Raw genomic sequence first — 270,095 nt, 5'->3', positions numbered from 1 at the left:
GACAATATGTGGCTGTGTTCCAGTAAAGCTGCATTTACAGAAACAGGTAGGTGGACAAGTTGAATTGGACCGATAGGCAGTAGTTTGCTGGGTCCTTAATGTGGGGCCTTATAGGTTTAATTTAAAGAATCTACCTTCTGAGTACTGCAGAATTTTAAGCAGAAGTGACAAGATCTAATTTATGGTATGTGGGTTGTTTAGTTGTATCATACAAATACTTTGATTTGATCCTGTTGGAAGGACAAACAAAAAAGCTGGAAAACCAGTTTGAAAAGTATAGCAGATATTCAGGCAAGCAACAATGTGGTGGTGGCTTCTACAATAAAGATGGTAATAATGGGGATAAAAGGAAATAGTTGAAATCAAGATAAGTTTTGCAGTTGTGCAGTGGGGATAGCCAGTGGATTAGATTGGCAGTTTTTGCTCTAACATTTGTTTGAAAAAATTTTTACTGAGTTCCTCTGATAGACTGCATTTTGTTTTTAAGTACATAAGGGATTCAAAGATGACTGCTATTTTTTCTTTAAGGAGCTTCAAAAGTAATCAATTCCTGGGGCATTTTGGAGAAGATGCCCTAGGAATACCTAGCCTAATTCTGAGTGGGATAGGAAAAAAACAGTGTGTGCAGTGCAGTCCTCTTTAAAAAGAAGTTCTGTGTCCATTGTATTTTGTCTTATAATTCTGTGATGAAAACAAGCCAGAAGCTACATTTTAAAGATGAGAATTGAGGCTTAGTGCCATGTTCAACTGTGTGTACCACAGGTCTGCTGATAATTAATAGACCTGTGTATTTTCTGCTGGAATTGGAAGGCTTTTGTTTATTTTTCATAATCATTGAGAGGTGTTCTAAGCTCTATGCAAGGCACTGAGAGTGCGAAGGTATGACAGTCAACAGCCAGCCATTAGGAATTGGTCTCTTGACTGTTATCAAGTACTGTGTGGCTAAGCGCTTTGCTTTTTTTTTTTAATTGCTTTTATTTTTTAAAATACATGACAGTGAAAGGCATCACATATAAAACACAATTTTTCATATCTCGTTTGTATATAAAGTATGTTCACACCAATTCATGTCTTCATACATGTACTTTGGACAATGATGTCCATCACATTTCACCATCTCGCTTTCTTTTTGATGTGATAAATCTAAACAGATGAACAGCTTTAAGGAAGTAAATCAGCATAAGAGTGGCAACTTGTACATTACTTCACAATTTCCAGAGCTCTCCCATTTTATGTGATTATTTATCTCATTCATGCATAACAATATGTGGGGTAGGCATTCCCATTTTATAATTTTTTAAAAATTAAAAGTTTAAAGAGCCAAACAGACAATTTTGGAAATTTGGGGCAAATTTGCAATTTCCACAGGAAGCAAATAGAAATCAGTAGAGGTGCCATGAAACTTACTGGAAATCACTTACCTATCTGAAAAGGTACAGTGCCCTTTTCTACTTTAAGAATACCGTTCTAGGGTTGGGGTTGTGGCTCAGTGGTAGAGCGCTTGTCTAGCATGTTTGAGGCACTAGGTTCAATTTTCAGCACCACATATAAATAAATAATGGTCCATCAATAACTAACAATTTTTTTTTTTTTTTAGTTAAAATGTGGTGCTGAGGATCAAACCCAGTGCCTCACACGTATGAGGCGCCTACTCTACCACTGAGCTATAGCCCCAGCCCTAATAAAAAATTATTTAAAAAATACTTTTCTGGGGCTGAGGTTGTGGCTCAGTGGTAGAGTACTTGCCTAGCATGTGCAAGGCCCTGGGTTCGATCCTTAACACCACATAAAAAAAATAAAGATTTTATTGTGTCCAACTACAGCTAAAAAATATTTTTTAAAAATTACTATTCTGGCCCTTTCTAGGCACTGTTTGATGATAGTACAGGGTTCTCTGTTTAGCAGAAGTCATTCTGAAGAAAAAAAAATGCACAGTTGTCCTAATGGAGTAGGTGATTCTATTTTTAAGCTGCATTAATATTAGGCTTCATAACCTGCTCCATATAAGGCACAGAGGAGATAAAGAGGTTTTGCAAGGGTCCATAATATACTTAATAGTAGTCAGGCATTGTGGTGAACACCTGTAATCCCAGCTACTGAGAGGCTGAGACAGGAGGTATCACAAGTTCAAGACCAGCCTTGGCAACTTGGGAAGACCCTGTCTCAAAATTTAAAACAATAGAACAAAAAGGCTAAAAATATAAGTCAATATCCCTGGTACAATCCCTAGTAATGCACTTAAATTTTTTTTTTCAAAGACAGGAAGGAAATACCTTAGAGAAAGATAATCATTGAAAGAGGTATACTGTTCCTTGTAACTTCTACCTGCTCCTGCGGAGATTCTGAAGTCATAGTTTGTATCTCAGACTTCCCCATACCCACTACCACCTCTACCACCATTAAAGCACACTAAAACTTTGGACAAGTTTAGAATAGATATCCACAGGTACTCCAAAACAATGTGGGCAGGGATAAACCACCAGATGTCAAAAAACTTGCATGATACCACAATTTGTTTTAAAAGAAGGAATTGTTCATCTAATGGATCTCAAAACTCCAAAATAACAGGCACTGTCATTGGAAAGCTCCACAAGCCAGTTTTAAAAGCAGCAGCTAAAACTGAAGAATTTGCAGTAAGTCTAAATGGTGGTTTTAGTCAGATCTAAGAGACTTGATTCTAACCTTTGAAGGTTTCTTCTAGGACAAAGGTTGGTACTGAATAAGACAATTAAAATAGAGATGAGGGCTGGGGATATAGCTTAGTTGGTAGAGTGCTTACCTTGCATGCACAAGCCCCTGGGTTCCATCCCAGCAACAACAACAACAAAAAAAAAAAATGAAAGGGGAAATCACATTAAATGAAATACTTTGAAAAATAATGAAATTAGGGCTGGGGTGGTGGTAGCTCGGTGGTAGAGTGCTTGCCTCACATGCATGAGATCCTTGGCTTGATCCCCAGCACCACATAAAAATAAACAAAAATAAAGATCTTGTGTCCATCTACGACTAAAAAAAAATGTTTAAGAAAAAGGATGAAAGTAGGATTGTTCCCTAAAATCTAGAATGCTTTCTCTTTAGAGTAACAATATAAGAATATTAAATAACTCCTGATATTTTAACTTCTGTTACAATTAATTGTTAAGCTCTAAGCGTATTCTGTGCTGAATTTAAACACCTATCATTCACACAGTTCATATTTTAATATTTTACCATGAAGCTCAAAAAACTGTCATATATCATACCTATTTTCTGAACATGTAAAAAACATTTTATCTATATAGAAATGAATGATGGGGTCTGGAGTTGTAGCTCATTTTCAGAGTGCTTGCCTAGCATATGTGAGACACTGGGTTTGATTCTCAGCACCACATATATAACAATAAAGGCCCATCAACAATTTAAAAAAAAAAAATTTTTAATGGATGATGGGAGGTATCTCAGGGGTAGAGTGTTTGCCTAGCATGCATGAGGCCCTGAGTTCAATCCCCAGCAGTGCAAAAAAATGAGATAAAAATGAGTATCAGAAAAGGATCAAAGTTGTATCCCAAAAAGTAAAATAATAACAATAGCAGCAGAATAATATCCCTATAAACAATAAAAAAGGAAATGTCTTGGGCTGGGGAGTAATAGATGGGAACTTCCCTCAACTTTATAATAATTAAAAATGCATGTGTGCCTAATGATGCACAGCTATAGTCTTACCTGCTCAGAATACTGAGGCAGGAGGATCACAACTTTTATTACAGTATTTTGTTATAATTGTATTTTTAGTTGTTGATCTCTTGCTGTACCTAATTTATAAATTAAATTTTATATAGATATGTATTAAGGAAAAAAAACAGATGCTTCTTATAAGGGGGTTATATCCTGATAATTGCATCCTAATTTGAACATAACCAATGTTAAAAATACTTTTAGGCCTGGTGCAGTGGCACACACCTGTATCCCAGCAGCTCAGAAGGCTAAAGTAGGAGGATCTGAGTTCAAAGCCAGCCATGGCAAAAATGACGTGCTGAGCAACTCATTGAAACCCTGTCTCTAAGTAAATACAAGATAGAACTGGGGATTGTGTCTCAGTGGTCAAGTGCCCCTGAGTTCAATCCCCAGTACCAAAACAAGAACTTTTAGTACACCTAACCTGAACGTCATAACTCAGCCTAGCCTTACATGTGCTCAGAACACTTACTCCTCGGGGGAATCATGTAGCAAAAATCCTGTTTCATTATAAAGTAATGAATGTATTTTGTAATTGATTGAATACTATACTGAAAGACATGATGGCCTACTGTTGCATCATCATGAAGTTTAAAGAGTAGTAAATCATACCATCCTAAGTCAAGCTCATCTGTATAGGGATTGGTACTATCTGCAGAATCAGGCATTCATTAGGATTCTTGGAATGATTTATCACCCATAACAGGGATGGGGCTATAGTATCATTAAAATTAGCACCTAGGGCTGGGGATATAGCTCCTGTAGAGCACTTACCTAGCATATATAAATATGTCCCTGAGTTCCATCCTCAGCATCACAGAAAACGTAATAATAATGATAAACAAATGAGCACCTAAAAAACTAAAAACTTAGGTATCAATTTAACAAAATATGTGCAAGATATATCTGAGGAAAATTGTAATTCTTTGAAAAGAACTAAATAAATGGAGAGGTGTCCCACACTCATGGTTGTGAAGATATTATTTCTTCTCATCTATAATTTCAATGAAGTCCCAATCAGAATGCCAGCAAGTTATTTGTGCATACCAACAAACTAATTCTAAAATTTTAAACCAATTCTGATATTACCTGACTTTATTTACTATAAAGCTGTTAATATTACAAGCTATTAGTATTCAGTATTCAAGCTATTAGTAATGAAGATAGTGTGGTATGAGCAAAACAGTAGGCAAATCAATCACTGGAACAAAGTAAGAATCCAGCAGTACATCCATACAGATATGGTCATATGACCTTTGGCAAAGTAAGAGTCCTAGAAATTAAAATAGCAGAAAATCTAGATAACCTTAGTCAACAATGACTTTTTTTTTTTTTTTTTTTTTTTTAAGATACAACAGCCATGATCCATGGGAAATACTTAGGGGACTAAGCAGAAGGATCATTTGAGCTCACAAGTTCAAGACTAGTCTGGGCAACATACAATATAACAAGACACCCATCTTAGAAAAAGGAAAACAAAAATCACCTGGCTGTATATCGTACCACAAATTGAAGGTAGACACAAAGGAAAGTGGAAAATAATTAATCCAGACTGAAAATTATGAGCCAGGTTCATAGATATGGAGAGAAAAATAGAGTTTTCCTAATTAAAACGTGCTCTGTGGGATGGGGTTGAAGCTCAGTGGTAGAACACTTGCCTAAAATATACAAAGATCTCTTAAAACAATGCCAAGAAAAGAACCCAGTTTAAGAACAGACAAAAGGAGGCTGGGTTGTAGCTCAGTGGTAGAGCGCTTTCCTAGCATGCATGAGGCACTGGATTAGATCCTCAGCACACATAAAAATAAATAAAAGTATTGTGTCCATCTACAACTAAAAAAAAAAAAGAACAGGCAAAAGATCTGAACAGACCATATTGCAGATGGCAATTAAGCATATGAAAATGTGTTCAGCAAAACATATCCATAGGCAATTGCAAATTTAAACAATGAGACACCACTGTACACCTACTAGAATGGCCAAATTCCAAAACTAACACATTTGCTGGTGAGGGTGTATAATAACAAACTCTCACTTCTGGTAGGAATGCAGAATCAACTTTAAAACTCAGTTACATTTCTATATACTAACAAGCTATCTGAGAAAAATTTAAGAAAATCCATTTAAAGTAGCATCAGAAACAGTGAAATGCTTAGGAATAAATAAACCGTTGAGGTGAAAGATCTGTATGTACACTGATAACTGAAACATTGGTGGAAGAAACAAATAAATGGATATTCATGGATTGAAAGAATCAATGTTGTCAGAACACCTCTACTAAAAGGTGTCTGCAGTCCATATCAAAATTCCAGGGTACTGATTAGAACAAATAAATAAAAATTTAAAAAAAAAACAGACACATACATCAATGGAACAGATTAGTGGGACCAGAAGAAGTTCAAGGCCAATCTGGGCAACTTAGGGAGACTTTGTCTCAAAACATTAAAAGGGATGGGGGTGTGAATCAAGTGTTAAAGTGCCCCTAGGTTGAATCTCCGTTACCAAAAAAAAAAAAAAAAAAAAAGACATGGCAATAGGAATGAATCAGACATTATTATATGTGTATATGATTACATGACCTGTGTAACTGCACCATGTACAACCAGACAAATGAGAAGTTATACTCCATTTTTGTATGATGTGTCAAAGTGCATTCTACTGTCATGTATAACTAATTAGAACAAATTTTTAAAACATATTTTAAAAAACAGTAAAAAAAAAAAAAATAGTGGTTTCATTGAGGAGGTAGGGATACTGTCTGGGAGCACATGAAGGATTTCTGGGGTGGCTAGCTGTTTCCTTGATAATGGTTAGGACATTTTAAATTCATTAAGTTGTACATTTGTTTTATGCTGTTTTCTGTATTTGTGTTATATTTATTTTTTTTAATATTTATTTTATAGTTGTAGTTGGACACAATACCTTTATTTTATTTATTTGTATGTGATGCTGAGGATCAAACCCAGGACCTTGCATGTGCTAGGCAAGCACTTTTCCGCTGAGCCACAACCCCAGCCCCTGAGTTATATTTAAGCAAGCAAAAATACAAATAATTGTTGGGAAGTAAACATCAAAAAGGTGTTTACATGGGCTAGGGTTGTAGCTTAATGGCAGAGCGCTTGCCTCGCATGTGTGAGGCACTGGGTTTGATCCTCAGCACCACATAAAAAAAAATAAATAAATAAAACAAAGATTGTGTCCATCTACAACTAAAAAAAAAAAAATGTTTAAAATTAAATGGTGTTTATATGAAGGAACTGGGAGGGCAGGAGACTGAGTAGAAAGCTGAATATTTGACCTGAATATTTCCAGGAATTATTATTTGGTTCTGGAAATTGAACCCAGGGGTGCTTGCCACATCCCCAGCCCTTTTTTTATTTTATTTAGAGACAGGGTCTCACTGAGTTGCTTAGGGCCTCGCTAAGTTGCTGAGGCTTACCTGGCCACTAGAAACAGGCCTGGGATGATTTACCAAGCCCGTGCCTAATTTATTCCTGTAGTCCTAAAGCCTCAAAGTACCTGACCACAGTGGGAAATTCAGTAAATACATTGTTGAGTCAGCAAACGAATTTGGAGAAGCAGCCAGCCCAGCCTTCTCAGGGTAGAATCTGGGTACCAGTCGCCATCATATTCATTCTTTGATCTTAGTGGATTGTGAAAGAGTTTCAAACTAGAGTGCCATTTTAAATTCACAAGTCTGGTAAATCATACCAATTTCAGGCTCCTGACCCTGTGACTAACCTTCCAAAATGAGAATGTCATCTTCTGGCCTCACCTGTGCTCTCTAGTTAACCCCTGCAGTTCCCTCCCTGTCCCTTCCTTCTTTCACAGCCTTCCTACTGTGTTCTCTGACCTCTGTTTTCTTCCAAAGACAACACCACCTCCCTTGCAGGCTGGTCAAATGGCTGCACATTCTGTCATGTCCTGTTACAAAGAGGTTCTCCCCAAATCTGCCTAGTATCTTGTCCATCCTCCAGGTGTTCAAAATCTCCTGTGATTACATCCTCTGGTTTTTCCAATTACTGTAATTTTTGGACAGCTTTGGTGGGTCTTCCCCTCCTAATTTGTGCCATTTTCCCCACCATTTGGATGGATAGCATAACCAGGGTGCTTCTCATTTCAGTCATCTTCAAGAATCCCTGGAAATAGCTGGGCACAGTAACACACGCCTATAATCCCAGCATCTTGGGAGGCTGATATCATGAGTTCAAAGCCAGCCTCAGCAACTTAACGAAGCCCTAAGCAACTCAGCAAGACCCTGTCTCTACATAAAATACAAAAAAAAAAAAAAAAGAAGAAGAAGAAAGGACTGGGGATATGGCAAGCACCCCTGGGTTCAATCCCCAATACCAAATAATAATTCCTGGAAATATTCAGGTCAAATATTCAACTTTCTACTCACATTCTCCTGCCCTCCCATCTCCTTCATGTAAACTTTTTAGTCCCATATTCCTTCCATTCCATGGTCTCCTTCAATACCCAGCCGAGATCCCAAGGTAGATTTCTGAAGTACTCAGGGCCCTCCTCACCTTCCCTTGTGTCTACTCTCCATCCTTCCTTGTCTGCCTTCCTTCCTTTTGCTGCCATCACAGATCCATAGTCTTCTATCTTTAGTCCCATTAGCAACTGCTCCAAACTTCCAGGCTCCTCTCACACCCCCTGGGGCATGGGCATATGGAGAGATGGATGCCATGAGGTGAGTGCTCCTTAAACAGCACTTCCTGTAGCTCAAAAGTAACTTACATCGTTCCATCTCCCCAACCTCTTCCTCTTTGTTCCAAGCTCTCTCTTATCTTCCACCCTGGGCCAGTGGTTCCCACTTTCCACCAGACTTGTTCCTTTCGACTTCCTCTTACCCTCCAACTTTCTCTTGCCTGGGAACCTCAGGACACTCCAATATTCAAAGAAAGAGATTCCACAGCCCCCTCAAGGTAATATGCTGAGCCCTGTCCCCTGCTTGCTCACTGTGTATAGTAACTGTTTCTTAAATGAATTTCAGTCACTCACATTTCTCCTTCTCATGATACTTGTCAATTATGCTCCGTAATTTGTCACTTGTACCCTCCCACTCTCTCTCAAAAGACCTCAATATATAGGGCTGGGGCTGGGGCTCAGTGGTAGAGTGCTTGCCTTGCAGGTGTGAGGCACTGGGTTTAAGTCTCAGAACTACATAAAAAATAATTAATAAACAAAGATATTTTTTAAAAAAGACCTCAATATGGCCTCCTTGTCCCCAAGCCCAGTGGACACAGTTTTCAGCCCCTTATACCAGACCTCTCTGTTTCATTTAATCAGTTGACTTACCCTTGAACTCATTTCCAAGTCAAGCCCTCTGACTCTTCTACCACCTCCTTTATGGACATTTCTTCCTCTGCTTCTCCTTTATATCTTTACATCACCCTATAGCCCCTGATCTTTCCATACTAAGTGGTCACCCAGGGCAGGCACATCTGCACTTTTGTTTTTTCCTTCAGTACCAGGAATTGAACCCAGGGCCTCTCAACCATGGAGTTGCATCCTGGCTCTTTGTTTTTAATTTTGAGACAGTCTTGCTAAGTTGAAAAGGCTCGTTATCCTCCTGCCTCAGCCTCCAGAGTGGCTAGGATCACAGGTGTGTGCCACTGCACCCATCTGCATCTACACCTCTGATCGCAGTCATTACCTGTATGCTGATGTTTCTGCCCAGATCTCTCTGTTAAGCTCCCAACTCCATAAGGCTCTGGACACCCATGATGGTATTCCATGCATGTTTTAAATGTAAAACATCATCTCAAACTGAGATGTGAGATCTTATTCTGCAAATCTTTCCAGTTTCTCAAGAAAAAAAAATGGTCTTCTCTATACCAATTTATTTTTTTTTAATTTTTATTAATTATTGATGGACCTTTATTTATTTGTTTAAATATGGTGCTGAGAACCAAAGTCAGTGCCTCACATGTGCTAGGCAAGCATTCTACCACTGAGCCACAACCCTAGCCCTATACCAATTTCATTTCTTATCCCCATAATCAATCACCAAGTGTCCTCTACTTCCTGAATGTTGAACTTCTTCCTTCTAAGCCCCACCGTCACCACCTTGCTTCACATCAAGCTTCTGATTTCTCTTTGATTGAGATGTCTCCCTCTAATCCAGTCTTCTAACACCAAAAACTGAATGATTTTCTTCAAACGGGAACTCAGTTGTTCCCCTCTCCTGCTCAAAATCCTTCTATGGCTCCCCAGTGCTCTTAGGTCTGTATTCCTGAAGGTGGCTTCTGAGCTTCTTCAGGATCTGCCCTCATTGCTCTCTCCAAGCCCATCTGTGATCCCTCCGTCCCTCACTTTTAACAAGTCAGTTTTCCTGCATCACTTTTAGATCAGCACAAGTACACTTCTGCCCCTTAACATTGGTCTCTTTCCTCTCTTCTCTTCCTTCATGGCCTTCCTGACCTTTGCCTGCCTTCTTGTCCTACAGCAAAACTTTCTCCTAGTCTATCTACCCCACCACATGCACCTGCAATTCTCTGTACCCAGCAAGTTACACCTTATTTGTATATGTTCATCTCCACAACCAGGCTTACCCTTGTAAGACAGGGTCTGTGTTGTGCACGTTACAACGTGCCACACACTGTAGGAAGCAAATTAAATGTGTTCCCTAATTATGTCTTCCCTTTGAGATGGTCACTGTTGTTATCTCCCCTTAGTCAGCGGGGATTTAGAAAGAGGTCAAGACATGGGCAGAAGAGTGGAGCCTTGGGGCTGGGGTTGTGGCTCAGCGGTAGAGGGCTTGCCTAGCACATGCAAGGCCCTGGGTTCGGTCCTCAGCACCACAAAAATAAATAAATAAATAAATAAAGATATTGTGTCCAACGACAACTAAAAAAATAAATATTAAAAAAAAAAAAGATTGGAGACTTGTTTAAGTCAGAGTCCCAAGTATAGAATCAAACCCGAGCCATCACAGGAGTATGCAGAGACTATCAGCTGCCCCCTCCATCTAGCTATCTATCGTCCTTTATAATAGAGCCCCAGTTTTATTTGGGTTAACATGCCTACTTAACATTTTCAGCCTTCTCTGAAGCTGCACATGATACAGTATGCATAGGATTCAATCCTATGGGATTTCTAGAAGTCTTCAAGTAGACCAATAGCCATCTTGGACCATTCAGTTGGGTTTTTTTGTTGTTGCTGTTTTGTTTTTTTGGTGTTGAGGATTGAACCCAGCTCCTGTGCATGCTAAATCGATTTGATAGAGACAAGCACTCTACCAACTGACCTATATCCCCAGCATTCCCCATCACCCCCAATTAGGTATTCTTGAGGAAGGAAGCCAGGATTGAAAATGACAATGCAGAAAAAAACAGGAGCCTGAGTTCCTAATAACACTGTGGACTTTATGAGTCATGTTCCGACTTCTTTGGGGTGGGGAGGCTGGATCTCAGTTGCCCAGGCTGGGTGGCCTTGAACTGGTAATCCTCCTGCCTCAGCCTCCCAAGTAGCCAGGGTGACAGGTGTGTGCTGCCACATCCAGCCTTAGTTTATTTTACCATGACACAAAACATCAAGCCATGGTAGGAGGGCCCTGTATATCCAGTTTAATCTCACCATCACGCCCCCTTGAGCCCTTAGGACAGGACTCAGAAACAGCAATCAGAATGGGTGATATAAAGTGTTTCTTTATTTGAATGTCATTCCACCTGCACTGAAGCTCAAACCCAGCAGCAGCAGAAGGGGTCAGGACCAAAATAAATGGTACCAAACTGGACAATGAATGGCGAGGACACATTCAGACGGAACTTACTAATGGGGTGTAGACGACACCAAGCTACCCTAATGACACAGCACAGGCCCTCAGAGCTCCGACAGAGCCCTGGGGAAGGACTATGGCTCCCTGTTCCTTTCTCAGGAAACTCCAGTCCCTCCCAAAAGCTAGCCCTGAACCAGGCAGGGGCCTGTGGAAGTTTCTAGTGCTGGGAAGACCCCAGCTTCTCCAAAGACAGGGTTTCCCTTTCTTAATTCACACTAGAAGCTGGAGGAGGGCAATTCTCCCTGGTCTCAAGCAGGAATCTCAGAAGGCCAGGGACACTTTCTATCTAGCCCTATCTAAAGACACTCACCTTATTCACTTTCCAGGCCTAAAAAGGATCTTAATCCTACCTACAGTCTCACCCCTTCGGAAAGTTTTCCTCCCTAGGTTCTGGTTTCACATCCCATAACCTAGAAGGACTTCACTAATCAGCACCGTGGGCCAGAGACTGAACCCTCTCCAGGTTGTGGCTGCTTTCACTCTTCTTGGAAGAATTTCCAGGGTAGAAAAAACTGGATTGTGCCAGATCCCCTGATCCAATCACAGTTGACATAGGACTCTTTCAGGGACACAAGGCCAGGAGGTTCTTGGTCAGAGGACTTCCTGAAGTCAGAAACTTGTCTCCTCCCAAAGGCCAAGGCTACTCTGCCCACATAGGCCTGCCTTTCCATGAGGTCTTCATTGCCCCAGGAGAGTCATCAGAGTCTTGTGCTTGACCAGGCCTCTCCTGGGCTCTTGGATGAAGCATCTGCCCCCACCCTCTGCTGAACTCTTAGGGGTGAGGCTATAGTTTGGCCCCCAATGCAATTTCTGCCCCTTCCCCATGCTGGACTTCAGCCCACCCAACCTTGCTTTCCTAACCCCAGATTCCTTGGTGCATCTCCAGGTTGCCTCTTGCTCTACCCAGGCCACATCTGGCTGCATGGAGCATGGCATGGGAACCTCATCAGACCACCCAAAAGGGAATTAGCCTCCCTCTTCCCTACCAACCAGCAGCGCTAATCCATTGATAGCAGGAGCCTGGGCTCCTTCCCTTCTGGTTGTGGTTCCCCTACTCCAGTCTTTGGAGAGATGGGGCCTTGACTGCTTGGGCTCCAGACCTCCAGCTGCTTGGCATCTGAGGGGGTCAGTTCTAACCTCTCCACAGAAGCACAGGGGTCTGGTGGCACCCCTGGGCAGCAGCTGTCCTTGAAGGAACAAGCTCCCTCTTTCCCACTGTTCTCACACAGCCGCTTTCCTCGTTCCCTGTCACCTTGCTTCCTTCATCCTCTCCTTCACACTCTGTTTCCCAGGCATCTCAGGTTTGCACCCTGGAAATCTCTCCATTTGCCTCTTCCCCTATTCCTTTTCCGGCACGTCTCTCAGATCCTCCCACCCTCCCTCCACACTCTTGCCACCTCTTTCTTCCCCTCCTCTCCCATGTCTGTCTTCTCCTTTCCCCTGTCTCTAGTAACTCTGCACCTCCCACTCTCCCCACCTCTCTTCCTCATTGCCAATCACTTGCTCCCGGCCCCCTCCTGGCCCGCTCCAACTCTGCCCTCTTCCTCTAAACTGGGCTTTGGTTTGACTCTTTGGGGAACCCACTCCTACCGAAACCCAGTTCCTCCCATGGGGCTTCCCTCACCCTCCCATGTAAAACCCTGGTGTCCAGGTTGCCTTCTGGGAAGGCTCCTGTGGTGTGGCTTCAGGGAGGGGATTGGTGGGGACAGGTTGGGGGAACACAGTGCAGGGCCCAGAGCTTTGGGGGAGTAGGGGTCAGGACTTGGTAAGTTCCAGGTGTCAGGAACCCTCCCAGACCCAGCATCTGACTCTAATTAGGGTTCAGAGGAAGGAGCCGTGCAGAGATGGATTCTTGAGAATCCTAACTCTCAGGTCCACATCTTACTGAAATGAATACAAGAGTGGCAAATACATGGCACTCCAGCTGCTTTCCTCCCCTCCAGGTGAGGCCACATTACTAAATGATATTGCACTTCCCAGTGGAGCCTGCAGGGGGCGCCACACTCTTTCTCAACAGGAGACCAGGCAGCAGTGTGTCTGGTGGCACACTAGCTAGTCTGCTGCCCTTGACTGATTGCCAAAAGGGGTGGTCCAGGCCCCAGGGTGGAGAACTTCCAAAGTTAGATGGCTCTGCCACCAAATCCACAAGGTAATGAGAGATGTTCAAAAAAACACCCGGAGTCCCTCACTTGCTCCCTGCTAAGCCCCTACAGTGGGAGGAGAGGGTGAAAATTTCTCATCTGCCCCTCCACAACACACACGCACGCGCACACACTCACACATACTCTCACACACACACATACATACTCATTCATGCCTCAGCTCCAAGCACTGCCCATCAGGCTGCAGACCCTGGGCACATCGCAAGGCGAGAGGTGGGCAAGGAGGAGGAAGAGGCAGGGACAGGGTAACAAGGCCTAGGGATGGGGACAAGGGTACCCTGTTCAGAGGTGACCTGCAAGTTCAAGTTATGCAGAAAAGTATCAAAGAGGCAAGACAGTCTCTGCCCTTGGCAGATGCCCAGGGTGTGGGGGGCATAGGAAGGGGCAGAAGGGGTAATGCATCCCCCAATTCCCCATCTTGGACCCCCCTCCCCAACCCCAACCCCGACCACAGGGCCCATAAGTCTGTGCTGTACAAAACAGGCCAGGGTCAAGGGTCCAGTCACCGAGGAGACATTCCAGCAGAGGCCAGGCCAGCCCCAGGTTGAGCAGCTTGTAAGTTCCAGCTGCCTCCAGAGCCTGTCTTTTCTCAGATTCTGGGCTGACCAGGGCCACAGTCCACAGCTGACAGGGAATCCCTGTGCTTTCTCCCTTGGCACAGCTCAGATTCCTTTGGGAGTGCTGGGAGCAGGCTGGAATAGAGGCGAGGAGGCCCTGGGAGGCTGGTGGCACCGGAGCTCTGTGGCAGACATGGTGGAACCATCCTCGGCAACAAAAAAAAAAAAAGGAGGAGGAGGAAAAGTCCAGCCCACCTGCCCACCTGGGGCAGTGTCTTGAATAAATTCTGTAGTAGACAGGAACCAGAGAGGCGAGGATACAGCCAGGCAGCAGCCCTCCAGGCTGAGAGAGCTAGAACCACAGTGCCTTCTTCCCCTGGGGATCTGCAGGGACCTCCAGGCTCCAGGCCAGTCTAGAGAGGAGAGGAAAAGCCCAATGGACTGTGGGGTTTGGGCTCCTTTAGGTCAAATTGAGGCAGGAGCCAGGATCAGTCCCCCCTAGGGTCTAGAGCGCCTCTCCCCTCTGCCAGGCTATGGACAGGCCCCATCTTCTCTTCAAAGCCTGGACCTCAAAGGCTGGTCATAGGTGAGAAGTCGGTCTGAGATCAGGTCTTTTCTCGGAGCCTGAGTTGATGGATGAGAGAGCAGGAGACAGGACAAGCTGAGGTCAGGCCAATCCCTAGGCTGTGATCCTGGCTTTCAGGGTCCCTGTGAGTGAGCCACGGGGCAGGGAAGGACTCCCCATCCAGAAACATCAGCCCCTGGCCGCAACACAGAGCTTACTGTAGAGCCCACAAAATCTAAAAGAGAGAGAGGGAGAGATGGAAAAAGTCAGAGACCACCAGGCCATCAGGGCTCCCCGCAGCCACTCCTCAGGCCAAAAGTGAGGGAACACGGCACAGGCTATGAAATGCCAGTCAAACCACTGCCTAGCAGGATGGCCTTGCACACGCCATCCAACCTACCCCTAAGCCCCAATTTTCTCATCTGTAAAATGGTGGTAATAGCTTACTTCACAGAGTAATTCTGAAGGGTCAAAAGAGACAGTGTCAGGTAGGCCAGTAGTGCACACCTAGAATCCCAGTGATGCGGGAGGCAGGAGGCTGAGACAGGAGGATCGCAATTTCAAGGCCAGCCTGAGTACCTTAGCAAGACCCTGTCTCAAAATTTAGTAATTGGGGACTGGAGTTGTGGCTCAGTGGAAGAGTGCTTATCTCGTATGAGTAAGGCACTGGATTCAATTCTCAGTACCACATATAAATAAATAAAGATCCAACAACTAAAAACTATTTTTAAAAAATAGAAAAGGGTGGGGAGAGCTGGGAATGTAGCTCAGTGGTAAAGTGTCTTGGGTTCAATCCCCAGTATCGCTAAAAAATTTTGAAAAAAAAAAAAAAATAGTCAGCCAGGACTTGGCACATAGTCAATCTTAGAAGTTGTGGTAATTTATTTGGGTTTTGATTTTTGTTCCTCAGAACTGAACTGAAAGGCTGGCTCATTTTGAACCCCCCATGCCGGATGGAGAGCCCCAGCCCTGAATGAAGGCAAAATGGGGCTCCTCTTTGACAACTGTTAAGAGCATTAAGGAGAAAGAAGAGAGATCCCCAGTGGGAACTGGCCCTGGTCAGCTCAGAGTCTTTTCTTCAGAAGGGGCCCACAGCAGTCTTGGTTTTGCACTTTGAAAATCTGCCACCAGAGGGCAGGCCCTGACCTTACACCAAGACCACAGAAACCCCTGGGGTAGACAGTTTTGTACCAGAAGGGGATCTCTCAGGACAAGTTAGCAGATCAGTGTCCCAGGAGGATCCTGAAAAGGGAGCAGAAGGTCTCTTGCCTCACCAGGCTGAAGAGCTTGGACTTTAGACTAGGGCCTGTGTTTTAAATACCACTCCACCATTTAGGTGACCTTGGCAAATTACCCCACCTCTCCATACCTGGGCTTGCTTTCTCCTCTGTAAAAGTGCTCCTGATGCCACCTGATGGGAAGTGGGGAGGACTGACAGTGTTGGTGAGTAAGTTCCCCATATGTCAGACCCTGCTCATCTCTTTACAGAAGCAATCTTTCTTCTTTACCTGACAGCCCTAGGAGGTAGCTCATTTTATGGAGTTCAGGGAACTAATACTCAATGTTAATTTTTAGGGCCACCCTGCTTCCAATTCCATCTGCCTTCACAGTCTAAGACTTCTACCATGATACCAATTGTCCTCTCCTACCAAATGAGGGAGCATGGTGTGTACATTATCTCATTTAATCCTCACTACCATTATTTCTGTTGTATAGGAGAGGAGAGACCCTCACCCCCCAAAAAAGATGAGTATAATTCATGCAAAGTGCTACACACAGATTTGGCACATGCTCAAGGAAGAGGGTAACTGTGAAAATTACTACCCATTTTCAGAGTAAAGAATGAACACCCAGACAAACACACAGATGCAGTCTCCCAGCTCTGGGGGCAGGCGGACCTCTGGATCAAAAGACTGTGCTTGATACCACCCCTTTAAAGAATCATCTGGCACTATCATTTTTTGTTTTGTTTTGGTACTGGGGATTGAACCCAAGGACACTTTACTACCCAGCTACATTCCCCAGCCCTTTTTATTTGAGACAGGGTCTCACTAAGTTTTGTTGAGGATCTTTCTAAGTTTCTGAAGCTGGCCTTGAACTTCTGATCCTCCTGCCTCAGCCTCCCGAATCTCTATTATTATAGACTTGCACCACTATTCCTGGCTTATAATTAAAATTTTGAGCATGCAATTCACTTCTTGAAATTCCAAGGAAACACTTGAACATCTGTATGAAAAGGCAGAACAAAGGTATTCAGTGTAAAAATGTCAATAATAGTGGGGACCTGAAAACCTCTAGAATAGTTTCTGAAAGAAGAGTAAAATAAAGTACATACAGTTCCTTCATCTTATGTTATGATGTGTGTACACTCATAGAAAAAGGTTTGACAAAGGCAGTTATCCTGAGACTCTGGCTTTATGTGTAAATTTTTCTACATTGTATTTTACTGTTACTTGATATATAAAAAATTTTATACTAACCTATAATATACTAATATAATATATAATATATTCATTATATAGATAGCATACTGTCATAACCACCTATGAACCACACCATTCAAAAACTGAAGCTGAGGTTGTAGCTCAGTGGTAGAGCACTTGCCTAGCACATGAGAGGCAGGGGGTTCAATCCTCAGCACCATATACAAATAAAACAAAATAAAGGTATTATATCCATTTACAACTAAAAATATTTAAAAAGAAAAAGAAGAACTGGAGGAGCACAAGTTTGAGGCCAGCCTCGTCAACTTAGTGGGACCCTGTCTCAAAATAAAAAATAAAAAGAGCTGGGGTATGGCTCAGTGGTAGATGGCCCTGGGCTCAATCCCCAATACAAAAAAAATAAATAAAAAAAAAACAAAACTATAACTCTACCAGTGATTTGCATATACCTACATGCCCCCATCTCATGCTTCAGATTCCTCCCCTTCCATCCCAACCACAGATAACCACCATCCTACCTTTTGTATTTATCATTTCTTTGCTTTAAAAAAAAAAAAGACACATACTGTTATCATATGTTTAAACAATAACACTGCTTTCTTTTGCTTGGTTCTGAGCACAATAATTGTATCATTCTGTCATCTTCTGGGATTTATTTTTTCCTCTCAATATTATGCTACCCAGATGCGTCCATTCTGTTACAGGTAACTGAAGTGGGTTCATTTTTACATGGCCGAGGCATCCCCCCTGGGTCCTGGCCATGTAGGCTGTTCTTAACTGTTTGCTGCTGTGAACCTGCTGCTTTCTGCATTTCTAAGGGTCTCTACTCTGGGGTGGGTTTGCTAGGTGGTGGGCATGAAAATGATCAGATCTGAGGGATTTCATCTAGCTGTTCTCAAGCTCAATGTGTCGTCTATAGCGTTTCTGATTTTTGCACGACTGGTTATTTGACCTGAAATTGCCCCAATCCCAGGCCGCAGCCTTGCCCTCCCGCACTCACCCTTATTCTCCTGCTTGAGCTCCTCCTGCAGCAGGTCTGTTTGCCGGTTGCCCAGCACGAAGGCGAGGAAGGAGAGGATGAGGGCGTTGAGAATGCCGATTATGGCCAGGATGTAAGCCCAGCGCACCGAACAGTCCCCCAGGGAGTACTTCCCTGTCTTGGCCCCGCACATGTCCCGGATGGTCTCGGCGTCCCAGCCGTCGGGGAAGATCATGCAGCCCAGGACGAGGCACAGAGCTGGCGGCAAGAGCCGGGCCCACCGCCATGGTCAGGAAGGGAGAGAGAGAGAAGGGATCGTTACTCTCTAGATCCTGGGGACTCTAGAAATTCCCTCAGTCTGGGTGCCAGTGCTGCTGCTCAGCCCACCAATGCCAACACTTGTTAATCCTGTAGGTTCCAAAGACAGACATTGGTACAAGGAACTTCATAGAACCCTCAAAGCGTTCTCCCTCCCCTCTAAAATCAACTCCTCCTCCAGAAACCTGAGAAATGAGAAAATAGCAAACCTGCCCTGGTGGCACACTCCTATAATCCCATCATCTCGGGAGGCTGAGGCAGGAGGATAGCAAATTTGAGGCTAGCCTCAGCAATTCAGCAAGACCCAGTCTCAGAATAATAATAATAAAAATGGCTGGAGATGGAGCTTTAGTGGTAAAATGCTCCTGGGTTCAATTCCTAGTACCAAAAATTAAGAATAAAAAAGAAAGTAGTAAAGCACAGCCTCCTCCAGCTCCCTTTAACATCCTAGCTAATCTTAAATTCATACCATCTCACACCCTGGTCTTTTTGTTTGTTTGTTTGTTTGTTTCATTTTGTTCTTGTTTTGTCTTTCAACTATTGTTTATGGAGCCATTTCCCTTTCATTCAAGATGGTGGAAATAACCATCTGGGCAACTGCACTAGGAAAACAGGACACCAAGTGCCAACCACAGGGCTGAACCTAGTTCTTTCTCTTACTAGCTGTGTGAATTTGAGGGCGCTACAGTGGCTGAATGGACCTGTTTCTGCCAGAACACTAAAAAACACAGTATTTGCCTCACAGGATGGTGAGGAAGGAATGCTTATAACACCTCGGGCAGTGGCAGGCACTCACACAGGCAGTATTTTTTGAGGGCCTACTGTGTGCCGATACCAGACAAGTTAGGGGAAGGGGCATTTAGATTTGTGTCCCTGGAACTTTCATTTGGGGAGTGGAATATTACAGCAAAATGGTTAAGAGGGCTGGGGCTCTGCTGTTTGCCAGATGTGTGACCCAGAGTGAATTCCTTCAGCTTTGTGCCTCAGTTTACAGATCTATAAAATGGGGAGAATGCAGATATCATCAAGTGGTTGCAAAGATTACAGGGGGAATAACAAAGTGCTTTGCATCAGTGTTAAACATAAAGGATACATGTTAGCTGTTAGTAGTAAAACTAGTCATAACTATTAAAATAATAATTATGCAAATAAATAATGGGGAGTGGTTTCAGGTGAGGAGGAAGAAAGTAGCCAGAAAAAGGGAGAAGGGGCCGAGGGGACTTCTAAATAATTCCCTGGTTGGCATCCACCTGCTTTTGGTTAAGCGACCTACCTACTTTACCTCTGGCAACCCCAGCCTTGATGCTAAGGGCAGCCTCTTCCAGCACTTAGACTGGGTTGGCTCAAGCCTGGTCCAATCAGTTCCTTGTATTCCTCTAGTAACAGCAATTGGCCCTGAGGGGGGCACATGCTGCATCACGGGTCAATCAGAAGCATGGGACTCAATAGGCTAAGGCGGAGACTTGTCTCCTCTGCAGAGCAGACTCTGCCTGACTGTTGCCCTGTTACATCTGTCAGTCATGCCAGCCTCGGGGTCTCTATGTCTAAGATCTGAAGGTTGCACAGGGCTCTGTTTTGAAGTATTGGGCCCTCGACCCTGGGACAGGCCCAGAGGGTGATTAACCTTCGTTTCATCTGACAGCGATGACTATGGGTGGTGGTCAGTTCTGTCCACTGTGTATGTGGCCCACCTGGTATCCAGGGTGGGAAGAGGGCCCTCAACTTTGCCACTCCCTCATCTACTGTGCAAGGCAGTGCTCCCCAGGCCTCAGACTCCTCAAGCCTCCAGTAGAGTGGGGCCCCTCTTCTGCAAGAAGCTGCAGGGATTCTAATCCACTCCCCAACATGTGCTCCTCATCCTGATGCAGGGCTCCCCAAAGGTGACTGGATCACACACAAATTCTAGAGGGCTTTGTCTACACTCCTCCAAGGCAAATCTCTGTTCTAGTGGAACTCACAGACCTTCAAAGACTGGGAAAACAGTTCCAGGCAAAGGAAATGGAAAATACGGAAGCCCTAAAGCAGAAATGAATTGAAGAATTAAACAAGTCTTGGGCTGGGATATAGCTCAGTTGGTACAGTGCTTGCCTCTCATGGACAAGGCCCTGGGCTCAATCCCCAGCACCACAAAAAAAGAAAAAGAAAAAAGAAACAAATCTGAAGATGACCATTGGACACCCCAATAGAGAGGCAAGTCGGGAACTCAGGGGAATGGTTTGGAGAGTCAAATTTGGTTGCTGTGGGCACTTGTGGGTATTTAAATTCCTGAGACTGAAAATTATGGAAACTGAAGGGAAGGCACAGGACTCAGCCCTGGAGCGCTCCTGCATTGACTATGCAGGAAGAGGAGGAGCCTACTAGGAAGGATTGACCATCCCTCTCCCCACAGACCCCTGACACTTTGCCAGACCCCCTGAGGCCCTACTGGAGAGAGGAAGAGGCCCAAACACACGGGAGCAGAGGAAGAAAGAGTGGTCTTATTACCTGTCCTGCACTCAGCCCTCAGTGTCTCCTGGCCCTACTGAAGGGCTTCTGCCTCCCCATCCCCTGCCTCTGAGTCTCCAGCGTGATGTAGTAGGGAAGAGCCTGGACATGGGCACAAATCTACACTGCCCATCTACCTGTCCCTCTCCTTTCCCTCCTTGCTCTTCCTGAGCACTACAGTGGCAGGCCACAGCTACACAGTCTGTTTTTGCTCCCCAGAGCATCCCTGTCTCCATGGAAACCGCTCCTGTATCCCAGCACTCTAGCCTTCCAACTCGCAGCTTAAGCTTACTGCAGGGAGACCTCCTCCCCTCTGGAACCGGGCATGGAGACCTCAGGTTCCTTCCCTGCACATTGTCTTTGGTCCCCTCTCGCTCTTTCTCCTTCCTTTCCCATCTCTTTCTTTCTCCCTAGGCCATACTCAAATCTGAGCTTAGACTCTCCCTTTTGTTTATGTGTCTCGACATTTAACATTCCTTCAGCACCCTCCTCTTCACTTTCCTTCCCTCTATTTATCCCCTCACCCTTTCTCTCTCCTCTCCTTCCTCTCAGTTCATACATTCCACACTAAACTTCTGAGTGCCAATTATGTGCCCTACACTATGCAGTGTGCTGGGGACACAGACAAGCACCATGTCTGAGGCCTATGCTCTGAAATTCAATCATGTTAACACACAAATAGAATCATTACACATGTCAAGAGTGCTTCAGAGGAAACCAACTAGGAGCTGAGACCCAAAATAACACAGGTGGCTGGAGAAAGCTGGAGCATTCCCTGGGTTTCAAGTTCAAGAGTCTTTTGGAAGTTAGGAGCTGGCAGAAGAGCCAGCTGACAACGAGGTGCAGACACAGGTGCAGGATGCAATGGGGCAAGGCTTCTCAACCTCGGCATCTAAGTTCAGGTTGGAGAACTCTTTGTGGTAGTGGAGTCGTCCTATGCACCCTGGGATATTTAGCATCAACCCTGGCCTCTGCCCACTAGATCCCAGTGACAATCCCATATTGTAAGAATTTTTAGAAAGTCTCCAGACATTGGTAAATGTCCCCTGAGAGGTGATTATCCTTGGTTGAAAACCACTAGTGTAGGCACAGGAGTCTTAGGATAAGGCCCCTCCTCCCTCCAGTAGTTCCACAGTCCACAGACGTTTCCTGCTCCAAATAGCAGGTATTATGGCAAAATTAGATTAACAATATTAATATTGGGGAGACTGACTTGTTCTGGTGAGAAGAGCAGCTTTTCATCTGGTGACTGAGCTCATATCAAATGTCTAAAGAAGAGATTCTGAGGATGTGGATCATGATGCTAAGGAAGCCAGGCATGGTGGTGCACACCTGCAATCCCAGTGGCTCGGGAGGCTGAGGCAGGAGGATCTCAAGTTCAAAGCCAGCCTCCTCCATGGCAAGGCCCTAAGCAACTCAAAGAGACCCTGTCTCTAAATCAAATATAAAAAATAGGGCTGGGGATGCAGCTCAGTGGTCCAGTGCCCCTGAGTTCAATCCCTAGTACAAAAAAAAAAAAAAAAAAAGGCTGCTGAAGTTTCGACTCCAGATCTGAAGGTCAGCAGTGCTCAGGAGGCCCCTGACACCTCCATCCTGGAGTCTTGTTGAGGAAGTCTGTTCCTGAGTGGATAGAATGAAGAGTCGGGCCTACTTTTTCTTCTAGTAGGCACAGGGTCTCTGGTCTAATGACAAAGTCCATGATCCACTTTGATTCGATTCTTGTGCAGAGTGAGATAGAGGGGATGGATTTCAATCTACTATTTATGGATTTCCAGTTTTCCCAGCACCATTTGTTGAAGAGGCCATCTTTTCTCCAACGTATGTTTATGGTGCCTTTGGCACGAGATAGCTGTATTTATCTGAGTATGTCTTTATGTCTTCTATTTTGTTCCACTGGCCTTCGAGTCTATTTTGGTGCCAATGCCATTCTGTTTTTGTTACTATTGCTCTGTAGTATAATTTAAGGTCTGGTATTGTGATGCCTCCTACATTACTTTTCTTGCTAAGGATTACTTTGGCTATATTCTAGGCCTCTTATTTTTCCAAATGAATTTCATGACTATTTTTTTCTATTTCTATGAAGAACATCATTGGAATTTAAATGGGAATTGCATGAACAGACAGCTTACAGAATGGGAGAAAATCTTTACCACCTACACCTCAGATACAGCATTAATCTCCAGGATATACAAAGAGCTCAAAAAACTTAACACCAAAAAATAGATAAATAACCTACTCAATAAATGGGCAAAGGAACTGAATAGACACTTCCAAGAAGAAGAAATATAAAGAGTCAAAAATATATTTAAAAATGTTAAACATTTCTAACAATTAGAAAAATGCAAATTTAAACTACAGAGGTTCCATCTCACTCCAGTCAGAATGGCAATTATCAAGAATACAAGTAACAATAAATGTTGGCAAGGATGTGAGGGAAAAGGTACAGTCATACATATCTGGTGGGACTACAAATTGGTACAACTACTCTGGAAATCAGTATGAAGATTCCTTAGAAAACTTGATATGGAACCACCATTTGACCCAGTTATCACACTCCTAGACTTATACCCAAAGGACTTAAAATCAGCATACTACAGTGACACAGTGTCATCAATGTTTATAGCAGCTCAATTCACAATAGCCAAGCTATGAAACAAACCTAGGCACCCTTCAAGAGATGAATGGATAAAGAAAATGGAATATTACTCAGCTATAAAGGCAAATGAAATTATGGCATTTGCCAGAGAATGGATGGAACTGGAAACTATCATGCTAAGTGAAATAAGCCAGTTCCAAAAAACCAAAGGTCAAATGTTCTCTCTGATATGTAGATGCTAACCCACAACAGGAAAGGGAGGGAGGGGAAATATAGAAGTTCATTGGATTAGACAAAGGGGAATGAAAGAAAGAGAGGGGAAATAGGAATAGGAAAGACAGTAGGATGAATCAGACATAACTTTTCTATGCTCATATATGAAAACACAACCAGTGAAATTCCACATCATGTTCAACTACGAGAATGGGATCAAAATTGTAATGGATTGAGGGCTGGGGTTGTAGCTCAGTGGTAGAGCACTTGCCTAGCATGCGTGAGGCACCGAGTTCGATCTTCAGCACCACATAAAAATAAATTAATTAATTAAAGATATTTTATCCAACTACAACTAAAAAATAAATATTTTTAAAAAATGGGGCTGGGGTTATAGTTAAGTGGTAGAGCACTTGCCTCTCACGTGTGAGACACTGGGTTCAATCCTCAGCACCACATAAAAATAAAGATATTTTAAAAAGAAGAGGAATAAGAAGAATGTTTTTTTAAAGAATAACATTGAATGCTTAACTATGTGCCAGGTTGCTAAACTCCTACTAGTCATCATCTCATTTAATCTTTAAAAAAAAAGTTATGAGGTGGAGAAAAATATCACCCTCATTTTCTGAGAAAGCCAAAATTTGGAGGAATTTATTCACTGTCTTATCCAATAACACTCAGTAAGTGGTGGGATCTGTATTCAAGTCCAGACAAGTCCCTATTTTGTGTTTTTATTTTAATAGATTCACTTTTTTGTAGTGGATAGATGGGTACCAGGGATTCAATTTGCTTTTTAAGTAAAAGTGAGTCTAGCCAAGGGCAGTGGTACATGCCTCTCCAGTGGCTCAGGAAGCTAACGCAGGAGGATCACAAGTTCAAAAGTAGCCTCACAACTTGGTGGGACCCAGTCTCAAAAAAAAAATAAATAAATAAAAAGGGATGGGGATGCAGCTCAGTGGTAAAGCACCCCTGGGTTCTATCCCTAGTATGGGGAGAAAAATAAGTAAATTTAATCACTTTCAAAGAAAAAGAAACCAAAATCATTTGCCATAAATAGAAAGACACTATAAATATAATGAAACCAAAACAGTGTTCTTAGTTTCTAGTTAGACACTTTTCCCTGACAAATGCTCTGAGCCCGAGGGCTGATCTCTTTGTTTAAAGGACTATTAGTAAGTGTGAGAGGAGTTGAAGACACATTAGCACCAAACCAACACCTTCTCTCCCAAGTTATAAAAGAATGCAAATGGAACAGTGTGCTCACTGCAGGCTGCCTGGTGCCATCCAGCAGGTCCCATACTTGGGAAACACATCCCACCTGTCACAGGAGGCTCAGCTCTGTCCTTTACAGTTTTAGGCAAGCTCAGTTTACCTCCCTGCCTAAATTTCTTCACAGGTAAAATGAGGATCACAACATCTGCCCTATTCATTTCACAGAGCCTTTGTGAGGGGTAAGAAACAGCATGGCGAATTCTTTTTTCTTCTTCTTCTTTTTTTTTTTGTACCAGGGATTGAACCCATGGGTGCTTGACCACTGAGCTTATTAGGGCCTCGATAAATTGCCGAGGCTGGCCTTGAAATTGCAATCCTCCTGCCTCAGCCCCCTAGCAGCTGGGACTTGGGTATGTGCTAGTGTGCCCAGCTCCATCCATTTTTTTTTTTTTTTTTTTTTTGTAGTTGTAGATGGACAGCATGCTTTTATTTTACTTGTTTATTTTTGTATGCAGTGCTAAGGGTAGAACCCAGTGCCTCACATGTGCTAGGCAAGCACTCCACCACTGAGACACAGCCCCAGCCTCTCCATCCATTTACATTTAATCCATATGCATCTTAGTGTGTTCCTTGAAAGACAACATAAAATTGGGTCTTGGTTTCTTTCTTTCTTCTTTTTTTTTTTTTTTTTTTTTGTGTGTGTGTGTGTGTGGTGCTGGGGATTGAACCCAGGGCCTTGTGCATGCAAGGCAAGCACTCTACCAACTGAGCTCTATCCCCAGCCCCTGGGTCTTGTTTTTGGATCCATTCTGACAACCTGTTTTTAACTGGTGCATTTAGACCTTGCCATTCAAAATGATTACTGATACTGCTGGACTAATACCCATTATGTTTGTTATTGGTTTCTATTTGTTGCCTTTGATGTTTATTCCTGTTTTTCTCTTCGGTTATCCTGCCTTTTTTGGTTTTAACTGAACATCATATGTAATATCATACATACTTTGATTTTCTCTCCTTTAGAATATTGTTCATTCATACATTTATTTATTTATTTATTTATTTATTACTGGAAATTGAACCTCTGGGTGCTTTACCACTACACCCCCTGATATTTTTACTTTTTGAAACAGGGTCTCACTAAATTACTTAGGGCCTCACTAAGTTGCGAAGGCTGGTCTCTGACTTGTGATGCTCCTGCCTCAGCCTTCTGAGTCACTGGGGTTACAGGAGTGCACTATTGGACTCAGTTCTAAATCCATAGTGTTTCAAAAACACTATGAAGCCAGGCATGGTGGTGCATGCCTGTAATCCTAGTGGCTTGGGAGGCTGAGGCAGGAGGATCCCAAGTTCAAAGCCAGCCTCAGACATGGTGATGCGCTTAGCAACTCAGTGAGACTCTATCTCTAAATAAATTCAAAAATAGGGCTGGGGATGTGGCTCAGTGGTTGAGTGCCCTGAGTTCAATTCCCAGTACCTAAAAAAAAAAGAAAAAAAAAAAATACTATGATTTCGTGGGTCGTGTGAATACCTTGTAATAACAAAATAATCCCAACTCCTCCACCTGTGCCCATATCACTGTTATCATTCACTACATATATATGCACCCACACACATATATTCGTGAATAAATTGTTGCTATCATTTTAAACAAACTACTTGTTATATCCACTAAGTGTGTGTGTATAACTTTTTTTTTTGTAGTGATGGGCATTGAATTCATGACCTCACACATATAAGGCAAGCACTTTGCCACTCCCTTTTTAAATTTTAGTTTGAGATACATCTGGCTAAATTGCCCACACTGGCCTTGAATTTACGATCTTCTGCCTCAGCCTCTGAGTTGCTGGGATTATGGACACCTGCTGCAGTGATCAGCTTTCTCCTTCATGTTTGTTTTTTGCAATACCAGGGATGGAACTCTGGGCTTCATACATGATACACAAGCAAGCACTCCACCATTGAGCTGCGTCCTACTCCTTCCTTATTTTTTATTTTTCATTTTGAAATGGCGTCTCACTAAATTGCTGAGACTGGCCTTGAAATTACAATCCTCCTGCCTAGGACTGGAATCACAAGCGTGCTCCACTCCACAAGGCCTCTCCTTCACTTTCTTTGCGGGGGCAGGTCCCAGGGATTGAACTCAGGGGCACTCAATCACTGAGCCACCTCCCCAGTCCTATTTTGTATTTTATTTAGAGAGAGGGACTCACTGAGTTGCTTAGGCCCTTGCTTTTGCTGAGGCTAGCTTTGAATTCACCATCCTACTGCCTCAGCCTCCTGGTGGCTAGGATTACAGACCCGTGCCACCAGGCCTGGCCTTTCCTTCCCCCCCTCTTTGTTTTTTTTTTTTTAGCTTTAGGTGGACACAATATCTTTGTTTTATTTTTATGTGGTGCTGAGAATCGAACCCAGTGCCTCACGCATGCCAGGCAAGCACACTACTACTTGAGCCACATCCCCAGTCCCTCTCCTTCACTTATGAAGCATAATTTTATAGGGTATGAAATTCTAGGGCTAGGGGTATAGCTCAATGGTAGAGCATCTGCCTAGCATGCTGGAGGCCCCAGGTTCCATCCCCAGCACCAGTCTCTGCTGCCTTCCCCCGATTCCAAGTGATTCCATCCCTTCCCAGCCCACCCCTTTCTGCTCAGAACAGGTAGTCTCCTTCAGAGCCATCGTTCCGCAGCTGCTCATTGGCCTCCTGCTACTGTGACTCCTGGCTCCTCCTCCTCCTGCCTCATAAGGGTTGGTTTCTTGAGCTGTTTCCTCTTCTTCCACACACCCTCCCCAGGCAATTCCATCCTCACTCAGATGACTCCTCACTATGATGATGTCCATCTCCCACCCAGAACTGTCTGCTCAACTCCACACCAAAACGTCCAGTTGCTTGTTGAACATTCCTCTTGCACATCCCACTCGGGCCTCAAACCCAACACTTCCCAATCGTGGTCCTGCTCCTACTTCCTCTGTGAATGTCACTTCAGAGACCCAGTCATCCACGAAGGAAACCTGGTGTCACACACAGCACCTGTCTTGCCCTCACCCCCAACACACACCCATCAGGCTCCTAAACAGGTCTCCCATCTTTCTCCTGCTTGCTCACCCCCAGCCCGAGCACTGCTCACCTAGACCACTGCCACAGCCTTCTTCCTGGATTCCCTGACTCCAGTCAAGCCTCTGTCCAGTGCATCATTCTTCATAGAGGCTGCTTGAGACATCTTTGTTTTGGGGGAGCAGCGGGGGTACCAGGGATTGAACTTAGGGGCACTCAACCACTGAGCCACCTCCCCAGCCCTATTTTGTATTTTATTTAGAGACAGGGTCTCACTGAGTTGCTTAGCGCTTCATTTTTGCTGAGGCTGGCTTTGAACTCTCGATCCTCCTGTCTCAGCCTCCCAAGCTGCTGAGATGACAGGTGTGTGCCACCATGGCCTGAAGCTCGAGACATCTTTCTAAATCCACATTAGCCATACTTGCACCCTTTGAAAGTGACTGCACTGCCTAAGGACAATCCTGACATTAAGGCACAGCTTCCAAGGATCTTCATAGTGGGACCTCATTACTTTTCCAGGTTCATCCCGTAACTGGTCCCAATTGCCAGCCTTTCTTTTCTTGTTCTACCACTGACTTGATTCAAATCATACAACAACGAATAACAATTGTGAACATTTATTGAGTGCACCCACTGTGCCAGGGTATGTACATATATATACTCATTATTAATCTTTAAATTGTCTCATGAGGTAATTACTTATTTGCTATGGTTTAAATGTGCCCCTGAAAAGTTCATGGGTAGGAAACCCATTCCCTAATATGGAGGTACTAGGAACAGGGACTTTTTGTTGTTTGTTTGCTGTGTTTTTGTTGTTGTTGTTGTTTGGAGGTACTGGGAATTGAACCCAGATGCACTCTACCACCAATCAACATCACCAGTCCTTTTTGTTTTTTATATTGAAACAGAGTCTCACTAAGTTGCCCAGGCTGACCTCCAACTTTCGATCCTTCTTCCTCAGCCTCCCATGTAGATGGATCAACGAGTATAAGCCACAGAGCCCAGCAGCCCATCAATTTTTTTACAAGGGTAACAAGATCATTTAATGAAGAAAGAGTAATCAGCTGGACACCAGGGCACGTGTCTATAATTCCAGCAGCTCAGGAGGCTGAAGCATGAGGCTCACAAGTTCAAGGTCAGTCTCAACAATTTAGCCCTGAGCAACTTAGGGAGACCCTGTCTCTAATTAAAATATAAAAACGGCTGGTTAAGTGCCCCTGGGTTCAATCCCTGGTACCAAAATAAAAAGAGTAAACTTTTCAATAGATGGTGCTTGGAGGAATAGATTATCAGGTTCAAAAGAATGAAAATGGACTCCTATCTTTTACCATACAAATACTTAACTCAAGGGATGGGGGTGTGGTTCGGTGATAGATTGTGTGCTCGGCATGCACAAAGGCCTGGGTTCAATCTCCAATACAGACACACACACACACACACACACACACACACGCACATACACACACAGACAGAAAGACAAATGCACACACTGAAAATGAGTCAAAGACCTAAAGTTAAAAATCTAAACTACAAAACTCTTAGAAGAAAACAGAGAAGTAAATCTTTGTTACTCTATACGGCAGTGGATTCTCAGAAAGGACACTAAAGGCACAAACAACAAAAGAAAAAATAGATAAACTGGATTTAGCATAAATTTAAAACTATTGTGCTTCAAAGGACACATCAATATGCTGGGAGTGTTGGCAAAGGTCTGTAATCCCAGCAGTTGGCGAGGCTGAGGCAGGAGGATTGCAGGTTCTCTGACAGCCTGGGCAACTTAGTGAGACTCTGTTTCAAAATCTAAAAATCAAAAAAAAAAAAAAAATGTTTCTATACAGAATGTATTTTTCTAAAAAAAAACATACAACTCAATAAAAAGAAGACAAATAACCTATATTTAAAAATGAATGAAGGATATGAATAGACATTTCTGCAAAGAAGATACACAAATGCCCAATAAGTACAGGAAAACACTTCAATAAATGGTGCTTGGGCAACCAATGATTGAGGAAATGCATATCAAAACCACAGGGAGGGGCTGGGCTTGTGGCTCATAGGTAGAGCACTTGCCTAGCATGCGGGAGGCACTGGGTTCCATCCTCAGCACCACATAAATGTAAAAGATATTGTGTCCACCTAAAAATAAAAAATAAATATTTAAAAAAAAGAAAGAAAGAAAGAAAGAAGGTCTCTGAAAAAAAAAAAACACAGAAATTTGGGCTAGGGTTGTGGCTAAGCAGTAGAGTGCTTGCCTTGCACGTGAGAGGCCCTGGGTTCAATCCTCAGCACCACATAAAAATAAATAAATAAAATAAAGGTATTGTGTCCAATTACAACTAATAGATAAATATTAAAAAAAAAAAAAAAAAAAACAGGGACTGGGGATATAGCTCAGTTGGTAGAGTGCTTGTTCACATGCACAAGGCCCTGGGTTCAATCCTCAGCACCACAAAATAAATAAATAAATAAATAATTTTTAAAAAGAAAAAACATAGGGATAGCTGGGTCAAATGGTGGTTCAGTTTCAAGTTTTCTAAGGAACTTCCATATTGCTTTCCATATTGGTTGCACCAATTTGCAGTCCCACCAGCAATGCATGAGCATGTCTTTCCCCCCACATCCTCACCAATGCTTTTTTTTTTTTTTTTTTTTTTAAAGAAAGAAAGGGAGAGAGAGGGAGGAGGGAGGATTTTTAAAATTATTTTTTAGTTTTTCGGCGGACACAACATCTTTGTTTCTACGTGGTGCTGAGGATCGAACCTGGGCCTCACGCATGCCAGGAGAGCACGCTACCGCTTGAGCCACATCCCCAGCCCCTTCCCCAATGCTTATTGTTGTTTGTATTCTGACTTGTGAGAGATGAAATCTTAGAATAGTTTTGATTTGCATTTCTCTAATTACTAGAGATGCTGAACATTTTTTCATATATTTGTTGATCAATTGTATATCTTCTTCTGAAAAGTATCTGTTCAGATCCTTAGCCCGGAGGACTTAAAATCAGCACACTATAGTAACACAGCCACATAAATGTTTATAGCAGCCTAATTCACAACAGCTAAACTGTGGAACCAACCTAGATGCCCTTCAATAGATAAATGGATAAAAGAAACTGTATATACACAATGGACTATTACTCAGCATTAAAAGAGAATAATATTATGGCATTTGTAGTTAAATGGATGCAGTTGGAGAATATCATGCTAAGTGAAGTAAGCCAATCCCAAAAAACCAAAGGCCAAATGTTCTCTCTTGTAAGTGGATGTTGATCCATGATGGAAAGACATGGGAAAAATGGAGAAACTTTGGGCAGAGCGGAGAGGAGGGAGTATGGGGGCAGGAAAGATGGTGGAATGAGATGGACATCATTACCCTAGGTACATATGGTATGACACTACATTGTATACAACCAGAGAAATGAAAAGTTGTGCTGCAGTTGTGTACAATGAGTCAAAATGCATTCTGCTGTCACATATACCTAATTATAATAAATAAATAAATTTAAAAAAAAACAGGGAGACATCACCTCACACCCAGTAGGATGGCTGTAACCACAAATTCTAATGGTGCTGATGAGAATATACAGAGAGAAGAAACTTCATATATGAATGTTAGGACTATCAAGTGGTACCACTACTTTGGAAAGCAATCTAGATGTCCCTCAATCTAGATGTTAAATATGCAGTTTCCAGGGACTGAGGTTGTGGCTCAAAGGTAGAGCATTTGCCTAGCATGGGTGAGGTTCTGGGTTTGATCCTCAGCACTTCATCGATCCTCAGCACTTCATCGATCCTCAGCACTTCATCGATCCTCATAAATAAATAAATAAAGTCTAGATTCTTGAAAAAAGAAAATGCAGTGGCCACTGACTCAGCGATTCTACCTGAAGGTATGGACCCAAGAGAAATGAAAGCGTGTAACCACACAAAACCTTGTACACAAACATTCACTGCATCATTTACAATAGTCAAAAGGTAGAAACAACCCCAATGCCTATCAGTGGATGAATGGATAAGCAAAATGTGATATATCCATACAATGGTATGTTATTTGGCACAAAGAGGAATGAAGTATTCATACGTGCTACAGCATGAAAAACTATATAAAACTATATAACATGAAATGTCCCTCTAGGCTTGGTGGCACTCACCTATACTTCCAGCAACTCCAGAGGCTGAGACAGAAGAATTTTAAGTTCAAAGCAAGCCTCAGCAATTTAGTGAGACTAAAAAAAAAAAAAAAAAAAGACTGGGGCTGTGGCTCAGTGGTAAAGCATCCCTGGGTTCAATCCCAGTACCAAGGAAAAGAACATGAAGTGTCCAGAACAGGCAGTCTACAGAGGAAGTAAATTAGTAGTTGTCAAGGACTGGGGAGAATGAAAAGCCAGGAATTAAGAGGGCTTCTTCCTGAGATAACAAAAATATCCTGAAATCGATTGCAGTAACTTTGTATATTCTGTGAATATACTAAAAATCACTGACATCTTTGCTTTGTATGCATAAATTGTATGACCTATGCAATATATCTCAAAATTGAAGTTGTCACTAAAAATGGGGTGGAGGGGCAGGCAGTGTGGCTTCTTCCTTTATCTTGCTTTGAGGTCTCCTGCTAGCATGTACACGAACAAGCTCCAGTCACCCTTCAGATAAGAGACCCTGAGTCAGAACTACCCGCCCCCATCTGAGCTCCTCCAAACTCCTGTGACGCATGGAAACAAAGAGAACAAATTCCTGTGACTTTCAGCCATTAAGTGATTTGTTATGCAGCCATAGATAAACTTATATACAATGTTACTATATGAAATGCTGACGTACTGGGTATATATAAAACAAGAATTTGCATTTGCTTGTATATTTATGGAATTTCCTGGAAATAGATAAGGTTGTCTCTGGAAGAAACAATGGGAGATGAGGGTGGGAAGGAACCATATAGAAATGTGTATCCTTTTTACTTTGTTTATCAAGTATTGTGTTAATTCTTGCAAAAAAGTCAATGAGAGTCTGGAAAAAATTAACAATTAAAAAAAAAAAACTTCAACTATCTGCTGCTTATGTCCAAACTCTAATCTCCTTTCCATGACTTAGAGGGTCTCTGTGATCCAGATCCTGCCCACCTCCCTGGTCCCAACTTCTACTTTTCCCTTCCCTAATTGCGTGTAGTTCCCAAAACACACCAGGCTATCCCTACCTCCATGTCTTTGATCATACCGAGAAAGATTTGCCTTTCTCTTTCCACTCATCCTTTAAGAAACAGCTCACATTGGGGGTGGGGGTGTAGCTCAGTGGTAGAGTGCTTGCCTGGCATGTTGAGTTCCTGGCTTCCAGTCCCAGCACCAAGGGAGAAAAAAAAAAAAAAAAAAGGAGGGGGTGTTCGTCTCAAATGTTGTTGCCCTTTTTGGAAGATTTCCCTGGCTGTCCTTAACTGTGTTAGAAGTCCCCTTCGTGTCCCCAGAATACCCTGTTAAGAGTCAATCATTCTTTGTGTTGCACACACAGCGATGACCTGTTTTCTTTCTTATCTCTTCCATTAGATGATGAGGTACCTGGGAGGAAGACTCTTACGCAGGAATCCCAGAACCTAGCATGCCTGAGAGGCCTTTGGTAAGTGGTTGATGTGAGAAAGAAAGAAATGGAGAAAGGAGAGAGGGAGAGAGGCAGAAATGAAGATGGCAGGGAGAGTTGAGGGAGGAAGAAAGGAATGAGAGAGGAAAAGAGGAAGAAAAGGAGGATGGGAGAAAAGAAATCCCTCAATCTGCTCAGCAGGGTCATGCACATACTATAAAGCTTTACTGAGTGAATAAAATTCCAAACCTAACCTGAAACAAAACCTGGGGACCTGGAGAAGAATGTAGATGTCTATTGTAGTTATAGTAATGAGCACTCCTGTAATTGCTCATCATAGCCCAGAGACCCCTGGGGATTGAGGGCACACAACTGGAAAACCGAAAGAGGCTCACCTCTGGATCACACCAGCCAGCCCCTGCTCTCGCCTCCCACCTCCCCACCTCCAGTCTCCCCAAGCTTCCATTCCATCTCATGCATTCTTTTATTAATTGATTCATGGGTTGGCAGCACTGGGAATTGAACCCAGGGCCCAGTGTGTGCCAGGCACGCACTCTGCCACTAAGCTAAGAGCCACATCTCCAACGTCTCACCTCACACATTCCATTCTGTGCGATCCCAACACCAAGGTAGCATCTGGCCTATCGTAAGCACCCAACATCAAATAAATCATGGTCAGAATCATCACCCTTTGGATGGACAGGGGAGGGGCCTAGTTTCAAGTCTTACTCCAAGACCATGAACTTGTCTCTTCTCTATGGGACTCAGGTCTTTCATCTGTAAAATGAGAGTTGAGTAAGCTGATTGGTAGGACTAACAGTTTAGTTTGCAACTTCTCAGGCCCTTTGATCATCCCTGCAAGGGCAAACTCAGAGCATCAGGGACTCCTCCCAAACTGTTCTTCATAAGAATAACAGGGGCCATTTATTGAGTGCTTACTATAGAGCAGAAATCATACTTAGCATTTTACACCCATCATTTCAGTTATTTCTTTCCATTACACTTTGAAGGTGTAATAAATATCTCTAAAACAAAACAAAACAAAATCTCTATTTTACAGACTTAGAAACTGAGATTCAGAGAGGCAAACTGGCTGATCCAAAGCCACATAGCTGGTAAATGGCAGGGTGCAGGTTCTATGTCCTCAGTTCTTTTTAGACAACTACCTGACATTGCCCCCTCCAGCCATGACCATACTTCAGCTGGAACCTCATCTTTGCCAACCTCACCCAGCCCACCTGCAATGTTTAGTACACAGAACTCTAATTTGTAATCTCTGTATTCCCAGTTTTCCAGTTCAGTGGTCAGAATGGGGTCTAGATCCATTTAGACTTGCACTGTTTCAGCACCATCTTCTACTTGATGTGTGACCTTGGAGAAAGTTGGTTTTTTGTTTATTTTGTTTTGTATAAAGACAGGATCTCATTAAGTTGGTGAGGCTGGCCTCGAATTTATGATCCTCCTGCCTCAGCTTCCCAAATCGCTGGGATTACAGGCATGTGCCACCACATCCAGCTCAGAGTAAGCCATTTTAACAGATGAAAATTAACACACTGAATTTGGAAATGTCAAACACAGAAGTTGGCACCTTGTATGTTCTCAGTAAATGGCAACGACCAGGTAAACAAATGGCAGAGATATCCTGAGAAGCCCTGAGAAACTGAGTCTGAAGTACATAAAGAGCTACCAGGCTTCTCTAGCCTCTACTCAGTATTCTGGCAGAACTTCCTGCCACTGTCTGTACCACTCTTACTCTGTTAACCAAAAGGTCAGGCTCTGCAGTCCACAGATTTAAACTGAGTCACAATCCTGGGTCCCCCATTTACCACCTGTACGACCTCTTTGAAACTCAGTTTTCTCATCTATAGCATATGAATCACACTACCTGATCCATAGGAGTGTTATGAAGGTTAAATCATATCCATGTGAAATGTTTAACACATCATTCTCACATAGAGTAAAGGCTCAGAATTCATTAACCATTTTTCGTGAGATAGAGTAGTGGTCACAGTAGCATGTAACTGCCTGATAATTAAAATGCAAACTCCCTAACCCAGCACACAGTGACCCTCATACTGCTTCCTGGCCTCTCTTGCTGCTCCCCTACATGGATGCCCCACTCAAGACAAATGTGGCTTCCTATCTCTGCATTTCCACCATGATCTTCTTCTCTGAATGCTGCCCAATACCTCATGCCTGTCAATGGCCTCCCCAGCTCCGGTCTCATTTCCCTCTGTTGCTCTGGGTTTCCATAGCGCAGCCTGACACGTGTTAGGGCTCAGACTGCCCAGAGCAGGAGCTTCTGTCTGCAGTTGTCTTACCCATGGTTCCTCTCCCACAGCTGTCACCTTTGATTTACCTTTGTGGGAACTGACTTTTCTCCACCAGTAGTCCATCTGTTGTTCCAGGGATAGGCACATGATCAGGCCTTAGAAAAAGTCACCATGACAAAGAGGTGGACACTTGGCAAAAGCTAGACTAATAAGAATCACCCTGGAACTTTTACTAGACTCATTCTTTTTCCACAGGGTTGGGGTTAGCAATGTAAATTCAGAGCTGCAGGATTTGCCACCTTTGAGAAGGAAGTGAACTTAAACTGAGCTAAAATAGAGAAACCAAGAAATGAAGTGAGACAGATACTGTATGGCATTATTTCAGCATCTGGATCCATCCATGCCTGAAGCCAGATACTTTGGCTTTTTGTTTGCTTGTTTCATTTTGGGTTTTGGGGGGTGGTTTTTTGTTTTTGTTTGTTTGCTTTGTTTGTTTTAGTACTGGGGCACTTTATCACTGAGTACCTCCCAAGTCCTTTTTTAATTTTTATTTGGAGACATAATCTCAATAAGTTATTGAGGCTGACCTTGAACTTGCAATCCTCCTACCTTAGCTCTTGAGTCCTGGGATTACAAGAGTTTGCCACCATTCCTGGAAAGTCAGATATTGTTTGTGTGTGTGTATGTGTGTTTGTGTGGGGGGGGGTACTGAGGATTGAACCCAAAGCCTCTTCATACATGCTAAGCAAGTACTTTATCCCTGAGCTACATTTACAGTTTTGTTTTTTTTAATGGACACAATATCTTTTTTTTTTGAACACAATATCTTTATTTTATTTATTTATTTTTACATGGTGCTGAGGATTGAGCCCAGTGCCTCGAACATGCCAGACAAGTGCTCTACCACTGAGCCACAACCACAGCCCAAGCCCTTTTTATTTTAAGAAAGGTTCTCACAGAGTTGTCCAGGCTGACCTTGAACCTTGTGATCCTCTTGCCTCAAGCTGAAATTACAGGTGTGCACCACCACACTCAACAAGCCAGATACATTTGACCCCCAAAATATGTATGCCAATAAATTCTACCCTCTTTCTTCATTTTAATTTATTAAGACAGTTTGAGTTGAGTTTGTCAGTTGTCACTGCAAGATTACTGACCAATGCAATGAACCAACTAGATCATAAACTTTCTGAGAGTAGGGATTGCATTTCATAGACTTAAGATCCTAGGGGTGAGGGAGAGTGCCTAATGGATCTCAGTATTGCAGCATCTAGCACCCGAATGATCACAGAACAGGTGATGGATAAACAAAGAAATATCTCTTTGTATTTTCCCAGGGGGTAAATGCTCTGCATTTAGAAGATTCTAAAACATGAAATAAGAGTTCACAGGAAGCTGGGCATGGGGTGCATGCCTATACTCCCAGCAATTCAGGAGGCTGAGGCAGGAGGCCAGGCTGTGCAACTTAACAAGACCCTGTCTCTAAATTAAAAAAAAAAAAAAAGTAAAAGTAAAAGGGCTGGGGATGTAGCTCAGCAGTAGAGCAACCCTGAGTTCAATCCCCAGTACTGGAGGAAAAAAAAAAAAAAAAAAGTTCATAGGAGCAAGAATCACATAACAGGCATTCTGACTTATATGACACAAACAAAGCCCCTTGCTTCTCTGCAGTTCCTCTGGGGATAACAGATTTTTCACTTGCTTTTCTTTTCTTTTTAATTTTTTGTAGTTTTAGATGGACAGCATGTCTTTATTTTATTTGTTTATTGTTTTATGTGGTCCTAAGGATCGGACTCAGTGCCTCCTATGTGCAAGGCAAGCACTCTGCCACTGAGCCACAACCCCAGCCCACATTCTGACTCTTATATGACACAAACAAAGCCCCTTGCTTCTCTGCAGTTCCTCTGGGGATAACAGATCTTTCACTTTCTTACTTCAGCAGGATTCCTCCTGCTTAAGCAGGAGGATCTCAAGTTTGAGGCCAGCCTGAGCAACTTAGACGCTGTCTCAAAATTTTTTATAAAAGGGCTGGGGGTGTAGATCTAAATGGAACGATCTTGGTGAAAGATCTTGGTGAAAGGAGCTGAAAAAGAAACTTTAAATCAACCAATCTAACTGCACCCACATCCCCCTTGTACAGATGAGAAAACTGAGATTTAAACCAAAAAGATTTAGCATTGGTGAGACACTGGCAGAGTCAGCCAAGAGCTCCATTCCCATGACTCGCAGCACAGTGCTCTGGCCTCTGCACTGGTGTCCCTTGATTAAGCAAAGTGAATCAGTCACTTACCAAGGGAATTCAGAAGTTCTCTGAGCAAAATGGAATAAACCGTTCAACTCAGCTTCTCAACCCTCAGGAATGGGACAGGGAAACACAAGGGAAATAGCGAAGAACCCCAGGGCCTTATACCCCATTTACTCCTTTGCTGGCCTTGTAGACCTTCATTTCTCTATACTCAGTCTCCTCTCTCTCAAGCAGGGAGGGGAGAGTAGAGTATGAAAGAGATGATCGCTAAGATCCCTGAAATTCAATGATTATGTGGGGGTTGTTGGTTAGTTCATCAAATCCCCAAGATTAAACCTACACAGATTACAGAGAATTTGAAGGCCAAACAGTCAGCAACCCATCTGCAGACTCCAAATTTAGGCTGATGAATGGGGAGGGGGGGATGTCCAGCTGACTGTATATTCTTCCCAGCTTGCCTTTGGAAGAATTATAGAATGAAAACACAAAATATCATCTGTCTCTGGGTACCAGTGAGAAATTTGGAAAGATACTCCCCACATCCTACGATTCTCCTCTCTTCAAAGATTTGAAAAGAGCCAAGCACAGTGGTGCACACCTGTAATTCCAACTACCTGAGAGGCTGAGGCAAGGGGATCACAAGTGCTAGGCCAGCCTGGCAATTTAGCAAGACCCTGTCTCAAAATAAAAAGTAAAAAAAAATAAAATAAAAAATAAAGGACTGGGGCTGTGACTCAATGATATAGAGACCCTGGGTCCAATCCCCAATACCAGGAGGAGAATCCACATTGAAGTTGAGTGGGGTAAGATGAATTTGAAGTAAGTCATTAGAATGTCCACATCTGGGCTGGGTGTGGTGGCCCATGCCCATAATCCCAGTAATGCAGGAGGCTGAAGCATGAGGTTTGCAAATTTCAGGCCAGCCTCAGCAACTTAGTGGGACTCTGTCTCAAAATAAAAAGGACTAGGATGTCGTTCAGTAGTAGAGTGCTTGCATTGAATGAGAGAGACCCTAATTCAATCCCCAGTACTACACACACACACACACACAAAAAAAAAAAAAAAAAAAAAAAAATCTACATCTGAATATACACTACCTTCTTCAAATCAATTCTCTCAGGAGATTGTGCAGTTCTTCCAGTGGGTCAATAATTCCTCCCAACATTTGTTAAGTCCTCTTGAGTAAAGGAACCATTCTCATGTCCTTGTCCTCATATCTTGGCTTTCATCCCAAGTGACAATGCTTAAGTTGATCACCCATCATATTCCAAACACCTGACCCTGAGTGACTTCCAGCCATTTCCAAATATCACATTCCTCCTTTAAAAGATGGGGATTCCCCCTCAATGGAGATGTTCAAGAGAATACACCCTGTGCTACACAGCCAACTTCCTACAAATGCTTTGAACATCACCAGCAAGCAATCTCTTTTGTAGGGTTGTACACTTGTTGAATGTTTTGAGGTGTTATTGTAAAAACTCTCTCTGATTCATGATTATCACATTTTCTCTTCTCTTTCTCATCCCTGGAGGGCTCCAACTTTATCCTAACCTCACCAGTCATCCTTCCCCATCTTGCCCTTCCTGGCCCCACTTTCCCCTGTCCAACTCTCTTCCCTATCTGCAATTAGGCAAATGCCCAAGTTGCTGAATCTTCAAAATCTGTCTTCAATCGAAAGGTGGGTGGGGACAGGGGACTCTAATGGATCCTGGAAAACTGTCTCAGCATTTCTCATTCCCAAAAGGCCGTTTGCTGATACTTGGGGCAGGATGACTATCTCAGCTAAACACATCAGAAGGTCACAGGGACTCATTTCCATCTGGAATGGCACCAGAACACTTCCTGCCAGGGGAGTAGGGGTTTTAAATAATAGAACTGTCCCTCTGGAGATCCCTGTTGTTAGATGCTGTCAACTACCCACATCTTTAGGACTGGACAGAAACCACAGTCAGCCTCCCTCATCCCTTGTTACAGAACTTTTTTAAGTTTACCAGATACTCTTTGATTTGTCCTCTGGATCCTCTCCACTGTTTACAGACAGATGAAGAAACCAAGCCTCAGAGAAGCAAAGTGAAATACCCAAGTTAATGTCAGCGAGTTAAAGGTCCAAGTTAGAGCTCTTGATTCTGTGTCTCATGCTTTTTTCAACATAATATAAATAGAATACACCTAGAGAAAGCCCTGATTCAGAAAAATATTTCCACAAAGACGGCCAACAGAGACTCAGAGACGATAACATAATGCTAATCCATCAATAAATGCAATGTGCATATATATGCACGCATGAGGACCCAAATACCCAATTCTAACACTCTCCCGGCTGCCTTAAGGTGTCTCTCTCATTAAATCTCCTTCCCTAGAAGCTGCTGAGGGTGGGCCAAGGATGTATCTCAGCACAGAGGAACAGAATCTCTCTCTGACTCCTCCAGAAAGGAGACCCCAACCTTGGCGCCTGTTCTGGGGGTTCCGACCCCGCCCCCTCCCCTACCTGCCAAGAGCTGCATCCAGGCGCAGATCTTGTAGACCGTGGCGGTGTTGCAGAAGAAGAAAAGCGCAAAGCAGGTGATGCAGCCCAGGATCAGCACCATGGAGAGCAGCACGAAGAAGGCGGCCGCCTTGAAGGCGCCGGACGGGATGGTGCTGAAGTCGGTGAAGGAGCCCCGGCAGGTGAGCTCGCGGCCCGCCAGCCCGCTGCCCACGCAGTAGTGGAAGAGGCCGAAGTAGCCAGGCTTGGGGGTGCTCACGCTGTCGCCCACCCAGTAGGGCTGGATGAAGACCACCACGTTGATGATGGCGAAGCAGATGGTGAAGATGGCCCACAGCACGCCGATGGCCCGCGAGTTCCGCATGTAGTGCTCGTGGTAGAGCTTGGAGGCCTCCTGCGAGGGCAGCATGGTGCCCGGGGGCGGGGCCGGCGGCGGCGGCGGCAGGTGGGGGCCGCCGGCCCGGGACAGACCGCTGGGCTGCCGGCAGGAGCTGGGGACGCACGCGAGAAGCCGCCCTAAGTCAAGGAACTCGCGAGGGCGGGGCCTGGGGCGGAGCTGGGGGACAACGGGGGCTGGTATGGGGGAGCTAGGAGGGGGTCATGAGAGTGTTGGGGCGGCGTCTGGGGGGTCTGGCAAGGATCTCCTATTCGGCGGCTTAGGAAGCGGTCATGTGAAAGTTGGGGGGGGGGGCTGGGACGAGAGTATGGGAGTTGGAAAACGAGGGAGGCCAGAAAGTGGTCATGGGAGAGTTGGGAGGGGGTTTGGGGACTGGCATTGGGGATAAGGAGAACCGTGGGGACATGGAAAGGAAGCTGGAGACCAGAATTAGAGGTTTAACGGCGGGGGTCGTATAAAGAGAGCTCGGAGGGAATATGGGGGCTGCTATTAGAGGTAGGAGGTCGGTATTGGGTGCTGGAAAGGGGCTATGGAAGGACTAGGGGCTTTTATCAGGGGGGGGGGGGAAAGGATGTACGGGGCTATCAGAGGGCGATTAGGAAGCTGATACTGGTGCCGGGGCAGGAAATGGGGGCTGGTGAGAGGTCTAAGAGGGGGAGGTGGCGGCATTAGGATGAGGCTAGAGTGGTGTCGGTGCTGAGACCGCAGGATCTGGGCACGGGGCGGGGGTGTGGGGGACGCTCCTCAGAAGCCAGGGCTGGATGTTGGCTGGGGGAGCCTAGGATTGGCGGGCCAGGACTGGAGAGAGGGGTTTTCCAGGCCACAGGGACCAGGGACCCGGGCCAGCAGGCTGCCTGGGGTGCTAAGGGCAGGTGGTAGGCAGGGACTGTCCCCAGGACGCTGGGGAGCAGCAGGGCCCGGGCAGGGCCGGCGGTGTGGGGGGGTGGCTGCCCCGCGCCCAGGCCGGGCGCGCGCGGAGGCTGCGGCCGCAGGGAATGGATGAGGGGAGACCAACCTGGGCCCGGTCCGGGGTAGCAGGTCCGGGACTGGCACGGCCTAGGCACCGGGGCTCGGCACTCCAAGCAGCGGCTGCCTGGGCCCAGGCGGCGGCCTCTGCGCGGCCTCCATCTTGCTCGGGTTTTCCCCGGGGCGCGCTCCCGCGCCGAGGGGCGCGCTCTCGTGCTCCGGCTCAGCGCGGTGGATGCGCGCTCCCGCACGGGCGTGCGGAACCGAGCAGGGCGGAACGGGGGATGGGCCCTCTTGGTTCTCGCAGCCAGAGGGAGGCGCGGGCATGGTCCCTGGGGTCTCTCGGCCAAAGTAGCAAGCCCCCTCCGTAGTAGGGCTCCTGATTCCAGGGACTCTCTTCTTCCAGTCTGGAGTTGTAGGGCTGTGTGTCCCCACAAAGCCCAGGGCAGCGGGGGAGGGGCCGAACAGGATATTTTTTGATGGGGTTTAAACTGAATCTCTTGCTTCCAAATTACTTCCTCTACAACCTATTGCTGTGCCTGAAGTCATACCAGTATGTTCCAGTCCTTTGGGTCTTGGAGGCGTTGAAGGTACCCAGAGTCTCCTAGGAAACTGCCAACAGCCCTGGGAGAGGGAACCCCCTAAACTGTTAACAACCCACGCCTGTGGTGGGGGATTCCTTGCCCGCCAGAGCAAGGAGCTGGGCCTAGGGAAAGGGGCCCAGGGCAAATACCAACGGACAGGAAAGAAAGGGACTGGAAAATTGTTGGTTACCCTCTCTTGCTGTCCCCAGCGCCTAGCCTAGTGCCAGGCAAGAAGTGGACACTCCACAAAGATCTGTCAAAGAACAAAATATCAAAGTCAAGACCTGAAAACTCCCCAGGAGCATGAGGAGGAGCCAGTTTGAAGCCCGTTTGAATCACTTTCTTTCCTGTTCCAACACAGCCTTTAGTTTAGGATCTGTCAAGATGATCTGGGTTCCAACCCAGACAACCCAGATCATAAGTAGCTAACACTTGTTATCTCTGAGACTTTGCACTTAACGCTCTCTGAACTTCTGTTCCCCATGTGTAAAGTGAACAAATTAAACATCCTTTTCAAGGTGTGTGTGTGTGTGTGTGTGTGTGAATTAATTCGTGTTAGTGAGTCCCAAACATTGGACCCCACACAGGGGTTGTTCTGTCTGCTGAAATTTACATCCATCTAAAAAAAATTCATATTAAATGACCGAATGTCGTTTTTCTAAGTGGGAGGGGAACTGACTATGTACTTCTTTCTTAGTGTAAAAATTAATTTCTTTTAAGAAGAGGTGGTGATAGCCAGACTTGTTGGCACATACTTGGGATCCCAGTGACTTGGGAGGCTGATGCAGGAAGATCAAAAGTTCTAGGCCAGCCTTAGCAACTTAGCCAGACCCTGTCTCAAAAAATAAAAAGGGGGCTGGGGATGTGGCTCAAGCGATAGCGCGCTTGCCTGGCATGAGTGCAGCCCTCAGCACCACATACAAACAAAGATGTTGTGTCTGCCGAAAACTAAAAAATAAATATTAAAAAAATAAAAAGGACTGGGGATGTAGCTAAAAGGTAGAGTGTCCCTGGATTCAATCCCCAGTAACAGAAAAGGTTGAAAGGAAGGAAGGAAGGAAGAAAGGGAGGGAGGAAAAAAGTGAAAGAATGAGAGAAAAAATCAGTGGTAGTAATAGTTAATGGGAGTTTGTTTTTCATTTAACATCCTTATTTGGCAAAATAAGAAATAAGCAGCTTTACTTCAATTCCAAGTTTCAAAAAAAAATTATCAGTCTGTGAAATCCCATAATTTGGGACCTCAGACTCATCTGACTTCATCTTACATAGGGCCTGAATACAGGTCCTCAATAAATTTGGTTTCCCCTTCTGTTGGTTCTTTAGAGAGTGCAACCTTGCTGACTCCTGTGAGCTTTGCTATCCCAGAATCATAAGCAGGAAGAGTTAGGGAAACAGTCTTGTTCCAAACCTTCTGCTATCTTACTGGTGAGGAACTGAATAATCCAGTCAGAAGATCTAGCTTGTCAGACTGATCAACCTAATTAATTAATTTATTCATCCATCCAATAAATATGTGGGTTCCTTTTGATGTGCCAGACACAAGTACTATGCACTGGGAAGAAAGTAATGGGTAAAATAGATACGTGGAACTCACAGCTTCAAACAGGAGATAGAAAGTGCTGGGAGGAGGGAGCAGGGAATTGGTCATCCTCAAAGAGCATCTCCGAGCCTCGTAGTATGTATGCTCCTGGTTTGCACACTGCTCTGAACATAACAAGTTACTCCTTACTTTTACTTCTTACTCTTGGGAGGCTGAGGCAGGAGGATCGTGAGTTCAAAGCCAGCATCAGCAACTTAGGGAAGCTCAGTGAGACCCTGTCTATAAATAAAATACATAATAGGACTGGGGATGTGGCTCAGTGGTTGAGTGTCCTGGAATTCAATCCCTGATACCCACCTCCACCCCACCCCACCCCCCCCAAAAAAAAAAAAAAAACACTTTTACTCCTTACTATGCCATGTAGGTTATCCTGGAAAAAAACACACAGGAAAATCTACTGCAAGTTCTTGCTGAGATGGGACCCTAATTTCTCTCTACAGAGCAAAGGCCCTCTGTGAAAATCCATCCATAAAACTTCTGTCAATAGTGCTGCCAGGCGCAGGGGCACATGCCTGTAATTCTTCACTTGGTAGGCTGAGGCATGAGAATTTCAGGTTTGAGGTGAACCTCAGCAGTTTAGCAAGAACCTGTCTTAAAATTAAAAAAAAAAAAAAAAAAGGAGGGGGTGTCTGGGATGAAGCTTAGTGGTGAAGTACCACTGGATTCAATCCTCAGTACTGAAAAATAAAGGGGATATAGCTCAGCCCTGCATTCCATTTCCAGCTGGGGGCGGGGGAGAGAGAGAGAAAAGAAAAAAGAATTCTCTTTCCTCTTCACTCAGTCTCTGGTTTTGATGGGATAACACACACACACACACACACACACACACACACACACACACCATATTTCTCTCCAGAAGGAGCCAATGGAGCCAATGATCAAGCCTGGACAATGAAAGTACTAAATTGTACTGGATACAATGACTGGTTCTAGGTTTGGTCCTCAACTCAGGCCACAGAGTTGAGAGTTCTAGCCAGATTATTTGTTGAAGTTTATAGGAAAGAGGTGCTCTCCTTCTGCTGGGTTTGTTGTAAGCCACAGCTATTGGTGGCCACCTTTGATACGCTAAGAGCAGAGAGTTTGTCTAAGAATAAGGTCAATACAGAAAAAAGCTAAGAAGCTGGGTGGTGGTGCATACCTGTGATCCCAATGACTCAGGAGGCTCAAGTGAGAGGATCACAAGTTTGAGGTCCACCTGGACAACTTAGCAAGACCTTGTCTCAAAATAGAAAATAAAAAGGATTAGGAATGTAGCTCAGTGTTAAATCACCCTTGGGTTCTATTTCCAGTACCCCCCCCCCGCAAAAAAAAAAAAAAAGAAAAGAAACAAAAATAAGAAATAGAGTTTGAACACTCAGATCTGTCCAAACCTACTTGTGGATTGTTCTGTTGGGGTGAGCCAATAAACTCAGTTCTGTTTAAACTACTCCAAGTTAGATTTTTGTTTTGTTTTTCTGTACTGAGAAATGAACCCATGGGTACTCTACCACTGAGCTACATCCCCAGCCCTTTCTTTTTTTTTCTTTTTTTTTTTTTTTTTGAGACAGGGACTAATTAATTTGCTCAGACTAGCCCTGAATTTGCAATCCTTCTGTCTTAGTCTCCTGAATTACTGGGATTATGGGTGCATGTCGCCACACTTAGTATGAGTTAATATTTGTTGTTGTTCTAATCAAAATAGACCTAAATATACCTATATTCCTCCAAAAGTGAGAACAGGAGCTTACATAATGTATTATTTATATTATAGAAGTATGTCTGAATAAATGAGTTACTCCTCATGTATCAGAACCACAAGACCAGGAATGAAGGCCTGCCTCTGGCCTTTGCCTGAGACACTGCTACTACCCTTCAGAGCCTTGTTTTATTCCTCTGGGGGGTAGGGGAAGTACATGTCCTTCTCATGGATGCTGTGAGGACAAAAAGAGGTGGTGGATGGAAAAGATCTTTGTAGGCCGCATGTGGTGGCACATGCCTGTAATCCCAGCACTCAGGAAGCTGAGGCAGGAGGATTGTGAGTTCAAAGCCAACCTCAGCAACTGTGAGGCACTAAGCAACTCAGTGAGACCCTGTCTCTAAATAAAATGCAAAATAGGGATGGGGATGGGGCTCAATGATCAAGTGCCTCTGAATTCAATCCCTGGTACCAAAAAAAAAAAAAAAAAAAAACTTTGTAAACTGAAAAAGGCTATAAATGTGACTATCATTAAATTTTAATTACAAGTGACTGAGCCAAAGGGTAGAAAAAAAGTGATGATCCTGGAGATGCACTTGCTGAGCTGTGAGTAGCTAGGACAGGACGTGTCTGCACTTTAAAGAGTGAACTTAGAACAGTTACGGAAAGAAATGTAAGAATTCTTAATAAGAATGGTGTCTTATTGACTCCAGGGAGGGGTGCAGCCATAGTAAATCATAGGATTAAGATGGGAGCTATACATTCCCAAGGCAAGGATGAGATGCTGGACAGAGCACCCGGATGAGAACAGGAGCCCAAGGGTACATCTAGCCAATATTCTAGTAATGAAAGATGTGTGACTTGCTAGATAGCCCATTTCAAAATAAATTTAAAAAATGGTTGGAGATGGGGCTGGGGACATAGCTCAGTTGGTAGAGTACCTGCCTCACCCGCACAAGGCCCGGAGTTCAATCCCCAGGACCACAGAACAAGAAAAAAAAAAAAAAAAAGGTTGGGGATGCCAGGCACAGTGGCACATGCCTGTAATCCCAGGATCCCAGTGATTTGGGAGGCTAAGACAGGACTGCAAATTCGAGGTCAGCCTCAGCCTTTAGTGACACCTTCAGCAACTTAGTGAGACCCTGTCTCAAAATTTAAAAATAAATAAATAAAAGGAGTGGAGATGTAGTTCAGTGGTAAAGTGCCCTTGAGTTTAATACTCAGTACCAAAAAATGGGGAGGGGAGAGAGGGACAGGAGTCAAGGATGAGAGCAGGGGAAGGGAGTAGAATGGAAAATTCTGAATGATTTATATTGGCCTGTGGAATTTACTCTTTACTGATATATGAAGTCTCCAAAGCTTTTAATGCATAAAAAGATTAATTTGTGCTTTTGAGGATTAAAATAGTTTAGGCAGCTTGTAAGGGATCAGTCCTTAAATGTGTATATGAAGCCATCTGTATATGCTGCGATGGAAAAGCTGTTAGATTTGTCTTCCCAGCATTCCTTTCCCCTTCTTCTGGTGATAGTACCCAACTGCTTTTAGGGAATTATCCTTCCTCCCTCTAGGTCATAAGAGTGGGATGTGTGTCCCAAGCCTGCCAATCATATGGCTCCACCCACCTGGCTTTGTTGTCATGGCCTCAGGAAGTACAACTGATACATAGGAATAAATCAGATATCTTCCTGGAGGAAGAAGGGAGAGAGGAAGAGACTGACTCAGTTCTTCATCCCTGATCAAAAGCTGTAAAGATTCTATCCTTTTAGTGTGAACATGGTCCTGTCCATGATCCTAGGGCCTAAGAAAATCAGAAGGTGGGTTGAGAGATGAAGAGATTGCTTCTTAGTTTCTATAATCAAACCCACATAGATGAGACCTTACATATTTAATATAGTTGCCCCTGTACAAATGGAAAAAAAATAATTTTAATGTGTCTATACCAATAGGCTTTTTGTTTCTACCAGGAATTTAACTCAGGAGTGCTTAACCACTGGGCTACATCCCCAGTCCTTTTTATCCTTTTTACTTTTTTTTAATTTTGAGACAGAGTCTCATTGAATTGCTAAGTTGCTGAGGCTGGCTTTGAACTTATGATCCTCCTGCCTCAGCCTTTAGAGTCACTGAGATTACAGTTGTGTATATGCACATATATAGATTTATGTAAAAAGGTCAATAAGAGCAGTATGTTGAAAGAGCAACAGCTTTTCCAGTCCTGGAATGAGTCATCTGAACAAAATTGTAGAGCTATCCAATACTAGGATGGAGAGATTCTTGATGCTATCCATGGGGTGGTCAAAATTATCCCTATCTTTCTCTGATTTGTTTAAGTCTCTGTGTGTGTATGTGTGGGGGGCGGTACTGGAGCTGAACCTACAGGGCCTCTAGCACTGAGCTACATCCCCAGCCCTTTCTATTTTGAGACAGGACCTCACTGAGTTGCCCAGGCTGGCCTTGAACTTGCAATCCTCCTGCCTCAGCCCTCTGAGTCACTGGGATTGCAAGCATACACCATCACACCCTGTTCCCATCCCGGTGATTTATAAGGATCAGACTTGAGGACTCCAACTGGGCCTAAAACATTCATCTCCAGGTCAGAAATAATCAGAGTGGGGCTTGTTATTAAGTAATCTACCAGACAGGTCCTTGATTAGCAATACAAGTGAAATTCCACCAGACTGTCTCTGGGGATGCCATTGAGCTATTAAATTGAGGGCATAAATCAGTCTGGCCAGAGAATTAATTCCCTCTCTCACTGAGGCAACTGTCCTGAGAGAGATGTTCCCTGGGGAACTAAGCCTCCTGGTTCATATTTTCTGTGGATAAGATTCCAGAAGCACCACATATTGCCATAGCACCTAAACTGCTCTTTTTCAACATTCCACCTACCAAATTTGTTCAGCTTCTGCCTTCCTGTGAGACTGAGAGAGCAAAGCTCAAGGATCTCCCCAGCCTTGGTCAATATTGATTCTAAGAGCCCAACACGGTGCCTGACATATAGTAGCACTCCATAGATACCTGGAAAATTAGTTGATTATTAGACCACTGACAATGTGACCATTCAGTTGCCATAAAATTGTCTCATGTATACTCACTCAAGGTATTTATTTATTTATTTATTTACTTACTTTTTAATTTTTTTTTTTTTAGTTTTCGGCGGACACAACATCTTTGTTTGTATGTGGTGCTGAGGATCGAACCCCGGCCGCACGCATGCCAGGCGAGCGTGCTACCGTTGAGCCACATCCCCAGCCCTACTCAAGGTATTTAAAATTCCCATTGGTCAGATTAGAACCAATGAGAGACTGTATTAGGCCATTTTCTGTTGCTATAACAAAATACATGAGGCACATGCTTTATAAAGAAAAGAGACGTTTTATAAAGAAAAGAGGAAGCTGAAAGTCCAAAATGAGCTGACCACATCTGATCAGTTTCTGGGGAAGTTCACTTGGCTGGGTGACAATACAGGAGAGAAACACAAAGAAAAACCAAAGGGATTACCTGGTGAGACAGGAAGTCAGAGAGAGGTCAGAGGAACCAGTCTTGTTCTTTTAGTAACAATCCACATTCATGGGAACTAACTGAGCTCCTGCAAGAACTACATTAAGCTGGGCATGATGGAATAGTCTGTAATCCCAGCAACTAGGGAGCCTGAGACAGAAAGATTAGGAGTTCAAGGCCAGCAAGAGCCACCTAACCAGACCCCGTCTCAAAATATTAAAATGGTTGGGGGTGTAGCCCATTGGTAAAGTGCCCCTGGGTTCAGTCACCAGTACAGGTGAGAGAAAGAGAGAAAGAGAAAGAAAGACACATATACACGCGCGTGCGCGCGCGCGCACACACACACACTATATTATAGCCCCCAATGGTTAACCATCTTTCACTACTAGTCTCTGGCTTTTAAAGGTTCCACCACCTCTTAATATTGCCACACTGGAAACCAAATCTCCAGGACATGAGCCTTTGGATGATGCTATGGTTTGGATATGGTTTGAATGTGTCCTCTAAAGGTTTATGTGTTGAAATTTAATCCCAACATCTTGAGGTATAAAGAGAGTAGAAACAGGCTGGGGCTATAGCTCAGTGGTAAAGCACTTGTCTTGCATGTGTGAGGCACTGGATTTGATCCCCTCAGCACCAAATAAGAATAAAGAGAGAGAGAGAGAGTGGAAACAATTGGCCCGTTCCATTTAGAGAGAGGATTTGGATGCTGATTAGAATTAGACAAAATCATCAGCATGTAGGTCCCATATTGAATATTGGTGGCTTTATAAAAAGGAAGGGCCGGGGCTGTAGCTCAGTGGCCTGCCTAGCACATGTGAGGCACTGGGTTCAATCCTTTGTCCCACATAAAAAAATAAAACAAATAAAATAAAGGCATGTTTTCCATCTACAACTACAAAATGAAAAAGGAAGAAGGAGAAGAAAGGAGGAAAGAGAAAGGAGGAAGAGGAGGAGGAAACCAGTGCGGTGTTGCTGCCTGTAATCCCAGTGATTCAGGAGGCTGAGGCTGGAGGATCACAAGTTCAAGGCCAGCCTTAGCAACTTGGTGAGATCCTGTCTCAGAAAAGAAGAAATAAATAAAAAGGACTGGGGATATAGCTCAGTGATAAAATGCCTCTGGGTGTTTAGTCCCCAGTACCAAAAGAGGAGAAGAAAAAGAAGAAGAGCATGTGTGAGGCACTGGATTCGATTCTCAGCACCACATATAAATAAATAATAATGGTCCACTGACAACTAAAAAAATAAATAAAAATAAAATTAAAAAAGAAAAGGGACCAGAAGACACACACACACACACACACACACACACACACACACACACACACACTCACTCATCTTCTTTTTTAAAAAATATTTATTTTTTTGTTGTAATTGGACACAATACCTTTATTTTATTTATTTTTTATGTGGTGCTGAGACACGTGCTAGGCAAGCACTCTACCACTGAGCCACAACCCCAGCCCCTCATCTTCTTTCTTGCCATGTGAGATGAGGATAGTCTGAGCCACCTTGGAACTATTCCAGCAAGAAGGCCATCACCAGATGTAGGCCCTTGACCTTGGACCAGAAGATGAGCCAAAACACAAAACAAAAACAAAACAAAAAAATCTCTTTTCTTTATAAAGTGACATAGTATTTTGTGTTTGGAAGGCAAAAAACAAAATCCTAGCAGGTATTCAAATCCTAGCAGGTTTAAATATTGTCTGCCAGTCTTTGAGGGTTTACCTGGAGCATTGACTTCTGTTCCTTTGGTCTCCTTAGGCCCCAGATCTGAGGTTGTGGCCTCAACACTGCTGTTCCTCTATACTAGACTGGAGTCCTCCTTCCTTCTAGAAAGCATCCCCTTGATCCTGGTTCAACTCTAGAGGGTTCCAAATATCACAAGCACATGCATGAAGTTTTTGTAAAATCGCACGTGTCATTTGGGATCTGGCCACTCTGTGTTGGCACCGTTCCACCCATAACCCTATAAAGGTCCATTTATGACTAAACCCGTTTAGGCTTCAGGAACGTGCTCTTCCACATTTCCAAAGAAACAATGATATCACACTCAAGTGATTTTTCAGCAGGTCCTTCCACTGCTGATATGCAAGACAGATGCTGTTGAGTGGCAGATCACTTGGAAAAGAGAAAAGACAAGTCAATTAATTTGTCAAATCCCTTCCCTCGGATGGCATGAAATGTGACAGACTCTGGCACAATGAAGCATTTGTTCCCCAGTTGTGTCAGGTGTTCAGTGTCGCTCTGTTCTCCATATTGCACTTCATGGTTCCAGAAGTTCTCACAGATTAGTGCTGTATTCCTCAGACTTGCACATGGTAACTGCAGAACATTTTGCAACTTTTTTTTTTTTTTTTTTTTTGGTAGCAGGGGTTGAACCCAGGGATGCTTTATCACTGAGCTACATCCCCAATCTTTTTGTTTTATTTTGAGACAGGGTGTCACTAAGTTGCTTAGGGCCTCACTAAGTTGCTGAGGCTGGCCTTGAACTTGCAATCCTCCTGCCTCAGTCTCCCGAGTCACTGCAGGACTGTAGGGACAGAACAACAGAAAAATAACTAATTGGTTAATATCAGATCGGGAGTTCTTTTATGTAAGGATTAAGGCAAAGGAAACTTCTTTATGAATTAAAACAGGCCTATTTGGGAAATTTGACTTATTTTCAGCTGGGTGACTTAGCATGAGTGATTTCATTTTCTTTTTTCTTTAATTTTTTTTTAGTTGTTGATAGACCTTTATTTTATTTATTTACATGTGGTGCTGATAATCGAACCTAGTGTCTCACATGTGCCAGGCAAGTGTGCTATCACTGAGCCACAGCCCTAGCCCGACTTCATTTTCTTTTCTTTTCTTTTCCCCCCTCATTACTGGGAATTGAACCCAGGGATCTCGTACATGCTGGATAAAGGCTCCACCACTAAGCTACATCCCCAGCCCTCCATTTTGATTTTTAATCTGGTCTGTTGGGGCCCAGTGTAGAAGCTTAGTCCTATTTTGGCCTCCCATAATTTTAATTTAACATGATAAGCCCAGGATATAATTTTCTCTTTCAACAACAAAACTACCCAGGCTCAGTGGCCCATGCCTGTAATCCCAGTGACTCAGGAGGCTGAGACAGGAGGATCACAAGTTTGAGGCCAGCCTGGGCAACTTAGCCAGACCCTGTCTCAAAAATTAAATAATAAAAAAAAAAAACTAAAAAAGACTTGGGATTTGGCTTAGTGGAAAAGGAAAGGAAGGAAAGGAAAGGAAAAGAAGGAAAAAAGAAAAGAAAACTGAGTAATGAACTTGAGCATTCTTTGGTGGAGATAAGTAAGAATGAGGTCTGATATCCAGTGGTCGAAACTGACAGAAACCAGTGTGGTCATAAATTTTGCAAATCCATTGGAATTTCCAGGTCACAAGGCAAACTGGTCAATCTAGTCTTTCTAAAACCTCCCACAGTACTGTTAGATTCTGGAAAGCTGTTCCTTTTGGCAGATTCAATTTCTTTCTTTCTTTTTTTTTTTTTTTTTGTTTATAGTACCTTATGGTATCGGGGATTGAACTCAGCGGCACTCGACCACTGAGTCACATCCCTAGCCCTATTTTGTATTTTATTTAGAGACAGGGTCTCACTGAGTTGCTAGCACCTCACTTTTGCTGAGGCTGGCTTTGAACTCACAATCTTCCTGCCTCAGCCTCCCAAGCCACTAAGATTACAGGCATGCGCCACCGTGCCCAGCTAGATTCAGTTTCTAATGTGATTTCTGTGTGGCATTTGACCCAGTCAGTAAAATCTATAAGCCTCTATTTTGACCATTCTGCAGCCAATTTGATTTTTATGTTGTCAGCACCATGCTAATAAAGAACTTTATCCATGGCTGGATCAGATTGAGGACTTTTGAAGCCTGTGAGCAATCTTTTTTGCTGTGGATCACCCCACCCCACCTCCAACTTGCAATCCTCCTGCCTCAGCCTCCCCAGTTACTGGAATTACAGGCATGTACCATCCTGCTTGGCCCTGTGGTCAATTTTATCAAAATCAGAAAATGATGCACTAGGAATCACACAGCACCACCTATGAAATTCTGCTGCACAGATCTTAAACCTGAATGTATTCTACTCTAGGGCTAATATCTGCTTGATAGACTTTACAGGGGATAGAAAAACAAGATGACAATGTGGGATACAAAAGTCACAGGTAGAAAGTGCCAAATCCTGGGGAGAAATGATTCTGTTTCTTCAACAAATAAGGATAAAAAGGAAAAAAAAAAAAAAGCTAGAAAGAGAGAGAAGAAAAACAGTGGGAGAATCATAGAATAAAAGAGTTAAGAGACATATCCAATGCAACATTTAGATCTTGTCTGGATTCTAAAATTTTTAAATTTATATTTACATTGATGATGATGATGATGATGATGATGATTGCAATCCTAGGAATTGAACCCAGGGGCATTTTACCACTGAGCTATATCCTCAGTCCTTTTTATTTTTAATTTTGAAACAGAGACTTGCTAGGTTGCTAAGGCTGACCTCCAACTTGTGATTGTTCTGCCTCAGCCCAAGTAGCTGGGATTACAGGTGTGCACCAATACATCCGACTGGATGGGTGCCAGCTCTGGTGCTTAGGTTTGTGGACAGCCTTCTTGGCTATTGTCACTCCCTCCTTAAAACAGAGTTCTCAGGGGCTGGGGCTGTAGCTCAGTGGCAGAGCACTTACCTAGCATATGTGAGGCACTGGGTTGATCCTCAGTACCACATAAAAGTAAACAAATAAAATAAAGGCAGTCTGTCCATCTACAACTACAAAACAACAAGAACAACAATAACAAAAGAGTTCTTAGCTGGGTATAGTGGCTCATACCTATAATTAACCTACTTGGGAGCCTGAGGCAGGAGGATGGCAAGTTCAAAGCCAGCCTCAGCAATTTAGCGAGACTGTCTGAAAATAAACAAACCAACAAATAAAAAAGGTCTGAGGATACAGCTCAGAGGTAAAGGCCTCTGATTTCCTTACCTAATATGGGTGGGGGGCTTTTCTTCATTATGGAAAGGTTCCCTAGTAAAAAGGCAAGCCAGAGAATAAGAAATGAGAGAATGAGAAATGATATTTGCAATACCTAAATTTCAAAAAGGAATTCATAACCAGAATATCCAAATGTCATCTACAAGTCAATAAGAAAATACATCACGTGGGGGCAGGCCCCAAATTTCTTAATAAGACACCTATAGCACAAGAGTTAAAACCAAGAATCAACAAATGGGACGAATTCAAACTAAAAAGTTTTTTCTCAGCAAGAGAAATAATATGGGAGGTGAATAGGGAGCCTACATACTGGGAACAAATTTTTACCCCTCAAACATCAGATAGAGCTCTAATTTCTAGAGTATACAAAGAACTCAAAAAGTTAAACAACAAAAAAGCAAATAACCCAATCAACAAATGGGCCAAGGACTTGAACAGAAACTTCTCAGAAGAGGATATACAATCAACCAAAATGCTCACCATCTTTAGCAAAGAGAAATGCAAATTAAAACTACTCTAAGATACCATCTCACTCCAATAATAATGGCAGCCATTATGAAGTCAAACAACAATAAGTGCTGTCAAGGATTGGGGGAAAAAGGTACACTCATACATTGCTGGTGGGACTGCAAATTGGTGCAGCCAATTTGGAAAGCAGTATGGAGATTCCTTGGAAAGCTGGGAATGGAACCACCATTTGACCTAGCTATTCCCCTTCTCGGACTATACCCAGAAGACCTAAAAAGAACATCCTACAGGGTCACAGCCACATCAATGTTTATAGCAGCACAGTTTACAATAGCTGGAATGTGGAACCAACCTAGATGCCTTTCAATAGATGAATGGATTAAAAAATGTGGCATTTATACACAATGGAATATTACTCAGCACTAAAAAATAACAAGACCATGGCATTTGCAGGCAAATGGATGGCAGTAGAGCAGATTATGCTAAGTGAAGTTAGCCAATCCCTAAAAAACAAATGCCGAATGTCTTCTCTGATATAAGGGGGGTGACTCAAAATGGGATAGGGAGGAAGAGCATGAGAAGAAGATTACCACTAAATAGGGAAGAGAGGTGGGAGGGAAAAAGAGGGAGAAGGGGAGTTGCACGGAAGATGGGAGGAGAACCTCATTGTTATACAGAATACATATATGATGTTGTAATGAGAAAAAGAAAAAAAAAAACTGTGTCACATTAGATTGGATAGAGAGAAAGGATGGGAGAGGAGGGGAAGAGTAGGGGGGATAGGAAGGGCAGCAGAATAGAATAGACAATATGATTGATGTATGTACATTCCATGTATGTATTATATGTCAAAATACATTCTGCTGTCATGTATGACAAAAAAATTAAAATAAATCAAAAAAAGAAAATACAGATAGGGCTGGGATTGTGGCTCAGTGGCAGAGTGCTTGCCTCGCTTATATGAGGCACTGGGTTTGATCCTCAGCACCATATAAAAATAAATAAATAAAATAAAGATATAGTGTCCAACTACAACTAAAAAGGAAGAAAAAAAAATTACAGATAACCCAAATAGAAAATTGAGCAAAAGATGATAAAGTGCTACTCAAAGGAGTATATTTACATCAGCAGTAAATGTGGAAAAGGTGATCAACTTCATTAATCAGAGACATGCAAATTAAAACCAAAATTAACTATGCTGAGAGAAGCCAGATGCAGAAGAGTACACATTGTATGATTCCATTTATAGGAGAGTCTGGGGACAGAAAGCAAATCAGTGGTTGCCTGGGGATGGGGATCAGAGGGGTTGGCTGCAAGGAGATTCAAAGGAACTTTATGGGAGGTGATAACAAGTGTTCAATATCCTGATTGTGGTGGCGATTTTATAATTTGGCAACACTTCTCAACATGTACCAGTAGAGTGGGTGTATTTTATCATACATACTCTGTACTTTAGTAAAGTTGATTTTTTTTTTTTTTGGGCTGGATATAGTCCCATGAGTCTGTGATCCCAGCTGCTGGAGAGCCTGAGGCAGGTCTCTAAATTTTTTAGGAGGTATCTAAAATTAAAAATAAATAAAGTTAGTGTTTTATAAGCCCAATAAGATAACCACTACATTCTTACCAGAGCTGCTAAAATGAAAATTACCACATGGTGGCAAGATGCAAGCATGTGGGACTAGAAATGAACACAACCTCTGGGGAAAACTCTGAAAAACTTATACACACATTAGCCATCAAATCCATCAATTCCACTCCTTGGTAGATACCTAAGAGAAATGTCTATGTAGGCTTAGGCTTAGCAAAACTATCTATAAAATAACTCATAAGATCATGTACGGATGGCCTTAGGCTGAGCCTATGCAAATCCATTTTAAAACTCCAGTTTGAAACCTGTAGTCTCACCAGGCACACCTAACAGAGCCCTCCAGTATGGCCCTCAGGTACAAACAAGTCACTTCTCCCCACCCTGACAAACTCAGAGTGAAGTCTCTGGCAGGCTGTCCTTGCCAGATAAGAGGGAAAGGCACCCACCCAGAGGGAAAGGCAAAAAGATCAGGGTGGGGACCACCAGACCAGATGTTTTAATCCCAGGGTAAATGACATCACTAAGAGACCTGCTGGCAGCTGATAAGGATTGAAAGGGGCGTCAAAAGCTCCAAAATTTGCTATAAATAATGGAGCAAATGAACAGACATTCAGCCAGCTGACACTGATGCACCCAAGCCTGGGAGCCTGATGAGGACCTGGATTAACATCCCAACTCTTCTCATCTGCCTAAACCTCTGTATTGTTCTTTTGTCCTCAAACTCTACAGCAGCCTCTTGACTCTGGTGAGAAGTGGATTTCTCCCTATGACTGCCTTCTCAGCCAGCCTTCAGCTCCACCCCAGGAGAGGCTTGCCTGGGTTCCTGACCTGATCATGGCGGTCTGAGTAAGTGTGCATCTGCTGGACTTAAAGCATAAGACTTGAGACTTTTGATCTGACACTTGAACTTAGCAAACAGAGGGAATGTCTGTCATGAGCCTTTCATGATTAAATATGTTTGCAGAACTTAGAATTAATCTAGAATTGTTTGCTGTGAATTGATTATGTCTATTGCAGTGCCCAGCATTAAGGATTGTCGTTTTCTTGATTAAGAACCTATAGAGTGAAATTATATTGAGTGATTTGAGTGAATAAAGCATTGACTAGGACAGAAGCCTGTGGACATTCTTTATTTATCCCCCTGGACAGCATAAGTCGCACCTTTTGCCCATCATCACAGAGCATTATTATTATTATTATTTTGAGACAGAATCATGCTAAGTTACACAGGCTGCCCTCCAACTCCTGGGCTCATGCTATCCTCATGCCTCCCAAGTAGCTGGGACTACAGGTGTGTGCCATGTTCCGGGCTGCATTCATTTTATTTATTTTGTGCAATGCTGGGTTTCAAATGTAGATCCTCTTGAATGACAGCTGTACATTCTACCACTGAGCCACACAACCCAGCCCTAGATAACTTTTTTTTTGTTTTGGGTACATCGTTTGAACTCAGGGGCACTCAACCACTGACCCACATCTCCAGCCTTATTTTGTATTTCATTTAGAGACAGGGTCTCACTGAGTTGCTTAGTGCCTCACCACCATTGCTGAGGGTGGCTTTGAACTTGTGATCCTTCTATCTCAGCCTCCCAAGCCGCTAAGATGACAGACTTGCACCACCGTGCTGGGCCCCACAGAACTATATTTATTAGCCCAAAACATATAAACTATATAAACGTCCATCAGCAATTAAACAAACAAAAAAAAATTGTCATTTTTTTATTCAATGGCATAACACTGAGAATGAACAACTACCATTACATGGAAAAAATAGACTAATCTTAAGAACATTATGTTGAAGGAAAATAACCAAACACAAAACCATTGAGCTGGGGTTGTAGCTCAATGGTAGAGTGCTTGCCTAGCCCATGTGGGGCACTGAGTTCAATCCTTAGCACCTTATATAAATGAATGAATGAATGAATGAATTGTGTGCATGTACAACTAACAAATATTTTTACATAAGAACTCTCTATAAAATAGGGTACATATTATGATATCATTTGACTAAAGTTTACCTTTCCGAGATTTTATTAGCGGGACTGTAGTGGCCAGTCGCAGAAGAGAAGGGGATGGAGAGAGAGAGGACCCGAGAATAGGGTGTTGATATTTATGAGCTCAATGCAGGATGAGGAGGAGCAGGGAGAGTGGGCTGTTACTTCTTCATTGGCCAAGAGTTCGCGCCACTTCAGGGATTGGAGGTGCTCCATTCAAAGTTCGCGCCATTCATGGGGATTGGAGGTGATGGTTCGGGCGCCATTCAGTGTGTCCTGGGCGCTCTGGGCGCCATCTTTACCAACAATATACACTATTAGAAGTCAGGATAGTGATTATCTAGTTGGGGAATGTGTAGTGAGTGACAGTGGACAGGTATGATTCATGTTTTGCCTTGTTATGCCTCTTGTGAATCTGAGAAAGACTGGTGTTTTAATTATGATTAATGGGACTATGTTTTGACAGCACTAACTCCATATTGAATTTTCTCTGGTAAAACAAGCTTTGAGCCAATTGGCAGCTGACAGTTTCACTTGATAATCGGTTGACTGATAGCCACAGGAAAACTGTGTGCAATAGTTGATTTCCTGGAACTTTCCCTCCAAAAACTGACACCTAGAAGTTGAGTGAATAAACTTTCTGGAACCATAAATTCCAGTTCCTTCATACTCACTAAGATGCCACTCTGGGGACAGTTATTTTGCAAAAGCATTAGTTGATCAACATCCTTCCTGAATGAATAAAACAAATCCTTTACTTCATTGCTGACGGCTGGTGGCAATGCAGACCCATTCAAGTGTCACTTTGAATGGACCATTTTGGTTCTGACCATTTTTGGATAATTTCACTGTGGATAGTGTTTGGGTCCTTACCAGTGCTCTGTGCTCGAGGAATTTTCTTTTTATCTATTTTGCCTATATTTTCATATATTCCTTTTACTTGTTTTTGCTTATTTTACTTTTGTGTGTCTTGGGATAGACTGATTCATTTAGTTTGTCAGTTCATGGAAGAACCAGGCACAGAGGAACATTGCCTGTAATCCTAGCAACTCGGGAGGCTAAGACAGGAGGCTCACAGTTTGGAGACCAGCCTCAGCGATTTAGCAAGACTCAGTCTCAAAATTAAATATAAAAAGGGCTGGAGACAAAACTCAGCGGTAGTGTTGCCGAAAGCTTGTCCTTGTCCCTAACGGCAATCCAATAATAAGGACATGGTTTTGAGAAAAAGGGGAAAGGGTTATTGCTTTGCCAGCAAAGAAGAAACAACAGGGACTCCTGTCCCAAAGGCTGTGATTCTGCCCATCAGCAGGAACAGGGAGGGGGCTTTTAAAGAGGTGATTCAAAGGCTAAATTCCACTAGTTCTCTGTTGGAGTTGTAATTCACTTGTTAATTTGGGAGGCAGTCCTTTCAGAGATCTTCTGGTATCATCCCTAAAGTCTGATAGTGGACCTGTACTCAAGGATAGCTAAATATGCCTAGAATGGGGGAAGAAAGGCAAACGAGTTTCCCCAGAGATTAAGGATGGGAGAGATTAGGGAGAGAGGAAGAGAAAGAAATATGTCCATTTTAAAAATAAATTGCAGTGGCAGAGAAGCAAGGATTTCATTCAAAGCATAAAGTGGACCACGATTACAGACAGTAGAGCTCCCCTGGGTTCAATCCCCAGTACCCCCTCCCCCCACCAAAAAAAAAAAAAAAGAGGGGGGAATAATCCCTTGACAGGGAAGAATTCATTAATTAGGAGAGACTGGCATTTGCCATTTATTGTTGAGCACTGTGGTGGATACATGAAGTTCCAGTATATTACTGTCTCCCCTTTTCTGAATATTTGAAATATTCCATTAGAGAAAAAAAAATACAGCGCTTTTCATACCTTCTTGATTCCTCCACAAAATAGGGTTTCTTTATAAAATATGGTTGGCCACATAGTGCACTATGCTCATAGAGACGTTGTGAAGCGCAGAGGCAGAAAAGTGCTTTTTGAAATGCAGTTTTGATATTAGTTACTACTGCTATTATGGTTGCCGAGGCTAATTTGGTGCCTTCCCTTCTCTCTATAATGGTTCATTCCACTTTTCTCCGCTTTCTACTGGTTTCTTCCTACTAGTTCCCGCACTACCCCCTCCCGCCGCAGTCCTGATGGTTCAGCCCGGCTTCCCCGGGGGAAACCCCGTGGGGCGGAGCCCCAGCAGCTGCGAGTGGCTGCGGCCCCCTCCCGGAGACCACTTGGATCGCTCCGCGTCACGGGTGGGCCGGTAGTCGTGGGTAAGGCGCGAGTGCCGGGTTCTGATTGGCCAGGACCAGAGTAAACATCCGGCGGAGTGGGGCGGGGCCGGAAGTGGAAGAAGAAGGCGGCGGCTGAGGCGGTTCGCGAGGTTCCAGAGTAGCAGTCGGTGCCGCCAGGTGCCATGGGCCAGGCTGAGGCGCATTGAGGGGACGTGAGGCTGGACCATGGCTGGCGCTCGGGCCGCCGCCGCCGCCGCCTCGGCAGGGTCCTCAGCCTCTTCAGGCAACCCACCGCCTCAGGAGCCGGGGCTCGGGGAGCTGCTAGAAGAGTTCTCCCGGACTCAGTACCGGGCCAAGGACGGCAGCGGGACGAGCGGCTCTAAGGTGAGCACTGAGGCACGGAGAACTGGAGCACACCCCTGTCTTGGGAAGTTAGAAAGGAAAGACTGAGGTCCGAGGGCACAGGAAAGTAGAAGTGAGACTTGTCTGCTGAGGAAGAGGGTAGAGAGGGAACTTCTCCTGGGTCTGGACCCGGAGAGTAAGGGGCGGGCTTAAAAATGAAAAAAAAGGAGAAACTAGAATCCGAATGAGCAGAGGAAGACGGTCTTTTTAGTTTGAGACTAGGGGTTTGGAGGTCAAGGGTCAGAGCTGAGGGACCTGGAGCAAAGGTTAGAGAGAACTAAGGAATGTTATTATCCTGCTTCTGGTGCCTGGGGGATAGGGGTGGTTCAGGGCAAAACCACCACATCTAAGTAAAAATAGGGAGAGGATTCCTCCAGGTCAGAGGTCAGAATGAAAGGGCAGAACCGAGCCAAGAGATGGACTGCCAAGAGATGGACTGCTGAGTTGCCTCCTTATAAGGTCTCAGCATGACTTAGGCCCATCCCTTTCCTTCCCCTATAGAGCAGGAAGACAACCCACACTCCCTCTCTGTTCCTTTATCAAAAGAAGGTCTCAGTTCCTCTCTTTTTTTTCCCCCTTGGGATTTCCCTCAGACCTTCCACTGCACCTGGGCTTGATGCCGCTCCAGGCCTTCTGATCACTTGTAAACTTCTTGAGATGTATAGACTTATGTTTTTTCTCCCCAATGGACCTTTCTTGAACTGTGAACAAAGTGAACAGCCTTAGGGGGAGCTGTGCCTTCTATTTTTATAAGGAAATGGTGTGTTATTAGACACTGACTTGAAGTTCTTACTGATTACAAGGACTAGAGCTTCAAGGTACTAGTCTGAAGCTGGAGAAGAGGGAATAATCTGTCACCAAGGGTAGGTGATGGGTTAATGACAGGTTTTGTAATCTTGAGAAAGATATATTTTATGTGTTGTCATTTCATTTGAAGCTAATGAAAGTTGTGATCCTGCCCCCCAAATGCTGAACACGCACAGTTTTTACATGCAATGTCAATGGGTTTAGGGTCCTTCCTGAAGTATGCTATGTGGGTTAATGAACATGTAGGGTCTGTGAGCTAGCATCATGATGTCTCTTCACAGCATTGAATAATAATAATAATCACAGAGGCACATGTCATTCTCAGTGACCTCTCCAAGTAATGGACCACATAAATATGACCCAGAGAACACCAGAATATTTTTCATGCTTAAGTCTCCTCTGTGCAGGTTGAGCGCATTGAGAAGAGATGTCTGGAGCTGTTTGGCCGAGACTACTGTTTCAGCGTGATTCCAAATGTGAATGGGGATATCTGTGGTCACTATCCCCGGCACATCGTGTTCCTGGAGTATGAGAGTTCTGAGAAGGAGAAAGACACGTGAGCATCATGTGACCATAGTATGCTTGTTGGGAGGTCCTGGAAACTCATCCCTGGGGACAGGAAGTTGTTGCTGGGCAGGGCAGACATACTTTCTTGCCATGTTAAGAATAACTGGCATATCGGGTGTGGTGGTGCATGCCTGTAATCCCAGCAGATCTAGAGGCTGAGACAGGCAGATCACAAGTTCAAAACCAGCCTCAGCAATGGCAAGGTGCTAAGCAATTCAGTGAGACCCTGTATCTGAATAAAATACAAAAATAGAGATAAGGATGTGGCTCAGTGGTCAAGTACCTCTGAATTCAATCAATGGTACAAAAAAAAAAAAAAAAAAAGAATAACTGGCAAATTATTCTTGGCCAGTTAAGAATAACTTCAGGGTTCAGTAAATTAAGTTGGCAAGTTGTAACAGCATAGAAGAATTGGGAGTCATGACCCTGGATTTCTCTCACTCTTTCTCTAGAGCTTATTGTCCTGAGACATTACATCACACTTCACCTCTCTGAACAAATTCAGTGTTCTTTTCTTTCTTTTTTTTTCCAAGAGTATGAGTGGGTGGTGTGCTGTCAAGACAGGCTTAATAGTGTTTGCCATATGTAGCCCTTAAGAACCTCAAGTTTAGAGTGAGAATGCTTGAGTTTATATCCTGGATGCCCCATTTGCTGGTTATCATTAACCCTGGATAAGTTATTTAACCTCTTTTTCCTCAGTTTTCTCATTGGTAATTCCCTGCCTCATCTTAATTAGTGCTTGCAAGGACCAATTAAAATTCTAGAAAAGTTGCTAGTGCAGTTCCTGATGATAAGTAGTGCTAATACAAGCCTGATATGTTTGTTGTAAGAATCAGAAATAAGAGTTACATTGGTAGGCACCAAGACCTGAGTGTTTTTTGTGGGATAACAATTCACAGGAGAGTAGACATGAAGAGCCTGGTATAGGAGATGCCCTATAGGCAGTCAGTAAATGGTCACAGTTGTTTGACACTAATGACAGGACTGAAGTTCAAGGTTTGCTCTAGAGTTTCTTCTCCTAACTTCCCTGCTTGCTACTGATCTTAAGAATCCTTGAAGCTGCTGTCTTATATTTCTGTATGGACAAAGTATTAAGATGAATGCTATAGCTGACTCATGGTATACAGTGCAACCAGTCCTCTCTATATTAAAGTATGGCCATCTGTGGGCCCGAGAACCTAGTAGAAGTGTAGAATCTCAGGTCCCAGGTCTGTTGAACCAGAATCACAACATTAACAAGCTGTCCAAGTTATTCAAATACACATTAAGGCTTGAAAGTGCTACTGTAGGCAAACCAAGGAGAATGGTGAATCTGCCTTGTGTGTGTCTGGGAAGACCTTATGGTAGGGGAGCCTTTGCAGCTGCCATTAGAAGGATGACTACAATTTCTCTGAAGTTCCTTAGGGACTAGCTTATATAGGGTCTTGGTCATCAGGCCAAAAGCGGGACTTGTGGATCATGTGTGTTAGTGGTTTTGTAGCAGTATCCCCTGAGCACGCATTAAGAGTACAAATTCTAGGGCTGGGGATGTGGCTCAAGCCGGTAGCACGCTCGCCTGGCATGCGTGCGGCCCAGGTTCGATCCTCAGCACCACATACAAACAAAGATGTTGTGTCCGCCGAAAACTAAAAAAAAATAAATATTAAAAAAAAATTCTCTCTTTCTCTCTCTCTCCCTCCCTCTCTCTCAAAAAAAAAAAAAAAAGAAAAAGAAAAAGAAAAAAAGAAACAGAGTACAAATTCTAGCTGCACTTGGAGGCACACACCTTAATCCCAGCTACTTGGGAGTCTAAGGCAGGAGAATCAAAAGTTTGAAGCCAGCCTGGAAAACTTACTGAGACTCTACCTCAAGATTAAAAGAGCTGGGGTTGTGGCTCAGTGGTAGAGTGCCCCTGGGTTCAATCCCTAGTACTACGAAAAAGAAAAAAAAGTACAGATTCTAGAGCCACCCTGGTCCTTCTGAATCAGAGTTTCCAGAATCTGCCTTCTCAGAACTCCCTAGATACTTATATGCTGTAGTACTGCTACTGTGGGCCACAGGGAACCAGAAAATGCTTACAAGCAGAGGAACAGCCTGCTCAGAGGAGTTTAAGGAGTAAGCCTTAGTTTCCTCAATCTTACAGTGGGGATTTCTCTTAAGAGTGTCCGACTCATGAGGTCTCCTGGGGTTCCTAAGTAAATGAATATATTAAGGCCTCTTTATGAAGGTTATAGAAAGTATAGTCACCATCCTTTGTGGGGATCTCCAGTCCTAAAGAACTGGGCTTTGTTAAGGCCCCTTATTTATGGTTCTTATCTCTTCCTAACTCCTTCCAGAGTTAGGTAAACTTACCTCCTATGATCCTTTAGCCTACAGTTGCTCAATGAGGACTTTTCTTTTACCTTGTCCTTCCCCTTTTTTCCACTCCCCTCAGGGCTGGCTGGCAGTTTACCTCTATCCTGATGGCATTCTGATATTAAGCCCAGCTCTCTACCCCTGGGATCTTGTTACAATGCAGAATCTGATTTCACTACTTTTGAGGTGGGGATGTTTTCTAACATGCTCCCAGGTGATGCCAAAAAACAGTAGGTGGAAGAACTTGGTCTTGGTCACCTCAAAGAAGCTTTTCCTGGAAGGCAAACAAGTTCATTGCTGATTCAGTCTAGCTCTTAAAGGGAAGGAAACTAATATTTGTTGACCGGCTACTGGTTGGTAGGTGTTAAGGTCTCATACATTATGCTGCATCCCCCAAGAGGACAGTATTGTTCCATTCTGCAGAGGAGAAAGTTGAAGCCCAAAGAGGCAATTTGCCTCTGCTCAAGATTACCGAGGTGTTACATGGAATGGGGTTAAAAGCTGGGTTTCCTGACTTCTGCTCTGCCTTTTCTGCTTGTCTGCTTTTTTTTTCTTTCACCCTCACCTTGTCTAGTGGGGCCTTATTCTCCAGGCCAGGACTACTGTACATCATCTTCACTCTAGAGGAGTTACTGGAGTTTGATTTTACTTTTCACTCTTTGCAAGGCCTCACACTAGTAATTGAGGTTATTTTGGGGGTGGGGGGTGATGCCTATTTGTTGGAGGGGAAGGACTAGAATTGTTTGCTTCTTTACATTTGGTTTTGGTCATTACTGTGATACTAGCTTAGACTGAGTTAAAAATGGTAGAACTGGATTCAGGAAGTGGTTTGGTCTTGATAGTGAACCTCAGTAACTCTGTTCATTGTCTAGGAATAGAAGCCTGGTCCAGGGTCTCTGGACATGTGATTGTCAGCAAGTGTTCATGGAGTGTAGTAGGCCCCAGGAATCCAACCAGAGGCCAGATAGATGAAGTCCTTACCCTTAGGTCTGGGGATAACAGAAAAATAAGCAGTAACCGTATAATAAGAACCGGAGTAAGGAGAAGTACAGGTGAGGGTCTAGGGGACAGTGGTTAAAACCCTTGGCTCAGTGGCCGCCTGCTATGGTTTGGAAGTCAGTTGCCCTGTTTACCTGTTCTGTGGCCTTGGGCTAGTGATTTCATAGTAACATGTTTCATCTGTAAATGGGGCTAATGACATTAAATAGTAGTAGCAGTAACATTTACCTCAGGAAGTTTGGGGCATGTGTAGAAGGGACAGTCAACATAGTTTGGGAAGTGTGGGGGGTGTTGTGAAGGTTTGCAATTGGAAGTTAAGTGACAACAACTTTTTCTTCTTTACTTGAAAATAGTTTTATTTGTGTGTAAATGATACTGAAGAAATATAAAATCCAGCTGGGTGTGGTGGTGCACACTATAATACCAGCAACTTGGGAGGCTGAGGCAGGAGAATCCCAAGTTCAAGGCCAGCCTCACCAACTTGGTGAGACCCTGTCTCAATAGAAAGAGCTGGGGAGGGGGTGTCTCAATGGTTAAACACTCCTGGGTTCAATCCTCAGTACCAAAAATAAGTAAGTAAGTAAGTAAATAAATAATTCAATAAAAAATAAAAATCTAAAGAAACCTCAATCCTTGGTAACATCTTGCCAGAAATTTCAGTGCATATTTTGCAGACATAAATGTGTAAGTCTACATTTATTCATTCACATATGAATATCATGTGCCAGATACAGATACAGCTTACTGCTTAGCACTGCCATAAAAAGACAAGAGTTAATAAAAATAAAAACAGGAACTATTGCGAGAACAGAAATTGCTTTGGTTCTTTGAGTGGGGAAACCAGGCAAATAAATCATTAGCTAACCTAAGAAGAAAAAGTGTGTCTTTACTTTTAAAGATAGTTCAAAGCCCTTGAGAGGGAAACAGGTGTATTTTCCACCTGGAATTAAGGAGGGTTTGCTGAGTGAGAAGTAAGGAGAATAAATCGCAGTTTTAAGGCATTTAGGATTCAGAGGGAGTTACTGGTATGAGCGAGTGAGAGGCAGCTGCAACAGGTAGAGCTGACTAGGTGGACAAAAGATTCTGGAGCACCCTGTGGATGGGAAGAGGGGTGCTAAGTACAGGACTGTACTTGCTCTATTGGATATTCTTAGAGTCAGAGTTTAATGAGACAGTTGTCTTGTTAGACTGAGGTGTCTTTTTATTTCATAGGTACACTGAGTGAGGGAGGACAATAACATTCAGGTGCTTGGGGCTGGCTGGCAGCTCTGTGCCACCCTATAGGCACTTTGCAAAGGTACCCCAGGATCTGTAGGTTGGTCATTCTTCCCCCTTCCTTCAACAACAACAAGAAATTTTAGTTAATAAAAATTGTATCTTGGGGCTGGGGATGTGGCTCAAGTGGTAGCGCGTTCGCCTGGCATGCATGAGGTACTGGGTTCGACCCTTGGCACCATGTAAAAATAAAATAAAGATATTATGTCCACCTAAAACTAAAAAAAAAAATAAAATAAAATATATTTTAAAAAGGGGCTGGGGATGTGGCTCAAGTGGTAGCGCGTTCGCCTGACATGCATGAGGCACTGGGTTCGACCCTCAGCACCACATAAAAATAAAATAAAGATATTATGTCCACCTAAAACTAAAATAAATAAAATAAAATATATTTTAAAAAGGGGCTGGGGATGTGACTCAAGTGGTAGCACACTCACCTAGCATGCGTGAGGCATTGGTTTTGATTCTCAGCACCACATAAAAATAAAATAAAAATATTGTGTCCACCTAAAACTAAAAAATAAATATTTAAAAAAATATGTATATTTTTAAAAAATTGTATCTTAAGGATTAGGGTTGTAGCTCAGTGGTTGTGGGCTTGCCTCGCATGGTGAGGCACTGCATTTGATCCTCAGCACCACACAAATAAACAAGTAAATAAATAAAACAAAGATATTGTCCATCTATAACTAAAAAAAAAAAAAAAGTTGTATCTTAAATTGGACCTCACAGAAAAATACACATTGGAAACCCCCTTATCTCCTTTCCAAAATCACTGAAACTGTTTTAAAAATCATACATATATATATGCACATACACACACACACACACACACACACACACACCAGCAATTGAACCCAGGTATGCTTAAACACTCAGACATATCCCCAGCCCATTTTATTTTTCATTTTGAGGGAAGGTCTCACTAAGTTGTTTAGGGCCTTCCTAAGTTGCTGACACTACTCTTGAACTTGTGATCCTCCTTCCTCAGCCTGCTAAATCACTGGGATTGCAGGCATGTGCCACCATACTGACAAATCTCTTAAACTATTGATCCTCTTTTTAACTTCAATTTCAGACCCTACAACTTGTTAGTTTTTATATTGCTAAGTCACAGTTTGGAATAAAAATAGATACAATTTTACAAATAATTCAACTTTTTTTTTTTTCCAGGCCAAGTCAGATTTCTTTATTTGAGTCTTGAGGACAAAATATTTGTAAAAGACGTATCTAATAAAGGGCTCTTAAAATATATAAAGAACTCTTAAAACTCAAAAATAAGAAAACAAACAACCTGTCAGGCATATACCATGTCCATAATCCCAACTACTCCAGAGGCTGAGGCAGGAACATCACAAGTTCAAGGCCAACCCTGGGCAATTAGCAATGTTTTTTTTTTTTTTTTTTTTAATTTTTAATATTTATTTTTTAGTTTTGGGTGTACATGACATCGTTATTTGTATGTGGTGCTGAGGATTGAACTCAGCGCCCTGAGCATGCCAGGCGAGCGCGCTGCCACTTGAGCCACATCCCCAGCCCAATCAGCAATGTTTTTAAAACTATTTTTATTAACTTCAACAGCATCCAGATTCATGTAATTAAGGAACCACAGATATGGGAGTTGCTGACTAAATTCTCCTCAAACAGTTATCTGGGTACATGTGTCCATGAGGAGCCATACAATGACAAGAATCCCTAGAAGGATTGAGATGTGAAAGGAATTAAACCCTTGTAGGGCTTGGTCTGAAAAGCATTATTTTTTTTTCCTGCACTACTGGGGATTGAACCCAAGGGCATTCTACATCTGAGCCATATTCCTAGTCCTTTTTGTTTTATTTAGAGACAGTGTCTGGGGTTGGAATTGTGGCTCAGCAGTAGAGCGCTCGCCTAGCATGTGTGGCCCTGCATTTGATCCTCAGCACTACCTAAAAGTAAATAAATAAGGGTACTATGCCAACTACAACAAATAAATAAGTAAATAAATACATAAATAAATATTTAGAGACAGTGTCTGGCTAAGTTGCCCAGGCTGGCCTCTAATTTGAGATACTCCAGCCTCAGCCCCTCAGGTTGCTAGGATTAGAGTATGTGCCACCACACATGACTAAGCTCAGCTCTTTTAAGGAGGGAATATGAGCTCCTTTCTTCCCTTCTATGTGTGTACTTGGGTAGCTGGCAAAGCTTCCCGCTCTAACTTTTCTGCCTCTTATCTCTGTCACTGCCAGAAATTCTGACTAACTGGTCTAGGACCTCTGTTACCTGATGGTACTGAGGATAGACCCTTATTTTAGGGAAATGTGATTTTGTGTGAGTGTGACTTGCTGGAGCTCATTTCTAAACCTGAATCTTTCACATTCTAGGAGCTCCCTTACAGAACCTGGTGTATTACATCTATTGTGCCATAGGTAGCTTTTCTTTTGCTTTCTTTGCCCAGCATTTTATACCCTTTTGACTCTTTGGACACTTAAAGATGGTTGCAGTGAAACTGGCTGGCACATGAACTGTAATCTCATCTTGCTCCCTAAAAGATCACAATTATGGCCTTGTGGTTTCCAGAGTCTATAGGTACCAAGTCTTACCCTGGAAGTGAAGTAGTATGGCCTTGTGGTTTCCAGAGTCTATAGGTACTAGGTCTTACTCTGGAAGTGAGGTAGTAGACACTTTAGACATAGTCATCTGTCAATTTCCTATGTATATTTCTGTCTTTTACATATTATGTCTTTGGTTCTTTTTTTTTTTTTTTTAAATCATCAAGGTTCTGAAATCAGGATAACTTTAATACCCACAGTTAGCACTTTTTCTCTCACCCTAAAAAACTTAATATATCAATGATCTAAAATTTAAGAATTAGGCTGGGGATGTGGCTCAAGCGGTAGCATGCTCGCCTGGCATGCATGCGGCCCGGGTTCAATCCTCAGCACCACATACAAACAAAGACGTTGTGTCCGCTGAAAACTAAAAAATAAATATTAAAATTCTCTCTCTCTCTCTCTTAAAAAAAAGTATTTTAAAAAAATAAAATAAAATTTAAGAATTAATAGCATTTATTAGCTCTCCAGTGAGTATTCTTATACATGTATATAGACTTTTTGCCCGTGGCAAAGTGCCCATGTGGAAGTTAGTCTGACCTGCCTCTTGCCTTTGTGTTAGGTTTCAGAGCACCGTGCAAGTGAGCAAGCTGCAAGACCTCATCAACCGCAGCAAGATGGCCAGGTGCAGAGGACGGTTCGTCTGCCCAGTAATCTTGTTCAAAGGCAAGGTAAGGCCCATCCCACAGCCCCATGCTCTGAGACCCTCTTCTGGAGTAACTGGTTTCATACAAAATGAAGTGTCTTTTTGTTCTCTGCCAGCCAAGGGTGGGGTGGTTATTGTATCTGGTGCTGTCAGAAGCAGGCCAGAGAAACAGATCACTTCTGATTCAAGGATGATTTCAGCTAGGGTAGGAATCTTTACAGCCCCACCTTGTGTTCTGCCCTTTTAGCTGTTTGGACAATTAAAGAAAGTTGGAATGTTTTATAGCCATGTAGACCATGAACCTTCATCTCACCCTTCTCCTTAAAAGATTAGATTGTGACTCTGGTCTTATTGCTTGTGCAGGGCCTCAGTTTACTTTACTAGGAAAGGACGATAATAATTATACCAGCATTAAAGGTTATAGAGTAGATTAAATCAAATGAGATCAGACTTCATGGATTTTTCATTCCTTCAGTCATGCAGTTAACAAATTGTACATAGCACCAGCCAGTTTCAGGCCTTGAGATGTGTCAGCTTGTAAAGCAGACAAAATCCTTACTCTCATGGAGCTTATGTTCTTTTTTTTTTTTTTTTTCTTAAAATTTTTAGTTGTTAATGTACCTTTATTTTTTTTAATCTTTTTTTTTTTTAAGAGAGAGATAGAGAGAATTTTTTAATATTTATTTTTTAAGTTTTTCGGCAGACACAACATTGTTGTTTGTATGTGGTGCTGAGGATCGAACCTGGGCTGCACACATGCCAGGCAAGCGCGCTACCGCTTGAGCCACATCCCCAGCCCCCTGGAGCTTATGTTCTAATGGCTACAATTAAATTGGCTTCCTAATGTGGTCTCATTTTTGCTACTGGGGATTAAATCCAGGGGTGATTAACCACTGAGTCACATTCCCAGCACTTTTTATTATTATTATTATTATTATTTTAAATTTTGAAAAAGGGTCTCATTAAGTTGCTGAGGCTAGCCTTGTACTTATAGCCTTCCTCCTCATCCTCCTGAGATGCTGGGATTACAGGTGTGTGCAGGGAACATCCAAATGAAACAACGGCTTAGAGTGGTTAAGTAACTTCCCCAAGTTTATTTTATATAGCACAAGAGCTGGTATTTGAACCTATCTTCAATACCATAGTGCAGATGAAGGTCATTTGGTGTGGTGTAAGGGAAACTCAACAAAGAGAGTTATGTGATGTGGACTTACAGATTGACCAGTGGCCTCTAGAGAGTCGTGTGGCTTGAGATTGTTGGAGGACAAGCAGGATGCTTACTAACTAAAAGGGGTAGGAGGGTGTCCCAAGCAGGTAATACAGCATTGGAGAAAGCATGGAGGTGCAAAGGAGAGATAAACAGAAAGCATTCATTTTTTTTTTTTTTTAATCCCTGTTTATTCCCAAGGAATCTTTACACAACACTTTTTTTTTTTTAAGAGAGAGAGAGAGAGAGAGAGAGAATTTTTTTTTAATATTTATTTTTTAGTTATTGGCGGACACAACATCTTTGTATGTGGTGCTGAGAATCGAACCCGGGCCGCACGCATGTGAGGCGAGCGCGCTACCACTTGAGCCACATCCCCAGCCCCAGAAGGCATTCATTACTAGAAAAGAGAGTATTCTCTTCTCCAAACAGAGAATGGAAGGGATTGAATGAGTGAGGCCAAATGCTGCCAGTGCAGAGAGCCTTGAAGAGGGAGGGAAACAGGAGTGCAGCCTATGCAGCAAATCTCTGAGTGCCACACTCTCTCCAGTAGTGCACAGCCTGCAGCTGTAGTTACCCAGCCTGATTGACTTAAGCAGTGGGGAGGAGAGTGTGTGTTGGCCTAGTCCTGGTGTACCTTTTTTTGTGTAGCAAAAGGGCAGGTGAGAAAGGGAGGTAGAAAAGAAGTTTCTGTTGAAGTCTTTTTAGGGCAAAAGTATATGTGGACACTAGGTCTCAGAAATTGATCTTCATATAGCTGTTTGTTACCACTTTAGAAAGTTTTTGTGTTTAGAAGTTATGGGGTCTCCAGTTTACACATCATTGCTCTGTGGATCACAGTGCTTGTCACTAGAAATAGGAATACTTGAACCAGTGTTTGCTCCACAGAACAGCAGTATAAGGATAGACTTATGAAAAGCATTTCATCAAATAAGGAGAAATACTATATGGTAGAGCTGGCTTAATCTCTGACGTCCAGATTTATAAAATTCGTTGGTGGACTGGGGATGTGACTTGGCAGTAGTGTACTTGCCTAGCATGCACAAGGCTCTGGGTTTGATTCCCAGTATCACTAAATGGATGAATGAATAAATTTTTAAAAATGCATTGGTATACATATAGTGACAGAGTTTAGACTCTAAGAAGTCCCTCAGTGAAGATACCCATGTGGCTCTGGCTCTGTCTATTCTGGAATTCCTCTTTGTTCTGTGGATCATGTGACAGGAACTTTGCTGAATGCATTTGGGAAATGCCATGCTAAATAGTTCCAGATTCTTGAGATTTGCCCTAGAAGGGGAGTTGTGTGGCAGATGGATAGCCCCTAGATTTCAGGTGGGCTGTGAGGAAAGGGCCCTAGGCTAATAGATCACAGAGATGGCAATGAATTTCTACCAGGGAGTTTGCAGTGCAGGATAAGCCTGAGGAGCTTTTGGCATCCTAGATGTTCACAAGGGCTTTGTGGTTAGTTCTGCTTTCTTCTCCCTTTGCACTTTCACATCCCAGCAGTGTGATGCTATTTTTCTCTTCACTTTCCTTCTTCTTAGCTCCCACCAAGTCAGTGCCTAACACCTGTGTACATGTATTTTTGTTTTGATTATGTGGTGCAACATCTATGTTGCCATGTTATAATTCCATTGGGCAGAGGCCTTGTCTCCCTGCTATCCACTGGCACCTGTCTCCCTGCTATCCACTGGCAGACTGTCTGGCATGTAAGTGCATGCTTGGCAAGAATATGTGGCTCTGAATCAAATAGTAGTGGTCCTTCAATTAGGCTCTGGAGAGACAGATGAACAAAATGGTCCTTGGGGCTGACAAAGTAGGAAAGGCATTTGGAGGGAAATTAAAAAGGACAGGAGCATAGGGCTGCTGTTATGAGCTGGGGACCTGCTTCTCAGATGAATGGCTCACAGCAGGCACTTGTAACTCGTTTCAAGGGTGGCAGTATAATGATCAACATTACTTTTGGAGCACCTTCTTTTCCCAGTGTAGGGAAGGGAGAGAGGTATAAAATACTTGCTCCCTGCTTCCTTCAGAACTCGGTTCAGTGTGCTACTGTGACTGAGGAAGTAAATGTTTGATTTTATTTCATTTCATTCAAATTAAATTAGTGTGAAAGCAATGTAAAAAGAGTTTTTTGTTTATTTGATTGGTTAAAATGAACTTTATGGCTGGGCACAGTGGCACAGGCCTATAATCCCAGTGACTTAGGAGGCTGAGGCAGGAGAATCACAAGTTCAAAGCCAGCCTCAGGAACTTAGCTAGCTCCTAAGCAATTTAGGGAGACACTGTATCAAAATTTAAAAAAGATGGTAATATGGCTCAATGCTTAATTGTCCCTGTGTAGAATCCCTGGTACCAAAAAAAGAAAAAGAAAAGAAAATTTTGGGGGGCTGGGGATGTAGCTCAGTGGTAGGGAACCCCTATGTTTAATCCCCTTAAAAAAAAACTAGGACAATTCTATCTTTCTTTTTTCTTTTTTTTGTACTGGGGATTGAACTCAGGAGCACTGGGCTACTGAGCTGCATCCCCAGCCCTATTTTGTATCTTATTTAGAGACAGGGTCTCACTGAGTTGCTTAGCATCTTGCTTTTGCTTAGGCTGGCTTTGGACTTGATTCTTCTGCTTCAGCCTCCTGAGCCACTGGGATTACAGGTGTGTGTCACTGTACCTGACTTCATCTTTTCTTTTGTTTTCTCCCTTAAGAGGTAGGACACAGGTCAGTCACTTTTATTTTTTGCTGGGTTTTTTTTTTTTTTTTTTTTTTGGTGGTGCTGGGGACTGAACTCAAGACCTCACGCATGTTAAGCACATGCTTTACTACTGAGCTACAGCCCCAGCCCAGTCACTTATTTTGTTTGCCAAAGTTATTTATTAGATTAACAGATTCTTGAGTGCTATTCTACATGTAGAATTGGAGGCCATTTCTATTTCTAATTAGGTAACTGAAGAGCATTCGTAGTGTGTCTTGTAAAGGTGCAGAAATGATGGATCATGACTTAGAGTCATTAGGCTTTGGAGCAGGCATTTCGAGTTAGACTCTACCATGGTAGAGTAGACCTTCTGCCACTTGAGGCCTTTCTGAAGAGTTTGGTACTCACTCAGGAACTTAGCCAACTCACTTTTTCTTCTCTATCTGACTGTGAGTGTGTCCTGATAGGCCAGGTCTGGCTGAATGGCTATCCAAAAAGACAAGGACAACAGAAGGGGTTTGGGAGAAGAATGGGAAGCAAGAAGAAGGTCTGAATGCTCAACAACCAAAGAGATGATTTGTAACTGCTCTGAAAAGATTTAACAGTTAAATTCAAAGGAAAGTGAGGCAGATCCCAGCAGTTGAGATGAGGGTAGAGGGTGAGTATGACCTGTGCCAGATGGATGGCTGCACCCCTCCTGTCACCCTACTCATAGGGATCAGAAATCTCCTCCATGGGAGTCTTGGGGGTTCTCTACCTGGGAATTGGCCCTCTCTTCTGAAGTTCTCCACCTTGCTTCTCCAAATTACTTGGCTGATTTTTTTAAAATTTTTTTTTGTAGTTATAGATGGACAGAATGCCTTATTTTATTTGTTTATTTTTATGTGGTGCTGAGGATCGAACCCAGTGCCTCCTGCATGCTAGGCAAGCACTCTGCCATTGAGCTACAGCCCCAGACCCTACTTGGCCCATCTTAACCAAGAGCTGGGCTGGGTTCCTTGATGGACAAAGCTCTGGAAATGTAGGTAAACTGTGGTATGTATGTGTTTTTTTTTTTTTGTTGTTGTTGTTTTGTTTTGTTTTGTTTTGGAGATAATTGATAATTTTTATCAGTTTTCTGTTTTTGTTTTTGTTTTATTAAGGATTAAACCTAGGGCTGTTTTACCACTGCCACATCCCCAGTCCTTTTTATTTTGAGGCAGGGTTTTGCTAAGTTGCCCTGGCTGGCCTTGAGCTTGCAGTCCTCCTTCCTCAGCCTCTTGAATCACTAGGATTATAGGCATGTGTCTCTCTACCCAGCAGTTTTCATCAGATTTTTAAAGAGGTTTTAGATCCAGAAAAAGTTAGGTAAGGGTGAGGCCCCTCACTTCCGTCCAGCCCTAGATCTTCTCCATAGGCTTCCAGGCCAACCTCCGTATGAGGAAGGATTGACAGGTAAGTGCATGCTCAGTGAGAAGATGCTGCTCTGGATAAAGCAGTAGTGGTCCCAGGCTGTGATGAGGGGAGCCAGATGAACCAAGATAGTCTTTGGAGCTGGAGTAGTGGGAAAGGAAGAGATATAAATAGGTCAAAGCACCCAGCCTCCCAGGTTGGATGCAGGCTGCTTTCTATTGCCTGCTCCCATCCCCAGGGAGATCAGAAGATGATAGTGGTTCCCATGCACATCTTTTTTCTGTAGCAGCAAACTCTTTCCTCCCCTTATCTTATAGGAAGAGAAGAAGAAGCCTTTAGATAGTATTTTGGCCATTTGTAGATATCTGTGTTTTTTGGTGGTGGTGGTGGGGGAATGGGCATTAAACGCAGGGGCATTCAACCACTGAGCCACATCCCCAGCACCATTTTGTATCCCTGAGTTCCTTAGTGCCTTGCCTTTGCTGGGGTTGGCTTTGAAGTCGTGATCCTCCTGCCTCAGCCTTCCAAGCCACTGGGATTACAGGCGTGTGCCACCACACCCGTCTGTCTCCTCCGTTTTTGTTGTGGTTGTTCATTAGTTTTTTGCCCAGTGCTGTGAGTCAAACCCAGGCCCTTACTTACATGCTAGGCAAGCATTCTACCATTGAACCACATTCCCTAGCCCACTTTGCATCTCCAGATTGTGTGACTTCTGCTCTTTTCTCACAGCTTCTCCACTCTCTAGCATCCTGGGGCTGTGTTCTCCCAGACTTTTGCCAACCTGAAGATTCCTCATCTCTTGGACCTCCTCCCATTCTCCCCAACTCTACTGGATCTTATCAGATACAATTTATTTGAAGGAGTGGACTTACATTTAAATACTGAAGTACACATGGTTCCCTGGTTTCTGAAATTCTCTAACTCTTAAAATGATTCCTTCAGTGATAAGGAAAAAAGCAAAATAATATCTCAGCACAATAATAGGACCATAATCCCCCCCGCTTTTTTTTTTCCTTTTTTGTGCTACTGGGGGTTGAACCCAGGGGTCCTCTACCACTAAGCTACATCCCTTTATTTTGAGACAGTACCTCATAGGCCTTTAATTTGCAATCCTCCTGCCTGAGCCTCAGTCACTGTGATTACAGGCACATGCCACTGGACCCAGCAATAATTTCTTCTTTTAAAAGTTGCAAAAAAGTATAGCTGAGTGGCAGAGTGCTCATAGAGTGTGCATGAGTCCCTTGGTTCCCTCCAGAGCTCCATAAAACAAGCCAAAAAGCCACCAAATATTTGTTCCTTAAATATCCTCCCTGCATTGTGTTCCTTCATTCTAAAAAGTTCCAAGTAATAAGCACACAGACTTTGGAGGTAGTTGGTTTTGGATCAAGGAGCAACTTACCCTTTATTTTATGACCTTGTTCATTCCTTAGCCTCCTGCGCCTATTTCTCTTTTCCTCATCAGTGAAGTAATAGTAGTGCCACCTACCAGTCATACCTTCCTCATGGGCTGGTTGTAAAAGTTCAGTGAGAAAATGCATGAATCTTTCAGTACTTTGTGTACTATACCCAGTAAATCTGGAGAGGTAAAAGTAGGCCTCTGGAAAATTATAGAATACTATGGGCTAGGGAATGTGATTCAGTGGTAGAGTGCTTGCTTAGCAAGTGCTCAGGTATACACAGACCAGCCACCAAATGTCCATTACTGTTGGTAACATTTTGGTGCTTCAGATTTGAGGGGGAACCTCTAAATAAGACTGTGTATTAAGTTCCAGGCATCCTTGAGACTGGCTGTGGTAGCCTTGATGCTGATAAAAACTTTGGGGAATACACTTTGACCCATTTTGCTCACCTAGAAGAATCCAGAGCTCAGGCCTTCCTTCAGTTGATTATACTTCAGAAAACCAGCTGACTCTGAACATGTTGTTTTGTCTCCCAGCACATTTGCAGGTCAGCCACGCTGGCTGGATGGGGGGAGCTCTATGGACGCTCTGGCTACAACTATTTTTTCTCAGGTGAGTTTTAAGCAGCTTCCTCTGGGACTAAGAATGAGAATCTAGTCCTAGAGTCTGGCCGCCATGGTCACAGTGGTCTAAGGAGGTGTAAGTGAGCTGGGTGGAAACCAGGGCATTCTTTTCTTCAGGGACCAGGAGACAGCAGGAATGCTCTTCAGAGGTAAAGCACACTGTGAGACTCATGGGCACATGTGCTGGGAGAGAGACGTGAGGACTGTCCATGGGGTAGAGACAGGTGGTTCATCCAGGCTTGGCACTGCAGGAAGGAGGCTGGTCAGGAAACCTTTGCATGGTTTCTGTGCTGACAGACTGCTTTCTCTGGCAGGGGGTGCAGATGATGCCTGGGCAGATGTGGAGGACGTCACAGAAGAGGATTGTGCTCTTCGGTCAGTGCTATATAGTAGTGGGTAGAGACTTGGTTGGGGATGGGGTGTCTCACCAGTGGCAGCCATGCTTATACTGACAGTGTGTCATCATCCTTGGTCCCTGTGAGTGAATTGCTCTTTCCTCTCCTCTAACAAGTCCATGCCTTGAAATAGTGCTGTTGAAGTCTATTCAATAGTTTCATCCCAAAGCTGACTACTGAATGCCTGATCAGTCTACAGCTGGAAAAAAGGAACATCAGGATCTCAGACAGAAGGTCACACCCCTGGGGTTCCTGGAACTGCAGGTCTGAGATAGGCCCCAGACATCTGTATTTGTTGTTGTTTTTACTAGCATTGAACCCAGGGACGCTTTACCACTGTGCCGCATACCTAGCCTTTTTAATTTTTATTTCAAGACAGGGTCTCACTAAGTTGCATAGGGCCTCACTAATTGCTGAGGCTGGCCTCCAACTTGTGATTCTCCTGCTTCAGCCTCCTGAGTTGCTGGGATTAAGGTGTGAGCCACTATGTCCAGCTACCCTGTGTTTTAAAGCCCCATAGAGATTCCATTGTGTAGTTAGGGTGCCAGCTCCCAACCTGTCAGGTGTCACATAGTAGAGGGAGGGGGCAACACTTCCCACAGAATCCTTGTATCCCAATCTGGAAGATACATGCGGTGACTAGAAGTCCCACAACTGCATGATTGTTGCCTTGAAAAGAACTTGATACAAATCAGTGTTTTGAGGTAGTGTGTTGGTTCACACTCTTCCTGTCCCCTTTCAAATTTTTATCTATTTATCTATCTACCTACCTATTTATTTATTTATTTGTGGTGCTACCCAGAGCCTTGTGCACGCGAGGCAAGCACTCTACCAACTGAGCTATGTCCACAGCTCTCAATTTTTTTTTTTTAATAGCAGTATAAGATATTTTAGAAAATCACCTTTGCATGGTTGGCACCACGTGGCAAGTCTGTAACTTGTGTGAAGCGTCTCTGGAATGCAAGTGAACACTATAGTAAGGTCAGCTGCCAAAAAATCATGGATTGGTGCAGGAAAAGTCATCTTGCTTTGCGCTAGTTTTGCCCAGTAGCTCTGAAAGCAGTGGCTTTGGCTTGTGCACAAGAATGTTTGGCTCTCCCCACTCAAGATCAGGTGACCTCTGCCTCAGCCAGGTCATTGGCAGTGTGCACTGTTGTTAAAGAGACTGCTAGGGCCACAAAGCAGTGGACATTAAAAACTAAATGTGATGACGGGACTGTTTACTTTTTATACTTCTGTCTGTATCTGCATGGCTGATCAGAAGGTAGCCCGGGGATTAGAAAAATGTTATCTTTCTGCTTGCTTCATAGGCTTGCTAAGTACAGAGAATTTACTTGCTAGTATTTCACAATCACTCGATAAAATAGCTCTACAAAGTCTCTCTCTCCAAGAATTTCAATCTGTTATATTATGAGCGAGGCATGTGGCTAAAAATGGTCCTAAATGGGGGAAAGGGAGGGGGTAGAGGAAGATCAACTCTAATGGAAGCTCAAAGACTCTATCAACCACCAGCTCATTTTTCTTTAGATCTGAGATTATCTTGAGTCTCCTGGTTTAATGTCAAGCAGTGCCAGAAAGCCCTTTCCTGTTCTGGCTGAAAATTGCTCCCCTTTGAAATGTGTCCCAGAGGTGGGGGTAATCTCTTAAAAAGTCACCTTCCCTGCACCCTCCCCTTGGCCTCTGGAGAAGAGTAACTCAAGTTCTTGCCAATGACACCCATACTTTCATGAATGAACTCCCCATCACTGAACAACTCTGAGTGAATATGCTTTGTAACTTCTCCCTCTGGCTCTTTATTTCAGAAGTGGGGACATGCATCTTTTTGATAAGGTCAGAGGCTATGACATCAGGTTACTTCGGTACTTGTCAGTCAAGTACATCTGTGATCTAATGGTGGAGAACAAGAAGGTGAAATTTGGCATGAAGTAAGTATGAGCACCTACCTCAAAGTGGGTAGAAGTGATGTATTCACAGCTTACAGGGCTGGCTGTAGTATGTAGTAGGTGTTGTCTGCTGCCCTCATGTCTAGATCACTCTGCAACCTCTCACTCTGTCTTCAAACAGCTCTGTGAGGCAGGCACCCATGTCTCTCTTTTGTATGGACAAGAAAGAAACAGAAGCACAGAGACTAGGTAACTTGCTCAAGGTTATTTAGTTTTGACTGTGGGAGCCATTGACTAAGTGAGTCATGAATCTATAACCTGTACTTACTGCCTCCATTAGACACCCTTTTATTTTTATTTTTCCCCTTTGGCTCTAAAGTATGTGCCATCCTTGATATATTAGAATCTCTTTTAAAATGGACCCCAAAATTTAGTGTGTACCAAATATTTGCTTCATTGACTACTTTTACATTAAAATACCCATGTGAGTCAGGTATGGTGGTACACACCTATAATCCCAGCAACTCAAGAGGCTGAAGCAGGAGGATTGCAAGTTCAAAGCCAGCCTCAGCAATTTAGTGACGCCCTCAGAATTTAGTGAGACCCTGTCTTAAAATAAAAAGGGCTAGGGATGTGGCTCAGTGGTAAAGTGCTCCTGGGTTCAATGCCCAGCACTAAAAAAGTAAAATATACATATAGACCAAATTTTTATATACAGAGGCAAAACATTTAAAATGGAACCTTGGGCTGGGGCTATAGCTCAGTGGTTGAGCACTTGCCTTATATGCATGAGGCACTGGGTTCGATCCTCAGCACCACATACAAAAATAAATTAATAAAATAAAGATGAAAAAAAATGGAACTTGGGTTAAGATAATGAAATTTATGGAGTTTTCTCAAAAAATTTGTTGGGCTGGGGGTGTGGTAGTACGCTCGCCTGGCATACGCAGGGTGCTGGGTTCAATCCTCAGCACCACATAAAAATTAAGATGTTGTGTCCATCGAAAACTAAAAAATATTTAAAAATTCTCTCTCTCTCTCTCTCTCTCTCTTTAAAAAAAAATTGTTTAACTTTTTTTTTTTCCAAATATCTTTTAATTCTCCTAAAAGGTCTTAGAAAATAAGGGACACTGATGCTCAAGTTTGAGTTCAGCTTCCTATGGACACATTGCCCTATCCGCCTCCACCCTTTGTCAGATGGTCCCCAGTGATTTTTCAGGTGCCATTGTTCACTCTGTTTAGAAATGGCCTTAGTGAAAGTTAGAGAAGGCAATAAGCAGAGGGTTTCCTCAAGGGATCCTTTTGGGATGGCAACCTTATTTGACTCTCGTCTCCCTCTGCCCTACCACTCATGTTCATGGGGCATGTGTGGAAGGTGGTCTGGTTGTGATTGAAGTTTGCTGCAGTGTTGGAAGGAGAGGGAGCTCTCACTGAGATGTTAGAGTCAGGGCAGGGAAGTAAGGCATTTTCATTTTTCAAAGTAAGCACTGCTGAGGGGAATGATTCTTAACTCTGAAGAATTGTTTTTTAGCACAAGTTTCATTTTAGGTTGTTAAATATTCATTTGAGGAAAGGTGTGTGTCTGTGTGTTGTGACCATAACACATTGTGTCCTTGTCTTTTAGTGTAACCTCCTCCGAGAAGGTGGACAAAGCCCAGCGCTATGCCGACTTCACTCTCCTCTCCATACCGTATCCAGGTAGGGAGCCCTTTTCTTGTCAAGGGACAAGCTTCCAAGGCCTCGGGACCCTCAGAAGCCAGAAGCAAGCCTTCTATTCTTACATACATTGGTACCCTGGGAGCTTTCCAGGGGAACTTGTGTTAGCCACTGTGGACATTTGGCACCCAGTTACATGTACTCACACTTACAGTGTGATGGTGTCCTGGAAGGAACTTTCCCCATGGGGTCCAGGACTCGAGTCCTGGCAGTGGTGCTCTGTAGCCACAACCTTGAGCAAATTACTTTACCTTTCTGAGCCTCAAGTGATAGTTGAAACTTGGAAAGGTTTAGCTCAGGGGTTGTTGGGAAGATTAAATTATGCATGTCCAAGTGCTCTGTGCACATAAAATTAGCTATTGAAGCACATGTAACATTACTAGTACCATCAGCAAATGTTCACGTGACTCAGGCAAAGCTGTTCTGGTGGTGCAGGAACACATAATTGCTCTGTGTCCCCAGTGACGGTACAGTGGCCTCCTCATCCTGCAAAGCATTCTGGTGTCAACAAAGCTGCATGTGCTTTGTTGAAGAGTGCATGCCTCCCTGTGGCCAGGGCTGCATTCTCTGTATTGGAGACAAAAGCCAAATTGGATCACTGCAGCTTTCTGAACAGTCATGCCTGTTCAGCAAGGGGGGCCAAGGAGCCAGAACATTAGTGCACAAGTGAACCCACAGCAAAGTGTGCTTCTTCCTTGGAACCTCTGTCCTGTTTCTCAGCACTGGCTTCAATCTTGGCTTATACCTCATCTCTTCAATCTTGGAGCCACAGCAAGGGCAGGCTGGCGACAGCCTCATTAAGAACTACAGGTTCATGTAGTGCCTTGTAGGAGAGAGCATCCTCATCTATTGCAAGTTGGTGGTATTCAGAATCACCCCCTGGTGGCCTGGCACCCTTAAAGTGGCTCAACCTAGGTCTCTCATAACTTTTATGTGCCAGTTTAGTATTTGGTACCATGAAAGGCTGGGCATGATGGCTGGCCTGGCACTTGTGTCCTTGAATAAGGCCCTGAACATCTCTGAGTTTCAGTTTCATCCTTCATTAGCATGAGGATAATGGCACTTATTTCAGAGTAAAGTGCCTGTCCTGTCTTAACAGGTGCTCAGCAAATAACAGTAAAATGGGAAGAAAGTCTCCAGAAACCTTCTCTTCCCTAAAAGTGACTTTGGCCTAATGTAGATTGAGATGGTGATGAAGTGGGCTTAGTGGTGTCAGAGCCACACTGGCAGAAGGTGAGTGTGTGCACCAGGCCCTCAGGTTTTCATACTTGGCTCCCAGGAAAGCCTGGTGAATGCCAAGCCTGATCTATCCTCTGTGAGCAAAAGGGTTGTGCTGCTTGAGGATCCAGGCATGCTTTTTAATTTTTATTTTAGTTCCATGTAGGATTTGGTTAGGAAAAATAGTTCTGCTAGAGGTATAAATACAGAAAAATAGTGCAGTACTATTTCTGCTATAGTTTGGCAACTTGTTACAAAATGCCCCAAATGTTAACAACTTTTGACCCAGGTATTTTTTTTTTGATGTTGTTATTGTTATTATTTTATTTAGAGGTGTAAAGTTGATTTTGGGCTGATGGTTTTAGAGGTTCAGTCTGTGGTCAGGCAGCTCCTTTGCTCTGGGTCTGAAGTGAGGCAGAACATCATAGCAGAAGACATAGTGGAGGAAAACAGGCATGACTGTTCAGAAAGATGCAGTTCAGAAAGCAGCCACTTATTTATTTATTTTCTTTTTTGACAGTACTAGGGATTGAACCCAGGGTTGCTCTACCACTGCGTCACATTTCCAATCCTTTTTATTTTTTACTTTGATGAGACAGGGTCTTGCTAAGTTGCCCAGCCTGGCCTCAAGCTTGCAGTTCTCCTGCCTCAGCTTCCTGAGTCACTGGGAATTACAGGTGTATGCCAGCACTCCTAGCCCAGTTATTTTCTTAATCATTCATTATTAGGCCATAATCCCATTGATTTGGGGCTAAAGGTGTTCATTGTGATAATAAAACCAGGAACAGGGCTGGGGATGTGGCTCAAGTGGTAGCGTGCTCGCCTGGCATGCGTGCGGCCTGGGTTCGATCGTCAGCACCACATACAGACAAAGATGTTGTGTCCGCCAAATACTAAAAAAATAAATATTAAAATTCTCTCTCTCTCCCTCTCTCTCATTCTCTCTCACTCTTTCTTTAAAAAAATAAAAAAATAAAATAAAATAAATAAAACAGGAACATGTTTGTTTCATAATCCTTATGGGGCTAGGGTTGTAGCTCAATGGTAGAGCACTTGCCCAGCTGTTGTAAGGCCCTGGGCTTAAGAGCAAAATCCCATTTCAAACCAAAACTAAAAAAAAGAAGAGGACCTTGGGATGTTGCTCACTGGTAGAGCACATGCCTAGCATGTGGGAGGTCCTGGGTTCTATCCCCAGCACTGCCAAAAAAAGAAAAAAGAAAGAAAACAAAACAAAATGTTAATTTTCAAACCAAGTCATGAAATGGACTTTGATGCCATTTAAGGGGTCTCAGTTGGGCCTGTAATGACAAAGCCCAGACAGTAATTGCAATAGTATCAGTTCTGGCTTTGTGTAACTTATCTAGACTAAGACTTGCCCTTGGAAATGAGAAGTGTTGAGAGTGTACTTCCTTCTAGACACCAAAATAGATGGGGCCAAACCTTACTGCCCAAGTTTAATTCATTTCCTCCTGAGCAAGTTGCTGTTGTCACCCTGCTCTTCGTCCCTTCCCTCTGGCCTGCTGGTGCATTCAGAAGCTGCTCTGGTAATAAACATCAAGCACTGCCCTAAGTACCAAGTCTATTTTAATTCTGTCTGTTTTCTCAGAAGCTGCTTCTGCATCATGGGCTCTTCTGAGCTCAGCCTAGGGCCTGCAGTGTTGATTTGAGCAGCCAGAGTTTGGGAAAAACAGAGCACTTCACTGGGCCCTGAGAGATAATTGGTAACTCTTCTCAGCCTGGGCTCATAAGCTTTATCTGGTATTTATAATTCTTCTTTGTCCGGGTGAGGCACCACAGAATAGCTGAAGTGTTACTGCTGAAAATTATTTCTTGACTCTTCAGACAGCATGAGTCCTGGGGGATTAAAGTGAAGCAGTGTGTGTAGAATGAATGCGGTGCTGAATACACGGGTGGGTCCCCAGACCTTTCTCTCCATGGGGACCCTTCCGTTTTCCCTGAGGCACAGGAACTCGGCCTAAGAGTTGCTGTAGAGGTCCTCATGAATTGCTTTGGTCTGTGGCCACTTCTATAGAATTGAGACAATTTCTCAGTTGCCTTCTGAGACCTCACCAGACTTGGCAGTGTTGCCAAAGCCATGTATCCCCTGAAGTCCATGTGGGTCCTAGTTGAGGAACTGAGAGTAATTGCAAGGCTGCTCCCCAGTGCCTTCTCCCTCCCTATGCCTTTGCATAGGCAGCAGCCAGCTGGTGGCCTAGCTGCCTCTTGTGCAAGGGCAAGCCGAAGCTGGGTAAACCTCATCTCTGGCTATGCATCTGACTACACTGCTGGGCTGGCTCTGTGGGCTCCACAGTGGCAACATGGTGACAGTGGTGTGCTGCCGTGGAAATGCCATTTGTACCAGGCCAATGCTCACTGTTTTATATGTATTGTTGTTTTTCTTCCTTGATTGTTTTACAAATATGGAAACCAAGTCTTGGAAGATATTATTCCAGCTATTCATAGTTACAGGGCTGGGTGAAAAGCTGAGATTTTAAAGTTGGGATTCTGCCAAAGCCCCATTCTCACCAAAGTTCCCCTCTATTCTGGAGCCTCGCCCTTGTGGAGTTTCTCAGGATTTTTCTAGCACATTATGCAGAAAGTACCTCTGCCTACTTAAATGGAGGTAGAAGTGTCTCTGCCTATTAGGTTTCAGGCACTGTCCACTGTCCACAACCTCTCCAGTATATCAGGACATACCTCACTAAAACCTGTGAGGTTTGTAAGTTGTCCCCATTGTAGAGATGAAGAAGACTGTGTGGTTGCTGACATATGTCTCTGAGGCTCCCATTGTGAGCCAGGCTTTTGTCTGCTGGGGTTGGCACTGCAGACACTTGTAGGACAGAGGGACCTTCAGTGAGGGAGAGCAACCATGCCCTTGAACACAGATGCAGAGAGTGTTCCAAAGAAGTATGAGGGCAGGTGGTGTGTTGTGGAAGGACACCGGGACCTGCTCCTGGCTCTTGCCTGCCCACTCCTGCTTTCACTGCCAGCAGCTTTGACCTCACCAGAGCCACCAGCACGAAGAGTTGTGTGAGCTGCTGACCCCTCAGTCTCTCAGCAGTCAGGGCCATGGTTTGGCTAGCAATGTCTCAGAAGACTCTGTGCTGTGACAGGAGGTGTTGTGACTCTGCCCTTCTTTTCCAGGCTGTGAATTTTTCAAGGAATATAAGGATCGGGATTACATGGCCGAAGGGCTCATATTTAACTGGAAGCAGGTATGAACAACGTTGTTCAACTTGGGTCTTATGTTTCTTTGTAAAGGAAGACTGAGAATAGCTAGTTAGCTTTTGGGGGGCAATAACTACCTTTCTCCTTTCTCTTTTCTTCCCTAAATGAGTCTCATTATATCTCATCTTCTCTTTGTATATGCATGTTACATTCTCATCTGTGGTTTCCTCTTTCCTCTTAATGTCTTTCTTTCTTGGTCAGGATAATATAGAAAAGTCCCTCTCTCCTCCACTCTCTGTGTAAGGGCAGAGAGCAGGGTTCTGTTTTTTCTCCAGTCAGAAGCAGCAGGCCCAGGTAACTTGATGGAGATTGAATATAGATTAATCTTGCTTATTTCAGCAGCCAACTTTTATAAATGTCTGACAGAAGCATTCCGCTCAGCTGCAGAGATCTGATCACTCTGATTTTTAAACTGTCAGTTCCAGAATAGCGTACGCTTCTGGCCAGGAGAAGGCCAGCACTGTGGAGGAACATCCTTCCTGTGTTAGCCACAGCTTTAGGGCCATGACCTTTCTGTTATCACAGCCTCTTGGGGAGCCAGTCCATGTCTCACAGGTGTCATTCTGTCCCTAGGACTACGTCGATGCCCCCTTGAGCATCCCCGATTTCCTGACTCACCCTCTGAATATTGACTGGAGCCTGTATCAGGTGAGGGCCCTGATCCAACAGGCAGGATAAGGGGTTGAGGGGTAGTCAGGGGACCCCCGGGCCTGCCCCACAAGACTCTTGTGGAGAAAATGCTGGCACCTGACTGTCTCACAGCCCAGGAAGGGAGGAGTTGCACTCAGTTAACTCTCTCTCTCCTAGTTTGCTCTTGGCCCAGAAAATCAAAGCTTTCTGAACGTGACTCATTGAAAGAGTTGGATCTACCAGGAGTTCTGTTTCCAGGGGATCTCATAGAGTCTGCTTTTTTTTTTCCCCCCAGATTTGAGCTTTAGTGACTTTTTTCATTTTTCCTTTTAAAACATTTGTTAGAGAAAAAGCAGAGCCGTCTGACCTCATTTGATTATAGAAACTTTAAAATTACTTCCATTATGTTTTCCTCTGTTGCTGCCTGCCACAGAGGAGCCCTAGTCTTGCTGGATGGACCTGTCTCTCCACCCTGTTGAGCCCACACAGGCTAAACGCTTCCAGTGGTCTGGATTGCCATCACTTCAGACAGCACATGTAGCCTTTCCTTCCCCACGTCCTGTCCCTGTGCCTGGCTGTCCCCTCTCAGCTTCCTCTTGTTTGGCTGACATACTGCCCTTCAGATTTGGCTCAGTGACAGCTTCAGGAGGACTCTCCTGATCTGCCTCCTTTCTCTCCAATCCCTGGCAGGTTGGATGCCTGCATCTACCTTCTCATTAACCCCCCTGGGAACATCTATCATGGAATTTTCCACCAAGCTTTAGTCACCAAATTGGAGATGTGCTTCTGTGAGCTCCAGGAGGATGGGGACCCATGGTTTATGCATCCCAGCACAGAAACAGGCAGAGAGCCTAGAGAAAGGATGAGCCAGTGACCCAGTAGAAACATCCTGCCTCCCTACGTATTCCTCTGTCCCCATGTCTGGCCAACTCCTAGCCCCCAGGTCTCCTTTCTCAGAGAGGTCTGCATGTTAGGCAGCCAGTTGCCCCACACCTTTTTGTTTTGTCATCCTGATGGCAGGGAGTCTGGAAAGGTGGGGGCTGTCTTTATCTTATCTCGGGATATCACAGGGTAGCTGCTCCACAGCTGTCTGAGAACAGGAGAGTGACACCAGGTCTGCCCCCATAGGTATTTCTGTAAGAGAAGGGGCCTCAGGGAGGAGAGCAGACCAGTGTTCCTTCTTACAGTCTGGAAGCCTGGAGAAGGAACAGATTTAGGGGGTGGGGGAGGGGTGTCCCGTTGCGCCTAGTGGAACTCCTCGGTCCCCACCTCTGTCTCTTGTGCACTGGCTAGTCCAGGCCACTGTTACCTCTCATATCTGAGCATAGGCTGCATTGAGGAATAACTAGGAATAGTACTAATGAGAGAGCCAACCTGAAAGATAGCAAGCACTCAAATGATAGAGCAGGGCCATTGTTGTCACCCCGACTTAAAACCCACCACTTTCCATGTACCTCAGCATATAGCCTCAAGACCTTCATGTAGCCTGCCAGCTTCATGCAGTCTGGCCTGGCTTGCTCTTAGGACTCTCTAATCCTCTTCCTGCCTCATTGAAAGGCCTCCTTTGAGCTTATTAAAGGAAGGGTGCTGTCCCTGAGTTTTATATGTTGTTTTCTTTGTCAGAAACATGTTTTTCCTCTCTCTTCTCTTGCTTATGCTCTCCCATGTCACCAACTCCAAAAGGCCCTCCCTATTGGTTCTTATGCATTAGGCTAGGTCTGCAGAAGGCAACCCCATAGGGAAAATAATTGGGCTTGGTCTTTGAGGGGTGAGTAGGAGTTTTTCTAGCCAGGAGAAAAGATACTCCGAGTACAGAAACAAGCAGAGGCATGGAGCTTACTTGGCTTTGCTCCCAGAGACTGGTGGATCGCCTGGGATGAGTCAGAGGTGAACCTAGGTTTTAGCACATCTCCAGACCCTCCTTGTATGCAGCAATCCCCAGACTTCAGTTTCTTACTCTGTTATTGTAGCATCTGTCCCTGTAGTGTAGATGTGGACTTCAGAGTCTAGAGGGGCTGGTTTCCTCCTTCAACTCAGCTCTGTGCCCTTGGGCCTCTCCAGCCTGTGGCTCCTCCCACCAAACTGGGAACAGGCTGCCTCTGCCTCTCCCTGACCATGGTGTGGTTATTGGTGTCCACAGAGCTCCAGCCCTCCGGCCTTGCCCTGCCCTGGCTGCTGCAGTTCCCCCAGCACACCTGACACATGCTGGGCCTTGTGCTGCATGACTCCTGCCTCTATCCTTCTACTCCTGCTCCTGGAGCCTCTTGAGAATCCAAGCAACAAGGGAATTTATTGGCAACAGTGTGTCTGACACATTGAGCCAGACAAGTGGAGACCCTTGTACTCCTGCCAGTAATGGCGTTGTTAATGCAGCTCTGCAGCAGCTGTCTCCTGAACTGCTGAAAGTGGGTCAGAACTCTCCGGGGGCGTGGGAGGGTCAGGCCAATAAGCCTGGTTTAAATTCCTGGGAAAACCATTCCAATTACAGGTGTCGTGTTCCCCTCCCCCTGGGAAGTGCTCTCTTGCTGGCATGCGCCACCCTCTCTGCACAGCTCCAGAATGCTGATAGGCAGTCATGTCCTAAGAGAACAGAGGCTGTCCCCAGCCAGGGAAAACGGCTTTGCAGAACTGGGTCAGCCCCCTCCGTGAAATCCCAGATTGGGAGTGGGCTGCTTCACATTGCCTGGTCTAGAGCTCTGGCTTGGACTTGAGTTGGGCTCTGCTCTCTTTATGGCTTTTGCTCATTTCTCATCTCCTACCTCAAGGGCCTCCTGTTAGAAAAGGTCTTGTCTGCTAAACAGATTGCGTTTATTCATCAGAAGACAATATGCAGGGCTGGGGGCGTGGCTCAGAATTAAGGTACTTGCCTGGTATGCAGGAGGCCCCTAGTTCAATCCCCAGCACTGCAGGGGGAAAAAAAAACCAGACTATGTAGCAAATAGCAGTAAAAAAGTGCATATAACATGTTTGAGAAGGTTAATATTCTAGTTGGTTCCTGTGATATGATGGCAAATGAAAAATTGCCTGGCCATTTGAGATATTGGCCATAGGCTTAAAGCTCTTCATATTCCTTCATTGACACCTACGCTGGGCACCTGAGACTTAGGGAACACTAAAGTACAGGGGGCTGTGGGTCTGGTCCTTCCCCTTCCTTGCCCTCAGAGCAGGTTAGACATGTTGTAGTTGAATTGGATGCAACAGAGTAAGGGAGTGCAAGGAGCTCTCAGAGCTGGGGGAAGAGCATCTTGGATTATCTGGGATTTGAGACTTGTGGCTGCAGACCAAAAGCATTATGTGCTCATTGCTCCAAAATAACACTTAGCATTTTATTTATTTTTTATTTTACAGTGCTGGAATTGAACCCAGCACCTTGTGCATGCTACCACTGAACTATACCCTCAGCCACGGTTTTATTTTTAAAATACTTTAAGTTCCCAGTCTGAGTCCTATTCCCCTTTCCTTTGTCCCTATTCTCCTTTCCTTTGTCCCTATTCTCCTTTCCTTTGTCTTGTCCAACAGAGTTGGGACCTGGTGCAACAGACACAAAACTACCTGAAATTGCTGCTCTCCATAGTCAACAGCGATGGTGAGTCTCATCTTCCCTGAACCCTCAAGCCATTGTATCTTCTGGGTGTTCCCAGTTCATGACACCCAGGCTGGAGTATTTTTCAGGGTTGCAAACCCACCATTTGTATTGTGGGAGAGGGATTTGGGGGTTCCCTAGAATCCCACAGGCTGGGTGAGATTTGTCCATTGGCATCCTTAGTTCTTAAAACCCTAGAAGTCAAAATTATCTTATTAGCATCTGAGCCATACACGAGGCAGTGCACTGGCTCAGGTGGCCTTTGGATTGTGCACATTGGATTGTGTCTGAGGCTAGAATGGGCTTCTAATCCAAAAGGACAAGCCTTGAGATACCCAAATAAGTACTGGCTGCTTATCCAGTGCTCCTAAGCCTGTGGAGGGCCTGTTCTTGGGATACTGGTTGGGTGAGCCTGTTTTGTTTAGCATCTCCAGAGTCAAGCCTTAACTCCTTAACTCCAGCAATCAGGACTTCTGCTTCCTGCCTGAACGAGTAGAAACGTATTGGCACATGGAACTGAGAAGGCCTGTGAACAGAGCCAGATGTCTAATGAATATCATAAAGGATCTCTCTGCATTTCTCAAAATCACCATCTCGTTAGCTTCACGGCTGGCAGCTATTCCACACTCTTCTCCTGCTGCCTTAGTTCCCCAGAGGGGAGAGACATGCTCATTGGTCCAGTTTGGGTCAAGTGCCATGCTTGAACTTGATCACTGTGCCCAGATGGGGTGTGTATTTAGAAAAGAAGGAAGAAAAAGTCTCATGCTTTCCCTTGGAGCTGGGCAGTGGCTCTGGCTGGGGCAGTGCCATCTCTCAAAGGGCTTGTGGAGGTCGTCTCGAGTTTGGGGAGCGGGCTGGGATGTGGCTCAAGTGGTAGCGCGCTCGCCTGGCATGCATGCGGCCCGGGTTCGATCCTCAGCACCACATACAAACAAAGATGTGTGTCCGCCGAAAACTAAAAAATAAAATATTAAAATTCATTTTCTTTCTCTCTCTCTTTAAAAAAAAAAAAAAAAAAGAGTTTGGGGAACTGGGTGTTGGTCCAGAGTACTCCACAGTTCTTATAGCCATGCACAGTGAAGAGTTTATCTCTCCCAAGAAAAAGAACAAAACAGCTCCTGCCTCCCGCTAAGTACTTGTGTCCCCCTGCCAAATGCTGGGCAGGGACCTGTAGTCAGCACTACCCAAATTCCCTGGGCAGTGTGAACTGTCTAGGGTGAATACCTCCCTGGAGGCACACCAAGGACTGTAGCCAGGAGAAGGATGTTGCAGACCAGGGCAGCTATCCCCTAGCTGCCCCTGTCTAGGCCTAGGTTGGGGAAAAGCACTAGGGAGACCCCTGGGGAAGATGGCTGGGGTGGCCTGGCTCCCTCCCCTAGCCAGTGTGGTGGTATTCCCTTCTCATCAGCCCCTGTCTGGTTCTCTCCTGGGCTCCTATTCCACGGTGTCTGATTAGATGACAGCGGGCTGCTGGTGCACTGTATCTCAGGCTGGGATCGGACCCCCCTCTTCATCTCTCTCCTGCGCCTTTCCTTGTGGGCTGTGAGTATGAACAGGCTGGGCTCTGGGGTCTGGGAGTATTCAGAGGCCCTGGTGTACATTTGTCTCCAGGATGCAAGATCAGGGGTGAGGGACCCACTCGGCAGGTGTTGTATTTAGCCCTGGTCTTAGGGTTGTTGGTCATCCTGCATTGTCACCAGGTCTGTGACTGTGGGTCTGTTCCTCGGCTGAGGAGGTTCATCACCATACAGCAGTTCTGATCTTGTGCCCGCATGCTATCTTCCAGGATGGGCTCATCCACACGTCTCTGAAGCCTGCTGAGATCCTCTACCTAACTGTGGCCTATGACTGGTTCCTATTTGGGTAAGCCTTGGAGGAACATCCTTGGACGCTTTGGGTGGGATGGTGTCTCGGTGACTCTTTCTGTAGTGAGTGATGTGGCATCTCCCATGACAGGGGTCCCTTGGAGAAGGGCTATAGATGCACATGGGCCCCACTCAGTGCACTGTTGTCAAAGATCTGTTCTGTCCATGATGACCAGGTCCCCCTCAGCCGTCATCTTGGTGCTGCTACCTTTGACCTTTTAACTTCCTTTTTCAGGCACATGTTGGTAGATCGGCTCAGCAAAGGAGAGGAGGTGAGTGCCGTTCACAGGCTGTGAGCAGGGAACCTGGCTGACACAAGAGACGGAATGACAGTCTGCTAGCTTGCCACACTGTATGGGCCATGCCTCAGGCAGCATGGAAAAAGCAAAAGCATCGTGGCTGCCCCCCACCTCCATATTGGTCCTGGGGTCTCCCACACAGTGGAGAAAATGCTGGGTGCTCAGCTCTGCCAGCATTATGCAGCCCCATGTGGCCTTCAGGTGCTACTTCTCTCCACTGTTTACTTGTTTTCTACTCTTTCTGAAACCAACATGCAAGTCCTCTTCCTGTTCCTCATCCTCCCAGCTGTAAAACAAGCTCTCTGTCTACCTGTCTCTCTCTCTCTCTCTCTCTCCCCCCCCACCACCCCACCTTTTCTTTCTTTTTTATCCCCCCTTTTGTACCAGGGATTGAACCCAGGGATGCTTAACTACTGAGCCACATCCCCAGCCCTTTTTTATATTTTATTTAAAGGCAGGGTCTTGCTGAGTTGCTTAGGTCCTTGGTAAATTGTTAAGGCTGGCCTGAATTTGCAATCCTCCTACCTCCGCCTCCCAAGCCCCTGCCCCTGGATTACAGGTGTGTGCCACCATACCTGGCTCTGTCCTTTCTTATCCCATTACACCCACCTCGTCCCTTTTCATCCCCAAGGTGGTCTGAGCACACAGTCCTGCCTGGAGCCTCACTTCTGGGGCCTCTTGCAGGTCCTCTTCTTGTCCTTTCTCAGTACCTTCTTTCCCTCCTTCCTCTGTTTCCACCGTCTTTTCCTGCTGAGCATGCTTGTTTCCCCAATAGCAAACCTGGAGCCAGACATCATTGTGCCCTGTTTGTCTTGATTATTACCTGGGTGACCTTGGGCAACATGTTTATCCTTGAGTCTCCTTATGCCTCATTGAGAGACCCAGATGCCCATCATGGGAGCATCCACAGGGTTAGTGCTTTCTCTTCTGCCCCTGTCCTGCAATCTTCTTAAAGCATCTTTCTTACCCTGAGCCTTTCTCCTTTTTGGCATCTTATCTCACACCTCCTTCTTTTGTTCCTCCCTCTCAGCTGCTTCTCTTCCTTCCAAATCCCTTCTTCTGAGCACTTATCGCATCTGCCAGGGCTGCAGAGCTCATAAGCCTGTTCCTCAGAGGCCTCCAGGAACTCTGTCAGAGGCAGTGACTTCGGCATTGAAATCTGGGTGGAAGGCCTCTTTGTATCCTCTTGTTAAGGGACTTTGCCTTGCCGGCACTTCAGGACATTCTGTCCTCCACGCCATCTCCCTCCTCCCTCCAGAGCAAGCCTGAATCTGCCTTCAGAGACTCGGGCAAAGACAGGGCTGAGCTTAAACCCTTGGCTTCTGAGCAGGAGTGATACTTAAGCTGGGAGGTTGGTCTTCAGAGTAGGCTTTTCTCTTAGCTCCCCATCTCTTAGCTCCCCACACCCTGTAGACACTGAATCTTTAAAACAAACAAAAATTCCAGGTCTGTGAGACATTGTTGTCCTCTCCACTGCCTTTGATGTTCACAGAGCACATCAGACAGTGGAGTCTGGTGAAAATACTTTTTAAATTTTATGTAACACAGCATTTTCACACTGGTCTGACTTTGACAACCTTCTGCCTTTTGAGGAAGTTCTATGAAACCCTTCCCTTTACCTGCCTGAAACCTAAGAACTGGCCCTTACAGCTCGTCAGCAGGGCGGGCTGTGGGCCACCCTGTGGCTGTTCCCATACCAGTCATCCCAGCCTGTTTCTGAGCACCTCCCCATTCCATGGGATCCATTCCCTTCCCTTGTGTTCCTGCTGTGTCCATTAATCCCCTGCCCCAGATCAACTTCCCTGTCAGCCTTTCTCCTTAGGCTCGTAGAGGTAAGGAAGGGAAAGATTCTGTTTTCTCATCCTCCTGGACAGTTTGAAGTCTCTGGCTTGACTCTTCACACTCCCAGGAAGGGAACATATTCCTTTCTGCCATAGACCAGCCCAGAAGCATGTGGCAGACCCTCCTGAGCCCCTCTATCACCTGCCCCATAGCTCCTGTAGACCAGAGTATCCACTGGGATCCCTAAAGCAGGCCACTGTCCAGCAGGAAGATTGACCAGAAAGAGTACACTGCCCACTCCTGTTAGATCTGCTACCCCGACACTTCTTGCAGGGAATAGCCATCTTCTCACTGAGTGCTGCTATTTGTCTCCCCTTCAGATTTTCTTCTTCTGCTTCAATTTTTTGAAGCATATCACCTCTGAGGAGTTCTCTGCTCTGAAGACCCAGAGGTAAGCAGAGGAGCGCTATTCTACCATAGGAGGCCCTCGCTGCCTTATTTCTTCCCTGTGTGTTGGCAGGCTGCTACCCGGCCACCTTCCCTCTGAGGCCAGGGTCGGGTGCCTGCTGACAGCCCCTGAAGGAAGAAGTCTTCCACAGTGGGGGCCATGTTTGGGGTCACACTAGCAGAAAGGCTCTGGGATGATGAATGGCCTCTGGTGACTAAGTTGCTGTAGGGAAAAGTCATCCTAGGGACAGACTCCTAACTCCCCATGCCTCTGAGCTGATTGTCACTGCCCCAGACCTTTGCAGGATCCTCTCTGTGCCCACAGTGAGGCAGAAATCTGCATTAGGAGCCTCTCTGAGCCTACAATGAAGCAGAGATCTGGGAAATACAGGCAGATGGACTGGCAATTGCTTTAAGGCCCCTTTGAGAGTTGATGTCTCTTCTGAGTTAATTTGCCTTCCTAATCCAAACTTCTAGTATGTTGGGCCAGACTTGAGCTCTCAAGGGCCAAGCAGATTAAGAGGAGGCCAGCTGTGCTGGTCTGGGGAATGTGTAGTAGACAAAGCAGGTAGGGTACAACTCTCTGTAGGTAGGACCTACTCCATGAGTTGTCCGTGGGCTCTGGCTGCTTTTCAGGAGGGGTGGGGTTGGGAAAGAAGAGACCCCAGCTAGAGCTGGCGTTCCCTGCTCTGGGTTCTGTCACAGGAGGAAGAGTTTGCCAGCCCGGGACGCAGGCTTCACTGTGGAAGACATCTGCATGCTGAGTGAGTCCTGGCCCAGCCGCTTTTCCTTCCTCAGCACAACTTTCTGATTATAGACTACACAGGAACCATTCTAGAAGTTTCTTTGTCCAGCTGAATGGTGTGGAAGAGGTGAGGGACTGGTAGCAAGAGAAGATGACACACTGACCAGTGGCACTGGCTTTTTTCAGGACGAAGGGACCGTGGCAGCACCACCAGCCTTGGCAGTGACTTCTCCCTAGTCATGGAGAGCTCCCCAGGAGCCGCAGGGAGCTTCACCTATGAGACCTTGGAGCTGATTCCGGCAGGAGCACAGACTCAGGCAGCTTGGTGAGGGGCCAGACTGGGACCAGGATCACTCACAGCTGTGGCCAGGGCCACCAGCCCCAGGAAGCCAGGCTAGAGTCCCAAGAACAAAGGAGCCTCTGATAGGAGGCCTGAGAGCTCAGCTTCATCTCATGCTGTCTATATTGAGCCTCAGAGGCCAGCCATCTGGTTGGTGAGGGGCACTGCCTATGGTGGCCCCAGAGCATAGGGGCTCCCTGTGGGACCAAGCAGCTGTGGCCAGCATGAATAGGAGGCTGGTGTCAGGCCCTAGAGGAGCATCCTGCACCATGTGTGTGTTGGGAGTGTGTGTCGGGGGTGTTAGGAAAAAAGCAAAATGCCATTGCAGGTGATGTTTAGCAATTGGGAATTTGTATGAGGGTCACTTCTTTGTGAAGGAATCTGAGTCCCTGGCAATTCCTTTCCTATACAAGTGGCTCAGGGTTTTATATAGCATTTCCAGGGATGGAGAGAGGCAGTCACTGAGCTGTTAGTTAAGAATGATTTTCTGGTAGTCCAGTGTAATTTGAATACCATGGTCCCTCGGTAAAGCCCTAGCTCTGGCTGCCTGTGCCCCTGAGTCTGAGGGAATGCCCTGTGTGTATCCATTCCTTCAGCACTGTCCTAGAATAATTAAAGCAGGCCCCAGGCACAGGAACAGTGTCAGGGTGCCTTGGCCAGTAGCCCCACTCTCCCGCCACAGGAGGAAGAATCACTCATCCTCTCCACAGAGTGTACTCTGGAACCGGCCACAGCCCTCCGAGGACCGCCTGCCTTCCCACCCGGGGCTGGTTGAAGCCAAGTCTTCCAGCTCCTCATCTTCAAACCATTCTGACAACTTCTTCAGGATGGGTAGCAGTCCACTGGAAGTCCCCAAACCCAGGTGAGGCACTCCCAACACCCCTCTAGTGGAGGTGGCTAGCCTCCCCATAACAAGCCTGGAGGTGGGCTTCTGGTACTTGAGCCGGTGTCTTAGGTGGGATTCCTGTGTAAGGCCTGCAGGCAGTAGACCTCAGAGATTGGGGATGTGAATGTGGAGAATTTGGCAGGTGCAGAATTTGGAGAATGTGTTAGTGTTTGGGCACAAAGCAAGGGCTGGTTTGTAGAGAGGTTTGAGATACCTTCCTGGAGCATGTCTCAAATCCAGGGGAATCCAGAAAGTATAGTGGTTGGATAACACAGACAGGAAGTTGGGGCTACCTCCACATATCTCCTTGGGTAAATTCTACCTGCTGTGGACTGCCCATTGTGACTGAAGAGATGGATCTGGATGCTCTAGGTCCTTTATGGCTCTCACATTCCATTACAAGTTGGTTGGGCAATGAAGAGAGCAAATGCTAGGAACTGGACTAGAAGTGTGTAACTTTGACTAGCCATAGGTGACAAAACACATCTGGGAAAAGGAGCAGCTCAGTCAGACAGGGTGAATGCACCTGAGATATGGCCAGAGTGTTCTACCGGGGGTGGTGCTTCTTGAGAGGTTGAATCTGAACACCGGGCCAAAGGCCTAGGATTGAAGAATGATCTGGCACTTGGGGAGAGCATTCCCTAGTTGACTCTGAACCACATTTTTCATTTCGTATCCCCAAGGAAAGAATGCTGTGAATTGCTTTGCTTTTGTTTTTGTTTTAAACTAGGAATTGAACACAAGGGTGCTCTACCATTGAAGGGCATTGGGTTTCCCTTTTTTAATTTTATACTTTGAGACAAGAGTCTTCCTAAGAAGCTTAGGGCCTTGCCAAGTTGCAGAGGCTAGCCTTGAACTTGTAATCCTCCTGCCTCAGCCTCTTGAGTTACTGGGATTACAGGCAGGTGCCACTATGTCTGTCAATTGCTTTTCTTTCTAAAACTTTGGAAAGAAAAAAGCAATGTGGACTTAAGAGAACTCAAAAAGTTCGAGTTGAGGTGGGTGTGAGTTCAAAGCCAGCCTCAACAACTTAGCAAGACCCTAAGTAACTTAGTGAGACCCTGCCTCAAAATGTAATATAAAAAGTACTGGGAAGCTAGGGTTGTGGCTCAGTGATAGAGCACTTGCCAAGCATGTTTGAGGCACTGGGATCGATCCTTAGCACCACATAAAAATAAACAAATTCTATAAAAAGTGGTGAGTGGGGACTGGGGATGTGGCTCAGTGGTTAAGCACCCCTGGGTTCAATCTCCATTACCAAAAAAAAAAAATCCAGTTGAAAGGGAGTTTTAGAAGAACGGGCCTAAGCTTTGGAGTCTATCCCAGATTCAGGTCCTTCTGTGCCACTTAATGTACATGTGATTTAGGGACTCAGTTTCCTCCTTGATAACAGGCCTATTACAATGAAAATCATCTTAAAACTTCTGAAACCCACCTCCCATCACCACTCTTTGGGTGCTTTTGGACAAAAGTAGGCAGTAGAGGAAGAGCATCCGGAGCAGCCTTCACATGGAGGCAGCTGGTGAGTTCCAAGCAAGATGGAGGCCCTGACTGCTCCTACTGAGCACCCACCCCTGCAGGAGAGCCCTTCTACTCAGGACACTGTCTGCAAGTGCCAGAGCTTGGTTGGTTTGAGCAGGACCACAGCCTTCTGCCCCACAGGAGGTGTGGTGGCTGCAGCTGGGTCCCTGCTTTCATCCTGTGTGTGGAGTTGGCATGTGTGCCTGTTGCATGCCCCCATGTCTGCCCTCAAAGCTGTTCTGGGACCGTGGTGGCACTGTGGGGTCCTTGTTCCAGGCTCCAGCTCTTGCTTATGGTCCCTAACTCCATTTCTGCCTGTATAGGGTTATTGGACAACTGGGGAGGAGACCAGGAGCTTGCTCTTAGCATCTGGCTCCCACTCCAGTCCTAACTCTCCTCTTCAAGGAGTCCTTCAGCACCATTCCCACACCTCAATTTTTTGTCATCCCCTTCTTCCTGCCAAAGGATCCCACTTTCCAACCCTGTGACAGTTTCCTTCAGTCTCATGAGTGGTCATCTGCCAGCATTGCATAACTTGAACTTTAGGTTTTGGTACTGGGGATTGAATACAGGGATGCTTTACCACTGAACCACATCCCCAGCCCTTTTTATTTTGAGACAGTCTTGCTAAGTTGCAGAGGCTGGCCTTGAACTTGCCATCCTCCTGCCTCTCCTCCAAAGTCACTAGGGTTATAGAAATGTGCTATCACACCCAGCTAGAATGTGATAGACTCTTAGACTCTTACAGCTGGTCTAGTGGCCACCAGGGTCCCTCCCTCTGGAGGCTCAGGAGGGTTTGGGGTGTCTACCTGGCCTAATAACTCTACACGGTGGGGCCAGGCCAAGGCCAGCATGGTTGGACCAAAGTAGACACAAGGCTCTAAAAGGCAAGGGGCAGGCTGTTGCGAGGTATTTGATCCTTTTCTGGTCTATTCTGGGAGTGGTTGCCTGGAGCTTGGTGGGGCTGGCCAAGCAACAGGGTTCTTCTGAATTAAATGTCTGTTAGCTAGAGGTTTTTTTTTTCCCCCAGTGCTGGGGCTAGAGCCCAGGGCCTCATGTATGCTAGGCAAGTGCTCTACCTCTGAGCCACACCCCCAGCCCCTTGCCAGAGGTTTGAAAGACTAGATTATTTGGATTTGGAGCATTCTAATTATGTATTTCTATTAACATTAAAATTAATTTAGTCTCTTTTATCTTGAAGTGCCTGAGGGATCCTGTCATTAGCTTTTGTGCCTCTTAGGCAACAGTAACCAATCAGGGCTTTAATGCGGCAGGAGGATCTGTATGGAAAGAAACCTGTGCTTAAGCTGTTCCCCTCACAATGTGAATTCTCTGGCTTTTATATGCTCCATATCCCCCCCCCCATGTCTTTTAAAGTCAGACTGCCCTAAGAAAGGAGCCAGAGAGGTTTTGTTCCCTTAAGTCATAGGTGTTGTATGGTTGGGAGGAAAGTTCTGTGGGATGCTGATTCCTCTCAAGCTCCAACTCCACATCCATCACTGGGAGAATTGGTGGCCATTTGGTATTATTAGCTGCCACTGCAGATTAGCCACAGGGCTAGGGAGGTGCAAAACTAATGCTCCACGCTTACATGCCTCCCCAAGCGCTGGTCAAAAAGTCGCCCTGCTGCAACCCTGCATGGCTGGTGTCAGATGTCCCTTGGGGGAAGGGCAGTTGCTAGCCAGGGTTTTCCATGCCGAGAAGGGATGGTGCCCTCACTGAGCCCAGTGTGAAGCCACACTGACTGAGAGCATATGGACTGGGCTGAGGGACACCCACCATTCTGGTTGAATAGTTAAGTGGCAACACAGGAATCAACCTCAGCTACCCAGTTAGCTGCCCTCAGCCACTGCCCCCTGCCAACTTCTCATTGTAAACAGTGACCTCTGTTCCAGACTGTCTGTATTTAGCTGATTTTTTTATTAATTCTTTTTAGTTATACATGACACTGGAGTCCATTTTGATATAATTATACAAGCATAGAATATATTTTATTCTAATTAGGACCCCAGTCTTGTGGATATACATGATGGATAGATTCACTGTGGTGTAGTTAATTATGAGACAGGATCTCGCTAAGTTATCTTGAACTTGTGATCCTCCTGCCTCAGCCTCCCAAGTAGCTAGGTTTATTGGTGTGCATCACTGTCTTTATGAGGCAGAGAAGCCAGGCTACTCTCTGCCACACCTGAGTTCCTGCTCCAATCTGACTGCTCTTGCCTGGGGCTACTGCTCCAGATCTGACTGGAGTCATGAGAAGCCTAAAGGCAGTCCAAGCTTGAGACTTGGAAGAGAAAACTTGGGGCCCCAAAAGACTTCTCTGAGGCTGCCACAGGATTATAGAAGTCCTTGGTGAGGATCCAGATGCAGTGTTTATAAGGCCAGGCTGGGGGAGGCCCCATTCCTGATGGGCAGAGTGGCTGTGGGGCCCTCATCAGGAACCATCTAAGGTAGACTTGGAGATTGGTGTTGAGGATAAATGAATTAGATGACACATAGGCACCTTGAAGCCTAGGATTGCAGGAGTTGATTCAAACACAAATTCCCTTCATGACTTTAGACATGTCACTTGATGACTTTGAATTTTTATTTTTTCATCTATGTAATCAAAGGCTTAGAATAGGCAACTCCAAGGTGCTTCCTAGCTGTGTACCTTCAGGCCTTCTATGGCAGTCTTTTCAGTTCTGATGTGTTCAGATACAAGTATTAGAAAACTAGTAATAGTAATAGAAGACATCCCAAATAGTTTAAAAATAAAGGAAACACATGGAAAGGTCCAGCGGAAATGCAGTCATCAGATTCAGCTTTATCAAGGTTCCTGCTCCATTTCTCTGTGGTTCCTTCCCTTGCCTCCTTCACATTCCATCTTGTCCTCTGGCCAGCTTCCTTCATAACCACAGTATGGCTCCCAGCACCTCCTAGGACAATCCCTAGCTTCCTTTCTCGGATCTTTTCTCAGGGTCTTTTTCTAAATATGGATTAAAAGCTCTGTGCTTTACTTCAGTTAGGGGCAGTGCAACCATACCTCAGCCAGTTCTTAAGGCCCTGCACTTTATTAAGAAGGAAGGTCAGTAATATTGCCTAGGATGGACTTTGGTCACACCTGATTCCAGTCAGTTTTCCCCTTCCCTGCTGTATAACTTGGAAAAACTCACTTCCTTTCTGAGTTCACATTTTTTGTTTGTTTGTTTAATTCCATTTTTTTAAAGTAGGAATAATGATCCTGGTCCCTGTAAGTTTGAGTTAAATGAGATAATGGAGTGAAGCATCTTACATATAGTGAATACTTACCTTTCCACAAATGTCTGGTATACTAGCTGTGGTTAAAGACATACACTCTTTGGTAATGAATCTGAAAGCCTGATCCATGTCAGGGCATTGGGCAGCTGGGTGAAAGGCAAAGCAAGGCCTCCACCCAGACCCCCTTCTCGCATGGGTTTGGCCAGCTCTGCTCATATCCATGTTCTTGGACCTCTTTCCTGAAGGACAGACACAAGACACCTGCTGTAAGTAGCCTCTGCAGGGCTTCTGGCAGGAGGTGAGGAGCTAAAGCTCTCTGCACACTGAAAAAGAGCCCAGGACTATATCCAGCTAAGGGAAGGCAATATTGCCAGCAGCCACCCTCCTGGGCAGTTTTGAGCCCCTAGGATGTGGGCAGATGCTTTCTCTATTTTTTTTTTTTTTTTAAAGAGAGAGAGAATTTTAATATTTATTTTTTAGTTTTCGGTGGACACAGCATCTTTGTATGTGGTGCTGAGGATCGAACCTGGGCTGCACGCATGCCAGGCGAGCGCGCTACCGCTTGAGCCACATCCCTAGGCCAGATGCTTTCTCTAGTACCATTGCCATCCCTACCCCCATTTGAGGGTTGCTCAGTCACATGTTCTTTGTAGTCCTGGAGTAGGAGAGAGGAGGAGGCAGAGCCACTGCCCACTGGCTTAGGAGCACAGGGCAGAAGAGCCTGGGGTCTCAGTAAAGTTGGCAGAGTTAACCTGTATGCTCCTCCCTTCTAATATGAAAGTGGTGTCTCTCCTCTGGTGACTATTTCCCTATCCCACAATGTCCCCACTTGCCAGCTGATCCAGATGTCCTTTTTTTTTTTTTTTTTTTAATATATTTTCAGACATTGATAGGCCCTTATTTTGTTCATTTATTTATATGTGGTGCTGAGAATCAATCCCAGTGCCTCACGTATGCTAGGCAAGCGCTGTACTACTGAGCCACAACCCCAGCTCCCAGATGTCCTTTTGAGCACCCCTCTGTTCAGCATGGCCTCTTGCTCTCAAACCCAGGAGCTGATTGGTCACTCTGCCACAATTCTTTGACAAAAGCCTCAAATAGGAAGATTATTCTGGAAGCTATGTTCATTCTTGAAAAATGTCAGTATCCACCAAAGGTGACTGCTCTCTGAGAGCCACTGGGTCCCGTGGGGTCACACACCCTCTTCTGCCTACGCTAACCAGTCGTCTGGTTCCAGTTGGCTTCTTGGCCTGTGTTGCTGCTGGGACACTGGGGAAGCAAAGGGAAGTGACTAACCTGGGGCCAGGAGTCCTCAGAGGGAACCTGGCTAACCATATCCTGGTGACTGTGGATCCCCTTGGGCATTTTATTCTTGATAGCCTGTGGGGAGGGGCAGAAGAAATATCCCCAGATTCCCTGCCTCAGGAGCGCCGTGTCCTCCCCCGGCTTCCCCTAGTCAGCAGCCCTTCCTTTCCCTCCACACTGATTGATAGAGACTATTTTCTCACAAGCTGCTGAAACTGGAAAAGACATTCTACCTACAATTGAATGATAGATGAGACTGATGAGCCAGGCAGCGCCTCAAGAGGGGTTGCCCTGGCCAGAGGCCCTGGTGGCCTGGAGGAAGCCTAAGGCAGGCTCCTCCCGGGAGGCTTCTCCTTGATTTACAGACTGCCTGCACCCTGCTAGGCTTCTCCATCTAGAAACAAGGAAGCCCTGCTCTGTCAGGCCCCAGGGGCTCAAATCAGGTAACAGCCTGTCCCATGCTCTTTCCTAATGGTGCCATCACACACGACTAGATTGTCACTGGAATGATGAATGTTGCGAGTCTATGTTGCTGGGGGTTCTGACTCGTGGCAACTTTAACGTAAAAAGCCATCTGTTCTTGTTCCTCTCAAGGTGGTTCTGTTTCAGGACAAATCTGCAATCAAAAAAAAAATCTCTTGCACTTACTAGTTGTGGGACCCTGGGCAAGTGTCTTAATCTGTCTAGGCTTCTATTTCCCCATCTGTAAGGAGATGGTTAAAGATGTCCAGAGCTGCACTCAGGTGGCAGTTTCTTGGGGGTAAGGCTAGCCCAAGGACTAGTGGGGGCTGTCACTCTCAATGCCAGCCAGCTCTGTAGGCCAAGGTCCCCAGCCCCTACCACAGTGTGTCCTTTGGCCTTTCAGTGGGTTCCTGCAGGAGCGCTTTCCACTTTTCTTGAGTTAAAGAATAAAAGGTCGAGCATGAAATAGGATGCCCCTCTGGGTTCCAGGAGCTGGGTAGCTGATGGAAAGGCAGGGCTGATGTCTTCCTCTCTGACTCCACCACACCCAGGACAGAGGAGTTGGGTTGTCTGGGATTGAGGGAAGGTGCCATTGGGGGCACGACTTTGTCCTCTCAGCCTCCATTAGAACAGTTCTGATGAAGCTGTCAGGGTGCCTCCCTGATTCACCTTGCCCTCTGGGCATAGCCAGTGAGTTTGCTGGGTTGATGCTTCTGAATACAAACCATGGCTCCCAGAAGGCACTGCACAGGAAGGGGGAACCTCAGGACTCCTAGCCTCTCTTGAATCTAGGTCACCACCCTCCACAGTCCCCACGAGGCCTGTTCTCCCTCTTCCCTCATCAGATCTCGGCAGCTCTGGGTTCTGTGTTGCCCCCTTGTAAATCTGCATGTCAGAGTGGTGGGCCCCTGCTTCCCTTGTTTCCTGGGCGACCGGCCTTGCTCCCTTCCTCTTGGTGCTGTTGAGACTGCTTGCTATCTAGGCCCAGGCAGGTATCCACCCTGGCTCTGGATCCAGCTCACCTCTCCCCATGCTTTGCTCTGGTTCTTTTGCCTCTGGAAGTCTACAGAATGCACTGTGCGCACAGCCAATCCTGCCTTACAATCTGCTCTTCTTTCTTGGTCACTACTTATCCAGCTTTGTTTGCTCTTTTGGAGACAGTGGTTGGCTTTTGGACAATCCAACAGATCCCTGCAGCTGTGGCCCAGGACACCAGCCCCCTCCCACCAGGGCCTCTCTCTGAGGCATATGACTGACTGCATCATCTCCCCTCTCTCTCCTCTCTGCCCCAGATCAGTGGACCATCCCCTGCCCGGATCCTCTCTCTCCACAGACTTTGGCAGCTGGCAGATGGTAACGGGCTGTGGCAGTATTCAGGAACGGGCTGTCCTGCACACAGACTCCTCTCTCCCTTTCAGCTTCCCGGATGAGCTCCCTAACAGTTGTCTGTAAGTGTCTTGCTTGAGGCAGGATGCTTCCCTGCCTGTATCAGAAGCTGGGGAGCAGTCAGGAGTGCTGCTTAAGAGTGAGGCGGAGGCCAGCCAGGGAGTTGGCTGGGTCCCTGCCCCTCCCCATTTGCAGCTACAGACCCCAGGTGTAAAGGAGGCCCATGGCTGCTAAGGAAGTGCATTGGGTTCCTGTTCACTCTTCTCAGCCACCAGAGCCCATCCATGGGTGTGTCGGGTGCACCCTGAGGGAAAGCTGGCTGGACTGTGACTATGGCAGGTTCTATTTCTGTCCAAAGCTTCATCTGACATGCAGATCCTTTGAAAGCAGAACAGTGGGGCAGGAAGGTAGGTGTATGCTGGAGGCAGAGCCAGAACGGCACTGGGTCAGCCTGGTCTGTGCTCCTCTAGGCAGAACCAAAGGCTGCTTGCTGTCCACTGCCCCCACCTTGTCTTCCACTTCTGCCTCTGGGCAAGAAAGAGGATTAAATGGGAAATAGATCCCAGCTTGTGAAACGCTCTTCTTTGAGGGCTCCAATACTGGGCTTCTCACTCTTGTAATGCAGCCCTCAGACTTTAACAGCTGTTTTGGGGGAACCATGGGTGTTCTGCGACTTCATGGATGTCAGGCAGGAGAGAGCCTCTGGTGCCCTGGGGAGCAGGGCCTGCTTCTCAGATGTGGCCTCCCTGGGGGTTCCTCAGAAAGCCTATCCCTTTCCTCCATTCCAGTTGCTAGGGACTAACCCCACCATAAGCACCAGAATTCAACTCTGTGCCCTCCCATGCTGGCAGGCTAGAGGAGCTGGAAAGGAGGCGGAGCCTGGGATCCCAGCTTAAGTCTGACATGAGCCAGCCAGACCTTGCAATTCCAGAATGGCATTCCCTGGTCCTGGCCCTGAAGCTGAGAAGTCACTGAAGGGCTTCCAAGGCCACTAGGCATTCAGCTTCCTCTGCAGCCAGGCCCCTAGGGTAGAAGCAAGTTCTGTTAGGTTTCTGAAGGATAAAAAAATATTTGCCTATTTCTATAAGGACTTCCTCTTCAGCCCAGCTGATCGCAGCGCCATCTTTGGAGGAAGCCCTGCCTGCTCTGCTTGATTGCACCCTGTAAAACCCAGGGCTTACCCACTGAGTCAGGCAGCTCCAGCCCCAGCCCCAAGTACCCAGCCCATACCTGCAGATCAGGCCTCAGGCTGTACTCTTGAGCTCCAGCCAACCTGCCAATTCTAGGAAGTTCCTAGAGGACAGCTAGACACCGCTTGATCTCTAGGCCTCCAGGATCCTTGGTTGGGTTCCAGAGCAGCTCCTGGCGGCAAAGTCGCGTAGTATTTGGGTTCAGTGACTTGGGCTTTGTTTACAGAGAAACTAGTTGCTATGCTCACCAGCTGTGTCTTGAGGTCTTGGCCTTGACTTCTCTGAGCCCATCAGCCCAGCTCTTGAGGAATGGTGCTGTGCTAGCACCATGGCCTGTGATGTATCCCCAAGCCAGTCATGTATCTTCTCCGGGCTCTACTTTTCTTGTCTCTAAATAGGTTGGCCTCTGCCCCTTCTACTTCCCAGAAGGGGGGGCAGTGAGAGTTCATATGTGTGGACCTTCGGATATTCTTTGTGAAGACAAACTAGTCTACTCCTCCACTTATGCCATAAGGAGCAGCTGAGGGGACACACGTGGCCTCCAGCTGTGAAACCTGACTAGAAAATAAAGGTCTGGGGATGGGGGTCAGCTCAGTGGCAGAGCACTTGCCTAGTATACATGAGGCCCTGGGTTCCATCCCCAGTCCTGAAAAAAAAAAGAAAAGAAAAGGTCAGGTGCCCTCAGGTTCATCAGTGTTGCTTGTGGCATGCAGGAATCCAGCATTGGCTCATTTCTCAGTGCTCCTGCAAGAGCTGTGGACTTTCCCAGGCCCCAGAGCCTGCTGCTTCTCTCACATATCACTCCTACCAGTCTATTTCTCTAGGATCCTTTTGTCCTCCCCATACTGTCATTTATTCAGACCTCCATCTGTTCCCCCAAGCCCTGGGGTACAAGTCTTTCAGAACTGGGGACAGTGCTGCTGCCTCTGACTGGTTCCCAGGGAGGGATTGCCCAGGAATTAGTTTCTTGGGAAGAAATTAGGAGTAAGTGCTGAGGTAAGTGAGGTTCATGTCATGTAGGTGTGTGACTCTTGGAGAACAAATTCAGGTGTCTGGCTTTGAGTCCAGAGATTGGGTATGGTTGATATCTTGGACCCCTTCTATTAAAGACTGACCCTTCAGAATGTCAGACAGCCTCCGAGGAACTCACACTTTGATAAACCCCCATTTCTGTGTACTGTTTCCCTTCTTGACCTGTAATCCCAGGGCAAAGAGAGAAGGGCTTTCTATCTTCCATCTGTGATCAGTGCCCCAAGTAGCCAGGGGAGAAGAAAGAGATGGAATCAGAGCACAGTGCTGGAAAAGTAGGTGTTCTTCCAGCAGTGTGTGAGGGGCCACAGGAACTAAAGATATAGCTAGGGTCTAGGCGTTTCTAGTGGGAGACCCTGTCCCAGCCAGGGCAGCCAGCAAGTTTTCCCAGGGTGTGTCAGGTTCTTGCCTCAGGAGGGCCGAGGCCTGCTGCCAGATCTTGGCGATTTCCTTCCTGCCAGGTGTAAGGCTATGTCTCACCTGTTCTTACCAAGGAATAGAAGCCAAGAGCTGTGAAACTCAGCTTCTCTCTGATCACAGTCAACACAGGGACAGTTATTTTTCCAGTAAAAAGCCCAGGTCAGTGCTCCAATAAAAGATGCTGCTCTAAGGTGGGAAGAGAACCTCAAAGTGAGAAGAATGGCTAAAGGAACCAGCACCAGATATTTGGAGCCTGAACCACAAGGGTAACATGACCATGGGGTAGATCCTGGCTCTGTACAGTCAGAAGTTCAAGGATAGGCCATGTGAAGAGAGGATGAGGATGTTGGATCCTGTCCTGGGGTAATACGTTCATTTTCTGTCCCTCCTTCCCCATAGGCTTGCAGCTCTGAGTGCCCGTGAGACGCGGCTGCAGGAGGTGCGTTCAGCCTTCTTGGCCGCATACAGCAGCACAGTGGGGCTTCGGGCAGCAGCCCCCAGTCCCTCTGGGGCCATTGGGGGCCTGCTGGAACAGTTTGCCCGTGGTGTGGGACTGCGGGGCACCGGCACCAACACCCTGTGAAGCAGCCAGCCCACACGTTTCCTGCTCCTCTCTCAGCTGAGCCCTTAGTGGAATCAAAGCCATGCCTGGCCAAGGGGTCCTGTGAGGTTGGGGGAAAATCTCACACCCCCTCTCCATCACATGCACAGCAGTCCCAAAACTGAGCAGGGCCAAGGACAGGGTTTTCCAGCTCTCAGCTACCTGACATGACCACCACCCCATCTAGTCACTGCCTCCCACCCACCAGGTCTTGGCCAGAATTCCCATCAACTCTCGGAACTGCATGGGTCTCCCTGGGGCCTGTGGAGGCCATGACTTCATAGGGGATCCCACCCCAAGTTGTCCCCTGGGAGGAGGGGCCACCTGCACTGAGAATGAGGCTGTTTGACACAGATCACAAAATAAAATCAGAGTCTTTGAACAGCCCTTGTCTTGCATCCTCTTCCGGTTGCTCACTTTGTAGAGTTGTTGGGAATGTTCTCAGTGTAGAGAAACACCTCGTGTAGGATGGAGGGGGCCAGATGAAGAAAGAGGGGAACTAAAAACTTGGATGTACCAAGTTAAATGACAGTTTAATGGCTATGATAACAGGCTATGCCTGTTACAGCGCTGACAACAAGATCAGCAAGTGACTAGTCTTCCCTCACTTGTAGCCATCAAATAAAGCGAGAATTCTGAGAACAAAATGAAATTTAAGATTCTAACATAGGTTTGTCATGGATTTTTTACATTAATTATTATTTTTACATTTTGGCAATACTGGGGATTGAACCCAGGGGTGCTTTATCACTGAGTACCACAGCTAGCCATTTTTAAAATTTTGAGACAGGGTCTCACTAAGGACAGCTGAGGTCTCAAGACAGGGTCTCAGCTGAGGCTGGCCTTGAACTTGAGATCCTCCTGCCTTAGCTTCCCAAGTAGCTGGGATTACAGGCATATGCCATCATGCCCATCTTAATTACAATTTCTTAAATATTTATGTTCATTGCTGATTTCATTAGTGTCCTGCTCGCCCCATGCTCAGCCTGGCCTCTCTTCTGAGTGCTGAATACACCAAACACCACTGCATACATCATGCAGGACCAAGTCCCACAGGATTGTCCTTATAGCACTTTTACGAGCATATAAAAGGTCTGTCTTGCTCCTTAGACATGAGCAACTAACAATCTGCTTTGCATCGTGAACTATAAAAGGCAGCAAGAGAGGGCTGGGGTCATGCCTCAGTGGTAGAGTGCTTGCCTCACATGTGTAAGACATTGGGTTTGATTCTCAGCACTGCATATAAATGAATGAATAAATAAAGGTCTATCAACAACTAAAAAAATATATTTTTTTTAAAAAAAGGCAGAGAGACTAACCCCCTGGTGGGGCATCTGGCCCTTGACTGCAGAGTTTACTTTTCTGCAGTGTGAAATGAGGGTGGAGCACAGAGTAGCTACCCTTTCAAGGTGCACCTGCACAGGCTCCTACCACTTTTTTCAGTGCCACACCAGTCCTCCTGGAGGGTACAATTGGAAGCCATGCCCTCAACTGAGAATGGGCACCCACTTCCCAATAGTCACAGCTTCCTTGTTGGTCACTCAACAACAGTCATGATCCACTCACTTTCTCAAGCTCCTTATAATATCACCGGTTGGCACAGTGCGGTGGCACATGTCTAGCAGCTCAGGAGGGTGAGCCAGGAGGATCACAAGTTCAAAGCCAGAAGTCCCTAAGCAACTTAGACCCTGTCGCAAAAAATAAAAAGGATGGGGCTGTGGCACAGTGTTAAAGCACCTCTGGGTTCCATCCCTGGTAATTGCAATAAGTTCTCATCAAGTTCATGACTCTCCACAAGAGGTTTCCAACATGTGCACTCAGCTCGCATTCATGTCAGTCACTTTAGAACCACAGTGAACGAAGCCCTTCACTGTAAGGGTGGATGAGGATAGTGGTCCCAAGCCATGTTGTGACTTTCTGAGTCACACCTAAGCCTCAGCTTAGATGTAAGACAACCCACTCTTGCCTTGGGCATCCTAGCTTCTGCTGTTGTGTGGAGCCTGGATCATGGCTGTTGCAGGCTCTTCCTTCATGAAGCAAACATGAGATGTTTCCCAAGCTGTTGTTTCCCAGTCCTGTGGTGCTCGGGCCTGCAACCTGCATTCACCACAGCCTCTGTGTGCTCCAGCAGCCAGCCAGCCACGAATGCCGACTCATGAACAGTGACCACCTGCTCTTTGGAGAGAATCTTGTGCTTTTTGGTAGTCCCAACAAGGATGCCCTCCATCGCTACTTGAAGTCAAATGTGTGGATGGACAGACTCCCCTCCTATGCAGCATGGAGCATGACACTTTACGGATATTGGTGCCTCCGACTCCTGGTATCAGCTCCTCCAGCATCTAGGAGTAAAAGCAATTGGCTTGAGTAAGCTTAAGCTCTTCAGGTGGCACTCCCTGGTGGCTCTCCTTTCCTGCAGTAGAAGATCAATGGAGACATTTCAGCCGAGTCTCCAGATCTTATCAGAGCATTGTCATATAAACATTGGCTCAACTTGACACCAGTTTTATGGTTTAGATATGAGGTGTCTCCCAAAAGCTCATGTGTGAGACAATGTTGGAATCTGGGCATGGACTGAAATCTCTGAAACTGTGAGTACCAAATAAACTCCCTTCTCTATTTGTTCTTGTTGGGTCTTTTGGTCACAGGGATGAAAAAGCTGACTAAAACAGCCAGGATGATGAATGCCGTGTGAGGTGCCCATTCCAGAGCAGACAAAGCAGTGACCTTTGCTGGGTGCAGCCTCGACACTGACTTCCTCCTACAGCTTCCCCTTTTATGGACTCAGGAGTGGGAGAGAGTCCCCCAGGCCCACCTAGAAAGGAGCACTCACTCCTTTCTTGTGCCCCTAACTCTTGAGCTGCAGTAGTAGGGCCTGCACTCCCCAGCTGAAGTGGGAGAAGTTGTTCACAGGCTTGAGTGGACCCTGGGTCCTTGAGGAGCCAGTTTGTCTGCACAGACTCCAGGGCTGCTGAGGTTTAGCCGTAGGGTTGCTGGGGTTGGAAGTCTTCATCTTTTAGAAGGTCTGAGGCAACGTGGCCTGGTACAATCCCTGCCCCAAGGAGCTGCCCATAATGGAGGGTCTGGCTTCTGGGGTTCTAGAAGCAGCACTTGGTGTACATGTCCAGTGAGGGAGGGCCTGAGTGACCACTACCCTCCTTTATATGTGGGCTGGAGTAGACTGCATCATGACAGTATCAAGAGGATTCAAAGGCATAAGCAGAGGGTTCTTACAGTCTTTTAAAAGTCACTATTTCCTGATCTCTCTCCTTTTTATTTTTATTTTCTTGTGGTGCTGGGATGGAATCCATGGCCTGGCACATGCTTGGCAAGCGTGCCACATCTGAACTTCACCCCAGCCATCTGATCTGACTCCTAACACAAAAGAGGTCATCAGTGTGAGTATTCAAATGTCAAATAATACCAGTGCACATTTATTTATTTATTTAAACCTTTCTTTTATTTATTTTTATGTGCTGCTGAGAATCGTACCCAGTGCTTCACATGTACCAGGCAAGCACTCCACCACTGAGCTACAACCCAGCCCCCCAGTGAACATTTATTGAGCACTTTCTCTGTGCCAAATCCTTCCCTTGGGTTATCTAGATAAAATTTTACAGTCCCCCAAGTAACTGCTATTATGACCTTTCCATCAATGAGACCAAGCCATAGAGATGTTGAGCAACTTCCCCAAGGTCACACAGGTAATAAGAAAAATGTAACTTTTCATATTCAGAGACCTAGTTTAGCCAGGAATAGGGAGAGGAACAAACAGTTTGTTGAGGGAGAAACTCAGGAAGAGACAAAGACCCCAACACCCACCAGTTACCCCAAATAGTTCAGAACCACGGACAGTTCCGGGGGCTTGGGTTTCAGGGTCGTGGAGTGGCAAGTCTCCTAAGGTGTAGGTTGCAAGTGGGATCTAGGTAATTTTCCCCGGCCAGCTCCCGTCTGCTCCAATGGGGCGGGGGCCCGCCCGCAGGGCCGGGCGGGGCTGTGCTGCCATCTGGAGCCACTGCTGCCGGCGGCCACTGTTAGGGAGCAAGCGGCGGGAGCGCACGCAGTGCTGGAAGGAGTGCAGTCGCCGCCGTCGCCGCCGCTGCGGCGGCACATGGGCCGGCCTCGCCGCCGCTGCTGCCGCCGCCCCTAACCCCGGCGGCTGGGGTCTTACAGCCTCCCGCGGCTCCGGCCACAAGACCGGCCATGTCTCTCGGAGGAGCCACCGAGCGCAGCGTCCCAGCCACCAAGATTGAAATTACCGTGTCCTGCCGGTGAGCGGGCCGCGCTGGGGAGGCTTAGGCACTGGCACTGCCCCAGCCCCAAGCTGCTGCGGGTCTCAGCGCAAATAGAGGCTAGACTCTGGGGGGAGAGGCAAGGGAACTATAGGATCACGGCTGAAAATGGGAGTCGCTAGCAGGATCGAGGAGGGCTCTCCTTGGGCAACCCCACCCCACAAGAGGGCTCAGTCTACTGACTGACTCAACGGGTGGGTCGTTGGGATCCGGTAGGAGCTGGGCCCCGGGAGGACAAAGTTTTGGGGTGAATCCCCTTTTCTGGGTTCTTGGAGACAATGTGGGCACATATGCATCTAGTTTGCAGAGGTTTGGTTCCTGGGCAGAGGTTTCTGGTAGCTGTCCAGAGTGCTGACAGCGCTGACGACCCCCACCCCACCCCCATCCCCGCAACACATTGAGGGGTAGTAACGGAGGAGGTGGGTGCGACTGGAGCCCCGTGCCTCCTCCGGATGCCCGACTTGGGGCAGTGTCCAGGCGGTGGGCTTCAGAATGATTCACCCTCTGTCCGTCTGTCTGTCGCTTTTCTCTAGGAATCTGCTAGACCTCGATACCTTCTCCAAGTCCGACCCCAGTAAGGCTCCAGGACTGGGAGGGGAAACTTGGGATCCGGTGTGACCCAGGGGGCAGGTGGGAGCAGCGGAGGGGTGGGAGGGGTGCGGGCCGACCTGATGTCCTTCCGTCTTCCCCCCCCACCCGCAGTGGTGGTGCTTTACACCCAGACTCGGGCCAGCCAGGAGTGGCGGGAGGTGAGTCCAACAGCCCCCTTTCAGCCCAGAGCCTTTCCTGTCCCCTGGCGCACCCCAGTGCTGATCCTCTGTACCCCCGCCCAGTTCGGACGGACCGAGGTGATTGACAACACGCTGAATCCAGACTTCGTGCGCAAATTCGTCCTCGACTATTTCTTTGAAGAAAAGCAAAATCTGCGCTTCGATGTGTGAGGCCCCGCCCAGAGTTCTGGCTTGACCCGCCTCCCGACCTGGATCCGCCTGCAATTCTGGCTGGTCCCGCCCCCGCCTCGCCTCTGGGCCTGGCTCCTCCCCCAGGCCACGCTAGGTCCCACTTTGAACTGCTCCACTCTAATCTTAGGTCGCCCCCAGGCCAGATCCAGTCTCACTCACTCTACAGACTCGGCCCTGCCCACTATCCCAACCAGTAATTTAGCACCACCTCGGCGGTGGCCCCCTACCATATGACTCCGCTCTCAGTAGCACCCGCCCCCCCCCCTTGGTCTCTAACCAGTCCTGACTGCGACCCTAACACCTGTCTCAAACGAGATCCAAGTTGAATTCCATCCCAGGCTTCCCCTCCCTCCACCCAGTATTAGCCAACAAGATCCCTTTCTGGTCTCTCTCCCTCATAGCCCACCCCACGCCAGTTCCGCTTTTTCCCCAGGTACAACGTCGATTCCAAAACCAACATCTCCAAACCGGTAAGCGAGCGTCCCCTCGTGGGCTGGCAGGGCGCAAAAAGGCACTCAGATGTATTCAACAACCTCCCCAGAACTTCTCCTACCCATCGACCTACTCTCTTGAGGCCCCTAATCTACTCTCCCTGCCCTCTTCTGCTCCTGCCTGGGTTTCCTGCTCACCCCCCTTACTCACTGCTTCTCTTCCTTCTCGGCCGCGCTGGGACCTGCAGAAGGTGAGGCTGGAGAGAGCAGGACAAGGGGATGGGGGTGGGACCCGTTACTGACCAAGAAGCACACCTGGTCTGCAGACCTCTTCCCTCCAGGATCCATTAAAGCACACGCAGGGCGGTGGCCTTGCAATGCTTCACCGCCTCAGAACTACCCTGGTCAAGTGCAGCTGTGTCCCCAGGACTGGGCTGGGATTCGGGCCCCTTCCCCGTCTTGCTGACTCCGGTGTCTTGGCACAGGATTTCCTGGGACAAGCCTTCCTGGCTCTAGGAGAAGTGATCGGAGGCCAGGGCAGCCGCGTAGAGCGACCCCTCACGTGAGCTGAATGGGAAGGGATGCAGGGGAGGACCGGGCACCACCAAATTTCCCTCCCTAGGACACTGCTAATTGATAATCAGTGGAGACTGGGATTGCCCCTAAAGGGAGCTTTCACCAGCTCCTATCAGGCCCCTGAGAAAGCCTCATCTCTAGAGCTGTGCCCACATCAGTCTCAGGCCTGACATCCTCTATCACTGTCACTCTTTTTCTAAACCTGATTCAACATTTTTTTTTAAATTTTTTTTTTTTTGAGAGAGAGAGAGGAGAGAGGGAGAGAGAGGGAGAGGGAGAGGGAGAGAGAGAGAGAGAGAGAGAGAGAGAGAGAATTTTTAATATTTATTTTTTAGTTCTCGGCAGACACAACATCTTTGTTTGTATGTGGTGCTGAGGATCGAACCCGGGCCACACGCATGCCAGGCGAGCGCGCTACCGCTTGAGCCATATCCCCAGCCCCAACAACATTTTTTTTTAATATTTATTTTTTAGGTGTAGATGGACACAACACAATACCTTTATTTTTATGTGGTGCTGAGGATTGAACATGGGCCCTGCCCATGCTAGGCGAGCGCTTTACCCCTGAGCCACAATCCCAGCCCCTCAATTTTTGTAAATGTTTTTTGTTTGTTTGTTTTTGGTACTGGGGGATTGGATCCAGGGTGCTTAACCACTGAGCCACATCCCCAGCATTTTTTATATTTCACTTAGCGAGAGGGTCTCAGTAAGTGCTTAGGGCCTTGCTAAGTTGCTGATGTTGGCTTTGAACTTGTGATTCTCCTGTCTCAGCCTCCTGATCTGGGAGGATTACAGGTGTGCACCACCATGCCCAGGTCTTGATTCAACTTTTAAGATCCACTTCCAAGCCTCTCTGCACTGGGAAGCTTCCTCTGACTAAATCAAATCCTCAGCATCTCCATTACATTCATGATGTTATTAGCCTGTTTTGAATACAACAGTATTCCAGGCTCCAGGGATCCCCCATTCCACCAGTTCTACTGGGCACGTACTCTGTCAGCCACTGTTCAAGGGGCCAGAGTTGCAATGATGAACAAAAAACAGGAACGTTATGCTCTAGTTGGGGGTAAGGCATACGAAACAGTACAAAATAGACATGAGTAGGTAAATTACATAAGGGGAGGCAGAGTAGAGTGGAGTAAGAGGGAATGGCGGGGTAGGTGGGAGGTGCAGTATTCAGTAGGCTGGTCAAGAACGCCTCACAGACTAGTAACTTTGGAGCCACAACTTGATGGAGGTGAGGGAGTCCACAGAGAAAAGCCTAGGATTCAAAGAACAGTGGGAACCCGGTTGAGGTGGTGCACCCCTGTAATCCCAGCAGTCCAGGAGTAGGAGGACTACAAATTCAAGACCAGCCTCAGCCACTTCACCATTTAGCAAGACCCTGTCTCAAAATAAAAAATACAACCCACTAGGGCTGTAGTGCAGTGATAGAGCACTTGCCTAGCATGGATGAGGCACTGGTTTGATCCTCAGCACCATATAAAAGCAAATAAATTAAATAAAGGTTAAATTATTTAAAAGATAAAAAAAACATAAAAAGGGCTTGGAAGGTGGCTAGTAGTAAACTGCCCTTGGGTTCAATCTCCAGAACACCAAAGAAGGGCAGGGAAAAATGAGTAGCTAGAGCTGAGGGAGGAGGTGGCAGGAGGAGCTGGGGTTGGAGAGTCACCTATGGGCTTGCCAGCCACTGCAGGTACTTGTACTGTGAGAGGAGGTCACTGGAGGATTCTGAGCAGTGAAACATGCTCTGACCATGCTTTCAAAGGGTGACCCCACTGCCAGGTTGAGAAGGAACTTGGGGTGGACAGAGGTCAAACTAGGGAGCCAATCAGAAGGCTGTCAGAGTAATCCAGGGTGGTAGCAGTGGAGGAGGAGACAGGTGATCAGATTCTGGGTGTGATTCAAAGATGGAGCCAACAGATTCCTGACGGATTGAATATGGTTATGAGAGGAAAAGAGGAATTAGGATGAGACCAAGGCCTTTAACCTGAACACCAGGAAAGATGGGTTATGCCACCAGTTGAGATGGTTGCAAGGGGAGGAACCAGCTGTGGAGAAGGATTCAATCAGGAATTCAGTCTGCCATGTTAAATTTCATAAGTTCTATTAGACATGGAGGAGAGGTGTCAAATATGTCACGTGAGTCTTAGATGTTCTTTTAAGGCCATAAGACTTGGTACCTGTTACCTGCATATCTTCTTAAAAGAAATAGTTGTTATTTGTTTTTTAAATATTGCAGTTGGGCTGGGGATGTGGCTCAAGTGGTAGCGCGCTTGCCTGGCATGCGTGCGACCCGAGTTCGATCCTCAGCACCACATACAAACAAAGATGTTGTGTCCACCGAAAACTGAAATATAAATATTAAAATTAAAATATTAAAATGTAAATATTAAAATTCTCTCTCTAAAAAAAATAAATAAATAAATATTGTAGTTGTAGAAGGACAAATACCTTTATTTTTATTTATTTTTATGTGTTGTTAAGGATTGAACCCTGTGCCTCCACAGATGCTAGGCAAGCACTCTGCCACTGAGCTACAGCCCCAGTCCAAGAAATAGCTATTATTAATGCCTTTTTGTTTTCCACTGAGCGTACACTACTGAATGAGTGAAAAAGTTTGGGGTTTACCATGTGAGTCTTGCAGCACTAAAGATATTTTGGATAATCAGTTATGAGAGCAATTTCTGTATAAACAGCCTTAAATGGAATATTGTTTTAAGATCATACTTCCCTGGGCTGGGGCTATAGCTCAGCAGCAAAGTGCTTGCCTAGCATGCGTGAGGCACTGTGTTTGATCAGCAGCGCCACATAAAAGTAAACAAATAAAATAAAGGCATTCTGTCCATCTACAAGTATAAAATTTTTTTTAAAAAAGATCATACTTCCCACCCTCACAAAAGTAGCCATGTTGCAATGAAACTGGTAATTTTTAAAAACTGTTTATAGACTTTTATTTTATTTATTTATATGTGGTGCTGAGAATCAAACCCAGTGCCTCACACATGCCAGGCAAGTGTGCTATCGCTGAGCCACAGGCACAGCCCCTTTAATTTTTTTTTTGTAATTTTTTTTTTTAAGAAGGGTGATGGGGGTATAATTGCTCAAAGGCAGAGCACGCACTTAGCATGCTTGAGGCTCTGGGTTTAATATTGTGCAAGGAAGAAAAAAAAAAAAGGAGGGGAGAGTGACCAACCCTGCCAAATGTTGCTACCAGTCAATAAAATGAGGATTGGGAATTGGCTGCTGTATTTAGCAATATGGAGATCACTGGTGACACTGGTGAACATTTTGGGATTTTTTTTTGTGGGGGGGTTGCTTGGTTTTGTTTTAGTACCAGGGATTGAACCCTGGGCACTCTACCACTGAGCTACATTCTAAGCCTTTTTTATTTTTTTATTTTGAGACAGGGTCTTTCTGAGTTCCCAGGCTGGCCTCAAACTTGCCATCCTCCTGCTTCAGCCTCTGGAATAACTGGTATTACAGGATGGTGCGAGAAACCATGCCAGCCTGACAAGCTAGTTTTGAAGGGGAGGTGGAAATTAGAAAGGTTTAGAAGAGAATGGAAGAAGGAACTAGGAGTGAAGGCCTTTTTCTTTTCTCTCTGAAAAGAGAGAAAAGAAGAGATGGCTGGAGCAGGAAGTGAGGTCTAGAATAGGTTTGACATTTTTTAACATGAGAAAAATCACACTTTTTGTTGATGGGAATGAACCAACAGATACTGAAAAGTCGATGCAGCAAAAGAAGGGAGAGCTGGGCACAATGGCACAGCCTGTAATCCCAGCAACTCAGGAGGCTGAGGCAGGAGGATCCCAACCTCAAGGCCAGCCTCAGCAACTTAGCAAGACCCTGTCTCAAAATAAAATAAAATAAAAAGAGGGCAAACTTGCTGGAGCAATGTCCCTGTGCAGACAAGATGGTATGGGATAAAGTACACGGCAGGGGGATAAAGAGGCACAAGCACCATGCATTTATAGCAACTGTGGGAAGGCACAGTTGTGTGGGTGAAGACACTGGTGGCAGGGGAGGTGTGGTGGTGGGTGGACTTTCTCTTCTGGTTGCTTCAGTTTTGTCAGTGAGTAGGAAACAAGGTCACCAGCTAAGAGTGAGGATGGTGGAGGAGGCTACAGAGGTTTGAGGAAAAAAGAGAGAAACTTCCATCCACATAGAAGGCTTGGGGACATGTAGTATGACTATCAGGCAGCATTAAGAACCTTCTTCTTTGTGTGTGTTTTTTTTTTTTTTTTTTTTTTTTTTTTTTTTGTGTGTGTGTGTGTGTGTGGGCTTAGGAATAGGACCTAGGGCCTGGTACAAGTTCAGCAAGTGCTCTGCCACTGAGCTAAGCCCCCAGCCCTTAAGGGCCTTCTTGCAGTGCATGATCTTACATTTAAAAATGAGACCAACTTGGGCTGGGGCCAGGGACTGTGTAATTCCAGAGACCTGGGAGGCCAAGGCAGGAGGATTGCAAGCTTGAGGCCAGCCTCAGCAATTTAGAAGGCCCTACGCAACTTAATGAGACCATGTCTCAAAATAAAAAGGGCTGGGCATGTAGCTTAGTGATAAAGTGCCCCTGGGTTCAATTCCTAGTACCCAAAACAAGCAAAGTAAGTATTAAACACACACATTTGGGATGGGGGGTGTAGCTCAGTGGTAAAATACTTGCCTAGCATGTGCTATGCCTTGGGTTCAATTAAAAAAAAAAAAAAAAAAACTAGCATGATTATGTGTTTTCCTCTGGCCATGTTCAGTTACACAGGTGCAGTGTGGGTTAGGCAGTCAGCTGGATTCTGCCAAATAAGTATATCAAGGTGAGGGAAGATCCAGAAGCTGATGAAGTCAAAGAAACTGCTTGACACTCTCATCTGAAAGATAGGGAAAATCTCTAACAAGCAAGTTAGAGATAGGGCTTGAACCTCCTGACCCAGCTTTCTTTCTCCACACTTTGGGTGTCAGGAATCACTGGCCCATATCAACAAGATCCCTTTCTGCTTGGGAAACCAAGACAAGTGGGGAATATGCATTTCTGTATGTACCCTGTAAACATATGGAAATGTCCCTCCTGGGGTCAGAAGAGGACAAGATTTCCCTTGTCTTTGTGTGTGAGTGTGTGTGTGTGTGTGTTTGGAGGGATAGGTACTGGGTATTGAACCCAGGGGTACTCTGCCACTGAGCTATAACTCCAACCCTTTTTATTTTGATACAGGGCTTGCTAAATTACAGAATGTCTCCCCACATTGCCCAGGCTGACCTTGAATTTGCAGTTCTCCTGCCTCAGAGGTCTTCTATGTTGCTGGGATTACAGGTGCTATTGCACCTGGTCCCAGTGACCCCCCTTTTTTGGTACTGGGAATTGAATCCAGGGGTGCTTTACCACTGAGCTATGTCCCTATCCCTTTTTATTTTTCATATTAAGACAAGGTCTTGCTGGGCATGGTGGTGCACATCTGTAATCCCAGCAGCTTGGGAGGCTGAGATAGGAAAATCACGAATTTAAAACCTGCCTCAGCAAAATCGAGGCTCTAAGGTTTCAGTTGCTTAGAGCCTCGCTTTTGCTGAGGCTGGCTTTAAATTCGTGATTTTCCTGTCTTAGCCTCCCAAGCTGCTGTGATTCTCATTTCATAGAGGAGAAAATTAAGGACCCAGATACTCATATATCTTCATAGCCTATTACAGGTGGTCTTTAAATAAAATACAAAAAGGGTTGGGGATATGGCTCAGTGGTTGAGTGTCCCTGAGTTCAATCCCCAGTACCAAAAAAATAAATAAATAAATAAAGTGTCTTGCTAAGTTGCCCAGGCAAGCCTCAAATTCGTGATCCTCCTGCCTCAGCCTCCCAAATTGCTGGGATTATAGGCATACATCACTATATCCGGTTTCCCCTCATCTTTTTAAATCTCACTCTTCATTGTCTTCAGAAAACAAAGCCACTTTGACCTAAAAAAACAAACTTTTGTCCCTGGTTCTAGATAGAAAGTCCTCTTCTTCATTCAGAATTGTTATACTCAGAACTGGTCATCCTCTACTATGACATTCCACGTCCTGCTGAAAGCTGAGGGCAGAATCTAGCAGAGCTGTCCCAGAGCACCTGGGACACAATAGGTTCCAGGTTCTGCTTGAAAGAACACCACTTCCTATCTATAATGCTTACAAATTGCTTTTCTTTCCATTCGCTTACTCATATATCTTCATAGCCTATTACAAGTGGTCATGATTTTCATTTCATAGAGGAGAAAATTAAGGATCCAGAAATGGGAAGTAACTCGTCAAGGGTCACACAGCTTGAAAGTCACAAAATCCACCCTGAGACCACTTACTCTAACTTCCATGTCTTTTGCACACTATTCTTATGAGATGTCTCCCTTGGTTAAGCTAGATCCTTCCTGAGTCAAAGTCAGGTCTTCTCCCACAAGATCATCTAGGACAGGAGGAGACACATTTAGGAGACTGTCAGTAAATGGCAGATGGAGTCCCCTGGCCCATCTAACCCTCGAATGGCTGCCCCAGTCTTTGTCATCTACCCTCAGTCCTCTCACTAAGAGGCTTTTTCTGCTTCCAGGGGTGTACCGGGCAAGAAGTGTGGGACCATACTGCTGACTGCAGAGGAGCTTAGCAATTGTCGGGTCAGTAGGGGCCACATGCTAGATGCAGGAGCTCCCTTCTCTACTGTTAGTCCCTTGAGCGGATTGTCTGAAGGCTGGGTCTCAACAGCCCAACTTTATCCATCCCTAGGACATTGCCACCATGCAGTTGTGTGCAAACAAGCTGGACAAAAAGGACTTCTTTGGGAAATCAGATCCCTTTCTTGTGTTCTACAGGAGCAATGAAGATGGCACGTGAGTCACAGCTCTCACAGGTCTTAGGCGAGGTGTGGGGCACGTGCTTGACAAGTGGGACTCTCAGGAATCTCTGAAAGTGCTGGGCCCATCTCTGGACTCAGTGTTACCCCTAGGTCAGGATCTAGTACTCCTGCTTTCCTCCAGGTTCACCATCTGCCACAAGACAGAGGTTGTGAAGAACACGCTGAATCCTGTGTGGCAGCCCTTCAGCATCCCCGTGCGGGCCCTGTGCAACGGAGACTATGACAGGTCTGCTTCAACATGAGTGGGGACCAGGATATAACAGTGAGGTTCCTGGGCCCCAGGGCATTGGAATGGGTGAATGAAAGAGCACATGAAGAAATGATGGATGAGCAGATACATGAATGGATGGTCAGATAGGTAGATCACCTGGTGAATGGTGGATGGGAAGGTGAATGAATGGGTGAATGGATAATGGGACTGATGGGTAGACTTGTGGATGGACAGATAATGGATGGGTGATCAAATGGATGAGCTGGTAGATGGGTGATAGATGGGCATATGAGAATCTGTGGATTATTAGTGACAAATGGATGAGTGAAAAAACAGGTGTAATAGAAAAGGATAAATGGAGTGACAAGTGGATTGAGGGTTGGACAGATGAATGAATAGTAAACGGATAAATGGGTAGATTAGTGGATGAGTTAGTCGGTGGTGGGTGTAAAGTAGTAGGCTTACCAAAGAAACTAATGAATGGGTAGTGTGAAGATAAGTGGGTAGGAGGGAAGGTGGAAGGGTGGATGGGCACACAGATAGAGATACATAATTGGATGGTTATGCAAATGAGTGGATAATCAAACGGACAGATGTTACGTGGTTGGGTGTTTGGTTGGGTGGGCGAATGGACAGACAGGTGGGTGTTTTGTGTAATAGGAGTCAATGGATGGCTTATAGTTTGGTGGATAAAGAGATGGAGGAAGAGGCAGTTGAATTGACAAAAAGGCAAATGAATGGCTAGGTGGGTGGCTAGATGATTGGATGGACTGACACATTAACAGATATATGTGATGACTTAAGTATGGCAGTTAAGAACTAAGTCTTTGGAAGGAGGATGTGTTTAAATATCAGTTCAGTCACTACCATGAGGTCTTAGCCAAGTGACTCTTTTTTTTCATATCTCCATTTCCTTATCCAAAAGTGTGAATAATTATTTTGCGCAGAGTGGTTGTTCAATTAAATGAGACAATTTGTGAAAGTGCTGAGAACTGTGCCTGGAATACAACAAGACCCATCAATGGGGAAAGAATACTAACAGTGGTTCCCAAAGCACAAGTAGTCATGATGTAATTAGTGGTGATTTGGTATACGCATGGACTCAGGAAGGAAAGATGCACAGAAGATTGAAAAATGAACACATTGGGGCTGAGATTGTGGCTCAGTGGTACAGCGCTTGCCTGGTGTGCATGAGGCACTGGGTTTGATCCATAAATACCACATAAATATAAAATAAAGATATGATGTCAACCTAAAACTAAAAAATAAATATTAAAAAAAGAAAGAAAAATGAACACATTGATGGAAGGACAAATGGCTGGGTTGAGGTGACTAGTGTATGGTTAAGTGACTGGGTTTGTCTCTGGGATTTAACCTATACATCCTGCCTGTATTTACCTTATGCATTTCAGAACAGTGAAGATTGATGTGTATGATTGGGACCGAGATGGAAGGTAGGACAGCTCCATGTGTCCCTTGCTCCTGTACTTAATCAGAGCAGTTCCCTAATTATATGTGGTACATTTGCCAGGAACCCCAAAGCAGCCTTGGGAGCCAGGAAGGGTGATGAATAGATGTCAGGGTCTTGGTACAGCTGACCCCTCAGTTGTCTCTCTGGTGCTATCTCCTTTTTCTTCCCCGCCTGGCCCTACCCCTACAGCCTTGCTGTCCAAGTAGGAGCTTAGAATAGGGGGAATAACTGGCGGAGTTCAGGCCTGGCTTCAGACCAGCGCAGCGGCTGCTGACCCACCTCTGTCCTCTTTACAGCCATGATTTCATTGGTGAGTTCACCACGAGCTACCGGGAGCTGAGCAAGGCCCAGAACCAGTTCACGGTATATGAGGTGAGAATCAGGCTGTGCAGGGTGACCTGGGCCTCTGCCCCAGTGTGCTCGGCCTACAGTTCCTTCCATGCCCATTTCCACTGTCACTCTTACTTTCCTCCTTCTAGGTACTCAACCCTCGGAAAAAATGTAAGAAGAAGAAATATGTCAACTCGGGAACAGTGAGTGCTCCCTAGAGTTTTAGCCCCCTTCGGGTCCTCCTGTCTCTGTCCCAGTGACAAATATTAGGAGCAGGGGGAGGCAATGGGCGCAGATCACTTGGATATAGTAATGGTGGGTACAAGGTGGCTCCATTTAAGTTTGTTTTTTCTCTCATCCAGGAAAATTTTTTCGATTTTTAAACTTTTGCAAAGTAAATTAAAAAAACACCTTAAATTAAGTTTCCAAATTCAATATATTTTTGGAAATCCAAATATGTTTCTGACAGCTTCCCCTTTTTTTCTTACAGAAGGGGGTGGGAGATAAGCTGGATGTGGTAGGGCACACCTGTATTCCCAGCAACCAGGGAGGCTGAGGCAGGAGGATCCCAAGTTCAAAGCCAGCCTGGGCAAATGAGTGGGAACCTTGGCAACTTAGTGAAACTCTGTCTCAAAATAAAAATGAAATGGACTAGAAATGTACTCAGTGTTCAGTCCTCAGTACCAAAAAAAAAAGTCAGGGGAAGATGGGGGACAGGGTGGGGCAGGAGTAGAATCATGTGCCTCCCAGCAGGAACCTCTCTCCAAAGCTTTATGAAGCTTCTCTCCCTTCTGCTGCCCCAACTGCCCTTTCCAGAGTGGCAGGGCCGCCTCTTCTATCCCACAGGTGACGCTGCTCTCCTTCTCTGTGGACTCTGAATTCACTTTTGTCGATTACATCAAGGGAGGGTGAGTCATAGACCAGCTGTAGGCTGAAAGCCCCACAGTGGGTTTTCCTATCTTTAAATGGTCAGGGCCCAATGAGACTGTAAACTACTCAGCATGCTAACTTGACTGTTAGGTAAAGTGCAAAGTGTGGTCCCTCTGACTTTTCTTCATGGGGTTGCCTTTTGTCCTTATTTCCCACGCCCCCTATGGATGGCTGCCAGATCAAGGCTCACCACTGGTGGCCCCAGTAACCAAATGCCTTTCTATAAAAGCTATGGCTAGGGATTCAGGATGGAGCATGTGTTTGGCATGCACAAGGCTCTGGTTTTAATCCCAGCACCTAGAGGGGGAATGGGGAGCAGGGAATGATGGCTAGAGAAGAAGCAGAGTTCAAGAGAGGGAAAAGCTACATAGACTACAGGGGACATTTTGCTCCACTCAGAGAAACTAGGCAGACCTGGAAATGTACTTTGCTTCTCTGAACCTCACTTTCCTCCTATGTAAAATGGAAAGTTTAATCACTACTTTGGGGCTATAATAAGGGTTAAATTATATTACATGTACTACACTTGTCACAGATAAATGACAAGGGGCTAGATAAGTGATAAGTGGCTGGATAAAATAATATGAGGTATGATGGGAAAGGAAGAAAAGCATTCAATTCTTCTACCCAAAGTGGGGTCCATAGTTGCGCTAATAGCATGCCTAGGGAGTTTGTCACCTCCACCCAGACTGCCTGGGTCAGTATCTGCATTGAACACGAGCCACAAGTGAGCTGTATGTATAATAATGTCTCAGAATTGCTAGTGTCATAGCTGTTAGTCCCTCACTACTCTATCCCTGAACTTCTGCAACAGGACCCAGCTCAACTTCACAGTGGCTATTGACTTCACGGCTTCCAATGGTGAGGCATGGATGGGGGAACGAGGGATGGGAGGATTCCAGGGGAGTCCTGAGGGATTGGGCTCACTTCCAACCTGAGTATAGGAATTTACCCACCCAGCTGGGCAAGGTGGTGCAGGCCTGTAATTCCAGTGGATGCTGGAGGCTGAGGCAGGAGGATTACAAGTTCAAGACTATCCTCAACAATTTAGCAAGGTCCTAAACAACTCAGCAAGACCCTGTCTTGAAATAAAAAGTAAAAAGGGCTGGGGATGTGGCTCAGTGGGTTAAATCTCTGATATCTAATAATAATAATGAGGGAGTATGGGGTAGAAGGTGGATAAATGGATAGATGGATGGATACATACAAGGATAAACAGGTGAAAGGTGAATGATCCAGGTGACCATGAGGCTGAGGCTCCTGTGTCCCTACAGGGAATCCCCTGCAGCCTACCTCCCTGCACTACATGAGTCCCTACCAGCTCAGCGCCTATGCCATGGCCCTCAAGGCAGTGGGAGAGATCATCCAGGACTATGACAGTGACAAGCTCTTCCCAGCCTATGGCTTTGGGGCCAAGCTGCCCCCAGAGGGACGGATCTCTCACCAGTTCCCCCTGGTATGGTATGGGTCACAGACTACACTGCGTGCCCTGGTGTCTGGCCCACACAAGTTGACAAATTTCTTCTATGTACATTTCTTTGAAGGGTGAGGGACTTCAGAGGAGCAGGGAGCTGTGAGAGGGTGGCAGAGCAGGGAAGGAGGGCAGGGCTGGGTTTGGAGGGGTGCATGAAAGGAACTGGTGGCAAAAGGAAGGGGTAAGCTGGGATCAGAGCACTCCTGGGTGTACCCTGGTTGGGCTCAGTTTGGCAGGACATCTTCTTTGGCAGAATAACAATGATGAGGATCCCAACTGTGCGGGCATCGAGGGCGTGCTGGAGAGCTATTTCCAGAGCCTGCGCACTGTGCAGCTCTATGGGCCCACCTACTTTGCTCCTGTCATCAATCAGGTGGCCAGGTAAGGGAACTGGCGGTGGCTAGGGTCAGCGATGGGGCCCAGATGGGGAACTGCCTCCCCAAGTTCACTCTAAGGTGAACTGGGTTTTAGAGATTAGGAAAAAGTTTCAGTGTAGGGACAGGCCTTGGGACAACAAGGTTACTTAATAACTTATTGTGGGATAGAGAAGGTGTCAATAAACTACTCCAACTTTGTCTGTGGGAATGAGGACCCTGACCTTGAGTCGGTATTGACTTTGCGTAAGGAAGGAGACTCTGCCTACCCTGGTGGAGGTACTGGTGTGAGATCCTTGCTCCACCTCTCACTAACCACAGGAGCGTAAGCAGCTTAGTCTTTTTAAGTACCTCCCTTTCTTTCTTCCTTCCTTCCTCCCTTTCTCCCCCCACCCCCACTTTCGGATCACAGTAGTGGCTTCTTTCTTTTTGGTATTAGGGAATGAACCAAGGGGCACTCTACCACTGAGCCCTTTTTTTCTTTTCTTTTTTTTTTTTTTTGGTGGGGGCAGTATCAGGGATTGAACTCAGGGGCACTTGGCCACTGAGCCACATCCCCAGCCCTATTTTGTATTTTATTTAGAAACAGGGTCTCACTGAGTTGCTTAGGGCCTAACTTTTGCTGGGGCTGGCTTTGAACTCACGATCCTCCTGCCTCAGCCTCCTTTTTATTTTTTATTTTGAGACAGGGTCTTGCTATGTAGTTGCCAAGGCTGGCCTTGAACTTGTAACCTTCCTGCTTCAGCCTCCTGAGTAACTGTGATTTTAGGTGTGCATCACCATGCTAGGCAGTAGTGGTTTCTTTATAGGTTATTGAGAGGTTAGGTAATAACAACAACAACAAAATCATTAAGGTTGGGGCTGTAGCTGGGTGGCAGAGTGCTTACCTAGCATGTGTGAGGCCCTGGGTTCAGTCCTTAGCACCACTTAAAAATAAACAAATTCTGTCCATCTACAATTACAAAAATAGGGCTGGGGATGTGGCTCAAGCGGTAGCGCGCTCTCCTGGCATGCGTGCGGCCTGGGTTCATTCCTTAGCACCACATACAAACAAAGATGTTGTGTCCGCCAAAAACTAAAAAATAAATATTAAAAATTTAAAAAAACAACTACAAAAACAATTTTTAAAAAAATAGTTAGATAACCATGTAAGAAGTGGTCTAGCCCATAGTAAGTGCTTAGTTAATGGTAGATTTAAAACTCTCCAAGTTTTCAGGATAAAAATATACAGAGGAGACAAGTGCAATGGCACATGCCTGTAATCCCAGTGACTCAAGAGGATTGCAACTTTAAGGCTAGGCTCAGCAATTTAGCAAGATCCTGTCTCAAAATAAAATAAAAAGGGCTGGAGATGTGACTCAGTGATAGAGCACCTCTGGGTTCAATACCTAATCTCTCTGTGCCTATCTCCTCAAAATGAGAATAATAATATCTTCATGGCAGGGCTACATGAGGACTGATTAACACATACATGTCAAGCACCTTGAACAGTACCTGTCACATCATAAGTACTGTAAATGTCAGCTGTTGCTGTTGCTATTATTATCATTATTACTATGCAGAGGCCACCTGCAGGGTGCTCAGCTCTCTGCTGAGGCACTGGAGATTCACAGATGAATCAGACCTAGTCCCTGCCCTTGGGAGTCCCTGCCTTGTTGCAGGAGATAGAAATATAAATAAAACATTACCTTCTGTAGGCCAGAGCTTCCCAGACTTTTCTAGCAAGTCACCTGTCAGCAAAGTCAAGAGACTATACCCCCTGGGGAAATCTGGGGCCACAACCCAAAGCAGCCAGGCTGAGAATCTCTTTGAAGTCTCTGTGTTTAATTTTAAAAATTCATGCAAATTTGCTGTTCTTCTCACATTGCATGTTAGCTGTAATTTCTTTTAAAGGTGTTTTAAGTTCACTTCTAGTTATCTAGCTTTATCCACCAAACCAAGCAGTAGGATGGAGGAGCTCCTTGGTGCCCTCTGGGGTTCGGGAACCCTCTTAGAGGAGCAGGCAGGCAATCTTAGTGGCTATGGCTGTACCCTAGAGGAGAGAGGAACAGGAGGAGGAACAGAGGGGACTGCTCAGCTGAGTCTAGAGGGAGAGCCGCACTTTACGAGAGAAGAAGAGCAGGTAATCCTGGTGGAAGGAATACCAGGTGAGAAGCACAGGGGCACATCAGGGAGCGCTGATCTGACTGTAGAGTGGATCTCCCACCCTCCAGGGAGTAAGCCAGAAATGGAGAGTGATGGTATCCAGAGGTCAGGCTCTAGTTCAGTTGGTCAAGAATAGGCTTGGACTTCAACTTCATCACCCGTTGGGGATGCTACTTAATATTGCTGAATATGAGTTTTCTCATTTTAAAAATAGGAATAAAGGGGGAAGCAGTGACTCAAATTTGTAATCCCAGTGATTTGGGAGGCTGAGGCAGGAGGATCACAAATTCAAGGGCAGCCTCAGTAACTTGGCAAGGACCTAAATAACTTAGTAAGACCCTGTCTCAAAATAATAAATGAAAAGGGCTGGGGATGTGGCTCAGTGGTATAGCGCCCCTAGGTTCAATTCCCGCCACCAAAAAATAATAATAGTAAATAAAATAAAAATAGGAATAAGGGCTGGGGATATAGCTCAGTGGTAGAATGCCTGCCTAGCATGAATGAGATCCTGGGTTCTATCCCTAGTTCAAAAATAAATAAATAAATCTAAAACGAGGAATAAGAGCCGGCATGGAAGCACATGTTTGTAATCCCAGTGGCTTGGGAGGCTGAGGCTGAGGCAGGAAAATGGCAGGTTCAAGGCCAACTTCAGCAGTTTAGCAAGACCCTGCCTCAAAATTTTTAAAATTTAGAACAATAAGGGCTGAGGATATAGCAAAGTGGTAGAGCACTCCTGGGTTTAACCTCCAGTACCATAGAAAAATAATAAATTAATCTTTACTGCCAGTCTGCAAGGTGGACACCCTTTTTAATGTACTGGGAATTTAATCCAGGAGCACTCTATTTTTTTATATTTTGTTTAGTTGTAGATGAACACAATACCTTTATTTTATTTATTTACTTTCACGTGGTGCTGAGGATGGAACCCATTGCCTCATACATGCGTGGTAAGCACTCTACCACTGAGCTACAACTCCAGTACCCACAGCCCTTTTAAAATTTGATTTTGAAATAGAGAATTGCTAAGTTTGGCCTGAACTTGAGATCCTTCTGCCTCATCTCCCAAGTCACTGGGATTATAGGCCCTGGGTTTTATCTCCAGGCCACAAAAACAAACAGATCCCTTCATGAGAGGACTCTTGTCCTGGGTGCCAGCTTCACCACTCCTTTGTGGTTCTTCATGTACTCCTAGAGTATGCTGTGTCTTTGCACTTGACATCCTTTCTTTCTGGAACACTTCCCTCCCTGCCATCACCCTATTCATTTTTGAAGTCCTAGGTCACCTGGCACATCCTTCAAGCCCTAACTTCAGTTCATCTCAGAGGTGCAAGTGTCTGCCTGCCCCAGGACGAAATTCTGTTCTTTCTACATGTGCAGCATGGAGCTTGATGCTGACACATGGAGGGCGGACAATGACTATTTGGGAAATGAGCAAGTGAGGAGAGAAAGCAATAGGCTTGGCTTCCAAGGAGGATAAGGCCAGAATTTAGGAAGTGGGCAGGGGCTGTTAAGGAGGATCATGAGCATGAGGATTATGATCCACTTCCACTTGGGGCCTTAGACAAACTGAGCTGGAGCTATGTGAATTCTGCACTCTGCTTGTCATGCCTGTCCTGACTTCTTGAGATCAGGCCCAAAAGAACTTTAGCTGTGATGAAAACGGTCTATAGTCGTGTTATCTTATATGGTAGTCACCAGTCACATATGGATATTGAACACTTGAATGGCTAGGGTGACCAAGAAACTGAGTTATGAATCCTATTTAATTTCATTAATGAATTAATTTGCAATTAGTTAATTTCTTATTTGGGGTACTAGGGACTGAACCCAGGGGACACTTTACCACTGAGCTACATCCTCAGTCCTTTTAATTTTCTATTTTGAGACAGGATCTCCCTAAGTGGTTGAGACTGGCCTGGAACCTGCAATCCTCCTGCCTCAGCCACCCCAATCATTGGGGTTACAGGTGTGGGCCACTGCATCCAGATAACTTCATTAATCTAAATGGCACAAATCTATCCTTTCTAATCCAAGACAGGAAGTCGAGAGACCAGGGTCTGCTTTCCCTCAATCTCAGTCTCCTTTTCTTCTTTTATATTTATTTTTTAGTTTCATATGGACACAATATCTTTATTTATTTTTATGTGGTGCTGAGAATCGAACCCAGTGCCTCATGCATGCTAAGCGAGTGCACTACCACTTGAGCCACATCCCTAGCCCCTCCTTTTTTTTCTTATATGTAAAATAAGGGGACTGGACTCGTGCTTTCTGAAGTCCTCTTCAGATGGAAAACTCCTGAATTCAAAGATGATGTGTGAGAGAAGGAAAAGGAGCATTCCAAACAGCTGTCAGACTACAGGGAATGGATGGAGTCAGCAGAGGAGGAGGAAAGAGAGGGAGCGGATGAGAGCAGGAAAGAGAAGCTTTCAGCCTTCACTCCTGGTCTTATATGAATATCAAAATCTTCCCAGAGATCCACATATCATGGCTCAGGGCTATTATCCTAGCTGCTCAAGAAACTGAAAAAGGAGAACCTTAAGTTTAATGTCATCTTGACCAACTTAGTAAGACCTTGTCTCAATGTTTAAAAAAATAAATTAAAATGGGGCAGGAGGTTTCGCTCAATGGCGGAGAGCTTACCTAGCATGCATGAGACCCTGGGTTCCATCCTCAGTACTACAAAAAAGAAAAAAATAAATCTTCCCAGAGGTTGATGAAGCCTGGTGTGATGTGTGGTCTGGCCCCTAGGTCCCCACAGCCACACAGTCCATTCTGTCACCCTAACTTCCTGTCCTCTAGACAGGGTGAACTTCCTGTAGTCCCACCACAGAGCTACTGGTCCATGCTGTACTCTTTCTGCCTGGAATGGTCCCACCCTTCACTTAGCCTCACCTCCATCTATTTTTTAAAATATTTTGTTTGGTTGTATATGGACACAGTATCTTTATTTATTTATTTTTTATGTGGTGCTGAGGATAGAACCCAGTGCCTCACAAGTGCTAGGCAAGGGCTCCACCACTGAGCTACAACCCCAGTCCTCACCTTCATCTTTAAACATCACTTCCTTAAAGAAGCCTTTGCTGGCCTCCAGGACCCTGTCAGGATCCCCTGCTATGTACTGTCCGAGCAGCATCCCCATCATCACAGCGCTCATCACAGTGGTGATTTTTATTTATTTTTTTGGTACTGGGGATTGAACCCAGAGGTGCTTTACCACTGAGCTACATCCCCACCTCCTTTTATTTTTTATTTTGAGACCAGGTCTTGCTAAGTTCCTCAGGACCTTGCTAAGTTACTGAGGCTGGCCTTGAGCCTGTGATCCTCCTGCCACAGCCTCCTGAGTTGCTAGGATTATAAGCATGTGCCACTGAGCCCAGCCACAATGGTAATTTTACACCTCTTTGAGTAGTCTCTGGATCAATGTCTGTCTGTTCCCTCCAGTGGGCTGACAGGAGGATTTGCTCTTTCCCTTCTTATGTTTCTATATTTCCTGCCATAGTAAGTGCTTAGTAAATATTAATGGGGAAGTGTAAGTCAGGGGCAGGCAGCCAGGTCAGGGAAAAGAACACAGGCTTCAAAAGCCCCTATTCCTGCCCACTGTTCACACTTTGGCTGTGGAAACTATGGGGCTGGAGTGTCCCCTTGGCCTCTCTGACTTTCAGCTGAATTCTGATCTTGGTCTCTCATGCAGGGCTGCAGCCAAGATCTCTGATGGTTCCCAGTACTATGTTCTGCTCATCATCACTGATGGGGTTATCTCTGACATGACACAGACCAAAGAGGCCATCGTCAGCGTGAGTCTGGAGGAGGGCTTGGCAGGGAGGAGTCACTGCTAACACTGTGATGGAGTTGAGATTTCTATCCTCCTTGTAATATAATAAGTTATACCTGCCAGTTTCATGGATGCTGGCAGAAGATACAGCATTCATGAAACTTTGTTATTCCCAGAAAAAGCAGTAGCTGGAGTAACAGCCTTCATGCTGATTCTCTAAGTTCCATTTCCAGTAGGATGATGTGAAGATGGCCAGATGATACTTGGAATCACTGCAGGTTGCATTATTAGAATTTAGGGAACATGAATCTTTTATAATGGGCAGGAGGCATGCTGCCCTGTGTTCCAGTGGGAGACCTTTTTCAAATTATACTGGATAGAAGAGACAGTGTATCTTTCAAAGCCACTTGACATATACACATCCTTTAAAAATAGTCTGGAACAAAGAGAATCAGAGCCTCTACTCATAAGATGTACAGGGAGAATTATCTCCCAACAGTCACCTCCCTTATTATGGCTGCTCACTCCAACAATTCCCCTCTCTCCCTACAGGCCTCCTCGCTGCCCATGTCTATCATTATTGTGGGTGTGGGACCAGCCATGTTTGAGGGTAAGATGGGGGGTGTCCATTAGGGGGACTAAGAACTGGGGTGATGGGAAAGGTCTAGGCACTGACCTGATTCACCGAACAGACAGGGTGAATGACCTGATGAAACCTTGGTTGAGTCACAAACCTGCTCATTTCCTCTTCATAACTAAGTTTGGAGATGCCAATACCAATATTTTTCCCCTGCTGCTCTGGGGAGGATTGAATGTGTGGGAAGGCACAGTAATATTTATAGTAGTGGTAGCAGTAGTAGCAGTAGTAGTAAGTAGTAGTAGTAGTAGTAATAGGGCTGGGATTGTAGCTCAAGGGTAGAGTGCCTGCCTAGCATGTGTGAGGCACTGGATTTGATTCTCAGAGCCATATATAAACAAATAAATAAAAAATAAAGGTCCATTGGCAACTTAAAATTTTTTTAATAATAATAATAACTCTAGGGCTGAGGTTGTAGCTCAGTGGTGGAGTGCTTACCTCACATGCATAAGGCACCGAGTTCAATTCTTTGCACCACACATAAATGGATAAAAGGTCTATCAACAACTGATAAAAAAAGAAAAAAATTTTAAAAATATAATAACAACTCCAAGTAGCGTCTAATATTTGTAGGACTTTCGCATGATGATTTTGAAGGGGTGGGATTGAAGAGGCCAATCAGCTTACAGTATTGTTTCTGCAGCAATGGAAGAGTTGGATGGCGATGATGTGCGTGTGTCCTCCAGGGGACGCTATGCAGAGCGAGACATTGTCCAGGTAACTGTGGAGAGATGGTAGAGCTGATAGGCACAGTGGGAAGGAAAGGCCAAGTAGGAAGTTACTGCTTTCTTAATCACCTTCCTTTCTCATTCATTGAATTTTTTTTTTTTTTTTTTTTTTTTTTTTTTGGTACTGGGCATTGAACCCAGGGGCACAATATCCCTGGAGTTCATCCCCAGCCTTTTTTTTTTTTTTTTTTTTTGAGACAAGATCTTGCTAAGTTGCTGAGGATCTCAGTAAATTGCTGAGGCTGAGGCTGGCCTTGAACTTGTGATCCTGCCACAGCTTCCTGAGTTGCTGGGATTACTGGCATGTAACACAGCTCCTCTGAACACATTCTTTTCAAGCTGGAAGGTTGCTGCCACCTTGGTGGATCCCTCTTGCAGGAGATCCCCAAGGTACCTGCCCTCTAGTGGAGGCAGCTGGTAATAACCACATAGCTAAATATCTGATGAGATTGTGATAAGTGCTTAGAAGGAATAAATAGCAAATGCCATGTGACAGCCAATAGCAGGGTATCTGACTTAGTAGTTGGGGAAGGCTTCTGTGAGGAAATGACACTTGTGCTGAGTCCTCAAGGAAGTTATAAGCTTACAGACAGGGAAGCAGCATGTCCTTAGGCCTGGATGCTCAGAGGAGGGTGACAGGATCACACTAAAGGACTAGAAGGGGCCTTGCCCTTCACAGTGAAGATCTGGGGCTTTGTTCTAAAGCTTTTGAAGGATTTCACATAAGGGAGTGAGATAGTCATATCTGCACTTTAAAAGGATTCCTCTGGTTGCTGGTGGAGGGTGGACTGTGGCAGGGTTAGAGAGGGCAGGTAGACTGATTAGTGAGAAAGCCTTGGAAGTGGCAGAGATGGTAAAGATCTGAATGAGGGCGGAAGCAGTGGGGATGGAGAGAAGTAGCAGGTTTAAAAAATATCTAAGAAAATGTCACCAGATTTGATGATTTGATTAGATAGTGACAAAGAGTGAGGGTAACTTGAAAGACGACTCAGTCTTCTCCTCATCAACAACTGAGTAATGGTCTCATTGACTGGGAAGGGAAAAGCTGGAGGAGGAGATTTGGCAGAAAGAGCTAGAATTCAGTTGGGAACACACTGAGTTTGAGGTATCTGTGTCAATTGAACAGAGAGGTGGTGTGGGCAACTAAATATTTGGCTCTGGACCTTTAAAAAGAGGCTGTGACTGAGTGCTGTGGCCCACACCTATAATCCCAGCTACAAGGCAGGTTGAGGCAGGAGGCTCACAAGTTTGAGGCCAGCCTAGGCAACTTGGTGAGATCCCATCTCAAAAGAAAAAATAAAAATAATTTAAAAGTAATTTTAAAAATAGACGGGGTGGGTCTATGTTTCTAAAAAGAGCATCCTGGACTGACTCATCAGGGAATAATTTTTCCTTCTTTTTCACTTCTCCCTCCCTTTATTAGCCTTTATTTGGCAGAAACAGCTAGAATTCAGTTAGGAACACACTGAGTTTGAGATATCTGCTCCCCTCTTGCTCCAACTCCCTTCCCTGGGCCTCCTCGGGAGTGGGATGTGTCCAGGAGGATGATATCCAAATGTAACAGAAAGGCAAAGAAATGTATGGCAAGACATGGCCTGAAAGTTGTTTCTGCCTGGACTGATTTGGCAACATGGGGCTCTAGTGACATTAGCAAGAGCAGTTTCAGTGGACTGTGGGAAGCCAGACTGGAATGGATTAAGAGCAAATAGAAGGTGAAGGAAAGTGGGTGGAGGGCTGGGGATGCAGCACAGCAGTACAGCATGTGTCTGGCATGCACAAATCTCTGGGTTCATCCCTCAGCACAGAAAACAAAACAAAAAGAGGATGGGGAAAAAATGAATGTAGACATCTGTCCAAGATTAGGGGAAACAGACGCTGGAGATTAGAGATGACACCTCCTTACTATCTCTTCCCTGGTCATGGCCCACACCTTCCTGTCTGTGCCTATCCCAGTTTGTCCCATTCCGAGACTATGTTGACCGATCCGGCAACCAGGTACTGAGTATGGCCAGACTGGCCAAGGATGTACTGGCTGAGATCCCGGAGCAGCTGCTGTCCTATATGCGTACCAGGGACATCCAGCCTCGACCCCCACCCCCTGCTAACTCCAGCCCAACCCCAGCTCCAGAACAGCCCTGAGGAGTCCACATATCCAATGTCTAGCACTCTGCTTGCCTGTCACCTACTGCGGAAAGCCAGAGGCACCTGGAGCCTTGGAGCCCTGGACCTCCTTGGGAGTGCCAACTAGGTGAATCAGCGCTGGTGGAAGAGCCCTTCACCCCCTCAACTGAAGAAGGGCCTGGCACTATCACCACCTGCCTGACTTCATGCCAGTAATAAATATGATCTTTACTCTACTTCAGTCTCATGGGTCTTGGAGAGCAAGACTAGAGGACCCTGGATCTGGGGCCACCCCAAGAGGGAGGGATCAAGGACATCTTCAGCTGGGTTAATCCCCATACTAACACACATTCTTCCAATCACCTGGATTTTTCAACACTTTATGAAATAAGCAAATGCTGGGCCAAGTGGTACATGCCTGTAATCCCAGCAGCTCTGCAGGCTGAGGAGGAAGATTGTGAGTTCACAACCAGCCTCAGCAACTTAGGAAGACCTTTTTTAAAAAATAAAAAAGGCTGGGGATATGGCTCAGTAGTTAAGTGCCCCGGGGTTCAATCTCCAGTACAAAAAAAAAAAAAAAAGAAGAAGAAGAAGAAGCAAACAAGTGGTAAAATATTTGCCTAAGCATGTGTAAGATGTAAGATCCTGAGTTCAATCCCCTCTACTGCTCAAAAAAGAGAAAAGAAATAAGCAGAGAGAGGCGCATATCTTTTGGAGGTTTCTGACCTCCAAAGTGGTTGGATTTAAGATGATTCTGTATCACTCTACTTTGATTCATTTATTTTGAAAAACATTTTTTTTTTTTTTTGGAGACAGAATCTTGCTAAAGTTGCCTAAGTCCTCCCTAAGTTGCTGAGGCTGGCTTTGAAGTTGTCTTCCAGACTCAGCCCCCCAAGTCACTAGATTATAGGCATGCACCACTATTCTGAAATTTATTTATTTATTTTTTATATTTTATTTTTTAGTTGTAGGTGGTTTAGTTATATATCTTTATTTTTCATTTTTATGTGGTGCTGAGGATGGAATCCAGTGCCTCACGCATGCTAGGCAAGCACTATCTCTAAGCCACAACCCCAGCCCACTATTCTGAAATTAAAAAAAAAAAAAATTAGATGTCAATGGACCTTTATTTTATTCATTTATTTATATGCAATGCTGAGAACCGAACCCAGTTCCTCACACATGCTAGGTAAGCACTCTACCACTGAGCCAGTACCCCAGCCCCATATTCTGAAATTTTTGAACTAATATAATAGCTAATATTTTCTTTGCACATTCACTGCATATTGGATACTGTGCTAGGTAATTAATAAGCATCACCTGTTTCTTAAAAAAAATTTTTAGTTGTAGATGAACACAATATCTTTATTTTATTTATTTTTGTGTGGTGCTGAGGATTGAACCCAGTGCCCCACACATACTAGGCAAGTGCTCTATCACTGAGCCACAACCCCAGGCCCAGCATCACCTCTTTTAATTCTTGGGATAACCCTGAGAGAGAAAGAGGTGCTAAATATTATCCCCATTTTATACATGAGGAAACTGGCACTGAGGATAAGTCACTTCTTTTTTTAAGCTTTTTTTAAAAAATATTTTTTTAGTTGTTGATGAACCTTTTATTTATTTAATTACATGCAGTGCTGAGAATCAAACCCAGTCAGTACCTCACAAATGCTAGGCAAGCGCTCCATCACTGGGCCACAACCCCAGCCCCATAAGTCACTTCTGCACAGTAATTCATCAGTTTGAGTTCAGACCCCAAAATCTTAGCTAGCCAACATCTTCCTGAAATTTCAATTTTACTGTGATGTTTTATGGGAAACATTAAAAGTGAAAATATATGCAAGCTGTGCTCGGTGGCCCATGCCTGTAATCACAGTAAGTCCAAAGGAGGATTAGCAGGAGGATTGCAAGGTTGAGGCCAGCCTCAGCAACTTGGCAAGACCCTATCTAAAATAAATAAATAATAAAAAAATAAAGGTTAAGGGTGTATCTAGTGGTAAAGTTAGGCTCAGTCCCCAGTACACCCCCCCCACAAGTGCATTTTGGGGAGTTGAATGCAAAGCTTGCATTGTGATAAAACAGAAGTTGGCATATGCTCCAGAATCTTAGAAGACCCTTTCATCCTCTTAGATAACAAAACTATTGAAACCCTGTTTAACAAGGATGTCTTCTGGCATCCAAGTTCTCTAAAACCCCCAAGAACTGACAACAGTTTTCGAGTTCCGTTTTACAATTATATGGAAGATGAGGAAGAATTTAACAACTTGCCCACGTTCACATAGCTAGGAAGTAGCACAGTCACATTAAGTCAGCTATTATTTATTTTGGGCAACGGTGAGGAATCAAACCAAAGTCCTCATGCATACCAGGCAAGCACTCCATTTCCCAGCAGCTCTTCCAAAGATCTTCCAAACAACCTGCAACTATGCTGCAAATCCCTGCCGACCCATCAGTTTCCCAGCCCCTGGATCCCACCACTTTCGCACCCACCAGCACCATGCACTTCCCCAAATGCGACTCCCCTCAGAATCACATCTTTCCTCCAGTTCCTCTCTTTCACCTTTTCCAAGCTAGTTCCCTTTCCTTCACTCCCGCCCCGTTACTCTATTCCGTCCGCCCTTTCCCTCCAGCCCCGCCCCTTTGCCCTTCCCAAGCCCCGCCCTTTCCCTTCAGCATCGTTTTTTTTCCCAGCTCCATCCTTTATCCCCAGTCCAGCTCCACCTTCCAGACCCATCCAAAGCTCCGCCCTTCCTTTCCTCAGGCCCACTCTTCTGTTGAGCCCCACTATTTACCCCGCCGTCCTCCTGCCCCTATTCTCCTGACTGGGCCCCGCTTTGCACATAGCCCCGCCCCCTCCCCTCAAACCCCGCCCCACAGGACGGTCTATTCTTCCACCCCACCCGCCCCGATCCACAACTCCCGGCCCCCTTAGGCTCCAGCCCGCGTCCCTCTGGCTCCGGCCCTGCCCCCAGCCCCGCCCCGCGCTCCCGCCCCGCCTCGCCGCCTTCCTCGGAGACCAAGGCCAGGTCCCTACCGCAGCCGCCGCGCCAGCGGGAGGGCGGGCGGGGAGGGAGGAGGCGGAGGGGGAGGGGAGAAGGGCGGGCTCCTTAGGCCCAGCCCCGCGCTCACCGTCCGCGGCCGCAGATTCGCCACAAACAGCCTGACGACCCCCGATCCCAAGCACTGCGACTTCAGCCTCCAGAAACTCAACTCTAAGGTGGAGGTGCTAGCCGATCCCTGTGGGGTGTCCGGGGCTTTTCCAAGCCCCAGAGCATGGCCTCTTGCGCCCCAGAGGGCGGGCGGAGATCCGTGGCGAAAGCGCAGCTCGGCAGCGCCGCGGCGCCGCGTTTACCTGCGCAGACGCCGTCGCCGCCGCTGCTGCCGCCGCCGCCGCTGCCACTGCCTTTGCCGCCACGGTCTCCGCCGCCGCTGTCCCCGCGCTGTCTCCAGGATCCTCCATTGTTTCGGCGGCGCCGGGTCCCGAGGCTAGGCAATCTAGAGGCTCGCGAAACGGGCGGCGACCGACGGAGTTGAGACACTGGGGCGCCGGCGGGACCGGGAACGGCGGGGGTCAGCGCGGGAATCCCGGGGAGCCGGGGCCGGAGCGTGGGGCGGCAGGGGGCCGGGGTGGCGAGCTCTACTGTCTCCGGAGTTGGGGCTCCCCCTTCCCGGCCCGTCTTTCCCCGCCGGCCTCCCCAAGTGGGGTCGGAGCCCCGGCGGGCGCCCCCGGCGATGAACCCGGACTCCAGGTGGCCGGTGAGTATGCGCCTGGGACCAGGGCGGAGGTGGCCAGGGGGAAAAGGATAGTTTACCTTTACAGGGCGCGCACTCAGCGGCCTGGCTCGGGTGCCCCTCGGGCCACTCCAGCCGGCAGAACTGACAGTGCATTAGCTCCCGGCGGGCATCCCCAGGCAACAGTGTATCATTCGGGGCTGCCTGGGCCAATGGCAGGAGGGGAGCCTTGTTGAACTTGTTACACCTCGACGAAGGGGAAACGGCACCTCATCCGGGAGAGAGGGCTGTGGGCTCCGCCGAGGCCAACCAGGTCCCTCCGCCCCTTTCTCCTACTTCCTGCAGCCCCAAAGCTCCGAGGCGGGGTGGGGACTTATACAGCAACCTTACCCCCGGGTTACGGTCCTTCCCTGTGGGCTTTCAAGTCTAAGTTCTCGCCTCTCACCGCTGTGCCTCTGCTGCTGGGTCCCAGCGGGACATTGCAGGGGCCCTGTGCCACTTTGAGAGCTAGGGCAGCAAAGCCAGAGCTACAGCATTCACCTGGGACCCGACTTGGAAAGAGAAGATCTTGTTTGCGCCTTAGTTGGTTTGTGTTTAAAGACACAGCCCCAGCTACGAAGTGGAAGGGAGTTAGAGCTGGAGGTGTAGCTTTCAGGGGCTTTTGACTGAGGGGTTGGAACCGCCCACTTGCCTGGTTAAGTCAAAGGAGAGGCCCCTGGGTCAGGTTTGTAAGGGAGTTCAGGGTGGCTTTGCCTGTGATTGTACCAAGCCCCTAGCTGAATTGTTGAACTCAACTAGGCCGAGAGAAATTGGGGCAGTCTCTGACCAAGCTGGGCATCCTGGGGTTTGGTGCCATCTGCTGTCTTCACTCACCCAGGAACATTGGGAAGGGGGAAGGGCTGCCCCTCACGCTGGGCATGTAGCCCAGCATGCCTAGATTGTCTTGTTCCTGTTTGTACTCCTAGGGCGCTGCCCTTGGTAGGCACTCAGTTAATGGTGCATGAATGGGTGGATAAGAATCTCAAATGTAGTGCATGCCACCTTCTCTGAGTAAATAACCTGTTTTCACTTAGCTCCATCATATCCAGTGTGAGGATCCCCATAAAGATCTCAGAAGTGAACAAATTCAATGATTTCTGTTGGAGTTGACTAAATTGTTGACTACCCATTCAGGGCTCTCCAAGGGCTTATATTAGCCTTCATTCCATACCTCTCAACTCCAGATCTGGCGATCTCCTCATTCAGCTGTTCATTCACAGGTTATTTGTTTGCCAAAAGCTGTGCCCATGGCATGCTGGGGTACTGAGGACACAGAAAGGGATAGACGCTGGTGTGTGTACTGCTTAGCTGTTTAGTGGAAGGGTACGTAAATTCTAGTGTGCTAAGTGCCATGCTGCAAGTGAGACTGGAACATTGTGGAAACTGCTCCTCTTGGGGAGTCAAAGAAGTCATAACTTAAGTGACTGTTGGGTTTTGAAGAATGAATAGGAACCCATCATTCAGAGAGATTGGAGGGTATTCCTAATAGAGATAATCTGTATCTTGGGAGGTTATAATGTTCAGGGATTGGCAGGTTGCCTGGTAAAGATAGAAAGAACTGTACCTGGTGAAAAGAATCTAGAAATGGAGATTGGTACTGGACAGTGAAAGGAGTGTCTTGGATGTTGTCACAGAGAATTTGAATATTATGCTAGAGAACATCAGGAGACCTTTTGTTAAGAGCTTGGAGTGATCCTTAAAATATCACTTTGGCTACAGCATGAATTGGTTTAGATGAATTGAGACTTAGGTCAGAGGTAATGAGAACCCAGACCAGAACTGTGGTGGAAGTGATGGCATTTGGAAACACTGTACAAGGGGGCTGGCCAGGACCTGATGACCCCTGGGGACAAGGAGGAATAAAGAGATGGTGTCTTTGATTCACACAGCCAGGAACTCTTTCCCAGGCCTATGTTAACTTATCCATGTATTTTAGATGTGACAGCATGGGGGTGGACTTTGACGTGAAGACTTTCTGCCACAACTTGCGGGCAACTAAACCACCATACGAGTGCCCTGTGGAGACCTGCCGCAAGGTTTACAAGAGTTATAGTGGTATTGAATACCACCTATACCACTATGACCACGACAACCCGCCGCCCCCACAGCAGACTCCACTCCGCAAGCACAAGAAGAAGGGACGGCAGTCACGCCCAGCCAACAAGCAGTCACCCAGCCCCTCAGAGGTATCACAGTCACCAAGCCGTGAGGTGATGAGCTACGCACAGGCTCAGCGCATGGTGGAGGTGGACCTGCATGGCCGTGTCCACCGCATCAGCATCTTTGACAACCTGGATGTGGTATCAGAGGACGAGGAAGCCCCTGAGGAGGCCCCTGAGAATGGAAGTAACAAGGAGAACACTGAGACGCCTGCTGCTACTCCTAAGTCAGGCAAGCATAAGAACAAGGAGAAACGTAAGGACTCCAACCATCATCACCACCATAATGCTTCTGCAAGTGCCACCCCCAAGCTGCCAGAGGTGGTATACCGGGAGCTGGAGCAGGACACCCCTGATGCCCCACCCCGACCAACTTCCTATTACCGGTAAGGCCACCTCTGTTTCCCACCTGGAAAACTGGTCAAGCAGGGTTCAGGAACCAGTGATAGATAGATAGGAAGGTGATAGGATAAAGGATAGGAAGTGAACTGATCTTTCTAGGGCAGTGAGAGGAACTGGACCTCTGCTAATGATGGTACTTACTCTGCACTGCCACATGCCAGGCCCCACATTGAATACTTTATAGTCACTCCCTTATTTTATTTTCATAACTCTCTCAGTTAGGTATTGTTCTTATTACAGGTGAGGAAGCCATGGTCCAAAATGTGTGTCAGATCTATACAAAGTAGATAGATGAACTAACCCAGGTCCCTCTGACTCCAGGCAAAGCTGCATTATTTCCACTATACCCACAATCTCATTTCTAATTCTCACCCTCTTCTAATTCTCACTGTGTGAGTATGAGGAATACATCCAGCTTCTGGTGTTCTAGAGACCCCATCTGTATAGCAGGCACAGTGTTCCTCTGTAAGGTTCTCAAAGCAGTTTGTGAATCTGTAGAGGTAATTTCCCCAGCATTCTGTTGTCCCCCATCCTTTAGCATGCTTAAGCCAATATTCCACTGCCTGTGTTTTGTACTTCTCCAGGGACCCTTTATTTCATTTATTTCTTGTATTCCTTCTTTTGAAGGAGTGTACCCCACTCCTTCCAAGAATTAGCCTCAGAAGCTCCTATTGAAGTCACACATATGACAAAAACCAAGTATAAAACCCAGATATTAGAGTTTTAGTTTTCAAGACAAAGAGGGTATTCTGATGGTCTTAGTAGGGCAGTTTTTATGTTTTGATGTGGGGGGTTGCTGCTAGGGATGAAGTCAGGGGCACTTAACCACTGAACCATATCCCTAGCCCTTTTTTGTATTTAGATACACAAATCTCCCTGAGTTGCTTATCACCTCACCATTGCTGAGGCTGTTTTTTTGTTTTGTTTTGTTTTTTAACCAAAAATGTAATCTACATGGTGTTATATGAAATTCAGTTCTCTGAATGCAAATCTGTGGGAACACAAGTGATATGACCCATTATGATACTTTCTCTCATTTCAGTTTTAACCAGTCTCTCTTTTATCTTTTTCCTATTCTTTCATCTGTTCAGCCCAGTTCTCACTCCTTCTAGCTTTCCAGAGTCTCTTTCTCTTTTCTGTTAGCATTGACTATCATGCTCACTCTCAACCTCAAAACAGACCCTTGTCTGGGCCCCCCTTCTCCTTAGGGCTGTTGAGCTCTCTGCTCTGACATGCAGTCCAGCCCAGCTCACTCAGCAGCTTTTCTCCCTCCACACAGGTTCACTCTTTCCTCTTGGGGATCAGATCTATTCTCCAGGAGAGCAGTTCTCAACTGGCACACTGCAGTCAGTTAGGAGGTGTGTTGTATATAATTATCATTGTTAGCAAGTCCAAGTTCTGTAAATGGTTTATTTTTTATATAAATTCAAAAGATCTGAGGTCATCTCTAATCACATCACTTTCTCTTGCTTGCATTCTGATATGCTTCCTTGTAGGAGAGGGAGAGGGCAGTGTGCCAGGAATTGTGCATGACATGCAGCCACCTTATCTGTGCTGCAGCCTGTAATCTGGGAGCCTGTGGGAGTGTGTTATGCACCAAGACAATATGTCACATGTGTCATGGCAGAGGAAAGGGTGAGACCCAGTGCTCAGGAGATCTGGTGCAGGGCCTGAAAGGATCCAGATGGTTCACACCAGCCCTGAGTCATACCCTTGTTCAAAGAGCACAGGTTGCAGTCACCCTGGGTAAGAGGTAAAGGACTAAGGAAAAAGCTGCATCCCACAGACAACATTTTAGTCTCTCCTCCCTGACACCTCCAGAATGCCTTTTAAATGCACAACAGTGAGCGCCTATTTCTGTGTAGTGAATCAGACCTGATCTCCCTGCCTGTCCTGTAGTGGAGGAGTGAGACACATAAACAGCTGTAATGCAAGGCAGGGTAGGTCAGGACTGTACAAAAGCTAATAAAGTTAACATTTGCTGAGTACTCAATCTGTGCCAAGCACTGTCCGAAGCACTTTAGCTATAACTCATTTCACAGTCATAACAGCAATGTGAAGTAGGTTTATATTAGCATCATCACTTCACAGATGAGGAGACTGATGCCCAGAGAACTTGACTCATGTATCCATAGGGCCCAGGCAATATGGCTTCAGAGCCTGTGTGCACTAAGCCAGCTCAGAGCCCCATTCCCCAGGTGGAAAGAGGAGAGTAGAGACAGGAACTAAAATGTTGCTAGGATCTGCTGTATGCTACTTGATTCTTGTGATTCAATGTAATCTTGATAGTGTTTGTGAATAGATAGCATTATTCTCATTCTGTTGTCAATTAAACCAAGGTTCAGAGAAGAAAGGTGACGTCTGAAGGTCAGAGTGGCAGATGGAGGATTTAAGTCCAGGTTTATTAGAAACTGAAACCCTAATCTTTTCATTGTACTCTATAGTTTACAGTGCCAGAGTCCATGCCACCAAGAACATGGCAAACATGGGGTGCTTGTTCTGTATCACAGATACCAGGAGCAACTCTCCATTCTAGGCCAGCAGGTGCTACAGGGTGGAGGTAAAGAGTTCTGGGACTGGGGATTAGATGCCAGCTCTGCCACTCCCCTGTCTTATATTAAAGAGGGCAGTTAATTAACTTCTCAAAGCTTTAGTTTCCTTATCTTCAAAATGAAGATAGAACATTTAGCCAGCTGCAGTGCACACTCTGTAATCCAGGTGACTCAAGAGGCTGAGGCAGGAGGATCTCAAGTTCTAGGCCAGCCTTGGCAACATAGCAAGACCTGTCTTAAAAATAAAATAAAAAGGCTAGGGATATGGCTCAGTAGTGGAAGGTCTCTGGGTTCAATTCCCAATACCACCCCCACAAGAAAAGACCATTGACCCTATGCCTACTGTGGTAAGTTAGGATAATGCTTGGTTCATTGTAAATACTCAATGAATCTAGCTTTGATTATTATCAAGTTCATTGTAAATACTCAATGAATCTAGTTTTGAGAACAAACATAATACCTAGAGTTTGAGGGAGCCCTGAGCTGATGCAAGCACCAGCTAAGAGAAAGACCCATCATCTCTAGTCAAGAGCCTGCCAGTTGGTGCTAAAGCAATTTATAAATAATTTGCCAGTGATATCAAGGACCTTCCTTCCCCTGGCTCTTTGTATTGTCATCCAGACTACCACAATGGGTCCTGCTGCCACTGTCTTCCCTTTAGGAATCAGATCCTCAGTTCTATACCAAAAGGGAGATGGTGTCTCATAGCAGCTAAGACATGAGCTTTTGCAGAGATAGGCCCGGATTCATACCCTAGCTCTACCACTTTCTCACAAGTGAGCTGGGGCAGGTGCATTAACTTACACAAGCTTTACACTTCATTTCCTTCAAAACAGGAATGAGTGTAGTGTCTCTAGTACCTGGGATTAGGGTGAGGATCCAGCGAGCCAGCATGTGTAAAGGTACAGGTTTAGAGTAAGTGTTTGGCAATGGACACCACTCATTTTCTCTAAGATAGGAGAATCTCAACCATGTGATGCTGAACTGCCTTTGTGCACTTCAGGTACATTGAGAAGTCTGCAGAAGAGCTGGATGAGGAAGTTGAGTATGACATGGATGAGGAGGATTACATCTGGCTGGATATCATGAATGAGCGACGAAAGACAGAAGGTGTGAGTCCAATCCCACAGGAGATCTTTGAGTACCTAATGGACCGGCTGGAAAAAGAGTCCTATTTTGAGAGTCACAATAAAGGTGACCCCAATGCACTAGTGGATGAGGATGCTGTGTGCTGTATCTGCAATGATGGTGAGTGCCAGAACAGCAATGTCATCCTCTTCTGTGACATGTGCAACCTGGCCGTACACCAGGAGTGCTACGGTGTCCCCTATATCCCTGAGGGCCAGTGGCTGTGCCGCCGTTGCCTACAGTCACCCTCCCGTGCTGTGGACTGTGCCCTGTGCCCCAACAAGGGTGGTGCCTTCAAGCAGACAGATGACGGGCGCTGGGCCCATGTGGTGTGTGCCCTGTGGATCCCCGAGGTCTGCTTCGCCAACACAGTCTTCCTAGAGCCTATTGATAGCATCGAGCACATCCCACCAGCACGCTGGAAGCTTACCTGCTACATTTGCAAACAGCGGGGCTCAGGGGCCTGCATTCAGTGCCACAAGGCCAACTGCTATACAGCCTTCCATGTGACATGCGCCCAGCAGGCTGGCCTTTACATGAAAATGGAACCAGTGCGTGAGACGGGTGCCAATGGCACCTCTTTCAGCGTCCGCAAGACAGCCTACTGCGACATCCACACACCCCCAGGCTCTGCCCGCCGCCTGCCTGCCCTATCCCACAGTGAGGGTGAGGAAGATGAGGATGAAGAGGAAGATGAGGGTAAAGGCTGGAGCTCAGAGAAGGTCAAGAAGGCCAAGGCCAAGTCCCGGATAAAGATGAAGAAGGCACGGAAGATCTTGGCAGAGAAGCGGGCAGCAGCACCTGTGGTGTCAGTGCCCTGCATCCCACCACACAGGTATGTGGGGCACAGTTGGACAGGCAGCTGACGAAAGAATAAGCTCAGCTGGAAAAGAACTGACAGGCTTCTGAGTAGAATAGCAAGGCTGGGTTATCCTTTCCCTATCAGGAGCTGCATAGAAATATAAAAATTCCAAAAGAGGTTATCTTTATCAGGTTACCTGATTTTTTAAAAAATTTGTTTTCATATGGTGCTGAGGATTGAACCCAGTGCTTCACACATGCTAGGCAAGTGCTCTACCATGGACCTACAACCCCAGCCCCAAGTCACCTGACTTTTACAGTAGGAGCCAGAATCCTGAACCTTTGACTGACAGACCTAACAGGTGTTTTAAACTGCCTACGTTTTGATGGTATGGTTTGTGAGGAAAAAAGAGGATTAAACAGCCACAATGAAAAAATGGTCTGATCAAGAAGACAGTAGAATGAAAAGCACAGAAGGGAAGACTCAAGAAGTTGTGGAGGGCTGGGGTGTGGCTCAGTGGTAGAGTGCATATTTGGTGTGCCCGAGACCTGGTCAATCCCAGTAGTGGAGTGTGAGCTGCTTCTCATTTGGGCCATGATCATCAGTTACTTTTAACTCTCACCAGAAATCTCTGCTCCAATACAAAAATACAATACAGTTGTAATTTATCTTCACTTAATCTTGGCCAAAAGGCCAATGAGACAAGTGATTCCAACTATATCTCAGCTTTCAAAGGCCCAATCTGAGAGGAAATTTCTGGGTCAAATAGTTCTCTGGACAGAAGTGGCTAATGTAGTCTAGAGGCAGAGCTTTACCTAGACACCAGGAAGTCAAGGATCTGGCATAGTGCTGGAAGCTTGGGTTCTGATCTGCTGCACTGTAATGGAAGATACCATTCTGTGATCTTTGCCTTAAGCCCAGAGTCACAGACCTTTTTGACCAGACATATTCCCTATTCATCTCCATTTGGGAACTCTCATTTGCCAGAGACCCCTGTTCTGCTTCAGAAAATCAGGTTTTCCTCTTTGTTCCTTGGCTCCCAGGCTCAGTAAAATCACCAATCGCCTGACCATCCAGAGAAAGAGCCAGTTCATGCAGAGGCTGCACAGCTACTGGACGTTGAAACGGCAGTCACGGAATGGGGTTCCACTGCTGCGTCGCCTGCAGACACACCTCCAGTCTCAGAGGAACTGTGACCAAGTTGGGGTACTGTGTCCAATTCCCTGTGGGCTATGGGAATTAGTGTTAGGAGGACCAGGACCAAAGTTTGCATCTGTAGCTTCCAGTATCAGAGGGCTTAGGCTGTTTCCTTCTTTAAAACAGCCCTCAAACCAAGGTCAGCATGAAATCTATATACATTATTAGCTCAGTGGAAAGGTATTTGTTCATGTGTGTTGATTCATTCATCCAACAGACACATGCTGAACATTTATTCTATGCCAGGCCTTGGGGACACACAGATTGAGCACTACCAGCAAATTACTGTGCACCTTCTTGACTTGACCTGCCCTTGACCCAAGTCTCCTGGGTTTTCCTGTCATTTCTGGTCTTTCCTCCCACTGTCTGATCATCCCTTGATAATCCCCCTTTTTGCCTCTACAGAGAGATTCTGAGGATAAAAACTGGGCCCTCAAAGAACAGCTCAAGTCCTGGCAGCGACTCCGGCATGACCTAGAACGAGCTCGGTTGCTAGTAGAACTGATCCGCAAGCGAGAGAAACTCAAAAGGGAGACGGTGAGTGCTCCTGGGTCAGCCTTATTTTTCAAAGGAGAATGCAGACTCAGGAGAAGGGAAAGTATCTGCGCAGACCAGGAAACATCACGGCTGATGCTAGAGTCAGGTTTTTTGGCACTGAGTGTGCCTTCAGGCCTATGGGAAGCAGAATGTCCCCAGAGAATATGAACAGAATTCTAACTTACAAAGTCCAGGTAGCTCATGTTGGGAGTTCATGGAAGTGGAAGGGCAGAGTAGTTGTCCTACTTGACAGAACCTTGTAGAAGGTAGACCTGAGAGAGCATTCCCAGCTGTTGGGGTGGGAAGGAACGTGAGTTCCCAAACCAGCTGGGACCACCTCTTTGGATCTCTAGGCCAAGGAACTGGCCTGAACCTGGCTGATCAGGCCTTTTTGTGTGTCAGATTAAGGTCCAGCAGATTGCCATGGAGATGCAACTGACTCCTTTCCTCATCCTCCTTCGCAAAACCTTGGAACAGCTCCAAGAGAAGGACACAGGCAACATCTTCAGCGAGCCGGTCCCTCTGTCTGAGGTAACCGAATTGGACGAAGTAAGAATCCCTTCCCCTCACTCCACCTTCTTTCTGTTCTTCTCCCCGTTGGACCCCTGCTGCAGGTCTGGGCCAGGAACTAGGTGGGGACCTTGAAGAGAGGGGCTGGTGGCTCTGGGGCAGGATGAACTGGAGCCACATGTATCACCTGGACTCTGTCTTGTCCCTGTCATACCCCAAGGGCCCAGAATGGGAGGCAATCTGCACTCCTTCCCCAGAGGCAGGGACTGAGTCTGCCAAATGAATAATCCCAAGGGCAGGAAGACACTTTCCGGGTGCTGAACCCTAGAACGGAGACTTTAGAAGGCTCAGCACCTAAAGAACCAGCTCTGAAGCCCTAGGTCCTGACTGGCAGGACCTGTATAAAAGGTATAAAATAAGAGACCTGAGGCAGCAGCTTGCTTATAAGTCTTGGTGATAAATGAAAAGCAATAGGAGTACGAGGCCCAGAGACGTTAAGAGACATACCAAGGTCACACAGCTTGTGACTGGTCAAGTTAGGACTATAATCCAGCTTTCCTTTTCCTGTGCTACATGCCAGCCTCTATCTGGTGGGAGGAGGTTGCTGGTTGCATTTTAGGGGGTTTATTAGGAACAGGTTTCAGGGGAATAAGAACATATCTCTACTTAGACATACTTGCCCTGCTCTCCCAGGTACCTGACTACCTAGATCACATCAAAAAGCCCATGGACTTTTTCACCATGAAGCAGAACTTGGAGGCTTACCGCTACCTGAACTTTGATGATTTTGAGGAGGACTTCAACCTCATCGTCAGCAACTGCCTCAAGTATAACGCGAAGGACACCATCTTCTACAGGGCAGCAGTGCGGCTCCGTGAGCAGGGTGGCGCTGTACTTCGTCAGGCCCGGCGCCAGGCAGAAAAAATGGGCATTGACTTTGAGACGGGCATGCATATCCCTCACAGCCTGGCTGGAGATGAGGCCCCACACCACGCTGAAGATGGTGGGTGATAAGTCATATACACACATAGAGGCCAATGCCAGGGATGGACAGCTTTCCAAAAGTCCCCTCCTGGGAGCAGGCAGTGTAGGCAGAAAGCAGCTAGGCTGAGCAGTGGCAAGCTATCCCCAGGAATGCTCCCCAAGAAGCCAGACTGGGTGAATGGATAGCAGTACCCGCCATTCCACATCTTGGTGCTGCTATTTTACAGCTGTTCCTGGTGAGAAGCCAAGGGGGGAAGAGTGGGTTTCTTGCTGCCTGCCCAGGTTTAATGGGGCCCAGTGGGCTGCCCTGACTCTGACCTTTTCCCCTCAACCCTAACCCTAGCAGCAGAGGAAGAGCGGTTGGTCCTGCTGGAGAATCAGAAGCACCTGCCAGTAGAAGAGCAGCTCAAGTTGTTACTGGAGCGGCTGGATGAGGTGAATGCCAGCAAGCAGAGTGTAGGCCGCTCAAGACGAGCGAAAATGATCAAGAAAGAGATGACAGCATTGCGGCGGAAACTTGCCCACCAGAGGGAGACTGGACGGGATGGGCCTGAAAGGCATGGCCCCTCCAGCCGAGGCAGTCTGACACCCCACCCTGCAGCCTGTGACAAGGACGGGCAGACAGACAGTGCCGCGGAGGAGAGCAGCAGCCAGGAGACGAGCAAAGGTCTGAACCCTACAGCAAGGTGGACCCCAAAGCAAGTCAGACTTTGGCTCTGCGGCACACGTTCGAGCCTTTGTGGCCCCCAGGCAGAGGTCCTTTCTGCACAGCTAGCTATGCTTTCTCCCTCATTCCCCCATCAGGGGCCTCTTAGCTGCCTCTTTGGCTATTTGTGTGAGTCACTGTTCCAAATTCCATAACCCCCAATCCTCTCCCAACTCTAGCTGGAGTAATGGTCCCATATACTCAGGGCATGACCCTGGACACCTACCCTTCTCATGTCAGGCCCCTCACCAACTCTCCTTCTCTCTTTCTCTGCTCCAGGCCTGGGTCCCAACATGTCCTCAACCCCCGCACATGAGGTGGGCAGGAGAACCTCAGTTCTGTTCTCCAAAAAGAACCCGAAGACAGCTGGACCGCCCAAGAGGCCGGGCCGGCCCCCCAAAAACCGGGAGAGCCAGATGACCCCCAGCCACGGAGGCAGTCCTGTGGGGCCCCCCCAGCTCCCCATCATGGGCTCCCTGCGTCAGCGCAAGCGGGGTAGGAGCCCCCGGCCCAGTTCGAGCTCAGACAGCGACAGTGATAAGTCCACAGAAGACCCCCCAATGGGTGAGCCTCACCATCACCCAGACCCCCAAGAGAGTGAGCAAAGCTGCCATTTTTTTCCAGCATACTCCCAACTGTCCTTTCATTTTCCCATAAAAGAAGCTAAAGGCTCCCTTAGGAATCCTTTTATTCCATCCTCTCATTTTACTGTTGGGAAAACAGGTCCAGATACACTGTGACCCAGCTAGGCTCCTTTGCAGGGTCCCCCCTACCCCCAATTCCATTGTATCACTTCACTTTTTCTCTTCTCACCTTCCTCAGGGATCTCCTTCCTTTTAATCCATCTGTGTCCTAAGGCTAGTATCTGCCATGGAAAGCAAAGAGTAGGGCAGGGTTGTGGCCAGCTCTTGTAGACACTGCCCAGAGCTAGCTCTGCTGGCCAAGTTTGGAGGAATTGTCCAGCCTAAAAGGAGAACCCACACTCTAAGCCCTTTTACCCCTGTGTTATCTCTGATCTACATCCTCCTGACCGGTTCCTTCCTTCCTCCCCCTCCCTCCAACCAAGACTTACCAGCCAATGGCTTCAGCAGTGGAAACCAACCAGTGAAGAAGAGTTTCTTGGTGTACCGCAATGACTGCAGCCTTCCCCGGAGCAGTTCAGACTCTGAATCCAGCAGCAGTAGCAGTAGCAGCGCTGCCTCAGACCGGACCAGGTACCAGTCCTCCAGATCAAAGCTACTTTCTGGGATTGCCTTCCAGAACTCAAAGAAATGAGCCCTTCCAGGTTTCCCTTTTAGAAGTGGGGTGGCAGCCATCTCAGCCTAGAGTAGGTGGCTCAAACCCGAGTTTCTCATCTCTGCAAAATAAATGGGATACATCAGTGTCGTCAGAATGGAAGGGAAGAAACCTTCTTGGGTTAAGCTGATGGTTTAGAGCAGAGAGTATAAACTGGTACCTGTGTCCTGGATTTGACCTGCTGATACATTTTGTTTGGCCATCATGGTGTTTTTAGAAAATGAATCCAGATGCCACATAAAATTCCCAATCTCTATTCTTTTAAAAAAAATCAGAGGATCAGCTAGGCAGTGGTGGTACAGGCTTATCATCCCAGTGACTAGGGGTGCTGAAGCAGAAAGATGGCAAGTTCAAGGATAGCTCTGGCAACTTAGTGAGATCCTGTCTCAAAATAAAAAATAAGGTGGCCTGGGGAGTGTTGGTCAGTGGTCAAAGGCCCTTGGGTTCAATCCCAGGGGTGCCTGGTGTGCCTTCATATCGCCTTTGAACAGGGTATATACTCCCCACACCTTATTCCAGCCCACCTTGGTAAAATGACCAGCTCCTTAGAGTGTGTGAGTTTGAAATTCTTCATATAGTCTCTGCTTTCCAAAAGTCTAGACACTGGGGGCTTAAAAGAGAAGACATGTGCCAAGCCATTCTCCATTCCTCCCCTTCTTTGAACTGAGTTCCCACTGTTTTGTCTACAGCACAACACCCTCAAAACAAGGCCGGGGCAAGCCCTCCTTCTCTCGGGGCACATTCCCAGAGGATAGCAGTGAAGATACCTCAGGCACTGAGAATGAGGCCTACTCCGTGGGCACTGGCCGCGGCGTGGGCCACAGCAGTAAGTACCTTCACCCAAAGCCAGGGATGCTGGGCACCCAGTGTCAGGGCCTTGCCAGCCCCCCAGCCACTGATCCACCCCCTCTCTCCCTTTCCTGTGAAGTGGTGAGGAAGAGTCTGGGTCGGGGAGCTGGCTGGCTCTCAGAGGATGAGGACTCCCCTCTGGACGCTCTGGACCTGGTGTGGGCCAAATGCCGAGGGTATCCATCATACCCAGCTCTGGTAGGCTTCCACTTCTCTTCCTGCCTCTTGCTTTCTAACCCCGGAACTCAGGTTCACAATTGTAGGACTTTCCCTGTTCTCTACTGAACTGTGGAACACAGGGTTCCCTAATAGATAAGAGTGGTAGAAAAAGATGTAGCTTGAGTACCCCATAGAGACCTCCAGTCAGTTTCTCTGTCACTCCTTTGTCCTTCTTTTTGCCCTTAGGCTCTGAAATAATTTAGCATAGAAAAAAGTGGAGGGTCAGCATAATAATCCTAGTAGCACGACAACTTTTTTGTCCCTGCTTCAGATGTAGTCTCCAAATTATTGGGAAGGGAGAGCTTTGGGGAGGAATTGAATGGAACCAAACTGGGCTCATATTACACCCTCAGATCATTGATCCAAAGATGCCCCGAGAAGGTATGTTCCACCATGGGGTTCCCATCCCTGTGCCCCCACTGGAGGTGCTGAAACTTGGGGAGCAGATGACCCAGGAAGCCCGAGAGCATCTCTACCTCGTTCTCTTCTTTGACAACAAAAGAACCTGGTAAGAAAGGTGGGGAGCATTTGGTGTGACTCAGCCGTAGATGCAACCCAGTGTGGTATGGGGCAGACTGCCAGGAAAGTCCAGCAGCAGACTAGGATGTCACAGATCCATGGGGAAGGGATGAAAGAACAGTTCTTTGAGCAAAAGGGTTGTGTTGACCATGAGACTGACAAGCAAAGTGGTCAGGTAGTAGCTAACAAAGAACTGGCTAGAAACCATAGGAACACCAGTGACTGACAGGTATGGGGATGACTCCCTACCCTGACTTAGAGGGCTTCTGGACTTAATTTTCCCAGCTCTTCCTCTATGGTATCAAGGATAAAGCCCACATAAATATTTAGGCTCTAAATCCCTGTTCTGTTGCATATACATATGTCGTCTTTATTAATTGCCTGCCAATGATATTCAGTGCTAGTTAAGTCTGCCTGGAGCTTATGGGACAGTTAGGTCAGGGCTTCTCCTCTTAGCACTCATAAATACCTTGTGGTTACCCCGTAGTGTAGCTGTTGACTGGACTCTTTCCATCATTAAGCTGTGAGCAAGTCCTTGAGGACAAGGACTGGGTCTCTGGGTCTCTGTAACCCTAGTGCCCAACAGTTTCTTGCCAGTGTGGGTTCTGAGGAGAGGTGTTTTTGAAAGCATGGAGTGAGGAAAGCTAGTGCTGGTTCTCACTGAGATGATTTATTTGATCTTCACCTTTCTCTACAGGCAGTGGCTACCCAGGACTAAGTTGGTCCCTCTGGGTGTGAACCAGGACCTAGACAAAGAGAAGATGTTGGAGGGCCGCAAGTCAAATATCCGCAAGTCAGTACAAATCGCCTACCACAGGGCTCTTCAGCACCGTAGCAAGGTTCAGGGTGAACAGAGCAGCGAGACCAGCGATAGCGACTGATACTGCCCAACCTACAGTGCCCTGTGACTTCTCTCCTTCCCTTTGCTCACTGTCCTGGAGTGGCACCGGCCTCTGCACTGACTCATTCCTGGTCTTGGGGCCAGTCTCAGGGGAAGCTGGGTGGGGGAGGTCCCTCCTGCCCTGAGTGCAGCTGGACTGTACAGAACACTCCAAGGGCCCACAGCGACTCAGTGCGAGGAGAGGAGAGGTCCCACAGGTCAGAAAGAGCTCCAGTGACCTCATGGCATTGTAGAGCAGGGTGGTGGGCCAAGGTTAGGACACTGCTTAAAACAGGCCATCCTACCACCTCTGCCTGCTCATGCCAGGAGAATACATACTGCCTAGAGGCCTGAGGCCCCTGCAGGTGGTGAGGCATGCCGGCATCTGCCCAGCCTAGCAGTGGGATTGATGTCTGTCCAGCCCGGAAGAGGGGCACTAGGTGACCCCCTCCCCTGCTGTTGTAAATACTGTAATTATCGGAGAATTTAAATTATTCTCATTTGTAACTGCGTTTCCGGGTCGCGCCAGAGTCATTTGGTACTAAAAAAAAAAAAGAAAAAAGACTGGGGCCTGTCCCCACTTCCCTGTCTTTCCCATAGATTCCCCCTTACCTTTCAAACTGGTTTGTATTTATTTCAAAGGAAGAAAATATATTGATTCTTAGAAAAATAAACAGTCTATTTAGAATTCTTTGTTCTTGCCTTCTGCTAGGGCACAGGGATTCAATGGGAGGTATAGATCTATGCCCTAGGGATGGTATATAATTGGGCCCCAGTGATACTGCTATGCATGCTAGTTTTGACACAACAGCAAAAGAAATATGAGAGTTCCCATTTGCCATACTCTGAGTGGAAGGCCTTCTACTAAGTATCTAGATACACAATTTTACTTATACCTTATAGCAAATATAGGGTAGGGTAATAAGATAATAGACTGGTTGTCTCCACAAAGATAGTTTGGTTTAGAAAAAGTAAGAAACTTGCCTAAGTTCCCACAACTAGGAAGTTTCACAGCTAGGATTTGAATTCAGGTCTGTTTGTCTGCAAAGCTGACTGTTCAACTAGTTTGCTGAACTGGGAATGAGAAGTCCACTCTGGATTCCTTTGTGGGTTTCAGTGGGTAGCTTCATTCAAGTCCTTTGCCAGGAGCATGACCCAAGTGCTTCTGTCACTACAGCTGAGATTGGGAACAGAGAAAGGATGTAAAGGTTGCTTTCATTCACCCCAAAAAGTGGCATCTTTTCCAATTCAACCAACATTTGTTGAGGGAGTGACTCCAAGTGCTAGGTGCCTGTGAGGTGGCATGCCTATGAGGTGAAACAGCAAGACATGGTTTGCCCAAGGCCTTGCAGCCACTGAGGAATGAAACTTAAGTCAAAGACCCATCTGTTGATTCTCCATGCACCCAGCTGTGCCATGCTGTGGATGAGACACAAAGATTAATCACCTGCAGATCTTGCCCTTGAAGAACTTGGGGTCTAGTCGTTCAAATACAACCCCAAATCACCATGCTAGGTGGAAAATGCCCCAGATTAACTTCCCAAGTTCATGACCCCTAACTCCATTTTTCCATCTTCCTCCAGAAAGTAATAAATTACATAGTCTTTTCTGGGTCCAGGCGGCTGGCAGCGGCAACTGGACCAGACAAGCTGCCTCAGGGTCTCACATTTGTACTCTGAGTTGCGGCTTAGGCTCCTGGGGCCCTCCGGAAAGGCTTCTAGTGGGCCTCACTCCGTGCACAAGAGTGAACAGGGGGGTGTACTGTCTTAGGAGTGCTCAGGAAGGAAGGAGAAGATGTGGCGAGGAGTTTGCCAAGAGACAGGCCTCTGAAGGACTTAAGAGGCCTGCAGGAGCAGTAGAGGCTAGGAGAAGGCCTGAGCGGGGACAAGCTGAGCGGGTAAACGCTGAAGAGAGAGTCCTCCCGAGACAGGTTCTGGAGACACTTCTAAGGGCCTAGAACTGGGCTTGGGTCAGATTCATGGTTGAAGAAAGAGGTCATGAGAGGAAGGCCCGATGAGGGCGAGTATCAGACTCCGAAGACTCATTGGAGAAAGGGTCTTTGAGGACGAGGTGGGGAAGGCTGACGGCTCGGTGAATCTCGGGCAGGATTTGGGGCCGCGCAGCACCGGGTTCGCAGGCGCGCGGGGCGAGTGCAAGGCATCTCGGAGGAAAAGCCAATAGTCGGCAGCGAGCCCAGAGCGCGCCAACCGCCTGGGCGCCGCGGAAAGCCACGCCCCCTCCGCCACGCCTGCTTCCTCATTGGCCCTCCCACTTCCTTCTCGGATTATAATAAGAGGAGTCGGAGCTCTACTTCCGGTCTCGGCAAGGCCACCCCCTGGAGAAGCCGGAAGAGCACACTCGCGCGAGCTTCCAAAATCCAGGGCATCTTTGCAGTGAATGCCCGGAGGCTCTAGAGGCTGTAGAGGGATACGTGAGGAAGAAGGGAGGGGACCTGCCCCTCAGGAAAGCAGGAGGAAATAGAGGGAGAGGGGAAAGAGGCCTTGGTGACTGTGGGCGAAGCCCTAAGCGGCATGGTCATTGTGTAAACGGGGGTCTTTGCCGTCCGGGTGATTTGGTTCTGAGCCGGCGGGGCTATGGTGGAGCGGAGCCCGAAATGGTGGCCCGGTCCCTTCTGCTTGGTAGCATGAAGCATCGTACTCTATCCTCGAGCCCGGCCCTCTGGGCCTCCATCCCGTGTCCACGCTCTGAACTGCGCCTGGATCTGGTTTTAGTTTCGGGACAGTCCTTCCGGTAAGTGGCTGACCTGGGAGGCTCCTCCCCTGGGACCCTGGTTCCTGACTGCCTATTACAGCCCACCAAAGATGCAAAGGAATGTTGGGGGTGATGGATGGGATAGTATCTCTCAGGATATTAAGGAAATAAGCACTGGTGGCGAGCCTGTTGCCGCCTTTCAAAGTAGGGGTAGTAAGTCTGCAATATTGTTAGTATCATGCAATAAAACCAAAGTTGCTACTTTTACTTTGTAACTGTTAAGTCAGTTTTATAAATGGGGCATTTGGGAATAGGAGAGACTCCCAGAGTGTGTGGGAAGGGAAACTGAGTGTTAGGGTTGCCTGCACTGGGAATTCAGGTGGAAGGAGCAAAGCCCTGCACACTGGAGTGGCGTGCTGGCGGATCAAGTGTGGACACTGACTCAAACTGAGGAGCTGCTATACTGCACTGTGTACCGAGGGGACAAGGGCTGGATTGGCAAACCCACACCTGAGGAGCTGGAGACAGTGCACAAGTACTTCCAGCTAGATGTCAGCCTGGCTCAACTGTACAGCCATTGGAGTTCCGTGGACTCCCATTTCCAAAAGATGGCTCAGAAATTCCAAGGTGAGTACAGGCCTGGGGCAGGGATTGGGGTTCAGGTACATTAGTTAAGTACCTGAGAATGTTTTAAATTCTATCTGTAAAATGGTGGTAGTATCTACTTCATAGGATTTGATGAGGATTAAAGGACCTAATATATGTAAAGTACTTAGGATTATACCGGACACATTGTAATTATTATTACTATTATTATTATCCTGCTGATCACCATAGTGAAGTGACAAGAATATGGAGCCTAATCCTGGCCATGGGACTTGGGGCAGGTGATTTCATTCATTCTGTAAACTTACAGAGCATCTGCTATGTGACTAGAATGTAGCAAGAACAAATTGGATCCAAATTCCTCCTCACACGGTGCTTACACTGTGGCTTCTATATCAGTAACCTGGCTTTCACAAGATGCTATTAGGAATGAGAAATCTGGTGGTGTTTTCTCTAACGGTGCTGCCCCTCATTATCCTGGGTTCTCCCTAATCTGATCTGAGGGTGGGAGGAAGCCACTACCTACAGCAGATGCTTCTCTTGCCCCTTGCCTTTCTGGTCTCCAGGTGTGCGACTGCTGAGACTTGACCCCATCGAATGCCTTTTCTCATTTATCTGTTCTTCCAACAACAACATTACCCGCATCACTGGCATGGTGGAGCGGCTGTGCCAGGCTTTTGGACCTCGGCTCATTCAGCTTGATGATGTCACCTACCATGGCTTCCCCACCCTGCAAGCCCTGGCTGGTGAGTAGGTGGATCCCTTTCCCCCAAGCCCTCTATACAGCTTTTGAACAAGGATATCTGTTCAGTTTTCTGTGGTCACCATCTCTCATCTAAAAGCTTCCTCCTTCCCAAACACTTTCCCCATCTAGAACCACCCTGCCTGGTCTGTTGAGACCCAGCTGTACCTCCTTAAAATGTCAGCGCCTCCTGTAATCCCAGAAGCTCAGGAAGCTGAGACAGGAGGATCTTGCATTCAAAGCCAGCCTCAGCAAAAGCAAGGCACTAAGCAACTCAGTGAGACCCTGTTTCTAAATAAAATACAAAATAGGTTTGGGGATGTGGCTCAGTGGTCGACTGCCCCTGAGTTCAATCCCTGGTACCAAATTAACAAAAAAAAAAAAAAAAAAAAAATGTCAGCACCTTACTAGTCTGTGCCTTTTGTTCTGTTTTGTTTTTGTGGTACTAGGAATTGAACCTCGAGCCTCGAGGTTGGGCCTCGAGCTTTCTAGGCAAGCTCGCTACCATATAGCTGCAGCCCCGGTCTAGTGTGTGTTTTTTGCCAATAGTTTTGATGCCTCATCAGAGAAATATCTGTATGCAGTGTTCAGTAGTTTGGAGTTAAGAGCACACATTCTGGAGACAGATTCACTGGGGCTGAATCCCTGCCCTATCACTTGGGCACATTATTTAGCATTTCTGTGCTTCAGTGTCTACATCTGTGAAATGGGGTAATTATAGTCATTATGAGAATTGAATAAAGGAATACACATCCTGCACTCAGCAGTGTTTGGCACACAGGAAGTATATGGAAAACTCAAGCTGCTATCACTGCAGTAAACCCAACAGTTTTGCACTCAGGAACACAGGGTATCTTCACAGCAGCCCTTTGAGGCAAGTGTTTTACAGAAGCAAGTGTATCAGTAGGTAGGTGTGAGAACTAAGCTAGGGGAAGTGCTTGGGGACTGCATAGCAGGAAGAACCTGCCTCAGAAGAAAAACAGAATGTTTTTGGTGCTTAGAAACCTGGTCTTGAGTCTCAGCTGTTAGTTTAGTAGTCATAACCTAAAGGAATTTATTCACCACTCCAGTCTTCTCTTGTTTATAGCATGGAAATAAGTTTCTATCTAGAAGGGGTTAGGGAACTGGTTAATATAGCAGTCTTGAGACAGTGAAGAGTAATGAGGACACAGGTACTGATTTCCAGACCTGGGTATAAGATACCATCTATATCATGGCTGCTGCTGCTTTTTTTTTTTTTTTTTTTGGTGGAATTGGGGATTGAATCCAGGGCCTTATAGCCTTGCACATGCTAGGCCAGCACTGAACCACTGAGCTATATCCCCAGGCCTCTTTCTTTCTTTCTTTCTTTTTTAATTGTGTTTTGAGACAGTGTCCCACCTAGTTGTGTAGCCGGCCTTGAACTTACAATCCTCCTGTGTCAACCTCCTAATAGCTGGGATTATAAACAACCTATGTCCTTTCTTGATCAAATTACTTTGCCTTTTTTAAGCCCTCCTTTTCTCCATCTGGGAAATGGGGAAACAACAGTGCTGTCATCGGGGTCCTTGAAAGCATGATGATAATGTACCTAAGGCACTTAGCCCTTGCATGATACCAGAACTTGATAATAGAAGCAGTTGCTGTTATTACCATAACATTTTTAGGTCATAACTGTAAACACTCTTGGGAAAGGTTAAGAAACTCAAAATAGGGAGCTCTTTCAAGGCAACGCATCCATCTCTCTCTAGAGCCCAGTATGTAATAGATGTTCAGAAAACACTTGTAGAGGGGAGAACCCATGCTTTCCTTTGCTTGGCACGTACTTTTATCTACTGTCTCCTAGAGGGCAGTGAGGAGAGAGGGATACTTTAGGAAAAGCAATCCCTTGGGATAAAGAGCTCATATACTATCCCTTCTTTGTATAAGAAGGACTTGAAGATGCCTAATCCTTGCTCTTCTCCCCACCCCCACAGGTTCAGAGGTGGAAGCCCGCCTCAGGAAGTTGGGTCTGGGGTACCGTGCCCAATATGTGAGTGCCAGTGCCCGAGCCATCCTGGAAGAACAGGGTGGTCTGGCCTGGCTGCAGCAGCTTCGAGAAGCCCCCTATGAGGAGGCACACAAGGCCCTCTGCACCCTGCCTGGAGTGGGCACCAAGGTGAGGCGCCCAAAGAAGGTAGCAGCTATCCCATCCACTCACACTGAGAGGAGGGAGTCAGACACAGGGCAAGCCTGAGAGGTGGGTGGAGGCCTGGCTTTTGGAGGCAGGGCAGGAAAGAAAAAGGATAAAAGCAAATGTTTTATTAGAAAAAGCAGGGTGCCAGGAGAGTATGAAAGACTTTACCCTTTAAATGCCTTCATAGAAAGGCTGTTTGTGTCAGTGCATGTGTATGTTGCTCTGTGTATACAGAAATTTCCAGAAAGAATGGCAGGGAAGTTAATAGTGGTCTTTAAGTGGGTATGGTAATATCTTCTCCCTAGATTATGGTGAGAATGTGGGCCACAGAAGTGATTATTCAGTAGCACTTTTAGAAAAATCAATACATACCGATTGAGAATACAGAACAATAGTGACCTCAGAGTACTGGAGGAAGCAGTTGGCTTTGGGGATAGATGGAGGACAGTGGCTGGATCCTACCATTCCTCCACAGTGGCGTATTCTTTGTCAAAGGTGGCTGACTGCATCTGCCTCATGGCCCTAGAAAAACCTCAGGCTGTGCCCGTGGACGTCCATGTGTGGCAGATAGCCCAACGTGACTACAGCTGGCATCCTACCACATCCCAGGCCAAGGGCCCCAGCCCTCAGGCTAACAAGGAACTGGGTGAGGAGAGAGTGGGACATTGGGGCATTGGGCTGAGATGTTAGAAATTTATCTCTTAATCACCTCTTCCTCAATCCCCGCCTCTGTGGATTGGGGGGCAGGTTGGGCCAGTTAATCTAGCCTCCTCACTTCTGATTTAGGAAACTTTTTCCGGCGCCTGTGGGGACCTTATGCTGGCTGGGCCCAAGCAGTGAGTGTACCTAGATTTCCTCTCCTCTCTAGCCCAGACCCCAAAGAACTTCTCCCCTGTCCCTGACCCTAGTGGACTCTTTCAACAGTCTGTCCCAATGGACTCTCACTTCCACCATCCCAGGTGACCCTAATGGCCTCTCCAACCAGTCCAGCCCTGACCCCCATGGACTCTTCCATCTTCCTGCACTGTCACCAGCCCCTCTACTCCTAAACCAGTGTACCTTTCTGCCCACACACTCCCCCCTCCCACAGGTGCTGTTCAGTGCTGACCTGCACCAACCCCACCGTTCCCAGGAGCCACCAGCAAAGCGCAAAAAGGTGTCTAAAGGGCCAGAAGTCTAGGCAAGGAGCATTGGACAAAGGAATTCCCCAAAACCTTTCCCCTCTGTTCCCTGCTTCTCTCCCCACATCCTCCTTAGGCTTATGGTGGGGAGAGCTCTCTGAAACTACCTCAGGTGCCAGGCACCCCCCAAATAAGCAATCAATTTGCACAGCAGGACAGGGTGGGGGCTGTTCTGAGAGAAAGAGCTGTATGGTTTTATCTTCTTCCCTTTATTACAAGAAGGAACAATAAAATAGAAACATTTGTATGGAAAATGCAGTGAGGAGTGAGAGAAAGGGTGGGGAGGGCAGTGGGTAGGGTAACTCCCCAGTTCACGCAGGGAAGGGAGTAGGCTACCCCCAGCCCCTCCCATGAAAGAAACCCTGACTAGATCCAGAGCCCTAGAGCTGCGGGGGCATTGTGGGGGACAGTTCCGGGCCTGGCTCCACATAGCAATCTCGACAGCAGCAGCCGGCTGACGGCCCTGTGTGGGAGGACAGAATACAGTTGGCAGTAGGGCACACCCTGCACTCCAGCTGGGTGTCTCTTCGTGGCCCACCCACACTCTTCCAAGCATCCCTGCTTCTCACCCCCAGCCGTTGGCGTCAGCAGCTCCCCATGGCTCGCCGTCTGTCCCTGACCCTCCTGGCTGGTGCCCAACTGTAGCTTCCTCATGTGCCGCACCACAGCCGTGGCATTGAAAGCTTGCTGTGGAGAAAGGGAAGAAGAGACTTCTGAGAAGGTGGGAGCTTATAGGTCAGGGCCTGGCAGTAGAATTCTTTCAATGGTATTTTTTATTTGTTTGTTCTTCATTCAGGGGTTATTTGGTGACTCTTGTAAGTTCCCCCAACCCCACTACAAGGCTTTTTTTTTTTAGACCATACTGTTAAATCATACTGGGAAATGAATCCAAGGGTGCTCTACCACTGACCTACAACCTTAGCCCTTTCAGCCATTTTTAAACTTTATTTTGAGGCAGATTCTCACTAAGTTACCCAGGTGGTCTCCAACTTGCAATCCCCATCTCAAGTCTCCCAAGGCACTGGGGTTACAGGTATGTACCACGGAGCTCAGCCTCTACAAAGCTTTGTAAAATTCTGTTCAATATATATAGAATTCTGCACATATATATAGAATGTATACATAAACATTCTTTGTTTATATGTATACATATAAATAAAATTATTCATATCATATGTAATAGCAAACACTACTCAGCATTGTGTGTCAGGCACTGTTTTAAGTATTTTGCATGGTGATTCATTTAATCTTTCCAAAATTTTCAGGTGAGCACTTTTAATATCACAAATTTCAAAGGTGGAAACTAAGGTATAGAAAGGTCAAGAAACTTAACCTCTGTCTGTGATTTTTTCGTTTTTCTGTTTTGTTTCAATATTGGCCTTGCACATGTCAGACAAGCACTCTACCACTGAATTACACCCTGTCCCTCTTATTTTGAGACAGAGTCTCTCTAAATTGCCCAGGCTGGCCCTGAATTTACAATCCTCCTGCCTCACCTTCCTGAGTAGCTGGTATTACAGATGTGCATTACCACTCCTGGCTGTGTATGTAATTTTCTTTTCATCATATCCCCCTAGACTCTCCTATATACCCCTCAAAAAATATGTTGAAAATTAAAAGCATTCTCCCCAAGACACATCCTGCCCCTGGGATCAGTTACGATAATTTCTAGGCTAATCTATCCCCAACCAGAAGGTTGGGACAGCCCTTGACATCTCAACTCACACCCTCAGCATTCATTCCACTATCACTTCTTGTTGATCCTACCTCCTAAATAATTGTTGTTCTCAGCCACTATTCTCTATTCCTGTTGCTGCCACCCCAGGTCAAGTCCTTCCCATCTCCTGCCTGCATCTCTGCCACAGCCTCCTACTTGTCTCCCAATCTTCACTCTTTGCTGTTTTTTTTGTAGCTTGAGAGCTCTTTCTAAATGGCCATTTCTTACTTGAAATCCTTCTGGGGCTCCTCAGCATCCTCAATGTCAAGTTGGTGCTCTACTGTGGTATTTGAGGTCCTGAGTTGTGCGGCCCTTACTGACTTCTTTAGGCTTCCCTCTTGCCAGTCAGTCTCCTCCGCCCCTCCAGTGTAACCAGGCTTATCATGTGCATTTCTGGGTAGCCAGCTCCACTCTCTTGCTTCTGGAACTTTGCACCCCTCTTCTCTGTGCCTTGGACATTATTCCATGTGTCTGACTAATTGCTACTCAACTGACAGATTCTTCAGGCCATTACTACCTTTATGACCCTTCCTGGAACTCATAGGCTGCATCAAATGCCTCTGAAGTATACTATTTTCCCTCTAGACTTGGAGGTCAGGGACCCTCTCAAATTGAGTAGGTGTCAGGAAGTATTTATTGAATAAAGAGTGGAAGCAGCCCTGTGGATACTGCATGTCTGACTTGGCAATGTGCAAACAGCCTGGACAAGGTGGGGAGGAGTCCTGGGGAGGCTGGGACCCAGGACTAGAGCTATGGACTCACCTTCCATTTGCTCTTAGCAAAGTTCTTCTTGATCTGCTCGCTCACCGACTGGTGGATGTTCTTATCTAGAGCCGTATCTCCTGCAATCCTAGGGTGGGTATATGTGGAGGGTTGCTAATAAGGGTAGAAGCAGGCCTGTGGGGCCAGGCCTCACCCCCACCCACACAGGCCGTGGAGACTTTCCTCACCATGGGTGCTGCAAGGCCTGCTCACAGGTGAACCTCTTCTCTGGATCCTTCTCCATCAAGTGCCGGATGAAATCTTTGGCTGAACCCCCAAGAAAAAAGCAAAGACATATGGCATGGCAGTGCCTGTGAACACTCCTGGGACAGCACTTCCTGACGTCCAGTCTGACCGCAAAGCAAGACATAGGGGCCAGATCTGTCCATGCACCACCCCACTTCACTCCAGCCTCCTAGCTCTCTCCATTCTCTCTCAAAAACATGTTCTTGGAGAAGACTCCCTTCAGTATATTCAAAGTATGTATGAACAGCTAGAGATGCCTTCATTGGCTTGCTTTTAATAGAGGGCACAAAGGGAGGGATGAAAATGATTATGGTGGTGTCTTAGGCATTAGGAAGTCAGTAGGGGAGGTATTTTCAAAAATACTATGTTTGAAGACTGAATCAATGAATGCCTACAAGTTTCTCAGACTAGGAGCCAAGCAGAGGGAAACCCATGAAGTAGGGGTTCTGACCTCAGACAATTTATTCTGGGACTGGGGAACCTGACTAGGAAGATCCCCCCAGAGCAGATGAGGAAGGCGCCAGAGGCAGGGCCCAGTGAAAGAAGGCAAAATCCAAAATACCAGAGTCAGAGATGTCATCCCAGTAAGGAGAGTCAAATTCATACTCGGCCTTCAAAATCTGTTCAAAGAGTTTGGCATCATTCTCGTCATAGAAGGGGGGATAACCGCAGAGCCTGGGCAGGAAGAAACTCATCCTGATTTCCACTCTCAGTGTACCCAGTGGCTCTGGGACAGCTTTGGCAGGACTCATGGAAAAGAGTTACCCCTTTGTAAAATCTGCCCCTCCCTGCCTTGCTCGCTCCTGTCTAGCTACACTGGCCTTTTCTGTTTCTTGACCAATTTTGCCATCTTCAGGGCCTTTGTACTTGCTGTTCCCTCTTCCCAAACCTTACCCCACACCTCAAATGAGTGGTCTACCTCACTTCATTCAAGAGGCCACTCAGATGTTACCTCCACAGAAAGTGATCTTCCCTGACTTTATCTGAAATGGTAGCAATCCCCATTTCTCCTGTTTTTTGTTTGTTTGTTTATTCATTTTTGCCATTTAATGTTATTGTATAGATTTATCTACTTGTTGATTTTCTGTCTCCTCTACTACAATATCAGCTCCCCAAGGGCCAGCACTTGGTCTGGTTTGTTCTCTGCTAAGTGCTCATGCTTGGCGCAGTTCCTGAAACATAGTATCTATTGAATGAAGTGATATTAGTAATTAATAGGTAGATTAACTATGGATGGAGGGAAGGAAGGAATAACAGGGTGGAATAGTAAAGCAGGGGAAAGGTCTACTCTGGAGCTACACCCTGCTTGGCCACACCCCCACTTACAGGATGTAGGCAATGACCCCAATGGACCAGCAGTCCACGGCCTTGCTGTAGGGCTTCTGGGCCAGGACCTCAGGGGCTGTGGAGAAAATGGGACATAGCAGTGACAAATTTCTGCCCTGCAGCTTCTGGTTCCTCCCGTACCCACAGTCCCAGCCCAGGGCCCTCCGCACCCACGTATCCTGGTGTCCCACAGGCTGTGGAGAGCACACTGCCTGGGTCCTCCATCTTGGAGAGGCCAAAGTCGGAGATCATGATCTTGGAGTCTTCATCCAGGCTGTAGTACAGCAGATTCTCTGGCTTGAAGGGCAGGCAGGAGGGGGAAGGAGCAGTCAGATGGCTAGAGGCTGGCAGAACCGTCCCAAGCACCCCTTGAGAAGCAATGGGATCCCCATCTCCCACAAAAGCCACTGTGGCTGCCATCTTGGCTGGAAATGTAAGGAAGTTCTCAGGAAGGCCAAAAGTTCCAGAAAGGACAAGGGCCCCAGGGGTATGGGAGGAATTTTTATGTAAACCTTAGGTGTGTATTGCAAAGCCCTAAAGAAGTTCTGGCAGTTACTGTATGCCAGGCCCTGTAGTGCTTGGTGGATTTGCACCTTCCCACTTTCTCTTCCAGGTCAATCTGAACAAACCCATTTTACAAATGAGGAAACTGATGCCTCAAGAGGTGAAGTGACTTGCCTAAGAGCCCAGTTTGGAGTAGCACAACCAGAATGAGATGTACTACAAAACATGCACCCCATCATTGTCTCTGAGGAGTAGGATTCCAGTTCACTTTTGTGTGGCTTCGAGTGTCTGAACTTTAATGGGAAGAGGCACTTTGGAGGTCACAAGGTCTATTTTGCAGGTTGGAAGCTGAGGCTCAGTGAGGAGGTGAGAGCAGCCCAAGGGCGGACATTGAGGGGTTTCCAAAGGCCCTGTCCCCACAGCCCCTGCTCACTGTCCCCCAGCTCACACCCACCTTGAGATCACGGTGGACGATGCCCAGGTCATGCAGGTACTTAACAGCGTCCAGCACCTGGAAGATGAGGCGACTGGCGTCCCGCTCCGTGTAGAAGCCTTTTTCCACAATGCGGTCAAACAGCTCCCCCCCTGACACCCTGCAGTAGGGGACAGGACAGTCTGGCCAAGAAAGTGGGGACAGCAGGGAGAGAAATGTGAGCAGGGCAGGGGCAGGGCCACTCACAGCTGCATGATGAGGTAGAGGTGGCCCCCACTCTCATAGATGTCATCCAGGGCTACAATGTTGGGGTGCTTGATCCTGAGAGGAAAAAAAGCAGTTCAGAGCTGGGGACTCCCCAGTGCCTGCAGACCCAGGCAAGCCAACCAACGATCTCCCCCTACCACCACCTGGAAAAGCAGATGTACCAAGATTTATTAAAATTTCTTAGAAGGCAAGGCAGCGGTACAAATACTGGGCTTGAGCATTCTATGGAACTGGGTCCAAATCCTGCATCTGTCACATGCTGTTTGGATTTCTTTTCCCTTTGTAGCACTGATCAGTAGAAGACTTCTAAGAATTTTCTGTGTCTACACATTTGTCAGCCTTCCCCATCAGAAGGTCAGGTCCCACAAGTTCAGAAACTTTGTCTCAGTCTCCAGTGTTCTCTGGCGCTGGGACAGAGTTGGTGCTCAGTAATACAGATAGAATTCAATGTAACCTCACTGAGCTTGTCTCCTTGTCTATAAAATGAAGCTAGTGGTAGTACTTCTCCCAAAGACCAGGTATGAAGATCATATTGAGGGGCTGGGGGAAGTTGTGGCTCAGTGGTAGAGCACTTGCCTAGCATGCCTGAGGCACTAGGCTCGATCTCCGGCACCACATAAAAATAAACAAATAGAATAAAGGTATTAAGAAAAAAAGGGCTGGGGATATAGTTCAGTTGGTAGAGTACTTGGTTTGCACGCACAAGGCCCTGGGTTCAATCCCCAGCACCACAAAAAAAAAAAAAAAGAAAGAAATCTGAGGGGCTGGGGTTGTAGCTCAGTGGTAGAGTGCTTGCTTAGCATGCCTGAGGCACTGGGTTCTATCCTCAGCACCGCATAAAAATAAAGTTTAACCTACAACTTAAAAATATATTTTTTAAAAAAAGATCATATTGAGATAATTCAGATGACAAGCTTGGCACTGTGCCTGGCATAATGTAAACAATAAATGAACTGATAATGGTGGTTAACCTTGGGTACCAGGGATTGAACTCAGGGGCACTCAACCACTAAGCCACATCCCCAGCCCTTAGCTGGGTTGCTTAGCGCCTTGCTGTTGCTGAGGCTGGCTTTGAACTCAAGATCCTCCTGCCTTAGCTTCTTGAGCTGCTGGGATTACAGGTGTGTGCCACCACACCTGCCTGGTGGTTGATCTTTATGATGAGGAAGACCTGGCTGTTTCAGAAACTTGCTGTGCCTTTGGGAAGGTCCCTTGCTCTCTCTGGGCCTGTTTCGCCAACCGTCACCCCTTGATAATGAGAATGGTATGTTTCCTCCCTGTCCAGGGTGGTTGGGAAGTTCAGGAAAGACATTGGAAATGAAGACTATGAGATTTACAGAGAGCAGGAGATTTCTTGGCATGAGCAGTTCATAGAACAGTTGGTTGTCCATTGTGACAAGAGGGGTTGGCAGACAGTTTTAAACTTGCTGAGTGACTTTAATATATTGGAGGAACTCAAGGTAGGTCCAGAGTTAACAGTAATTAAGATATGTGAGTTCAAGCTGTGTTTAAGCATTGACCTTGAGACCTGACTGAACAGATTAATCCCCAACATCTCAGTCATATCTGTCATGTTAGCTTTTGTGCCAGCCATTTGAAATAAAGGGCCTCGAGTGCTCTCCATACCCTTCCCACAGAAGTTCTTGTTCCTGCTTTATAAATGAGCACTTTGAGGCTTGGAGGGTTGAATGAGTTGCCAAAAGCAGGGGAAGGAGGGGGGCAGGAGGAGGGCAGGAGGGGTCAGAGCAGGGTCATCCTGGGGCAGGGACAAGCTATGGCCCACGCACTTGTGCAGGACAGCAATCTCATTCTCCATGCTGCCCTCTTTGCCCTCCAGGGCCTTCTTCGCGATGCATTTGATGGCCACCAGCTTCTGAGTCCTTTTATCTTCTGCCAGGATTACTTCCGAGAAGGCCCCCCTGCAGGGAGAGAGGATTCCAAAGGTGAGGTTCTGGAAGCCCTGCTTCCCTTCAGCCTCTCCTCCATCCCTTATGGATTGTATGTCTCTAGACCAAATACTCTTCTACCCACTGGCTCTAGAGGTGGCCACATGACCTGGACCTGGCCAGTTAGAATAGTCTGCCCCTGGCACACTATTTGTTCATGTGGTATAAGCCAAGTTACTGGTACTGTGAGAATGTGGTTCTCTTTCCTATATTATTTGTTTATTCATTTATTTTTTACTTATTCCTATATTATTTATTCATTCATTTGTTTTCCATCTGTTTCATGGTACTGGGGATAAAACCTAGAGCTTCACTTGCTAGGCAAGTGCTATATTGCTGAGCCACATCCCCAGCCCAAGGTGGATGGAGTGGATGGTGGCCATCTGTACCACCTACTGGCAAGAGCCTATCTGGGATTGAATAGCACAGAAGAAATCAGACCTGAGAATTATAATCAAAGATAATTCCTGATAACATGAGGATCCCTGGATACAACCAGGCCTGAAATCCCCTGAACTTTTTTACTATGTGCATGGTTAATTCATTCATTGTTTTCTGCTAAAGCAAATTTGAGACATAAATAATACCCTTAGAACTTTGAAGAACCATTATTATTACTTGGGAACTTTTTATAAATGGAGAATCTAGACCCCATCCCAGATTTCCTGGATCAGAATCTGCATTTTAACAAAGAGCTCAAGGGATTTGTGTGTGTACCAAAGTTTAAGAAGTAGGTTCTGAGGAACAGATAAATCCATTTATACTCAAGTTCACTGACTAAGGAAGATTTTCAAGGGTATTCTTTGTACATCTTTAGCTTTGCTGGGGAGAATAAGAAATAATAAGTCAAAAGCATCTCTCATGGTGACATTTCAATAATCAGGGATAACTAGTGACTGCAGTGATTTCATCTTTGGTTTCCAGTCTTGACCCAGTACTAGTAACAGAGCTACGTATGCAGTTTCCAAACCTAGGTCAGAATATCCAGCTCTTGACTAGTTGGATAAATGGCACTTTGTTCTCCCCCACTTCCTTCTCTTCATTAGAAACTATCTGTGCAAGAATAGTCCCTGTCCCAACCATTGCCAGACAGAAATGGAAAGTGTGGTCCATTCTGTGCTATGAAGGTTGCCATAGGCCCTAGTCTGCAGGAAACAGGAAATGTTGTTTGGCTGGCCAGAGGAAGCACCATCCTGGACTCAGCCTCCCCCAGCTATTGAGGCCCTTCCCAATTCTACCCCCAGCTCAGAAACAGCCTCCCAACCCACCCCGAGACTCACGTGCCCAGAACATCTCTGAAGTCATAAATGTCCCTAATGTCCTCCGCCTGCTTCCAGCTGGGGCTTTCCACTGCCCCCGGCATGGCCCACTGCCCCCCAGCCACAGCCAGGGCTCCTGGAAGGAGAATGAAGGAAGGAGACTCAATAGGGTTCAGCCTTCTCTGAGAATGCGCTGCATGCTTCATCCAGTTATTCAGCCTGCATTCATCCACTCTTTGATCCATTCATTTGACAAAATCATTCAACATTCATTCATTTACTAGTCATTTGTTCATTCAACAACATCCATTCAGCAAATTCTTTGCCTAGAGAAATATATTTCATGGTGGCAGCAAAATTCTTTATTCAACAAAGTCATGCATTCCTTCATTTTTGTATTCATGTTCACTTCCCAGTTTCTCCCTCCCCAAATCCAAACATCCAGAGAAACCCTGATCCCTGGAAGGGCAACAGATAAAACCCAAGGACAACTTGTACATGCATAGGGCTCTGGAGGATCCCTCCATCCCCAGAACCAGTCATGTCCCAGCTTTACCCTGGGAACTGCTGGGGTGTCTCCTCTCCCTCCTCCTTCTCCCCACCCTGGCCTCTCGGAAATCAGGTTTCCGGCAGCCTGGGCTTCCAGCAATATCTCAGCCACATTTTTAAATAGCTCTTTCTCACTGTTACTAAGGCAACAACAGCCACAGCTGGAGCTCCCCAGGCCTCTCCCTCCTGACTCCCTAAATGGTCCCACCCAGTATGTCCCCTCCTGGCCTCATCTTACCTTGAACCCAGCTTGGATCTTCCCCCCACTGAGGCCTCTGTCTCATCACTCAGGAGAGGGTGAGTTCTCTTCCCATTTTTCAGATGGAGAACAGGGGAGATTGAGGAAATGGGTAGTGATGGGTCCAGAGTGGCCCAAATGACACCCAGCTGGGGCCCAAGCTAAGCTTGCTTAGGGCAGAGGCCATGGAGGAGCTGTTCTTAACTAGTCTTTCCAATATGAAGCTAGACTGGTGCCCATCCCAGGACCACAGAAGGTAAGGCCAAAACAGCCTAGTATGCTGTGTGGTCTCAGGGAGGATGCTTTCCTTTTCTGTTTCTTCTGTGGGACAATGAGGGGAAGGTGTCCTGACCAGAGCCCTGGTGTGAGATCCCACTCCTTGGATGGGAGTTTGTTCCCAGGGTTCTGACCACCCTTCCCAGGGACAGAAACTTCTAAGAAAGGAGACTTCATGATAAGCTCCAGAGGCAATCTTAAACCCATCTGAAGGCAGGCACATCATGACCCTTACAGTCCACACCCTGTACTAGCCATTCCAGCCAAGCCTCCTCCACAAACCCAAACCCAAACCCCTGCCTCCCAGACCCAGCACCTGGTTATACATGTGCACAGGACACTCCCCAGACAGCCTCACACCCTAACACCTCCACACCATCCATATATTCCTCAGACCCCTTTCACTTTTCAAAACACATCCACACACACACACACACACGTTCACATCCACCAGACATCCCCAACTCACTTATACCTCACACCCTCCAGCTCCTCACCCACACCCTAGAAGCTCCTATAGTCCAAACCCCAACAGTACCTCACAATTCAACACCACCCCCCAACTCTGACTTAACTATCCTTAGAGCCAGACACCAGCACACTGTACCTGGACACCACCCTCTGCAGCAAAAAACGCATAGCGACATCCCACCCACGACCCATGAAGGTACCCTCACACATTAGCACGGCAACCCCATATCTGATCCACACATCAGCATTGACATTAGGACACCTTAACATGCCCCCCCACCACATACACACATCTACAGCCAGATGCCTACGCCCTTGCAAATTCAGGCCCCGAAGAACTCCGGCTAGGGCACTGACCACCTCTCCCCACCCTACTCTGTCACCTCTCAGTTTTCCACGGGCCTCCTTGGCACCTGCTGGTCCTACAACAGAGATCCGGGAGAAAGGCCCAGCCCTGTCCTTCCCGGGTGCAGCCCTCCCGGGCACCCCTTCCCATCCTTGGACAAGGGTACCAGCTGCTGGAGGCTCCCGCTGCCCCTTCAGCGCGCAGGGGTGCAAGCGGGCAGACCCCATTCGTACCTGCAGCTGCCCCGCCGCGGGGCTGGCTGGAAGGCCCAAGGTGGCTGGTGCCGAGCTCCGGCCGCGGTCCGCCGCCACTGCGCCCCTGGCCCGCCAGCCCGTTTCTCTCTTGGGCTCTGCTCTGGCTCCGCTTGCTCTCTCCGCCCGCCTGCGGCTCTGATGTCAATGGAGGAGGAGCCTGTGGCGGAGGGACGGGGATTGGGAGCAGTGGGTGGTGCCGCTACCCCGCTGGGGAAAGGGGCGGGCGGGGGAGACCCGTGGGGCCTGATTAGACCCTCTGCTAGATGCTTCATGCCCTTCTTCTGCAGCAGAGCCCCACTTCAGAGGGGACAACTGAGGTCCAGGGAGATGAGGGTTTCTAAATTAGCAGCTGCTCAGTGGAAAAGCAGGATTCGAACCTGCACTGACTGATGCCAGAGGCTGGCCAGTTTCACTACCAGCTCATGTTTTTTTTTTTTTTTTTTTTTCTTTTTTTTTTTTCAGACCAGTTAGAGTCACCCTTAAGGCTCCTAGTCTCCTGGACTAAGGGAATTAGGCCCACAGAAGGGCCCAAAGACTAGTGGAGACAGGAGGATGGGGGGAGTAGGGAGAAACAAGGCAAGAGCAGGCAGTGAGGATAGTCTAGGCCCCATTGACAGGCGGGACATCTGAGGCCTGAGGTCCCTCAGAGAGACTGAGATGAGTCTCCAGTCCCCAGAACTTGCCCCTCAGAGCCTACGTGCTGGCCAGAGGGACAGGGGCAGAGAGGGAAACGGGGAGGGGGAAGTTTAGTCTGGATCCTGAAGGAAGCAGGCCAAAGAGGACCAAGGTGCCACGTGACTGGGCAGAAGCCAGAGACCCATGGCTGGAGGCCAAGTTAGGGGGTGGAGCAGAAGCCAGTTCCTGGGGCTGCAGGCAAGGGGCCAAGGGACCTGACCCAAGTTGGCTTATGCAAGCCATTCCTTGGGAATAAATTCAGTGCAGGCTAGGAAGGGGGAGCAATTCATAGGAATGGAAGGTGTGACTGGAGTGGGGCTAGAGAAGACATACAGCTTGACACCCCCACCCTACCTCCACCCATCTTCCAGTGCCACTTTCTCTCCTGGATTCCTGAATTTTCCAGCTGAAGATGAAGACAGGATGGTGCTGACCCCCAACACATTTCAGCAGGCTTTTCCTTCCCTTTTCACAGGGTGGTCAATTTATTATACCCATTTTACAGACAAGAGAAGATAATGGCTGAGATTCCTAGAAGGGCTTTGGAGTTTGTGTCATCCCTTGCTTTACTCTGAGTCTCAGTTTTTTTTCCTCTGGAGTATGGAAATATTGATGACTGACTTAGGATTCTTCTAAGAATTCTATGAAGTAATGAATAAAAAATACTCAAAACTACAGTTCAAAACATGACAGTGAGACTCTGTAAACCAAGACTTAAGAAAGGACCTGATCTGGCCAGAGATGGTGACCAAGGGATACTTTCTGTCTCTCAAATCTCAGCATCACAGACTCCCTGGCCCATGAAAAAAAAACTTCTGACCCAAGGCTGAGCCTCTGTTCTCCCCTTCACCCATCTCCCACACCCACTGAGCTGAGTTGTTTCAGCACCAATTTCCTGTTTATCTCTATGACAACACTCCCTGGTTGATAAGGTGGCTTCTGTCCTGCTGAGAACTTGTACAACTTTTGTTCCCTTTTATATTCTGTTGCTTTTAAGCATTTCTGAGGGCACTTTTGCTCCCCCCTCCTTTGACATTCTTTCCTTTTTAAAAAATATTTCTAGTAAGTAAGTAATACATGGGTCACTGCAAGAAAATTACATAAAATATTAAGAACACACAGACTATCCTTGCCCTTGGTGAGATTCTTTTACTTGCCTGGTAACAGAATCCCAGCTTTAAACCAACTTCATCAAAGAGGAATCTATGAGCTGGATGCAGGGGGACATGCTCGTAATCCCCTGTAATCCCAGTGATTTGGGAGGCTGAGCAGGAGGAGTGCAAGTTCAAGGCAGCCTGGACAATTTAGCAAAACACTGTGTCAAAATGAAAAACACAAAGGTCTGGGGATGTAGCTCAATGACTGAATCATCTCTGGTTCAGTCTCTGGTTCAACGGGGCATGGTGGTATACACTTGTAATCCCAGTGGCTTGGAAGGCTGATGCAGAAGGATCACAAATTCAAAGCCAGCCTCAGCAATTTAGGAGGGCTCTAAGCAATTAGCAAGACCAGGTTTCTAATAAAATATAAAAAAGGGCTGGGGATGTAGCTTTGGTTAAGTGTCATTGGGTTCAATCCCCAGTACCAAAAAAAAAAAAAAAAAAAAAAAAAGCTCTAGTTCAACGCACGCGCACGCGCACACACACACACACACACACACACACAGGAATCTATGGTTCACCAGACCAGAGATGGCACAAGATTCAAGAAAAAACACCAAGGACCAGGATCTTGGAGACTGAAACTAGAGACACAGTGCTCTTAGAATTTGCTTTCTCTCTCATCTCTCCTTGTCTCAATTTCTTTTTGCATGTTTAGTTTTTCCTCCTCTGTCAGTTAATATTCTCTACCTGGTAGGAAACATAGAGTGGTAGGCCCTAATTTCCCACTACACCCAGCAGAACTACCCTCAGTTTCACCTACTCTCAAAGAAGGATTCTGATTGGCTCTGCTTGAGCCACTGAATGACATGCCTCCCTCTTGGGCCTCACAATGCTGTTAGGGCAATGAGGTACTATATTGGGCAAGTGTTACATGATGGACAGCCACACCAGAATCACAGGAATGAAAGTTATCTTGTCCAAAGGAAATAGGAGTGCTGGGCAGGCAAGAACAACAAATCCATCTCAGCCCTGCTCCCACCAACCGGAGATAACCATTGTTGGAATTTTGGGTGCATATTCTTCCAGAGGGTTTTGGATACGGATACATGTACACACTTACTCCTGCAGTCCCCACTTCCACTGAGCATATTTCAAGGTACTAATCAAAAAATGAGTCAAGAAAAGTTAAATATAAGGTGAGTGCATAGCAAATGCCTGCAATCCCAGCATCTTGGGATCACAAGTTCAAAGCCAGCCTCAGCAAGTTTGTGAGGCCCTAAGCAATTTAGTCAGACCCTGTCTTAAAATAAAAATGGCTGGGGATGCAGCTCAGTGGTTAAGAATTTCTGGGTTCAAAAAAAATTTTCTGGTTCCCTGGTACTCCCCCCAAAAAGAAAAGAACAGTCAAATATATGCAGGGAAAAAATAATCTTTAACTCTTCTTTGTTTTCAAAAAGATGACAAAACAGGTCAGGCATCTTCATTAATTCTTGAACCTGAGGGAAAATAAGCCATTGCCTGAGTGAATGGTTTTCTAAGATTAGAGCAAATGAAAAAAAATCAGAAGAAATAGATGGAGAGCTTTATTTATAAAACATTAAAAGTATTTATCCTGGTGTCTTGGTGCAGACCTATAATCCCAGTGCCTTGGCAGGCTGAGGCAGGAGGGTCACAAGTGCAATCCCTCGTCGGGCAACTTAGTGAGACCCTGTCTCAAAATATAAAAGGTTGCTGTAATTGGGGGGGTGAGGTGGGCTGAGGCAGGAGGACTGCCACTTCAAAGCCAGTGTCAACAAAAGCAAGGCACCAAACAACTCAATGAGACCCTGTCTCTAAATAAAATATAAAATAGGGATGGGGATGTGGCTCAGTGATCAAGTGCCCCTGAGTTCAATCCCTGGTACCAAACAAATAAAAAGGATGTAGCTTAGTAGTAAAGCACCTCTGGGTTCAACCCTCCCAGTACCAAAAAAGAAGAAGAAAAAAAAATTTCAAAATCCAATTGTGGTGCCTCATGTTTATAGTCTCAGCACTCCAGAGGCTAAGACAGGAGAAAGGCTTGAGCCCAGGAGTTTAAGACCATTCTGGGCAACATAGCAGGACTCTGTTTAAACAACAACAACAACAACAAAAAAAAAAAAAAAAGTATGTAAAAAAAAAAAAAAAAAAAAAGATCCTATGGCTAGAGAAAAAGAAAAGTCACCTTCCTCTAAAATCAAAATCATAGCCAATAGTGAAACGCAAATTTTAGACTGGGAAAACTGATGATAGGTTAATACTTTTATTATATAAACAACATGTAAAACTCATAACAGACTTGGAACCCAATAAATGGTCAAAGGACACACAATAAACCTGGGACATTTTATATATTAATAGAAATAAAAGAAGTACAGAACAAAAGAGGAGGTCATTTACAGCCATAAAGATTTGAAGTTTGAAAACAATCTAGTAACACAAAAGACTTGTGTTCACATGAGGAATGGGTACTCCTAATTCTCTTGGAAATGACTTGCTAAAGCAATTTTGCAGTCTGCATTAAAGGCCTTAATAATTTCCAGGCCTTTAAAAAAAATGTTACTGGGAGGTAACTGGGATTTGAACCCAGGGTGCTCTATCAGAGCTACATCTCCTGCCCTTTTTATTTATTTATTTTGAGATAGAGTTTTGCTAATTTGTTGAAGCTGGTCTCAAACTTTTATTATTATTATTTTTTGGTAGTTGTGTAGCATGCCTTTATTTGTTTATTTTTATGTGGTGCTGAGGATTGAACCCAGTGCCTCACACATGCAAGGCAAGTGCTCTTCCACTGAGCTACATCCCCAGCCCTGGTCTCAAACTTTTGATCATCCTACCTCAGCCTCCTGAGTTCCTAGGACTACCACCACATCCACCCAAGCCTTTTGATCCAGGGATTTCCTTTCTGGGAATTTCAGGGAACAATCTTAAATTAGGACAAAGCTATTTCCTATGAGATATTTGAAGAACATTTTTTGTTTGAAGAAATATATAAATAAGAATAAATAAGGCTGAGTGTGTTGGCACATACCTGTAATCCCAGTGGCTCAGGAGCCTGAGATAGGAGGCTCACAAGTTTAAAGCCAGCCTCAGCAAAAGTGAGGCACTAAGTAACTCAGTGAGACCCTGTCTCTAAATAAAACACAAAATAGGGCTTGGGATATGGCTCAGTAGTTGAGTGCCCCATGAGTTCAATCCCTGGCACATCCCCCCAAAGAACAAATATATATATAAAACATGTATGTATATATATGCATGTATTATATATATTTATATAAATGTATATATGCATGCATGCTGACAATCAAACTCAGGACCTTGCACATGCTAGGCAAGTATTCTACCACTGACCTATAATTCCCAGCCCAAGAAATCTATCTGTCTGTCTATATGCATATATATGTCACATACATATGATATATATGTCCCTAGCCACCCCCCAAATATACATAATTTTTGTGTGGTGCTGAGATTAAACTGAGGGCTTTGAGCATACTCTACCACTGAGCTATTCCCCCAGTACCTCCCACGAAATATTTTTGCAACAGTAAAATTTAGAAGAAATGGTACCAAGAGGGGAATGATTAAAAACCATGAGGTATACCTGCCAGATGGAATATTCACAGCTTGTGAATTGATAGTAATGCAACCTATTTAATAAAAGGAATAAATTCTTACAAGGTTAAGCAGGTATGCAGTATAACTTCAATATAATACACAAATCTCAAATTAGTCATACCAGAATGGAGAAGACCATCACAAATGTTAACAATGGTCAAAAAAATTACTTGAGCCCTGTGTGATAGCACATGTCTATAATTCCAGTGGCTCTGGAGGTTGAGACAGGAGAATACCAGGTTCAAAGCCTGCCTCAGCAACGTAGCGAGACCCTGTCTCAAATTAAAAATTAAAAAGGACTGGGGATGTGGCTTAGTGGTTAAGCACCCTGGATGCAATCCCTAATACTAACAACAACAACAACAACAACAACAACAAAAAGTTACTTGAAAACCTAAATATGATGGGTGTGTACTAAACTGCTATTCAATATTTAAATTTTATTTTAAAAATTGTAAGAAGTATAATGGACTTAAATGTCATATCCATAACATCTTTCCTCTCCTACTATTGAGACAGTGATGGCACATTAAAAGCAGTTTTGGAGTCAGAAAAACTGAGTCCAGATGCCACCTCTACCTAGAAACCAGCTGTGGGACATCAGGTAAGTCATTTCATCACTCTGAGTTTCTGTTTCCTCCTCTGTAACATGGCATGATCATGTCCCTAATTGTGCCTACTTTGTGGGGTTATTTTCAGGATGAGACAATTTAAAAAGTTTCTTTCAACCACTAGGTAAGTTTCCTGGTTGCCACTAGGGTCCCCAGCACATATCTGGTGCATAATAGGTGCTCAGGAAAAAATTGAGGCAGAAGGGAGAAATTTTCTTCTTTTTTGGACATCAGCTTTTCAAATTATTTCTCCTTCCATTCTTGAATTGTTCTAGTCAAGCTCCAGATTTGGGGGTTCCATGTGTTCTCACTGTAACAGGAGCATCCCATTTTAGGAGTCTCTAGTATTTACCAGATCTTACCAATTTCTCTTGGCTAACAAAGGCCTATTCCTGGACAGTGATTCTGGTATTTTCTCTCTGATCCTAAACCCACATGCTCCTAATTTTGTTATGTGGAGGGTGCTGGCAGCCCTGGACATTTGGCCTCTAGAGTTTAAGACCTGGCTTACAAAACGCACCCACCACCTGCTCCCTTTCAGCCACTCAATTTTCTCATCTGTAAATTGAGGGTCATGGTATTGAAGCAAATGTGTTAATTCCTGTAAAGTGCTTGACACTACCCTCAGAGGGTCCTTTAAAGAATCATCCTCCCAAGGTTGTGTCTTAATATTTCCTGAGCTTTCAACCAGTGTTGAGATAGGAAATCCTCTGAGGAGCTCAATTTTCATTTACTGTGAAATTTATGGAGAATATTTTTCAATATTTAATTTTGATGTTCAAATGAGAAATTGTTGGAAATTGTCAGGAAAACTGGATATGCTGTTGCTTCTAATATTAAACATTCTGAGACTAATTTCCTTTCTTTCCTTCTGTTTTAAATTGGATACTGGGGATTGAACGCAGGGGTACTCTACCATTAAACTATATACCCAGTCATTTTTATTTTTTATTTTGAGACAGGGTCTCTCTGAGTTTCTTAGGGGCTACTAAATTGCTAATACAGGCCTTGAACTTGCTATCCTCCTCTCTCAGCCTCCCAAATGGCTGGGATTACAGGTGTACACCACCGTACCCAGCTAATGGGCTTAATTTTGTATTTTATGAAACTCACTGTGGGTATCTTTCATTTGATGCTTGCTTAAGTAATCTTGAGGAAAAGGGAAAGAAAAATGGAGAAAGCAAGAAGGAAAGAAGGGAAAGAAGCAGATACAGTCTGAAAGGAATGCTTGGTGTGCCACATGCCAACGGTATCAGCTAGGATATAGCTTTGGTTTCTCTAACAGACACCCAAAAATAACTGTGACTCAAATAAAATGGAAGTGTACAACAGCCTGGCCAAAAACAGACCGAGTCTGACATGGTGACTACATGGTAAGAGGGACCCTGGCTGCCTCTCCTCTATTGCTCCACTGTTGGTTGGGATTGTCTCTGACCCTGTTTCAAGATGGCTTGACACCATATTTCATCCAAGTTCAACAGAAATTAGCACATAACACAGCCTTTGGGAACTGTGATCACATAGTTACACAAATCTCTTCCACCCTCTACTCACATCTTACGGATCAAAACTCAGGCCCATGTTCAAAGAGAAGCTGGGGTATTGAGTCTTTCAGAGGCACAGGTCTAACTAAAAATCAAGGCTTCTGTTCCTATAGAAGAAAGACTTTGGAGGACATCTACTGCAACCAGGGTTTTTCTTTGCACATGCTTGTGCTCCTATTTCCCTAACTTGACTTTTACCCCCTCTAATCAGTCCACTAGCAGAGTATGTTCTGATTCAGAGTGCAATATGGCACTAATCTGCTTGCAACCAGCCATAGTTCCCTCGTACCTAGGAAAGTGAGTCTCAGACTTTAATGGACACCAAGAATCATATAGAGGACATGTTATTTTTAATTATTTATTTATTCATTTTTTTGCAGTTCTGGGGATTAACTTAAGCCCTCACACATACTAAGTAAATGCTCTACCACTGAGCTACATTTCTAGCCCATAATTCTTAATTTTTTTTTTAAGGCAAGGTCTCACTGTGTTTTATAGGCTCACTACATACTCCTGGGCTCAAGTGGTCCTGCCTCAGCCTCCCAAGCAGGTAAAGCTGCAGGCATGTACCTCAGCGGCTGGCTTGGAGGGCATGCTAAAACATGGCCAAGTCCCATTCCCAGAGTTTCTGATTCTGGAGGCCTGAGGCCTGAGAATTTACATTTTAGCAAGTTGCTAGGTGAAGTTGTTGCAGCTGGTCCAGGAACCACACTTTGAGAACTATTGGCCTGGAGGAAGCCGAACATGGTGGCACATGCCTATAATCCTAGTGACTTGGGAGGCTGAGGCAAGATTGCAAGTTTGAGGTAAGCCTCAGTAACTTTACGAGACCCTGTCTCAAAAGGGACTGGGTATGTAACTCAGTAGTAAAGCACCCTAGTTAAAAAAAAAAAAAAAAATTGGCCTGGAGAATAAAGTCCATGCTAAGTCCGCCATCTAAAGCCTCTCCCAGCCTTGTCTCAACCTACTTTCCAGCTTCATGTTTTATCCTTCCTCCCCCCTCCACACACCCAGGGCTCCAGTCACACTGAAGTTTTCACCTCTCTCTAAGCAGGCCAGCTGTTCACACCTCTGTGCCTTGCTGTTCCTTTTGTCTAGAATGTCATCTTCTGCCTGGCAACTTCCTTTCCATATCCTTCTGAGCCTCTCTGGACTCTGACCTATTGTTTTTTTTTTTTTTTTTTTTTTTGTTGTTGTTGTTGTTTTGTTTTTTTAATTTGTTCTAATTAGCTGTACATGAGAGTAGAATACATTTTGACACATTGTACACAAATGGAGCACAACTTCTTCAGACATGGACAAATTTCTAGAGACATATGACCTACCCAAACTGAATGAGGAGGTCATACATGATTTAAACAGATCAATTTCAAGTAATTAAATAGAAAACACCATCAAAAGCCCACCAATCAAGGAAAGCCCAGGACCAGATGGATTCTCAGCTGAGTTCTACAAGACTTTCAAAGAATAATTAACACCCAATACTCCTCAAAGTAGTCCATGAAATAGAAAAGGAGGGAACCTTTCCAAACTCATTCTATGAGGCTTAAATCACCCTGATACCAAAACCAGACAAAGACACATCAAGGAAAGAAAACTTCAGACCAATATCCCTGATGAACATAGATGGAAAAATTCTCAACAAATTCTGGCAAGTTGCATACAAAAACATATTTAAAAAGATAGTGCACCATGATTAAGTGGGGTTCATCCCAGGGATGCAGGGTTGGTTCAATATATGGAAATCAATACATGTAATTCATCATATTAATAGACTTAAAAACAAGAATCAGGGACTGGGGTTGTGGCCCAGTGGTAGCACACTTGTCTAGCATGTGTGACACACTGGGTTCAATTCTCAGCACCACATACAAATAAATAAAGGTCCATCAACAACTAAAAAATATTAAAAAATCCAACAAAAATCATATGATCATCTCAATAAATGCAGAAAAAGCATTTGACTAAATACAGCATACCTTCGTGTTCAAAACACTAGAAAAACTAGGGATAGTAGGACATACCTCAACATTGTAAAAGTTATATATGCTAAACCCAAGGCCAGTATCATTCTAAGTGGAGAAAAATTGAAAGTACTCCTACTAAAAACTAGAACAACAAAAGGATGTCTTCTTTCACTTATATTCAACGTCATCCTTGAAACTCTAGCCAGCCAGACCAATTAGACAAAATAAAGAAATTAAAGGGATATAAATAACTAAAGAAGAACTCAAACTATCACTATTTGCCGATGACACGATTCTATATCTAGAAGATCCAACAAGTTCCACCAGAAAACTTCTAGAACTAATAAATGAATTCAGCAAAGTAGCAGGATGTAAAATCAACACCCATAAATCAAATGCATTTCTATACATCAGTGATGAATCCACTGAAAGAGAAATTAGAAAAACTACTCCATTCACAATAGCCTAAAAAAAAAAAAAGACAACCTGGGAATCAGATTGAGGTGAAAGACCTCTACAATGAAACTACAGAACACTAAAGAAAGAAATTGAAGAAAACCTCAGAAGATGGAAAGATCTCCCATGCTCCTGGATAAGCAGAATTAATATTGTCAAAATGGCCATACTACCAAAATGTTATATGGATTTAATGCAAGTCCTGTTAAAATACCAATGACATTCTTCATAGAAATAGAAAAAGCAATCATGAAATTTATTTGGAAAATTAAGAGACCCATAATAGCTAAAGCAATCTTTATCAAGAAAAGTGAAGCAGGAGACATCACAATACCAGAACTTAAACTATTCTACAGAGCTATAGTAACAAAACAGCATGGTACTGGCACCAAAATAGACTTGTAGACCAGTGGTACAGAATAGAGGACATAGAGACAAATCCACATAAATACGGTTATCTCAAGGGTGCCAAAAACATTCACTGGAGAAAAAGATAGACTATTCAACAAATGGTGCTGGCAAAAACTGGAAATTCATGTGTAGCAAAATGAAATTAAACCTCTGTCTCACCGTGCACAAAAATGAACTCAAAGTGGATCAAAGACTTAGGCACTAGAACAGAGATCCTGTGCCTAATAGAAGGAAAAATAGGCCCAAATCTTCACACGTTGGCCTAGGATCTGTCTTCCTTAACAAGATTCCTAAAGCGCAAGAAGTAAAATCAAGACTCAATAATAGGATGGATTCAAATTAAAAAGCTTCTTTTCAGCAAAGGAAACAATTAATCACATGAGGAGAGAGCCTACAGATTGGGAGAAAATCTTTACCACATGTGCCTCTGATAAAGTATTAATCTCTAGGATATATAAAGAACTCAAAAAACTTAACTCCAAAAAAATTAATAAATAAATAAAACAAATCAGTAAATGGGTTAAGGAACTGAACAGACACTTCACAGAAGAAGAAATATAACTGATCAACAAATATATAAAAAAAATGTTCGACATCTTTAGCAATTAGAGAAATGCAAATCAAAACTATGATTTCATCTCACTCCTATCAGAATGGCAATCATCAAGAATACAGGCAACAATAAATGTTAGCAAGGATGTGGGGGGAAAGGTACCCTCATATACTGCTGGCAGGACTGCAAATTGGTGCAACCACTATGGAAAGCAGTATGGAGATTCCTCAGAAAACTGGGAAAGGAACCACCATTTGACCCAGCTGTCTCACTCCTTGGTTTATACCCAAAGGACTGAAAATCAACATAGTACAGTAATGCAGCCACATCAATATTTATAGCAGCTCAATTCACAATAGCTAAATTATGGAATCAACCTAGGTGTCCCTCAATAGATGAATGGATAAAGAAAATGTGGTTGGATGTGTAACCGATGTGATTCTGCAATCTGTATACGGGGTAAAAATGGGAGTTCATAATCCACTTGAATCAAATGTATGAAATATGATATGTCAAGAGCTTTGTAATGTTTTGAACAACCAATAATAAAAAAAGAAAATGTGGTGTATATACTCAATGGAATATTACTCAGCTTTAAAGAAGAGTGAAGGGGCTGGGATTGTGGCTCAGTGATAGAGCACTCTCCTAGCACGGGCAGGACCCAGGCTCTATCCTCAGCACCACATAAAAATAAAGGCATTGTGTTGTGTCCATCTACACCAAAAAGTAAATATTTAAAAAAAAAAGAAGAGTGAAATTATGGCATTTGCCAGTAAATAGAGTTGGAGAATATCATGCTAAGCAAAATAAGCCAATCCCACAAAACCAAAGGCCAAATGTTTTCTCTAATATGCAGATGCTAATTCACAATAAGGCATCGGGCACTAGGGAAGAATAGTGTTACCTTAGATTAGGTAGAGGGAAGTAAAGGGAGGCGAGGGGAGGGGAGGGGTGTGGGGATAGGAAAGGTAATAGAATGAAAGAGACATTTTTTAAAAATATATTTCTTTTAGTTGTACACAATACCTTTGTTTTCATTTATTTATTTTTATGTGGTACTGAGGGTCAAACCCAGGGACTTGCACCCGCTGGGTAGGCGCTCTACCTGAGCCACAACCCCAGGCCCCAGACATTATTACTTTATGTATATATATGACCAATATGATTCTGCAACATGTACACTCAGAAAAATGAGAAATTATACCCCATCTATATATGCTATGTCAAAGTGCATAAATGCACTCCACTGTCATGTATAACTAATTGAAACAAATTTAGAAATTTAAAAAAAAAGAAAAAAAGCACATAGTGGCCAGGTGGGTAGAGCACACCTGTAATCCCAGCGGCTCAGGAGACTGAGACAGGATGATTGCAAGTTCAAAGCCAGCCTCAGCAAAAAAGCAAGGCACTAAGCAACTCAGCGAGACCCTGTCTCTAAATAAAATACCAAATTCGGTTGGGGATATGGCTCAATGGCCTAGTGCCCCTGAGTTTAATCCCTGATACCCCAGGAGAGAAAAAAAAAAAAAAAAAGCACACAGTGGCTGGATGAATGGGTGAAAAGAATGGATGAAAATCAAGATCCACCAACATGTTTTCTGCAAAATAATTCACTTAAGGACACACATAAGTTGAAACTAAACAGATGGGAAAAAGATGTTTCATGCAAAAGGTAATCTCATAGAGCAGGAATAGCTATACTTATCTCAGACAAAACAGGCTTCATGTCAAAAACTGTCTCCAGAAATACAAAAATAATTTTTTAAAAAAAGAATACATTTTGACACATTGTACACAAATGGAGCTCAACTTCAACTTCTCATTCCTCTGGCTGTATATGAGTGTAATCATGTTTGTAGATATGGTAATAATATCTGTCTCACTCCACTGTCTGATCTGTTGTTAAGTCACTGTCTGCCCCAGGTGCCTGCAGACTTAGTGCATTCTTCTAAGATGCCTCTGTCACCTTTGACCATCCAGTATCTTCCCATCACCTGAGCTTTAGTCACTTCATAGCTCTCAGCCATGTCAACAGTGTCACTGGGTGAGAGACAGAAGTCTGAAAGAAGAAATGGAGGCAAGTAGAGGTGGTCAGTAAGTGAATGGAATAACGGGGCAAGTGAAGAATAAATGAACCCTGAGGGAGGACATGGCCAATGTGTAGTTCTCTCCACTGAGTCCTGAGCTCCAGGCCAGGAATGAAATTTACTCCCTGACTCTGTTTCTCCAGAGTTCCAGCCATTATTTCCTTCTCAGCAGGAGTTAACTGAGAGGCAAAGTGTTCCCCAGAGCACTCAGGAGCCCCCTCCCACACACACACACCATGGGTCAGAGCTGAACCCCTCTACTTTTACTCCCCTTGGTGTTTCCTTTTCTTTTTTGGTACTGGTCATTGAACCAAGGGGTACTTTACCACCAAGGTCCCCAGGCATTTTTAAGTTTCATTTTAAGTTGGGGTCTTGCTAAATTGAGGAGGCTGGCCTCGAACTTGCAATTTTTCTGCCTCAGCCTCATGAGCACTGGGATTACAGGTGTGTGCCACTGGGCTGGCTCCCCCTGCTGTTTCTCAGAGTATTTGGGATTCTAGAGAAACACTGTCCTACATGGTGGCGGCCTGCTAGGGCCAAGACACAAAAGCCTTTCCTTCAAATTACTAGTAAAGTACCAGGATGATTTTATTTATGTTTTTCAGAATGTTTTTAAATTAAAATTTAAAACTTGAAGTCCTCGAACTAATTTCCCCCTCTTCACGGGAAACCCAGCTTCCTCCAAACTTCACAAGGGAGGTCCCTTTGACTCCAGATGTAAGAACTGTCAAGGGCAAGGCATGGTAGCACATGTCTGTAATCCCAGCAACTCAGGAGGCTGAGGCAAGAGGATCACAGGTTCAAGGCCAGCTTCAGCAACTTAGTGAGACCCTGTCTCAAAATAAAAATAAATAAAAAGATCTGGGATGTAGCTCAGTGGTTACACACCCCTGGGTTCAAACCGAGGTATAGAGGGTTGGGGGTGAGGGAGGGAGAGAAAATAACTGGTGATTTCACAACCGATCCTTGACAGTTTGGTCTTTTCCCTAGTGAGCCAAGCCCACTCAGTCTTCTAACATTCTTCCTTCTATTTATAAGTTCTACCTTCCTCTCCCTTAAAATTCTACCCAACTATGGGACCTCCATTCCCAGTCCACCTCCTCCACAAAACCATTTCTGTTTCTGGAACTCTCTACCAATGACGCCTACCATACTTATGGTCTTGGCCTAATGAATATGGAAATTGAGTGGTTAATTAAGAGCAGAGGTGTTCACAAATAGGGCTGCCATGTATAGCTGCACAGGTTGGGCACTGCCCAAGTGTAGGAAGTACTATTCATGTAGAATAATGGGACTGGGGTCCCATTGAGTAATATCCTGAAGAGGCTCTACCACCAATTTAAATGGCCTGACATTGAATACTGGCTCAACTACTCAATTGTTTGACTAAGCCTCAGTTTCCTCATCTGTGGATGGAATGGATGCAATTAGTACCACCATATGGGATAATTGGGAAGATCGGGTAGTTGAACAAGCTTAGGACAATACTTGGTATCTGGCTAACATTTACTGAGCACTTAATTTCATTATAATTATTGTTATAGCTGATTTCTCGTTTCATGTATGGGTTTCTTTTTTCTCTGAAAAGGCTATGAGCAACTTGGGGAAAATGAGTCACTCAAAAATTGTAGCAGCTTATCCCTGCACCTAAAGGGAAGCAGGATCTCATGTTGTCCCCTCTTAGGACCCTATGCTATTTCTCTTTTTGCCAAAGTCCACTTCTACTAGTTAGGGCATTTTTTAAGTTATAGATGACAAAACTTCAAAGCAAACTAGCTTAGGCTAAAAGCAAGATTTATGGGCTGATGTAACTGGGAAGTTCAAGGGAGGATCTAGTAGCTTCAGGCATGGTTTGATCCAGGCCTCCAGCTACATCATTGGGACTCTATTTCCTTCTCCATCTCTTGGCTCTGCTTCTCTGAGTTGACTTTATTCTCAGGCAGATTCTTCCACATGGCAGGCAAGCGGGACAGTGGGTGGTCAAAGCTTATCATCTGTGGCTTATGATCCAGAAGGAAGTGACACTCATCATCCATACAGGAATCTTAAGGAGGGCCTGAGTGGCCTGGTTGGGTTACGTGGCCATTCTGCAGGCCAACCACTGTGACCAGAGGGATGGGGTGCTGTGATTGACCAAGCTGGGGTCATGCATCTACCCTCACTTGACAGTGACAGTTACACAACATCCACATGCAAGAGGCAAGGGACATTTATCCAGCAGAAAGAAATTTGCCATCTTTCTTATAGCTCAGTTCACAGGTCACTTCCTCAGGGAAGCTTCTCCTCCCCTGTGCCTTCTGTGGACCTCAAGTTTCCCACACTAAATTATTCTCTGACTCTCCTTCAGACTAGTCTGGGAACTTGAGACAGGGACAAGAGCTTATTTACCTGTTTCTCAGGCCTAGCTTTCTCCCCAGGCTGAGCTGCTGCTGGTGGCTGTCTGTCTAGCATTCGCTGCCCCCTCCCTACTCAAACCATGTTGGGTTCCACCCTTTCCTCCCATGGCATAGTGGAGTAGCAAACTCCACTCTATAGACTAGCTTACACCCATTAGAGCCATCCTTTGCCAAGGGAATGTTCCAGGAACAGGCATGTGAGCCCTCGTTTGGGTAGCTGAGACATACAGATACCTGAGAAAGAGCTTTTTGCTCTTCTAAGTGGGCCCTGGGAGCCAGCCAGCTCCTGCTCTCTCCAGTGCTGGATATAAATGAGGGAGCATTTGGCCTCAGCTGCCATGGCCTGCCACCCCATAGCTGGCAGGGAACCCCCCCGACTGAAGAGGAAGCTGACATGGTGGAGGTTAGTGGGGTGACAGTTGAAAAACCTACACCCTTGATGGCCCTGTGAGTTGCTGGATTGGCCCATCCTGAATTCAACCCTGCCCTAGAACTGCCGGGAGCCCTGCCACCATGTTTCTGGGGTGTTCTGTTACCTGTAGCAACAAATAACCTCAGGAAGGCCTCCCTGACTGAATGCCCCGTTGAGTGGGCCAGGCTAGGCTACCAAGTGTGCCCTCTAAGACCACTGCCTCACACACAGTCCTTCCCACCTCACAGTCACAGACACTCAAAACACCTGGATGTTTTCTGTTTTTTTAAAAACCACAGCAGTCACTTTATTCTTAAGTTTGCACTTTACAAAACCACAAAGGAGAAGTCCTTGGTGGGGGAAGGGAGTGGGGGATGGTGAAGAGGGAAAAGAGGGAGACCCAGAAACTAAGCCTTGCCCCTGGGGACCAAGCAGAAACTGGACCCTAGGACAGCCCAGTAGGGCCTCCTGCAACCTAGCTGTACAGAGCTAGGCCTAAAGACCTCAGAAGAGGGCTGTAGTCCTCTAACGACTGTCACCATTTGATGGGCAACCATAGGCCAAGGCTTTTGCACCCAAAGAAGGAAGTGGGCCTGCACCAGGGCTACCCATCAAGCAGCTTCAGGATGCTCTCACGCTCCTTCAGGGTCTTCCAGGCCTGGTCCTTTTCCTTCTTGGTGGGGGTCCGCTTCTTCTGTCGGGCAGCCATGATCTTTCGAAAGGCATCCATGACCTCATTGTCTGCCATACGGACCCGTTGCCTTAGCTCCTGTCGGCTCACCTCCTCCTTCGCCAACCTGTGGGGAAAAGGGGCCATGCTCTTCCCACCTCCAGAATGTGGCCCCTCCTTCCAGACTCAGCCCACCATCCTAGGCTGGCACTCCTGAGGACCATTTCACACAACCATGACCAAAGTGTCAAGTTAATGAACACGCTTATATGGTGCTATGGCTAGCCACTATTTTAATCTCCTGAAAAATACGAACTCATATTGATCATGGAGGAGGCTATGCACATGTGAGGCAGGGGGTATGTGGGGAAATCTCTGAACTTTCCTCTCAATTTTGTTGTGAACTTAAAACTGCTCTAAAAAATATGTAGACACACATACTTTGATTGATTCTTCTAATAATCCTATAAAAGAAGTACTGTTATTCTCATGTTAACAATGAGGACACTGAGGCTCAAGAAGGACAAGAGATGTCCCAAGATCCCACACTTAGTGAGGGAGATTTGGAGTAAGCTGGCTCCAAACTCTTCTTGTTTTTTAAAATTTTCTTTATTCTGCTAGGTGTGGTGGTGCACACCTGTAATCCCAGCAACTTGGGAGGCTGAGGCAAGAGGATCACAAGCAACTTAGTGAGGAGACCCTGTTTCAAAATAAAAAATAGAGGGGCTGGGGCTCAGTGGTAGCACACTTGCCCGGCATGTGTGAGGCACTGGGTTCAATTCTCAGCATCACATGTAAATAAATAAAATAAAGGTCATTCAACAACTAAAAATAAAAAATAAAAATAAAATAAAAAATAGAAAGGAGTGGGGATGTAGGTGAATAGTAAAATGCCCTTGGGTTCGATCCCTCCAAATTTTTAAAATTATTCTCATTTATTTTGGGGGTCCTAGGGATTGAACACAAGGCACTCTACTACTCAACTACATCCCTATCCCTTAAAAAAAATTTTTTTTGAGGTGGGTACTGGGACTGAATTCAGGGGCACCTGGCCACTGACCCACATCCCCAACCCTATTTTGTATTTTATTTAGAGACAGGGTCTTACTGAGTTGCTTAGTGCCTCACCAGTGTTGAGGCTGGCTTTGAACTTGAGATTCTCTTGTCTCAGTCTCCCAAGCCGCTGAGATTACAGGCATGTGCCACCACACCCGGCCCTTTTTAAAAAATTTTGACACAAGGTCTCACTAGTTGCCCAACTGCCCTTGAACCTGTGATCCTCCTATCTTAGGTTCCCATGTTGCTGGGATTACAGGCAGGTGCCACCTCACCCAGTTCCAAACTGTTTTTAAACAATGGTGTTTAAAAAGTGTTCTGGTGCTAACAAGAGATCTGTTTACTTCAGCATCCATATTCCATAGCAGCCTAAGGCCTTAGTAGGCCTGAGGCCCATAAGAAGTAGGGAGTGCTCAATCAGTCCCTCCAAGTAAGATCTGACTTGTGAATTCCGCTGATGATGGAATTGAAGGTCATTAAGAGATCTGGTCCAACCTGTTTACTTGTTTAGAAGGGAAGCCTGCTGCTTAGGTAAGGAGTGTCTTGTTTAAGACCCGGAAGTTGGTCCACTAGGGCTCAGGGCTATCTCTGGCCTTCTGATAGTCTTAAACTAACTCTCCACTGCTCATTACTTCTGCAATGACACATGTGACTCTTCTCTCTTCTAGCTCTTTCTCCCCTTCCCTCTGTGCCTCTTTCATTTGTATTTCTTCTTCTTGCCCTTGAGAGGGAACATGAACTAGAAAGAGGCTTAGATTCAGCCTTGGGCTCCAATCTCAGTTTGGCTGTTTAATAGCCGTGTGACCTTCAGCAGAGCATTTCATTTCACTGGACCTTTATTTCCTCATTTGGTAAACAGGGAAAATACTACCTACTACCTGGGTGGTTGTCAAGATTAAAGGAGAAGGTGTGCAGAAAGCCCTGACACATAGTTGGCACTCAGGACACATTAGTTCCTGTTATCCTTAAAACCCTACCAGCTTGTCAGCAACTACTTCTGGCAGTGGTGCATCTCTTTTTCTTTTCTTTTTTACTGGTGTATTATAGTTGTCCATAATGGTGGGATTTGTTGTTATATATTAGTACATGCACATAATATAACAATATAACGTGGCCAATACTGAATGGCGCATCTCTTTACTGATCATCTACTAATAGACTGGAGGTCCTTTGCTCTGCCTTTCTTCCTAGCCCCCAGGACAATGTCAGAAGAGATGATAAGAGTTTGGCCAAATGAACAAGTGTCTTGCCTTGTCAGGGTTTTGTGAAAATAAGACACAATACCTGTCTGAGAGAAGCAAACAATCTTGTGTAGGTTGTTTCTTTTCTTTCTTTTTAGTCCTGGGGGTGCTTTACCAGTGAGCTGCATTCCTAGCCCTTTTTATTTTTTGAGACAGGACCTTGCTAAATTGCTTAGGGCTTAAGTTGCTGCAGCTGGCCTTGAAGTTGTGTTCCTCCTATCTCAGCCTCTCAAGTTGCTGTGATTACAAGCATGTACCACTGTGCCTGGCTTGGGTTATTTCTTGATCTCCCTAATAACAGGACAGTTCCTACCATGGTCTTCCTCCAAATGTCACCTGTATCCTTGTTGTGATCAACGTAGGGCAAGATGGATGGGAATTCATATAAAATGAATAGCACCATAACTGATTCCCTAAACAATGAGTTTTTTTTTTTCCCCCCACCTGGTTCTGGTGACTAAAACCAGGAGCCAGTGAGCTACATCCCTAGGCTTTTTTTTTTTTCCATCTTATTTTTACACTGAGATTACAGGTATATGCCACTGTGCAGAACAAGTTTTAAAACACTGGTCACTTTCAAGTGATAGACCAATAAAAATCATACATGTCCAAAAAAATGTTAACAGTTGATCAATTTAGGGGGAGAGCATATTTATATTATTGTATTATTCTTTCTGATTTTTTTCTTTGAATGAAGTTTTTCATAATATGAATTAAAACCATGAAAGAAAAAGAAAATAAGGTGAGGGCTGGGGACAGCTCAGGGGTAGAGCGCTTGCCTAGCATGTGTGAGGCCTGGGTTTAATTCTCAGCACTACATATAAATAAATAAAATAAAAGTCCATTTGCCGGGCTCAGTGGTGCACATCTGTAAGCCCAGCAGTTTGGGAGACTGAGACAGGAGGATCATGAGTTCAAAGCTAGCCTCAGCAATGGCGAGGTGCAAAGAACTTAGTGAGACCCTGTCTCTAAATAAAATAAAAAATAGGGCTTGGGATGTGGCTCAGTGGTTGAGTGCCCCTGAATTCAATTCCCCCGTCTCAAATAAATAAATAAAGATCCACCGACAACAGAAAAAAAAAAGGCTGGGATGTAGTTCAGTGGTTAGGAGCTTCTGGGTTCTAGCTCCAGTACCAAAACAAAACCAAAAACATCAGGCATAGTAGAGCACACCTGTAATCCCAGTGACTTAGAGGGCTGAGGTAGGAGAAGCACAAATTCAAGGCGAGCCTCAGCCCCTTAGTGAGAACCTTCTCAAAGTAAGAAAATAAAAAGGCTAGCAATATAGCTCAGTGGTAGAGCATCCCTAGATTTAACCCCCAGTACCGGAAAAACAAAACAAAAATCCCTCAAATCAATCAATCACAGGTGCCTGAAGGCCTTAGTCCTGTGGAATGAGACTCCCTCAGAGGCATAACCAGAGGGGTGTTGCCCAACACTGATATTTTTTTCCAAGACTTTCCTGGTGATGCAAAGGCTCAGCTAGGTTTGAAAACCTGTCTAAAGCCTTGAGAGGTGACCAGCAGTGGCTGAGGCCTCCTTGGCCTCTTCCTTGAAGCCCCTAGACCATGCCTCTGGTCCACACTCACCTCAGCAGGTCATGCTTTTTGGTGCGGTTGTGAGCACTGAGTGCCTTTAGCTCAGCCTGTCGTTTGCGCAGCTCAGCAAGGACCTCATCCTCTGAGTCCTCTGCAGGGCGGTCCTCGGACTCCAAAAGGCCCTGGGCAATCAGCTCTTCCTTAATGCGGCTCTCCAGGGACTTGGTATGCGGCACACTGTGGGGCAGGCAGGCCCCCTTAGTCTCCAGAAAATGGCCCCTCAGCTCTAGGGTCATCTTGGAGGGGGTGTACTCAGAAGTTCCCAGAGCTTCCTAAGGTCAGGGAACACTTTCTATTTGCTCTGGGAACCCCCTCTATTCCCAAATATAGATACACACATACATATACATATTTTCCAGATTTTGCTATACATTAATTATAATGTTTGCTATAAATTATTCCAGGGAAAACTATGCATACACATTTAAATATATTTTAAGTAAAAATAGGATCATACTGTCCATACTGGACTACAATGAATAGTTTCACCATTTGTTACTCTATTGTTTATATGCTTTTATATCAATTAAGTATTTTCTTTAATATGATTCACAGTTGCAAGTTACCTCATCATATGGAGGTAGTAGGACAACTGAGCCAACAAATCCCCTTCAGTCGGGCATGCAGGCTACTTATACGATAAGCAGTATGAACTAGCCTGTACTCAGCCTGTGTATGCAGAAAAGCTGGGCTAGCGCTCATGATGAGACTTCTACTGGGCTTTACTAGACTCCCCAGCCTTGCTGTTAATGCAAATCTCCCCACATCAAGATGAGCAAAAGCCAAAAGCCAAGCAAGGGCCAGGCTGCGAGGTGTAGACAGGATGCCACTTACCTGAAGGGCTTGTTCTGATTGCGGGGAGAGGTGCTTGCCCCATCGGCCCCTGATTCTTTCCCAGACATGTCAGGAATAGGAGAGTCCTCCATAGGGGAAATAATATTTTCCTGGAAGACCACAGAAATGGAGTGGAAAGAGAAAGACTTGTAGTATTTCACTTTCCTACTCATCTTCATAGATAAGCCTTCAGGGGCCGGAAATACCCTTTAATTTTTTCATTTCACCCTCTCCTGGGAAGCCTTAGCAAAAAGTGTTGATCATTCTACAGATTCCTTTGTTGTTGTGGTTGTTTTGGGTATTGATACCAGAAACAGGAAACACAGAAGAATAATGATAATAGCTCAACAACAGTAGTAGGAGCAGCTAAGGTTGATAAAGCATTTGCAAGGAACCCCACACTGTGGGACATGTGTGGGAGAGGGGAGCGAGCCAACCCAACTGTGCTCTCCTTTCTTCTATAATAGCTGGGCACAACTGCATTTCCTAAGTTCCCTTGTAGTCAGGTGTGGCCATGGAATACTTTTCTCCAGGGGAAAATAATCAAGAGATGTCCCAGCTAGTTATGGCCCCCAAAGCTTCCTTTACATATTGCTCCTTGTTGCCCGGCACAGTGGTGTATACCTGCGATCCTAGTGACTCAGGAGGCTGAGGCAGGAGGATCGAAAATTTGAGGTCAGCCTCAGCCAACTTAGCAAGGTCCTAAGGAATTTAGTGAGACCTTGTTTCAAAATTAAAATTAAAAAAGACTGAGGATGTAGCTCAGAACCTGGGTTCAATCCTCAAAACCAACCAACCAAACATACTCTTCCATTTTCAATCTTTGTAGGATTGAAGTAGCAATCACACCCAGAGTGACTGTGCAAAGCCACCATCAGCAGGCATCTGTCTTGGTGGTGTAGGGCCATGACCTTCCCCTACCTCTACCTTATTCAACCTGGAACATGTGCCCCAGATTGTTAAATGAGAGAGAAATAAATTATTGTCTTTGAGACAAAAGAAGAAACTGAGGCTCAGTAAGGTTGTGCCCAAGATCAGGCAGTGGGTATTAAGATAAAGACCCTGAAGTAAGGGTTTGATCCTACCTTTGCCTATTAGCTGTGTGATCTTAAGCAAACCTTTCTGAACCTCAGTTTTCTCACATGTAACGCAGAGCTAACCACTGTCACTGCTCGCATAAGATGTGTGGAAAGCCTCACACAAGACGTAGCCCTTTGCCTACACTCAGCAAAAGAGACTGTGGAAGAGAAGCTATCTTTGGAGGTTAGAGACTAGGAAGGATGTAAGACTAGCTTCTAGAATATAGTAATGTTTTATTTTGTGATCTCTAATACAAGCTTATCTGTGAAATTTTATAAAGCTGATAAACATAAAGCTCTTTCTCCTTTTTTCTTTTAAATTATTTTGTACAGGGGATTGAACCCAGGGGCGCTTTACCTCGGAGCCACATTCTAGTCCTTTTTATTTTTAATTTTGAGACATGGTCTTCCTAAGTTGCTCAGGGTTTTACTAAGTCGCTGAGGCTGGCCTCAAATTTGCCATCCTTTTTTTGGCAGGGTACTGGGGATTGAACTCAGGGACCAACACTCAACCACTGAGCCACATCCCCAGCCCTATTTTTTTGTATTTAGAGATAGGGTCTTAGTAAGCTACTTGGTACCTTGCTGTTGCTGAGGCTGGCTATGAACCTGTGATCCTCCTGTCTCAGTCTCTCAAGCTGTTGAGATTACAAGTATGCACCACTGTGTCCAGCCAAACTTGCCATCCTTCTGCCTCAGCCTCCTGAGTCACCACACTGGATAAAACATTTTTTTTTTAATTGTACATGGACACAATGCCTTTATTTTATTTATTTTTATGTGGTGCTAAGAATTGAACCCACTGCCTCACGCCTGCTAGGCAAGTCCTCTACCACTGAGCCACAACCCCAGCCCTAAAGCATTTTTTTTAAAAAGGAAATGTGGTTCCTGTTTTGAGCTGGCATACTCACCTCCACCAGGGCCTGCAGGAGGCGCTGTGTGAGGGCACCAAAGGGGCACCCATCTTCTGGCTGTTCATGCTGGGCTTCTGACTTCTTCAACAGAGCATCCACATCTGAGGTAGGCAGAATAGAGAAGGACAGGTGGGCTGAAGATGGAAACCCAAGTCCTGACCTGGGGTGGGACAGGAAGGGAGGGGCAAGGAGGAAGGAACCTACCTTTAGTGTCTAGTTCAGTCAGTGGCCCCATGAGGCCTTTCTTCTTGTCAGCCACAGCTGCTGCCCGGGCCCCGTCCTTCTGCTCTTCCAGCAGGTCCTCCTGGGCCCAGCGCTGGGAATAATGCTTCCCCAGGGGTGGGATCTGTGGGAGAAATGCCATTTAGCCTTGAAGGGTAAACACTAGCTGGCCATGCCTAGAGCATGGAAGGCTCTGCTTGCACTTGACATTGCCAGCAAGCTTTCCACTCACTTATTTTTACTGTCTCCCAAGTCCTTAACCCAGGGTCATAGGTGGTGCCACATACAGATGAAAAGGGACAAAGAAGATAAAATCTCTACACTCACATTCTAGACAGGCACATAAAGAACCAAAACACAGCTGGGCACAATGACGCACACCTGTAATCCTAGCAATTTGGGAAGCTGAGACAGGAGAATTCCAAGTTTAAGGCCAGCATCAGTCATTTAAGCAAGAACCTCAGCAACTCAGTGAGACCCTGTCTCAAAATAAAAAATAAAAAGGGGTAGGGATGTAGCTCATTGTTTATATGCTTTTATGTCAATTAAGTATTTTCTTTAATATGATTCATAGTTGCAAGTTACTTTATCATATGGAGGTAGGACAACTGAGCCAATAAATCCCCTTCAGTTGGGCATGCAGGCTACTTACATTACCTGGGTTCAATCCTGAATTGAAATGATTTCCTAACTATGGAGTCCAAAATAATATGGACATATGGGCTGTCTCAGTCACAACTATTGCCTCCACAGAAGAGAACTAGGAGATTCTGGGTGAAAGCAAATTGCTTGAGCTTACTACTGCCTATATGGATTGCTTTTTCAAGTAATTTGGTAGTTGTTTTGTTTTGTTGGTTGAGTATTGACCATAGAGCCTCTCAAAAGCTAAGCATGGGTTCTGACACAGAGGTAGAGCCTGTCCTCAAATTTTAAAAAAATTCAGACACGTGAAATTAAAGAGGTAGATTCAAGGTGCTGTGGTAGTACAAATATGCGAATATTTTGCTGTGAAATGTGAAGTCATTTTGGTGGTGGTAATATGAGATCAGGGCCTTGAAGGGAAAGTCAATCCCTCAAGGGGAGAAGAGCTTATGTACGGGCCTAGAGACCTAGAGTGATGGCAAGGTACTTGGCAGGGCTGGTAAATACAGCAAGGAAGAGGGATGTGGCCAAGGAAACTAGAAAGGGGCACTGGGGCCGTATCACCATGAACCAAGACACTTAAACTCAATCCTGTGGATAACAGCAGCTAGGCCAGGCCTGGAAGCAGGCCCACATCATAAGCACCTCTGATTATGGCAGGTGAGCTATTGTAGAGGACCCCCGCCCCCCAAGTACTTTCTCATATTTTCTTTAATAAAATATGCTTTTATTTTCATTGTAGAAAAACTAACTTTTAATGTGGGCATAGTAGTGCATGTCTGTAGTCCCCAGCCACCGAGGGGGCTGAGTCAGGATTGCTTGAGCCCAAGGGTCAAGGCTAGCTTGGACAATATAGTGAGATCTGTCTCTTTAAAAATTCTTTTAAGCTGGGTGTGGTGGCACAAGCTTGGAAACAATCTTCAGGAAACAGGATGCAGTAAGATCACAAGTTCAAGGACAGCATGGGCAACTTAGTAGGACCCTGTCCATAAATAAATAAATAAATAAATGGGCTGGAGATATACCCGTTTATATCTCCAGCCTGCCTATCTATCTATCTATCTATCTATCTATCTATCTATTTATTTATGGTGCCCTTTGGTTTGATCCCCAGTATCTCTCATACACACACACACACACACACACACACACCACACACACACAATTCTCATATATTAAAGTAAACTCAGTCTGAGGCAGGAAGACTGTAAATTCAAGGTCAGCCTCAGCAACATAGTGAGACCCTGTCTGAAAATAAAAAATATAAAGGGCTGTGACTTGGTGGTTAAGCACCCCTGGGTTCAATCCCTAGTACACCCCACCCCCACAAAAAAAGAGGCTCTATAAAAGGTGAAGGCTTGAACTAAAGCAGAGGGGATAGAGATGAGGGGACAAGGGGGAACTTCACTGATGTAGCTGCCTGAGGCTGTGGTGCCATGTCTGGGGTCCAGAGAAAGTGGTGCAAGAAGAAAGCTGAGAGTCTAAGCCTGGAGTCTGGATAGGCTAATGCAGCATACAGGGGGCTGCCAGGGTAGGGAAGGGCACAGGATGCATGGCTCTGCTGTCTATGATTCTGAGGCACCACTGACCCTCTTGTTCTCCCCCTTGTCTGTGCAAGCCCAGCATTTCTACCTTGTAATGTTCAGCTTCATCTTCTGGGGGTTTCAGGAGTTCCTCCAGCGTGCGCACCTCCTCACTGGTGATATCAGCACAGTAAGGCTCCACAGAAGCCCAGAACCTGTAGGGAGAAGCAGATCCTGAGTGAGTACCCTTCTGGGCCTCAGTCTTGGGTCCTCCCACTATGTTCTCTGACCAGAACCTGTTGGGGGCATCGTTCTTGGGGATCCGTGGCACATCGATTGGGTCATCAGTAAATTCATATTCCTGGATCTTGGGTTGAAGGTTTTTGGATTTGGGTCGCCCAGGGCCAGGGCCTGGCCCATGTCCAGCCTTCCCTTCCAGTTTCTGCTTCTTGGGTTTCCCATGTTTAGGGGGAGCTCCAAGCTCATGGTCTCGACCCAGTTTCATGAATCTTCGGTCACCTTTCTTATCCTGCCAGTCAGTAAGGATCTGAAATTTACAGAGATTGTCACTGAGAAGGAGGGAAGACATAGAATAACTCTTTTTTTTTTCCAATGAATAAATTAGGATCTAGAATTCAAGGAAGCTCCAGGATTTTCCCCTTACCGTTTTGCTTAACAAACCCCTAATCATCCTTTAAAACTCAGTTGTTTTTTTTAACGGATCTTTGATTGATTGATTGATTGATTGATTGATTTAATATGCTGTGCTAAGGAGTGAACCTAGGGCCTCACACATGCCAGGCAAGTATTCTACCACTGAGCCACAACTCTAGCCCCTAAAACTCAGCTTTCATAGGATTTTATTCACATACTTCTCAACTTTCCATTCACCTATCTGTCTGTAGTCTTATTCACCTATGTATCACCCAAGCTACTCACACACAGTAGAAAAGTCAAATAAATGATTAGACCCCAGTTCATGTCAGCCCTGGGAAAATATGCTGGAGGTGACTTTTTGTGAAGACTCCCAGTAAACTTTAACTTCAACAGCCTGCAAAGCTTTCCTTGCTTCAGTTACCTAGTTTCCTTGGTTTTAAAACCTAACTGATTGTACCACAAATCCTTTTAGGTAAAGTTAAAATGGCATCTCCTCCCTCTCTGAATCTGGCACCTTGTACTTCCACTGGAGACCCAATCATGTTGACTGAACACACTGCAAAAGCACTGTAACTTGTCTCTTTACTGGACTAAGCTACCCGAGATCAGGAAACTTACCATAACCATCTCTATTCCCCAAGATCCAGATTGGTGCCTAGGACTTGGAGCTCTGGGGATGTTAATACACTGAATAAAAATAACTGTAATAGTAGCTATAAATAACATTTGGAATGTTTACTTAGTGTCAGACACTGGGCTGAGCCTTTGCAAACATTCTTTTAATTCTCACAAAAGATCTAATGTGAATTCTATTGTTAAGCCCACTTTGCTCACAGGCTCATAGATAGGAGCTAATTTTCTCAAAGTCACATAGGTAAGAAACATCAACATTACCAAGTGTTTAGGCAAAGGTTCAAATCTAGATCTCCCCATTCCTTTTAGTTGGCAAGTTCCCTGATGGCAAAATGGTTCTAAATTATCTCCCTCTACTGACTAGCACAGGACCCAAAACATAATGGTAAGTGGGATCAATAAAAGCTTAGTGAATGAGAACACTTGCAATTTACAAGGATTATGAACATTATATGTATTTAATGTATCACATGAGCTGTTTGTGTATCTCTCTCTTCCCATCAGTCCCTCAACCTCAGCATATGAAGCTAACCTAATGACCCACCCCATAACTTGACACAGTGCATTTCCGGTGATGTCCCCTCTTTGGGGTATCACCTGGGTTTCAGCCTCCAGCACGCGCAGACGCCGGCTGGCAGAGGACAGCAAAGTTTCAAGCTCCAGCTGCAAGGTGTCCAGCTCCTCAATGCCGATGCCATCATCCTCAGAGCGGGCCAGCACTGCTGTGTAGCGAGGACACACCTTCAAGTGGTCCACAGATTTGAAGTCATGGAACTGCAACGGGCAGTCCTTTAGCTCACTCATGGCCCAAGAGATGTAACCCTGTGGAGCTGGACAGAAAAGGGCTGTTGATGGGAGACAGTGGCATGAGAAAAGCCCAAAGGCTTCTTCCACTGGGGAATTCAACAAGAAAGTCAAGTTTCATCCTTACTCACAAGTCTGACAGCACAGATCCTATTTACAAAGCACCCACCATGCACTAAGCTAGGTGCAGAGCTTATCTTACTGAATTCCTCACCCACCTCCATAAGCAGGGACCACTGTGATGGTCTTTTTACAGAGAAAGAAACTAAGACTCTGAAAGAGTGAGGACATGCTTAAGCTTCCAAAACTCAACTTGACCCCAGGTAGTTCCTGAGTGTGCAGTCTCTGTGCCCAGGCTTCCTGATGCCCTTCCCTCCTGTTCTTCTCCTGAGCCTCTGAGTTTCAACCATCCCCCTCCTTCCAACATTCCCTGTGCCTCCCAGCCTCTCCTTGTTTCATCCTATTCCACCTTTTCCCCTTTCTATGCCACCTTGGCTGGTTTGGAAAGCTGGTCGGGAGACAAATCTGAGTTCAAGCCCATTTTCTACTTATGTGCCCCTGAACACGTTATTTAAACGGAGTCTCAGTTTTTCCATATGCGAAATGGGGACAAAACAAGAGGTCTCTGTTTCCCCCATAGAAGTATGAATCTGTAAAATGGGGACAACAGTACCTACCTACCTGGGATGTGCTGAGGATTAAGAGATGATGCCCAGTTCAGTGCCTGGCACCGAAGAAGTGGGACTGCTTAATGGCTGCCCCACCCGTGGGTCGCCTCAACGTCCCGCCTCCAGCGTCCCCGTCCTCTAGGGAGCCCCTAACGCAGCCCCCGCCCCCTCTGTCTCCTCTCTGCGGCCTCCCGCGGCCCCCGGGCCGCAGGAGGGGGCGGGGAGCCGTGGTCTAGCCGAGCAACCGCCCCGGAACTGGCTATGGGCGGAACCCTGTAGTTGACGCGGGGGCGGGGAGACGGCTAGGGCGAGCCCACCGAGGCCAGCGGGGGGTTGGGGTGCGGGCAGCCAGCGAGCCTGCGGAAGGCCCCTGTAATAGGCCTCCAGAGGACCCTTGGGGACAGCCTGAGGCCGGGGGCGGGGCTCGGCAGCCGATATCTCCTCGCGGCAGTTTGCTCCACCAAGCCCCAGGGGCTGCAGGTAGGAGGGGCGCGGAGAAAGGATGGGGGCGCAGCGCCGGAAGGAACGTAAGCTTCTCCGCCTCGGCTTGTCCTAATTTGGTGCCCAACCTAAGGTCGGGCTGTACTATTGTATGATAGGGGGAAGGCTACGGGAAAAGGTAGCCCAAGAGTCGAAAGCATGAGGGAAAGATGCATGGGTAGAGGGAAAAATTTGATTAGTGATTTGGAGCTTCAGGACTTTAAAGATACCATGATAGTCCCAGCTTGAAAATTTCATGACGATCCAAACGTTCCTAGACTGTCCTGCCCTGTTCTGAAAACAAGATGGTGCCGCCCGGAAGTTCGGGCGGAGACTGCGGCTGCGCTGCTCGCGAAGGGGCAGTCGTCGCGGGGCCGGCCACTTCCGCACTTCCGCTTTCCGGCCCAGCCAGCGCCCGCGATGGTGAGAGAGCCGGGCCCCGCGCCAGGGACCCCCTCAATTCTGTCTTAAGGCTACGGGTTTAGGGGAGATGCTACTTCGCCGCGGTGACCTGGGGCCGAGGGGTGTCAGAGAGTGTGGGGGCACGATGAGGGTTGGAAAAAGGGTGGGGCGCGGGCCAAAGTGAGGAAGGGGCAAGCAGGGAAATTGGCTGATAAGAAGCAGGCCTTGCGGCTTCCTGGTTGGGCATGCAAGGCAGGTATAGAATATTCCTGAAGCATGGAGGAAGCCGGAAGCGGGGCATCTAGGCTTGTGGTAGTGCCTGAAGGCCCGCAGTAAGCCAGTAGTCTTGTCTTGATGCCGCTGAAGTATGTATTAGGGCTACTTCCTTGTCTAGACTAGAGCTTCAGTGAATACATCCCCTCGTCCTCTCTTTCCTTCTTGACTCCACTGTTTTACCGAATCAGGTGCCCACTTTTCCTTGTCCTCCGGTGGGTACCTCCAACCTTGCTTCTATCCCAGTGGAAGGTCACTCTGTGTTGCCTCTATTCACGGGTCATCCTATTCAGAGCTAAACTGTGTTGACTTTATGTAAAGTCGTACTGTCCATCCCTCCCTTCCTGGGAATCTTTCCCTTTCATATATGTGATAGTTCCAGGGAGTTGTGACTGTGGCTCACCACCTCTCCTTCTTATCACTTTTCTTGCCTCCAGGCTTTGGTGACCTGTGTTCTGGTGACTCCTCAGTCTGCATTCCCAGCTGACGTTCAAGGATCACCTAGTTGTCTTGAAATTAGACCACTAGTTCAAAAGCCTATCTAAACCACCTATTCCTCCTGTGCTACTTTTCATACCTCGCTGAGAAATGTGGTGATGGGGTTTTTGTTTGTTTTGTTTTGTTTTATTTTGGTCTGATTGAGAAGGTGCTTTTTTAACCTATTTATTTTTGCGGTTCAAGAGATAAAATTCAGGGCCTCATTCATGCTAGGCAAGCTCTCTGACACTGAACTACCTCTCCATGCCTGTGTGTGTGTGTGTGAGAGAGACAGAGAGAGAGAGAGAGGAGGGAATGTCCTTGGAAAGGAATCTGGGGTGCTCTACCACATTCTCAGCCCTTTTTATTTTATTTTATTTTGCATTAGGGTCTGGCTAAGTCACCCAGGCCACTTGGGATCTTCCTATCTCAGCTGCTGTAGTAGCAAGGATTACAGGCATGCACCATATCTGGCTTGATTTTTTAAAAAATTCAAGTTTGAGACATTTCATCATTCTATCTTATTTTATCCATAAAAGTAAGGCATCACAGGGTTGGCCAACTAAATTTTACCTTTATATTTATTATCTATAAATGTTGACAGGCATGTAACCATTGCTACAATCAAAGTACAGAATCTTTTCATCACCCCACAACATTTTTTCCAGTCCCTTTGTAATCCTCTTCTTTTCCCCAACCCCAAGTACCACTGATTTTTTTTTTGTCCTTATAGTTTTGTTTGCTTTTTCCATATTGTTTTATATATAGAATTCTTACATGTACTAGCTTTTTATTATTATTATTACTTTACATGATGCAGGGGATTAAACCCAGGGCCTGGCACATGCTAGGCAACCACTCTACCAATGAACTATACCCCGTTCTCTAATATATAGACTTTTAAGTATGGTTTTTTGCTCTAATACATTTGAGATCCATTCATGTTGTGTGTATCATAGTAGTTATTCCTTTATTGCTTAATATCATTTTTTTGTATGAGTGGACCATTTTTTTTTTTTTTAAATATCATTATCTTCTGCATCTAATGTCAGTCCTTGTGGTTCTCTGTCCTCTTTACTGTCCCTGTCCAGGTTCTCATAAGAACTTCTTGAATAACCCTCTCTGCTGTATGTCTCACTTCCCTCTCCAGCCCATTCCCCAAAGAGCCACTGTGCAGCTGAAGTCGTGTAACTTCCTCCTCAGAAAGCCCCAGTTTAAAAGAAAAGCTAAGTTAGTAGCCTAGCGTATAAGATCCTCATGATTTTAGACCAGCCTTCTGTTGGCAGCTTCATCTATACAATCTAAAATGCTTCACATGTACAGAAACCTTATACTTGTTACTGCTATTGGAACTCCTAATGCCCTTTTTTATTCTATCCTTGTTATTTCATTTTTTTCTACAGAAAGTTGGTAAGACACTAAATGTGAGGTACTGAGCTAGCTAGGTCCAAGCTATGTAACTGAATGAGGTAGACATGGTTTACAGTCTAGTGTGAAAGAGAAATCACTTTACAGGGAGACACAAAAGATATGTCATGGTAAATTATAATAAATGCAAAGAAGGGGGAAGTCAAGAAAGATTTCTTTGAGGACGGAAGAGACCTTCCCTAATAAGCTGAGCTCTGAAGGGTTGAAGCAGAAAGAGGAGAAAAGCCTCCAGATAGGTGTTCAACTTGTATAATGTCTTGAGGTGAGAAAGAACTTGACTAATGTAACTAACCAGTGTAGGTAGAAGCTGATTCCTCTACTGGGAATGTTTTTATAATTATTATTTTTTTCCTCATTGTAAACTCCTGATCCTATATCCAGTCAAAACCAGTTTTTTTTTCTGTCAGTATAGATTACTTATAATTCTGATTGTTTTGTACTTTGTCCTACATGTCCCACATGTCCTCCACCCAGTTGAGCTATTTGAGGGCAGAAATGATCTATACATCTTTGAATTCCCAGCTAGCTCACTGGCTGGCAAATGGTAGATCTCTGTGCTTATTGGCTTAATGTACAGGTCAAGAACATTCACCTGGGTACCTCTGGATCAATTACTTGGCACCTTTTACATTTGGAGCTGGATGATTCTGTTGTATGTCACAGGATGTTCAGCATCACCTCTGTCCTAACCATAACCCTGTCCATTTAATACCAGTTGTACCCAGACAAGTCATGACAATTCATATGTTTATTCTGAATGTCTCTTGTCAGGCAAAATTGCTTCCTGTTCAGAACCACTGCTCTACACTTAAGACTGAAAGGCATCTTGAAAGCCTAATGGGTTCTGTTCACTGTGACATCCCATAGCTGGATGCTCTCGGACCAGCCTGGCTCCAGGAGAGCTGGAGTAGTAGACCAGTGGGGTGGGTGAGGCAGATTCTGATTCTCCCCAACTCTTTGTTTTTTTTTCTACAGACTGCCACTCTCCGCCCCTACCTGAGTGCCGTGCGGGCCACACTGCAGGCTGCCCTCTGCCTGGAGAACTTCTCTTCCCAGGTTGTGGAACGACACAACAAGCCAGAGGTGGAAGTTAGGTAGGAAAGGAAAACATCATCGGGGGCAAAGTATTAGTGCTATTTAGACAGTGCCATGAACCTATGTCCTGGAATTGTCAGGATAGCTTCAGTTCACATAATTTGTCTTGCTGCCAAGGTGAACAGTGATTCCTGATTTGGAGTGAAGAAAAGAGGGTCAGTGGGTTGGCAGGGCAAAACCCAGGGGAATATTTCTTTTGGAGCCAAGACTGCCTGAACAGGGCTGTTCATGAAGTAACTCCTGTGGCTTTATTGAATTCATTGGCAGTTTAAGCAGAGTTTAGATAATTTGGTTATCTTAGATGCCATCTCTACACGTCTCTGTTGTTGTTGTTACTTCACATTGAACCCAAGGGTATACTCTACCACTGAGCTACACCCCCAGGACCACCCCAACACCTTTTTTTTTTTTTTTTTTTTTTTTTTAATGTTGAGACTGAGTCTCTTAAGTTGCTGAGGCTAGCCTCAGACTTGTGATCCTCCTGCCTCATCCTCCCAGGTTTCTGGGATTACTGATGTGCACCACCACACCCAGCTACTATTATGCTTCTTAATATACATGGTTTCTACTAGACATTTAAAAATATTAACAGCTCACAGATTGCCACAGTTAACTACCCTAGAGATATCAGAGATTTGGAGGTGTTAAATTGAGACCTGAGCTTATAGGAGTCCCAATGGTACAAAAGTGAATCATTCTAGGTTAATGATTAAAGGACTTTAGGGCTGGAGATGTAGATTAGTGGAAGAACATTTGCCTAACTTGCATGATGCCCGGGCTCAACCCTCAATCATGTCCCCCCAAAAGAAGAAGAAATTAAAAGAGGCCAAACTGTCTTTATTCAGTTTTAGCCTGTCATTATTCTGGAACAGATGCTTTCCTCATCCCCTAAGTGGCATATTGGTTTGCCTATAATTATTAAAATCAGCTATCTTTGGCAAAGCTCTTAACATGTACTAGGCACACTGTTTAGACATTTTGAACCTTTTTGATTTCTCCTAATCTTCACCTGTGAAATAAGAATCAGAGTCATTTTACAGATGAGGAAGTTAAAATTCCAATCCTGTGACATGTCCAAGGAACATAACAGGAAGCTGAATTTCAAAACCTTTTTGCCCTGACTCCAGGGCCTGTGCTCTTTTTGCTGCAGAATATGCTCCCTGGCTTCTGTCTTGGAGCATTCTTGCTTGTTAATCTTCTATAGTTTGGATTCTGTGGTCTCAATGATGATAGGACCTGCTGTGAGGTCATCTTAACTCTTCTTTCTCTAATAATGAGGTCTCTGTGACTTTGTGTTTTCAGGAGTAGCAAAGAACTCCTATTACAGCCCGTTACCATCAGCAGAAATGAGAAAGAAAAGGTGCTGATTGAGGGCTCCATCAATTCTGTCCGGGTCAGCATCGCTGTGAAACAGGTGAGTCACCATGCAGGAGGCCCATAGTTAAGAAGTAAAGGGTCCCCATCTAACAGACCAATGTGGCATATTTAGTTTAGGTTCTGCTTGCTTGAATGTACTCAGGAAATGATTTGCCAAAACAGGTCAGAAGAATAATATGAGCAGTTATGTCCAGTAGACCTTGCTCTGGATTAGAATGCAGTTAAGGTTGTAGGACAAGTTAGGGATCAGGTCACAGAACCATTCTTAAGGAATGAGGAATACATTTACTTAAGAAAAAAAAGTAATGCCAGTACCAATTTCATAGCCATACTGTCTGCCACTGCCACTTAGTTTAAGAAATAAAGTACCAGGGATGGGTTGTGGCTCAATGGTAGTGTGGTCACTTAGTATGTATGAGGCACTGGATTCAATACTCAGCACCACATAAAAATAAAGACAATAAAGTCCATCAACAATTTAAAAAGTACCAATTCTGCTGTTTCCTCAAACAGCATTTCACCAATATCTATACTTCCTGCTACAGTGCTTGACGTATTCATGTACAACCTGGATGGTTAATTTACTTAATGGATTTTGAAATTTTGACTTATTTTCCCTTTCTCAAATTGGAAAAGAAACTTTATGCCATAAATGGAAATACAGTATCACTTTCCACAATCCATTACAACTCTAAAAATAAACACAATAAAAACAATGTTATTCAATTCAAACTAGATACTATTACCTACATAAAACTCCAACATGAGGTCTGCTGTCTTTATTCAAAATGGAAGATTGCAAAAGCCTGTGATCCCCGCTGCTAGGGAGACTGAGTCAGGAGGGTCACAAATTCAAAGGCAGCCTCAGCAACTTAGCAAGAACTTGTCTCAAAATAAAAAAGAAAACAAAAAGGGCTGGGGATGTGGCTCAATGGTAAAATGCCCCTGGGTTCAATCCCCAGTCCAAAAAAAAGGCAGCTTTGAATGGAGATGTGGACTGTGAAAGAGCTGATAAGAGGTTTGCCAGAATTGCCCCCCTGGAATGGATGAGGATGCTGTTACAGTAATGCTTCATTAGGATAGAGGGGCCCTTAAGTAGATCCTCCTTTCAGTTGGCATCTATGTCCCCACCATTCACAGTTTTGTCAGTGATTGACCCCAGTACCAAATCCCACTGTCTCCCATGGGCCTGAGGGCAGTTGGGTCCAAATACCAAGCTACTAGTTGTTTTTGGCCTCCCAGTGTCAGCTTTAGAGAACCATCTTTTTCCTTTGCTCTCACCAGGCTGATGAGATTGAGAAGATTTTATGCCACAAGTTCATGCGCTTTATGATGATGAGAGCAGAGAACTTCTTTATCCTTCGAAGGAAGCCAGTGGAGGTAAGACCTTATATATCTATGTCTCTAACTCCTGAGATTCTGTGCCTGGGTGGCCTATAATTGTCTGTTGAGCCAGGATTGCTACTTCTTAGGTGTTTGTGTGTGTGTGTGTGTGTGTGTGTGTGTGTGTGTGTTGCTGGCTATTGAACCCAGGGCTTCGTGAACACAAGGCAAGCACTGTACCACTGGGCTACAGCCCCAGCCTGCTACTTCTGCAGCTATAGGATACCCCCTGACTGAGGTGAGAGTCAGCCTTCATCTCAGCTGGAGTAGTAGCAGACAAGATTAGAAGCTTAGGGTCTGTACATCACTCATTACCAGAGTCTACAATATAACAGCAGAAAGAGCTCAATGAATTAGAAATCCTTTTAAACGTGCTGGGGATATAGCTTAGTTGATAGAATGCTTGCCTCGAATGCACAGGGCCCTGGGTTCAATCCCTAGCACCACAAAAAGAAAGAAAAAGAAATCATTTTAAACTCTGCCACCAATTTGAATCTTAGTTTTTCAAAGCCACAGTTAACATTGGGTCAGTTGTGGTCTGACTTTGTACTTGACTCCTTTACACAGACTCCCTACCAGGTTAACTTAAAATATCCCTACCAGCTGCAAGGCAGAGCATGGGCAGAACAGGCAGATGTGTTGATTAGACACACCAGATGTGCCCGCCAAGTTTTTCCTCATCTTGAGCCAAAGAGAGATCTCCTGGTCTTAGAGCTAACTTCAGTGGCCATATAGAGTAAATAAAATTGCTCTTCATTACACACCCTCTTGTAGTAAAAGTCTCACCCCTCTTCCATGTATCTAATCTCTGGACTAAGGTCTTCTTTATTGTTTGATTGGATTATTCTGAAGCAAGATTACAAGTCCCTTCATTCTCCCTTAACTTATTTTGAATGCAGGGCTTTTTGTGCCACAGATAGTTTTCCAGAGGCATCTGATATATACAAAATTCTCTTCTGGGTTCAGTTGTTTGGGTCCACAGGATGTGGACTCCTAACTGACAGAGCCAGTTATCTTGGGAGAAGATTACAGCCAGCTGGAAGCATGTGGGTAAGTAGAGTAGAAAACATGGCCAGTTAAGTGTCCCCTGGGGCTAATTCTCTCCTGTTTCTTCTCTTCCTCCTCCCTACCTTCCCTAGGGCTATGACATCAGTTTTCTGATCACCAACTTCCACACAGAACAGATGTACAAACACAAGTTGGTGGACTTTGTGATCCACTTCATGGAGGAGATAGACAAGGAGATCAGTGAGATGAAGCTATCAGTCAATGCCCGTGCACGTATAGTGGCTGAGGAGTTTCTCAAAAATGTAAGTAGGGGGCTTTCCTGCTTTCCTGCCTGAGGTGGAAGGAGCTATGGGTTGTGTGGAGTTAGCGCCTGGTGGGAAAGAAGTGCCAAATTTCCACATCTTAAAATGTCCACAAAATTCTTAACCTATTCTAGTTCAGCCCCCAAGTGAGGCTAGGGAAGTGCATGTGCCAAGTTTCCAGAAACATAACAGTTAATCGTCGTGTAATTCCATTTCTCAAACAGAATTAAATATCTTTCTTTAGCCTCTGTTTCTGAGGCTTCAGGTCCTGATTTCCTCAGCCTGTTTCCCATCACTTTGATGGCTTAAGGCCTCTGGATCCCTCTGAAATTGTTTGTGCCTTTCTAACAGAAAGGACTGCAGTTCTGAAGAGGAGGTAGTGTTTACATTGAGAAATTGATGACATAGTTGTTCTTGTTTAGATATTAAGGACATGCCTTCTTAGGCATTTTCCCCCTTTCTTCCAAACAATCCTTGGTTTGTTGATATGTTCCACTCAAAGTTGACTGTGATCCCCAGATGGTAGGTTTAGTGTTTACTCCTCCCAGTTCATACAGATCACCCAGAAGGAGCTCAGATTTCTAAAAATGGAAATTAACACACTTCCCCTGGAATTTAATCATACTGAGGGTGGCCCAGTGCACAAAATCACTGTACCATGTGTGCAAGGGAGTACTGTCGTCCAGCTGCCTACCAGTCAGACCTCCTGGGTGTCAGTCTGACTATTTCCTTTGCCTACTCAGCTATGTCACTGAGCCTCTCAACTAAGCCTGAGTTTCCTCAGCTGTGAAATGAGGATGCTATTAATATTTACCTTTCAGAGTGGTTGAACTTTAAATGAGATCACGTATGTCAAATGTAACACCTGATACCTAGTAAGCTTTCTGTGTATGGTGGTACCAAAGTTTATTCCCAGGGCACTAGGAGGCCTCTAGATTCAACTAGCATGTTCACAATTCCTACTTAATATTCAAAACAGGAGTCTAATACTCCCATGCGTTTGACATGTGAAAAATGTGGTGTGTTTTTTCTCCTATTTAAAAAACACAAAATTCTGCTAGCCACAGTGGCCCATGCCTGTAATCCCAGTGGATTGGGAGGATGAGACAGGAGGATTGTGAGTTCACAGCCAGCCTCAGCAATGGCAAGGCGTTAAGCAAGTCAGTGAGACCCTGACTCTAAATAAAATACAAAGTAGAGATAGGGTTGTGTCTCAGTGGCCAAGTATCCCTGGGTTCAATTTCTGGTACTTAAACAGAAAACCCAATCTTTTGAGTTAAGTGTTACTATGTGATTTTGCCGCGTGGGGATACTGGGGATTGAACTTAGTGGTGCTTTCCCATTGAGTCATATCCCTAGCCCTTTTTATTATTTTGAGACAGGTGTTCACTAAGTTGCTGAGGGCTTCACTAAATTGCTGAGGCTGACCTTGAACTTGTGATCCTCCTGCCTCAACCTCCCAAGTTGTTAGGATTACAGTAATGTGTGCCACTGCACCCAGCAGGTGTTACCATAATTATAGATGAATAAACTGAGGTCTATTTAATCACCTGCTAAAGGTTCCAGAGCCAGGAAGTGGAGGAACTAGATGTGGAATTGGGTTTTCTGTTGTAAAGATCTAAGACAGTACCACAGTACCTGGTGGGATTACAAATTCAGGTACATACACAGATCAGGCAGCAGCACATGTGAGCGAGGTGGGCTGAGTGGGGACCTGGTGAGCTGGGGCCTCATTTGAGGAACATTGCCACCATGTAGCTCCAGCCTGTTGTACTTTTTGAAAGAATTCCAAATCTAGATTTATATATGACATCTTCCGTGTTATCAAGGTTGGCAGCTAATTCATAGTCTTTTAAGCACCACATGGGCTAATCTTTGGGCTATGCTCGGTCATCAGCCATTGATTCACAGCCTCTGGCTTATTAAGTATTGTTCTTGGCACCATGGGGCATACTTGAGGGCAGAAAATTTTCTAAGGCCTGTGTTGGTTGGAGGATCACCCAAAGCTGTATCCCTCTCACCTTGGCCTGCAGAGTTCCCATGTCTTTTTGTTTTGTCTTTGGTATTAGGCATTGAACCCAGGAGTTTTTGACCACTTGAGCTACATCCCCGGCCCTTTTTATTTTCTGTTTTGAGACAGAGTCTTGTTAAGTTGCTTAGGGCCTCTAAGTTGCTGAGACTGGCCCTGAACTTGTGATTCTTCTTCCTCAGACTCCTGAGTTGCTGTGATTACTGGAGTGCACCCTGCACCCAGCTCTGAGTCCCCATGTCTAAAGAAGGCAACTTCAGTTTATACGTAAGACACTGACAGAGCTTTATGGCAGCATCCATAGCAACAGTCTAGGGGAACTATGGAGAAGCCCTCGATACTTATCTAGTGCTAGATTTAGGGTCAGTGCCCCCACAGGTCTCTGCTGAAGATTGGCTGAGTTAAGAGTGTGCTCAAAGGATGTTCTGGGACCCAGCCCCACCCTTCAGAACTCTGTGTACAGTGGCAGCTCTCAGATCAACCCATCATCCATGAGCAGGCCCACCCGGATACAATAATAACCACCATTCACTGCCTCTTGGTTCTCTTGACAGTTTTAAACCATCTGGCTGGATCTCGCGGCCTACCCCCTCAGCCTCTCCCTGTGTCTCTGCGAAAGCATCCTGGAGTCACTCCCCAGAGCGGCAACGGCAACAGCGGCAGCAGAAGCGGGGAGCTGGGTCGGGTGGGCACTAGATGCGGGAGGGGGGTGGTGTGCTTGCTAGCTGGGCAAGAAAGCAGCAGTGGACCTGCCCCAAGGCCACACGTGCCTGGTCAGGCTGGCTTCTGATGTTCAGTCCCCTGGGCTGGGACAGATTTTTTTTAACGTCTTGAAACTTAAACTTTGTGCTTGTAGGAGACTGTAACCTTTTTGTCTTTTTTTTTTTTTTTTTTTTTAAACAAACAACCTCCACCTCCAGTGGCTGTGACTGGTCCCAGTGATTGTACCTTATTGGTCGCTGTGGGTCTGGGCGGGCCTGGAGCCAGAAGGCGACTACTTTTTCTCCCCTGTGCTACCCCAGGTGGGGGGAGAGGGAGGTTTTAGACTCCAGTTTCTCTCCATTGCTCTCTTAATCCCAAGCCTCCTTGGGCCCAGTAGAAGTGGTGGGAACCCTCTATGAGCTTCCTGAGCTCTGCCTGAAGATGGCCTCCCAGAATTCAATGGGGACAAGGGCTGAATCCATGAGTACCAGCCATACCTAGGAGCTGGAGCCCAAAAGCCAGGCAACTTCTGGCTGCATGGGGCCGCTTGGTGCCCTTCCAGCTGAGAGGGGCCACTGTCATGCTTTGTCTCAGCGCAGTGCCTGTGCTAGAGGTGTGGAGAGGTAAGTCCTCCTCCAGAGCTCCCACTGGGCCCTCTCCGCCTGCTCTGGCTCCTCTGCTCCCACACGCTCGGTTTCTTTTCTGATTCTAGTGGATCCTCCCACCCCTGATTAAAGTCTCTTCTTGCCCTTTTGGGGCTGCATGAGGTCTGAACTCTGTGTGTATATGTGAAGGGAGGGGAGGTGGTGCTATTTTTATTTCCTGAGACCAAGCAGCTGGTGCTTGGGCCTGGAGCTCCCCATCAGTCTTATAGATTGATCCTACCGTTATCCCTGCCAAAGACTCCAACCCAGTGACCATTGCAGTCTAAGTACCATGTGTTTCTGAAAATGTTCTCTCTGCCTATTCAGTGTTGGTGCTCTTCACATGATCTCATGTGGGCTAAAAGATAACCTCAGAGAAACATCCGTCCTATTTTTGGATAAGAAAACTGAGGTTCAGTGAGATGAAATAGCTTGCTGCAAGTCTCCAGACCATGAGCCAGAAGTTTAGACTTCTGCCTGGGCTAAAGCAGTAGTTATTTCTTTTGGTACCAGGGGTTGGACCCAGGGGTGCTTAAGTACTGAGCCATATCCTTACCCCTTTTCATGATTTATTTTGAGACAGGGTTTTTTAAAGTTGCTCAGGGCCTTGCTCAGTTGCTGAGGTTGGCCTCATATTTGTGATCTATCTGCCTCAGCCTCCTGAGTCTCTGATATTACAGGCATGCACCAATGTGCCTGGCTTCACCTTTATCTATTTAAATTACTGCAGTTAAGTGAAGTTTATAATCTGGTTCCTCAGTTTCACTGATGTCATGTTAAGTATTCAGTAGCTACAGTGACTAGTAAACTACCATATCAGCACATATATTTCCAGTGTCAAAAAAAGTTATATTGGATAATGCTAGACCTTTTTTAGTGATAACTTGAAGTAAACAAACAAAACTGATTTATGTTTGAGTTCTGACTCTTGTTGCTGGATTTGGACAAGCTGTGTATATTCTATGCCTCGGTTTCTTTTTTTAAACTGGGGATTGAACTCACGGGTATTTTTACCACTGAGCTACATTTCCAACTCTTCCTTTTTTTCAGACAGGATCTTACTAAATTGCCCAGGTTGGTCTAGACCTTCCGATCCTCCTGCTTCAGCCTCCCAGGTAGCTGAGATTACAGGCATGTGCCACCATGCCTGGGTCAGTTTCTTGATCTCTGACATGGAGACTATGAAGGTGAACTGGCACAATTTCTGCCACGCAGGCACTAAATGAACCACTAGTTGTTTGTTCAGTATCTGAGTTGTCTGATAAACTCCAACATGCTAGGCTTGGGGATATCCCTGCTTTGAGAAGACTTGGGAGTCCAGTAAAAGAGCTAGGCATGTAAATAAATATATTGAAATGTTTCATATGTATTGTTGGAAGTCTGGGGACTGGGAGGGGGCCATATGTATAGGAGGGTATAAAGCTTCTATAATGGTTGGCCTTTGAGCTGAACGTCACAAAAAGATTTTCTTACAGATGGCCAGAGGGGTCTCTTGAAGGGAAGAATAAAGAAATAATAAAGGAAGGAGGGGCTAGTGGTGGGAACAACTTGAATAGGTATAATCCCCTTTATGACATTACCTCTGTGACCTCCTGCCTTGCTAAATTAACTAGGCTCTCCTCAGAGGCACATGGCTATGTTGTATCATTGCAATGAATGTGAAAGGTACTCGCAGCAAAGTGCGTGACCATGAGTGTGTGGCAGTTTCTTACTCCCCTCTCACAGGATGGCATTTACCAGGTGAGCCAGCAAGAACCCTGATTTGTGGCAAATTCCTCTCCCAGGATCCAAATTTCCTTAAAACCATATTTGCAGGCTAATGAGAACAGACTGTGTGGTTTTAGTCAGCTGGTTCTCTCTTAGGTCAGGTCTTTTGGGATACCCCAGCTAAGGGGGTTTGGGAAATGTAATCTTTGGTGTCAGTTGGACAGGTAGTTAGTTAAGGGACCTACCTTCACTGTAAGAACGGAACTGCCCAGTGACTAGGTTCCAGCCAGGACTTTCCTGATCTGCACTTGCATGGGCACTGCTCAAGTTAGCCTGTCAAACTGCTGATTTGGTACTTTGTGATCAACAGGTCAAACCCCATTGAGTGATAATCACAGGAAGATATATATAAGTGTGCATCAGACCTGGGTTCCAGTGTTGCCTGTGATTTGTGGCAGTTATTTAACATCTTGGAGCCATATTGCCCCTATGACTTTTGAGGATAATACTTTACCACTTTTTCTAAATGGTCATTTACAATCTTGACCTTTTAAATTTATTTTGCATTTGATTTGAATGATGATCAGTTTTTCTGTTTCTGAGTTACCAGGAGAAGGAGGTATGTGTTCTGCACCCATGATTGCTCCCCGCAAATACAGCCTCGACTTTCATTTTCATATCTTTTCCCCACCACCACCAAACTTACTAGCCGCATCTATCTGCTAGGCTCTCAGATCTGAACTGGGCTCACTAGGCTCCAGCCACTCTGGCTGCCTTGTATTTCCCCAGAAAGGGTCTTGGTTGCCAAAACTGTTTCCCCTGCCTAGAATGCTAAAATGTTACCTCTTCGGAGAGGACATCTTTGCCCTAATGTGTACTCTTTCCTGGTTTCAGCTCGTTGCTTATTCACTGCCCTCATACCTGTAGCTATTTTGTTACTTGCTTTTATCCCACACTGGGCTATAAGCCTCTTGGGGTCGGGGTTCACTTGTCAGTCCCCAGCCCAGTGCTTAGCACGTGGCCCTCTATAAATACCGTGGGGGCCATTCCACGCAGGAACTGCTGGATAAGGAACCAAGATTCCAGGCCAACGTTCTGTTCTACCCTCAGTGCCTTGCCCATCAAAGGGGTGGGGATAAATGAGGCCCAGAGGCTGGCTCACAGTGGAAAACCCCAGGTCCTCTGACCCGGAGCGGCTCCGGAACCCTCGGGTCTGATTGTGCCCGGGGAATGGTTTCTATGGTGACAGCAAACAGAGGGCGGGGCCTGGGTGCTTCTCGGAGAGGCAGCGCTGGGAGAGAGGCGGGCTCCAGCGCTAGGAGGGCGCGCGCAGCGAGGGGCGCATGCAGGGCCCTGGCGGGGCACTTCTGAGCACCAGGGAACTGGGCCCCGTGAGCCAGGGCTCGGCCACCTGGTTCAGCCAGGATCAAGGCCCGGCGTGCAGTTGGCGGTGGAAGCCGCAGCCACCAGATCCACACAACAGTTCCCCCGCCTCTTGGCCCTGGGTTCCCTACCCACAATACCGGCTGCCTGGGAGGCTGCCATGGCCGGGGCCCGCCTCCGCCCAGCCCGAGGCGAGTGGCGCTGGCCGTCAGCGCCTGGCCAGCAGCGCTGGCTTCATGCCCTGCCTAGGCCGCGCCTCCGAGACTCCTGCCTGCGGCACCCGCGCCCAAGGCGCTGCGGATCCCCACCTATTCAGCCCCCGGCCTGCCCAGGTCCTGGATGATCCCCCCACTCAAGACGGTGAGGCCCAGAGCGTTGTCTGCCCTGGCCGGTGGCAGCTGTAAGAAGAAGCATGGGGACGGAACGAAATGGTGTCGGAAGAAGAGTGGCAGTGGGTGGGCGTCCTGATGAAGGGTGGAGGGAGGGAAGAGGGTACCAAAAAGACCCCGGGCTAAGCCCCAACCTATCCCCGCCCTTATAACGCCTCTTTCTGCAGGATCCCTTGTCCTCTGGCGAGGATTCTCCAAGATACCTCACCACATGGGCCGGCTCAGAAACGCCAAAATCCACGTGGAGAGAGCTGTCAAGGTCGGAATGGGTTGGTGGGGAGGAGTTTAGAAAGGACCCTGGAGTAGTTTATCCTGCCTCCTTGTGGTATTTTTGTCATGTCCTTCAAAAACAACCAAAAAAAACTCGTTAATTCTACATTCATCTTCCAATACCTCCCCATTTTCACTTCTCATTCAGGGCCAAACTTCTTGACAGAATTGTCTGGGCATTGTTCCACTTCTTTACCTGGAATTCACTCCTCAGTTCCCTTCCCTCTGATTTCCTGCCTTTCCCATCCCATTCCTTTTAAAAACCACTCTCATTAAGGCCCTTCGTGACCTCCAAGGAGCCAAATCCAGCAGCGCCTCTTCAGTCCTGCCATCTTGATTGAGTTGCCTGTGGGTGTGCACTGATGCCCCACACACCCATCCTCCTTAGCTCTCTGACTGCACACTCCTACTTTTCTCTCTTTCTGGCTGCTGCTTTTCAGTTGCTTTGGGCAGTTTCTTAGATATTAGTGGCTCCATAGATCCCTACCCATGCATGCTGCATGCATTGCTTCTCTCTGGTTGTGAGTCCAATGTGCTGCACCCACTGCGTACCCTCTTCAACCCCCTTAGTTGACATCTCTACCCAGAGTTTATCAACATTTCAATCTCATGCTCTGATATCCTACCCAAACTTGTCATTCCTTCTAGTCTGGACTTTCTCATCTCAGTTGTTCAACCCCAAATCCAATATTTCTGTTTTTTTTCACTACCACATCTAATCCCATCAGCAAAATCATTCATCTCTGATTCCAAAATGAATCCCAACCCCACACTTTTGCCCCATCTTCACCATAAGCACAATAGCCTTCCAAATGGTCTGCTTCCATACTTGTTCCCATCTTTTTTCCATACAGTAGCAAGCCAAACTTAACAAAGCTTCCAACTACGCACTCCCTCACCTAACCTTTATTGCTTCGTGCTACTCATATGAAAACCCACATCCAAGGCTCAAGCCTGCAGGGCTGTCCATGGTCTGTCCATACTACCTACCTTCTCATGGGCTCTCCCCTTCATTTTCCAAACTGCACTCACCCTTTCAGTTCCTTTTGGTCTCCATTCTGCCTTTGGGCCCTTGCACATGATTTTCCCTCTGCCTACACTGCCATTTGCTCAGCTCTGTATATTCATGACTCTTTTGATCTTCTCTAACCATGTATTCCTAAGTAGTTTCTCTGGGTCTCATTAAGTATGTAGATTTTACACTGCCTGGATTTAAATCCATACTCTTGGGGTTGGGAGTGTAACTCAGTGATTGAACTGTGCTTAGCATGGGTGAGGCTTTGGGTTCAATTCCCAGCACAAAAAGAAATCTCTTTCACTTAACCATGGTATGTCCAAGCTACTTAATCTCTCCGCATCTTTATTTCATAACCAGTGAGTATCTAATAAAAATGTATATCATTGTAAGTAATACATGAAGCATTTACCACAGAGTAGATACTCAGTAGATATCAGCTATTATTGCCAACATTGTTACTATGCATATTTGTTTATTTTGGTACTAGGGGATTGAACCCAGAGGCACGTTACCATTAAGCTATGTCTCTATAGAGCCCTTTTTGTTTTTTTATTTTTAGATAGTTCTTGCTTAGGCCCTTGCTAAATTGCAGGGACTGACCTTGAACTTGCAATCCTTCTGCTCCAAATTCCCAAGTCATTGGAATTAACAATCATGTACCACCACCCCCAGACACTATGCATATTTATTTCCCTCCATGTTTTTTAACTATTTTTCCCAGTGGAATATAAAAATTCCCTATAGAGGCCAGCTTGGAGGCAGAGACTGTAACTGGGTCACCACTATATCCCCTGTGTTTAGCACCTTGGCAATGCTTATTGAACAAGTCTCTGTCTCTCACCTTATAGCAGAAGAAGATCTTTATGATCCAAGGCCGCTACCCAGTGATCCGGTATCTCTTACGCCGGAGAGGCTGGGTAGAGAAGAAGATGATCCATCCCCCGGGCACCACCCTAATGCCATCCCAGAAGGATCTGGACAGCTCAATGCTAGGTGATAGTGACACCACTGAGGAAGGTGAACAGTTCCCTCTCTTTCCACAAGACCCCTCCCAGTCTTCTTCCTTATGTTCTCACCATCCCAGGGTTGAGGATTTGTACCTATGGGGCAGGGACATGGCTCTCATCAGGTCTGGGCTCTGCATACATTGAAGATGAAGAAGAGCATTATCAACAAACACAGCTGTTTGACTTAAATGGCCTTCTGGAATTTGATGACCTAGATGGGACACATGCTTTGATGGTGAGCGTCCTGGGGGCCAGCTGAAGCACAGGATTGGCTGGAGGGTGGCTATTCAGAAGGAGAGATCTGGTGCCCAATGGGGTGACCTCAGACAAATCCTTTTCTTCTCTGGGTCTCAGTTTCCCCATCTGTATAAAGATGATTGTTTCCTCTAAAGGCCGGATAGGCCCCCAGAGCAGTGAAGGACTCAGTGGGGCTCTGACAAGGCTGTCACATCCTGTGTGCATGCTAGTTATCCCTTCCAGGTAAAAAATCTCTTTGTTCATCTGCTTCCTTTGCCCTTAGCAATTGAAGGATCGTAGGAAGGGCTTACACAACTCTGAGAGAGGCTGGTGAGATGGTGTGGAGGATGTGTGTGTGGAGGTTAAGGACACTTGGATTCATTATATTGGCACCAACTCTTACTAAGTTGAACTATATGAAATAGCCATTTCTGCACGTCAAGATAAGTTGAAAATCGGTAGTTTCATGTGGTTCAGCTTTGTAAACCCTGGGGCAAGTCGTTTACCCTCCATATACCTCAATTCCCTCATCTGTGAAATGGTAGCTCCTACCTCATAGGGTTGGATGAGGAGTCAATGGATTAACATAGAAAGTATTTCAAACAGAGCATAGCATATGGTGTTATTAGTTATTAAAAATCTTACCTCCCAGATTTTTAGAAAGGATGGAGAGGTGGGGACCACAAAAGAACCTCTGTTACATGCTGTGTGCACATCAGTTTGGAGGCTTTGTCCGGCTTCTGGCAAGTGACTGATGGCCATGGGTCAGAGAAAGGTCCAGCATTCTGTTGTGCAGTTTAACACTCAGACGAAGCCTGCTCTCTTCTGGCCAAGCATGTGCCCTGGAGAAGAAATGCCCTTCATGCCTTGCACAGAAACGTTTTGAGGACCACAGGATAGTTTGGAAGTATCCTGTCCTTCGTGCTCAGGAGGGTTGGGGAGAAGCTGCCCACACTGGCCTCCCTGTCTCTATTTCCTCCCCAGTCCCGCATGGTTCGGAATGAGACACCTTACCTTATCTGGACCACCCGGCGAGATGTGATGGACTGTCGCTTCCTCTCTAAGGATCAGATGATAAACCACTATGCTCGAGCTGGCTCCTTTACTACAAAGGTGGGCTCCTCAGGGCAGTAGGCAGGACAGCTTCCAACCTCCACCCTTAGACTAGTAGTCCCAACCTCGTCTCTCCCCTTGTCAGTAAAAGAAAGTTCTCAAGAAAGCAGGAGATAAATAATTCAGTGAGACCTGAAGTCAGAAAGACTTGGACTCTAATTCAACCCCTGTGGGATATCTGGTAGTGTAGACATCTTGACTAAACTGAACTCCAGCTGGATGTGATGGTGCACACCCATAATCCCAATGGCTTGGGAGGCTGAAGCAGGAGGATCAAAAGTTCAAAGCCAACCTCAGCAAGTTAGCAAGACTGTGTATCAAAACAAAAAAGGCTGGGGATGTGGCTTAGTGGTTAAGTGCCCCTGGGTTCAATCCTTGGTACCAAAAAACAAACAAATAACTGGGCTCCAGGATTCAAATAGGATCTGAAGCCCAAACTTGAGCAAGGATACATCTGGCTGATGGCTTCATTCTGTCTTATCTCTGATAGCAAGTGGCTTTACATCTCTGAGCCTCAGGGTCCTCATCTTTAAATGACAGTAGCAGTAAGGCCTGTTTTCTAGGGTGAAGGATGAAGAACTTTATAAAATGGTCTGTCATTTTATCATTGGCAGACACTTGGAGAGGAATTCCTAGACGAGGCAGGTCTTTAAGGATATGAATGAAGGGTGAATGGGATTTGTGACAAAGGGGACCACCAGGCAGACATGGATATAGATGTGAGTAAGTTAAGCCTAGTGAGTGGAATAGAAGCTCTGAGACATTTGTGCAAGGTCTTCCTGACTGGATGTGTGCTGCCTGTGGGGGAGTCTCTTAGAGCTCCCTGGGCAAGTCCTACCCTGCCCCCTCAGCAGCTAACTCCATAGGTGGGTCTGTGTCTCAATCTCCGGAACTTGCCCTGGTTTGATGAGGCTGACGCTGACTCCTTCTTCCCACGTTGCTACCGCCTGGGTGCTGAAGATGACAAAAAAGCCTTCATAGGTAAGGAGAATCCTCAGCCCCATGCCTGGACCACCCAGGCCGAAAGACCAGGACTAAATCTCTGGCTCACACCAGGGAATAGCAGGCCTCTCCTTATGCCCTCATCTACCCCCAGCAAGTTCCTTCCCTATTCCCAGTCCTACTATACCCTCACTTAATGATACTCCTAGCTTGGCCAGTCCTGACCTCCAGAAAACTTAGGTAGCTTGCTTGTATTCTAGAGCAGGTTCTAAAAGTTAGTGGTTGGTTGAGTTTGGAATCCAGAATGGATTTTAGGCTTATGTCAAGTTCTATTGGTTGGATTGGGTTCCATAAAAGACTATAGGTTGTGGGTTTCTAAGGCAGAATAGCTTCCAGCTCCACAGTATGTTCTAAATAGAATTTGGATCCAGGTTAGATGTTAGGTCTTAAGTTATGTTCCAAATCTGAAATAGGTTTTAGGTCAAGGTTTGGGTTCTTAGGCTAGAATAAATATCAAAAGTATATAAGGGGGGGCTGGGATTGTGGCTCAGTGGTAGAGCACTTACCTAGCATATGTGAGGCACTGGGTTTGATCCTCAGCACCACTTACAAAAATAAATAAAATAAAGTTATTATGTTCATTTACAACTAAAAATATTTTTTAAAATTGAATGAGGAGCCGGGCACAGTGGTACATGCCTTTAATCCCAGTGGTTTGGGAGGCTGAGGCAGGAGGATCACGAGTTTAAAGCCAGCCTCAGCAACTTAGGGAGACCCTAAGCAATTTAGCAAGACGCTGTCTGAAAATAAAAACATTAATAGGGATGAGTATGTGGCTCAGTGGTTACTCACACCTGGGTTTAATCCCTGATACAAAAGGGGGAAAAAAAAGTAGATGAGGAACTGAAGAAAGAACTAAGACAACAGACAATCTGGTCCACATCAGATTCTGAAGACAGAGTATAAGCCAAGTCCAGTCACATTGTCACATTCTGGGTCTGAGAATACAAATGAAACAGGATCCAGGTTCTCATTCAGGTTCTAGAGTCAGAAAAGGTAGAGTCAGGTTCCACATCCAAAATGGGGCAAGTCACGATCAGGTTCCAGAACCAGAACAGGCCTCGAGCCTAGGGGCTGAGCAGGGTATCCCCTGCCCCGGGAGCAGAGGACTTCTGGCTGACAGCTGCCCGCAACGTTCTCAAGCTGGTGGTGAAGTCGGAATGGAAGTCATATTCTGTCGAAACAGAAAAGGAAGAAGCCGCAAGTAAGTACTGTGGTTACCTTCACTCCCTTACCCACCGTGCTCCCATTATCTATATCCATATGACCATCCAACACCCTTCCCACTAATTTGTCCCTCTGTTTACCCACCCTTCTTTTCATCCATGTGTTCACCCATCCTCCAGTCCACCCATTCACCCATCCATCCATCCATCCATGTATCCATCCTCCCACCTACCAATCCACTGTTGATCTCCTCATTCACCCACTTGCCATCAGCACACTCCCTATCCATTTATCCATTCCCCACTTTCCTTCCCATCCTTCTACAAAACCATTTATCCATGTGTTATTCTATCTTCCTAACTACTGTTTATCTACCCTCTAGTCTGCTCACTCATCCATTCTTCTATTTCCCAACTTCCCACATACCTGTCTTCTGGTTTGTTTGGTGATCAGCCTGTGCATGGGCCTGGCATGTGAATGAGCATCCTACAGAGAGCAGACTAAGAAAACATGGTCCATCCTTGTCTGAGGGAGATAGGTCTAGGAGAATGAAGAAGTGAACCCAGCAGTTTACAGGAGTCCTGAGCACCCTATGTGACCAAAAATAAGGAACATCTGGGGCTGGGATTGTGGCTCAGCAGTGGAGCGCCCACCTAGCACAGGCGGGACCTGGGTTCGATCCTCAGCACCATATATAAAATAAAGGCATTGTGTTGTGTCCATCTACACCTAAAAAAATAAATATTAAAAAAATATTTTTAAAAAATAAGGAACATCTGGGAATAAAGGGCACACAGAAGAACACAGCCCATTACTTGCCCCTTCCCTTTATGGATTTAGCTCCTACCTCCAAGCCATTAATCCTTTAAATGCAAGGGCTCTTTAGCCAGGGATTCAGAGAAGTAAAGGGCAACTATAAGGGAAGGAGAAAAAAAATCCCTGGCTCTTCCCCATTCTGTCTCTTACATAAGTGTGCCAGGTACAAGATGACTCTTATTATGTGCTAGGATCAGGAGCACAGGGGTCCCCTACTAGGCAGAGACCCTGCACTTAAGCTTTCTCTGACAATGGGCTCAGGTGTGGGTCAGGCTGCAGGGGGTTAAGGGCTCACTTATATTTCAGGATGTTCAGGAATGAGTCAGGGCTGTGGGTATGCATTGAGTCTTCTGAGATGTCAGTTTCTAGAGATTCATTTTCAGGTGTGTGTCAGGGCCTCTCATTGCACATGTAAGGTTAGTGTTTCTATGGGTTGATGATGGTTGATTTATGTCAGGATTCTGGGAGTGAGTAGATTTCCGTTGTGTTTCAAGACTTAAGAAGCCATATTGGGGGCTGGGGATGTGGTTCAGTGGTAGAGTGTTTGCCTGGCATGCATTCAATTCCCAGCACTATGAAAAAATAATAAAATAAATAAAGAAGCCATGTCAGGTTTGGTTTCATGTATATCTAGGTTCAAAGGCCAAGGTTTCCAGGTGCAGGGTCTCAGATGTGTCAGAGGTCCCAGGGTTAGAGAGGCTACAGCTATGTGCTGGGGCTTTAGGTGCTGTAGGACTTTGGGGACATTTAGGGTGGAGTGGGGGCCAGGGATGAAGTGCTAGAGTTGCAGGTAAATTTAGAGCAAAACCTCAGGTAAGTGACAAGTCCCAGGGCAGCTGGGGATCTGGGTTCATGGTAGGCCTCAGCTGTCTTTCAGGTGAGGCCTGAGGTGAGTGACAAGCCTCGAGTTGGTAAGCACTGTAGCATGTGTCATTTTACCTGCCTTGATGTGTTCTAGTGACAGACAGACTCTTCCCTATCTCTGCAGGAGAGAAGAACCTCAAGAAACAGGAAAAAAAGCTCATGACAGTGTCCCCAGAGTTTGTGGATGAGGCCCTGTGTGCATGTGAGGAGCACCTTAGCAACCTGGCTCACATGGACATCGACAAGGACCTGGAGGCTCCACTGTACCTCAGCCCTGCGGGCTGGACCCTCTTCCTCCAGCGCTATTATCAAGTGGTCCAGTGAGTACTCTTGCAGCCAGGGCTATGGGCTGAGGCAGGTAATTAGGGACAGACGCTCACAATCTAACACAGCCCTCACCTCCTCCTGAAGCCTCTCATTTTTGTTCATATTGCTACTCTTCAGCTCAGGAACCCTGAGGGATTCCCACTGCCTCCTTGATAGAGTCCAGACCACTCTTCCTGGCTCTTAGCACAATGTGGGCACTAAGATGATGGCCTATGCTGTCAGGTAGACCTGTGCTTTGCAACTTCCAAGCTCTATGACTTTGGCAACATCACTAATCTATTTGAACTTTCCTTTTCTGGACTGGTGGTATAGTTAAGAGTGCTTGCCTAGAATATGCAAGGCCCTGGGATCGATTTCCAGCACCATTAAAAAAAAGAAAGTTCTAGTTTGGGGAGCCAGATGATAACCAAGTAAATGAATGGGTCAGGTGGGGGTGAGTGATGGGAAGAGAAAGGTAGGGGAGCTATGATACAATTTGCTTGAGTGAATTAATCTAGAAGGGAACCCACCTATCAAGCATTGTTAGGTCTAGATAAAGATGACAGGAATGCCAAAAAGCACCTGCAGATGAACTAATCAGGCATTTGAATCCTGGTTCAGCTACCAAGTGGGTAGCCTTGGGCAAATACCTTAATTTTCCAAGCTTTAGTTTACTTTCCTCTAAAATGGGACAGGTGATACCTCCCTGAAAGGGCTGCTAGAGGATTAGAGATAATATATGGAAAGCCCTTGGTGGGGTGCCCCATCATTTGTAGCTGGAATGATTCAGTCTTAATAGGAAGGGAGTGGGCAGAAAATGGAATATTGGAGTGGAATGTGAACTGTGAAGTAAATGGGATTTACTCAGTCATTCCCATTGCTGTGGTCTGGGCAAGAGGGCTCGTGGGGTGGCTTGAGGGTGAAGATGGAGGTTCGAGAGAGATCCATGTGGATCTCTAGGGGGAAGGCATGACCAAGGTGGTTGAACCATGGCCTAGGGGGAAGGAGGATATGTCTCCCCTTGTCCTGCCCTCCTGCCTGCCCCCAGGCCTTGCCCTGCCTAAGTCCCACCATCTCTCCACAGTGAGGGGGCAGAACTCAAGCATCTGGATGCACAGGTCCAGCGCTGTGAGGATCTCCTGCAGCAGCTGCGGGCTGTGATGCCCCAGATTGATATGGAAGGGGACCGCAACATCTGGATCGTGAAGCCAGGAGCCAAGTCCCGTGGACGAGGTGGGGGATCAGCCTTTGCTTTTTGCACCAATACCCTGTGACCTTGTCCCCCATTAGAGGCCAGGGAGGTTAATAGTGCAGTCTGCCAAACTGGACTGAAAGCCCAGCTCTGTCACTAATATTCTTTGTGACCTAGAGCAAGTCACATCACCTATCTGAACCTCAGTTTCCTCCTTTGTGAAGTGAAGATTGATGAAGCCTTCTACAAGGTGAGATTAAATGCAGAGTACATCTTAAGTTGTAGGTCAGCATAGTCACCCCCATATGAGAGCTGCTGGGATGATAGTCCCAATTGTTCCTCTCCTGACCCTGAGTTTGGATCAGTGCTTTAGGTAAGTTTGGTGACACTCACAAGCACTTAGTTGCTTATTATCTAAAGGGTCTCAGATTTCACCAGCACATCCCTATAGGCCTAAGGCCAGGACCCCTAGTTCAAGGTTAGCTTTCCCCTACTTACAAGACTTCAGGCGGGGTTAATTAACCTTTTCTGTGCCTCATCATCATCACTGGTAAAATGGAGCCAATACTTCCTGAGAAGATTAAATGAGTATAATGTTTATAAAGCATTTAGAAGCCATGCATGGTGGCACATGCCTGTAATCCCAACAACTGGGGAGGCAAAAATAAAATAAAAAATAAAAAAAGCTAGGGATGTAGCTTGGTGGTTAAATGCCCCTGGGTTTAATCCCCAGGACCAAAAAAAAGTACTTAGGTCCTGGACCTGTGCATAGTAACTGCCACATTGATACTTCTATTATTAGCTGTTATTCTGACTCCTCAGCCAAGTGTGACTGGAATTTGAACAGGAAAGCCAGCAGTGCCTTAGCCCGGCCTTTAAAGACTGTGAAAGGATGCCCAAGAGCTAGAAAACAGATTTCAGTATCAGCTTCTTTCGAATACTGCTCTTGGATGGGTTTATTTATGCCAGGGTGAAGCCATTGCAGCTCCAAACATTGGAATGCTTCTCTTGAGGATGTCACATTAAAACCAGGAGGGCTGGAGAGAAAAGCTTAATGGTAGAGTACTTGCCTAGCATGCTTGAGTCCCTGGCTTCAATCTCCAGTACCACCAAAAGAAACTGTTAAACAACTATCATTCACAGTGGTACACACCTGTAATCCCAGCCACTGGGGAGTCTGAAGCAGGAGGATTTCAAGTTCGAGGCCAATATAGGCAACTTGGCACGAGACACTGTCTCAAAATAAAAAGGACTGAGGATAAATCTCAGTGGTAGAGCACCCCTGGGATCAATCTCACAAAACAACAACGAAAAAAGCATTGGGTTCTTTTCTTTTTATACCTTAGAAATACTTGATTTTTTTTTTCCCAATCATGAAAATATGTGTTTATTGTTTTAAAAAAAGAAAACAAAACAATATAGGAAATTAGAAGCAAATGTCCCTTAATTTCACCAAGAGATAACCTATTAACTTTTTAATGTGTTTCTATCTATACTTGTTTCTATGCATTTGGTGTGTGTATTATTTTTGGTACCAGAGATTGAACCCAGTGGCGCTTAACTCTGAGCCAACTCCCCAGCCCTTTTTATTTTCTATTTCGAGACAGAGTCTCACAAAGTTGCTTAGGGCCTTGCTAAATTGATGAGGCTGGTGTTGGAACTGCGATTCTCCTACCTCAGCTTCCTGAGTCATTGGGATTACACTGCACCTGGCAGTTATAATTTTGAAAAAATATATTTTTGTTGTAGATGAACACAATACCTTTGTATATTTTATTTTTATGTGGTGCTCAGGATCAAACCCAATGCCTCACACGTTCCAGGCAAACTCTCCACCACTGAGCTACAACCCCAGCTCAGCAGATGTAATCTTTTCGTATACAAGGCATTATGGTCTTGGGCCAGGCACAGTGTGCATGCTTATAATTCCAGGGTTGGGAGGCTGAGGCAGGAAGACTGTAAATTCAAAGCCAGCCTCCGCAACAGCGAGGCACTAAGCAACTCAGTGAGACGGTCTCCAAATAAAATTCAAAAAAGGGGGCATGAGGCGCTCAGTAGTTGAATGCCTCTGAGTTCAATCCCTGATAACCACCCCACTCAGAAAAAATAAAAAGATATTATGTTCTTGGAAATCCTGATGATTGGTCTACCCACCACCCTTTTTTTAAAAAATATTTTTCTAGTTGTAGATGGTCACAGTACGTTTATTTTGTTTATATATTTTTATGTGGTGCTGAGGATCAAATCCAGTTCCTCACACATACGAGGCAAATGCTCTGCCACTGAGCCACAAGCTCAGCCCTACCTACCTTTTTAAAATATTTTTTTAGTTATCAATGGACCTTTATTTATTTATTTATTTTTTAATTTATATGTGGTGGGGCTGGGATTGTGGCTCAGCGGCAGAGCACTCGCCTAGCACGCGCGGGACCCGGGTTCGATCCTCAGCACCACATAAAAATAAAGCATTGTGTTGTGTCCATCTACACCTAAAAAAAATAAAAATAAATATTTTAAAAAAAAATTTATATGTGGTGCTAAAATTTGAACCCAGTGCCTCACACATGCTATGCTCCACCACTGAGCTACAACCCCAGCCCCAATCTGGCCCTTTAGGAAAAGATCCAGACCAGGAACCAGGCACAAGTTTTTCTGTGCCATTGGCAGGCAATAGGCTACTTTGGGCAAAGGAATGAGATTATTTGTGGTTTTGTGTCTGGTGATATGATTCTGATATTTACTAGCATTAAAGCTATGCCTTAAGCCAAACAAGCTGGTGCACATTCAAAATCCCAGTTCAGAGGCTGAGGCTGGAAGCTTGCCTGAGCCCAGGGGTTCCAGACCAGTCTAAGTAACATAGTAAGAACCCTGTCTAAAAAGAAAAACCTTGATGGGCAGAATCAAAGTCTCTGGGACACAGGTCCACTGTGTTAGCAAAGCAATAAAACTTCTTTTTCCTTTTCCTAAAAAAAAAAAAAAAAAAAAAAAAAAAAAAGAACATTTTCTATCTAGAAGAAAGTCTAAAATAGATAATCATAATCAACAGTGTTGGGTAGGATTTGAACAAACACAATTTCATACATTCTTGCTGGGACTGAAAATTAGAAGAACATCTTTGGCAATATAAAATGAAGAATTTGGGGCTGGGATTGTGGTTCAGCGGTAGAGCACTCGCCTAGCACGGGCGGGACCCAGGTTCGATTCTCAGCACCACATAAAAATAAAGGCATCGTGTTATGTCCATCTACAATATATATATATATTTTCTCTCTCTCTCTCTATCTCTAAAAAAAAAATTAAGAATGTACACACCCTTTGAGCCAGCAAAAACTGATGGCTAGAAATTTATTAAACAGGTGATAGTAATATGTGTTAACATTTATTGAATGTTTACCTTTTGCCAAGCCCTATCCCAAATCCTTATCCTGCTTTAATTTGTGTAATACTGTGTAACCAAGGCATGTTTATTCTCACATAACCTGGAAGAAAATCCTTAAGGATTCCATAAATGTTTAGAAGCAGTAGTTGGCTGCCTCTGAAAAGGGAGATGTATTTTTAATATGCCATTTTTTTTACTAATTTTTGGTTTTGTTGGTTTATATTTTGTTAATTATTGGAGAAAAATAATATATGCACATACTTTTAAAGCCCAGTACAAAAAATAAAAGCAGCAGCCCATTACATGGCAAGACACAATGGCACATTCCTATAATTCCAGTGACTGAGGCAGGAGAATCACAGAGTTGAGGACAGCCTCAGCATTTTAGTGGGACCCTGTCTCAAAAATTTTGTTTGGGGAATGTAAATCAGTGGTAGAGCACCTCTGGATTCAATCCATAGTACCTCAAAAATAACAACAAAAAAAATCAATACTATTCAGAAATTTTCAATGCATATATTCCTTTTCAATCAACCCAAAATGACTTGTTACCAAAAAAATTAAAATAATTTTCAGTTTTCCCAAAGGGATAATTGACAAAAGACATCCTTACCCATGTGGCCTGACAGTTTTGTGGGGATGAGGGCCAGCCCAAGTTTGACCTCCTAGACCCTGATTATCCCTTTTCCTGCTAGGCATCATGTGCATGGACCACCTGGAGGAGATGCTGAAGCTAGTAGACTGCAACCCCATGATGATGAAGGACGGCAAATGGGTGGTACAGAAGTATATTGAGCGCCCCCTGCTCATCTTTGGCACCAAGTTCGACCTGAGACAGTGGTTCCTGGTGACCGACTGGAACCCACTTACTGTGTGGTTTTACCGCGATAGTTACATTCGCTTTTCCACACAGCCCTTCTCCTTAAAGAACCTGGACAAGTGAGCCCTACCACTCACCTCCCATGAACTCCCGGACTAATTGGGGAGCTGGCAAAACAAAACAACACAACAACAAAAAAAGGCAATGAAAATATGCAGTGGAATCTATGCAGCATTGCTGGGTTCCAAACACAAACTGAGCAGGCAGGCAGGACCTCTGTCCACCCAACCATCTTTCCATCCAACAGATATTTACCAAGAGTGTACCCTGTGCCATTCATTATTCTAGGCACTTGGGATACAACAGAAACAAATGAAGATCCCAGCTCTTCAGTGCTCATATTCTAGCAGGGAGAAACACACAAGCATTGATCTAATAGGATAAAGTGCAATATGTGTTTTTAAAAAAGAAAATATAGAACAGGATTAAGGGACATCAGTGGAAATTCCAGAGGAGAAAGGCAAGATGTGGTATTAATTTGGGTGGGGTGAGAGGAAACCTTGCTGAGGCCTCAGTTCAAATTCCATCTCTGTAGCTTCCAAGCTGTGGGCCTTTGTTCAAGTGAAAACCTATTTAAGAGCTGGAGATGTAGTGTGTAGAGTGCTTGCCTAGCATTTGTAAGGCCCTGAGTTTGATCTCCAGCACCACACATACAAAAATACTTGAACCTGGCTGGGCATGGTGGCACATGCTTTTAATCCTAGCAGTTCTGGAGGTTGAGACAGGAAGACTGTGAGTTTAAAGCCAGCCTCAGCAACATAAGTGAGGCCCTAAGCAAGACCCTGTCTCTAAATAAAATACAAAAAAGGGCGGGGGATGTGGCTTAGTGGTTTGAGTGCCCCTGGTTTCAATCCCTGGTACCAATAACAACAACAAAAAAAAATTAAACCTCACTTTCCACATCTGAAGAATGGAGGAAGTAATATGAAAGTGAAAACTGTTGATTATCAAGTGCTTCATGTGTGATAGATGCTAAGCACTTTATGTACATAGTTATTTTTCATAAAAGCCCAATGCAGTAGGTACTATCATCCCTATTTTACAGGTTCAATGACTTGCCTAAGATCTTACAGCTAGTCAATGTGAAGATGGGCTTGACTTCATCTTGACAACTACAAGGCTTTATTCTTACCTACCTGCTTGTCTTCCATTGGGAGGAAAAACTGAGACTAGGCACAAGCACTTAATACTGTGGCTACCATGATTAGCACCCTCAAAGCCTCCTGAGAGATAAAACTAATTGTCGCCCTAGAAGAATATAGGGTCCAGGCCTTTGTCATTCTTGTCCTCCCCAGTAGGGCCCTATTTCAAGTCGAACTGACCAGCATGGCCCAGGGCCGATGTCGAAATTTTCCTGCCCTCCCTCATTCTGGATAGGTGGGGCAGCAGGAGCTAAGCCCCAATTTTCTTTCTTTCCTTTTTTTTTTTTTTTTTTTTTTTTTTGGTAACTGGGATCGAACTCAGCACTTGATCACTAAGCCATATCCCCAGCCCTATTTTGTAATTTATTTAAACACAGGGTCTCACTGAGTTGCTTAGTGCCTCGCCGTTGCTGAGGCTGGCTTTGAACTCACAATTCTACTGCCTCAGCCTCCCAAGCCGCAGGGATTATAGGCATGTGCCATTGTGCCCGGCTTGAATCCCAGCTTTCTACTTTGTGTTTCAGCTCTGTGCACCTCTGCAACAACTCTATCCAGAAGCATCTGGAGAACTCCTGCCATCGCCATCCCATGCTACCCCCAGACAACATGTGGTCCAGCCAGAAGTTCCAGGCCCACCTGCAGGAGATAGGGGCACCAAATGCTTGGTCCACTGTCATTGTGCCTGGCATGAAGGCTGCTGTGATCCATGCGCTTCAGACCTCCCAAGACACAGTACAGTGTCGGAAGGCCAGCTTCGAGCTCTATGGTGCCGACTTTGTATTCGGTGAGGATTTCCAGCCCTGGTTGATTGAGATCAATGCCAGCCCCACTATGGCACCCTCCACAGCTGTCACCGCCCGGCTCTGTGCCGGTGTACAAGCAGACACCTTGCGCGTGGTCATTGACCGGCGGCTGGATCGTAACTGTGACACAGGAGCCTTTGAACTCATCTATAAGCAGGTGAGGTGGAGGTGGAGGACTCCAGGGAGTGTGCCTTCTTTTCTAGGCTGCTCCACAATGAAGCACAGAGCTCTGCAGTCAGACCAGTTCAAAACCTGGGCTTGAGGCCTGGTTTTGCCAAGTTGTCCTAGTATATAGCCACATCCCCTCCTCAGTTTCCTCATCTGTAAAATAGAGATATTACCATCTTTCTCATGAGCTGAGTAAATACAATGAGTTAATATGCCTGGATAGTACTTCTCAAAAGGTATGGACTCTGCCTGGGTCAGTAACTAAGCTGCATAACTTCAAACAAATTCCCAACCTCTAGGTGGTCTGTTTATTCATCTATAAAGCAAGAACAAAAATACTACCTAATTCATAAGATTATAAGAATTAAATAGTTAATATAAGTGAGGTACTTCAGAATAGTGCCAGGCATCAGTAAATGCTGTACAAGTTTTAGCTATTGTTATAACCTAATAAGGTTGTTAGGAATTTCATGAAAAATAGCATCACGTGTGAAGTGCCTGGAATATATATAGTAAGAGTTGATTACAGGCAGCTGCTATTATTTTATTGTCTTTTGGGGGTATTGAGGACTGAATCCAGGATCCCTTTACTACTGAGCTACTTCCCAGCTCCTTTCTTTTAATATTTATTTTTAAGTGTAGTTGGACACAGTACCTTTATTGTATTTATTTACTTTTATGTGGTGCTGAGGATTGAACCCAGGGCCTTGCATGTGCTAGACAAGCGTTCTACCGCTGAGCTACAACCCCAGCCCAGCTCTTTATTTTATAGGATAAGATAGGGTTCTTAAAAATCAGGACTGGAATTGGGTGTGGTGGCACACACCTGTAATCTCAGCGGCTTGGGAAGTTGACACAGGAGGATCGCGAATTCAAAGCCAGCCTCAGCAATGGTGAGGTGCTAAGCAACTCAGACACCCTGTCTCTAAATAAAATACAAAACAGGACTGGGGGAATGTGGCTTAGTGCCTGAGTGCCCCTGAGTTCAATCCCTGGTACCCCCTCACACCCCAAAATAAAATTAGGGCTGGACAGTTCATGAGAATGAGACAAAAGGACTGTGAATTTAAAGCCAGCCTCAGCAGCTTAGTGAAGCCCTAGGCAACTCAGTGAGACCCTGTCTCTAAACAGAATGTAGAATAATCAGTTGGAAAGCTATTTTCAGTTTTTTTTTAGCTTAGGAAGTAATTTTTTTTTTTCAGTTAAGGATCTTCTGACCAGTATTCTGTTTCTGTCAAAGTTTGGTGCTGATCCTATGAACTACCCCATTCTCTCTGGAATTATAGGCATGTGCCACTGCACCTGGCTCCAAATGTCTTTTATTGCTGATTTGTTTTTTAGGCCAGTGTGTAATCACACCCTGTACTGGTGGTTTTGTCTCTTTAATCTTTTTTAATCTAGGACAGCTCCACTACTTCTCCCCTGCCGCATCATTTTGATCTTTTGAAGGGACCAAGCTGGTTGTTTTATAGAACTGTCCTACATCTTGGATCTATCAGATTGTTTCCTTGTGGTGTCATTTACTTGGTCTTCTGTTATCTAGATGTCCTGTAAACTAGAAGTTGGGTCAAACAGCTTGAATGAGGTTCAGGTAAAACATTTTTATCAAAAATACAGCAGAGGTGATGCTGGGTACCTCTTGTGATATCACAAGGAACCTACTGTTAGAGTGTCTCATGATAGATTAATGATGCTGAATTTGACCTTGGGTTAAGGTAGTGGCTACCACGTCTCTCCATTGGAAGCTCTTCCTACCTTATTAATTATATTGTGTATTAGTCCATTTTCTGTTGCTAATAACAATACCATACACTGGAAAAATTATAAAGAAAAAAGTTCGTTTGTGCTCACAGTTCTAGATGTGCAAGATCAAGAAGCCACATTTGCTTCTTTTGGCTTTCTTACTGGCAGTGTCCCAAGGTGATATAAGGCATCATATGTCAAGAGACAGGCACTGGAATGTAGCTCAGTGATACAGCACTTGCCTAAGCACATGCATAAGGTCCTTGGTTCCATTCCCAGCACCATACAAAGAGAGAGAGAGAGAGAGAGGGAGCGCCTGGTACAGCAGCGTACACCTATAATCCCAGATAATCAAGAGAATCAAAAGTTTGTGTCCAACCTCAGCAACTTAGTGAGGTCCTAAAAAAAGAGAGACAGACATGCATATGTGTCTGTGTGCCACCAGCATTCAATCATTCAGGCTCTACCCTGATGACTTTATCTAATCCTAATCACCTCCCAAAAGCCCAATCTCTAAACATCATAGTCAGATTAAGTTTCCCCCTCTTAATAACTCATGATGATTATATTTCAAGATATAAACCCTTGAGGGACACTCAAAATATCCAAACATAGCACTTTATAAGATGGTACTTTGGCTGTCTTCAACTTACCCATTTCCTGTCATCCTTTCTACTTGTTTTGATACCCAGTTTTGATTCTTAAGTATTAGAGTTCCAATTTCTAGTTTTATTTTCACTCTACAATTATTAAATGAGGTTTCTGCCAGGTGTGGAGCTGCATGCCAGTAATCCCAGAGGCTCAGGAGGCTGAGGCAGGAAGATTGTGAATTATTCAAAGCTAGCCTTAGCAATTTAGCAAGGCCCAAAGCAAGTTAACAAGACCTTTTCTCAAAATAAAATATTAAAAGGGCCAGGGATGTGGCTCAGTGGTAAAGTGCCCCTGGGTTCAATCCCTACTACCAAAAAAAAAAGAGGTTTCTTCTGTAAAGATGACCTTTCTCCAATCACCTAGGGCTATTTGGTAGCTCAGGTTCTGCAATGGTTTTATTCATTTATTCATTTATTTCAAAACCTAGGGTACTCTACCACTGAGCTACATCTCCAGCCTTCTGCTTTTTATTTTGAGACAGGTTGGCCTCAAACTCATGATCCTCCTCCCCCAGCCTCCCGAGTAGCTGGGACTATAGGTGCACATAACCATACCAGGTGTGCTCTGCCTTCTTTTTTTATTATTTATTTTTAGTTTTTTTAGTTGTAGACAGACACAATACCTTTATTTTATTTATTTATTTTTATGTGGTGCTGAGGATCGAACTCAGTGCCTCACATGTGCAAGGCAAATGCTTTACCAACTGAGCTACAACCCAGCCCCAATGCTCTGCCTTCTTTAAGGCTCTTAGTTTCTGCTCCCCCGTGACTTGAGCTCATATAAGGTTCCAGGCAGTCTCTAAGCCTGCTATCTATGTGTGGGTATCATAAGTCAAATTCTCTCTGTAGAGACTCTGATTGTTGGCAGTGACTTGTAGAACACAGTCACACATATTCCATCATGGACTGGGAGCACAAGCAACCTGAGAGGGCAGTAGATGTGGAGGTGTAGTTGTGGGGACTTGACTGGAATTCCCCTCCTCTTCTGGGTTACTAGTCCCTGAGGCTCTGTGACTCCTTAATCACTCTAGGATTAAGGGGTCTCCCAGAGGACAGAGGTGGGCTTCCCATTTCTCAGCTCAGTTTTGATTCTTACCTATTTTATTAGAATTGCAAAAAATGCAAATTTCTAATTTTATTTTTTATTCTACATGACCAGGTGCTTCAGAGGTGAATTCTCTCCATCTCTGCCCTGGGTCCTGCTGCAAGGATTCCAACACCACTGACAGGGCCTGGTCTCTTCTTCTTGCCCACAGCCTGCCGTGGAGGTGCCCCAATATGTGGGTATCCGGCTCCTAGTGGAGGGTTCCACCATCAAGAAGCCCACGGCACTATGTCATCGGCGGATGGGGGTCCGCCCATCACTCCCTCATCTGCTAACCCAGCAAGGCTCTGGGGAAGGCAAGGAGCTGGGGACCCCTACCCACAGGTCAGCATCCAGGAAAGTTGCTGGGTCCAGGAGCCAGGGGCACATTGAGAAGCCAGACTCCACTGCTACCACCTCAGTCCCCGGGAAGGGGAAGAAAGGCAAGACAAAAAGTGCCACAGCCCTGCTCTGCCCCATCCCCAATAAGTGGAACCGTCCCCCAACACCAAAATGGGCTACATTGTTTCCATGACCTGTGTTAGTGGGAACAGGCAGTCTCATTCCTTGAAAAGACTGCCATTGAGTATGAGGATGACCTCAATCCCTGGGTAACAGCATTCCCTCAAACACCCCAGTGTGCAAAAGTGATTTCTTCTGTTCTCTAAGCCCCTCAACCACTTGGATTTGCCCTACCACTAGAACCACCAATAGAAGGAAAGAACCACTCCTCACAAAGTAATCTTTTAAAATATACAGCCAAGTAAGCATTGTCCTCTCCAGAGTCTCAGTCACCCAGCCTGGACTCAGTCCCAGGGTACTCTGTCTCCAGAGTCCAGGCTTTTGCCACAGCAGTATTCTTCCTTTGCTTCCATGCAGAATGGCCTTTGGGGAAGAAACTAATCACTTAAATGTTCACTACCACTACCTAACCAGCTCCTTTAGTCTTCACAGCAACCTAGTGAGATAGGTGCTATCGTCCCCATTTTCCAGCCGAGGTAGCAGAAAGTTTAAGGAAGTTGCCTGAGGTTGCACAGCCCAGAAGGGGCAGAGCTGGGATGCAGACCCAGGTCTGTTGGACTCCAAACCCTGGATTCTTCCCACTGCCTCTGGAGGAGGAACCGGGAGGGCTCCACTGCCCTCACCCTGCCCCTGTCTTCCCTACCCTGTGCACATACCCTGTGGGGCAGCAGGGCAGCTGGTCAGCCTCTCTAGGCCCTCACAGCTTCCCTTGCTCCCACAGCCCCTTACCATTTCCCCAGCCTCCACGCCAAGGCACGGCTTCCTTCTTCCTGTGTGCTCCAACCCCAGGGGCGCATCCTCAGAGTGCAGCCCTGCAAACTGGTGGGCACTAAGGCCCTGTCGCCCACAGGCAAGGCCCTGATGACTATACCAACAGCCAAGGTTATGATTTCCCTTCCACCAGACTCTGACCTCAAGATGGCACCCAGCATCCCAAAGCCGAGAAAGGTGGGCCTGGATCTATGATTCATACCCTGGTAGACAGTGCTGAGCACTGGGGTCAGGGCTGGAGGGCACAGACAGAGAGCAGCTACCAGGCTGCCCAGAGGGTGTGGGTTTGTCCCTTTCTCAGCAAGGGACCATTATCAGGTAAAAGGGAAGGACTTGTCCCCCTCAAAACCCCTTCCTATACAGATTCCTGATCATCTCTCCCTTTCTCCCCCCCCCTTTCACACCGAGGCTGTTGCTCCCAAGCGCTTTCGAGGTCCCCAACCTGCCCGTGTCTTGTGGCCTCAGACCTTTGAAGTCGGAACTCTTCCCAGCACCCATAGGAAGGTCAAGGGCAAAGGCAAGTTGAAGGCCAGGCTCTGCGACAAACCCAAGGCGGAGGCATACCCTGTGAAGAGGCTGGGCCATCCTATATCCCTGCCCCTTACTGATACATTCCAGAAGCTGAGGGGTACAGAGGTTATGAGGCTAGGGAAATCTTGCTCTGTTCTTGTGGGGCACTGCCTCTGTACTGGATCTACCACCAAATAAAGAGGAGCAAACGAACTGTGGAATTGTGGTAGGCTTTGGCTCCACCACTACTGGGTGAAAAACAGATGGGGTGAAGTCTCTATCCAACAGTCCAGATCAAGAGCTAGCAGCAGCCATAATTCCCACTTAGTGACAGACATGGGGCTTCCTGTTCAGATACTTCCTTGGTATGTCTGAGCCTTCACTTATATATATGAGGAAACTAAGTTCGAACAAGAAGATGTGGCTTGACCAAGATCACACGGCACTGAAAAGTCAGGGACACACTGCCAGACTGTGAACCACTGGGAATCCCTACCCACCCCAGAGGCTGAGCTGGGCTGGCAGAATGACATCCAGTGGGCATAGAAACATTTACGATACAACACAGGGAAAAGGGTGGACCTTGCTGAAAACCCATCCTTTGTCCAGAGAGTGTGGGTTTGTCCCTTTCTCAGCAAGGGACCAATATCAGGTAAAACGAAATATCCAACAAACCACACCTGTGTATAAAAATTTGGTATTTCCTAGTCTTAGTGGATTGAATAGTGGCCACCTAAAAGATATATCTGTCACCTGCCTGTATGTCCTTAAACAGGTAAGGAGTTTTGTAATTGACGATCTTGAGATGAAAGCACCCCAGCAGATTATCTGAGTGGTCTCTAAACCCAACAATAAATATCTTTGTAAGAATCAGAAGAGATGATAAGAGATATGGGAGCCAAAAAAATTCCACTTCCATTTTCTTAGATCCTGACTGGATCTGAGAATTAAATTACATAAGCTATATTAACATGAGAAAATCTGCCTATAAATTTAATGTAAGTTTGACTTGGCATGGGGGCCCTTATAAATGAAGACCCAAAGAGGCACAGTCAGTTACTTATGATTCTGGCTCAGATAAAGAATAGTTGTGAAGAAGCTACTAAATTATGCAGGGAGGATTAAAAGATGGGAGTTGTTTATTTATTTGCCATGCTTGGGATGGAACCCAGAGCCCCTCACATCCTGTGTAGGCACTCAACCCTTGAGCTACATCCTCAGCCCTGGAGTTATTTTAACAAGGTCTTTAGAGAATTCTCTTGGTTTTGACATCTTAGATATAAGTAGGGATGCTATATATTTCTAGCCTAGGGAGAGTACCTTTCATATTGGAATGGAGTTTCATCTGCTTTTAAGAAGATGCACAAAGGTCAAAGTGATGTTTTTCTCTTTTGCCTACTAGGGATAGAACCCAGGGCCTATTAGGCTATGTGAGCACCCGGCCATTGAGCTACACACCCAGCCCAGAAGTGATCTCACACCTACTGCCTTTCAAGTTCCATACAGTCAATCTGCCAGGGTGGATTTTTTTTTCCCCTCCCCGTACTGGGGATTGAACACAGAGAGAGTTAACCACTAAATGATATGCCCAGCCATTTTTACTTTTTATTTTCACAAGTAGCTGGGATTATAGGCCTGTACCACTGCACCTGGCCCAGGGAGGTATATTTTTTAACTCCTTCAATGACCATATGAAACTGGGTGTGGTGGTACCTGCTCCTAATCCCAGCTACTTGGGAAGTTGAGGCAAGAGGATTACAAGTATAAGGCCTGCCTGGGCTACTGAGTGACACCCTGTCTCAGAATTTTAAAGAAAGGCTGGGGATGTAGCTCAGTGGTAGAACATTTGCCTAGCATGTGTAAGGCCCTGGGTTCAATCTCCAGCACACACAAAAAAAGAGAGACAAATTAGTATGGGATACTGGAAACCACAGAAGAATATAGGAGTGGTTCTCTCCTAGAGCTCTTCATTTTGGATTTGCCGCCTTGGTTTTGGATTTCTGGTCTCCCAAAAGGAGAAAATCCACTTCTTTTTTTTTTTTTTTAAACTATTCAAGCTTGTGGTAATTTGTTAGGGCAGCTCTAGGCAGCTCTTGACACTAGTCAAGTTGAAGATACAAATGCTAAGACCCAGAAATTCTTGCATCCCTGAACCAAGAAATGAGTGCAAGCAGGTTCACAGTAGCTTTGTGGTGACAACCAAAAGATGTAACTGTCCAATTAATGATAGAACGGATAATTGTGGTCTGTTCAAATTCTGGAATTCAAACTTATATGCCATACAACACAACTGCAGGTCACAATGTAGAACAAGAGCAGGTTGCAAAAGAATACACACAGCCTGAGCTCTTTTTTGTTTGATTATTTTTGGTACCTGGGACTGAACCCCAGGGCGCTTAACCACTGAGCCACATCCCCAACCCTTTTTATTTTTCATTTTGAGAAAAGGTCTTACTGAGTTGCTTAGGGCCTCTCTAAGTTGCTGAGGCTGTTCTCAGACTTGTAATTCTCATACCTCTGCCTCCAAAATCACTGGGATTACATGTATCTGTCACCATACTTGGCAGCATGAGCCCTTTTATGGAAGCATCAAAAACGACAAAAATATAGGGTGTGGTTGGAGCACACCTGTCATTCAAGCAGCTCAGGAGGCCAAAGCAGGGAGATCACAAGTTAGAGGCCAGCCTTGGCAACTTAATGAGACCCTCACCAACTTAGTGAGACACTGTTTGAAAATAAAAAGGATTAGGGCTGGGCACAGTGGTGCACACCTGTAATCCCAGGGGTTCAGGAGGCTGAAGCAGGAGGATTTCGAGTTCAAAGCCAGCCTCAACAACTTAGTGAAGCACTTTGCAACTCAGCAAGACCCTGTCTAAATAAAATATAAAAAATGGCTGGGATGAAGCTCAGTGGTTGAGCATCCCTGGGTTCAATCCTCAGTACCAAAAAAAAAAAAAAAAAATTAGGGATATAGCTCACTGGTAAAGTACCCTTAGGATCAATCCCCCCAGTACCAAAGATGGGGAAAAAAAGGCAAAATGAAGAGTATTGTTTAGAGATACTTAAGCATGCAGTGTAACTTAGAAAGAAAAGCAAGGAACGAATCCTCGCAAGTTGGGAAGTGGCTTCTAACCTAAATTGAACAGAACCCCTTAAGGATCTTTTTTTAAAAGACTGATGGCTTGGGGGTGTAGCTCAGTGGTAAGGGGGTATGCTTAGCATGTGTGAGGAAGCCCTGGGTTTAATCCCTAGCACTGCAAAAATAAACAAGCATTGTAGTCAGGATATCCATGCCAAGCCAATTAAGTTAGAACCTTTCAGCTGCAGAATCATGGGGCGTCCTAGGGATTTAAACTTCCTAGTAGGGGAGGAGGATTCTAACATGGGCTCAGGGTTGGGAATTGTTGCTCTGCAGAAAGGAGAGGGAATATATCTATGTGCTCCAAGTGGGGTTTATATGGGTATCATTTTATCATTAGTCTTTGATATTTAAGGCATTGTCAATATGTTTGCTATATTTCAAAAAGTTTTGTGTGGGGAGCGGCTGGGGATGGAATCCAGGGCCTCCTACATGCTAAGCATAAGCTCTACCGCTGAGCTACACCCCAAGCCCTACCCTATGTCACTTCCTTTTTTTTTTTTTTTTTTTTGGTACTCAGAATTGAACCCAGGGACACTTTACCACTGAGCTACATATATTTCCAGCCTGTTTTATTTTGAAACAGAGTCCTGCTAAGTTTCCCAGGTCCGGAATTATGATCCTCCAACCTCAACCTCCTGGGTCACTAGGATTACAGAAAAGCACCATTGAGACCAGCTGTTTCACAATTTTTTATTTTATTATTTATATATTTATTTGGTTCTGGGGATTGAACCCAGGGATACTTAAACAATGAGTCATATTCGTAGCAATTTTAATTATATTTTTTTTATTTGAGACAGAGTCTCAGTCACTTAAATTGCTGAGACTGTTCTTGAACTTGCAATCCTCCTGCCTTAGCCTCCCAAGCCTCTGGGATTACACCACCAAACCTAGCCTCACAATTTTTTTTAAAGTAAAAGGTCTAATATATCCACTTAGATGGAGGTACCTGGAGTAGTCAGTTTCATAGAAAGTAGAATGGTGCCTACCAGGGACTAGGAGTGGGGGAAATTATGAGTTAGTGTCCAGTTGGGTACAAAGTTTCACTTTTAGAAGATGAAGACCTTTCTGGAGGTGGACAGTGGTTTTGGTTATAGAATACCTTAAGTACACAATTACCAGGGAGCTTGAGGCAGGAGCATAGCTTGAGCCCAGGAGTTTGAGGACAGCCTAGGCAACATAGCAAGACCTCATCTCAAAAGAGAAATGATTAAGATGGTAAGTTATGGTGTATTTATTTTTTTAACCACGATTTAAAAAAATCTAACATCTCTTCCTAGTCAGGTTCTCAACAGAAACTGCCAAATAAAAAGACCACATATTCAAACAGTAGAAAGCATGGTCCATGGCAAATATTTACATTCTCAGCAAATCTCCAAATCCAGATCATGAGGTGTAGGAGCTTCTATTATTTCAAGTCCAGACAGAAGTCACTTGCCCAACACCTCACAGCAAGCAAGAGGCCTAACCAGGTTTGCCTGACTACAGAGCCCAGGACCTTACATCAAGGCCTTTACCATGTTGAACACTGACCTCATTCTCTTTGGGCCTGGCTGGCCACAGGCCCCTTCCCCTCAATGCACTCTGCTCTCCAGCTGTGGGGTCAGGAACAGAGGCCTATTGTAGGCAGAGCCCCAGGTATTGCAGGGTCCTGGAGAAATAAGGGGGCAGGGGTGCCAGAAGCTCCATGGGGGTGTCCCTGGGCCCAGGGCCTGGGAGGAGAAGACGATGCAAGTGAAGGTGCAAGGGCAGCTGGGAAGACTGGGAGGGAGTCAGGTGGAGGCATCTGAGGAGAGCTTCATCCAGGACCTGGAGAGGAGTGAGTGAGCACTCAGCCACCCATGTTCCCACCAGCTAAGGACCAGCTCTAACCTAAATGGTAATGAAGTGAGAACTTCCTCCCTCCTCCTCCCCTTCCCCTTATGGCCTACAGCTATTATTCATTTCCCCTCTCTGTAGGAAGACACACATGCATGCACATACACACATGGTTTGGGGTCCATCAAACCAGTTTTCTCCTGGGCACACAGCTAAAGCTTCTTCTGTAACCCCTCATGCAGTTTGGTAAGGCCATGTGATTGAGCTCTAGCCACTGGAGTGAGTGGAAGTACACATGCCACTTCCAGACCTGTTTCATAAAATCCTCATCCATATGAATCTACACTGTCATCATCTGGCTGGATTATCAACAGCCTGGGCTCCTGAGTGCCTGGAACAAAGCCCACTCCACATCCACTCCCACGTAATGGATTTCATGTAAGGAGAAGATCACTGATTCAGAGCCTGGACATCAGGATTACTTGTTAGAGTAGGCAGAGTGGCCCTCACATACACAACCTGTGTTACTCCCCTGCACCAGACTCAAAGAACAGCAGACTTAGAAGGGCTTTTAGAAATCAGACACTTCAACTCCCTTATTGAACAGATGGGCAGAATGAAGCCCAAGAAAGCAGGTGTTTGAGCCACACAGCAAGACAGGGGTACAGACAGCCCTGGAGGCCAAGAGGGATGTCTCCTAGTCCCAAGCTACATAGCTAATATCTGGAGATGCTGGCCACCCTCACCCCCAACCCTGGAAGGAAGTAGGAGCTTGGTACCTGACTCTGGGGCTTGGTGCTCTGGGCTGACAACAGGAAGCGCTGACCCAGGACAGTGCCCAGGCGAGCAGAATAGGTGTGGTCCCCAAGCAGAGGGCAGAGTTGCAGCATCATGTGCACCTGCAGCTGACCAGGGAACACTGGGTGACAGGACACAGGAGAGATGATGGGCAGCTCCTCTTTTCATCTCAGCCAGGGCTGTCCGCCCTGCTCCCCTCTGGGGGGAAACCACCCCATTCTCAGATCACAAGGAGGCAGTGAGGTAGCCCCTGCCTTCTGGGCAGGGCACAGGAGCAGCTCAGGACTGTCACCTGGCAATGTACCTAGCCTCTGGGGCTCCACCCTGACATCTCCACCTACTGGCAATAAGGACTGCTCTTTCCTGCTGAGGTGCTCAACTGTGGAGAGTGACACTGGAGTAGTCACTTATACCCTTAGGTCCATCAAATGCCCCCGAGGCTTTTAGGGAGTCACCCTCTTCCACCCACCCACCTTGCCTCCCAGATCCAAGTACAATTCTAAAGGCCGTGAGGCTCCAGACCCACCTGTCAGTGGCTGCAGCTGGACCAGGGCACAGCCTGAGCCTGTGGCCATCACACGGAAGTGGCTGAGGGTCCTTTTGACTCCTTCCAGGATGTCCTTTCGGGATGGGGACTTTACTGGAACTACCTGTGGTGTGAGCCAACTTCACATATACCTGAGAGCTATACCCTGTTCCCAATAGACTCAGGCTAGGCCCATAGTATAAGAGAAGGTCACCTACTTATGTTAGGGGACGAGAGCGAGCCAGCCACCCCAGTCTGGACCAGGGATTCCTCTGCAGGACTAATATATCTGGAGGGACCCCTCTACTTCCCTGCCAGGCCCCGACTCACAAGATTGATGCCATCAAAGCATTCCAGCCTCAGGGCTACCTCGATCTTCCCCTCAGCAGTAGCTGGGATCCCACTGGTGATGGCACTGAGAATGGTGACAGGAGGAGGTCACCAAGTGGCTTGTGAGACCTCCCCACTGTTCTAGAAGCCTTCCCCTCACTCTCACCAGTAGGTGGCTGTGGGTCTCTGGGCCTTCCTTGAGTGGGTGAAGAACTTCTGGAGGCGGCTTGCTGTCTGGGGACAACTGGAGAGAAGTACAAGCCCAGAGGCCTCCCTAAAAGAACAGGATAAATCATACAGATTACTTTGGGCTTGCTCACAAAAGAAGGAGACCTATGAAGGAACAATGACTCACTTAAGGGCAAAAAGAAATGCCAGGACTATCACCCAGACTTCCTGAGAAAAAGGTAAGGTCTCCCCTTGTTGAATACCAAGACTATGTAGCTCAATGTATTTCTCATTTTGCCCTTGCTCCCAGGGAGCTCAGAGTCAAATGTCAACAATGAGCACCAGTTACTAAGTGTCTACCAAATGCCTGGTGCTGTACCTGGAATTTTATATATACTAACTGTCAAGTAATTATATTCTCCATCTGCATCACTTACTTCCCAGGTGCTTGGACAATGTGAAGCTCCTGCTCGCTGAGCCCCAGGGACTGACTCAGCTCTGGCAGCACTGAGAGCAATGTAAGCTCTCCTGATTTTCCTGGAAAATAAGAGGGGAAAGTACAAGTTGCTGCCAGAGGCCAAAGCTGAATTCCACCATCCCCTTCTATTCATATTCCCCCTCTCAGACACAATGAACCCCCTTTCATTGCATTTCCTCCCCATAGCCCTTGCTCATACCTGTCACTGGCAGACCCTGGGGCTTGTTCAATGTCACTAGTGGTCCTGAAACATATATTGCAAGAACAGCAACAAAGGCAATGTTAAATCTTTATGCACAACTTAAGAATTTACAAAGCACCTTCCCCTTCATCTTAGCATGAGACACCACAAGGACGCTCAGACAAGAGTTATCAACCTCACATAAGCCAAACTCCCTGCCACCTCAGGGCCTTGGCACTTGCTGTTTCCTCTGCCCCAGATTTTCACAGGCCTGACTCCATATCATCCTGGCTCAAATGTCATGAAACAGAGATGTAAATTCCCAATGTACTGTGTCCCCCCACCCAGTTCCTTGCCATCATAACATCCTGATTAGCAGACTGATTTTTGTGGTACTGGGGATAGAACCTAGGGGCACTTTCTTTACTCCTGAGCTATATCTCCAGCCCCCACCTTTTTTTTAACTACTTTTTTTTTTTTTTTTTTTTGTACTCAGGTTGGAGCCCAGGGGCACTTTACCACTGAGCTTCATCCCCAGTCCTTCTTAATTTTTTATTTTGTCCCAAGGTCTAGCTAAGTTGTCTAGGCTGGCTTTGAACTTACAATCTTCCTACCTTAGCCTCCTGAGTCTCTGGGATTACAGGCATGATAACACTGTTTTAATTTATTCATAGCTGATTAAGCAATTTCTCCCACTAGAAGTAGGATAGGAACCATTTCTCTCACAGCACTGCAGAGTCCACCCAGGACAGTGGGTGGCACATGTTCAGCACATAATTGAGGAAATGAACAAATCATTAAAGGTTCAGAGTTTACTAAGGTTCAGGAAAATGAGGTTATTTTTCAAATGCCACACGGCAAACTGCTTACAGAATCCAGGTACATGTGACTCCAAAGTTAGTATTTTGACAATCAATGAACAATTTATTATTACAGCAATTTTTGCTACTGATTGCCTACTATTGGTAAGACTGCCTGGTTATTTACACCCCCGCCCCACCACCCTATTCCCATAATGCTGAGGCTCAGAGAGATTATGTGGCCAGTCGCAGTTTATGCTGCTAGTGGGAAACAGAAAAGGATTTGGCTCCAGGGCTGTAGCCAGCACCCCAGAAGGCTGGCTCAGGAGTGAGTCTCTGTTCCTGGGTCTATGTGCAGCAGTCCCTCCATCCCTCACCTTTCTGGTCCACCACGGCTTCCCTAAGCACATCAACCAGCTCCTCCCTGCTGAGGTTCTTTAGCTGCAGCACCCCCGGGAAGGGCTGGTCCCGGGGGACACCCGACCGTTTACTGGAGCCTTGTGGTTGCAGCTGATTCCTGGAAGAGGTGGGAGAAGCAACAGGGGAATCACTGGTTTGGCGAAGTTCAATCCATTTCTAACTCCGCCCACCTCTTCTCAAATCCTGCCTCCTCCAAAAGCCTCAAAATACCCAAGCTGGGTTTTTGGAAAATTGAGGTTCGACTTTAACTTCCACAGCGGAAGGATCTAAGGTTCAGAGAGGCCCAGGAACTAGTTTAGGGTCACACAGCGGAACCAGGATTAGAACCTACAACGTACGTAAATCCTTATTTTGTACATCCCCTCCCCCTGTCGTAATCTCCCTCCTACACGAAGGTGGGGGAACTTAATCACCGAGATTTGGTGCTATAGCCTGACTCCTTGGGCGGTGCGCGGGCCCCCAGGCCCCTCCACCAGCCACTCGTGCACCCACCCCAAACACGGAAGCCACCCATCTTCCGAATAAGACTAGTGCGCATGTGCGTTCAGAAGGGCGTCCTTGCTCACCCACTGCACGCTGATTGGTCAAGTCAACTGTCAGTCCGAATATTGGGGGAGGGACTGAGAACCTTGAGAAGGTGGGGCTTTGCGGCCGCCCGGGAGGGCAAGCGTAGATTCGCGCCGTTGATTTAGGGTAAACCAAGGCGCTACCGCGGTGTTTACCTGGGGTGGAGCTCTAGTTTTAAGACAAAACCAGTAAGGGCGAGGTGTTCAGATTGCCGTTCAAAATCTTAGGAGCCTTCCAACTTAGAGCTACCAGTGTCAGGGCTGGGGATGAGCTCAGGGGCAGAGCTCCCGTCCTGGCTCGTGTCACCGCCACAGGCTGAGGGCGCTGTCACTTTCAATTCATTGCTCCATTAGCAAAAGACTATAAATGAATCTAAATCCATCGAGAGGAGTGGTTCAATCAATTGCAGCACATACGTAAGCTTATTGTGAGTTCCAAGTAAATCAAACTTCAGAACATATGAAATCAAAAAAGCAAAGTAAAGGGGCCGGCGCAGTGGCACACGCCTGTAATCCCAGCGACTCAGGAGGCTGAGACAGGAGGATCGCTAGTTCACAGCCAGCCTCAGCAACCGTGAGACCCTGTCTCTAAATAAAAAACAAAATAGGGCTGGGAAGGTGGCTCAGAGGTTGAGTGCCCCTGAGTTCAATCCCCCGTACCAAAAAAAGAAAAGTAAAGCACGGCGCGACTAGAACATACACATGTGTGTGTATGTATTTATTCATTGTGTTAGATACTAATCTATTTCTTAAAGGCATACAGAAATGGGGAGGAGTCAAAGGAGATGCTATGGTTTGAATGTCTCCCCAAAATTCATGTGTTGGAAAGTTATTTCTTACATTTATATTAATGGCACTTGGAGGCGGGGCCTTTGGGAAGTAGTAAGGGTTACATGAGGTCATGAAGGTGGGGCCCACATGATGGCATTAGTGTCTATGTAGGAAGATAGACCCTCTTCCTCCAGAGCAAGAAAGTTCTGGTTGGGGGGGTTGGGGGGGTGGGTAGAAGTTCAGTGGATTAGGGGAAGGGAGGGGGTATAGAAAAGACAGTAGAATGAATCTTACATAACTTTGTATGTTCATGTATGACTATATCACCAATGAAACTCCACATCATGTATGTGATCCTAAGTAGAAGAAGTTATACTCCATGTGTGTATAATATATCAAAATACACTCTACTATCATATATATATATATATATATATATATATATATATGTATTTTTTAAATATTTTTATATATTTATTTTTTAGGTGTAGATGGACACAACACAATGCCTTTATTTTTATGCTAGGCGAGTGCTCTGCCACAATCCCAGCCCCTATCATGTATATCTTAAAAAAAAAAAAAAAAAAAAAGACCTGGCCATATGCTCGGAACACTGGTGCTATACACTTGGATTTGGCAGCCTACAGAAAATGAGCCAAATAAACTATTTTTAAAATTAATTACCTAGTGTCAGCTATTTTGTTATAGCAACAGAAAACAGACAAAGGTAGAGATGAATATGATTAATTATTTTTATCCTTTAGGACTTGTTATGGTTTGGGGATGAGGTGTTCCAGGAAAAGTTCATGTTAGGCAGTGCAGAAAAAGTTCAAAAGTGAAACTTTCGATTTTGAGAACTGTAACCTCACCAGTGGATTAATCCATTTGATAGATTAATAATTTGGTAATTGTAGGCAGATTGAGTATGACTGAAGAAAGCAGATCACTGGAGTGTGCCTTTGGGGATTATAATTTTGTCTCTGGCTCCTTTAACTCTTTGGTTCTGGGCTTCCATGCGCAGATCAGTGCTCCTCCATCATGCCTCCCGCCATGATGTTCTTGCCTCATCAGGGACCCTGAGCAATGGAGTCAGCTGACCTCGAACTAACCCTCTGAAATGTGAGTCAAACTAAACTTTTCCTCCTCCAAATTATTCTTGTCAGGTCTTCCAGTTATAGTGACAAAATGCTGAAAAACACAAAACTATTCAAATTTTTTACTTCGTCAATATATTTCTTCTTCACACCCTTGCACACAAAGTTTAAAAATCTAAGCCGGAGAGCTGGGGTTATGGCTTAGTTGTAGAGCGCTTGCCTCCCATATGTGAGGCACTGGGTTTAAGCCTCAGCACCATAAAAATAAAGTAAAGGTATTGTGCCCATCTATAACTAAAAAAAAAAAAAAAAGAAAAAGTCCGGTGTGGTGACACACGCCTGTAATCCCAGCAATTTGGAATCTGAGACAGGAAAATCACAAGTTCAAGGCCAGCCTCAGCAATTTAGCAAGACCCTCAGCATCTTAGTGAGACCTGCTAGCACAAAAAGACCAAATTTCACAAATCAGCTCAGTGCTTTTATTCAGGAACAAAGTTTCACACACGAACAGGGGAAGCAGGGACGAAGTGACTGCATGGTGGGACCCACTTTCCTGGTGGAAAATGAGCCCCCAAACAAAAAAAGGGACTTGGATTATATAGGTTATCCTGAGAGGTGATCAGTTTTCTTGGGCACTCCAGGAATTTGGGGTCTAATTGATCAGTGAATGTGCCAGTTTTAGTGCTTAGGAATTTGGACTTTTGAGTTGGGGATCTGTGTTCCATGTCTGAGGGGAATTTACTCTGAGGGAGATCAATGCCTCCCAGATATTTGTCACTTTAGGTATAATGAAACACCTCCTCCCACCTGCAACAAGCATTTGTCTTGAGGGAAGAAAGCTGTCAATGGATGGTTTTCTTTCTCAGGTCATATTATCTTGGGGATTTTTCATTTTCCATATCTATTAAGACCCTGTCCCAAAATTTAAAAATTAAAAGGGCTGGGAATGTGGCTCAGTGATCCCAGTACCAAAAAACAAAAAAAGACACAATTAAGCCAGATACAAAAGACTGATTCATAATATTTTTTTTTTAATGTGCAAAAACAGAAATAAAAAAATTAAAAGACAAAGTCAGGTGTGATCCCAGCACCTACATAGACGGAGGCAGGAGGATCGCAAGTTAGAATTCAGCCTTAGCAACTTAAGGAGTCTCTAAGCAGCTTAGAATGACCCGGTCTCAAAATAAAAAAAAATAAATAAATGGACAGGGGATGTCTGTAGCTCAGTGGTAGAGTGTCCCTGAGTTCAGCCTTTAGTACCTAAAAAATTTAAAAAAAGACAAATACAAAAGTCTGGCCTTGTATAAATCTGTGATTCTCAGAGTTGAAAATTATGTCATTCCTAACACTTAGTATAAAGCCCATTTGGATTCAGTAATTACTAAGACAAAGGGTTGGGTTACCAAAGCTAGCCTGGGAAGCTAATGCTGGCAGCTGTCCCCTGCCCTGCAGACATGTGGGAAAAGCTCCCAAATTCAGCCAAAGAGAGCTTTCTACTCTGGGCTGGTCCTGCATCTTGCAAGTTGTGGTGGAGGCCGGCTCCATGGGGTGGGTCTTCTGGCAGGGAGGCATAACATTTGTATTAGCACACAAGTTATTCCTGTTCCACTCTCACAGAAACAGTGGCCTACCCACTCAAAGTTATTCATAACTGAGTTGGAGAGGGGCAGTGCAAGCTGGTTTGTCCCAAGCTCCATTCCTCCCAAGACCAGGAGTTTCACAAGTGAGTCTTGAGTGACTGACTGTGGTTCCTTGGCGCGGAGCCCTCTCAGCCCAGGGGAAATTAGGTTCTTCCTTTTCTTCCAGGAGCTCAGGGTCTGATGGAGTCAAAGCAGCTGTAGGAAGTGAAGAGAAAAGTGCAGTCCTTGGGGAACTGGGGGGCTGGGAAGGCAAAATTCCAAAGAGCAAAGGAGCCAGGACCTCTGGAGTGCCAGGGGCCAGTCCAAGTGGGAGAATGGCCTTTCCTGGACCAGGCACAGCCAATGGAGGAGAGGTCTGCTGCAACTGAGGTGGGCTGTGAGCCAGACCCTTGAACTTAGTTTTTCCTTAGTTCTTGCTCCAACTGGTACTTGAGTGCAGAGAGGAACTTTAAAAAAAGGATTCTCAAATACTGAGAGCTTATAACAATGCAGTTATACCCTCAAGGTGGAACATTTTTGCTAAATTTCTTGTCAGTCTTGTGCATCTTTTTTTTTTTTTTTTTTTTTAATACCGGAGACTGAATTCTGAGGTACAACCACTGAGCCCCGTCCCCAGCCCTATTTTGTATTTTATTTAGAGACAGGGTCTCACTGAGTTGCTCAGCACCTCACCTCTGCTGAGGCTGGTTTTGAACTCATGATCCTCCTGCCTGAGCCTCCCAAATCACTGGGATTACAGGTGTGCGACACTGCAACCGGCTAGTCTTATTCATATTTTTAAAAAATTGACTATTTGTCTGGGCATGGTGGCACATGTTTGTAATCCCAGTGATCTCAAGTTTGAGGCCAGCCTCAGCAATTTAGGTAGGCCCTAAGCAACTTAGTGAGACTCTGTCTCAAAATAATAAATAAAAAGGGTTGGGGATGTAGCTCGATGGTAGAGCACCCCTGGGTTCAGCCCCCAGTATCAATAACTGAGTCAATAAATGACAGCATGACCCTATTTATATGACATTTTTAAAAAGGAAAATTATATTGGCAGAAACCAGTGATTGCCAGAGGTTTGGGGTAGGAATAGGTGAAGTGGGGATAGATGAAGGGATGTAGGAAGAATTTAGGGCATGCCGGAAATGGTGGTTACGTGACTACCATGACCATATTTGCCAAAACTTATTGAACTATATGTCTTTTTATCTTTCTTCCTGGTACTGGGAATTTAACTCAGGGGTGCTCTAACACTGAGCAGTCCTTTTTTATTTTTTCGGAAAGGATCTTGCTAAATTGCTTATTGCCTCAATAACTTGCTAAGGCTGGCCTTGAAGAAATCCTCCTGCCTCTACTTTCTGAGTTGCTGGAATTATAGAGTGTGCCATGCACCAGCCTTCATGCTTGTTTTGTGAGTTGCGTGAGATTGAAAAATGCCAGTTCACACCAATGAGACACGAATCTTTACATTTGAAGCTACCCTAAGGGCTTATTTTTTTTTAATTTTGTTTTTGTAGTTGTAGATGGATACCATGCCTTTATTTTATTTGTTTATTTTTATGCAGTGCCAAGGATTGAACTAAGTGCCTCACATATGCTAGGTAAGCGCTCTACCACCAATAAAAGCTCACTTGAAATCCTGAGGTTGAAAGTTCTGAACATGCCAGTCCCAGTGGTGTACAACTATAATCACAATGATTTGGAGGCTGAGGCAGGAGGATCATAAGTTTGAATCCAGCCTCAGCAACTTAGCAAGATCCTGTCTCAAAATTAATAATAAAAAAGTTTGGGGGGCTGAGGCTGTATCTCAGTGGCAGAGCACTTGCCTCGTATGTGTGAAGCACTGAGTTCAATCCTTAGCACCACATAAAAATAAACAAATAAAATGAAGGCATTTTGTTCATCTTCAACTACAAAAAAAATTTTTTTAAAAAGAGTTAGGATCTAGCTCAGTGGCACAGTGCCCCTGGATTCAATGTCCAGGTACTAAAAAAAAGACAAGAAAAAAAATTTATTATTTTTTTTAGAGAGATAGAATTTTTAATATTTATTTGTTAGTTTTAAGTGGACACAACATCTTTGTTTTGTATGTGGTGCTGAGGATTGAACTCGGGCCGCACACATGCCAGGCGAGCACGCTACTGCTTGAGCCACATCCCCAGCCCAAGAAAATTTTATCATGAAAGATAAACTAGCAAGCTAGGATAGGCATTAACAGAGAATTGCCTTATTTAGTTCTTTTCCACCTCAACATTTAAAAAGTTGTTATAAAATGTGACACTGAGGAGTTAGAAGAATGACTGAATGCACTAATGGAAGCTCTTCCAATAGGCAAATTTCACTTTGAAGTTGACCTGGTATTGGTTACATCATCTGTTCAAGGCTCAGATTCAGTAGACTTTAAATCCAAACTTGTGAATTTTTTTTGGGGGGGTGGTGGTAATTGTGGATCGATCGCAGGGGGCACTTTACGACTCAGCTACATCCCCGGCCCTTTTATTTATTTATTTTATTTCTCACTAAGTTGCTTTTGATCTGGTTTAGTTGCTGAGGCTGGCCTCAAACTTGTAATCCTCCTGCCTCAGCCTTCCAAGTTGCTGGGATGACAGACACGCACCACTCCACCCAGCTGTGATTTTTTTTTTTTTTAAATAAAAAGTGCTGTTCCTGGTAATACCACCTCATACAGAATGATTTGACAGGGATTCTTCTCTTGCTTTGATGTTTTCCAACCTTCCAAACAGAACCCCATCCCCAAAGAACACAAGCAAAGAGGATGTATTTGTATAAATAGTTTATTGTGAACTCTCTACTCTCTTACATTAGTGGGCTTGACGATTCACTCAGGAGTAGGGTGGGAAGGCAAGGGGGAGGGAGTGGCGTAAAGTGCAGCATGTGGAGACAGATTTTTGAGGGACAGACTGAGGGTGACCAGTCTTGGTCAGCTAAGCTACTGGGGAAGGAAGGAGCTGGGTCAGGCCAGGAACCCAAAGTTCTCCTTTGACCAGCCCACCCCAGGGTCCCAGTCCTTCCTCTGCTTCCTTATTCATGGTCTTCTGCAGTGAGGGAAGTATGGGGGAGGTAAGAAGCTCTCTAGCTGCCAGGCTTGTGGGTGCTACCAGCTGAGCACAGGGTCCCCAGTCTCGTCCTTGGCTGGTGGGAGACCTTGAGATCTGGGCTTTCATTGCAGTATCTTCAGACAACTCGGAATGAGGGATGAGGCCTTGACCTTGGAGGGCTGCCCTTCTTCCTCTGTGGCATCCAGGAACTGCTGCAGGTAGCAGGAGGTGCCCAGCAGCATGTGGCCTGTGGCCTGCATGCTGAAGAGGACCCAGCGAATCATTTCCCTGGGGACGGGCGGGGATGAAAAAGCACTCAAGTCAAAAATATGAACACTCTCCCTCCTTGCATCCTCTCAAATGCATCCTCCCCCAGATTCCCACACGGGCCTGGAGGAAGTACTTTCAAGTTAGCTTTCTCCATTAATAAAATGAAATGTCCACTGAGATAGAAAGACTAAAAACAGGGGCTGGGGATGTGGCTCAAGCAGTAGCGCGCTCGCCTGGCATGCGTGCTGCCCGGGTTCGATCCTCAGCACCACATACAGACAAGGATGTTGTGTCCGCCGAAAACTAAAAAATAAATATTAAAATTCTCTCTCTCTCTCTCTCTCTCTCAAAAAAAAAAAAAAAAAAGAAGAAGAAGAAGACTAAAAACACTTCTTGATTTTAGAGCAACATGCAAAAAGGAGCAAGGGTTGTCTTCCCTCTGCCCATGGAACTGGGTTAACAGAAATTAGCTAAGCTATCTGGAACCTCAACTTTCTCATGCAAACTTAGGCTCCTTGAATAAGGCCTTTATTTGTATTTTTTGTAGTGCTGGGGATTGAATCTAGGGCCTGGTGCATGCTAGGTAAGCACTTTACCTCTGAGCTACTAGCCCACTCCTAGATTTTTTCCAATATTTGATTAATTTATAATAATCTGTGGGGAGGGGTGCCAGGAGTGTGGCTTGTGGCTCAGCAGTAGAGCACTTGCCTAGCACGTACAAGGTCCTGGGTTTGATACCTATCACTGCAAAAAATAATAAAAATAAAAAAATAGAGAGACATACATATATACAAGCATACATATACTCACATATATTTATAAAATGAAATAATATACTTAAGGGATATAGCTGAGAAATACACCCATTTCTCAAGTTTGAAAACTGAGGCTTTAAACCTAGCTTACCAGCCATAAAATGGAATGAATTTCTGTCATATGCTACAATACAAATCAGCCTCAAAAAACAGTATGCTAGGGCTGGGGACGTGGCTCAAGCGGTGGCGCGCTCGAGTGGCATGCACGGGGTGCTGGGTTCGATCCTCAGCACCACATAGAAAAAAAAAATGAAATGGAGATGTTGTGTCCACCGAAAACTAAAAAATAAAAAAAATATTGAAAAATTCTCCCCCCCCTTTAAAGAAAAAAACAAAAAACAAAACGGTATGCTAAGTGAAGAAAGCCAGTCACCGAAGGACAAATATTGTGTCATTCCATTTTTACGAGGGACCTAAATAGAAAAATTGAGAAAAAGTAGAATAGAGGTTGCCAGGGCCTAAGGGCAGGAGGAATGAGGGTTATTATATAAGGGGTACAGTTTCTGTGTTAGGATGATGAAAAAGTTCTGGAAATGGATAGTGGCCATGGTTGCACAACATTGTAAATGTACTCAACACTACAAATAGTACACTTAAAAATGATGAAGATGGTAAATTTTATGCTATCAATATTTTATCCGAATTTTTATTAAAAAATGTAGTGACTGGGCTAGGGCTGTAGCTTGGTGGCAGAACGTTGCTTGGCACGTGTGAGGCAAGAGGCACTGGGTTCAATCCTTAGCACCACATAAAATAAAAATAAAGGCATGCTGTTCATCTACAACTACAAAAAAAAATTTTTTTTAAATGTAGTAACAATACTAAGCTAAGTGTAGCTTGCTTTTGATTTTTTTTGGGGGGAGGGGAGCGGTACCAGGATTGAACTCAGTAGCACTGGCCACAGAGCCACATCCCCAGCCCTATTTTGTGTTTTATTGAGAGACAAGGTCTCACTGAGTTGCTTAGTGCCTTGCCGTTGCTGAGGCTGGCTTTGAACTTGCAATCCCCTTGTTTCAGTCTCCCAAGCTGCTGGGATGACAGGTGTGTACCACCGCACCCAGCTGCTTTTGATTTTTGATAATGATATATCTACTTTGCTTAGGTCTGAGAGTTCCATTTCCCATAAATGGACTGAGTTTAAAGGCTAAAATTTCTTGCTTTAGATTTTGAAATCTGGTAGATACTGACAGCAATCTCATATCAAGATGGGGAACGGTATGGCAATATGACGGGGAAAATAGCTACTGGGGAAAATAGAAGCTTTAGCCACAAAACCAGGCTCCAGCCTGTCCCTGATTTGCCTCTGACAGGTAGCACTTCACAGCCTCAGTTCCCGCTTCTGAGATCGGCTACGCAGAGGGGAAACTAAACAAGCCAAGAAACCTGATATAGTTTAGCTACATGATTTGGTGGCGCTCTGGAGACCCTCAGTAGGATTTCCCTGAAAACAAAGATCACATACATTTTTATTCATTCTACTCTGTCCCCCTGCAATGTCAGGGATGGAACCCAGGGCTTCAGTGGTGCTAGGCAAGCACTCTACCACTGAGCTACACCCCCAGCTGATTATTTGAATAATTCTATGATTATTCAATAATTGAATAATTCTATGATTATTTGAATATCTACTATGTGCTGGCATTCACCAAGGTTCCAGAAGCAACAGACATTCTTGCTCTCATGGAACCTTGTTCTTGTTCTCATGTCTGATTCATCTCTGTATCTTTAGTTTGTAGCATAGGACCAGGCACACAGTAGGTACTCAGGAAACACTAAATAAAACAATTGTGGACAACTAGAATCCAGCAGAAGAAACTGGCTGGAGGCCATGCTCTGCTGCTATCTAGTTTTGTGGCTTTGGACAGATTGTATCACTTTAGACTCAGGGACCATAAGCCGCCTAATGGGATAAGAATTCTCAGAACAACACTGGGGCAGTAGGATTTGGGAAACACATCATAACCGTACTTGTCTTATGATTTCATACCTTTCATTTTCTTGTGATACTTGATTAAACTTTCAAAAGAAAAAGTTTAAGACAACACAAATGCTTCTTCTCCATAGACATACAAATTAATTTGTCCCTATGGAAGGAAGATTACTTCATCTCTTCTACCGCCATGGAAAAATTCAGTTTGTTATCTATAAATTTAACTCGTCATTATCAGCAGAACTACAAATATGGGAATTTGAATTGTTCTTTAAACTGATTGTAACTTCTTGCGAGTTCTCTCATTAATTGATGAGTTCAATAAAATCTTTGACACATGTTTGTTTTTAAAAACTTGATTCACTGGCGCAGGGTGCAGTGACACACACCTACAATCCCAGAGGCTCAGGAGGCTGAGGCAGGAGGATCTCGAGTTCAAAAGCTAGCCTTAGCAACGGAAAGGTGCTTAACAGCTCAGTGAGATGCTGTCTCTAAATAAAAATACAAAATAGGGCTGGGATAGGGCTCAGTGACCAAGTGCCCCTGAGTTCAATGACTAGTACTACCCCCCCAAAAAAAACAAAGTTGATTTACTGCTCATTGCTGGAGCATGTGTTCAGTGTATATGGGGCTCTGGGTTCAATCCCTCCCTCCTTTTTGCCCCAAAAAAGTTCATTAGAAGACTGCTTAAGAAAACTTACTTTTTTAGGTGAAAAGATGCAGTTTGCCGTAGTAGAAGGTAAACAACTACCTGTATCAAGGTTCCATCATGGAGTACCTGTACCCCTCTGGCACACACTAGGAGTACAACTCAAGCACTTAGATATAATTGTAAGTCCTACATGAATGCTTACTGTTACGCTTGTTACTCCAGTGCCAGACCCAGGCCCTGAGAAGGGCAGGGCTCAATATGGACAGATAGGGACTCTGCCATTGCTCTGTACCCACTCCGACCCCACTTCACCCCAGTTCACTCACTTCACCATGCTCTTGGCTTTGTAGCAGTGCAGATCATAGGAAAGGGAGTATGTATTATAGAGTGTTGCCTTCACATTCAGGCAGCCAATGAAGTCCTGTGGGTTCAGCTTGTACAGGTCAAAGGTTATGCGGGCCACATCAATCTTCTTGGTGGACTTATGGGAAAGTTGGTACCTAAGCCCCTGTAGCAAGACAAACGTGGTTGGCATACTTCAAGACTTCTCCAAAGCTCTCAGTTTTCTCCCCTACATAGGTAGGAGCTCACCTGTTTTGATGGAGGCTGCCATTTCTCCCCATTTTGGAGGACCATGAACACCGTATCATCTGCCAGGGCTTGGAAATACTCTTCTGTCTCTACAATTGTGCCATCTTTCTCCAGCACCAGGGAGAAGGGTTTGTTTGCCAGCATCAAGACATCCCGAACCTGGGGAATAAGGTTAGTGATGCTTCTGCCATCCACATGTAGCCACAGAGCTGGTGTGTGGAAGACACTCATCATACCACTTCAGTTGCCAGGTAAAGAGCCAGGGTCTCAAACCAGGAGATGGCACAGAGACCCAGGCATCATTCTACCATGGCATCCCCACCAAAGATTTTTATATTATGGTACCTCTTGGTACTTGACTTCAGAGTTAATAGTCTAGAATAGTTTAGTCCAATAAAATATAACAGAGGTTATATATATGAAATTTCATATATATATGAAATTTTAGTGAGATATAATTTATGTACAATAAATTTCACTCTTTTAAAGTGCTTTTCAGTATATTTGCTAAGTTGTACAATCATCATTACTATCTAATTTCAGAGCATTTTCATAACCCCTGAAATAAACCTACTATCCATTTTTCCCATTCCCTATCCCATAGCAACTTTCTACTGTCTGTATCTATGGGTTTGTCTTTTCCAGACATTTCATATAAATTGAATTATACAACATGGGATCTCCTAAGACTCACGTCTAAGAATGTTTTCAAAAGTCATCTATATCATAGCATGATTCATTCCTCATTTTGGTTAGTAATATTTCACTAGATAGATGTATCATATTTTTTAATTCTTTCAACAGTTGATGAACATTAGGGTTGTTTCCACTTTTTTACTATTATAAAAATGCTTCTGGGAACTCTTGTGCACAAGTTTTTTGTTTTTGGTTTTTTTTTTTTTTTTGGTAGTGGAAATTGAACTCAGGGGCATTCAACCATTGAGCCAAATGGAAATAGTAGTAACTACCTTAAGGTTTTAATTAAAATAAATTAATTGGGGCTGGAGATGTGGCTCAAGCGGTAGTGCGCTCGCCTGGCATGCGTGCGGCCTGGGTTCGATCCTCAGCACCACATACAAACAAAGATGTTGTGTCTGCCAAATATTAAAAATAAATAAATAAATAAAGTCAATTGTTTAAAATAAATAAATAAATAAATTAAATAAATTAAATAAATTAATTAATTAAATAAAGGCACCATGTCCACCTACAACTAAAATATATATTTTAAAAAAATGTAAGTGTTCTTTTTAAAATATTTATTTTTTAGCTTTTTTAGGTGGACATAATATCTTTATTTTATTTGTATGTGGTGCTGAGGATCAAACCCAGTGCCTCACGCATGCCAGGCGAGCGTGCTACTGCTTGAGCCATATCCCCGACCCTAAAATTGCAAGTGTTCTTGAGTTCACTTCCTGAGTTTAAATGCCAGAATATGGTCAGGCACAATGGTGCACATCTGTAATCTCAACTACTTGGGAGGGTGAGGCAGGAGGATCTCATTTGCCCAGCCAACCTGGACAACTTAGTGAGACCCTGCCTTACAATAAAATAAAAAGGGCTGAAGCTGGGTGTGGTGCCGAATGCCTGTAATCCCAGTGGCTCCGGAGGCTGAGGCTGGAGTATTGCGAATTCAAAGCTAGTCTCAGCAAAAGAGACCCTGTCTCTAAATAAAATACAAAATAAGGCTGGGGATGTGGCTTGTGGTTGAGTACCCCTGAGTTCAATCCCTGGTTACCACTCCCACTCCTCAAAAAAAGGGCTGAGGATATAAATCCAGCACCCCTGGGATTAATCTCTAGTACTACTACTATTAATAATGATAATAAAAATCTCAGAGAATAAACTCAGCCTCTGCCTCTGGAAAATGGAAATTGTAGTAACTGCCTTTAAGGTTTTAATTAAAAGAAATGCTGTAAAATGGGCTGGGGATGTGGCCCAAGTGATAATGTGCTTGCCTGGCATGCGTGGGGCGCTGGGTTTCATCTTCAGCACCACATAAAAATAAGAAAAAAAAATAAAGATGTTGTGTCCACCAAAAACTGAAAAATAAATATTAAAAAATTCTCTCTCTCTTTCTTTCTCTCTTCTATCTTAAAAAAAAAAGAAATGCTGTAAATCATCTAGCAGAGTACATGATCCATAAGCAGCATTTACTACATTTGTATACTGTGTTGATTAAAATGGAAAGAAACCCATGACATGTCATAGAATATATATGTTTATATAAGAATAGACCATTCCGGACATTAATAACCACATTATTAATTATTTTGGAATGACAGAATTCTCACATTTCTTTTTTAAAAACTTTTTAAAGTTTTAGATAGACATAACACCTTCATTTTATTTTATTTATTTGTATGTGGTGCTGAGGACTGAACCAGTACCTCACACATGCTAGGCAAGCGCTCTACCAATGAGCTACAGCCCCAGCCCCTCACTTTACATTTCTTGATTGATTCACTAGAGAATATATTTTCCTGCTTAAAATTCTTCAAAAGGGGTCTGGGGTCAGCATTACACCAATAGATTAATATGCCTAGCTTCCAGATCCTGATTTTTGAAATACCATTCTCCTTTGAAATGAAGCAGAATTTTTAGGAGAAAAATGGCCAATCCAAAGACTAGGGCAAGGAAAATACAAGGTGAGCCTGCAGTAGGATTCCCTTCAGACCTGTCTATAATCTTGAAAAGATGGAGTCTCACTGTTGTTCCTCCTCACATTTTTTGGCAATAGGACTCTGAGTGGGGGACTCCAAAGCTCAGTGGCTACAAGAATCTCCTTTTGAACCAGGGACAACGAGGCAGGACACTGCATAGGAATCAGGAAGCAGGTTTATTTGGCTATAGCCAGGTTCAGAGGGCAAAGCTTTCTCTGTAATCAATCAATCCCCCTGAACCCCCAAGTTCAGGCAGTTTCAGAACTTTATACCCAGCATGTAAGGGAAGGGGCTCAGAATTTCACAGTCTGCAGAAGTTCACACAAAAGCAGCTTTTTTCTTTCACCTTTCTGGGAAATTAACCCTTCAAGGACAACACCTGAGAAGGAGAGAGCTTCTCCCCTTTCTTCCCTTCCTCTGCCAGCTGTTACCATGGAGCCCAATTAGGAACATCTTCTCTTATCTTTGGAGTAAACATCTCTGTGAAGCTCTGGCTCAAGACCAGAGGCCTTGTTAAAGGATCTGTCTTTTTTTTTTTATCACACCTTGCATTTGCAAACACACTTTTACAAACTACTACACTGGATATTCCATAAATGTTTGTGAAAAACTAGTAAAGGGGTGTTTAGCACCTGGAGTGCTGATCTCTTGTAGGCCGGTGGCCAAATAAGATAGAGCAATAGGAAATACAAAGTTTAACTACATTGAACTCTTTTGTAGAGACTCTTGCTGATAGTCCTAAGATCAATTATGGTGAAGAAGATGTCTGGAGAAGCTTAATTAAGGTTTTCTGTGAAAGAGGGGGTGCCACAACACCATGGGTGCTAATATCAGAAAGGAAGACTTTCCACTCCTGTCAAATCCCAGCTCATGACCTGGAAGACAGGGGCAACTGGCAGGGCCAGCTCTCAGCTAAGGCCCCGGGACTTGGACTGTGTGGAGTACAGGCAGGCCCCTCACCTTGTGGAACAGGTCCTTAAGGCTGTGTGCGGTGATGCCCTTGCGCACTCTCCGATCTGCTGTGCTTACTCGGCAGGGCCGGGCCCTGGGGGCCTCCAGGCTGGGCTCAGACAGCAGCTGCTGGGTCACCACTGAAGTGCTCACTGCCACATGCCTGGGGGAAGTTGGGAATATCAGGATGAGCCACTTATCTACCACTTCAGACTAGGATTGTCATGTGCCTCCTTCATCCCACCCAGATGGTGGGATGTGCTCCAGATGGCCTTACTCAGGAACCTACACAGACTCTGGTGGGCATATAAGTCACTTGCAGATCTTGCTCAAATGAAGATTCTGATTAGTGTGGGTGCGGACGGGACCTGAAGGTCTCATATGTCTAACAAGTTCCCAAGTAATGTCAATTTGGCTGGTTCTTGGACCATGAAGAGTAGCAAGTTGATAGAAGACCCACCCCGCATCCCCGCAAGACCACTTTCTTCTCGTGGCCTTGCTCATTTTACCAGTAAAGTGGGATGAAGTCGGGGAAGCCTATGGTCAATTGAGATGTTTTTGGACACCGAGGTACACAAAGCAGAACCAAAGAAGTGGAGAGAAGATGGAGCTTGGATTTGCATAGGCCCAAGTTCAAATCTCGGCTCTGTTACAGATCTGCTAGGTGAGGGAGAGTGCCCACCCTGTGCCTCAGTTTCCTTATCTATACGTTTGGTATAATAACCCCTGCTTCCCATAGTCATTGTGAGGCCTACACAAGATCAGGAATGGAAGCACCAAGCACAGAGCCTTCCCACCTCTACCCCAAGTGTGGTCGTTGGGTTGATGGTGGCAGCGTTCACGTCACCTAGGGGCTTCTCAAACTTGCAAAACCCCAGGTGCCACTTCAGATCTCCAGATCAGAATCTGTATTTTAACAAGATTCCCACGTGACTTATACAGCCATTCACATTTGAGAAGGTCTCACCTACAGCTCCTAGGTAGCTCTCCTACCCCTCCACCATTGGCTCTCCTTACCTGGACAGGGACTTGGGGTAGAGAAGGCTGAGGGACTTCATGGCATATTCCATCCTCATCAGCTGGAGTGTTTTGGATCTGGGAAGGAGGCAGAAAAAGGTGGTTAGAGTGGGAAGGAAGGGTGTCCCTCTCTCTGGTCATTGGACACAGTACAACTCAGCCTCCAGTCCAGCAAGTCCCGGCACTGATCTCTCATCCCGATTCACACACACCAGCCCCATGTATGTCTATGACCAAGCCATAGGCTCCCATCCTCAGCTCTGTGCTCAGGCTCAGCCCCCGCTGGTAGCTGCTCCCCTGCCCCAGCTCCACTCACTCCATGTTTCTCTGTCACTGGCTCTGCCACACTGAACAGGGATCCCAAGCTGGGGCTGAAGAGGCCCTGCCTGGGTTGCTCCTGTCCCCAGGGCAGAGTTCACTTTACACTGGCAGGAGGTGAGTCACACCACCTCATGCTTGCTTCTGGGGACCTGAAGGTCACCTATAGTCCAGAGGTTTCCTAGGCAGCCAGCCTGGTCTGAGCCTGCCCTCTCCCACGAGTCCTTAAGCAATCAAATCACTCAGACTTCCCGCTGGCCCAAAGAACTTTCTGTGATGGTGGAGGTGTTCTGTTTGTGCTCTCCAATACCATAGCTATGAGCCACATGGGGCAATCGAGCACTTGAAATGTGGCTAATATGACTAAGAAGGTGGATTTTTAATTTTGTTGAATTTTAGCTAATTTCAGTTTAAATTGCCACTGTGGCCTGTGACTCCTGTCAACCACATTGAACAGCACAGGTCTAGGCAGGTAGCCCTGGGCTCAGCTGTCTCCACGTTTACTCCTAAATCACCACACTGAAACTTTTGCGTACTCCAAACCTTTCACACAAGTTACTCCTTCCTATAATGTCTTTCCCTGACCCAGAGCTGAACGTTTAGTCTTGAAGCCCCAGTTTCTAGCCTCTCCAATCCCTGGCTACCTGGCCTTGAGCTGCTCGCTCTTATTTTTAGCGCCCAGCATAGAGAGCGCTGGGCACAGAGCAGGGGGCACAAGGAGTGGGCATGGAGCAAAAGCCCCCTCCCCAGACAGGTAGCATGGCTCTTCCAAGATCTCTGGGCTTTCCCCAAGCCAGCCCCCACAGAAGCGGAAAGCCCCCCTTTCACACTTAGTACTACCTCAGCCCACTTGCTTTGGCCACACTCCTCAGTCCTATCCCTAGAAAAACTGCCAATCACCACCACACCTGCTCTCCAGGAGCAAAAACACCCCAGACTCCTCACCTCCCCCTCACAGCCTCCTAGCCTCCTTGCAATTGTGCCCAGCCTGGCCCAGGCCTCCCTCCATTTTATTTCCAGTTCCCAGGAAGCCACTCCCCTGGCCTTCAGCCCAGCCGGGGGGAAAAGAGCACAGGGAGTAAGTTTGCAGCTCTCCCTAGGGATTCCAAGCCAGTCTGATTTCCAGAAAAGTCCTGAAAGGAGGGAAGAAGGCATGTTTTGAAAGCTTTGGAAATGCGTATGGTCCAGACCATGCTATCAGGTAAGAGGGCACAGAAAGCAGGCATATGCAAGTTAGGATTCTACCTCTGCCCTACATGGGTTATTTCGGCTCAAACCAGTCCTCTTTCTTCTGTGAGCCCCACAGAGACAGTGATTCCTGTTTTATAGGATTGAGGTGAGGATTAGTGATGGTAATGGTTTTGCAATGTAGACAATGGATGGAGTGATATTGGTGTTATTCATAGTAAATTTTAAATAATGGCAGAAAGAAAAAGATATTGAAATGTGTAGTGGTTAAGAGTGTTAGATCGGCTATGGAGGCTGAGGCAGGAGGATTGTGAGTTCAAAGCCAGCCTCAGCAACTTAGCAAGACCTTAAACAACTGAGCAAGACCCTATTTCAGGGTGGGGGATGGGGTTGTGGCTCAGTGGTAGAGCGCTTGCCTAGCATGTGTGAGACACTGGGTTCGATTATCAGCACCACATATTAAAAAAAAAAAAAAAAGTGCATTGACAACTAAAAAAAAGTATTTATAAAAAAAAAAAAAAAAAGACCCTGTTTCAAAATAAAAAATAAAAAGGGCTGGGAATGTGACTCAGTGATAAGGCACTCCTAGATTCAATTCAAAAGTAAGATCTACAATACAGAAATCTCTCTCTCTCTCTTTCTCGCTCACACACACATACAAACACGCTCCTATGAGAAATGAAAACATGTCCACACCAATACTGTATACAAATGTCACAGCATATCTCTTAATAGCCAGAAGGTAGAACTAACCCAAACGTTCATCAATTGATAATGGGTAAGAAAATAGAGTATATACACAGTATATCACTTATCAAAAAGATAAATAAAATATTCTATTAAAAAGATGCATGTTACTATGTGGATGAACCTTGAAAACATTATGCAGAGTAGGACTGGGAATGTAGCGCAGTGGCGGACTGCTTGCCTAGCTTCCACCAAACCCCAGTACATAATGTTTTGTAAAATAAACCCCATAATGTTTTATGGGGTTTTATTTATTTATTTATTTGTTGTTGTTGTTTTACAAACCAACCCCAAACATTATACAGAGTGCAGGAGGGCAGTCACAAAAGATCATATCATACACCTACTGTCTGATTTTGTTATGGACCAGAATACATGGGCAATGACCAAACAGACTCCATTTTACCCCGAGACTCCGTGTCATATAAGAAATGCTTCTCCCGTGGGAATACTCTGCCTCTGTACCTATCTATAGTTGCTTAGCATGGCATATTTGGCAATACAAAATGGCAATTCTTATACAATGTAAAATTGTTCTCTCTTTGGTTCCCTTTTTTCTTGGCCTGTCAGAGATTGATTGTCTAGACATTAGCAACCATTCTCTATCTTGTACTCAACTAGGGTCATTTTGACCCACTTCCCTTCTGCTTGCTTGTTGTTATGCCAACCTGGAAAGTCCCCTGGGAAATACCAATGTACCCATTGCATTGTTTCCCTAACTACCCAATTCAGCTTCTGTACCCCTGCTTGCTTGCAGCTACGTAAAACCAGATGTGGTTTTTGAAAAATATTTTCTAGTTATAGATGGATGCAATATCTTTATTTTGTTTATTTATTTTTATGTGGTGCTGAGGATCGAACCCAGTGCCTTACATGTGCAAGGCAGGCGCTCTGCCACTGAGCCCCGGCCCTAGCCCCATAAAGAACTAATTTTTTTTTGGTGTTGGGGATTGAACCCAGGGCCTTGTGCATGTGAGTCAAGCACTCTACCAACTGAGCTATATCCCCAGCCCTAGTTTTTGCCTTTAAAGACCCTGAAATTCTCAGGCTCCATGCTATTCTCCAATTTGGACAAAAATTGGACAAAATAGACTTGGTACGTTTTCTGAGCAATCTGCCCTATAACAATTCTACATGTATGACATGCCCAGAATAGACAGATCTATAAAATCAGAAAATAAATTAGTGGTTGCTTAGGGGTGTGAGTGTAGAGTGAGAGGGAAATGGAGAGTAGCTGCTATTGGGTACAGGGTCTCTTTTAGGGGAAAGAAAATGTGCTAATCTGTTTATCTAAGTATAATGTATTTTGGTGTTGGTTGCACAACCCTATAAATATACTAAAACTCATTGAATTGTATACTTGATTGGGCAGATGAATTATAGGGTAAAGAAAATATATATGTATATATGTGTGTATATATATATATGTGTGTGTGTATGTATGTGTATATATATGTGTGTGTGACATAGAATTATATATATATATGTGTGCCTGACATAGAATTATATTTTAATAAGGTGGCACATGCCTATAATCTCAGCAGCTCCAGAGGCTGAGACAGGAGGAGGATCTGAGTTCAAAGCCAGCCTTAGCAATTTAGTGAGGCACTAAGCAACTCAGTGAGACCCTGTCTCTAAATAAAATACAAAATTGGGCTGGAATGTGGCTCAATGGTTAAGCACCTGTGAGTTCAACCCCTAGTACCCCCCCCCCAAAAAAATAAAAACAAATAAGAATTTAATCTTATCTTTCTTTTAGCACAGGGTTTTCACACTTTAGTGAATCATAATCACCTGAGGGCTTGTTGAGGTTCAGATTGCTGGGCTCTACCCCAGACTTTCCAACTCAGAATATCTGAAATGGCATCTAAGAATTTGCTTTTCTTTTTCTTTTTCTTTTTTTCTTTCTTTTTTTTTTTTTTTTTTTTTGGTGTTGTTTTTGTTTTGTGGTGCTGGGAATCAAATCCAGGACCTCCAGCAGCACCATGCTCTTCCATTGAGCCACACACCCTGCCCCAAATTTACATTTCTTTTCTTTTTTATTAATTAATTAATTAATTTGTTCTAATTTATTATACATGAGAGCAGAATGCACTATAGTTCATAGTACACAAATGGAGCACAATTTTTCATTTCTCTTGTTGTACACAAAGTAGAGTCACACCATTCATGTTTTCATATATGAAGCTAGAATAATGATGTCCCTCTCCACCATCTTTCCTACCCACGTGCCCCCTCCTTCCCCTGCCTCCCCTTTGTTCTATCTAAAGTTCCTCCATTCCTCCCATGCCCTCCTACCCCCATTATTGATCAGCATCCACTTATCAGAGAAAACATTTAGCCTTTGGTTTTCTGGCATTGGCTTACTTTAGTTAACATGATATTCTCCAACTCCATCCATTTACCTGCAAACACCATGATTTTATTCTCTTTTAATGCTGAGTAATATTCCATTGTGTATATATACCACAGTTTCTTTATCCATTCATCTGTTGAAGGGCATCTAGGTTGGTTCCACAATTTAGCTATGCTATTGTTAATTGTGCTGCTATAAACATGGGCTTCATGAATGCTAGGCAAACATTCTACCACTGAGCTACATCTCCAACCCCTCTGTAGTTTTCATTGTAGAGGTTTTTCACCTCTTTTACTAAGTTGATTCCCAAGTATTTTTTTTTTTTTTTGAGGCTATTGTAAATGGGGTAGTTTTCCTTTCAGAGGATTCGTTATTGATGTACAGAAATGCATTTGATTTACGAGTACTGATTTTATATCCTGCTACTTTGCAAAACTAATTTATTAGTTCTAGAAGTTTTCTGGTGGAATTTTTCAGATCCTCTAAGTATAGAATCATGTCATCAGCAAATAGTGATAGTTTGAGTTCTTTTTTTCCTATTTCTGTTCCTTTAATTTCTTTCATCTGTCTAACTGCTCTGGCTAGAGTTTCAAGGACTATGTTAAATAGAAGTGATGAAAGAGGGCATTCCTGTCTTGTTCCAGTTTTTAAAGGGAATGCTTTCGATTTTTCTCCATTTAGAATAATGGCCTTGGGTTTAGCATAGATAGCTTTTACAGAGTTGAGATATGTTCCTATTATCCCTAGTTTTTCTAATGTTTTGAACATGAAGGGGTGTTATATTTTGTCAAATGCTTTTTCTGCATCTACTGAGATGATCATATGATTCTTATCTTTAAATCTATTGATGTGATGAATTACATTTATTGATTTCCATATGTTGAACCAACCTTGCATCCCTGGGATGAACCCCACTTGATTGGGGTGCACTATTTTTTAATATGCCTTTGGATTCCATTTGCCAGACCAAATTTGCATTTCTTCCCCTTTTTTGGGGGGTACCGGGGATTGAACTCAGGGGAACTCAACCACTGAGCCAACATCTCCAGCCCTGTTTTGTATTTTATTGAGAGATAGAGTCTCACTGAATTGCTTAGCCCTCAGTTGCTGAGATTGGCTTTGAACTTGTGATCATCCTGTCTCAGACTCTCTAGCCACTGGGATTACCTCCACTGTGCAGACCCAAATTTGCATTTCTTTTTTTTTAACTTTTTTTTTTTTTTAGTTGTTGATAGATCTTTATTTATTTATATGTGGTGCTGAGAATCAAACCCAGTGACTCACACATGCCAGGTGAGTGTGCTACCATTGAGCCCCAGCCCTAGCCCCCAAATTTGCATTTCTAACAGGTTCCTTTGCAAAGCCAAAGTTGTGGCTCCTTTGAGAACTGCTGGTCTAGCACTAGCTATATGATCTAACTTATTTAAACTTCAGTTTGAGCTGATCAATGGGGATACAAATAGCTCCTACTCCATCAGGTTTTCACAAAGATTAAAAGTGATAACAGTCAGGTGTAGTGGCACTTGCCTTGTGTGTTATTCTACTCAGAAGGCTGAGGCCAGAAGAATCTCAAGTTCAAGGCCAGCTGGGCAATTTAGGAAGACCCTGTCTCAAAATAAAATTTAAAATGGACTAGAGGTGTAGCTCAGTGATAAAGTGCTTGCCCTACATGAGAGAAGCCCTGGGTTTGGTCCCCAGAATGACAAAAACAAAAACAAACAAACAAACAAACAAAAAAACCCACACATATATGCACACACACAAACAAATTTAAGGCAGACCAAGGGCCAGGGGAAAAGTGCAAGAGTTCATACACTACACATCTGGGAGGAAGTTCTGGGGAAAGGGTCAGGCCCCTCCCTTGGACATTCACGCCTCAAACATTTATTGAACATTCCCTGTGTACTTGGTGTCTCATGACAGGCCAATGGATGACTCAGAAGCAATCTGGGTCTTGAGGAACTCCAAGTACATCGGGGAAAGCAGACTCAGAAAAAGACAAAGATAACACAAGTGAAAGCCAGAGAGCATCTGTCTTCGGGGGAGGGTGAACCTGAGGATTCTTCATGGTGCCTAGGAGAAGAGGATGGTTTGGGCTTAGTTAATGTATTCAATGAACATTTTCTTCAACTTTTACACTATGCCTGGCAGTCAGTGATTCTGGGGACACAAATTATGCGGTTCTTATTTGTTTCTTTGGAGAATTCACCTTCCAGTGAGGGAGGCAATGTCTAAGCATGATTCTCATACTCTATGCATGAAAATCATCAGAGCAAGCGTAGTTGTACATACCTGTAATCCCAGGGACTCAGAAGGCTGAAGCAGGAGGATTGCAAGTTTGAGGCTAGCGTCAGCAACTTAGCAAGACCCTGTCTCAAAATTTTAAAAAGATTGGACGTGGTGGCATATGCCTGAAATCCCAGCAGCTCAGGAGGCCGAGGCAGGAAGATCATGAATTCAAAGCCAGCCTCAGCAACAGTGAGGTGATAAGCAATTCACTAAGACCCTGTCTCTAAGTAAAATACAAAATAGAGTTGGGGATGTGGCTCAGTGGTTAAGTGTCCTTGGATTAAAAAAAAAAAAAATCCCAGGGCTGGGGATGTGGCTCAAGCTGTAGCACGCTCACCTGGCATGCGTGTGGCCCGGGTTCGATCCGCAGCACCACATACAAACAAATGTTGTGTCCACCGAAAATTTTTTTAAAAAATAAAAATATTAAAATTCTCTCTCTCTCTCTTTAAAAAAAAAAAAAATCCCAAACTCTGTGTTTTCAGCTTGTAACACTATGAGCAAAGTCAAGACATGCAATGAGCCAAGCAAGCTGGCCCATGCCTGTGGTCCCTGCTGCTTGGGAGGCTGAGGCAGGAGGATGCCTTGAATTCAAGAGTTCTGGTAAAACATGGGCAATATAACAAGATGCCTGTCTCTTAAACAAAAACAAAGAAAACCCTGACATACAATGTATAGGGAAAATACAGTTCAACTAACATTATATACAAGAAACAAATTCATTCTCTTTCTCTCCCTGTCTCTCTTTTCCCTTCCCTTTCTCAATATAAATTAAGAAGGCAACACAATAGAAAAATGAATATAAGAACATAAACAATTCAGCTCAAAAAACTTTACATAAAAATATCAAATAACCCAGTTAATAAGTGGGCAAACAAATTAAACAGACACGTCTCAAAAGAAAAAATACACATGGCCAACAAATATTTGAAAAAAAAATGTTCAACATCATTAGCAATTAGGGAAATATAAATCAAAACTACACGGAGATTTCATGTCACGTCAGTCGGAATGGCAGTTATCAAGAATACAAATAATAATAAATGCTGGAGAGGATGTGGAGAAAAAGAAACACTTTTACATTGCTGGTTACCTTAGCAACAGGTTGATAGCTGGAGGAAGTGCTCTAGGCATTTCAGTCCCTCAGGGGCCAGTCTCCAACTTCCAGGACTCTTTCAAATTGGCTTACTTAATCCAACCTGACTTGATTCACCTATCTATACCGACTGCCTGACTAATTTTGTTTTAACCCCGACTTGGGAGGCTGAGGCAGGAGGATTGTGAGTTCAAAGCCAGCCTCAGCAAAAGTGAGGCACTAAGCAACCTAGTGAGACCCTGTCTATAAATAAACAAAATAGGGCTGGGGATGTAGTTCGGTGGTAGATTGCCCCTGACACAATCCCCTGCACCCCCGTTCCCAAAAGAAGGGAGGGCAAGGATAGGGCTATGGTTGATTGATCACCTACTACACTGTAGGCATTATGATTGGAAGAATGAGGACAAAGGGAGATGGGGGGGTGCTCAAGTGGTTACATTTCAACTACATGGTTTAGATGACAATAAATATACTTATTTTTTTACATATTAAAAAACGCAGACTACATGTTTAACTTTTAAAAAAATTTTTATTTTATTTATTCATTTTTATGTGGTGCTGAGGATCAAATCCCACGCCTCACACATGCTAGACAAGCGTTCTACCACTGAGCCACCACCCCAGCCCTACAGGTTTAACTTTTGACAGAAAAGAGAACATAAATCTCACAGAGTATCACCGCCACCCATTTTCACAATGTTTTCATCATCTCACACAGAAACTGCACCCATTAAACAATAACTTCCCATTCCCCCATCCATACTGCTAGGCAACCACCTTTCTACTTTCTGATTTTACAGATACTGCTGGGAGCCATTAGCCAAGTAGGTATGACAATTTCCTTGCCAGCGTACCCCCATGTTGCTTAGTGGAAGGACTCGTGGAAATAGGACATTTTGCAGCGACTTTGCATGTAAGGTGACCTTGCTCAAGGACCAGGGTGACCGTGTTTAGGATGTTCCCGGTTTAGGATAATCAGAGTTTAGGGCGTATCCTGCTGCCTGAGTTCCTCTTGAGTTCTCATGGCATTCAGAATATATTTGGGAGACAGAAGCCCAGTGGAGGTGTGGATTTGGGCAGAGAACGTGGATTTCCCCAGAACGTGTTTGTAGAAGGCAGGTGTGAGATCGGGAATAAAGAATTGCTGTTTGAATCTACAAAGCTGTGAGTGGCTCGTGATTTGTGCCCAGCCAGACTGCGGCAGATACTATTTTATTTGGAAATTATTTCTTTTTTTCCTGTCATGCTCTTGAAAATTTTTGACTACAGTCCAACTACCTCTTAGAGCATCCCTCCATTTGGGTTTATCTGGCATTTCTTCATGATAAGGTTCAGGTTAAGCATTTGACAGGTGTATCACAGAAGTGATGCTGTGTTCTCAATGTATCATAAGGCAAAAGATATCAGTTTGGCTCATTATTGGTCAAACTGATAATAATAATTTTGGTTACTTAGCTAAAAGGGTGCACGCTGTAAAGTTACTGATCCCCCCCCCCCCGCCGCCTTTTTTTTTTTTTTTTTCTTTCTTTTGGGTACGGGGATTGAACTCAGGGGCGCTCAACCATTGAGCCACATCCCCAGCTCAATTTATTTTATTTAGAGACATGGTTTCCCCGAGTTGCTTTAGCCCTCGCTCTTCCTGAGGTTGGCTTTGAACTCGCGATCCTCCTGTCTGATCCTCCGGAGCCGCTGGGATTATAGGCGTGCGCCAACTGATTAAGCGATTTAAACCAACTTTTTTTAATGTTCATTTTTTTT

The 270,095-nt window shown here is 45.4% G+C and overlaps 11 protein-coding genes across 32 annotated transcripts; 6 read left to right on the top strand and 5 right to left on the bottom strand.

The window, feature by feature from the left end:
• Positions 1–14,918: 14,918 nt before the first annotated feature.
• Lhfpl4 (LHFPL tetraspan subfamily member 4) lies at positions 14,919–41,049 on the bottom strand. Its single transcript, XM_076841228.1, has 3 exons — positions 40,644–41,049; positions 18,229–18,465; positions 14,919–15,019 (listed from the first exon to the last, which is right to left on the bottom strand). Exons 1-3 carry the CDS (start codon positions 41,047–41,049, stop codon positions 14,919–14,921), a joined length of 744 nt encoding a protein of 247 aa, XP_076697343.1.
• A 19,706-nt stretch (positions 41,050–60,755) lies between these two features.
• Mtmr14 (myotubularin related protein 14) lies at positions 60,756–108,133 on the top strand. 2 transcript variants are annotated; one of them, XM_076841238.1, is made up of 19 exons: positions 60,756–61,032; positions 62,265–62,413; positions 70,183–70,291; positions 77,492–77,567; positions 77,893–77,953; positions 79,776–79,898; positions 81,481–81,554; positions 85,935–86,005; positions 86,592–86,666; positions 90,168–90,234; positions 91,688–91,773; positions 92,018–92,094; positions 92,332–92,368; positions 94,558–94,628; positions 95,330–95,388; positions 95,556–95,694; positions 96,392–96,571; positions 104,416–104,571; positions 107,548–108,133. In XM_076841238.1, exons 1-19 carry the CDS (start codon positions 60,874–60,876, stop codon positions 107,729–107,731), a joined length of 1,953 nt encoding a protein of 650 aa, XP_076697353.1. In that variant the 5' UTR covers positions 60,756–60,873; the 3' UTR covers positions 107,732–108,133. The 2 variants fall into 2 exon arrangements, with proteins under 2 accessions (XP_076697353.1, XP_076697354.1); XM_076841239.1 differs by lacking the exon at positions 104,416–104,571.
• Positions 108,134–111,028: 2,895 nt separating this feature from the next.
• Positions 111,029–135,154, top strand: Cpne9 (copine family member 9). The gene is made up of 21 exons (XM_076841253.1): positions 111,029–111,144; positions 111,920–112,017; positions 112,572–112,612; positions 112,741–112,787; positions 112,872–112,975; positions 113,434–113,470; positions 113,917–113,993; positions 120,564–120,627; positions 120,737–120,840; positions 120,988–121,092; positions 122,490–122,531; positions 122,845–122,920; positions 123,028–123,081; positions 123,725–123,786; positions 124,623–124,669; positions 125,083–125,264; positions 125,536–125,663; positions 131,493–131,595; positions 132,126–132,183; positions 132,854–132,927; positions 134,892–135,154. Exons 2-21 carry the CDS (start codon positions 111,950–111,952, stop codon positions 135,075–135,077), a joined length of 1,659 nt encoding a protein of 552 aa, XP_076697368.1. The 5' UTR covers positions 111,029–111,144; positions 111,920–111,949; the 3' UTR covers positions 135,078–135,154.
• A 3,014-nt stretch (positions 135,155–138,168) lies between these two features.
• Positions 138,169–154,247, top strand: Brpf1 (bromodomain and PHD finger containing 1). Of its 10 annotated transcripts, none has more exons than XM_076841247.1 (14): positions 138,169–138,818; positions 140,770–141,378; positions 144,950–145,909; positions 146,920–147,082; positions 147,479–147,610; positions 148,013–148,141; positions 148,814–149,123; positions 149,451–149,771; positions 150,090–150,374; positions 150,877–151,024; positions 151,796–151,932; positions 152,035–152,153; positions 152,528–152,682; positions 153,391–154,247. In XM_076841247.1, the coding sequence occupies exons 2-14, from the start codon at positions 140,780–140,782 to the stop codon at positions 153,572–153,574; spliced, it is 3,642 nt and encodes a 1,213-aa protein (XP_076697362.1). In that variant the 5' UTR covers positions 138,169–138,818; positions 140,770–140,779; the 3' UTR covers positions 153,575–154,247. The 10 variants fall into 10 exon arrangements, with proteins under 10 accessions (XP_076697362.1, XP_076697361.1, XP_076697360.1 ...); XM_076841246.1 differs by having other exon boundaries at positions 149,448–149,771; XM_076841245.1 differs by having other exon boundaries at positions 148,013–148,159.
• Positions 154,248–155,905: 1,658 nt separating this feature from the next.
• On the top strand, positions 155,906–161,223 carry Ogg1 (8-oxoguanine DNA glycosylase). 2 transcript variants are annotated; one of them, XM_076841037.1, is made up of 7 exons: positions 155,906–156,324; positions 156,665–156,912; positions 157,458–157,637; positions 159,589–159,770; positions 160,284–160,434; positions 160,575–160,623; positions 160,861–161,223. In XM_076841037.1, exons 1-7 carry the CDS (start codon positions 156,188–156,190, stop codon positions 161,198–161,200), a joined length of 1,287 nt encoding a protein of 428 aa, XP_076697152.1. In that variant the 5' UTR covers positions 155,906–156,187; the 3' UTR covers positions 161,201–161,223. The 2 variants fall into 2 exon arrangements, with proteins under 2 accessions (XP_076697152.1, XP_076697151.1); XM_076841036.1 differs by having other exon boundaries at positions 160,575–160,624; positions 160,879–161,059.
• On the bottom strand, positions 161,160–171,684 carry Camk1 (calcium/calmodulin dependent protein kinase I). Its single transcript, XM_076841035.1, has 12 exons — positions 171,543–171,684; positions 169,451–169,565; positions 168,012–168,143; positions 166,204–166,278; positions 165,979–166,117; positions 165,191–165,317; positions 165,021–165,096; positions 164,257–164,369; positions 163,637–163,715; positions 163,449–163,536; positions 161,539–161,656; positions 161,160–161,432 (listed from the first exon to the last, which is right to left on the bottom strand). The coding sequence occupies exons 2-12, from the start codon at positions 169,531–169,533 to the stop codon at positions 161,350–161,352; spliced, it is 1,113 nt and encodes a 370-aa protein (XP_076697150.1). The 5' UTR covers positions 169,534–169,565; positions 171,543–171,684; the 3' UTR covers positions 161,160–161,349.
• Positions 171,685–187,714: 16,030 nt separating this feature from the next.
• Tada3 (transcriptional adaptor 3) lies at positions 187,715–200,493 on the bottom strand. 2 transcript variants are annotated; one of them, XM_076841065.1, is made up of 9 exons: positions 199,965–200,493; positions 199,081–199,313; positions 197,490–197,740; positions 197,303–197,408; positions 195,011–195,152; positions 194,804–194,907; positions 192,814–192,923; positions 191,971–192,156; positions 187,715–188,211 (listed from the first exon to the last, which is right to left on the bottom strand). In XM_076841065.1, exons 2-9 carry the CDS (start codon positions 199,285–199,287, stop codon positions 188,019–188,021), a joined length of 1,299 nt encoding a protein of 432 aa, XP_076697180.1. In that variant the 5' UTR covers positions 199,288–199,313; positions 199,965–200,493; the 3' UTR covers positions 187,715–188,018. The 2 variants fall into 2 exon arrangements, with proteins under 2 accessions (XP_076697180.1, XP_076697179.1); XM_076841064.1 differs by having other exon boundaries at positions 199,969–200,493.
• On the top strand, positions 200,367–211,067 carry Arpc4 (actin related protein 2/3 complex subunit 4). Its single transcript, XM_076841072.2, has 7 exons — positions 200,367–200,435; positions 200,714–200,858; positions 203,991–204,109; positions 205,413–205,524; positions 206,772–206,867; positions 208,010–208,180; positions 210,764–211,067. The coding sequence occupies exons 2-7, from the start codon at positions 200,856–200,858 to the stop codon at positions 210,767–210,769; spliced, it is 507 nt and encodes a 168-aa protein (XP_076697187.1). The 5' UTR covers positions 200,367–200,435; positions 200,714–200,855; the 3' UTR covers positions 210,770–211,067.
• Positions 211,068–214,605: 3,538 nt separating this feature from the next.
• On the top strand, positions 214,606–235,891 carry Ttll3 (tubulin tyrosine ligase like 3). 7 transcript variants are annotated; one of them, XM_076841058.1, is made up of 14 exons: positions 214,606–215,005; positions 215,202–215,293; positions 217,171–217,339; positions 217,434–217,564; positions 218,551–218,679; positions 219,546–219,660; positions 220,825–220,885; positions 222,633–222,848; positions 223,919–224,067; positions 228,101–228,344; positions 229,952–230,387; positions 234,048–234,318; positions 235,119–235,345; positions 235,577–235,891. In XM_076841058.1, the coding sequence occupies exons 1-14, from the start codon at positions 214,606–214,608 to the stop codon at positions 235,874–235,876; spliced, it is 2,940 nt and encodes a 979-aa protein (XP_076697173.1). In that variant the 3' UTR covers positions 235,877–235,891. The 7 variants fall into 7 exon arrangements, with proteins under 7 accessions (XP_076697173.1, XP_076697176.1, XP_076697174.1 ...); XM_076841061.1 differs by having other exon boundaries at positions 220,787–220,885; positions 222,653–222,848; positions 235,302–235,345; XM_076841059.1 differs by having other exon boundaries at positions 220,787–220,885; positions 222,653–222,848; positions 235,248–235,345.
• A 3,605-nt stretch (positions 235,892–239,496) lies between these two features.
• Positions 239,497–244,877, bottom strand: Rpusd3 (RNA pseudouridine synthase D3). Of its 3 annotated transcripts, none has more exons than XM_076841066.1 (9): positions 244,753–244,877; positions 244,297–244,436; positions 243,138–243,182; positions 242,898–242,997; positions 242,459–242,566; positions 242,293–242,377; positions 241,963–242,086; positions 241,418–241,557; positions 239,497–240,629 (listed from the first exon to the last, which is right to left on the bottom strand). In XM_076841066.1, exons 1-9 carry the CDS (start codon positions 244,875–244,877, stop codon positions 240,438–240,440), a joined length of 1,059 nt encoding a protein of 352 aa, XP_076697181.1. In that variant the 3' UTR covers positions 239,497–240,437. The 3 variants fall into 3 exon arrangements, with proteins under 3 accessions (XP_076697181.1, XP_076697182.1, XP_076697184.1); XM_076841067.1 differs by having other exon boundaries at positions 240,538–240,629; positions 241,418–241,543; positions 244,753–244,853; XM_076841069.1 differs by having other exon boundaries at positions 240,538–240,629; positions 241,418–241,537; positions 244,753–244,853.
• A 6,295-nt stretch (positions 244,878–251,172) lies between these two features.
• Cidec (cell death inducing DFFA like effector c) lies at positions 251,173–261,685 on the bottom strand. 2 transcript variants are annotated; one of them, XM_076841032.1, is made up of 6 exons: positions 261,607–261,685; positions 260,344–260,421; positions 259,336–259,489; positions 255,713–255,871; positions 255,448–255,629; positions 251,173–251,742 (listed from the first exon to the last, which is right to left on the bottom strand). In XM_076841032.1, the coding sequence occupies exons 2-6, from the start codon at positions 260,400–260,402 to the stop codon at positions 251,577–251,579; spliced, it is 720 nt and encodes a 239-aa protein (XP_076697147.1). In that variant the 5' UTR covers positions 260,403–260,421; positions 261,607–261,685; the 3' UTR covers positions 251,173–251,576. The 2 variants fall into 2 exon arrangements, with proteins under 2 accessions (XP_076697147.1, XP_076697146.1); XM_076841031.1 differs by lacking the exon at positions 261,607–261,685 and adding an exon at positions 260,660–260,801.
• Positions 261,686–270,095: the final 8,410 nt, after the last annotated feature.

Source organism: Callospermophilus lateralis, chromosome 20 (assembly GCF_048772815.1).
Source record: "Callospermophilus lateralis isolate mCalLat2 chromosome 20, mCalLat2.hap1, whole genome shotgun sequence".
Classification (NCBI taxonomy): Eukaryota; Metazoa; Chordata; class Mammalia; order Rodentia; family Sciuridae; genus Callospermophilus; species Callospermophilus lateralis.
This window is presented reverse-complemented; position numbering and strand designations above follow the sequence as displayed.

What these genes read in the sequence shown, in the direction of transcription:
- Camk1 (XM_076841035.1), bottom strand. Translation starts at nt 169,533, where the DNA reads ATGCCGGGGGCAGTGGAAAGCCCCAGCTGGAAGCAGGCGGAGGACATT. An exon ending in GAGATTGCTGTCCTGCACAA is followed by an intron (nt 166,279 to 168,011) that starts GTGCGTGGGCCA and finishes TTTTCCTCTCAG; the next exon opens with GATCAAGCACCCCAACATTG. An exon ending in GCTGACGCCAACGGCTGGGG is followed by an intron (nt 161,433 to 161,538) that starts GTGAGAAGCAGG and finishes CCTCCCACACAG; the next exon opens with GGCCGTCAGCCGGCTGCTGC.
- Arpc4 (XM_076841072.2), top strand. An exon ending in AAGCCAGAGGTGGAAGTTAG is followed by an intron (nt 204,110 to 205,412) that starts GTAGGAAAGGAA and finishes TTGTGTTTTCAG; the next exon opens with GAGTAGCAAAGAACTCCTAT. An exon ending in TTCGAAGGAAGCCAGTGGAG is followed by an intron (nt 206,868 to 208,009) that starts GTAAGACCTTAT and finishes TACCTTCCCTAG; the next exon opens with GGCTATGACATCAGTTTTCT.
- Rpusd3 (XM_076841066.1), bottom strand. Translation starts at nt 244,877, where the DNA reads ATGCGCACTAGTCTTATTCGGAAGATGGGTGGCTTCCGTGTTTGGGGT. An exon ending in AGCCGTGGTGGACCAGAAAG is followed by an intron (nt 243,183 to 244,296) that starts GTGAGGGATGGA and finishes TATATGTTTCAG; the next exon opens with GACCACTAGTGACATTGAAC. An exon ending in CCAGCTGCAGCCACTGACAG is followed by an intron (nt 241,558 to 241,962) that starts GTGGGTCTGGAG and finishes CCTGTCACCCAG; the next exon opens with TGTTCCCTGGTCAGCTGCAG.
- Cidec (XM_076841031.1), bottom strand. An exon ending in TTAAGGACCTGTTCCACAAG is followed by an intron (nt 255,872 to 259,335) that starts GTGAGGGGCCTG and finishes CTTATTCCCCAG; the next exon opens with GTTCGGGATGTCTTGATGCT. An exon ending in GGCAGCCTCCATCAAAACAG is followed by an intron (nt 255,630 to 255,712) that starts GTGAGCTCCTAC and finishes GTCTTGCTACAG; the next exon opens with GGGCTTAGGTACCAACTTTC.
- Ogg1 (XM_076841037.1), top strand. Translation starts at nt 156,188, where the DNA reads ATGGTGGCCCGGTCCCTTCTGCTTGGTAGCATGAAGCATCGTACTCTA. An exon ending in GATGGCTCAGAAATTCCAAG is followed by an intron (nt 156,913 to 157,457) that starts GTGAGTACAGGC and finishes TCTGGTCTCCAG; the next exon opens with GTGTGCGACTGCTGAGACTT. An exon ending in TATGCTGGCTGGGCCCAAGC is followed by an intron (nt 160,624 to 160,860) that starts AGTGAGTGTACC and finishes TTTCTGCCCACA; the next exon opens with CACTCCCCCCTCCCACAGGT.
- Cpne9 (XM_076841253.1), top strand. Translation starts at nt 111,950, where the DNA reads ATGTCTCTCGGAGGAGCCACCGAGCGCAGCGTCCCAGCCACCAAGATT. An exon ending in CCAGCCAGGAGTGGCGGGAG is followed by an intron (nt 112,788 to 112,871) that starts GTGAGTCCAACA and finishes ACCCCCGCCCAG; the next exon opens with TTCGGACGGACCGAGGTGAT. An exon ending in GGGACCAGCCATGTTTGAGG is followed by an intron (nt 132,184 to 132,853) that starts GTAAGATGGGGG and finishes TTGTTTCTGCAG; the next exon opens with CAATGGAAGAGTTGGATGGC.
- Lhfpl4 (XM_076841228.1), bottom strand. Translation starts at nt 41,049, where the DNA reads ATGCTGCCCTCGCAGGAGGCCTCCAAGCTCTACCACGAGCACTACATG. An exon ending in CTGGATGCAGCTCTTGGCAG is followed by an intron (nt 18,466 to 40,643) that starts GTAGGGGAGGGG and finishes TCTTGCCGCCAG; the next exon opens with CTCTGTGCCTCGTCCTGGGC. An exon ending in GCTCAAGCAGGAGAATAAGG is followed by an intron (nt 15,020 to 18,228) that starts GTGAGTGCGGGA and finishes TCTCTCTTTTAG; the next exon opens with ATTTTGTGGGCTCTACAGTA.
- Brpf1 (XM_076841241.1), top strand. Translation starts at nt 140,780, where the DNA reads ATGGGGGTGGACTTTGACGTGAAGACTTTCTGCCACAACTTGCGGGCA. An exon ending in AGCCGGTCCCTCTGTCTGAG is followed by an intron (nt 148,142 to 148,813) that starts GTAACCGAATTG and finishes CTGCTCTCCCAG; the next exon opens with GTACCTGACTACCTAGATCA. An exon ending in TTTGACAACAAAAGAACCTG is followed by an intron (nt 152,683 to 153,390) that starts GTAAGAAAGGTG and finishes CTTTCTCTACAG; the next exon opens with GCAGTGGCTACCCAGGACTA.
- Ttll3 (XM_076841057.1), top strand. Translation starts at nt 214,606, where the DNA reads ATGCAGGGCCCTGGCGGGGCACTTCTGAGCACCAGGGAACTGGGCCCC. An exon ending in TGACAAAAAAGCCTTCATAG is followed by an intron (nt 219,661 to 220,786) that starts GTAAGGAGAATC and finishes CCCCGGGAGCAG; the next exon opens with AGGACTTCTGGCTGACAGCT. An exon ending in AGAAAAGGAAGAAGCCGCAA is followed by an intron (nt 220,886 to 222,652) that starts GTAAGTACTGTG and finishes CTATCTCTGCAG; the next exon opens with GAGAGAAGAACCTCAAGAAA.
- Tada3 (XM_076841065.1), bottom strand. Translation starts at nt 199,287, where the DNA reads ATGAGTGAGCTAAAGGACTGCCCGTTGCAGTTCCATGACTTCAAATCT. An exon ending in AAGAACGATGCCCCCAACAG is followed by an intron (nt 197,409 to 197,489) that starts GTTCTGGTCAGA and finishes TTCTCCCTACAG; the next exon opens with GTTCTGGGCTTCTGTGGAGC. An exon ending in ATGAAGCTGAACATTACAAG is followed by an intron (nt 195,153 to 197,302) that starts GTAGAAATGCTG and finishes TTTCTCCCACAG; the next exon opens with ATCCCACCCCTGGGGAAGCA.
- Mtmr14 (XM_076841238.1), top strand. Translation starts at nt 60,874, where the DNA reads ATGGCTGGCGCTCGGGCCGCCGCCGCCGCCGCCTCGGCAGGGTCCTCA. An exon ending in TCTGAGAAGGAGAAAGACAC is followed by an intron (nt 62,414 to 70,182) that starts GTGAGCATCATG and finishes CCTTTGTGTTAG; the next exon opens with GTTTCAGAGCACCGTGCAAG. An exon ending in GGCTCAGCAAAGGAGAGGAG is followed by an intron (nt 92,369 to 94,557) that starts GTGAGTGCCGTT and finishes TCTCCCCTTCAG; the next exon opens with ATTTTCTTCTTCTGCTTCAA.